This window comes from Macaca fascicularis, chromosome 6 (assembly GCF_037993035.2).
Source record: "Macaca fascicularis isolate 582-1 chromosome 6, T2T-MFA8v1.1".
NCBI lineage: Eukaryota > Metazoa > Chordata > Mammalia > Primates > Cercopithecidae > Macaca > Macaca fascicularis.
This window is the reverse complement of record NC_088380.1, coordinates 83291767-83580109: the sequence shown is the minus strand read 5'-3', so window position 1 is coordinate 83580109 and position 288343 is coordinate 83291767. Positions and strand designations below refer to the sequence as shown.

The window sequence follows — 288343 nt, the reverse complement described above, 5'->3', positions numbered from 1 at the left end:
AAAATTGGAAAGAAAATATCATAATGTTTTAAGAAAGTTTACAAATTTGTGTTGGGCTGCATTCAAAGCTGTCCTGGACCTTATGCGGCCTGTGGGTTGAGGTTTAGACAAACTTGCTCCTACCTACTAGGGAGCTTGAACAGGGAGGATTCCTGGAGCCCAGGAGTTTGAAGCTGCAGTGAGCTCTGATTCTACCACTACAAGCAGAGTGAGATGCTATCTCTAAAAACAAAATTAAAAATAAATTTAAGATAAAAATTAAAACCAGGCTGGGCACCGTGGCTCACGCCTGTAATCTCAGCACTTTGGGAGGCCAAGGCGGGTGGATCACTTGAGGTTGGGAGTTCAAGACCAGCCTGACCAACATAGAGAAACCCCGTCTCTGCTAAAAATACAAAAGTTAGCCGAGTAGGGTGGCATATGCCTGTAATCCCAGCTACTCAAGAGGCTGAGGCAGGAGAATCACTTGAACCGGGAGGCAGAGGTTGTGGTGAGCCGAGATCGTGCCATTGTACTCCAGCCTGGGAAACAAGAACAAAACTCCATCTCAAAAAAAAAAAAAAAAATTAAAACCAAGTAAGTGGATAAACAATTCATGTCATATCCATGCAGTACAATACTGCTCAGAATAAAAATAAATTACTGACACAAGCAATGATACATGGATTAATCTCGAAATAATTACGATCAGTGAAAGAAATCAAAAAGATTTTTTTTAAAGTATATACAATCCCATTTATATAAAATTTCAAAAAATGCAAACAAATCCTTAGTGAGAAAAGGCAGGTCAATGGCAGCCTGGAAGATGAGGGTGTAGGGGACGGGTAAGGACAAAGAAGGGCAGGAGAGAGAGAGAAAAGGAATACAAGGAAACTTTTGGGAATGATACCCATGTTCATTATTTTGATTCTGGTAGTTTCATTTGTGTATTTATATGTAAAAACATGTACAATCTATTATGTCTCAATTATACCTCAAAGAAGCTGATAAAATTGAAAAGAAAAAAAGCTTTTGGTCCATGTTGCACTTTGGTTTTTGTTTTGTTTTGGTTTGGTTTGGTTTGGTTTGGTTTGGTTTGGTTTTTTGAGACAGAGTCTCACTCTGTCACCCAGGCTGGAGTGCAGTGGCACGATCTTGGCTCACTGCAACCTCTGCCTCCCGGGTTCAAGCAATTCTCCTGCCTCAGCCTCCATTACAGGCGCCCACCACCAAGCCTGGCTAATTTTTGTATTTTTAGTAGAGACAGTGTTTCACCATGTTGGTCAGGCTGGTCTCAAACTCCTGGCCTCAGGTGATCGCCCACCTCAGTCTCCCAAAGTGCTGGGATTATAGACACGAGCCACCGCACCCAACCCCATGTTGCACTTTGAATAAATCTCTCAAACCATGCATGATTTGTGATGTTACACTCGTCATTTAGAAATATTGGTTCACTGACTTATGCAGATCTTCCAAATCTTGACACATTTTATCTTACATTATCAAACACGTCACATTTGTTAATATCACTTCCAATCTCATCAGAAGAGTCTTTAATTTTTTTTTTTTTTTTTTTGAGACAGAGTCTCACTCTGTTGCCCAGTGAGGAGTACAGTGACACGATCCCGGCTCACTGCAACCTTCGCCTCCCGGTTCAAGCAATTCTCCTTCCTCAGGCTCCTGAGTAGCTGGGACTACAGGCACGCGCCAACATGTCCGGCTAATTTTTTTTTTGTATTTTTAGTAGAGATGGGGTTTCACCATGCTGGCCAGGCTGGTCTCGAACCCCTGACCTCAGGTAATCTGCCCACCTCAGCCTCCCAGAGTGGAGGATTACAGGTGTGAGCCACCACACCCGGCCAGAATCTTTAAGTATTTGGAAGCAATCAAGATCACAGTAGTGATGATGCAACCTTTACCAAATTGTTATTTTTGCTTGAAAGTTCAGTTATGTCACTGTCAACAAATAGATGTTATTTATTGTCATGAAAATGTTTTCCAAGTACCTAAGTCTGAATAACCAGCTTGTCTGTCAATAGATCTTTTAATTAAAATGGTGTTTCACGATAAATCAGTGAGTTCAGCCTGCAACTCATTCCCACAAGTGCTTAGAGAAAAGCACTTGTTTGAAAGTTCTTTGGTATGCAGCAGAAGTGCTTTATAAATGCTTTTTTTTTTTTCATACAGAATATTTTAAGAGATGTACATTCATGGGTCAAAACAATCCAATTTGCAATTTTCATTGCTTCATTAAGAACATTCTTAAATAAAATTGGAAGTTTTTTAAAACTGCAAGTGAATGGCAGTGAAGAATATAAGGACTATTAATTTGTATCAATGGTATTCAACTGGAGGCAATTTTGTCTTCAGGACATTTGGCAATGTCTGGAGACATTTTTGGCTATCACAACTTGGAGGAGAGAGTTACTACTGACATCTAATGAGTAGAAACCATGGATTCTGCTAAACATCCTAACAATGCATAGGACAGTGCTCCCACGTCCACCGAAAAATATTATCAGCCCAATATTCTATTATATGGGTATACCACACTTCGTTTATCTGTTCATCTGATGATGGACATTAGCATTGTTTCTACTTTTTGGCTATTATAAATAATGCTGCTACGAACATTGATATGGTTAGGCTTCCCTCCTTCCCCCACAAATCTCATCTTGAATTATAATCCCCAGTTGTTGAGGGAGGAACCTGCTGGAAGGTGATTGGATCATGGGAGCAGTTTTTCCCAGGCTATTCTTGTGACAGTGAGTGAGTTTTCATGAGATCTCATGGTTTTATAAGTGTTTGGCAAGTTCCTCCTTCACTCTTCTCCCTCCTGCCAGCATGTGAAGAAGGCTCTCTTGCTTTGCCTTCACCTTCCACCATAAGTGTAAGTTTCCTCAGGCTCCTGCACCCATGTGGAACTGTGAGGCAATTAAACTTACTCTTTCCTTTATAAATTACCCAGTCTCGGATATTTCTTTATAGCAGTGTGAGAACAGACTAATACAAACATTCATGTATAAGTTTCTGTTTAAACATGTTTTCAGCTATCTTGGGTATATACCTAGGAGTTAAATTGCTAGATCATAGGGTAACACTATATTTAATTTTTTGAGGAACTACCAAACTGTTTCCTAAAGTGGCCGCACTATTTTACATTAACATCAGCAGCCTATGAGTGTTTCAGTTTCTCCACATCCTCATCAATGCTTATAATTGTCTTTTTTCTTATAACAGTCTTGGTAGTTGTAGAGTGGTATCACATTGTGATCTGCAATAGTTTGCTTTTGAACTATAAAAGCCAATCTTAACGCAAAAGACAGTAACTAAATTCTTAGCATTGTTTTTTTTCTTTTTTGAGACAGAGTCTCACTCTGTCACCAGGCTGGAGTGCAGTGGCATGATCTCGGCTCACTGCAACCTCTGCCTCCCAGGTTCAAGTGATTCTCCTGCCTCAGCCTCCTGAATACCTGGCATTACAGGCACGTGCCACCATGCCCAGCTAATTTTTGTATTTTTAGTAGAGACAGGGTTTCACCATGTTGGCCAGGATGGTCTCCATCTCCTGATATCAGGTGATCCACCCACCTCAGCCTCCCGAAGTGCTGGGATTACAGGCATGAGCATGAGCTACCGCGCCCAGCCAATTCTAAATATTTTTATCTAGGTTTGACATCATGACCCCTGAAAATGTCTGTGGATCACATTTTGAAAATGGCTTAAGTAGGTAGGGTATTGCAGATGCCCTGAAAGAATTGATAGTAGAGAGATTTATTGGGAGCTTACTATATGCCAAGCACCTTGCTAAGCACTTTACATCAATTACCCTTTATAATCTGATTAACAGCCCTCTAATAGAGCTACTATAATTATCTCCAATTTATGGGTGAGAACACTGAATCTCCAGCCAAGCAACTTGCTCAATGTCCCACAAATAATGCCAAAGACAAGCTCTGAATCTAGAGATAGCCTGACTCCGGCGCTCTATGCCTTCTCCCCCAGCAGAGCGTAGCCTCCTCCCACACTCAACCCCAAACCTTGGGGCAGAATCAGCAAATAAGGGTAGTAGTGAGGGACTTGAGGACTTTTGATGTGGTTTTTATGATTTTTAATTTTGTATTTGGCATGCAAGCTCTTCTGTGATTTGCAATCATTCTACAGCAAACTCTAGGTTCCTTCATCCTGGATTTATTAATTTACATCCCCATTCCCATATACCCAACATGTTTCTGTTATGTCTGCTGAAAATGTTGCTTTTTCAAAAGGAGATGGGAGTGGGGAGGCAGACTGTTTAGAGAGATGCTGACAATCACCAGCCTACGGGGCTCCCTTGGCCCAGAAGAGAGAAGGTAGGAGAATATACCCACTGAGAAAACTGGAAGGAATTTACAACAAGACCTGGGAGCTCTACTTCCTTCGTGCATGAGTGCGCGTTGGTACATTCATACGTCCTTGTCTCTTCTTGGCATTCACTTCATAGAGAACCTGAACTAACTGAACTAACTCAGAGGGTTCAGGGGAACCTTTCCTTGAGGAGTAGAAGTTAGGTGAAAATTTGAGATAAGAAAGAAAACAGTCCTGAGATAAGCAGGAGCTTGGCACAATGCCTGCCACACGGTTGGTACTCCATAAACATTGCTCGACCAAATGGGATGCAAAGCACTTTATGTACACATGTAATTATTCCTCACAACCAATTTTACAAAAGGAGTTCCATTATTTCCCCTGTTTTACAAATGGCAAAGCTGAGGATAAGAGCTATAAAGTAAACTGCTCAAGGCCTGACAATAGTTTAAAGGTACAGCTAGGATACAAACATGTTTGTTTCCAAGTCTGTTATTTTTAACTGCTTAACTACCAAGTTATACTGGCTCCCTTCAGAGCAATTGAAAACAGGCTTTGAAAAGAAAATGGCCAGCCTCAGTGGTTCATGCCTGTAATCCCAGCACTTTGGGAGGCCGAGGGGGATTGGATCACCTGAGATCAGGAGTTCGAGACCTGTCTGGCCAGCATGGCGAAATCTCATCTCTAAAATACAAAAATTAGCCGGGCGTAGTTGTGGGTGCCTGTCATCCCAGGTACTCGGGAGGCTGAGGCAGGAGAATCACTTGAATTGTTGTCTAGGCTGGAGTGCAATGGCACGATCTCGCACTGCAACCTCCCGAGGCAGAGGGAGGAGGTTGCCTGGGCAACAAGAGGGAAACTAAAGAAACTCCGTCTCAAAAAAAAAAAAAAAAAAAAAAAGGCTGGGTGCAGTGGCTCACACCTGTAATCCCAGCACTTTGGGAGGCCGAGGTGGGCAGATCACAAGACCATCCTGGCTAACACAGTGAAACCCCGTCTCTCACAGTGAAAAATACAAAAAATTAGCTGGGCCATGGTGGCATGTGCCTGCAGTCCCAGCTACTCAGGAGGCTGAGGCAGGAGAATCACTTGAACCTGGGAGGCAGAGGTTGCAGTGAGCCGAGATCACGCCACTGCACTCCAGCCTAGGCAACAGAGCAAGACTCTGTCTCAAAAAAAAAAAAAAAAAATATATATATATATATAAAATATGTGTATATATATATAAAATATGTATATATATATATAATATGTATACATATAAAATTAGCTGGACGTGGTGGCACATGCCTGTAATCCCAGCTACCTGAGGCAGGAGAATCACTTGAACCCAGGAGGTAGAGGTTGCAGTGAGCCAAGATCATGCCATTGCACTCCAGCCTGGATGACAGAGCAAGATTCCATATCAAAAAAAAAAAGAAAGAAAAAAAGAAAACGTATTCATAGGAATTCAAAACATACTACTGCACAAGCTATCTCTAATGAATTTTTTATATAACAATCTCAGCTAATGACAATAGAATATAAAAGCTAAGATACAGTTTGGCAATTATCTGTACTCCTCATTTTACATGTAAAAAAAGATATATTAAAGATAGAAAGGAAATAAATTAATATGCACTACATCATTTTAAGTATGTCAGCATGTAATTTCAACTTAGATATTGCCTGAGAATAGACAACACAATCAAAGAAGGCAGTTGCAAATTCTACATGACTATACTGTGATCATAGTTCTCTGTTCATTCACCTGGAAAGAATCTCTGGAAATTTCAAGTTGAAATTACTGCTGTCAGGAATTACTGTAATAAAGTATAAATTTGAGTACCCATTTGTGCTGAGTGATTAATGGCTGATTAGGTGGGGTGGGTGTTAAATAGAATATATTGTTTTCTAAGACTGTAAAAAGAATGAAGACTTCTTGGATAAAAATTAGAAAATACAGAAATGTATTAAGAAAAAAAGTAAATAAATAAAGTTCAGTGCAGGTGCAATAGCTCACACCTGTAATCCCAGCACTTTGGGAGCCTGAGGCAGGATGATCACTTGAGGCCAGGAGTTTGAGATCAGCCTGGCCAACATGATGAAACCTCATCACTACTAAAAAATACAAAAATTAGCTGGGCACAGTGGTACATGCCTGTAATCCCAGCCACTTGGGAGGCTGAGGCGCAAGAATTCCTTGAACCCAGGAGGTGGAAGTTCCAGTGAGCTGAGATCGCACCACTGCACTCCAGCCAGGGCAACAGAGCCAGATTGTGTCTCAAAAAAAAAAAAGAAAAAGAAAAAGAAAAAGAAAATAAATTCAAAAGATCATTAGAAACTACTATAAGCAACTATATGCTGATAAGTTGGAAAACCTGGAAGAAATGGATAAATTCCTAGGCACACACAACCTACCAAGGTTGAACCATGAAGAAATCCAAAACCTAAATAAACCAATAACAAATAATGAAACTGAACCCATAACAAAAGTCTCCAGCAAAGAAAACCCCAGGAGCTGATGGCTTCATTGCTGAATATTACCAAACGTTTAAAGAAGAACTAATACCAATTCTATTAAAACTATTCCAAAAAACAGAAGCAGCGGGAATACTTCCAAATTCATTCTACAAGGCCAGTATTACCCTGATACCAAAACCAGACAAAGACACATTAAAAAAAAAACAAACAAACTACAGGCCAATATCTCTGATGAATATTGATGCAAAAATCCTCAACAAAAAGCTAGCAAACCAAATTCCAAAACACATTAAAAAGCTCATTCATCATGACCAAGTGGGATTTATCCCAGGGATGCAAGGATGTTTCAACATATGCAAATCAGCCACTCTGATACATCATATGAACAGAATGAAGGACAAAAACCATATTATCATTTCGACTGGTGCTGAAAAATCATTTTATAATATTCAACATTCCTTCATGGTGAAATTCTTAAAAAAAAAAAAAAAAGGATATGGAAGGGACATATCCCAACACAATAAAAGCCATATAAGACAAACCTATAGCTAGTATCATTCTGAAAGGAAAAAAAAAAAAAAAAAAAACCTGAATGCCCTTCCTCTAAGACCTGGAGTACAACAAGGATGGCCACTTTCACCACTGTTATCCAACATAGTACAGGAAGTCCTAGTTAGAGCGATCAGACAACAAAGAAATAAAGGGCATCCACATTGGAATGGAAAAAGTCAAATCATCCTTGTTTGCAGATAATATGGTCTTATATTTGGAAAAAAAACTAAAGACTTCACCAAAAAAATTATTAGAATCGATAAGCAAATTCAGTAAAGTTGCAGGATACAAAGTCAATATAGTATACAAAAATCAGTAGCATTTCTACATGCCATAAATCAGTACCATTTCTATATGCCAACAGCAAACAATCTGAAAAAGAAATCAAGAAAGTAATCCCATTTATGATAGCTACAAATAAAATACCTATGAATAAATTTAACCAAAGAAGTAAAAGATCTCGAAAATGAAAGCTGGAAAACATTGATGCAAGAAATGGAAAAGGACGCACACCAAAAAATGCAAAAAACATTTCATGTTCATGGATTGGAAGAATCAATATTGTTCAAATGTCCATACTACCCAAAGCAATCTACAGATTCAATGCAATCCCTATCAAAATATCTGTGACATTCTTTATGGAAACAGAAAAAATAATACTCATATTTATATGGAACCACAAGAGACCCAGAATAGCCAAAGCCATCCTGAGCAAAAAGAACAAAACTGGAGGAATCACATTGTCTGACTTCAAATTACACTACAGAGCTGTAGTAACCAAAGAGCATGGTACTGACATAAAAACAGACACATAGACCAATGGAACAGAATAGAGAACCCCAAAATAAATCCATACATCTACAGCAAACTCATTTTCTACAAAGGCATCAAGAACATACACTGGGGAATGGACAGTCTCTTCAATAAACAGTGGTGGGAAAACTGGACATTCATATGCAGAAGTATAAAACTAGACCCCTATCTCTCACCATATACAAAATATCAAATGAAAATGGATTAAAGACTTGAATCTAAGACCTCAAATTATGTAACCACTACAAGAAAACATTGGGGAGACTCTCCAGGACATTGGTCTGGGCAAAGATTTCTTGAGTAATACTCCACAAGCACAGGCAACCAAAGCAAATGGACAAATGGGGTCATATCAAGTTAAAAAGCTTCTGCACAGCAAAGGAAACAATCAACAAAGTGAAGAGACAACCCACAGAATGGGAGAAAATATTTGCAAACTATTCATCTCACAAGGGATTAATAGCCGGAATATATAAGGAGCTCAAACAACTCTACAGAAAAAAAAATCTAATAATCCGATTACAACATGGACAGAAGATCTCAACAGACATTTCTCAAAAAAAAGGCATACAAAGAGCAAACAGGTATACGCAAAGCTGCTCAACATCACTGATCATCAGACAAAGACAAAACTACAATGAAGTGTCATCTCACCCCAGTTAAAATGGCTTTTATCCAAGACAGGCAGCAAAAAATGCTGGCAAGGAAACTCTCATACGCTGCTGGTGGGAATGTAAATTAGTACAGCCACTATGAAGAACAGTTTGGAGGTTTCCCCAAAAAAACTAAAAAAGGACTACCATATGATCCAGCAGTTCTATTCCTAGGTATGCACCCCAAAGAAGGGAAATCAGAATACTGCAGAGATAGCTGCACTCCTATGTTTATTGTAGCACTATTCACAATAGCCAAGATTTGGAAGCAACCTAAGTGTTCATCAACAGACGAATGGATAAAGGAAATGTGCATATACCCAATGGAGTGCTATTCAGCCAAAAAAAAAAGAGAGATCATGTCATTTGCAACAACATGGATTGAACTGGAGGACATCATGTTAAGTGAAATAAGCCAGGCACAGAAAGAAAAACCTCATATGTTCTCACTCATTTGTGGAAGCTAAAAATTAAATCAATTCATGGAGATAGAGGTAGAATGATAATGATGGGTAGGAAACAGTCTGGAAAGGGGAGTGGGGGCAGGAAAGTGGGGATGGTTAATGGATACAACACTATAATTAGATAGAATGAATAAAAGCTAGTGTTTGATAGAACAACAGAGTGATTGCAGTCAATAATTTTTTTTTTTAGATGGAGTTTTGCTCTTGTTGCCCAGGCTGGAGTGCAATGACACAGTCTTGGCTCACCGCAACCTCCACCTCCCAAGTTCAAGTGATTCTCCTGCCTCAGCCTCCCAAGTAGCTGGGATACAAGCATGGGCCACCATGCCCAGCTAATTTTGTATTTTTAATAGAGATGGGGTTTCTCCATGTTGGTCAGGCTGGTCTCGAACTCCCGACCTCAGGTGACCCACCACCTCAGCCTCCAAAAATGCTGGGATTACAGGCGTGAGCCACCGTGCCCGGCTTGCAGTCAACAATAATTTATTGTACATTTTTAAATAACTAAAAATGTATGTCGGGGCCAGGCATAGTGGCTCATGCCTGTAATCCCAGCACACTGGGAGTCCAAGGCAGGCAGATCAGGAGATCAAGAGATTGAGACCGTCCTGGCCAACATGGTGAAACCCCATCTCTACTAAACATACAAAGATGAGCCAGGTGTGGTGGCATGTGCCTGTAGTCCCAGTTACTTGGGAGGCTGAGGCAAGAGAATTGCTTGAACCTGGGAGGCCAAGGTTGCAGTGAGCCAAGACAGCGCCACTGCACTCCAGCCTGGCGACAGAGCAAGACTCCGTCTCAAAAAGAAAAAAAAGAGTATGTTGGAATGTTTGTAACACAAGAAATGATAAATGCTTGAGGTCGTGGATGCTCCATTTACTCTGATGTGATTATTACACATTGTATGTCTGTATCAAAATATCTCATCTACACTATGAATATAAACACCTACTAAGTAGCCATAAAAATAAAAAAATAAGAATCAAAATAAGTGCAAATTGATATCTCAATTTTTCTCTTTTTTGTCATCAAGGGATATTTATTGAACATATGATTCAATGTGGCCCAGAAAATATCACAGTTCTTAACTTTTATTACTTTGAAAACTGAAAGGAATCATACAATTTAAGATAGTATTCTAAAGAATTCAGAGTACAAGACAAATTCTGCAATTAAAAGAGTAATTTACTAGGCAGTGAGAATCTAAAAAAAATCTTTCTCAGTGGTAAGTTCCAAATAACTAGATAGAATAACTGCAATTAATAAAGGTAACAAAAAAGAATAACTACAATTAAATGAGTTAGTTTGACCAAAATAAGGCTTCTCACTGAACTAATAGTCCCTTTTAGGTTAGCATTTGATTTTCCTAAGCTGAGTCCTGAAATTATACCAATCTGTGGACTTTTTATGGTTTATTAACTTTAAAGGTTAATAAATTCTAGGGCTATGTAAAAGAATAAAATCAGTATCATAAACACAAAATGTATCAGTAAGGATATGTTTCACATTAGTCACTTTTATCTTGTTTCTTCTTCCTAAGAAAGTCTTCATTCATTCAGTCATTCATTTGTTCATTCAGTCAATCAACAGATATTTAGTACTGAACACCACCAATTCGCCAGATTCTGGTCTATGCCAATAGCTACATCAAGAATATCACCATGTGGGAGGTGGAGGTGGCAGTAATGAAAACCTGAATATAAAAGGCAACTAAATAGAAAAAAGCCCAAAATTCAAGACGAAACAAGTTGTATGTGAACAAGGTTAAACCCCAAGAGCTAGAAAAATGTCATCAAGGAGCAAAGTTTCATTCAAAAAAACCTTTCCTCAAAAGATAAAGTGAAGAAAATGGCTGGGCGGGGCGCGGTGGCTCACGCTTGTAATCCCAGCACTTTGGGAGGCAGGCAGATCACGAGGTCAAGAGATTGAGACCATCCTGGCCAACATGGTGAAACCCCGTCTCTATTAAAAATACAAAAAGTAGCTGGGCTTGGTGGCACAGGCCTGTAGTCTCAGCTACTTGGGAGGCTGAGGCAGGAGAATCACTTGAACCTGGGAGGCGGAGGTTGCAGTGAGCCGAGATCATGCCACCGCACTCCAGCCTGGGTAACATAGCGAGTCTCTGTCTAAAAAGAAAAGAAAAGAAAAGCGCTGGAAGAAAAGTGAATTAATTGTACAGAAATGTAATTCTCATGGGTATCAGATTTCTTTATTTTTTTTTTTTTGAGAGGGGAGTCTCACTCTTGTCACCCAGGCTGGAGTGCGATGGCATGATCTCGGCTCATTGCGACCTCTGCCTCCCAGGTTGAAGTGATTCTACTATGTCAGCCTCCTGAGCAGCTGGGATTACAGGCACCCACCACCACACCCAGTTGACTTTTGTATTTTTAGTAGAGACAGGGTTTCACCATGTTGGCCAGGCTGGTCTCAAACTCCTGACCTCAAGTGATCCACCCACCTCGACCTCCCAAAGTGCTGGGATTACAGGCGTGAGCCACCTTCCATGGCCCAGGTATCAGAATTTAATGCTTCTGTTTCTAATGTTTCTATTCGTCTTCTGCCTAGCTTTATACCACACTCTCTTCTCTTACAATTTCTTCTTAAGGAAGTTCCACTCAGAGAAGAATTTTTTAGGTTTATACTAACCAGATGGCTTTTTCTAATCTTCCCCAGAAAAATGCAAAGTAGAGTTTGAAACTAACACTGCCACCTACAAGTAAGTACTTTGAAAAGAAAAAAGACTGAAATACCAATCATCTGGGTAGATGTCCAAGCTGCCAGAAGTCTAAGAATAGGGCTTTAGAATGGGGTTTACAGAAAATAGAAATGTGATTAAAATAAAATAAGGAAAGAAAAAGAACTTCAAAGTCTTGACATCATTCAAAAACAAAAAGTCTATTTGCCTTTGTATTTTATCTCTATATTCGCTATATCGTTGCAGCCATTGCCCCAGATCCTTGGGCAAGTTACTTTTAACATCTCTGCATCTCCCTTTCCTCATCTGCATGAAGATAATAAGAGTACTTACCTCTTTGTTGAGGATTACATTCTTAATCTTATTAAGAATTTAGTGTTAATTATGAATACCTAGTATTATTAATACTGTGTTAATAAGAATTTAATAGTACCTATTAAGAATGATTGAATTTCAATTCAGAGACCTAGTTCATCTTTTCTTGAGTAGTATTATGTTTAGCCTTAACTATTACTAATACCCATGACTCCTTAACTCCCACCACCAGCACCGCCCCCCCCCCCCCCACCGCAAAAAAACTTACCAGACCCTTTGTTTTCTGGTGAAACTGTGACTATGTATACGATCACCAAGTAGGAATTATTCTCTTATTCACTGTGAAATGTGTACCTGAACAACATGGTTGCTACCATAAGGAGAGAACCTGAAGTTGGACTTCAGCATTAATACTGATAAAGTAGGTCTCTAAGAAATAATTGCTGAGTTGGGCCAGGCCCGGTGGCTCACGCCTGCTGTAATCCCAGCACTTTGGGAGGCCGAGGCAGGCGGATCACGAGGTCAGAAGATTGAGACTATCCTGGCTAACACGGTGAAACCCCGTCTCTACCAAAAATACAAAAAATTAGCCGAGCGTGGTGGTGAGCATCTGTAGTCGCAGCTACTCCGGAGGCTGAGGAAAGAGAATGGCGTGAACCCAGGAGGCAGAGCTTGCAGTGAGCCGAGATCGCACTACTTCACTTCAGCCTGGGCGACAGAGCGAGACTCTGTCTCAAAAAAATTTTTAAAAAGGAAAAAAAGAAAAAGAAATAATTGCTGAGTTGGCCGGGTGCGGTGGCTCACGCCTTTAATCCCAGCACTTTGGAAGACGGAGGCAGGTAGATCACGAGGTCAAGAGATCGAGACCATCCTGGCCAACACGATGAAACCCCGTCTCTACTAAAAACACAAAAATTAGCTGGACATGGTGTCGCGCGCCAGCCCCAGCTACTCGGGAGGCTGAGGCAGGAGAATCGCTTGAACCCGGGAGGCGGAAATTGCAGTGAGCCAAGGTCGTGCCACTGCACTCCAACCTGGGCAACAGAGTGAGACTCTGCCTCAAAAAAAAAAAAAAGAAATGATTACTGAGTTGAATTTTTAGATTTTAGTTTCAGCGATTGCAGAATTCAATGAATGGCTCCAAATTCTAAACACATACCAAAAATACATGTCTTGATATTAAAATTATACTTAATGAACTTGGAGGCCAGTTTCTTTTAGCTATTGCAGCATGGAAGTCACTTGAGCTTGATCCTCCAGGAAATAACTTGATGTTTTGGGGAGGAGGATAAATAGGACTGAGGGGAAGGGGATACAAGGAATGCTGAATACAATGAATTGTGCCAGTGCACTACCCAGATGATGCCATGCTGGCAAATAATTAATATTATTAATCAATCAACCTAAACATTGTACAGCACTTTACTCGGCATCTACAAAGTAGATTTATTTAAAATGATAGATAAGAAGTGTAGGTATATAAGGACATGATGAAAAGATACCTTCAAACTGAGGTTATAGTTGAACCAAAAAATGACAACAGGGAAAATAAAAATATAAATATAGGTTCAGCTATCTGTAGAATGATATCCCTGGCAGAAATTTAAAAATAGGCCAATATATTGATAAGGATGTGGATCAATGAGAGCTCTTAAATACTTCTGGTGAAATTATAAATTGTTGGACAGGCACGGTGGCTCACGCCTATAATCCCAGCACTTTGGGAGGCCAAGGTGGGCGGATCACTTGAGGGCAGGAGTTTGAGACCAGCCTGGCCAACATGGAGAAACCTTGACTCTACTGAAACTACAAAAATGAGCCACGTGAGGTGGTGGGCACCTGTAATCTCAGCTACTCAGGAGGCCGAGGCAGGAGAATCACTTGAACCCAGGAGGGGGAGGCTACAGTGAGCTGAGATCACACCACTGCGCTCCAGTCTGGGTGACAGAGTGAGACTCCATCTCAAAAAAACAAAAGAAAGAAATTCCTACCCAGGAGATGTACAATTATGTCAACGCCAGCATTACTTCAAATACCAAAAACTGGTAACTCCCATATTCCTTGACAAGAAATTCAATGAATAAATTTTGCTTTATTTGTAAAAGAGAATACAATAGGGCAGTGACAATAAATTATAGCTACACATATCAACATGGATGAACTTCATAAACCTGTATGTTGAATGTAGGAAGAATAAGATGTAGGAGAAAAGATCTATATGATTCCGGTTATATAAGGCTTAAAATACATGCAAAACTAAAAAATTTGTGGTTTAGGGATACATCCATTTATGGTAAACTATTTACAAAGCATGGGAATGATAAATACAAAACTCAGAGTAGCAGATACCCATGGGGAAAGGGAGAAAGGGAGAGGAATGAGAGAGTGAAGAAACAGAGAATGGGACATACTGGTGATATTCTAGTTCTTAAGTTGGGGGGTGGGTACCTTGGTGTTCATTTATTATAATAATGAATGAGTATGTCATGCATAATAACAAAATTATTTAAAATTGGAAATTACAAATCCTAAGAGATTTTTCAGTTAAGGTGTGATTTAAGTTTTACAAGGTGACCAGCCACAGTGGCTCACGCCTATAATTCCAGCACTTTTGGAGGCTGAGGCAGGTAGATCACGAGGTCAGGAGATAGAGACCATCCTGGCTAACATGGTGAAACCCCATCTCTACTAAAAATACAAAAAATTAGTGGGGCATGGTGGCATGTGCCTGTAGGCCCAGCTACTGGGGAGGCTGAGGCGGGAGAATCGTTTGAACCTGGGAGGCGGAGGTTGCAGTGAGCGGAGATCGCGCCACTACACTCCAGCCTGGGCAACAGAGCAAGACTCTGTCTCAAAAAAAAAAAAAAAGAAAAGAAAAAAGAAAAAGAAAAAAGTTTTACAAGGCTGGGCGCAGTGGCTCATGCCTGTAATCCCAGCACTTTGGGAGGCCAAACTGAGTAGATGGCTTGAATCCAGGAGTTCAAGGCCAGCCTGGGCAACATGGGAAAACGCTGTCTCTACCAAAAATACAAAAATTAGCTGACCGTAGTGGTGCGCGCCTGCAGTCCCAGCTACTTGGGAGGCTGAGACACAAGATCGCTTAAGCCCCAGAGGTCCAGGCTACAGTGAGCCATGATAGTGCCACTGCACTCCAGCCTGGACAAGAGAGTGAGACCCCATCTCAAAAAAATAATAATAAAAAAAAAATTTTGCAAGCATCCAAAATCCAGTCAAAGTAATGTGAACATAACTTCAGGGAGGCCTCATTTTACACACACACACAAACACACACACACAAAAGATACCAAGTGCTTTGCTTCTGGGGTGGCTTTGATGCAGGGCAGGTTCTTGGCTTCACTCAGGAAGGAACTCAAGAGCAAGCTGGCAATAGAAGAAAACTGCTTTACTGAGACTAAGCTCAGTGACTGCTGTTGCAGAGGAGGGTTTCCCCATAGGCAGTGTGCCTAGAGTAGCAGCCCAGGGGCACTTTTGCAGTCATACTTATACCCATTTTTTTTTTTTTTTGAGATAGAGTCTTGATCTGTTGCCCAGGCTGGAGTGCAATGGTGCCATCTCAGCTCACTGCAACCTCTGCATCCCAGGTTCAAGCAATTCTCGTGCCTCAGACTCCCGAGTAGCTGGGACTATAGGGTGCGACACCACACCCAGCTAATTTTTGTATTTTTAATAGAGATAGGGTTTCACCATGTTGGCCAGGCTAGTCTGGAACTCCCAACCTCAGGTGATCCACCGCACCCGGCCATACTCACTTTTAATGACATACTAATTAAGGGGCAGGCTGTTCAGAAATGGGCGGTAACTTCCAAGTGTTGCCATGGCAAGGGTAAACTGTTGTGGCACTGGTAGGTGCTTCTTCCTGACTGTGGCCAGTCTTCAATCTGGTCCAGAGGTAAGTCCCACCTGCCTCATACCTCAGCTTCACCCAGTTGCTCTCCAGTAGCCCCATTCTTATTGTTGTCAAGTGACATCAGACAAGCCAAATTCAATCCTTGAGAACCATAAATGATTTACAATAAAGGATAGATTACTCCAGCTTAATTGGCCCAACTGATACTGAGCAATTTATGATTTTTTTAGTGATACTCAAAGTTGGACTAGGTCCCAGTGTAAGGAAATTTGGAACCTGAGACAATTTCCATTGTAAAAACCTTCCACAGAGAATGTAATCTACGTGAGCCTGTTTTCATTTTTTATTACAACAGAAAATGTAATAACTTTTTCAAGGCATCTGACTGGTACACTTTTTGGTCATTTTTTCCAGCTGTTGTCTTATATCATTCTCTAAGTTCTGCTTTTCTCTCTAACCAGATACCAAGTTCCTCAAGAGAACTTCCTTATGAGCTCTCTAACCCCTGGCAGAGTGCTGAGGACACACATAACAAGGTTTCAATAAACTTTTTAAAAATTTTTTTTAGAGACAGTCTCACTCTCTCACCCAGGCTGGAATGCAGTGGTGTGATCATAGCTCATTGCAACCTCAACCTCTCAGGATCAAGCAATCCTCCCTCATCAACCTCCCAGGTAGCTGGGACTATAGGCAGGTGCCACCATGCCTGGCTACCGACTTTTTAATTTATTATTTTTATTTATTATTATTTTTTTTTAGATAGGGACTCACTCATTGCCCAGGCTGGTCTCAAATTCTTGGGCTCAACCGATCCTCTCACTTCAGCCTCCCAAAATGTTGAGATTACAGGTATGAGCCATCGTGCCTGGCCTAACTTCTAAAAAATTTTAGTAATTCACCAGGCACAGTGGCTCACGCCTGTGATTCCAGCACTTTGGGAGGCTGAGGCGGGCGGATCACAAGGTCAGGAGTTTGAGACCAGCCTGGCCAATGTGGTGAAATCCCGTCCCTACTAAAAATACAAAAATTAGCCATGTGTGGTGGCGCATGCCTATAATCCCAGCTACTCAGGAGGCTGAGGCAGGAGAATCGCTTGAACCTGGGAGGCAGAGGTTGCAGTGAGCCAAGATCACCCTACTGCACTCCAGCCTGGGCAACAGAGTGAGACCCCATCTCAAAAAAAAAAAATTGGTAATTCAACCTAAAACATTTGATTCACGTACAAAGTAATGTATAACGTTATAAAAATGTAAACAATGTAGGTTGGAGTTACACACCTTTTTCTCTCCCACTCTCAACTACCCTACCCAAGGATTGTCACTGTTAAGTTTGCTGTGAGTTTTTCCAGAACTTTTTAATGCACAGACATACTAATTTGCAAGTTTTTTTCCTTGTATATGTCAAAAGAAAAATTACAATTTTTACGCATTTAATTATAGATCTAATTGGCTTTTTTTTTTTTTTTTCTTTTTGAGATGGAGTTTTGTTCTTGTTGCCTAGGCTGGAGTGCAATGGTGCGATCTCGACTCACCACAACCTCCGCCTCCCGGGTTCAAGCGATTCTCCTGCCTCAGCCTCCCAAGTAGCTGGGATTACAGGCATGTACCACCACGTCAGGCTAATTTTTATTTTTAGTAGAGATGGGGTTTCTCCATGTTGGTCAGGCTGGTCTTGAATGCCTGACCTCAGGTGATCCTCCTGCCTCAGTCTCCCAAAGTGCTGGGATTACAGACATCAGCCACCGAGCCGGGGCTAATTGGCTTTTATTTGTAATTCATAAATCAGGTCAGCTTCTATTTTATATAACAGAATGAAAGCTCCCCCTGGGCAATGGCAGAACTGTGGGCTTCGGAAGGTAGGAACAAGGTAAAAAACAATAGAAAAAAGCTGATTGGTTAACATCAGGTTACTTTTTTCGATAAGGTTTACAGCAGAGCGGATTTCCTTATATTAACTTAGGTAGATTGAAATCTCGCATTTTCAATGAAACGTGTCTGTTTTGGGATCTATTTTTTTTTTTTTTAAGTTTCAATTTGATTATATGGCATTTAACATGAGTGACTCTGTTATCCACACTGGATTGGTTCCATGACTTGGCAGGTGATAGTCCAATGGCAACAACCAAGGAGGACTTTCCAAGGGGATTTTATTACTTGTAACAACTAAGAACACTGTGGACAATTCTCCAAAGCAGTGCCTCCCCACACAAAGTGGAAAACAGGGCTTATATTAGGCTGGTTAGCTGAGTCATTGTACGTAGCAGTGTAAAGGCAGCACCGTACAGTTGCCAATCATGCTTCTACAGACCTCATACATCGCACGTTTAAGCAATGGTGAATAAGCTCCTTTCTGGGTGGAGTTTTTAGTATGGTAATGAGGAGAGTTTGCCAGAGTTCACTGCCAACTCAGTTATCTCTGGATCTAAGTGTTTTTTGTTTTTTGTTTTTTGTTTCTTTTTGCCAGGGCTGAGCTTCTTCCTTGTTCTTTGAAACAAGAACTTAATGTGCAATAGTTGCAAGGGGTTACTTTTTCACAATGTGTACTCAAAAACCCAGGGACGGTCGGGCGTAGTGGTTCACGCCTTTAATCCCAGCACTTTGGAAGGCTGAAGCAGATGGATCACCTGAGGTCAGGAGTTCGAGACCAGCCTGGTCAACATGGTGAAACTCCCGTCTCTACTAAAAATACAAAAAAAAAATTAGCCGGGAGTTGTGGTAGGCATCTGTAATCCCAGCTACTCGGGAGGCTGAGGCAGGAGAATTCTTTGAACCTGGGAGGCAGAGGTTGCCGTGAGCCGAGATCGCACCACTGCACTCCAGCCTGGGTGACAGAGTGAGACTGCGTCTTAAAAAAAAAAAACAAAAAAAAACCCCAGGGACTGTGGGTTACAACTCCATTCTGATTTGGTCTGGTCTGTTGGGGCCTAGTACAGGAGCTTAGTCCAAAACAATAGCCTCCCAGTTTGTGTTAACACATAAACATGGAATTGTACGATCTATATTCTTCTAAAACTTGCTTTTTAAATTGAACAATATAGTCTTCCTTGTCACTGTGTGTGTATACCTATATATGTTGTTTTAGATAGCTGCTTAGTGTTTCATATTATGGATATGTCATAGTTTCTTTAAATTTATTCAAATAATCTCCTATGGTTGAATATTTAGGTAGTCCTTAAGTTTTCACTCTATGAAAAATGCTACGGTGAATATTCTTGTACATATATTTTTGCACGATTGGCCTTTTTTTGTAAGCTACAGCTCCAGATGAATTACTGGGGGAAATACAGTGATGTTTTGAAAAGGACACTCAGGAAAATGCAAGTTCTAGTCTTAACTCTGTGACTTCTAATTTCTGTGACTTTAAGCAAGTCACTTCAACTCCCTGAAATTCTGTTATTTCCACTGTAAGAGGAGAAAACATCTCAGTGTGCTTCATAGAATTGTTGTGAAAATCAAGCAATGAAGCAAACGCATCATGGTTGATTCAGATTCGTTTCAGTTTCATTTTAATAGAATAAGAGTATTTCCTCAGCCTCTTCATATTCTGCCAAATCTCATTAGATGGCATGTAAAATTTTAGTGATTGATTGGAATGTTCCTCTCTTGAATATATAATAGGGAACCAAGCAGAAGAATATTACTGAAATAAAATAAACCAGTGCATTGTGGGGAAATAGGTCTCTTTCTTAGGAAGAATGAACTGAGGATCCCAGATATGATCATCCTTAGAAAAAGCATGAGAACAGCCCATAATAATCTCCAATAAATAATACAAAGAAAATGCCTGTCCTAGAGTTCTATAAGGTCATAGGCAGGAAAGTCTATAGGACCGTTATCATCAAAGCAGTCTATAAAACACCAAACGGTTAAGAAAGTACTTGTGGACCTGATGCAGTGGCTCACACCTGTAATCCCAACAACACTTTGGGAGGCTGAGGCAGGAGGATTACTTGTGTCCCAGGGTTCAAGACCAGCCTAGGCAATACAGTGAGAGCTGATCTCTACAAAAAAAAATTTTTTTCTTTAATTAGCCATGTGTGGTGGTGTGTGCCTGCAGTCCCAGCTACCCAGGAGGCTGAGCCAGGAAGATTGCTTGAGCCTGGGAGTTTGAGGCTGCAGAGAGCCATGACTGTGCCACTGCATTCCAGCCTGGGCAATAGCGTGAGACCCTGTTTCCAGAAAAAAAAAAAAAAAAAGAAGAAGAAGAAAGAAAGAAAGAGAGAAAGAGAGAGAGAGAGAGAAAGGAAGGAAGGAAGGAAGGAAGGAAAGAAAGAAGGAAGGAAGGAAGGAAGGAAGGAAGAAAGGAAGGAAGAAGAAAAGAGAAGAGAAGAGAAAAGAAAAGAAAAGAATTTAATATTTGTGCCACTAATCTTGTTTTCAAAAGACCCGAGCTTGAACTCCGGCTTTATCATTGACCGGTTCTGTGAGCAAGTGATAAGCTCTCAGAGTTGTGTTTTTTTTTTTTTTTAATAAAATTGAGATAATAAAAATATCTATAATTCTTAAGTATTATATGAGGCAATATACATGAAGAAAACCAATAGAGATCTTTGCAAATTGTGATGCTTAGTAGATGTAATTGAGGTAAAAGGAGAAACAAAGAAAATTCTCATGGAAATAACATTTCAAGAAGGAAATAACTTTGAGACCTTGAACTAAGAGTTATCACCTCTCTAAACCTCTACTTTCCTCACCTGCAAAATGAGGAAACTGAATTAGATTTTTTTTTTTTCTTTTTTTTTTTTTTTTGAGACCGAGTCTCACTCTGTCGCCCAGGCTGGAGTGCAGTGGCACCATCTCAGTTCACTGCGCGCTCCGCTTCCTGGGTTCAGGCCATTCTCCTGCCTCAGCCTCCCGAGTAGCTGGGACTACAGGCGAGTAGCTGGGACTACAGGCGAGTAGCTGGGACTACAGGCGCCCTCCACTGCTGATTAGCCACCCCCCGCCCCCCCCCAATCTTTTTTATTTTTAGTAGAGACGGGGTTTCACCGTGTTAGTGAGGATGGTCTCGATCTCCTGACCTCGTGATCCACCCGTCTCGATCTCCCAAAGTGCTGGGATTACAGGCGTGAGCCACCGTGCCTGGCCGAATTCAATCATTTCTAAGGTCCCTTTCATTCAAACAACAATAATAATGGCAGCTACATGTAAGAAAGTGCTTACTATGTTGAAACACTGTTCTAATTGATTTATATGTGTTGATTCACTTAATCTTTTAGCTGAACCATGAAGCAGACATTGATACCTGTTGATATTGGGTTTTTTGTTGTTTGTTTGTTTTTGAGAGGGAGTCTCACTCTGTAGTCCAGGCTGGAGTGCAATGGTGCGATCTCGGCTCACTGCAATCTCGGCTCCCATGGTTCAAGGGATTCTCCTGCCTCTCAGCCTTCCCAGTAGCTGGGATTACAGGTGCCTGCCACCACGCCCGGCTAATTTTTGTATTTTTAGTACAGACGAGGTTTCACATTGGCCAGGCTGCTCTTGAACTCCTAACCTCAGGTGATCCGCCCGCCTTAGCCTCCCAAATTTTAAGATTACAGGCGTGAGCCATTGCACCCGGCTGATACTGTTGATATTTGAAGGAGACTTCTTTTCTAAATTATTTTACTTCATTTTATTTTTAAGATTTATTGACTAATAAGTTTATGTAGAGATGCTTTTTCTCTTTTTGGGGAAAAAATTTAAATACAGAGAAGAACTAATATTAGTTATCTAATGCTACATAATGAATTATCCTACAACTTAGCAGCTTTAAACAAGCGTTAGTCTCACGTAATTTCTGTGAGTCAGGAATCTGAGAGTGGCTTAGCTGGATGCTTCCATCTCTGACTCTCTCATGAGATTATAGTCAGATTGTTGGCCAGGGCTGCAGTCATCTGAAGGAGCTGGAGAATCTCCCTCTGAGCTTATTCAGTAAATTTCAGTTCCTTACCACGTGAGCCTCTTCATAAGACTGCTCAGACAACTTGGAAGCTGGTCCCCAGAATGAGAAATCAGAGAATATGAAAAAGAAAGAGAGAACCCAACACAGAAGCTGTAGTCTTCTAATCTTGTAGGTGTATCCACTCCTTTAATCTTGGATGTGACATTCCATCATTTCTTTCATTTTCTATCTGCTAGGAGAAAGTCACCAAGTACCAAGTCCACCCCATACTCAAGGGGAGGGAAATTAAGCTCCATGTCTAAGGAGAGAAATATCAAATAATTTATAAATATATCTTTTATTTCGTTTATTACTATTATTATTATTATTATTATTATTAAGACAGAGTCTCACTCGTTTGCCCAGGCTGGAGTGCAATGGCATGATCTCAGCTCACTGCAACCTCCACCTCCCAGGCTCAAGTGATTCTCCTGCCTCAGCCTCCTGAGTAGTTGGGATTACAGGCTCCTGCCACCACACCTGGTTAATTTTTGTATTTTTGGTAGAAATGGGGTTTCCCCATATTGACCAGGTTAGTCTCAAACTCCTGACTTCAAGCGATCCACCTGCCTCAGCCTCCCAAAGTGCTGAGATTGCAGGCGTGAGCCAGAGCACCTGGCCAGAATTTATAAATATATCCTTTAAACCACAAAGAGTACAAAGAAAAATATAACACATAGTAGTGTACTTACTGCTCCAAATTGACAGTGAAATTATTACCTTATATTTTTCTCAGGAACATTTTCAATTAAAAAAATTAGAAATAAAATCTTCTTTGTTTTTATGCCCAGTCCCAATTCTATTCCTACTCTCCAGAGGTAACAACTATCAAATTGTATGACATATCTTTCCCTTCTTTTTAAAATTATTATTTTACATACACATAAGTATAGTGAAATAATGTATAGTATTATTTTGTGAATTTTTTAAAAATTCCATAAATGATATCATACATATTCTGCAAGTCACATTTTCACTCAATATTGTTTTTGAGATCTGTGTATGCTGATATATTTAGACTTAGTTAAATATTTCATTGTATAAATACACCACTTTAAATTCATCTATTGATGGAGATTATTTCCTAAATTATAAATCTCTATTATAATCAAAGCTACAACAAATAGCTTTATTCATGTTTCCTTGCACACATGTGCAAGAGTTTCTCTAGAGTTGTTTCTCAGATATTTTGACCCAGTCCATAAGAAATGTCTCATTGTGACCAACCTATATGTCACTGTGACCAGTTATGTATACTTAATTGAAACAAAGTTTCATGAGAAAAGTACTTATTCTTTTTTTTTTTTTTGACGGAGTTTTGCTTTTGTTGCCCAGGCTGGAATGCAGTGGTGTGATCTCGGCTCACCCCAACCTCCTCCTTCTGGGTTCAAGCAATTCCCTGCCTCAGCCATCCAAGTAGCTGGGATTACAGGCATGCGCCACCACGCTAGGCTAATTTTGTATTTTTAATAGAGACGAGGTTTCTCCATGTTGGTCAGGCTGGTCGCAAACTCCCGACCTTAGGTGATCCGCCTGCCTCGACCTCCCAAAGTGCTGGGATTACAGGCATGAGCCACTGAGCCCAGCGAAAAGTACTTATTCTTTCTACAAAGAAATGGCCTTTGATGTTACATATTTTTAATCTGTTAATTATTTATTTACTATGTTGCTCAGGCTGGAGTGTAGTAGCTATTCACAGGTGATCATAGTGCATGGCAGACTCAAACTGCTAGGCTCAAGCCATCCTCCTGCCTCAGCCTCCTTAGTAGCTGGGATTACAGGTGTGCATCATAATCTATGTTGTTTATTTGTTTATTTTTATTTTTTATTTTGAGATGGAGTCTTACTTTGTCACCCAGGCTGGAGTGCAGCGGCTCGATCTGGGCTCAGTGCAACCTCTGCCTCCCAGATTCAAGGGATTCTCTTGCTTCAGCCTCCCGAGTTGCTGGGATTACAGGCACCCACCACCACACCCAGCTAATTTTTTTTTTTTTTTTTGAGACAGAGTCTGGCTCTGTCGCCCAGGCTGGAGTGCAGTGGCCAGATCTCGGCTCACTGCAAGCTCCGCCTCCCAGGTTCACGCCATTCTCCTGCCTCAGCCTCCCAAGTAGCTGGGACTACAGGCGCCTGCCACCTCGCCTGGCTAATTTTTTGTATTTTTAGTAGAGATGGGGTTTCACTGTGTTAGCCAGGATGGTCTCGATCTCCTGACCTCGTGATCCACCCGCCTCAGCCTCCCAAAGTGCTGGGATTACAGGGGCGAGCCACCGCGCCCGACCTCCAGCTAATTTTTGTATTTTTAGTAGATATGGGGTTTCACCATGTTCGCTAGGCTGGTCTTGCACTCCTGACTTCATGTAATCCTCCCACCTCGGCCTTCCAATTTGCTGGGATTACAGGCATGAGCCACCACACCTGGCTAAATCTATGTTATTTAAATTGCTAGTTAACATCCACTAAATTGATTTCTAGACCCACTATTGGGGTCTCCATCTGTAGTTTACAAAACAATTTTCTAAGGTCTATGTGTACCCATATACAGGTTATGGCAATTTAAACTTAACAAAATATTGCAAAATTGTTCTTTGTAGTATTTGTATCAATTTACACTTCCCCAGCAACTTACAAGAGTTCCTTTTTGCCCACATTGACACCCACACTCAATATTGTCAGATTTTTCATTTTTACCAATCTCATTATCAGGTTTCACTTAAGGGATGGATGCAAGCAGGCCTGCATAAATGTATTATTTCTTTTGTGGAGGAGGCACAGGTGTAATGGGAAAATTCTTTCTCCTATGCTTGTCCTCACAGCTGCTGTCTGTCATTACTGCATCCCTTGGAAAATGCAATAATTAAAGGCAGAAAGGAAACACTATGGGGGCATCCCTCAGAGGGATGAGAGATGAGTCTAAAATATAAAATCAGAGTAATCATGAGAGCCTTCGGAACAGAGCCAGACCAATCAGCTGTGGCTCCCTCTGGTCTCCCACGGGAGCCCCTTCAACCCATATACCTCTTTCTTCAAGCCCTCTACTCTTTCAGCTCCCCGATATTCAGCAGCTACTTATCCTCCTACTACACAGAGGACATGAGACCATTACATGAAAACTCTTCTATACCTTATCCTTCATCTATAAACTTCTGCTTTCTCTCTCCTTTCATCCTACCCCAGAGCAAGTGGTAACCTTCTTCCTGCCCAAGGCTAATTATTTTCTATTGCCTCTACCCTCTGAGGGTTCTTGCTTCATGAATGATCCCCTCTTTTGTATCTGTCTTTCGCTCCTCTCCTCCCTCTTCTCTACCTCATCCTTCCCTTCAGCATGTAAGTATGCTCAAGTGTCTCCTTCCTGAATGAGGTCTTTCCTTGATCCTTATTTCCTCTTGTCTGACTTATTCTTAATTACTCTCGGGGTCAACCATCATGTCCTCAGAGCGTCATAAGACCTATTCTTTTCCTTCATAGCATATACCAAAGCACCTGTGAGACTACAGACTCCTATGCAGTCAGCCCCAAAAGGTCAGAGACCTGGTAACTCTAGTGCCTAACTCCGAGTAGACACTCAGTACATATCTATTGAGTAAGTAAGTGATTTATAGCCTAGAGCCTCAGTCTTTTATTCTCCACTTCTACACCACATGGGTCATTCTGAAATTAAAAGACTTTCCCACCTTCCCCTCTTGAAAAACGCTGTCGGCTCCTCAGCCTGCAGAGTAAAGTTCACTCTCCTTAGCACGGCATAAAATGGTTCTGTGAAAACACCTCACTCTTCCCCACCAAAGCAAAATGAATACCAACTCTTCTACGGGAAGCAGAAGAGGAAAAATTCAAATCAGTTATTATTGTTATTAGCTGACAGAGCTGGAAAAAGAAGTAGTTGTAAACACCCAATGGGTTCACCTTGCCCATTGCCTAGACAGATCTGATTTATCCAGACAGCGGAATTGCAATAAAGAAAGACTTGAACTCATGCAGAACAGGCTATATGGCAGATGAGAGTTTCATTATTACTCATATCAGTCTCTCTGAGAGTTTGGAGGGTTTTTTGTTGTGTTGTTTTGTTTTGTTTTGTTTGGGACAGAGTCTTGCTATGTCGTCCAGGCTGGAGTGCAATGGCGCCATCTCGGCTCACTGCAACCTCCGCCTCCCGGGTTCAAGTGATTCTCCTGCCTCAGCTTCCCAAGTAGCTGGGATTACAGGCACGTGCCACCACACTTGGCTAATTTTTTGTATTTTTAGCATGGATGGGGTTTTACTGCATTAGCCAGGATGGTCTTGATCTCCTGACCTCCTGATCCACCTGCCTCGGCCTCCCAAAGTGCTGGGATTACAGGCGTGAGCCACTGCGTCTGGCAAGAATTTGGAGTTTTTAAGGATAATTTGGGGGGGTAGGGGACAGTGAGTCAGGAGTGCTGATTGGTTGGGTTGGAGATAAAATCATAGGAAGTTGAAGCTGTCCTCTTTTGCTGAATCAGTTCCTGGTGAAGGCCACAAGATCAGATGAGCCAGTTTATCCACCTGGGTGGTGCCAGCTGATCTATCAAGTGCAGGGTCTGCAAAATATCTCGAGCACTGATCTTCGGTTTTACAAAGTGATGTTATCTCTAGGAGCAATTTGGGGAGGGTCAAAATTTTGCAGCCTCCAGCTGCATGACTCCTAAACCATAATTTCTAACCTTGTGGCTAATTTGTTAGTCCTACAAAGGCAGTCTAGTTCCCGGGCAGAAAGGGGGTTTATTTTGGAAAAGTGCTGTTATAGTCTTTGTTTCAAAGTTAAACTATAGACTAAGTTTCTCCCAAAGTTAGTTTGGTCTATGCCCAGGAATGCACAAGGACAGCTTGGAGTTTAGAAGCAAGATGGAATTGGTTAGGTCGATCTCCTTCATGGTAATCATATTCTTAGTTATAGTTTTGCAATGGTGATTTCAATCCCTCTGTCTGGGTTTTATAAGACCTTATTCTAAAGGTGTGTCTAGGAAGATGGGAAAAGGTCAAAAGCTGCACTGGTTTCTTCCTGCTGACAAGGGAGCATAGTGGGAATAGGAATTATCCCCAAGGTGAGAGGAGTGGAACCACTTTGCAGCTTTCTGAGCATAGGGACTGGGCTGGGGTTCCAAGGTTTACATGACAAAGGCTTCAGTATTCTCATCTACAGTTTTAGTACACCTTTTAAGTGACTAGCATACTATAAGGTAAATGAGTCCTAGGATAAGAAACGCAAATCCTAGTTTTAGAAGTAAAGATTTGAAAGCATTAGTTTGGGGACTTATAGCCTACGAAGAATTTAGGATTTAGTCCAAATTGCAGAAAATAATAAAAACTCGAGAACAACTAACAATAGGTGTACTATATTTTTCTAAAACATAATTTTTCTCTCTACAGTTGCCATTTTTATTAAAGCAAAATAAGTTTTAGTCGTATTATGCATGGTCTGATTATTTGTATAAAGTGCAGCAAGAATAATTATTTGCCATATAGGCTCCTTTTAAAATTGGCTTTGCTGAGGCTAGACGCGGTGGTTCATGACTATAATCCCAGCACTCTGGAGGCCGAGGCGGGTGGATCACCTGAGGTCAGGAGTTCGAAGCCATCCTGGCCAACATGATGAAACCCCGTCTCTACTAAAAATACAAAAATTGGCCAGGCAAGGTGGCGGGCACCATCCCAGCTACTCAGGAGGCTGAGGCAGGAGGATCATTTGAACCAGGGAGTTGGAGGTTGCAGTCAGCTGAGACTGAGCCACTGTACTCCAGCCTGGTGACAGAGTGAGAATCTGTCTCAAAATAAAGTAAAATAAAATAAAATAAAAATTGGCTTTGCTGAAACTTTGTTCCATAAGGAATCTCAGATTATACTTTTTAAAGCCTTGAAGCCCATCCATGGATTTATCTATGCCTGCAAATATACCTGTATGAGTTAGATGAATTTTCCTCCTCTCCAGGTCCCAAGATAACTTGGGATCCCTGGTCTTTCAGAAAGTGACATTCTTTACTTACCACAGGTCAGGAGCCCTGTACAGACACTGTGTAGACAAAGTATGAGGCCAGCTTTCCTACAGGGCTTTTATTGGCTCTATAAGTCAACTTTGATTCCTTAAAGCAGTCTGTTTACATTTGAAAGCATAACATTTCAAAACCTTGGTAAAATAACCATCATATCCAATTATGTCCCTTTTTGTCAGCATACAAGGTTTCCAGGTTTCTTTTCTCTGCAGTTTCCAGAAGAACAGACAGTCACCCTGAGTCAGGCCTGTTGAGCTTCCACTAACAATTCCTCCAGGTTTCAGCAAATGTGACCAACCAGACAAACTACAAGAGCCTGTTGGACTTTCATCAGCAATTTCTTCAGAGATCTCCTTACACATGCAAATACATAAAACAAAAAAGTCAAGCAGAAGTCCTTCCAGACAGAAATTCCAGATTAAATTACAAACCAAGAGTATTCCTCTAAATATGTCCCCTAATCCCCATCCAATTAGAGCAGGATCCCCATGATGGGGCTACAGACAGGCACCCCATGATGGGATTATAGATAGCAGCCGTTTCATTGAGGCCAACAAATCAGGAGAAGGAAAGGGTTGTTGGCAACACCTAGAATACTCATCAAATCAGACACTCTGTGATGAGGCTACAGACATCCCATGGTGGAGCTACAGACACCCTGTGATGAGGCTACAGTTATGGGATGTCTCCCCACGATTATTTTTCTATCACAATTAAATCCATGCACCATGGGCTAGTAATGCGATGCCAATACAGACCATGCCAGAGTCAAAGAGAACTAGATGTCTGCTTGGGCTGGCCTCTGGATCCATCACCAGTAGGGGGCTACCAAACTGTGGGCAGGTAGAAACAAGGACAATCCTGGATGAGCCCCCAAATTTGTAACTACCCAACAGGTTCTTCTTGCCCACTGCCTAGATACAGCTGATTTATCAAGACAGAGGAACTGCAATAGAGAAAGAGTAATTCATGCAGAGCAAGCTGTACAGGAGACCAGAGTTTTATTATTACTCAAATCAGTCTCCCCAGTACTATTTCTCTATTGCAATTAAATCCATGCATATTGGGTCAGCAGCATTCCACTGGTAGAGACAGTACCAGAATCAGCCCTGAATCCAGGAGAACTAAGTGGCCATTTGGGCTGGCCTCTGGATCCATTGCTGGAGTTGGGTACTGAGCCACAGGCAGGTAGCCACAAGGGTGATCCTGGACAAGCCCCCAGATTTGTAACTGCCCAGTGGGTTTTTCTTGCCCGCTGCCTAGATAGAGCTGATTTACCAAGATAGGGAATTGCAATAGAGAAAGAGGTTAATTCACACAGAGCCAGCTGTATTGAAGACTGGGGTTTTATTATGACTCAAATCAGTCTCCCTGAGAATTCAGAGATTGGAGTATTTAAGGATAATTTGGTGGGGAGGGGTCAGTGAGTTGGTAGTGCTGATTGGTTGGGTCAAAGATGAAATCATAGGGAGTCAATGCTGTCCTCTTGTGCTGAGTCACTTCCTGGGTGGTGGCCATAAGATCAGATGAGCCAATTTATCCATCTGGGTGGTGCCAGCTGATCTGTCAAGTACAGGGTCTACAAAATATTTTGAGCACTGATCTTCAGTTTTACAATAGTGATATTATCTCCAGGAAAAATTTGGTAAGGGTCAAAATGTTGTAGCCTCCAGCTGCATGACTCCTAAACCATAATATCTAATCTTGTGGCTACTTTGTTAATCTCACAAAGGCAGTCTAGTCCCCAGGCAGGAAGGGATTTGTTTTGGGAAAGGGCTGTTATTGTCTTTGTTTCAAAGTTAAACTAGACACTTGAGGCCAGGAATTCGAGACCAGTGTGGCCAACATGGCAAAACTCTGTCTCTACTAAAAATACAAAAATTAGCCAGGTGTGCTGATGTGTGCCCATAGTCCCAGCTGCTTGGGAGGCTGAGTCACGAGAATAGCTTGAACCCAGGAGGTGAAGGTTGCAGTGAGCTGAGATCATGCCACTGCACTCCAGCACAAGACTCTGTCTCAGAAAAAAATAATAATAATAAGTTAACACTATAAACTAAGTTTCTCCCAAAGTTAGTTTGGCCTATGTCCAGGAATGAACAAGAACAACTTGGAGGTTAGAAGGAAGATTAAGTCAGTTAGGTCAGATTTTTTTCACTGTGATTATATTCTCAGTTATAATTTTGCAATGGCAGTTTCATGGTAGAGAAAGAGTTTCAAATCTACAGATAAAAGTTACATAATCATTTATAAATTTTATCCATTTGTTATGCTGGTGGTGGTTGTTTTTCTCCTGCTCATTTTTCCTCCACAGGAAAAGCTGTATCTATCATTTCAAAGGGAAGGGATTCTAACATTTTACTGAGCACTTACTGTACACCAGGCATTAGACTAAATTTCTTATTTACTATTGAGAAGAGGAAACAGCCCAGAGCACTCTAAGCTGTGTGAGGTATGCAAAATTTATCAGGCCCAGAGAAACTTGAGTATGGGACTTCAGTTATTCCCCATTCCCACGGGCAATTGACTAAAAGCATTTTGTTCCTGACTAGCTGCCTCATCCGTTATCTTCATTTTCCTGGAATCTGAGATACAAAGAACAATGTGCGGCAGCCAATCAATATCTTGTGTTATTTTAATGTAAATTATTGGTAAGCAACTTAGGAACTGCCTCTTCTTTTTTCCTTTAAAAACCCACTTGTAACTGCTGCTAATCAAAGCAAATATTCAGGGCACCATGAATCTATGCTCTTGGGTTGCAGTCCTCAAACTCAGCCCAAATCAACTCTCTACTTCTATTAATTTTACCTCAGTTTTTTCCTTTTGGTCGGCAGGATTCAGAGTGACTTCCCACCACCACCTTGTGTTTCTCTCTGAAATCAGTGCTTGGTACCAGCATGAACCCATTGCATTCTCCATTTTTGGAGGTCCTACCACATGTTGGGGGTGACTTCTTCTGAATCTGAACCTTCCTTTCTTTTCAGTTGCAGTCTAGATTTTAAGTTGTTCTGCAAACCATCTCTTTCCTTTAAGAATGAGGACTTTAGTCTCTCTCTGGATAGGACATTCAGGTAAAAAGCTCTGCAGAGAGCTGCCTGCTTCTTGTTCCTCACAGCTCTTTGGCCTCAAAGCAGAAGGTTCAGGTCACAGTCGGGCAAGAAGTTATGCAGAGGACTTCTGCCTTCTCTGCCTCTACCTCATGACAAAAAGTTCAAGTTAGAGGTCACATGGGTACTCTAGCACCAGTGGTTTCACTTTTTCTGGCCTAGAATTCTATAGCATGCTTTTAGAACTGCAGTTGCTTTCTATTACTTATAATTTGGACTTGTATTTTCATTTGTGACCAATTTCTGTTGATTTCAAACCAAAACATGCATATGGGTAATTTATGCTCATAAGCAGCACACTTTGACCCAAAATATATTTCTGGCCTTGATCAATTTTGAAAAGTCCCTAAATTACGGGAAATCAAGCTTCAAAATCTGAGCACTCTTTAAAGGGACAGCCTCCTTTAGAAACACCAACTGGTTTTAGGCACAACGCTTATGGGGCATCCTCTTGTAAATATCTAAGAAAATTGACTCACATAACCTGGAATGGTCATAAACATCAATGGCTAAAATGGGGGGATCCTTTGAAATATGTAAAATAATTCATTTGTGTCCACAGTTGGAAAAAGTTGAACCAGACAAACAGAAGGAAAGACATACCTTTTTTTTTTTTTTTTTTTTTTTTTTGAGACAGAGTCTTGCTCTGTCACCCTGGCTGTGCAGTGGTGCGATCTCAGTTCACTGCAACCTCCGCCTCCTGGGTTCAAGCAATTCTCCTGCCCCAACCTCCCAAGTAGCTGGGATTACAGACTTGTGCCACCATGCCCAGCTAATTTTTGTATTTTTAGTAGAGACAGAGTTTCACCATATTGGCCAGGCTGGTCTCAAACTCCTGACTTCAAGCGATCCACCCGCCTCAGCATCCCAAAGTGTTGGGATTACAGGCGTGAGCCACCGCGCCCAGCCCGAAAGATATACTTACTGTTTGTTGTGGTTGAAATTTGATAAGAAAAGATTTGAAAATATTTTTTAAAGAGTTCTAATGGCTGGAAGTTAGCTTAAAAACTGATATTCAGACTATAACTTCCTTTGTGAAAAATAAAGAAGGTCTTTCTGCTTTTCCTCTTTTGTATTCTGTTTCTGGGTTTGTTTTTTGTTGTTGTTAATATACTAAAAACCTTATTTTAAAAAATGGTTGGTTCCCTCTGTTTCCTATTTTGTTGGCATGATTTTTGCTGAGAAAAAAACTGTAAAACTTCACTGGCCTTTTAGATAGCTTAAAATCTCCCTCAGGCCGGGCGCAGTGGCTCACACATGTAATCCTAGCATTTTGGGAGGCTGAGGCGGGCAGATCACCTGAGGTCAAGAGTTCAGGACCAGCCTGACCAATATGATGAAACCCTGTCTCTACTAAAAATACAAAAATTACCTGGACATGGTGGCACATGCCTGTAATCCCAGCTACTCGGGAGGCTGAGGCAGGAAAATCACTTGAACCCAGGAGGCAGAGGTTGCAGTGAGCCGAGATTATACCACTGCACTCCAGCCTGGGCGACAGAGCGAGACTCTGTCTCAAAAAAAATAAAAAAATTAAAAAAAAAAAAATTCCCTCAGTTGAGTCCTCCAGGACTTGTTCTTTCACTCCCTTCCACTTCTGCTACTCTTTCCTTTTGCCATCTTCAATACCATGTATGAGACCTAACAGCCCTGAGACCCCTCAAGGAACACAGGAAAATATGCCACCCTCTCCCCTTTTGGGAGGTCTTCTGTCTCTCATGAAGTCTCAAAAGTCACGAGCAGATTCCTCACAGGTCTAAAGCTTTGCTTTCTTCTGCATTGAGTTTTCTGATCTCTTTGGCTTTAGGAATGCCAAGGGTTACTTTATACTGTGAGGAAGAACTTGATCTTTGTTTGTGTAATAGCTGGCAAGTCACTGGTGAAACCTACAGAAGTGACTGACAGCAGCTGCAGTGAATGGTAATTACTGCAGTGAGCTGCTTGTTTATTTGCACATTTAGGTAAGAGAGACATTATTTGAACACTTGGAAGCTATGGAAACACTCACCACCAAGGGATAAGGCTCCTGTGGAGGATGAGCTGACCACATAGTGAGCTGAGTGCTGGGTTGCCCACCAGCCTTAGGGGAATGTCTTTGTAGTGAGGAGCACTGTGGAAATGTTGCGCGGCCTGGTCTCGTGACATTTCCCTTTTGGGAGAAATCAGGGATTCAAAGTAAATGTGGAATCCTTGATTTCTGGAGATCTAGACGCTCTACCTTCCAGCTGTGCCTGCTTTTCACATATTTAAATATTAGGCCCTAAAAACAACAAATGTTTTATTTGCCCTGTTCATTAAAGGGCTCCACCCTAAAGTCAGTAATTTAATTAAGAAATATTAAATTGAAAAGACTACCTATCAAACTAAATCAGTCTCCAAAATGCAACTTTCTGACATTTAGCTAGTCATTTTGAAACTTTTTGTAAAAGATATTTAGGAGTACAAAAGGCTTATTGAAAAAAAAAAGAAATAATAAATAAAAGATAATTACATCTATAAAGGAAATATCCATTTGTAAGACCATCTCCCTGTCTGCACCTAAACTACGTTGGCTTAAAGTTTATGTAATAAGCCTTGGCTTTGTTTAAGATGATTTTTCAGCCAGGTGTGGTGGCTCACACCTGTAATCCCAGCACTTTGGGAGGCTGAGGTGGGAGGATCACCTGAGGTTGGGAGTTTGAGACCAGCCTGACCAAAATGGAGAAACCCCGTCTCTACTAAAAATACAAAATAAGCTGGGTGTGGTGGTGCATGCCTGTAATCCCAGCTACCTGGGAGACTGAGGCAGGAGAATTGCTTGAACCTGGGAGTCAAAGGTTGCAGTGAGCCGAGATGGTGTCATTGCACTCCAGCCTGGGCAACAAGAGGGAAACTCAATCTCAAAAAAAAAAAAAAAAAAAGATCTGTACTTATGTATGTTTATATTATGCATATGGGATATTTCACTATCAAAACATACAAAAGAGCTCCAATTAATTGGTTCTAAAAAAAAAAAAGTAAGCACTTGGCCAGGCTTGGTGGCTCACGCCTGTAATCTCAGCCCTTTGGAGGTGGGCGGGTCACGAGGTCAGGAGACTGAGACCAGCTTGGCCAGCATGGTGAAACCCCATCTCTACTCAAAATACATTAAAAATTAGCCAGGCATGGTGACGCATGCCTATAATCCCAGCTACTCAGGAGGCTGAGGCAGGAGAATCTCTGGAACCCGGGAGGCGGAGGTTGCAGTGAGCCGAGATCATGCCACTGTACTCCAGCCTGGGTGACAGAGCGAGACTCTGTCTTAAAACAAAAAAAACAAAAAAAAAACAAAAAAAAAGTAAGCACTTAAATCAAAATAGAAACTAACTAAAATGTTCAGTTCATATGACTTGAGTAAATCTTTAGTAAAGAAGACTACTTTAATATTATTGGTTTAATGAAAATAGCTATGTCTTTGGATCAGCAAAATACCCATGTATTTAACTTTAGGGTTTTTGCTTAGGTGGCAACTGCCTAACATTTGCAGGCTACAAAAATGATTAACACGGAAATAACATGAGATGATGACTAGCTTTGTTTAATGAACAATTCAAGCATAATTGTTAAAAGTGAGTAAGTCAAATGAATAGAGACAAAAGTTTATCAGTGTACTCATTTGTATAGTGGTGAGTTTTTGAAAAATTGATAAATGAACTTTTCAAAAATCTTTTTCAGTAAAAAGATTCAAAGTTTCAAAAACTTAACCTTTTTTTTTTTTTTTTTTGAGATGGAGTCATGCTCTATCTCCCAGGCTGGAGTGCAGTGGAGCAATCTCAGCTCACTGCAACCTCTGCCTCCCAGGTTCAAGAGATTTTCCCGCCTCAGCCTCCCAAGTAGCTGGGATTACATTACAGGTGTGCACCACCACACCTGGCTAATTTTTGTACTTTTAGTAGAGATGGGGTTTCACCATGTTGGCCAGGCTGGTCTTGATCTCCTGACCTCAAGTGATCCGCCCACCTCAGCTTCTCAAAGTGCTGGGATTACAGGCATAAGCCACTGTGCCCAGCCTCAGTAACTTAATATCAAAGTCATGTTTTAATTAAGTGGTAGATGTTCATGAAATGTCTGAGCCATCTCTAAATAAAAATACTAAAACATTAATCATTAAATATAAGTTTAAATCTATATACTTTGAGACTTTTATATGGTATAGAAAAGCTAAATATATTTAGACCTGTGAATAAACAAAAATAAATTGAGATATCTTTCTAAAAATTATAAAATGGTTTTCATCCATCTACCAGTATTGATATAAAACAGTTCAAAATTACTTCCTAAGTTTTCCATCAGAAATTCAGGTTGCTAAAAGTTAAAATTGTAGTTCATACATGCAAATGAAACTACTAGATGTAAGAGAAACCATTCTGTATACAGAGTGTATAAGAAAAAAAGGATGTATTTTTGGTAAAGAAGGTTATAAAGAAAGTATGAGAGTGAGGTTTTTGTTACGGGAAAACTAATTTTGTCTAGAGGCTTTTAAAGGCTGTTTTAATTTGAAAGGACAAAAGAAAGAATGATGGATTAAAGTACATGAACATAGAAAGCTAAAGAAAGAGAATGCAAAAAATTCTAAGTCAGTGGTTATGAGAAGTTTATAGAAATCTTATCTTGGTTTTTTATTTAAAAAAATTATTTTGGTGGAGATGAGGTCTCACTATGTTGCCAAGGTTGCTCTCCAACTCCTGGGTCAAGCAATCCTCCCACAACAGTCTCCCAAAGTGCTAGGATTACAGGCATTAGCCACTATGCTCAGCAAGAAATACTATTTTGTGTGGTCAAAGATGATTGAGATTGGATGGATTAGCATTTCCATTGTGCAAATCACTCAGTCTTCCAGACTGGTAGAATGAATACACGGAATAATGAAAAGTCAGTTGAAATCTTCAAGGAAATTTTAAATTTCCTTGGCCTAAGGATCTTCCATTTGCTTAACTTACATTCTACCCTGTTTGGAAAACATCAGCTTTCTGCCTTTGAAATGGGAATAGGACTACCCATGCACCTGGATAAAGGAGCCTATGAACCAGCTCTCCTTAAAAGTTGTAAATTAGGCCGGACCTGGTGGCTTAAGCCTGTAATCTCAGCACTTTGGGAGGCCGAGGTGGGTGGATCACGAGGTCAGGAGTTCAAGACCAGCTTGGCCAATATGATGAAACCTTGTCTCTACTAAAAATACAAAAATTAGCTGGGTGTGGTGGCAGGCACCTGTAATCCCAGCTACTCGGGAGGCTGAGGCAGAGAATTGGTTGAACCTGATGGTGAAGGTTGCAGTGACCTGAGATCATGCCACTGCACTCTGATGGAGTGAGACTCCAATTCAAAAAAAAGAAAAGTTGTAAACTAAAAATAAAATCCAAAGTCCCTTACCAACTGAATGAACCCCCTCTTGTCCAAGGGGACCCCAGAGAAACCTTAAAAACTGAACTCCCAGAGGCTGGGCGCGGTGGCTTACGCCTGCAATCCCAGCACTTTGGGAGGCTGAGGCGGGCAAATCACGAGGTCAGGAGATCGAGACCATCCCCGTCTCTACTAAAAATACAAAAAAATTAGCTGGGCGTGGTGGTGGGCACCTGTAGTCCCAGCTACTCAGGAGGCTGAGGCAGGAGAAGCGTGAACTCGGGAGGCGGAGCTTGTAGTGAGCCGAGATCGCACCTCTGTACTCCAGCCTGGGCCACAGAGCAAGACTCTGTCAAAAAAAAAAAAAAAAAAAAAAAACAAGAAACTGAACTCCCAGTCAAAACAGGAAGAGAGGTCAAGCACGCCTCATTGTATCCCCTCCCTTTTGGAGTTTAGGCACAGCAATTGGCCAGCATTAATGTTAAAATAGAGATTATAAGACTGAAAAAACAGACTCTGTGGCAATAAGATATCAAATTATAAATAAGACCTAACACTATGGAAGAAAAGGGTTAAGTCATGTCTACAAGCCATCAATCTTGCTACATAGCATGCTTAACTTAAAACATTCCTTTCTGGCCGGGTGCAGTGGGTGACGCCTGTAATCCTAGCACTTTGGGAGGCCAAGGCTGGTGGATCACCTGAAGTCAGGAGTTCAAGACCAGCCTGACCAACATGGTGAAACCCCGTCTCTACTTAAAAGACAGAATTAGCAGGGCGTCATGGTGCATGCCTGTAATCCCAGCTACTTGGGAGGCTGAGGCAGGAGAATTGCTTGAACCAGCAAGGCGGAGGTTGCAATGATTCGAGATCACACCATTGCACTCTAGCCTGGGTGAGAGAGCAAAAATCCGTCTCAAAAAAAAAAGTCCCTTTGTGCTGACTTCAAGTTTTAGACACAGCCCTACTCTTTTGGTCAATTCCAAATTAAAGAATCTCTGACTGGGCACAGTGGCTCATGCCTGTAATCTCAGCACTTTGGGAGGCTGAGGCAGGCAGATCACAAGGTCAGAAGTTCGAGACCAGCCTGGCCAATATGGTGAAACCCCGTCTCTACTAAAAATACAAAAATTAGCCAGGCGTGGTGGCAGATGCCTGTAGTCCTAGCTACTCGGGAGGCTGAGGCAAGAGAATTGCTTGAACCCAGGAGGCGGAGTTTGCAGTGAGCCAAGATTGTGTCACTGCGCTCCAGCCTGGCAGACAGAGTGAGACCGTCTCAAAAAAAAAAAAAAGAATCTCTGAATCCACCTATAACCTGTAAGCCCTTGCTTTAAGGTATCCCACCTTTTCTTTCTTTCTTTTCTTTTTTCTTTTTTTTTTGAGACAGAGTCTCTCTCTGTTGCCAGGCTGGAGCGCAGTGACACAATCTTGGCTCACTGCAAACTCCGCCTCCTGGGTTCAAGCAATTCTCCTGCCTCATCCTCCCGAGTAGCTGGGACTACAGCCGTGCGCCACCACACCCAGCTAATTTTTGCATTTTTAGTAGAGACAGGGTCTCACCATGTTGGCCAGGATGGTCTCCATCTCCTGACCTTGTGATCCACTCACCTCAGCCTCCCAAAGTGCTGGGACTACAGGTGTGAGGCACCACACCAGACTAGATATCCCACCTTTTCATATGGAACCAGTGTATACCTTCCATGTATTGATTTAAGTCTTCACCTATAATTCCTGCCTCCCTGAAATATATACAACCAAACAGTAATCCAGACTTTGGTGCAAGTTCTCAGGACTCCTGAGGTTGTGTTTCCCTGGGCCACATTCACTCATGTTAGCTCAGAATAAAACTCTTGAAAATCTTTTACAGAGTTTGGTTTTTCCACTAACAAAGTGATATTCTTCATTATTGCAAAGCCTTATAAGTTTCTTACTGAAAATTCTAAATTAATTAAGGATTATTTTAACAGCAAGCTCCCAGCAGGAGACAAAAACATCAAAGATCATGGACTCCAACCTGGAGATTTTGTTTAATGGAAAATACCAAAGGAAAGAACAAAAGGGAAGAAAAGAAAGAAAGGAAAGAACGAAAGGGAAGAAAAGAAAGAAAGGAAGAAAGGAAGGGAAGGAAGGAAAGAAGGAAGGAAGGAAGGAATCAAATAAAGGACTTGTTCCAACAACTACATTAGAAGGGACACTATTATTAGGCAGCCCTGCCTGAGTGGACGTCATCCTCAGTGGAGATCTCCAATACTTTGTTCTTTAGACCAGGACAAGAAATAGATTACAATGTTAATTCGGTTACCTTCAGAAATAGGAATACTTTTCATATTTGTCTTTCAAGGTGTTTTGTTGATAACTGCCCTTATTCGTGTCACATTTTAAATTCCTAAATTAATTATGCTTTGTATTTCTAGATGTCTAAAGTCTACTACAGAAGTTTATAACAAAAAAATAATCATGATAGCTAGATGCTTAGAAATGAGCTAACATGCCTCAACTCCAGTGTAAGTAAACGGCCTAAGATTCCATTACTCTGACCCTTTATTGTTCAGTTCAATCCCTGAATTGTTGCCAACCGATTCAGCCTTGGATCTTCACTAAGTTCTTAAGTCATAGTACTTCTGCTGATTCCCTCTGACATGGGACAAGATTATCTGAGAATGAGTCTTCCCAGGAACACGGGACAAACTTACATCTAAAATGTTGATCATTAGTGATTTCAGAAGAGAACCATTCTGATCAAAAGGAGGAAATGAGAAAGAAAAATAGCTCAGAGCAGCCTGAGAAATGTGAAGTATGCAAAATTCATCAGGCCTGGAGAGACAGGAGTATAGGATTTCAGTCACATCTCACTGCACCCATTCCCAGGGGCAAATATATATATATATATTTTTTTTTTTTTTGGATGATGTCTCGCTCTGTCCCCAGGCTGGAGTGCAGTTGCGTAATCTCAGCTCACTGCAACCTTCACTCCCGAGTTCAAGCGATTCTCCTGCCTTAGCCTCCCGAGTAGCTGGGATTACAGGTGTGCAGCATCACGCAGGGCTAATTTTTGTATTTTTAGTAGCCAGGGGCAATTATTTAAAAGCATTTTATTTCTGACAGCTGCCTCACCCACAGTCTTCATGTTCCTGGAATTTGTGATACAAAGAACAATGTATAGCCAACCAATAGCTTGTTATTGTAACATACATTATTGATAAACAACTTAGGAACTGCCTCTTCTTTTTTCCTTTAAAAACCCATTTGTGGCTGGGCGCAGTGCCTCACACCTGTAATCCCAGCACTCTGGGAAGCTGAGGTCGGTGGATCACCTGAGGCCAGGAGTTGGAGACCAGCCTGGGCAACATCATGAAACCCCGTTTCTATTAAAAATACAAAAATTAGGCGGACGAACACCTGTAATCTCAGCCACTCGGGAAGCTGAGGCACAAGAATCCCTTGAACCTGGGAGGTGGAGACTGCAGTGAGCCGAGATCACGCCACTGCACTTCAGTCTGGGTGACAAGACAAGAGCGAAACTCTGTCTCAAAAAAAGAAAAAAAAAAGAAAAAAAAACCATTTGTAACCGCTGCTAATAGGAGCATATATTCAGAGCAACTTGAATCTATGCTCCTGGGTTGCAGTCCTCAAATTTGGGCCAAATAAACTTTCTACTTATATTAATTTTGCCTCAGTTTTTTCCTTTAGGGCAACACTATTTATACTCATTTCATGTGATTTTCTTTACAACCAAAAGTATATATCTCTTCCCCTTCCAAAAATAAAATGACAGAGGCCAAAAATATCAAATGCAGCAAGGAAAATAAAATGTTCTGGTGATTTCCACATTATGAAACATGCAAAAATTTTGTATGATATATATGATTTTATTCGTTAAAATTAGGCAGTGGGTCATCTCCCTGGCATGTGTGTAATGGGATGCAGAAAATAATTCCCCAAAATATGGCACTTTGACATGCTGAGTGCTTTTAAAAATTAAAAGTCCTGGCCAGGCACGGTGACTCACTCCTGTAATCCCAGTACTTTGGGAGGCTGAGGCAGGCCGATCACCTGAAGTCAGGAGTTCGAGATCAGCCTGGCCAACATAGCGAAACCCCGTCTCTACTAAAAATAGAAAAATTAGCTGGGTGAGGTAGCGTCTGCCTGTAATCCAGATACTCAGGAGGCTGAGGCAGGAGAATCACTTGAACCCAGGAGGCAGAGGTTGCAGTAAGCCAAGATCATGCTACTGCACTCCAGCCTGAGTGACAGACAGAGATTCCGTCTCAAAAAAAAAAAAGAAAGAAAAGAAAAGAAAAAGAAAAATTAAAAGGCCTTGGAAATAAGCCTCAGAATCAAAGTCCTCCTAACCTTGTCTTGTTTTTTTCCCACTCCAAAGTCAGGGAAGAACTCTGAAGTTTCCTAACCTGATCAAGAAATCATCTTACCAAAGAAACAATTGACCTTTATTCCTTTCTAAAGTCTTATGTATTTCGAAAAAGAAGACCAAGGAATGCAACCACACCATGATGGACTTTTTTTTGAGACAGAGCCTTGCTCTATCACCCAGGCAAGAGTGCAGTGGCACGGTCTTGGCTCACTGCAACCTCCACCTCATGGGTTTAAGCAATTCTTCTGCCTTAGCCTCCCAAGTAGCTGGGAGTACAGGTGCCTGCCACCATGCCCAGCTAATTTTTGGAATTTTTAGTAGAGTTGGGGTTTCATCATGTTGGCCAGGCTGGTCTCGAACTCCTTACCTCAGGTGATCCACCCACCTTGGCCTCCCATAGTGCTGGGATATGGCATGAGCCACCTCGCCTGGCCTTTTTTTTTTTTTTTTACAAGCTAATGCCTGCCTCAAAGGGGGGGCGGGGGAAAAGAACAGGCATATAAGCTTCTGTACCCCACTGGGAATTTGGGGTAATCACTCTGTGATTTTTCCCCCATGCATGTCAATAAATTTGTATGCCTTTTTTGAGGTGGAGTCTTGTTCTGTCGCCCAGGCTGGAGTGCAGTGGCAGGATCTCAGATCACTGCAACCTCTGCCTCCTGGGTTTAAGTGATTCTCCTGCCCTAGCCTCCCGAGAAGCTGAGATTACAGTGCCACTATGCCCGGCTAACTTTTATATTTTTAGTAGAGATGGAATTTCACCATGTTGGTCAGACTGGTCTCAAACTCCTGACCTCAAGTGATCCACCTGCCTTGGCCTTCTAAAGTGCCAGGATTACAGGTGTGAGCTACCTTACCCAACTGCCTTTTCTCCTTTAATCTGCCTTTTCTTAGTTAATTTTCGTGAACCTTCTGAAGGCAAAAGTGAGTTTTTCCTAACTCCTGCATGTGATACCGGCAACATGCCAGTCTTCTACATAAACTCCTCTCCCATCTCTATTTCTCTTTTCCTTCTCTTGTTCTTCTATTCCTCTTTACTTGCTTTTCTTTCTCTTACTCTCACTCAATTCACTTACTTTCTGCTTTTCCATTTTTCTCTCTGCCTACCTCTTAAACTCATCAATAGCTTCATTGTTGTCATTTAGTCCAAAAAGGTTACCAACCCCTTGTCCAAACTGAAATGAAAGCAAGCAAAAAGAAAAGTTTCTTTCAACTCCATTGGGCTAGACCTACAAGCTATAATGATGTTATAGTATAGTATATGACCCTAAGAGATAAAATAATATGTACACTAACCAGGCTTTTGGCTTCTGATATGCAAAAGAAAATGCCCACTGAGCTCTTTGTGAGGGTCTCGATTATGACTGATAATTCTGAAGTTCTCATGTTTCCACTTTGAAAAAAACAATGACCAGAAGACATTAGCTGTGGCATTAGCCATGACAGACTGCCACTGCTACTACTTGAGACCCTCACTACGACAGTTACTACTGTTACTATTACTACTTAAGACCATAGTTACAGGACTGAACGAAGGGGGATGAACATAGAAATGAAAACTTAAGACAAAAGAAACTGTTTTAAAGAAGGGATCTGGGAAAGAAGAAGAGAGCTCCCTGCTTCTGGTGAGCAAAGGCAGCAGCCCTAAGCTTTTACAGCCCTTCATATTTATTGAGTAGAAAGGGCAGGGAGGAGGAGGTAACGATTAGTCAGCTGCTTAATTGATCACAGGTTCACATTATTGCTGACAGGCTTCAGATGTGCCTAATCACAAGAAACACTGCACTTGGGGCATGACTGCCCTCAGCATTCCTTGTGGGCGGGACGCATTCTGCATTTATGAGAACTGTTTGCCTTTACTCATATAGCCTCCAGTGGTATACTGAGTTGATCATGACTCTTTCGGCCTGCAACAACTAGCGTTTTATCTGCACGTGAGAAGTTAAGAGGGAAGTTTACCTGCAGCTTAAAAAATGAGAATGGAGGCAGACCAAAGAAGCTGTCCTTTAAAGGGCAAAGATTTAGGATGTGCGGCTGGGTGCGGTGGCTCACGCCTGCAATCCCAGCACTTTGGGAGGCTGAGACAGGTGGATCACCAGAGGTCAGGAGTTCAAGAACAGCCTGGTCAACATGGTGAAATCCCGTCTCAACCAAAAATACAAAAAAGCTGGGTGTGGTGGTGCCTGCCTGTAGTCCCAGTTACTCAGGAGGCTGAGACAGGAGAATTGCTTGAACTTAGGAGGTGGAGCTCGCAGTGAGCCAAGATCGAGCCACTGCACTCTAGCTTGGGTGACAGAGTGAGATTCCACCTCAAAAAAAAAAAAAAGAAAAAAGAAAAGATTTTGGGTGTGGGAATATGAAAGTAGCATCCTGTGGAAAATTCAAGATGAGACTGGTGGTCCTGAAATTCTGCCATTCATTAGGAGATTGCAGAGGCTGCTTTGGAAACCAAAACTAGATTATTAATCTAATCTAGTTTTAGGCTTTATACTCTGACTGTATAAATCAAAGCTGGCATAACAGGTACCCCCTCCCTGCTCTACCCCTTTTGATGTTTTCTGATTCTCCATGATCTCCACTTTCAGGCAAATGAGAAGAAACCAAGGGATAAATCATTCCTTCTGTTCAATTTGAAGAAAAAGGTATTCATTTATTTGCAAAATATTTCAAGTGCTTTCAGAATTCCAGATTCAATATTTAAACAAACCAAATCTTGTAGATCAAACAGATGCTATAAATCATAAAAACAGCTCCCTGTTCCCCCTCCCCGCCGAACAAACCAACATTAAAAGAAAATTAGTGTTGAAGAACAGAGCGGGTGGGTAGGTGGTTTACAGCATATGGGTTGGTGATCTGACAACATTTTATCAGAGAACTTTGCTGACTGGCAAAAAGCAGTGAGTTGCTAAAGCTGAGAGGTTGTTATGAATACTCACGGGAAAGGTATTGTTCTCTGGAAACAGGAGCAGTGTTTGAAAGCTATAGCCCTATAACTTTCACTTTCCTTAGGGACAAATGGATTTACATCTCATGAGGAAATCTCTTTCACTTGATGAAAGGGATTTAGATTCCTGCCAACACATCTTCTGCCGTCTTTTTTTTTTTTGTTTTTCTTTTCTCTGCCTTCTCTTGAAGGGACTCCCACCACCCTGAGTTAATCACATACCTTGTTGGTTCATTAAGTCTTGAGGTCATTTTGATACATATACTGTTACAATGATACATACAAAGCTGCAATACCCAACCTCTGCTTACAGGATTTTTTAGGCTGCAGGTCTCAGTGATGTTTACAAGTAATTGATCACAACCTATTACAGATTTCTTTGTTTCTTCTCTACTCCCACTGCTTCACTTGACTAGCCTAAAAAAGAAACAAATGAAGAAATAAAAGAAATAAAAGAATGTTAAGGCTCTATTTTGGAGATGAGAAACTTTTTGTCTGTTTTTTTATCTGAGTCGTTTGCTAGGGAAAGATGAGAAACTTTGAATCATCTAATTGGCTTAGGAAATGAGTTCACTGGCCTATTGCAGAGTCATTGAAGAAAAAAAAAAAAAGAAGAAAGAGAATTCCCCGGGGCTTAGATCTCAAGGGAACTTTTAGCTCTCCATTATAATTTTAGGAATACAATAGTCATGGCAGTTATATGGAAGTTTTGCAAATTGGCACTTCAAAAATGTAGCATAACCAGGGCTCCTTTTTTGGCTAACTGCATGTAACTGGTTCATTGAATGGGCTGGACTCAGAGGCAAATGAAAGCAACTCTCTCTACTGCTCTTTTAAACCGTCTCTGTCAAATTATTCTTAACCGTCCTTGGATGAAATTTTAGGCAGAGATCCTAGCTGTTCTGGTCACAGGCAAATATTAAGAAGCCCAGTGCCAGCTGGGTGTGATGGCGCACACCTATAATCCCAGCACTTTGGAAGGCCAAGGCAGGTGGATTGCCTGAGCTCAGGAGTTCAAGACCAGCCTGGGCAACATGGCAAAAACTCATCTCTAGTTTTAAAAAAGTTTTTTAAAAAAAAGAAAAAAATAATAAATGATAAAAAAAAAAAAGAAGCCTTGTGCCATCTTATATCAAAGCATTATATTCTCATTTGATTCAATACTTCTTTTTAGGCCCTCACTCTCCCTCATTCAATCCACAGGCCTGAATCTACTTGCAAGCCAAAAAATAAAAAATAAAAAAAGGGAAAGGCTAGGGTGGATGTGTGGTAGTGGCAGAAAAGTGGGTGATATGATTTGGATCTATGTCCGCACCCAAATCTCATGTGGAACTGTAATCCCTAGTGTTGGAGGTGGGGCCTGGTGGGAGGTGATTGGATGGATCATGGGGGCGGGTTCTCATAAATGGTTTAGCACCATCCCCCTTGGTGCTATTCTAGTGAGTGAGATCTAGTTGTTTAAAAATGTGTGGCGTTGCTGTCCCAGTACCCGCTTGCTCCTGTTCCTGCCATGTAGACACCTGCTCTCGCTTTGCCTTCTGCCGTGAGTAAGACATCCTTGAGGCCTCCCCCAAAAGCAGATGTTGCATTGCTTCCTGTACAACCTGTGAAACTGTGTGCCAATTAAATGTCTTTTCTTTATAAATTACCCAGTCTCAGATATTTCTTTATAGCAATGCAAGAACAGACTAATACAGTAGGGGTATTCTTTCTTCCAAATCCACCTCCTATATTTTCTAGCTGCTATTTTCAGCTCTTCTACGGTCTAGTCAATGTAGAAGATGGAGTAGAAGACAAGGACATTGTTCTGTGACTGATGCAATGGACTTTCTGAGTTTCCATTTCTGAGGACCTCTTACTTCCAGTTTCCTTTCATAGAAAATGATTCATGCTGACAACTGCTTTCTCTGCCACTTCTCACCCCAACCACATCACCTCAGCTTGAAGCTTCAGATGGCCCACCACCACTCTTTAGAAATACCATTTTGGTGAAGTCCCTTTTAAGACAACCAGAATCTAGCCTTTTTTGATGTAACTCACATGCATACCATAGGAAACCTGTGTGTTTGTCCCACAGACCCTTATTTCCAACTTTATTATTCAGGGTTCTCCAGAAAAAAATACAATGTATGTGCAGAGAGAGAGAGACAGAGAGATAGAGAGAGATTATAAGGAATTGGCTCATGCAATTATGGACCTTGAAAAATTCCCAGATCTATAGTCAGCAAGCTCGAGAACCAGGAAAGTTTCAGTTCATGTCAAACGGCAGGAAAAAAAATTGATGTTCCAGCTCAAAGGCAATTACATAAGAAGAATTCCCTCTTACTCACATGAGGGTCCATCTCTTTGTTCTATTCAGGCCTTCTATTGATTGGATGGAGCCCACACATCCGTTAGGGAAGGCAATCTGCTTTACTTAGTTTACCAGTTCAAACGTTCAAACGTTAAACTCATCCAGAAACATTCTCACAGACACACCCAGGATGTCTGACCAAATATCTGGGAACCCTGTGGCCCAGTCAAGTTAACATGGAAAATTAACCATCACACCAACTCTATTCACTCTGCTACCACACATCCCCTCACTGAGCCTCCTCCTGTTTAGACATTTTCAGACATATGACAGGTTCCTGATTCCTCCTGATTCCAGGAGCACATGCCAAGCTCTTTTATCTTGATATGTGGGTTTTGAAGTGCCCCCTCCCCTATAGGGGTACATAAAACACTCCTTACACTCTGGCATCTCACAGGGGGCAGATATAAGATGACTCTATGGAGAACTTAATTTAGCTTCAGATTGATATGAAATCCCAAATCCATGGTAGAATAACAAGAATGTCTGTAGTCAAAATCTAGATCAAGAGAAAGAGATCCAGCCCTGTCATCTGTTACCCCATTCCCAGAGCCTACCCTCTCAGGTCCCATTTCCTGAGGATCTACCAATTCCCCTAGGAATTGAAGCAGAGAATTGCTGGCCAGTCGTAGTGGCTCATACCTGTAATCTCAGCACTTTGGGAGGCCGAGGAGGGTGGATCATTTGAGATCAGGAGTTCGAGACCAACCTGGCCAACGTGGTGAAACCACGTCTCTACTAAAAATACAAAAATCACTCAGGCGTGGTGGTGCACACTTGTAATCCTAGGTACTCGGGAGGCTGAGGCAGGAAAATCTCTTGAACCCGGGAGGCAGAGGCTACATTAGTCACATTGGTTTGGTTCAGAAAGGTGGGACAACTCAAAGCAGGGGCTTCCAGGCTACAGGTAAATGTAAACATTTTCTGATTGATAATCGGTTGAGTTTATCTGAAGACGTGGGATCAGTAGAAAGGAAATGTTCAGGTTAAGATAGAGGATTATGGAGACCAAGTTTTATTGTGCAGAGGAAGCTCTCAGATAGCAGACTTCAGAGAGAGAGCAGGTTGTAAAATGTTTCTTATCAGACCTAAAAGGGTGCCTGGCTCTTGGTTGATAATTTCCTGGATCTGGAAAGGAAGGCAGGAAAACAAAGGAGAAAGGGAATTCTCTATAGGATGTGGATTTTCCCCACAAGAGACTTTGCAGGGAAATTTCAAGGTATGGCAAGGAAATATATTTTGGGGTTAAATATTTTGATTTTTTTTCTTGTCTCATGCCAGATCAGATTCAAAAGTCAGTCACAATATAATAGGGTCAAATAAAACTCATCTGATGAGAATTTATGGTTTGTAGGGCATAACTCCCTAGACCCCTTAGATAGGAATTTGGGCAAGATAAAAACAATCAGAGCTTAGTCCTCACTAGTATTTTATTAAAATCTGCAAGAGTAAAGTCAAGACCTTTTGGCTGAAGAGTGAAGCAATTCTCTGTTTCTTTTTTTTTTTTTTTTTTTTTTACTTTTTTGAAAAGGAGTTCCACTCATTATGCCCAGGTTGCAGTGGCAGTGGCATGACCTCAGCTCACTGCAACCTCTGCCTCCCAGGTTCAAGTGATTCTCCTGCCTCAGCTTCCCAAGTAGCTGGGATTACAGGCACGTGCCACCACGCCTGGCTAATTTTTGTAATTTTAGTAGAGATGGTGTTTCACCATGTTGGCCAAGCTGGTCTCAGGCTCCTGACCTCAAGTGGTCCGCATGTCTCAGCCTCCCAAAGTGCTGGGATTACAGGCATGAGCCACTGCGCCCGGCTCTACTGTTCTTTTTGACAACTTCAGTTTTATAATATCATGTCTAAAACAAACAAACAATTACCAGGTTTATTTGATTTTCAATGTAAGGCTTATTGGACATGATAGCATATTTCCTGAAACATCAACAAAAATAGGAGGTTTAGTTTTTCAGATGTATTAGCCCAGTATAAATACAGCTTTATCCAACAACATCAGACCTGGCCATATTTAACCTACCCAATCTGAGTATATCCTTAAGAAATATACTTTTACTAAGTGTATTTTTTGTTTGTTTGTTTTCAGTTTTTACTTGTTTATTTATTTTAGAGACAGGCTGTCACTGGGTAGCCCAGGCTGGAAAGCAGTGGCATAACCATAACTCACTGCAGCCTTGATCCTTCTGCCTCAGCCTCCTGGGTGGCTGGGACTACAGGCACAGCCACCATTCTCAGCTAATTTTTGATAATTTTCCGCAGAGACAGGGTCTTACTATGTTGCCTCGTCTGATCTTGAGCCCCTGGCTTCAAGAGATCCTTCCACCTCAGCCTCCCAAAGTGCTGGGATTAAGGCATAAGCCACGATGCCTGGCCCCCATACCTCTCAAAAACATGGTCCTAATTGCAATATTTTATACTATGTCTAATTCTCAGTATGTTCTGAGATATGAGTTAAAACCAGGCTTTGATTCTAAATGAAAAAGTTATTTAAAATGTATTTTTTGCAACTACAATAGAGAGGTTCCAAGTTAATTCAGAAATTATTAGTTTTTTCTTGTTGAAACTTTCTTACTGTGAAATATACCATACCACCATAAGGGTGTATATATGTGTATGTGCCATTTTAAAAAGAATAATAAAGAAGAATAATAAAAGAATGGCTTGGGCCGGCCGTGGTGGCTCACACCTGTAATCCCAGCACTTTGGGAGGCCAAGGTGGGCGGATCACGAGGTCAGGAGATCGAGACCATCCTGCTTAACACGGTGAAACCCATTCTCTACTAAAAAATACAAAAAATTAGCTGGGCGTGGTGACAGGTGCCTGTAGTCCCAGCTACTCGGGAGGCTGAGGCAGGCGAATGGCGTGAACCCGGGAGGCAGAGCTTGCAGTGAGCTGAGATCGTGCCACTGCACTCCAGCCTGGGCGACAGAGCAAGACTCTGTCTCAAAAAAAAAAAAAAAAAAAAAAGAATGGCTATGTACCTATCATCCATCTTAAGACATAGAATATTACCGGTACCTCAGAAGTTTCCTTTATGCCTCTAATTATGTCCCTTTTCCTGCCTACCCCTAGGTAACCATACATTGAAACTTTCTTAGTCATTCTTTGCTTTTATGGTTTTATGATATATGCGTGTCCTTAAGAAATAAGTTATCTAATTTTACTTGTTTTGCAATTTATATAAATGCAATCACACATATTTAGGTTTGTGTGATTTGCTTTTTTGTTCAACATTACTGAGATTCTTCAACCATTGATATATGAAGCTGTAACATTCATTATTGCTGTCTGTAATATTCCATTGCATGAGTAGACCACAATTTAGTTATGCATTCTACTGTTGAAGGACAAATGGGCTATTTCCAGCGTTTTGTCTCTTCCTGGACAAAGGTGCTGTAAACATTTTTATTTGCGTTTCTTGGTGTCCATGTGCACAAGTTTCTCTGGAGTATAAACCTAGAAGTGGAGAGTTTAATTATCATCTAAATAGCTTGGTTTCAGTTAGACAGGAGGAATAAGTATAAGAGATCTATTGTACGTAATGGTGACTGCAGTTAGTAACAATACATTGTGGATTTGAAAATTTTGCCAAGAGAGTAGATTTTAAGGTCTCACCACAAAAATGTAAGTGTGTGAGCTAATGCCTATGTTAAATAGATTGAGTTCATCATTCTATAATGTATACATCTATCAACACATCATCATGTAGTATACCATAAATATATACAATTTTTACTTGCTAATAGAAAGGAGAGACAAAGAAAGAAAGAAAGAAAGAAAGAGAAAGAAAAGAAAGAAAGAAAGAAAGAAAGGGAAGGAAGGAAGGGAAAGAAAGAAATAAACAGAGAAAGAGAGAGAGAGAGAAATTGGGATGATTGTATGTGGTGGAAGGAAAGAAGGAAGGAAGGAAGGAAGAAAGGAAGGAACAAAAGGAGGGAGGGAGGGAAGAAAGGAAGGAGGGAGGGAAGGAGAGAATATCCATGGGGAAAAATAGTTATATTAAAAAATCAGGCCAGGCACGGTGGCCCATGCCTGTAATCCCAGCACTTTGGGAGGCCGAGGCAGATGGATCACCTGAGGTCAGGATTTTGAAACTGGCCAACATGGTGAAACTCCATCTCCACTAAAAAAAAAAATACAAAAATTAGCAGGGCATGGTGGTGTGTGCCTGCAGTCCCAGCTATTCACGAGACTGAGGCAGGAGAATCCCTTGAACAGGGAGGCAGAGGCTGCAGTGAGCTGAGATCGCTCCAGCCTGGGTGACAGAGCGAGACTTCATCTCAATCAATTAGTCAATGAAAAATAAAAATTCAAAGCAATTCCAAACTACTGTATTCACAGAGCATGTATTTAAGATGATTATGATTTCCTTGCTGAATAATGATATAACAGGGAGTGCTCATGCTGTGCTTACTGTTTTGGTTTCAAAATATTATCATTATCACCAGTCAGTCCCACAAGAAGACATTCCAAGACACTTAAAACAAGTCTCTAGGTTTTTCCACCTAGGAAGCAAAAGCTGGAAGGATGGGAAATTCAATGGAGTGGTTTACCAAGTGATGGTAAATATTTGACAAGTGATAATATAGAAAGAACTGAAATCTCACTACTACCAGGAAGAACACGGGCTGGACAGGAGCAAAAAAAGTTCGCCCTTTAAACTGCCTCTTATAGGTTTACAGATGGCTATGTGATCTTGGGCAAATCAGGTAATCTCACGGGATCTCAGTTTTTATGTCCAAAAAATATGAAGTTCAGATTTGATGACCTCCGGGTCACTTCCCTCTCTAAAATTCTTACTCAGTAATTGCAGAATGCTTTTGGAAATGACAGTTTTGCACGCCCCCTAGTGGTTTCCCCTCTGGTCTTGCAACTAGAGAAACCAGCTTAAAATGGTGGTTATTGCCTCTCAAAAATTTCCCTGAGCAAAACATTTTAGGCATTATAATTTTAAAAATAGTAAGAACTTAAGGTTTTTTGTGAAGTTACTACAATTTTTGAAAACACACGCAAATGAAAAATTATTTTTCTCAGATAAGTATTAACATTTGGTCTTAGCAATCACGTCTTTTAGCTGTACACTTACAATTTTTGCATTTCCTTTTTCTGTAAATGCAACTCACTCTCAATAAAAAGTGAAGGACAAAAGGTTCAGGGTTTCTGCCCCCAAGATGAAAAAACAAATTAACTGATGCATTACCGTACAGCTAAATTAATGTCATTAATCATCATATAAGTAGATCAAAGACTAGAGAACTCCTCAGAATTAAACAAAATAACTTACATAGTACTCAACCCATAGGAGGCTTTCAAAATGGGTTAAATGGATATGACTATGAATCTGAAAAAGAAAACTTTTTTTTTTTCAGTTGGAGTCTGAGGTTTCTAGTAGATTAAAGAGAATGGCATTGATCTACTTTGTAAAACTCTTGGAAACAGACTTAACTACTTTAAGATTGAGTTTCTTTATTTGCAAGGAAGGAATGAAAATTCTTGATGTCTGTCGAAATGCCAGGGACATCATAGAGATTCGTGAGTTGAACGTTGGTAAAGAATATCATGTTCCTTAGAAGAGTAGTGCTATATAAAGACTCGGTTCAGTATCACGTGAAACTGGCTACAAGGGCACTATGAAATATACGCTATGCCATTTTTAAAATAGAGTATAAAATCATAACAAGACAAATAGCCCTGCTCACAAAATTATAAAGTGTCATTTTTCTTCAAAGAGAAGAAAATAAGAAAAATGAAGACTCCTATCACTGAGCTTAAACACAAAATTAATATACAAAATAATCAAGTTCTGAGTCCTGAATGTTTTAGTTCCTTCAGCATTTTAGTGAATAAATACAAAATAAGTTTAATGAAAATAAAAGTACTTTGACAGATGTTTTCACCTTTTTATTTTCTTTTTTATGGTGGTTGTTTCCTTTTTGTGTGTGTGTGTGTGTGTGTGTGTGACAGAGTTTTGTTCTTGTTGCCCAGGCTGGAGCGCAATGGTGCGAGCTCGGCTCACTTCAACCTCTGCCTCCTGGGTTCAAGCGATTCTCCTGTCTCAGCCTCCCGAGTAGCTGGGATTACAGGCATGCACCACCACGCCTGGCTAATTTTTGTATTTTTTAGTAGAGACGGGGTTTCTGCATGTTGGTCAAGCGGGTCTCAAACTCCTGACCTCAGGTGATCCTCCCGCCTCGGTCTCCCAAAGTGCTGGGATTATAGGCGTAAGTCACTGCACCCAGACTGTTGTTTTCTTTTCAATAGTAGAGCTACCCTGAGAAATCTTTTTCTATGGTCTCCTGTCCATCTGATTTTCCTAGAGGCAGCCCAAATGAGTGAAAAAGAATGGGCTTCACTCCTGTAATCCCAGCACTTTGGGAGGCCAAGCCAGGAGACTCGCTTGGGTGCAGGAGTTCAAGACCAGCCTGGGAGACATAATGAGACCCTGTCTCAACAGCAACAACAAAATTAGCTGAATGTGATGGCATGTGCCTGTAGTCCCAGCTACCTGGGAGACTGAGGTGGGAGGATCACTGGAGCCCAGGAGGTCCAGGCTGCAGTGATCCGTGATCATAACACTGTACACTCCAGCCTGGTCAAAAGAGCGAGACTGTCTCAAAAAAAAAAAAGAGTGGGCTTCTAGTTAGGGAAACTAAACTTTAACTCTGGCTCTGCCTCTTAAGTAGGAGTGAGCCTGAGCAAGCCAATTCAGCTCTCTAAGACATACTCTTTTCTATAAAATAGGAGCTTTTGATAATAGCAGCAGCTCTTCCTCTCCCACAGTGATGATTAAGTGAAAATGAGTAACTTTTCTTTAGGAACAGTAATTTCCAAATGTTAATGACAGTTTCTCATATCTTTGTTCCTTTTTGTCTATACAAACCTATCAATCTTGACTTTATCAATTATCGAGTCTCAATGATTTTACTCCAAAACTCTCATATCCAGTTCTTCTCTGTATCCCACCTCTGCTGCTGTAGATTCTACAGGAACCGTTGTCATTCACCACCACATCACCCCCTCACTCCCTTCCCCCAACTATTGCTGGGCTCTAATCAAACCACCCTGACATCAGGGTGAAATTTCCCATGGGCAAATGTAACCATGCCTTCCTAGTGCTTGGTATTCATTACGGCTCCCAATCACCTACAGAATAACATCTCAAGTTTTTCACCATCTAGTCCTGCCTACCTGTTCAGCAAGCTTCATTTTCTGCTGGTTCTTTTTTGCCCTTCACAGACTCATAATTCCAAGATTGTTTTTTTCCTGCCTCTCTGCATTTGCACACTTCTCCCGCCTAGAATGTCCTCCTCCCACTCAGCATCTCTAGTACAATTTTTCTGCAGAATCTTCTCATTCATTGCTGGCAAAATCCTACTTACTCTTCACATCTCAGTTCAAAATGCCTCCTTTTCACATGCTCCTTTCCCACTCTGTTTGCATCTTCTCTACGGTTCTTCATTGTACTTGCTGTGTCCCTGTTAGACCTTTGATACCTAAAGAGGGTTGATCACGTCTTTTTATGTTGCCATCTCCAGCCCCAGCACAATGCCTGCACCTAGTAAACACTTAATAAACACTTAACAATCTTTCTTTGTTGCATGAATAAATATTTTTTAGTATTCTTAACCCTTGGGCTGGTTTCATTTTATCTATCTTATTTTCCCATTTTCACAGGATTTAATCATTTATGTATACCAGTTTAGCATCCTTCTTTTGATATTCATAAAAGTAGTTATAATAACCTTATCTTGGGGCATCGTTACTGTATTAAATATATTATTGCTGAAGTCAGGACTTTTATAATTCAAAGGAACTGATAATCACCCAAGCTAACTCCAGGGAAGGAAGGGCTGGGGCTGTGGGTATTTTTAAGACACTGCAGTGATCCTGTGGTGATCCAAGCACAGGAAGCCTCGCGGGAAATGGGGCTGGTACAGAGCAGGTTTTTCATCTCTTGTCATGTCGTGGCATCTTCCTACGTACGTGCTCTAGTGTTTTTCACTCAGCTCCATCTGTTTTCAATTTCCTGGTAACTTGCCTGTGAATTTTGGCTATCATTCAAGTCCCTTACGTCCTTTCACTCTGCCTCACTATGTCCTCCCTTTTTCTCAAATTTCAGATCCATAAGAGAGAACTCTAATTGACACAGTTCATCTATTTGGGCCAAGCCACAGCCATTCATTCATTTATCAAATATTTATGGAACACATAATATGTGCCAAGGACTCATCTAGATGCTGGGGTAAAGACAGTGAAAAAGACAGATACACATGTCTGCCCTCATGGAATTTACATTCTACCCACCGCAATCAAGGCACTGAACTGGCAGTACCTAGGCCAGATGCTATCTTTTGACATCATCACCTGGGGTGGAAGTGGAGAGGCAGGGTCATGTGGCATAAAACATGGCCACTTGGTCAGCAAAGGTGGGCAGGGCAGATTCCCCAAAAGGAGGTGTGGGCAGGCATGGAGGGACTTTAGCAAAATTTTAGTTCGAATTTTCTCTATATTATTCAGAATTCCCTTACTTTATTCTCCCTGCTTCCTGTATGTCTCATATATGGCTTTTAAAACATTCTTTTAATCTTACCTTCCTTGATTCATGCAAGGACATCAGGATATCTGAACACATTGTTACATCTTCTAAGTAGGTGTAATATTGAAAAGTAATTTGAAGGACTTTACCTTAAGAAAAATCTAAAATTTGAAATGTTTTTCAATGCCTAAAGAGCACATTCCAAGGCAGAATGGTTAACCTTCTACTTTTAATTTAATTGTCTTGGCTCATTTTGCAAGTACCAGATGTTGTTATTCCCGTTTATATCTTGTGGTTGGGGAAAAAAGAAATGACTTTAGAAGCCTTTAATAACAAACCCTAAACTCCATTAAAGTCTATCTTTCTGTGTGAGTCTGCCTTTCTAGGATCAGTGTGTGCACAGGCACAGGTGTATATGTTTGTGCACAAAAGTCAGCATGGCATATTATTGTCACTGTCTCTTGATATGTCTGTCTTTATTCCTTGGCTCATCTTTTTCTCCCTCTACCTCTCCATTTTTTCTCCCTTCTCTTCCCTCAGCCCCCAAGTCTGTTTGTCTCCCTCAACCAACTATGACATGAAATTGAAATCAATGTTTCAGTACTGGTGCCACCACTTCACTGGTTTGCAATGACAGATAAGTACCCCAAGACTAAACTACCATTCGGTAGTATGCCCAAAATTCAGTTAGCTGCCAACAGGTGAGAAGTAATGACTCAGCCATAGGCCCAAATGGGAAGGCTTCTTACAGGAGTAGCTCTCACCAAATGATACCCTTTCACTTACAACTCCATAAGTTACTGAATTGCATAAATACATTATGTGAATTCACAATGATGGTGCTCATGTATTTTTTATTAGGAAATGGTCAGAAAGCATGACAGTGTCAAGAAAATCTAACACCCTTCTACAGTCAAGAACTTTGCTCATTAGACTTAACTATAATCAAATACTCTCCTCAATAATCCTCTGTTTAAACTAGCCCAGGATTACTCAGGCCTACACAGATGAAATTTGCCATAAATCTCTTCAAATCGAAAGTCTACAAGGGTCCTGGCTCCAGGTCTATGGGACTTTGGAACAACTTATCAATAAACTCTTGTTGGTAGTTTTCACTCTGCTTTTATTTTAATTTTATGTAATTATTTATTTATTTATTTGAGATGAAGTCTTGCTCTTTCGCCCAGGCTGGAGTGCAGTGGCGTGATCTCAGCTCACTGCAACCTCCGCCTCCCGGGTTCAAGCAATTCTCCTGCCTCAGCCTCCTGAATAGCTGGGACTACAGGTGCCCACCACCATGCCCGACTAATTTTTGTATTTTCAGTAGAGATGGGGTTTCACCATATTGGTGAGGCTGGTCTCGAACTCCTGACCTTGTGATCCGCCCACCTCAGCCTCCCAAAGTGCTGGGATTACAGGTGTGAGCCACTGCACCCAGCTATTTATTTATTTATTATTTTATTTATTTATTTATTCATTTTGAGACAGAGTTTTGCTCTTGTTGCCCAGGGTGGAGTGCAATGGCCCGATTTCGGCTCACCACAACCTCCACCTCCCGGGTTCAAGCAATTTGCCTGTCTCAGCCTCCTGAGTAGCTGGGATTACAGGCATGCACCACCATGCCTGGCTAATTTTTGTATTTTTAGTAGAGACAGGGTTTCTCCATGTTGGTCAAGCTGGTCCCCAATTCCCGACCTCAGGTGATCCACCTGCCTTGGCCTCCTAAAGTGCTGGGATTACAGGCGTGAGCCACCTTGCCCGGCCTATTTATTTATTTTTAAAGATAGAGTCTCATTCTGTTGCCCAGGCTGGAGTGCAGTGGCGAGATCTTGGCTCACTGCTTCCACCTCCAGAGTTCAAACAATTCTCCTGCCTCAGCCTCCCAAGTAGCTAGGACTACAGGCGCCTGCCACCACGCCTTGCTAAGTTTTGTATTTTTAGTAAAGACAGGGTTTTACCATATTGCCCAAGCTGGTCTCAAACTCCTGACCTCAGGTCTCTTGACCTCCTGCCTCAGCCTCCCAAAGTGCTGGGATTACAGGCGTGAGCCACTGCACCTGGCCTAATTTTTTAAATCTTTGAGACATGGTCTTGCTCTGTCACCCAGGCTGGGGTGCAGTGGCACAATCACAGCTCACTGCAGCCTCGATCTCCTGGGCTCAAGCAATACTCCTGCCTCAGCCTCCCAAGTAGCTGGGACCACACGTGTGCCCCACCATACCTGGTAATTTTTTTTTTTTTTTTTTTCTGTAGAAATGGGGTTTCACCATGTTGCCGCGGCTCGTCTCAAACTCCTGGCCTCCAGCGATCCACCCATCTCGGCCTCCCAAAGTGCAGGAGGATACAGGCATGAGCCACTGTGCCTGACCACTCTGCCTTTTTTTTTTTTTTTCTTTTTTTCGAGACAGTCTCTCTCTGTTACCCAGGCTAGAGTGCAGTGGTGCAATCTCAGCTCACTGCAACCTCCGCCTCCCAGGTTCAAGTGATTCTCATGCCTCAGCCTCCTGAGTAGCTGGGATTACAGGTGCAAACCATCATGCCTGGATAATTTTTGTATTTTCAGTAGAGACAGGGTTTCACCATCTTGGCCAGGCTGGTTTTGAACTCCTGGCCTTAAGCAATCCACCTGCCTCAGCTTCCCAAAGTGCTGGGATTACAGGTGTGAGCCACAGCACCCAGCCCACTCTGCTTTTAAACTCCAGTTGGACCTATAACGGTTTGCTTACAAATTGTAGAAAGCCAGCATTCATTACTTTCTCTAACTTTCCCTGTTCCTTCTGACCTCATCTCTTTGATCTCATAGCAAAAGTGTATGGCAGAGGAGACAATGTTTCAGCATGATCTAGACTGGAATAAAAATCCTAGGATGATCCTTTTTCAGTCAAAAGGCCATTCTACAACTGTTGACCAACTTCATCCAATTCCTTCCACACTCCTAATTGAATTTATACCTACACTTGCCATGTGTATATTATTGACTCATTTGAAACAGCTTTAATAACATTATAACACCTTTTTTAAAAACTTGCTTCTTAACGTGACATAATCTTGAAGTGATGTTAGACATTACCCTCTTGTTCTAAAACATTTTTGTAACATGTTAAACTAATGAGAGTTTTAAAACAGTTTGTTCAATTTTTCAACAAACATTTATTGAGCCCCCACTAGTGATAGTCACTAAGAATATACCTGAATACAACAGATAAGAATCTTGACCTCATGGAGCTTACATTCTAGTGGAGATGAAGAAGACACAACAAAATAACTAACAAGTATGCAGTACGCAAAAAGATGAAGTGTTATAGAGAGAAAAATGAGAAAAGGCCGAAGTTGGGATTATAATACAAAATAAGGTGATCAGATAGGCTGAGTCTTTTGAGATAGTTCTGTATTTTCTATTCTTGATTTCAAAGGCAGAGAAATGTCCATTTATAATCCTCCTAGTATAAAAAGGTAACTTACTATTTTTAATTGCTGTTGAACTTAAATGCTCTTATTAAGTATTTTTATGTTGGATCTTCTGCCAGAAAATAAATAAATAAATAAATAAATAAATAATACATAAATAAATAAATTAAACCAGAGCTTAGGTTTTGCTGGTTGTCTGCAGCTGCTTCAATTTATCAACTTAGCAACATTCTACTTTCTGAATTGACTGGCAATTTGGGGCATCAGAAGGCATGTACCTAAGAGTTGATAATTCCAGAGAAAGAGAGTACTCTAGATTGTCTGGGACCAAAAACTCTGGTGAAGCTGTCTGATTTTAGTCACGTCAAGTTAATGCAGAAATTTCTTGCATTTCGTGTTGTCCATTTTACATACAACAGATAAAAATACTAACCAACTACAAGTGTAGTTTAAATTGTTTTCAAGCATATGAGAATGGGTTTAGGTTCTCTGTTTCTGTTGCTTTCCTGCTTTTTTTTTTTGAGTACATTTTTTTTTCCTTTCACCTTGAAAAATCCTCTACTGAGTACCTACTTATCAGTCAAATACTTATGGGACATCACTTCAGCTTCTGTTAAACCAAATCAGTGGTGCTTAACCCTGGCTGTGCACTGGAATCATCTTTTAAAATTACTGATGTCTGGGCCCTGATTCCAATTAAACTAGAATTTCCAGGGGTGGGACCCAGACATGAGTACTTATTCATTTATTTATTTATTTTGCAATCAATCATGTTTTCATTTTCTTCTTTCTTTTTCCCTTCTTGTATTCCTTCTTTCTCTCTTTTATCTTTCATTCGTTCACATATGCCTCACATATACTTATAATTTTAAAGACATGCCATTATACTCCACATTATGATTTTTAAAAAAATTCCAATTACATAAAAGATTCCAATGCTCAGCTTAGGCCAACAATCTCTGAACTTAGCCTACAAGCCCCCAGCAGCCTCCCACCTGGCACCACTGAGGGTGTCCTAAGGTAATCAATCAGTACTTTGTTACCCCTGTGGGGACTTCAGCTTTCACCTCATTCTCTTATTCTTTCAACTCCTTTCCTCCCTCTCCCTTACTTCTTGTCCCCTCTTGTCTGCTTCTGCCTGAGACCTGCTGACAGCACCTGCTAACACTGTATTGGTGGCCAGCATTGGGTTAGTTTCAGCCCCTGATGCAAAACAGATCTAGTTACCTGGAGATTGCCCACTCATCACTTCTGCGGCTGCTTCTGTGGTTCTCTGGGGCTTCTCCACACCTGCCAGGCTGGCTGCTCTTCATGGCTGGTGCTGTCATGGGCCAACCCCAGGATGGCATGCTCTGACCCTCAGAATTCCTGTCTAAGAAGTGCTGTCAGAGCATGTGTGTATGCTCTCAGTGTGGCAGGTAAGGCATTTAATCATCATCTGGCCCTTTTCCTCTTTCCCATCTCCCTTCCCACTATCACCACCACAGTACTCCCCGGCTGCCATACACACACATCACCTTATGTGTGCTATTATATTTCCCTAGATAAAACCTTTCCTCAACCTGGAAAACTGCATATTCATTCTGCAGAATCCTAACTCAGCTGTTACTCCCCTAAGAAGCCTTCTCCAATCCCCTTGATCACAGCGTTGTTCATATTGTATCCTGCTGGCTTTTGTGTTTATGTTCCTGGCTCCTCCTCTAGGCTCAAGGCAGAGGCTGGCTCTTTATTCTAAATGTCTTTAAATAGATAATAGCTTCTCAGTAAACATTGAATGGAAGAAAATGTGAATAGACCCAAGGAATGTACATGGCAAACTACAGTTAGCTTGTAGACCACATCTGGCCCATCACTTGTTTTGGTATCTAGAGTTTTATTGAAATACAGCTACACACATTTGTTTATGTATTCTGTGGCTGCTTTAGTGCTACAAGGCCAGAGTTGAACAGTTAAAACAGACACCATATGGCTCACAAAAGGCAAAAATATTTACTCTCCAGCCCTTTCCTGAAAAAGTTTGCTGACCTCTGATCTAAAAGAAACCTGAGAGGTCTCCTACAGTAACATATCCAGTAGAAAGATAATACAAGCCATACAGGTAGTTTTAAATTTGCTAGTAACCACATTGAAAAAGAAAAGAAACTGGTAAAAATTATTTTAGTAATATGTTTTATTTAATCCAATATATCCAAACATTATCATTTCAACATGCAATTAAAAAATTGTTTTGTAGTGAGATATTTTACTTTCTTGGTGTGGTACTAAGTCTTTGAAATCCAATGGGTATTTTACACTTACAGAATATGTTAATTTTGACTAAGTTCATTGTAAGTGCTCCATAGTTACATGTGTGGCTAGTGACTATCTTATTGGGCACTTCTAGATCAAATCCATTGCATTATAGTTGAAGAAACTGGTCCAGAGAGAGAAAAAGTTTAATCTAATGTCACATTTAGTAGAAAAATTGGGCATTAAACCTGGCTGTCTTTATTCCTAGCAAAGTGCTCCACTGTCACATCATGCTGACTTTGGCCTTATTGTTTGTTCACTGGAAGAGATATGATAAGAAGATCTAGTTCCTAATTCTGTACAAGCGTTAATAAGTTGTGTGACTTTAGGATATTTCTTAGCTTCTCAGGATTTTCATCTCCTCATCTGTAAAATAAGAGCACTCGACTCACTAAAACTTAAAGGTTTTTAAGTGTTAATGGTATATGACAATCAAACATGTGTGGTTTACAAACCAGAACACAGTGCAGTTATTTTGCCTGAGAATTCTTTTCCTAAGAAGCTGTGTGCAAATATGAATTCATGGATATGTTGACTGTCACCATAACTTGAGGAAGGCTCTTAGAGGCCAGATTTCTGATGGACAATCCATTCACATCTACATTTTAGTAATAAGGACCAAGAGATTTGGAAATGATCCAAGAAGGTCATTGCTGAGGAGTGAAAGAGCAAAGAAGGGACTGGTGTTAGGGTCCATATGGGGCAGCAGAATGGCTTCCTCTCTCTGCTAAGCAGCATCAGAGTCTGTCACAGGCAACATGGCAGTGAAAGGAAATGGAGCTGGCATATCTTAAGAAATTAAAGGATAGAAAACTGTGACAAAGATTAGATAATCAGATTTGGTTATCTATTTACTTATTTATTTATTTATTTATTTGAGACAGGGTCTCACTCTGTTGCCTGGGCTGGAGTGCAATGGCATGATTTTGGCTCACTGCAGCCTTGATTTCCTGGGCTCAGGAGATCCTCCCACCTCAGCCTCCTGAGTGGCTGGGACCACCAGTCATGTGCCAGCATGCCCAGCTAATTTTTTTGTATTTTTTATAGAGATAGGGTTTTGCCATGTTGCCCAGGCTGGTCTCAAACTCCTGGGCTCAAGCAATCTGCCCGTCTAGGCCTCCCAAAATGCTTTGATTAGCCACTGCACACAGCTTTTATTTTGTAAATAGTAAATATTGTAACAGAATCAATGGCTTTATTAAATTTGTACTCAAACCACAGAAGAAACTTAACAATGTAGGAGAAAGGCACATTGAAATGGAGAAATGGAGGTGGGCAGGCACCAAAAGCAAATGTGCTTTTTTTTGCCTAAGATTGATTGTGTTCACTTTAAAACCCATTTACATCTTGCCCCTTCCTCTTAACAGAAACATTGCTTTCCTTCAGGGACTGGAGAAGATTGCAGTATGAGGCAAAAGGTATGGGCTTTGGAGTTAGACAGGCTTGAATATGAACCCTAGATCCTCCTGTAAAAATTATATGGCCTTGGCACAAGTTCATGCCTCAGTTTCCTCCTCTGTAAAGTGTGCATAATAATAGTACTTACCTCACAGAATAGAAGATTAAATGATTAAATGAGGCAATATATGAAAAGTTCTTAGCACAGTGGGTATCACAGTAAGTTCTAAATTAACCTTAGCTATCAGTCTCACTCTGAAAATAGGATTCAAGAGGCAGGAGAAGAACTACCAGTGTGCTATATCCACAGCTGGCTATAGGTGAATCAGAACCAGTCCACCATGTTTGTGGAAATGGTGGTATAAATTAAATTGTGTACATGTAAATTAGTGCAACTCTAGAGCATTCCGAGGGAATCTCACTGTATCACTGACTCCTCTGTTATAAATGCCTCCAGATAGTGACTGGGCAGCTGGACATGAAGGTAAGGAGTCTCCCAGGGAGCAAGACATCTTGCTTTTGTTACCTGATAGGTAGGTTCTTCAGAATTCTAAAACGGAATTTTGTTTCTTTATGGCAATATTTCATTTTTATAAGCGTGTGCATTGCTCACTGACTTTAGAATGGTTTTGTTATCTTTCATCTTTCTGGAAAAAAAATGACACAACAGTTTAAGCGACTTCAAGTTTACATCTTGTGTAGGAGAATTTACCCTCCAGTACCAAATGACTTGATAAAACAAAACTTGTGCATTTGTGCAGCCAGCAGAGGTGGGCTCCCTCCCAGCCGACTCATCCACCATGCTTCCTGCAGGATGGATTCAACTTAGCATATTTGCAATCACTGGTCAAAGACCAAGGAGACAACCCTGGGGATTTCTTCCTGGGACACTTCTCAGGGAAAACTCAGCTCCTTAGATAGAACAGCAGATTTATTTTGAACCAACTGTCAGCTACAATTGAACTAGGAGACTACCCTTTTTCCTGTAATTTAGAGTATTTAAAAGAAATACACAATAACTACATCCAACACTTATGTAGCACTTATTGGCCACCAGTATTCTGTCTATTTTACTTTTATTAACTCATTTAATCTTAACAACCCTATGAAGCCCATCCTGCTATTATCATCATTCTCATTTAACAGATAAGGAAGGACAATGATGTTAAGTAACTTGTCCAAGACTACACAGCAAGTAAGAAGCAGAGCCTGAGATCAACCCTAGGCAGTCTGGCTCTAGTCTGTGCCTTTATTTCCCTGTGTCACGTCTACAAGTTAAGAAGTGCCTTTTTAATTTTTGGCCAATATTTTTGATGCGACTGCAAGTATGTAGAATTTAAAGACTATTTTATTTAATAAAAATTATGTATAATACTTGACTTTGATACTAAGTCAATTTGTACTTTTTCAGGACTTTTAAGTTGTTAGTTATTTGCCAAAATGATTATGGAATTACAATACATTTTATTTTGTGAATAAAGAAAGACAAACAGGTGGGGCACAGTGACTCATGTGTATAATCCTAGCACTTTGGGAGGCCAAGATGAATGGATTGCTTTGAGCTCAAGACTTTGAGACCAGCCTGGGCAACGTGGCAAAATCTCATCTCTACAAAAAATACAAAATTAGCCAGGTGTGGTGGCACATGGCTGTGGTCCCAGCTACTTGGTAAGCTGAGGCTGGAGAATTGCTTGAACCCAGGAGGTGGAGGTTGCGGTGAACCGAGATCACGCCACTGCACTCCAGCCTGGGCGACAGACCAAAACCCAGAACGGAAGGAAAGGAAAGGAAGGGAAAGGAAGGGAAGGGAAGGGAAGGGAAGGCGAGGGGAGGGGAGGGGAGGGGAGGGGAGGGGAGGGGAGGGAAGGGAAGGGAAGGGAAGGGAAGGGAAGGGAAGGGAAGGGAAGGGAAGGTTAGGTTAGGGAAGGGAAGGTTAGGTTAGGGAAGGTTAGGGAAGGTTAGGGAAGGTTAGGGAAGGTTAGGTTAGGGAAGATTAGGTTAGGGAAGGGAAGGTTAGGGAAGGGAAGGTTAGGGAAGGGAAGGTTAGGGAAGGGAAGGTTAGGGAAGGTTAGGGAAGGTTAGGGGAGGTTAGGGAAGGGAAGGGAAGGGAAGGGAGAAGGAAGGAAGGAAGGAAGGAAGGAAGGAAGGAAGGAAGGAAGGAAGGAAGGAAGGAAGGAAGGAAGGAAGGAAGGAAAGAAGGAAGGAAGGAAGGGAAGGTACACTCCTGCTTCCTCTCATCTTCATGTGAAATTCACAGTCATCCCTCAAAACTAGTGTATACACATCACCTCTGATGTGAGGCCTTCAGTTGTGGAGTTAATTACTTCTGCTACTGCTAAAGCTTATATACATATCTATAATTTTACTTATCACAGTGCATTGTAATTATTTGTGTATCTTACTTATGACCTATGCTTGACAGGAAAGCCTGAGGATAGGATCTATGTATTACTCATGTGTGCATTTGTGTAATAAAGTCAACAAATTTTTGTTGAACTGTATTTGAGGAAAAATTCTTATATTTAAATGGATTTCTTTTTTTCTTTTTCTTTCTTTCTTTTTTTTTTTTTTTTTGAGATCGAATCTCACTCTGTTGCCCAGGCTGGAGTGTCAGTGGCGTGATCTCGGCTCACTGCAACCTCCACCTCCCGCATTCAAGCAATTCTCCTGCCTCAGCCTCCTGAGTAGCTGGGATTATAGGTGCCCACCACCATGCCCAGCTAATTTTTGTATTTTTAGTAGAGACAGGGTTTCACCATGTTGGCCAGGCTGGTCTCAAACTCCTGACCTCAGGTGACCTGACTGCCTCAGCCTCCCAAAGTGATGGGGTTACTAAATGGATTTATTTGAAGTGTTTTTATTCCATTGATCAGGCAGATTTAACATGAGAGAAATTTCTGGAATACATGATTACTGATGGCTACTCATAAAATTTTTCTTATTCGAAATACTGTGGGTGCAAAACTATGGAATAACTTAGCTGTATTCATTCTAAAGAACTGTAGCCTTTACTGCATGAAATATTTATAATCCATTCTTCTAACATTAATAACTCTACCATTTAGCCGGGCACGGTGGCTCACGCCTGTAATCCCAGCACTTTGGGAGGCCGAGGTGGGCGGATCACGAGGTCAGGAGTTCGAGACCAGCCTGACCAACATGGTGAAACCCCATCCCTACTAAAAATACAAAACTTAGCCAGGCATAGTGGCGCGCACCTGTAATCCAAGCTACTCAAGAGGCTGAAGTATGAGAATCGCTTGAACCCAGGAGGCGTAGGTTGCAGTGAGCCGAGATCACGCCACTGCACTCCAGCCTGGGTGACAGAGCAAGACTGTCTCAAAAAACAAAACAAACAAACAAAAAAACCTCTACCATTTATTCTAAAATCTACCATTTATTCTAAAATCACATTTATTTACCATTTATTCTTAAATCTTACTGAGTCTAAGTTTTAAAGAGTTATGTAAAGCAGACGCAGTGGCTCACACCTACAATCTCAGCACTTTGGGAGGCTTATGCAGGCATATCTCTTGAGCCCAGAAGTTTGAGACCAGCCTGGGCAGCACAGCGAAACCCCATCTCTACAAAAAACACAAAAGTTAGCCAGGTATGGTGGCATGCACCTGTAGTCCCAACTACTCAGGAGGCTGAGGCAGGATGATTGTTTTGAGCCCAGAAGGAAGAGGCTGTATTGAGCCATGATCTCACCACTGGCTTCCCTCCTGGGCAACAGAGGAATACTCCACCTCAAAAAATAAAAATAAAAATAAATGAGCAAATATACACACACCAGATTTTAGTGGAACAGGAGCACAGCACTGCAGCTCAATTATACAAATAGAAGCAAATACATTTATGTAACACTTAAATTTCACCACTTAAGCACTACTTTTTATAAGAATAAAAGTAAAGTAATTATACTGCATAATCTTTGATTAAAATTAGTTGAAAACCAACACGGTTCTAACATGCTGTAATTCACCGAGCAGCTAATATTAACAATAAATTTTTTAAATCCCAAATTTATGTAATTTCTGCTACTAAGCATATTTACATGGCCTGAATTAAAACAAAACTTAAGCTTATGTTACTTCTAACTGGCTTCCTGAATTTAATATAAGAGCTCTTTTCAATTACAATTTTTTTGGATCAAGATTTCTAATTTATTTTGCCATTCTAAGAGAATATATTTTCATATATTTAAATTATAAACATGCTGGTGTTCACAATGTTTTTAATATAAGCATTATGAATCCTGGACCTCAGATTCCCTAGGGGGCTTTTAGGAACTTGTAGTAAATATTTAATAGAGGATATGAGCTTTCTATTTTAATCTTTATTTTTCCAGAAGGGGATATTATTTAATCCATCCATATTTACTCTATATTCCTGTAAGATAACGCCACTAGGGATGTAGTGGACTTACGAAATCTAACTTCCAAATTCTCAAAGGCTCATTGTATTTCGAATGTTTGCCTATAATGGGATATTGCAGAGTCTGTTGAACAAACGGAAGTGATTAGTTAAACGATGTCAAAAGAACAGTTTTTTTTCTCTTTCTCCTTCCTTTCTTCCTTCCTTCCCCCCTTCCTTCCTTCCCTCTTTCTTTCTTTTTTGAGACAGTGTCTTGCTCTGTTGCCCAGGCTGGAGTACAGTGGCACGATTTGGGCTTACTGCAGCCTCTACCTCCTGGGTTCAAGCAATTCTCCAGCCTCAGCCTATCAAGTACCTGGGGCTACAGGCATGTGCCACCACACCCGGCTAATTTTTTGTATATTTAGTAGAGACAGGGTTTCACCATGTTGCCCAGGCTTGTCTCGAACCTCTGAGCTCAAGTGATCCACCAGCCTTGGCCTCCCAAAGTGTTGGGATTACAGGTGTGAGCCACTGCACCTAGCGTACAATTTTTTTTCTTATGCTACATTTACAACTAATTGTAAAGATTTTTAAGAATTAATCTAGAAGCAAGCTGGTTTTGCAAATGAAGTATTGGAGAATTTTTTTCTTCATGTACAACCTTTGAGATGTAAAAGGAAGCTATTATTTTCATGGAGTCATCTTGTCTCAAAAAAAGTTTGTGCTGTTTTTAAATGTGTGGCTTGCTCTATTTTAAAACAACAATTTTATTTTATTTATTTTTATTTTTATTTTTTATTATTTATTTTGAGACCAAGTTTCACTCTTGTTGCCCAAGCTGGAGTGCAATGGTGCAATCTTGGTTCACTGCTACCTCCACCTCCCGCGTTCAAGCGATTCTCCTGTTTCAGCCTCTCAAGTAGCTGGGATTACAGGTATGCACCACCACACCTGGCTAATTTTGTATTTTTAGTAGAGACAGGCTTTCTCCTTGTTGGTCAGGCTGGTCTCGAACTCCCAACCTCAGGTGATCCACCCGCCTCGGCCTCCCAAAGTGCTGGGATTATAGGCATGAGCCATGGCACCCGGTCTTATTTTATTTTTTGAGATGGGGTCTCACTCTGTTGCCCAGGCTGGAGTGCAGTGGTGCTATATTGGCTCACTGCAGCCTCTACCTCCCAGGTTCAAGCAATTCTCCTGCCTCAGCCTCCCAAGTAGCTGGGATTACAGGCACACACCACCATGACTGTCTAAATTTTGTATTTTTAGTAGAGACAGGGTTTCACCATGTTGGCCAGGCTAGCCTCAAACTCCTGAACTCAAGTGATCCACCCGCCTTGGCCTCCCAAAGTGCTGGGATTACAGCCACTGCACCCGACCAATAATGGGGAATTTTTAAAGTCACCCATAATCTCACCATCCTAACAAAATAAAATTTCATTATTTTACGTTTCTGCATCAGATTTGTTTTGCACATTGCTAGACAGTCTGTAGAATTACAATTTTAATAACATCATAGTTCCTCTCACTTTCGCCCTCTATATATATACATTCAATCATCAACCAGGCATTTTTAACAGGTATGGAAATGGATAAACACAGGAAAATAAGGGAAGGTAATCATTTGTTTTTGAAATGGCTGAATCTTTTAATATCTCCCTTTGCAGACAATCCACACTCATCTGCTTTGCTTCTGACAGCAAATAGCAAAGCTAGCCTTGGTCATTACCAGTTCTATCTTTCGTTCAAGTCCAACTTGACCTTGTTCAACCTACATTCTAGCCATTTTAGTAGATTTCTCTCTGGGGCTTAGAGCGCATCAACAAACATGTGGACCTTTGATTTGTTGGTCACGAACAAAAGCTAAACATCTTACAAAGGGATAAAACTCATCTTTTTTTCAGCTTATATTAGCAGGAAGAGTTGTTTCAGCCCCATGGAGACTCTGAACACTATTTTGAACTTATTGCCTGGTGCTTCGGAGCAATGGGATCAATATTTGGAGGCATTTTTTCAAATCTTACAATTCCAAATCAATCTCAGCAAGTCGAACTAAACTTTATTTGGCCTTAACAATTCAAATCTTCAATATTTCTTTCCAGAGTTTTGCAAGTCAATCATATCTGCTCTTTAATGTGTTTAGGTTTTGTTTGAAGCATGGGTCTTTCATCATTTGTAATCTTAACTTTTTATGCTCATGAAAGTAACATAAGCTCATTATAAAAAGTTAAAACATTACAGAAATATCGTAGAAAGTTAAACTTTTGTGATGTGGAGAGCCGTTGTTAATAGAGAAATAGCAGATATTCGTCAAGAATGTTTTCCTGATTACTACCACATATCCTTATATAGATGTTTTAAATTTCTTGACCGTTACATAACTCTTAGAAACATACTCATCATACATTACATATTGTTTTGCACATCGTGTTTATCATCTTGTATCTCTTGGCTCTCTTTCCATGTTAGTACTTATAAAGTCTACTTCATTCTTTTCATTAGTCACATAGTATTCATGTATATATACATATATATAAAATAACTTAAATCCATAATGATGGACATTTGTTTCCAGATTAGTTTTATTTGTTTCTTTGTGTTGTTTTGTCATACCAATGCTGCTGTGAATATCCTTTTAAATATACCTGTATATATGTGGAACACAGTATTTTAAAGCTTTAAAAAGGAAAGCAATGAACTCATACTGTTTTAATTTATTTCATTCTTGTTAGCAGTTCATCTTACCAGCCTACGAAACGTGTAATAAATATTCCAAAAATTTTCTTCATCTTTAGTTCTCAAAGATAACTGCATTTTTCTAGAATTTAAGAATATTGTCCTACAAATGACCTTCCAACATGTTCTTTCATGATTCACTGAATGATAGTAATAATGATTCCTTGACCATTATATAGCTCTTCAGTTTACAAAGCACCTTCACATAATTATCTCATCTGACTCTCACATCAATGTGATGTATGCAGGACAGGTTTATAGGAAAAAAATGGTGCTGAGTTGGAAATTTTTACTGCCTAAAATAGTTACATAAAGTCCTTTGTTCTGCTAACTCAAGGGGTCAAGTCCACTGTCATGATGGGATTGTGGTATCATATTGGTAACTTAATGTGAAAAAAACACTTCTGCATCACTTCAATAACTGATGTTGCTAAATTACTTTTCAGTTTTCAAGCATTTTATTTAATTCTCTGATATCTAGAGATTAGGCTCAGCAGGCATTTTTCAGGTAAGTGCTCCAGTAATTGCTACTCCAAAACCAAGTATTTGCAGTAGTTGTTAAAGGTTGGTGAGTTTCAGTGTCGCTTTTTCTTGTTTAGAATTGGAAGAACAGAGGGTAAAGGTGGGGAAAAAAAAAAGTTCACAGAAATGTAGCACCAACAGACAGTGCCTGCTAAGACCTTGGAAATTTCTATCCCCACCGTTATTATTTCTGTATCCCTATGATCCTTTCTTTAAACAGTGCCTGTAATGTTTGGGCGTGTAATAAATGGTGATGCTTCTCTCATTTCCCCCATTCCTGGTAGGCTCCTATACACGAAGAGAAAATCATTGTCCTATTGCCTCCCACTTTGAGAAAGGAAGCAATCTTGAATGACACTATTGTTTCCATAGCTGCAAATTTACTTTGTCTCATTAGTAAATCTATCCATACCCTCAGTTTAGCTGAGAATGCACTTCTGAATTTCCTCTCTCCCTACATCTACTCTAACATGTACAGGAACTCAAAATCAGTTCCCAGATCTGAAATCCTATGAGATTATATAAGTTCATTTTCTGTTGTTTATAACAGAATATCTGAAACGGAGTAATTTATAAAGAAAAAGAATTTGTTTCTTATAGTTACGGAGGCTAAGCAGTCCAAAGTTGAGGGGCCACATCTGGTGAGAGCCTTCTTGTTGGTAGGGACCCTCTGCAGAGTCCCAAGGAGGCACAGAGCATCACATGGTGAGGGGTTTGAGTGTGCTAACTCAGGTCTCTTTTCTTATAAAGCCACATGTCCCACACCCTGGATAACCCATTAATCCATTCATGAGAGCAGAGCCCTCAGGACACAATCACCTCTTAAAGGCTTCTCAACATTGCCACACTGGGGATTAAGTTTCAACATGAGTTTTGGAGAGGACACATTTTCAAACCATAGCAGAGATCCAGTCCACTTCAAGCTCTGCTTGAATATGATAGCAATTTCTAAGCAACCATGAGCCTACAGAGTGGCTACATCAATGTTTTAAAATGAGTTGTATTACTTACAGAGAAATTACATTGCTAGGACTTTGAAATTCTGATGCTCTGTTCTTTTCCATCAGTAGAATTATAGGAAGTTGATCTGTCCTTATCCCATCTGTCCAATAATACTTTGTATTGCTCAAATTGTTCTTGGCTGTCAAGTCTTCACTGTCTGGTCTCTTCAGTGTCCTGTGTGTAATACCTAGCTCATTCTCATCTCTCTGCCTTTCCTTATATTGTTGCTGTCCTTCAAATCCTTCTGTCTGACCTATCTGAATTCTAATCAAGTTTTGAGAGCAAACCCCCAAGTCACACCACATAAAGGCTTCCCTCCTACGACAGAGAGCCCCACTGTTGTCGGTACACAGGCAGGGATAACTCAACACCTTTCTGCACATTCTGATGTCTTTCCATTCCCAACTTATATCAAATTTGTACTCTTGAAACCAAGCTTTTAAAACAGTAACATGTTTATTGGGTTACAATAATCATATTAGACACCAGAGTGTAGCATATGCCTTGCCCATTCTCACATCCCTAGGGCCTTCTCTCTGATTCAAATGGGGAGACACACTGACTAACAAGCTTGGGTTTTAATACATATCTCTGGGCCTATCAAAATACTCCCATTGAAAATAAGAGTCATCAGTTGATCAGTTTATTACTCAAGTAGTGTATGGGAATGGTAGATAGTTCCAGATTGATCAATGGCAAATGCCCTGTTCTTCTTGTTTGACAAACAAATTCCCCTTCTGTACACAAGAATGACCTACTAGCCCTCATGATATTTATACAGCATGTACCTTTGGACACATTTCACTGACTCAGGATATTTTGAGCATAAATATTCCACAATTGGTTGAAATTTCTCTAATACTTTTTTTTTTCTTTGTAGAGACAAGAGTCTTGCTATATTGCCCAGGCTGGTCTCAAACTCCGGGCCTCAAGCTATCCTCCTGCCATGGCTTCCCAAAGTGCTGGGATTGTAGGCGTGAACTGCCATGCCCAGCTTTCACTAATACTTTCTAGTTCACAATAATATATTTCATAAGTCTGATAAATTAAAAAATTCCAATTCAGATAATTTTAAAATGCAGGCACTTCAGCCTGGGCAAAAGAGCGAGATCTTGTCTCAAAAAGAAAAGAAAAAAAAAAAGAAAAGAAAAGCTTAAAATCTCCCAAATTGGCTCCTCTGACTTGTTCTTCTGTTTCCTTTGACTTCTGTTCTTCCTTCCTTTAAAAAAAAAAAAAAAAAATACACAGCCAGACGTGGTAGCTCACATCTGTAATCCTAGCATTTTGGGAGGCCGAGGCAGGAGGATCACTTGAGGTCAGGAGTTCGAAACCGACTTGGCCATCATGGTAAAATCCTGTCTCTACTAAAAATACAAAAAATTAACTGGGCATGGAAAGTTAGCATTTCCTATGATAATTTTATCTGCTTTCACCTGGCTAGTCCTATGAGCTACCTAATTTAAGATTTAAAGTCCTGTGTTACATGTTAATAGTTTAATGTGTTGATTGTGGACTTCCTAACTAAAGTATAAACTTCTCAAGGGCAAGAACGCCACACAAATGACTCTTTTTCTTAAGGCTAGTCATGTGAAGCAATGGGAGTAGAAAAGAAACAAAGAAATCTGCCACTGATTGTGATCAATTTGTTGTAGACACCACCACACTTGGGCTAGCCTCAAATGACTCTTGTACCTGTCATAGCTCTTGGTATACCCTTAAGCACATCAAGACGCTCAATATGTACTCATTGATTGAAGTCAATGTCATCTTTGGGATGAGGTGCTTAAATTCCAATTCAATGAGTTTTAGGTAAGTGATAGTGAATCAGTTGGGATCCTGGGGAAGAAACAAAATTCATCCTAGATGGTTCAAATGAAGAGACTTTAATGAAAAGACTACTCAAACATACATAAGCAAGGTTAAGAAGAGACAAAATACGGTGAGATACCCAGGGACCACCTTCAGAGGGAAAACCACTTTCCCCTGGGGCTGTAGAAACAAAGAAAATAGAGTAGTTAGCAGGGCCCAGTAGAAACTGGAGCTGGGGAAGAAGACCAGTGTGGTTGGGGAGTGATGCGGCTACTGTGAGAGACAGGGTGCCAAAGTGGGGGCAGGGAAGACATGCCGACTTTGCACTCTCAGATCTCCTGTGTGTTTCAATTCAAAAAGACTTATGGAGACACAGTTAGCACATTTCAGCCTTCTGAGGCACAGTCCAGGGCAGAGAAGGGGGAAGAAGAGATGCAGGTGGAGAGGAAAGGGAAGGACTGGGCAGCATTGGCAAAACAACCAGCATAGAAGGTTTCCATTATAAACAGGGGCAAGAAAAGGCTGGATCATTATGTACAGAATAAGAAAAGCCTGGCAACCCTAAAATTTTCTGGGAAAAACTAAATCTAACTTAGCCAAATTTAGGCCACACAATTATAGGACATTGATCTGCCCCATCCCATCTGACACGGTGTTAATTTCTTCATTAAATCTCTCTGAATACACGCTGAATAAATAGATTACATACTGTTAACATTCAGTTTCAATTTTTGCAGGAAGTGAACATATATATCTATCCAACACAGCAATGAATAAAATTAATTTACAGACGTAACTGCCATCACACTCAAAAGTTAAGGCCCTACTGCTTAAATGAGCATCTCTGGTGTTTTGGTTTGCTTTTGGCTGTAAAGTAAAACAATAAAACAAACATGTACCTTCTGTTAAAATTTATTTTAAATTTAAATTTAACATCTTTTACTTTGGTTTTGTGCCTATTCATAACATGGTGGTTAGTGAATATTTACATAAATAAAATCACAGAATAGAAAATATTAAAGTCTTGTAATCTATTATCTCATTTAACATATAAAGAAACAGGTCCTCACCAGTTAATTCACCTGCCCTTGATCAAATGGTTGTGGCAGAGCCAGACCAGAATGCAGATAGTCTGCATCCTAATTCAGCTACCTATAGTTCTAGAAATGCTTGATTTAGTTCTAATTAAATGGCAAAAGGGCATAGAGGTTAAGGGCAAATGTTTGGAATTAGGCAGATTTGGGTTCGAATGCAGGTGGATTTTAGGTAAATGACAAATTCCTGCTCAGTTTCCTTTTCCTTCCCTATAAAGATGGCATGAATACAGAATACCTATCCCATTAGGGTTGTTATGGGTTGAGTGAGGAAATATACATTAGCATAATGCTTGGCATATAATTTTTTTTTTTTTTTTTGAGATGAAGTCTTGCTCTGTCATCCAGACTGGAGTGCAGTGGTGCAATCTCACAATCTCGGCTCACTGCAACCTCCACCTCCTGGGTTCAAGCAATTCTTCTGCCTCAGCCTCCCGAGTAGCTGGGATTACAGGCGCCCACCACCACGCCTGGCTAATTTTTTATTTTCAGTAGAGACAGAGTTTCACCATGTTGGCCAGGCTGGTCTCAAACTCCTGACCTCAGGTGATCCACCTGCCTTGGCCTCCCAGAAGTGTTGGAATTACAGGTGTGAGCCACCGCGCCCAGCTAGATTTCACTTTTTAGAGCAGTTTTAGGTTTGTAGGGAAAATAATTACCTTTTGATTCACAGAAATTGATATTATTGTACCCAGTGAAAAGCTGAAAATAACTGGAAAGCATAAAGCACTATACAAATATAAGGTGGTATTTTTCTTATGAATAAATAGTAGGAAATGCCCAGGACCTAGCTAACACACCAGAAAGAGATAAATCAACAGAATTTGTTCTACCTAGGATTTTAAAGAATATCAAGGGTAAAGTTGTGCAATTGCTAGCAAAGTTATGTACCCTGTTATGGCAAACTTTCCAGGGGACTGATGAATTACCCATCTGAATTCTATCTGAAAGATGAGTTGCAAGCATAGCTGTGGAAACATACACATAGTGAATATCACACTATACTGGACAAACTAGTTGAATCTGTAATTAAATGGTAGGATCACTGAAAAACGTAAAAACAACCTACTGGGGAAAAGCCATCATAGCTTATAAGGGAAGTTCATGTATAAATATTGTGAGCTCTTTAGGGAAATAATGACTATTGTGGCAAAGGGGAAACCAGCAAATAGAATTTACAGACATAAGACTTCTCAAAAATCTTTATATGCAGAGACATTTCCTATTCTTAAATAAGTTTTTGTTTGTTTGTTTTTTCTTTCGAGACGCAGTCCTGCTCTGTCACCCAGGCTGGAGTGCGATGGCACAGTCTCGGCTCACTGCAACCTCCAGCTCCCGGGTTCAAGCGATTCTCCTGCCTCAGCCTCCCTTAAATAAGAATTTTTTAAAATTGGGTTTCCTTGGATTGGCAGCACTTTAATAAAATACATGAGACAAGTGCAGTGGTTTACACTCGTAATCCCAGTATTTTGAGAGGCCGAGGCAGGCAGATCGCTTGAGCCCACAAGTTTCAGACAAGTCTGGCCAACATGGCAAAAACCTGTCTGTACAAAAAATACAAAAATTGGCCAGGCATGGTGGTGCATGCCTGTAGTCTCAGCTATTGGGGAGGCTGAGGTGGGAGGATGGCTTGAGCCTGGGAGGCAGAGGTGGCAGTGAGCCAAGATTGTGTCACTGCACTCCAGCCTGGGCAATAGAGCCAGACCTTGTCTCAAAAAAAAAATTTATATATATATAGGGATGGGAGCTGGTTTACAATGAAGAAAGAGTATATGAATCAATAAATACATTCTAATTTGGAGAAGCCTAAAGAGCAGGGTTTCAAAGATCCCTCTGCTGGGACAAATATATTTAAAATTTGTGTAAGCAATCTGGAGGCCAGCATACCCAGGGTCATAGATGATGTGACTTCTTCTAAGTAGAGAATGCCTACAATAGCAATGGCGGAAATGACAGGAAAATAGGAAAACTCTGAAGTTCGGGTAAGTAGACAGAAAGGTAGCAGCTTCCATTCTTTTACCCTAAATGTCCAGGAGTGTTGATTCCCCTTTTAAATAAAGGGATCGCAGGGAGATGCTGTTAGTTAAGGGAGTGCCATGAGCAAAAGGAAAGCTCCATGTAACTGAAGCCTCAGTGTTCATTCTAAAGTAGGTTTTGGGCAGGGCAGAAGAACTATGAAGACAGACTTTTCCCTTAAGGGTAAATGCCTTGTGGAGGTTTAGCTAAAAATTGTAGTTAGGTACCCTAATGTACGAGCTCAGTTAACTCATGGGCAAGTTTTGAAGGCCAACTTTGATTGAGATTTCCTAAGGCCTTTGAAGGGTGACATGAGCCTTTGTGCAAGAAAAGGCATTCTTTTTTTGTTTTGTTTTGTTTTGAAATGGAGTCTCTCTCTGTCACCCAGGCTGGAGAGCAGTGGCACGAACTGGGCTCACTGCAAGCTCCACCTCCCTAGTTCACACCATTCTCTTGCCTCAGCCTACTGAGTAGCTGGGACTACAGGCTCCCGCCACCACACCCAGCTAATTTTTTTGTAATTTTAGTAGAGATGGAGTTTCACCGTGTTAGCCAGGATGGTCTCGATCTCCTGACCTCGTGATCTGCCCGTCTCGGCCTCCCAAAGTGGTGGGATTATAGGCTTGAGCCACCGCGCCTGGCCAAGAAAAGGCATTCTTAAAAGGCCAGGAGTTTATCCCAATACCAAGTCAATGATAATCTGCACTCCCGTTTATAGATGAAAAAGACCAAAATGTAGCTTAGTTCAGAAGGATTCAGAGATCACTGAACATGAAGTAAAAAATATTTTCTGTTTGTATGCTAGGGTCTCTGTTTTGCTTTCCTTTTACACTGGATAATATCACAGAGTTGGTATGTATGCCTCTGTGTAAAAAACACACAGGTTTCAGATGCTTTAAAAGAATACATTTCAGAAATTTGAAGTTGGTTTCCCTAATTCTTTTTTTTTTAAAGGAAAATTTGCATTACTTTAATTATTTTTATATATAGAAAACTCAGCAGTGTACATTCAACCCAGTTTGATGCAAGTTCTTTAGCCTTTGCCTTTTTGAGCTTGGCAATGTGAGCCACAGACTTGGGACCCAGGACATTGTCTCAGATCTCATCATATATGTTGTTGTAATTGGTCCTGATAGCTTCCACCAGCTTAGCCAAAGCTCCTTTGTCTTCCACATCAACTTGTGTGAAGGTGACAATGATCCAGTTCTTCCTGTGGACTAGACGTCCCAGTCTTGCTTCCCTCTTGATAATGTAGTAAGGGACCCCCATTTTACAATACAGGGCAGGCAGGAAGACAACCAGACGTTGTGTGCCACACGTTGTGTGCAATCACCAGCAGCTGAGCTTTCTTGTTCTCCACCCAGGTGTGACGGTCTTAACTCCTGCTCAAAGGTCAGGTAGTCTCTTAATGGGGACATCCCCTTTGCCGGCAGCTTTCTTCTCAGTCAGGCCAACAGCCTCTGCTTCTTCTCCTTGCTTTGTCTCTGTCCTGTACTTGTGGGCCGGCTTAAGCAGCTAAGTAGCTGTTTGGTGGTTCAGAGCCTGAAAGAACTGGTTAATCGCAGGAGGCACTTCCAGCTGCTTATAGAGGATGGCTCTCTGCCACGGCAACGTGATACAGCGGGGCCATTTCACAAAGCAGGTGAGGTCTCTTTTGGGCTGGATGTCCTGTCCAATGCCAAAATTTTTAGGCCTTTTCTCAAACAGGGGATTCACCACTTTCTTGGACTCCTGATTCTTCATGACAGCAGGGGCTGGAGCCACCTTCTTCCCCTTGGCCTTTGTTCCTTTTGGCATCTTGGGTGGTGGAAGAGAGAGCCAGTTTCCCTAATTCTTACATAGTCTAATGTTCCCTTTTCATTTTATAGTTCCTCTTAAGTAGCTGATTGTAAGGTAATACAAGGAATAGAAAAAAATGCAACTAATTTTCACATCAGTAAGAGAAACAGAAGTCTGGGCGTGGTGGCTCACACCTGTAATCCCAGCACTTTGGGAGGCCGAGGCGGGCGTATCATGAGGTGAGAAGATCAAGACCATCCTGGCTAATGCAGTGAAACCTTGTCTCTACTAAAAATACAAAAACTTAGCCAGGCGTGGTGGTGGGTGCCTGTGGTCCCAGCTACTCGGGAGGCTGAGGGAGGAGAATGGCGTGAACCCAGGAGGCAGAGCTTGCAGTGAGCCGAGCTTGCGCCACTGCACTCCAGCCTGGGTGTCAGAGCGAGACTCTGTCTTTCATATGTAAAGAGTGCATTTACTAAGCATTTGCTTAGTAAATATTTCATTTAATTATTACAACAAATCCTTCAGGTACTATCATTATTCACATCTTAGAATCTGGGAGACTGAGGCTTAGAGATGATGTGTTTAAATAACACATCCCGTGCTACCTGGCTGGGCCAAGAGGACTCAAACTCAAAATCCATCTGATTCCAAAATTCATGTTCTTAATAGCCCTATATAAGAATTTACTGCTATTCTCAAAGTTCATGTCTGTATTTGAGTGTGATTAGTATTAACATTACAAAGGGCAGTTTCATTAAAATATTTTCTCTTTTTTAATCTCTAATCATCTTTAATCACTACTTTTATTTTTCATTTTATTCTACATGTAGCTTACCCTGTTAGTACAACAACCAACATTATAGATTCTAAAATCGTTTTTCAATAGGGACATGTTGCTGAATGTCATGACTATTCATGTACTGGTTCTGGTGCTTTCAAATAAATTTGCTTTGTGATGCCCACTCTACTGCATTTTGAGTAGGTTGTAAATCTTGTTAAAAACCAATAGAAAATATAATTTCAGAATGTTTCAAAAGTAATCTCTCATGTTACTGGAATCTCAAATATTTTATGTTTCTCTCTTTGCACAGTTCAAAAAGAACTCTGATAAAAATAATTTTATCTTTAAAAATAACATTTTTTTCTGATTCCAAAAAGTAATACATGCTCACTTGAAAGAATTTACAATATGTATAAATGTATAAAGAAAAAGTATACAAAATTTCATTAACCAGAGATAAAATATAATGAACATTTTAATGCACTTCCTTTAAATACACATAAGACTAAAATGTTAACTTTGGTTTATTTTGGAGGTGGTAGTGAAAGAATTTTAAGTAAAGTTTTATGTATATATTCATCTAAGATATTCATCTCAGTTTTCAAATGCTTTCTCTAGCTTAAACTTATCCCATTTCTCTACACGGCGACTATGAAATGTTAGGATGATAAGCAAAAATGTGGCTAATTGGCTGGGCGTGGTAGCTCACGCCTGTAATCCCTGCACTTTGGGAGACCAACACAGGTGGATCACCTGAGGTCAGGAGGTCAAGACCAGCCTGGGCAACATGATGAAACCCAGTCTCTACTAAAATTACAAAAAAATTAGCTGGGTGTGGTGGCACGTGCCTGTAATCCCAGCTACTCAGGAGGGTGAGGCAGGAGAATTGCTTGAACCCAGGAGGCGGAGGCTGCAGTGAGCCAAGATTGTGCCACCGCACTCCAGCCTGGGCAACAAGAGCAAAACTCTGTCTCAAAAAAAAAAAAAAAAAAAAAGAAAAAAAAGTGGCTAATTCGTCTAGTTGTGAAGTGAAAAATGTAAATGAGACATAAACAGAAAATTTGATATTTTTGTATGTTTTAATTGGGTTTACAGTGACATGTAGTCACTGTATACAAATCAAATAACACATAAAAGTCTTAAAAATAGCTACCATATATGAGTGCTTTTTGTGTACCAGGCACTGTTCCAAGGGTTTTGTTTTCATTCACTTAATCCTCACAACTGTATGAGGTAAGGACTATTATTTATTCTCCATTTTACAAATAAGAAAGCTTAGGCATCAAGAGGCTAAGTAATTTGCTTGAAGTCTTGGTTTGCCAAGAAACCAATCATGGCAAGCTAGAATTTTTTCTTTTTCTTGTTGTTCATTGGGTTATTTAAAATTTAATGGAAAAACAAAGATGATAAATTAGGGCATTATCATGGACATATTAAATCTTCATTTCAGGAAGGAAAATGACAGTTCCACATGACGTTCTTGTAGATGAAGAAGGTATTAATAAAAGAGGTGAATGCACTCCTAGGAGAGACTGGAGCTGGCTGAGCCCTTGGATTGAAAGGGCAGGTTAGTGGATCAGTATCAAGAACATGAAGTTACTAAATGACAGAGCTGAAATTCAAACCTAGGCAGGATGTCCCCAGAGTCTATACTTAACCACACCCTAAATTGTCTCTATAAAGTATAATGAAGAAAAGTAGCAAAAAGCAAGCCAAAGTCTTCGGATTCCATGACCCAGTGACAACTGCCATCACTTTGTTTTTTTTTTGTTTTTAGAGATGTGATCCTGCTTTGTTGCCCAATATGGGGCGCAGTGGCATGATCATAGCTCACCGCAGTCTTGAACTCCTGAGCTCAAGCAATCCTCCCGTCTCAGCCTCCTGAGTAGCTAGAACTATATAGGTGCTCAACACTACATCCAGCTAATTTATTTTTTATTTATTGTAGAGACAGGGTCTCTCTGTGTTGGCCAGGTTTGTCTTGAACTCCTGGACTCAAGCAGTCCTCCTGCCTTGGCCTCTCAAAGTGCCGGGATTACAGGCATGAGCCATTGTGCCCAGCCCATTACTTTGGCAAACATATTTCCAGACCTTTTTTCATGCAAGCCTTAACTGTAGCTGACATAAATTTTGGCAGAATATCTTGTGATCCTCCTGGAACATGAGACCATGGGAGGCCTGGGAGGAGTTGCTTCAAGGTCATTTCTCACTTGCCTTCCTATCTTTCAGGAGGGTGTCATGAGACAGTTTCTCATTGTCTCTTGGGTTCTGAGGGGGTATGTGGTTTTTCCTTCTGCAGTGCAATTATCATGCTAACTATTTGGAGTTAGGTAACTTTCACAGGCTAATGGCACAGTCTCCCACAAGACTGACCTCACTTCACATACCAGCCACAAGATCAGGAGTTTCCAGGTTACTTACGTTTCTGATCAACTGGCTACAAACTCAGGGGTTCCCACCATCCCCTCCCATTAAATAACTTGCTAGAATAATTCATAGAACTGAGGAAAGTGCTATACTTATGATTATAGTTTTATTATAAAGGACACAAGGCCAGGCGTAATGGCTCATGCCTGTAATCCCAGTGCTTTGGGAGGCCGAGGCAGGTGGATCATGAGGTCAGGAGATGGAGGCCATCCTGGCCAACAGGGTGAAATGCCGTCTCTACTAAAAATACAAAAATTAGCTGGGCATGGTGGCACGTGCCTGTAGACGCAGTTTCTCGGGAGGCTGAGGCAGGAGAATCACTTGAACCCGGAAGGGGAAGTTGCAGTGAGCTGAGATCGTGCCACTGTACTCCAGTCCTGTGACAGAGTTAGACTGTGTCTCAAAAAGAAAAAAAAAAAGGACACAAATCAGGAACAGACAACTAAAAAGATACATAGGGTAAGGTCTGGGAGGATCCCAAATGTGAAGCTTCCGTGTCCTCAGGACACTTTCCTGGCACACAAATGTATGACTACTAACTAGGGAAGTCCACCTGAGCCTCAGCGTCTGGAGTTTTATTGGTGGTTCTTTAAATAGGGATCATGGATTGATTCACTGGCCATGTAACCGAACTCAATCCCTAGCCCCTTCCTCCTTCTCAGAGGCTGGGCTAATAATGTCTTACTCAAAGCCCTCATCCTCTAATCACAGGCCTGGTATTTCTGGTATGGCCTACCCCTGTGTTGAGTAATTTCATTAGCATAAACTCAGGTATGGTCTAAGGACCCACAATGAATACAAAGGTTGACCAAATTCTGTTTTATACAACACTTCCTTTCCCTTCTAGCATACAACTGTAAAACTGCTTAGCAGCCTCATAGAATTGACTTTTCAGCAACAGGGTATCCCACTATTCATGTTGCAATAGAGACAGGGTTTCTCCATGTTGATCAGGCTGATCTCGAACTCCTGACCTCAGGTGATCCGCCCACCTTGGCCTCCCAAAGTGCTGGGATTACAGGTGTAAGCCACCGTGCCCAGCCAACTTACAGTATTTTCTAACAAAAAAGATATAAAGGAGAGGAAGATAGGACAATTAAGAGTATATTAACGTCTCATTCTGTCCTCCCGCAATTGAATTTTAAACATATTTGTGTATTTTTAATATTTTCAAAATAATATGGTTTGGTTTTGTATTATTACAATAATATATAATCATGATAAAAATGCAAACAATACAAATGGTGTTACAGAAATCTTTTTTAAAATCCTCCTCTCCTCTTTAAATTTCAAATTTACAATCGCACTCTCTCAAGTTAACCACAATTCAGTTTATTATATCCATCCAGAATTTTTTTCTGTATTAGGCATCTTTCTGTATCAGAACTATAGATCTACCTCATTCTTTTAAATACCTGCATAGTATTTTATTATATGATTGTACTAGTCCTCTATTGATAGACATACAGGTTGTCTCTTCTCCCTTTTTTCATTTTAAAGCAATACAAAAAAATCTACGTTTATTTGAACACTTGAAAAAGAGTATCTGTAGGATAAATTCCTTAAAGTGGAACTGCTGTGTCAAAATTTATATATGTCTTCAAGGATATACCAATTTACACTCCTACTGTGTGGTAGTGCTTGTTTTCCCACATGCCAAACTTTAATATAACTGCTAATCTGATAGCTAAATGGAATTGGGCTGGGTATCTTTAGTTTGCCTCTCCAGATCCATCTTTGAGCCTTCTTTTTCCTGCTCTTTGCCCCAGGACGATGTGGACCACATCACTGGGCTCCTCTGCCCAGCTTCCTGTATGTCAGCTTTAGAAGGAGGAATGCAACAGGAGATGGCGGGTGGGGTGGGAAGGAGAGTAAAGTTGAGTTATTCATTTCCTGGGCTGCCTCACTGTGGGGTCTCTGTGAGCTGGCTGTGACCTTTAAGCAAAGGATATAGCTACTTCAGACAACGCTTTCCACACAGCCGTCTCTGCCTCCAGGTTCCATGCATTGCTCCTTCTTCCCGTCCTTTCAGGCACAGAGGGGATAGTCTGTGCTGCTATGCCAGCCACTGTCCTCTCTCTTACGGTTTTCCTATACTGTGCGCCACCTTTGTAAAGAGTAGCATTTTGCTGGGCATAGCGGCTCACACCTGTAATCCTAACACTTTGGGAGGCCGAGGCAGAAGGACTGCTTGGGACCAGGAATTTGAGCCAGTCTGGGCATATAGTGAGACTCCATCTCCACAAAAAATACAAAAATTAGTTGCCATATTGGCATGTGCCTGTAGTCCCAGCTACTTGGGAGACTAAGGCAGGAAGATCATTTGACCCTGGGAGGCTGAGGCTGCAGTGAGCTGTGATTATGCCACTGCACTCCCCCAGCGAGATCCTGCCTCTGGGGGGGGAAAAAAAAAGTAGTATTTGTTATTAAGCACAACCCAAAATACCTAATTTGAATGTTCTGTTTCCTACAAGTTCTTGTTCCAGGGACTTCAGCGTGAGGATTCCCCAGCCCTCCCAATGATTCTATGAGCTATGTATACCACCCTACCAAATCCCTGTGTTCTAGTTAGAGCAGATGCTGTTGTTTGCTCTAGCTAACTTGTTAAGAACCCTGACTAGGCTGGGTGCTGTGGCTCACGCCTGTAATCCTAGAACTTTGGGAGGCCGAGGTGGGTGAATCATCTGAGGTCAGGAGTTTGAGACCAGCCTGGCCAACATGGTGAAACCCCGTCTCTACTAAAAATACAAAAAGTTAGCTGGGCGTGGCGGCAGGCGCCTGTAATCCCAGCTACTCAGGAGACTGAGGCAGGAGAAGGGCTTGAACCTGAGGGGCGGAAGTTGCGGTGAGCTGAGTGCGTAAGTTGCAGTGAGCTGAGATAAGGCCACTTCATTCCAGCCTGGCTAAAGAGCAAGACTCTGTCTCAAAAAAAAAAAGAACCCTGACTTAAGTAATTTCTACCTAAGGATACCCGAAAGTCCTAGCAAATCCATTCTTTCAATAATCATTTATTGAGCACCCACTCTGTGCTAGACATTGTCTTGCTATTACAGACAGGAAAGTAAACAAGGTAGGCAAAGTTCCTCTTCATGAGGCTCTATTCTACGAGTACACTAATATATAATACCATTTTAGACAGTGTTGAATATGCTATGAAGAAAATAAAGCAAATTAAGTGGAAGATTAATGGCTATGGATGTACAGATATTTTATAAAGAGGATCTTTTTCAAGAGATGTAATTTGAGCACAGAATTGAATGATGAGGAGGAGCACACTATGTGAAGGTCTTGGACATACGTGTTCCAGGCAGAAGGAACAAAAAAAGTGCAAAGGCCCTGCTTTTGGAGCAAGCTTGTCATACTTGAAGATCAGCAGGAATATGAGTGGCTTCAGGCTGCGTGGCAAATATGTGGTTTGCTTGCCCAATGGCCACTGGCCTTTCTTCCATGCTGAGAGTTTTAATTTGGTTCAGTCGCGATAGGCAGACTCAAGGGATGAACCGCCATTTGTCTAAGCCAATCATTGAAAATCCAGTTCCAAACTATCAATCACTGATTTAGGGATGAGCATGTAACCTAGTTCTGGCCAACAAGACATGAGAAGGAATTTTCTTGAGGTCCCTTCAGAGTTTTTCTCCCTGGTTTAAAAAAAAAAAAAAAAAAAGCAGCCATAAAAGAGAAAATAACTCAGTCTCCTTCCCTCCCTTCCTGTTTTGGGTGTTCTTTGAACGGGATGCCTGGAAATACAATAATCTTCCAAAAAAGAAAGGGACAGCAATCCAGGTTTAAAAGAAAACACATGAAGATAGCAAAATAAAAGGATGGAAAGACTCTAATGACACCTTGGACTTTCCAAATCAACTGTTAAGACCACCTACCTCCAGACTTCTTTTTAATAAGCAAATTAAAAAATGACCTTATAGGTTAAGTCACCATTACCTGGAGTTTTTGCTCATGCAGTTGACAATGCACCATCCCACACACTAGCAATGGAGGGGGAAATGGAAACCAAGGCAAGAGAGGTGAGCAGGGGCCAGACCATGCAGTACCTCTTAGGTCGAGGCATGGAGTTTGGATTTTATTCTAAGTGTAAGAGATTTTAGAAGATGACCTAATCAAAATAGGAAAACTATATTTTTATCATGTATTGCCATCATTTATATCAGGGGTCCCTAACCCCCGGGCCACAGACTGATATGGGTCCATGGCCTGTGAGGAACAAGGCAGCACAGCAGGAGGTGAGTGGCAGATGAGTGAGCATTACTGCCTAAGCTCCACCTCCCACCTCCTGTCTGATCAGCAGCGTGAATCTTAGGAACATGACGGTTCAGAGTTCTTTCTCATAGCAGCATGAACCCCATTGTGAACTGCACATGCAAGTTCATTCATTCATTCATTCATTCATTCATTCATTCATTCATTCAAGGGATCTAGGTTGTGCGCTTCCTATGAGTGCCTAACTAACGCCTGACGACCTGAGATGGAATGGTTTCATCCTGAAACCATCTCCCCCATCCTACCGAGGGGAAAAATTGTCTTCCACAAAAGCGGTCTCTGGTGCCAAAAAGGTTGGGGATCGCTGATATATACAATAAAAATATATGATGTTATTAAAAATAATAGAATAGGCCGGATGCAGTGTCTCACGCCTATAATCCCCGCACTTTGGGGAGCCGAGGCGGGTGGATCACCTGAGGTCAGCAGTTCAAGACCAGCCTGGCCAAGATGGTAAAACCCTGTCTCCACTAAAAATACAAAAATTAGCTGGGCGTGGTGGTGGGTGCCTGTAATCCCAGCTACTAGGGAGGCTGAGACAGAGAACTGCTTGAACCCGGGAGGCGGAGGTTGCGGTGAGCCGAGATCGTGCCACTGTACTCCAGCCTGGGCGATAGAGCGAGACTCTATCTCAAAATAATAATAATGATAATAGAATAAATATTGACTACAGATATGATGGTTTATTTTGGGTATCTACTTGACTGGCTTAAAAGATACATAAGTAGTGGGTAAAGCATTATTTCTGGGTGTGTCTGAGGGTGGTTCTAGAAGAGAATGGCATTTGAATCTGTGGACTGAGTACAGAAAATCCACCCTCGCCAATGTAGGTGGGCACTGTCCAATCTGCTGAGTACCTGGGTAGAACAAAAAGTCAGAGGAAAGGCAAATTATCTCTCTTTTCTGGAGCTAGGGTATCTGTCTTCTCCTGTTCTTGGACATCAGAACTCCAAGTTCTCCAGCCTTCAGCCTTGAGCTGAGAGTTACAACATTGGTTTCCCTGGTTCTCAGGCCTTGTAGGCTGAGACTGAATTATGTTGCCAGCTTCCCTAGTTCTCCAGCTTCAGACATTGATTTCTTGGCCTCCATAATCACATGAGCCATGTCCCATAATAAATCTCACATCTATCTACGTATCTGTCAATCATCTACCTACCTGCCTATCATTCTCCCTATATATACCCTATTGGTTCTGTTTCTCTAGAGAACCCTAAGTAATACAGAAACATTTACCATTTCCATTTAATATTTAGAGAAATTAAAATTTAGAACAAGATTAAAAGAAAAGCCTCATAAATAATTCATGAAATATTTTGGCTGAAACTCTCAAGTGTTGAGAATCTTCATTTATTTCTGATTCTTATGCTTGGGAGAAATTTTAACACGGGTTCTAGGTCTTGCTTCTGCCTGCTTTAGCCATAAACATAATATTTATCCATTATGTTCTGCTTCAGAGAGTTTGCAATTGCCATCTTAAAGCCCCATCTCTCTTTGAAATACTCCAGAATTTCTGCCTCAGCCTTGTCTCTCTGAAAATAAAGCCATTTCCTTCCATAGGAATGACTGTCCTAAATATCTTGTGGGTTGTTTTTGTTTTAGCTGGCACCATAACAGTCACAAAATAAGGTAGCTCATTTAAAACATTTTCCTCATGGTTGTTCTGTTCCCCCATTCAGGAAAAAGATTATTGGTTACCATGGCAATCAGCTTCCACAGCATTCCATTCTAAGTAACTGCACAGGTACAGCACAACCTTTACTCCACATTCTTTCCTGTAGTTCTCTGCAGATCTGCATATTTTTCCAGCCTGTTTTCTCTAACTCCTGCTTGAAACAATCAACCAACCAAACCAGGTTAAGCCAGACAATTTTTTCAAAGGTACAATATCCCCATCTTTTCTGAATATTTTAAAAATTTTGTATAGACAGTTGTACTACCATTTCCTCTAATTTTGTTCTATCTGGGCCCTCAACAGCAGCCAACTGAAAACTTTCTAGCATCCTCTTTCATTATCTAGGATTACATTTGTATCCCTCTGACCATGTTTAGAAAATAAATGAATTCACAGTAAAAATCAGAGCAGGAGGTGGTTCTGAGATCATTTCCCATGGCTATCTACCATAGTTTTCCTAAGGCTAATTCTTTAGCTTCCTTTACTCTACCACTTTCAAACTTCTCTAATAAATTGTCTTCAAGCCTTGCCTTGAAGATGCCAAACACACGTTCCCACCCTTGAGACTGTTTAACTACTTTGCTTCTGTTCAGAACATTACTGATAATAAAAGACGGTTTTATTACAGGCCATATACAACTCAATGGTACCCGGTATCTGCTGTGTAAATGGAGGAAGTGGGATGATTTTGGAGAGTCACTGGATAAATTCTGTTTCCCTGCAACTCTTTCATTCTTATCATTACGTTGACTCTTTGCTGGTTAGTTTCTTCATGACTATGTACTACCTACTAGGAATTATGATATTTCTTTTATATAGAGAGATATCTTTTAACCTATTTTTCAATCTGACTTTATTTGAATTAACAGTGGTATTTTGGTAATCAAAAAGAAGGCATTTAAAAGGAAGTTGTTATTACCTAATGTAAGCCAATTAAAAATAAAATCTGGCTTTTACTCTCTTTCCTGCAAAGGTTTTCTATCTCATAGATGTCTTCCTTCATTGAAAAAGACATATCTCATGACCAATGTATGAACACCCCATTGAAGACTGCCATCTCCTATTAAGGGCATGGAAATAAACTCTGTAACTAAAACAGATGCCTTCGCCCACAGATTCTAAAATCAGAGGGTATTCATAAACCGCCCTACAAATTTTCAGAGCATAGTGGGAAACAGGAACTGTTAAAATTTGAAACTCTACTAAAGTACTTTCTTCCTCTTCCGGTAAAAGAAAATATATTACTTTCTAGGAAGTTTACTATTTTAAAAAACATACAAAAAAATCAGGGTTGGGAATTCACAACTAAAATGTGGGTTACATCAGCTCATCTTAGGAGAAAAGATACTTACTTATAGATGGAAAGCCATAGAATGCCTCTCTGATACCTCTTAAAACTGTATTGGAATTGTTTCAAGCAGGGAGAAAAGGCTATTTTTTCTGAGAAGACATGCCATATTACATAAAATGTTTCAAACGTTTACATATTCTTTTGACTACATGGACATATGTACTTACTGATCCTGATCCCATATAAGCTGGCAAGAAATTGATACCTATAATTAATCAATCATAGGTAAAATTTTCTAGAGTAAGAGGCTGAAGTTAAACAATCACATAAACTTTGAGTCATTATATCACAGGGCACCATTCGATTTATGTAGAAAAAAGCTGTTCTCAATTTTCAGTTGACAAAAGAGCAGTTGAGAAAAGACGACGCGGTTGTGAAAAGTAGAAACTAACAAAGGGTCAGCACTCTAAAGGCAGGAAGGCAACTGAAAAGCTGTTTTGACAGTTGGGTAAAGATGAGGGGAAAAAAGACTGTGAATGAGAGGAAGTTGTGATGAAAGGGTAGAATAGTGTTTGAAAATGGTAAAGTGAGAGGTTTAATTAACATGGAAAGAGCAGGAAAGAGATATGTTATTTAGTTAGGTAGGAAATTGTAAAGAAATTTTAGTAGTGTAAGAACATAATTTGTATTTTAATTTGCAAGGGTCAAGGGATGACATTATTTGAAGAATGACAGTTTTATTGTTTTAACATTTTAGATATAAGAAGCTCCATTTGTCTGAAATACAAATTGGTACGTTTCTATTAATATGATAATAATATACATTAGACAAATTGGCAAGCAGGGATTTGCCTTTCATTAACCTTTTGTTATAACCTTAAAAACAAAACAGAAAACAAAAAAAACCCTGAGGCGACCCGGCGCAGTGTCTCACGCCTGTAATCCCAGCACTTTGGGAGGCCGAGGCAGGCGGATCACTTGAGGTCAGGAGTTTGAGACCAGCCTGGCCAAAATGGTGAAACCCCGTCTCTACCAAAAATACAAAAATTAGCCGGGTGTGGTGGCAAGTGCCTGTAGTCCCAGCTACTCAGGAGGCTGAGACAGGAGAATCGCTTGAACTCAGGAGGCAGAGAGTGCAGTGAGCCAAGATCGTGCCACTGCACCCAACCTGGACAGCACAGCGAGACTCTGCCTCAAAAAACAAAACAAAACACAACAAAAACAAAAACAACAATGAAAACTAGGGTGAGCACTGTGGGTCATGCCTATAATCCCAGCACACTGGGAGGCCGGGGTGGGCGGATGACCTGAGGCCAGGAGTTTGAGACCAGCCTGGCCGACATGGCGAAAAACCATCTCTATTAAAAATACAAAAATTAGCCAGGTATGGCAGCGGGCGCCTGAAATTCCAACTACTTGGGAAGCCGAGGCACGAGACTTGCTTGAACCTGGGAGGCAGAGGTTGCAGTGAGCCGAGATAGCACCACTGCACTCCAGCCTGGGCAACAGAGCGAGACTCCGTCTCAAAAAAAGACTTTTAATATTTCAAACTTTAAGCATGATCATAATTGTATAATGTTAAGATGACCAGAGTATTTGAAACAGTTACAAATTGGTCTTTTTTGTTGTTGGTGGTGGTGTTAATCTTGGACTCCTAACTTGAGCAAGAAAATGTAAATACAGAAAGTTGCAAAACCAATGTTCCTTAAATAGGAACCATGTGAGTAGTTTAACATTACAGTTTCTAAAAGTCACACGTGGTATACATTCTAACAAGTTTTACCTTCTTTTATTTAAACTACGTTGAAATTGACATATAACTTTCCTAATAATCACTTCATAGGCTGGTAATCCTATGTTCTGGATTTTCCAGGTCACTTCAGATTCAAATTTTTTTTCTAATGTCAAATGGTGTGTCTAGATTTTGGTTTGGAAAACAGGGTCACTAAATTTGTAGACTAACTTGAAACAGTATTGACCTTTGGCAATACGTATCAATTCTATTTCTTGGCCATGATTAAGTAAAATAAAACCAAAGTTCACTATATGAATTTACCTAACTTAAAATTTTGTTTTTACCTATTCATTTTAAAATAATTTAAGAACGCTGTAGTAATTTACAATGTAAAAAGCATTCCTAATATGGCGTTTTATAGACACAAACACATACATAGCTAGCACACTTATAGAGAGCTACTCACCCTTGCCATACAGAAAATGCAAAACAACACACTTAAGAGATATTGTAATTATATACTATGTGGTCAAAACTAAAGAAGATAAAAATATGCTTGTGCTAATGAAAAAGGATTTGGTGGTCTTTCCAATTTTTAATTTTTAATTTAAATTCCACAGACTGAAACCCATATATTTTTTTCTCTTTCTTGTTTTATTGTCTGGAGGCAAGTGTCACGGAACTCATATTCTTGATGAAGAGAAACCGAGAGGACACACTGGCATTTGCTATGCATGTGACGATAATTATCTGAGTGAACTAAGACTGACTCATTTTCCTATGCCAAAACTGCTCTTTTGCAAATAAAATTACTATCCTTTATAACATTACTTCGTTTGCTTATTGCTCTGCTCTTTATTCTTTCGTGTTTCAGGTAACCAATAAGAGAAAAAGTTTAAAAGTCCACTACGTCCAGAATGGCACTCAATAACTGAAAATTGAGGTAATTTTTCCGAAGTTCTTGTTGGAAGTACATCTACCAGTAGTGTGATCAGGCTCTCCCTCCCACATTTCCCTGCTAGTTAGGACAGGAGAAGCCCGGGGGTGCTGCTGCAACAGCGGTGGGAGTGGGAGATAGGATATTACCCGCTTGACACTTCTGCACTTCTGCTACGAATGATTCACTCCGGTTTGGCACATTTGTTGCAAGGAAATCTCCTCCCGCCGCTTCCTTGTTCGAGCTCCTCTCGGGCTGTCTCCTGTGCTTTGGCCTTTAAGGAGAAGCGAGAGCAGGTGGGCACACAGGAGCTCGCCGAGTCCTCCTCCCCCTGCTCCTTCCCTAATTTAGCAGTACTTCCGGCCGCGTGACATCATCCCCCGCACCCCGGTGACGTGAGCAGCGGGTGACGTGTGTGCGGAGAGGAGCGCGCTGACGTTGCTACTTAAAGGTCCTCCTGCGGGGAGGATGGAGACACAGCGCGAGCACCTGGTGTGGGGCGCGGAGGAGGCTGTGGCGGCCGGGAGCGGGGCCAAGAGCCAGCGGAGGAGCAGAGCGCACGGCCCGCCAGCCGCCGGCCTCTAGGGGAGGGGGGAAAACAAGGACGGACGGACTGAGGGCCTGCCGCCGGCCCAGCTCCCCACGAGGGCCGCTCGGCCCCGCACCACCATCCTCTCCGCCGCCTCGCGGCTGCTGCTTGCTCCCGCTGCCCACTGCCCGCAGGGCCCGTCGGGCTCCCGGGACCCGTCCGCGCACCAGCCCCCAGCCGCGGCTCCGCGGCGGCCACCGCCTCCCGCCCTCTCCCGCGAGCAGGGGGAGGTACCGCCCTCGCCCCCCCGTTCTCTCCGCCCCCTTCCCGCCCCCCGCAGCCCACTGCCTCCGCGCTCGCCTCACGCCGGCGGCGCTGACTGGGAAAGCAGCACCCTCCGCTCTGCCAGCCGGCCGGTGCAGGCGGAGGCAGCGGCGGGCTTCAGGCCGCCGGGGCTGGCGCTGCTCTGCCCGGCGGGAGCCGGAGGCCGGCGGAGGCGGGCGCTGATGGAAGTGTGAAGAGGCGGCGGCGGGGCCCGGGGAATGTGAGGCGGCGCGTGGCGGCGGCGCGGAGCGTGAGAGACGAGGAGCAGGGGTGGGGGCGCTGGAGCGGCGGCTGCGCTTCGGCTTCGAGCCCAGCTCTCCTGGCCCCGACGCGGTCTTAGCCTCCCGCCTTGGCTCGGGCAGGCGCCCGTCGACCCTTCGGCCCCTTTCGCCCGCCCTGGAGCTGGGGGCAGGGCGCCAGTGGAAGCGTGGGGCTTGGCTCTGTGATTCATTCATTCTCCGCCGACGGGAGCCTCAGATCCGCTGTGCTCTGAAGAGAGGAGGGAAGAGGGGGCAGCCGCGAATGAAGGGCCGGGCGCGAGCCGGGCTCCATTGTGCTCGGCGGCGGGGGGCGGGAAGGGGCTGAGGGAGGTGGGATCGGGCCCCCTTCTCCAGCTCCCCGGCGTGCGCTGCGCCCCCAGCCTGCTGCCAGCCTGGAAATGGCTCCGTTTATTCTCCTCGGGAGAATGAATCGATCCTGCCCAGCCTTCTCTTCCTCCTCCCCACCTCTTCTCTGCTCCGAGTCTTAGGAGAAGAAACATTAAAAAAGACAGATTCCAATGTGGAGTGCCGTGCAGGTTGGGAGCTGCCGGATTTGCACTTCGAGGAGATTTTTCTATGTAGTTTTTTTCCTAATGTGAGCGCAGGGAAGCCGTGGCATTACTGCTTTTGGGATTTTTATTCACGTGCACGTCGCGTTTGGTTGCTCGCTCCACCCCCGGGGACCTGGTGTGGTGGAGAAATTTGAACCCGCAGCCTTAGCTCTGAAAAGGCCGAGTTACCTGGCTTTCCCTGAGTGTCGAGGAGGACATGAGTGAAATGACCAGCGAACTCATTTTTTTATAGGACTCGGTGAAGCCGGATTCTGCATTTTCCTACTTGTAGACTCGTTTTGTGGAATAGAATTGATCGCTGTCTCCTCCGCAAAGCGTTTTAACTCGAATAAGCAAATGCCGCCTCTGTTTGAACGTTTTGGTATTTACAAGAAAGAAATCATTTTACCTAAGAGAACTAATTGAATTGGCAGCATCCTTGAAATACCTCCGGACAAGGATCTAGGGGTGGGGGTGGAAAATCAACTGCGAAATAGCAGACGGAGAAATTCCTTTGGAAGTTATTCCGTAGCATAAGAGCTGAAACTTCAGAGCAAGTTTTCATTGGGCAAAATGGGGTAAGGATTTTTGTGCTTAACACAGCTTCGAATCTGTTTATGTATGTGTATTATTGAGCGGTGGTGGTGATTGCGTTTTGTGTTTTCAAACAAACTTGCCACCTTGCTAAGCTGGTCATACTTTAAAGAAATAGGCATGCTAACCTTTTAGGTTATTTTTGGCTTTTTGTAGAGCGGTACCAGAGGTCGTAAACACATACATCGTTTGTAACTTGAATATGGATTTGTGAGTAATATTTACAAAGACAACGCATTCTACACTTTACTGGTCAGACTGCTGCATCAGTTTGTCATCAGAATCACATTGTCTTAGCTTTTGCTGATGGTTATCTTTCAAAGAGAAGTACTACACTCTCTCAGTACTTTTAGATAATCAGTTGCACAAAGGAACGATTGTAATGAGTGGTTAGACAACAGTCCTTGAAAGTGATCCAGAGTAAATTGTTGCCCTCACGGTGCCCTCTCTTTTGCCCTTGAATATCCAAAGCTAAAATGTATAGAATTGATTTACTGGGACGTTAAAACGAAAATCTGAAATTCAGTCTTACTGATGCGGTCACCACGGTGCGGGTGCATTCCGTACGAAAAGGCTTTTTGTTTAAGGAACTTGTTCACTCCTTTTGTTTTTCGCTTTTAAGCTCAGCCCTTCAGTTTGTGTTAACAATATCAGATCTACACCTTCCTTCGGACGCAGAACCAACCGAGAGTGCATTTTCCAGTCTTTTATTAACTCTTCACACTGTGGGTTGATGAAATGCTAGTGACACTTCCTAATTTAAGCTGGAAACCCATAATATATTAATGGAGTAATCTGATTTCATTGACAGATTGTCATTGGTTTTTGGCGGAAGAACATCCAGAATTTTCTCTCTTTGTGTGTGTGTGTGTCGTTGAACAAACACATCTAAAGTGTAGTTGAGGGACAGGTTTTGAAAGAATGGACTCTGAAATTCATTGTGATGGTTTAGGGGTGTACACACGCTTGAAACTTTCTGAGGAAAGTTCCTGAATAGTACCTTCTTTTTGGAGTTAGAATTTGAAGTTTAATATGCATAACTTTGAAAATTTAGAACGTGTTGTAGGAGACTTTCCTCAGAAATGAATGACAAAGTGATAATTGTTTTAAAAACTTGAATGACAAGTGATGAGAGTATATATAACTTGCATGATTTGGGGGTACTGCTAAGAGTAATTAAAATGCCTCATTCTATTTCTAGCGCTGCTATTAGTAGCTTAGTGATCTGAGGCAAATTGCTTAACCTCTGTGGACTCTATTTCTTATCTGTAAAATGAAGGAATTAGAGATGACTTAAAGATTTCTTCAAACTGTAAAAAATGAATTATTTTCTTTTTATTCTCCTCATTTTAATGATCACTAGTTGGTTTCTGGAAGTCGATCTTTCTGATGGAGACCTTTTTCTCTCTAAGCAGTTTAAGCACTTAACGCTGAAAAATAATGGCATTTGAAAAATGTTCTGGATGAATTGCACCAATTTTACATGAGAAAAATACTGAAAAATACTACTGTTCAAAACCTTAGAAATATGGCTTCCCTTGAGCATCTGCAGCTCTGTTTAAAACATGTTGGAGGAAAAAAAAATCAAGCAGCAGTTTTTCATGTTGATGGCTGCATTTTGTCTAGACTGTGGAGTAGTAGCATCATGGAAGAAAATCAGTTTTCCACAACCTTTAAGCTGCATGAATGCCTGTCATTTTACCAAGGGAAGCTTAGGCTGAATTTTTTTTTCCTGCCTCAGGTTCATTTGTACAAATAGCACAGGAGGACCCCAGCCCCATGCAGGTGGCAGCCTGGTTGGGGGTTGCACCAGTCCTGTCCTCACGTTGGCAGACAGATATCTAATCTGAAGCCTTTGTAGGGGCCTGGGCACCTTTGGGAGCCTTAGCTGGAACTGAAGCTGGAGCTGCAGCCTGGGCCTTGGTTTTATCCTTGTCCTTGTCCTTTGGCCAGGACAGCCTGAGCCCCTTGGCAGTGCGGGCATGAGCATGCTTCCCAGGCTTGGGGTGGGCAATGTAGTCAAGTTGATTGAGCTTGCGGATGACACCCTTTGGGATCTTGGGCTTAACCTCCTTGGGCTTTATGAGGGCCTTGATAACCTTGGCACATGTACTCATGGCCTTGGCACTGTTAGCCTGCATCTTTTTTAGGCCCTTCTTGTTGTGTTTCTTGGCAAATCGCATGTTCCTCAGGAACTTGGGGTCCACCCCCTTAAGAGATTCGTATCTTTGTGATTGGGATTTCTTGATACCATTTCTGTGCCATTTTCAGGACTGGTTGTGTGTGGTGTGGTTGTTGGTCTTGGTTATGTTTGCACCTTAAGCTACGGCTCCTGAAGTGCCTAGAACCGGAAGAGACAGGATGAATTTAATACTGAAGGGGCTACTGTTTAAAATGGGAAAGTAAGCCCCACACATAACATGTATTTAGACACTTAGCATAATTAATTTGTTTATAAATGAATGTATCTGTCCTTTAGTCAATAAAGTCCTATATATGGACTGAGGAGAAAAAGGAGCGAGCATTTTGTGGTGCTATTTTTTGGAAAGCCTGTGTTTGGGGCTATTACCCTTTCTCATTGATAGTGCCTTGTTTTATCTGAGTTGAGAGAGGAAGGGTAGGTGGAAGTAGAAGAGCGTACAGCAAAGCAAAGGCATTTGCTGATGTTTCTACACTTTATGCGTATTTATGCCTAATAAATGTTTGTGGAATTCGCATAGCTGCCTGGGCCTATTTCAAACAAAAGGAAACAGGGCTTTAAATGGCCTTTAAAGCTTTACCTTAGCAATCATTAATTACCTTGCTGTAATAGATATCTAACATTTAATACTCTGGGTAAAGTGTTTCATATATTACAACTTTTTTTTTTAAACTAATGTTAGGTTATGATAAGGATTTATCTTTGTCTTAATTGTAGATAATTATTGCAAGTCTAGGGGCAGTCTAAGCAAAGGAATTATTTTTAATAAAATCAGTGATTGGGCAGAAAAAAATTATGGCTCCCCTAATAGTAGTTTATGAACTTTGTGGAAATGGAAAAGAACAGCTGAAACTTGACAGTTGGCAAAGTCTGTCAAAGTATCTTGGATGTTGCATGAACTGTTAATTGCAGTGAAGGCAACTAAAGTATGGGTTTGTAAAATAGGTGTATCAGATCCCCTAAAAATTAAGGCATTCACATATATAAAATGAAGTCTCTGAAAAGTTTTGAAACCTCTGTGAGAAGCCCCTGTTAGGTATGACCCCCACCCCCCACCCCCACCTCCAAATAGTATCTCATAATGACAGCAGTGAATCAGTAGCTATTTCAGAACTATTAGAGTAGGCAACAGAAATCAAGTAACCTCAACCAGTTATTTCACGACACCCTTTGTTTTTACTTAGCTCATATTGGTAACCTTGTGCCATCAGCAATGGTAAAGAATTCTTTCCCTCCCTTCTCTTATTAAGAGCTGCTTATAAATAAAATAGGGCTCTCCCTGCTAATGAAATCTGTTAATGCTGTTTCTGATTTACCTCACCTGCCTGTGGGAACTTCTGGAGTCCTTCCTCGGCCTCTTTCCCCAGGTAACTTCTGGAAGCGTGGAAATGAGTGCTGCTACATTGCAGCCCAAACTGAGTCTCTTTGCTGAAAGACAGGAAGCTGACACCTCCTTCTGCCTCAAACTGCAGGGTTCTGCTCTCTAGGGGTTGTAGCAAAAATGTGAAAATCTTGATTCCAGCACTATGAAGGGGTTTTATTGCAAAGATAACCACTCTATCATTTCTGACAACAGACAAGTTAGATGCAAGTCCTTAATTCTTCATTTGTTCATTTTACCAACTTCGAACCTATGTTATAGTGCACGTACTTAGCTCAGTGCTGCCGATAGGAAGGCTAGTACAATGTACTCCTTCCCTTAGTGAGTTTATACTTTAGAAGTTGGGAAGACAGTCAAGCCTAAAATTAAAATGTGCAATGAAATTTTGTAGGAGCTATAATATAGGGCATTGTGGAGACACAAAGTGGGTATTGGGGCATTAGCTGCTGAGGGAAGGATAAAAAGGCTTTGTAGAGGAGGTGATAGGTGTTAAATACTGAAAGATGAGTACAAGTGAGCCTCTTAGAAAAATTAGAGGGCATTCAAGGCAGAGGGAACAGTGATTGACACCACTAAAACGAGGAACTGCAAATGAGTTTGGCATGACAAGCTTGTTTGCTTGAGCCAGCTCCCTTTGGTGTAGCAAGAGATAGGTCTAGAGCCTTATTACGCAGGGGCTGGGTTGGAGAGCCATGTAGATCAAATGAAAGATTGGATTATCCTGTAGTCTAGTGTGTTTAGAGGTTTTTTGGCTATGACCCTTTGGAAAGATAAGCATCTTTACATTGCAACCCAATATGCTTGTATATAAATGATAAAATGTCACTACATAATACCCTTGCTTTGTGTGGTGCACTCTGGTAGTTTCTATTGTGTTCCATTCTATTTTATTTTTAAGATAGACTGATGATGGTGACCCACTCAATTTATTTAATGACGCTGTGGTAGCAACTGGTAATTTGAAAAGCACTTCTCTTCTGTGTGAAGATTACTAAAGAGTTTTAAGCAGAGTAAGAACATGAGCAGGGAAGCAGAATAAGAGAGCAGTTTTAAAAATCATTTAAAATTCAGTTTTGTGTCTTGCATTGTGTGGAAACACCAAGCCAGAACAATGAACTATGGCTGGGTAGAGGAAGTGGATAGTTGGGCAGGCCCTGGAAAGTTCCGAAGTAGGGAGGGGAGAGATGGTGACTGAGAGATGTGTAGTTGACTGAATGCAGCTTCTTCAGAATTAGGACATTTCATGTGCAGAGGTAATAATGTAGCAAAGAGCATGGTATGTTCTTAGCAGAGTCACTAACTGTGGGTCCTAAAATAGTGAATTTGGGAGTTAAGGGGTTGACAGAAGAAACTGTCTTTATCCATAGTTTATAGTTTTGAGTGATGAAACATCTCAGAAGAAAAGGTGGTTATATCCCAGAAGGTCTGACCTCTCTACTGCCATGTGATTTTTTTTTTTTTTTTTTTCAGTCTTTAGTGTTTAGTTGAAGTATTTGTTTTTAGTTACTGGATTGTTATTTTGGATTAATATGACTAACTGGACAGAAGAATAGGGAAAATGAGTGGTGAGTGCTTAATGTTTTCTGATATAATTTTTTTCTGATGTAGTTTTTAAATGACTATAAAACATTTTATGTAGATTTATATCTCAGGACATATCTAGTGGAATGAAATGTGCAGCTTTTTTGTGTTGCATATTTGTAATGCCTTATGACCTGTGGCTAATATTTCTGTTTGTTTTTGAAAAGTTGAGTGCTTTTGAGGCATTGCAAAGTTTCAGGTCTGTTAAATATTTTCATTTCAAAAGAATCTACATGTGATAAGGAATATTTATGTAGATTTTAGCCCATCTACAAGAATTCAGATAAAATTTTCACATCTGTCTTATTGAATGAGTATTGCAAGAGTAGGTAAAACTTTTTTGTTTTGTTTTGTTTTGTTGGAGACAGAGTCTCGTTCTGTCGCCAGGCTGGAGTGCAGTGGCATGATTTGGGCTCACTGCAACCTCTGCCTCCTGGGTTCCAGCATTTCTCCTGCCTCAGCCTCCCAAGTAGTTGAGACTACTGGTGTGCGCCACCACGCCCGGCTAATTTTTCCTTTTTTTAGTAGAGATGGGGTTTCACCATATTGACCAGGGTAGTCTCAAACTCCTGACCTCGTGATCTGCCTGCCTCAGCCTCCCAAAGTGCTGGGATTACAGGTGTGAGCCACCGCACCCAGCCAAGAGTAGGTAAAACTTTTTAAAAACTAATAATTCAATGGTCTTCAGTATGTGAATAAAATCATGTAGATATATATTTAATTATTTATTTATTTGAGACAGTGCTGTGGCCCATGCTGGAGTGCAGTGGTGCCATCATGGCTCACTGCAGCCTTGACCTCTCAGGCTCAAGCAGTCCTCCTACTTTAGCCTCCTGAGTGGCTGGGTCTATAGGCTCACACCACCATGGCAGGCTAATTTTTGTACTTTTTGTAGACATGGGGTTTCATCAGGTTGCCCAGGCTGGTCTTGAACTCCTGGACTCAAGTGATACATCTGCCTTGCTGTGAGCCATCACGCCTGGCCAAAATCATGTATTTTAATCTTACTTTTTATAGCACACCTCTCCGTAGTCTATAAAATTAGGACATCCATGATGACTCTCTGTTAAAAGAGTCAACTTTATTGATGAACTTATGTTCTTAATTTTAACATTTCATACCTTTTGATACCCCTTTTCCCATCTGTCCTGAGTGTAACACATTGGTCATTTCTGTGCTTCTTCATGAAATGTCTGAGAAAGAAAAAAAAGATGAGAATCAATGCAGCTTGTTTTAAGCAGTATTTTTGAGGGAAATTATTGACACAAATAATCTTTTTTGTTTTGCCTTTTTCTTCTACTTGCATTTTTAAAAATCTTGTTTTTAAAAGTTTTTAAAAATTATTCAGTTCTCTGGTAAGTACAATTTAGAATTAATTTAATTTTTTTTTGTCTGCTAAACATTTCGGATAATATAATTAATTTTATAGGGTCATCTTTTTAACTCTTCTTTCAGTGAGGTTTTTGTCTGCCCAATAATGGATTGTGAAGCCGGTATGGATCTTGTGTAGCTAAAATAATTTTATATATAGAACTAACATTTGACTTAGTTAAGAACTGAATTTTATTTACCCTTATTTATGTTTTTTTCTGTCAAGGTAGACTACTAAAGGAAGGCAAAAAGTCATTGTTTTCTGTCTTGTATCAGAAAATAAAATTGTTTATAAAACCCCCCCAAGCCAGTAATCTAATCAATGTTTTATCTTCATAGTACACTTACCTTTGCATTTTCTCTACCTTTTAAAAAAATCACCTTTATCTCTTAACACCTAGTATTAATATTAGCTTAAAAAATTAGCTCGGCTTTACGAACATCTTATTTTAATGTTCTTCCATAAACCAAGAAGAGTTTCAATGTTATCTTTTGAGAAGTGTTGGAACCAAGTCCTGCAGGCACAAAAGTTGTAAGAATTGAGGGCTTTTTGTAAAATTACCAAGCAAGAGTTGCGTAGAAATTAAACACAAACAAAAAACTGTGCTTAGGGAACACAGATACTAAAGCAATTTCATTACTTTATAAGGTCATTGAAAGTCATGTTTATTGTCATGTCTGTTGGCATGTCTGGATCCATGTGGTCACATGCCTTAGAGTCCAGAGGCCTGTAGAGGCGAATGTCCTTGATTTCCACCGCCCCTCCATAGAATAGTTTGTTCCTAATTTGTCATTGTCTAGTTGGGGAGTCTTTTTTGAGACAGAGTCTTGCTGTGTCACCCAAGATGATGTGAAGTGGCACAATCTCAGCTCACTGCAACCTCCATCTCCCAGGCTCAGGTACTCCTCCTGCCTCAGCCTCCCTAGTAGTTGGGACTACAGGTGTGCCACCACACCTGGCTAATTTTTGTATTTTTGGTAGAGGTGGGATTTCACCATGTTGGTCCTGACCTCAAGTGATTGACCCACCTCGGACTTTCAAGGTGCTGGGATTATGGGCATGAGCTACTGCGCCCAGCCTAATTGGGGAATCTCAATAGAAGTCTACTGAGAGATATAACTCTGATACATATCTCTTTGGGTGTTATACATTGTGCTTCCTAACCCACAAGTTCATAGTGCAGTACACATGTGCAATATTAGTTGAAAGGATTTGTGGGAATTAGCGCTCATATACAGAAAATCCTGATTTCTAGCAATTGGGCCAATAGTTGGATATACCAATTATTTTTCTGAAAGTTTTTCTAGGTAAATTTTTGAATTACCTTTATATTTACATATATCTCAATCTTAAGTCGTTACTGTCTTTCTTCTGTTTTATTTAGGTATTTATAAGGGTTGTTCTGAACAAGACTTTCTTTGTGTGAGTGGGAATTTTCTGCCCAGTTACTTTCCAGTTTCCCTCATTAGACTCTTAATAATGATCTTTAGGACATGACTATCAAAGACCTCAAAATACTCATATTAGAAATTTCTGTCAGTCAGTTTTCCTGGAAGATAAGTCTGTACATTCCTAAATGTATATGGGACAATTATTTTGAACCTATTATAATATTTAAGTTACTTAACCTATCCCTTTACCTTTCTGTGCTTTTTTTTTTTTTCTTCTACTTACTCCTTTGTAAAAACAGAGCTGTTTTCTTTCTTACTCCCTTATGAATCACTGTCTCATGGCTTTTAACATTAAAATTTGTGTGCTTTGCTTAATCACTTTGCCAGCTCCCAAGATGTTTACAGATTGAGGATTCCTCCTACTCTTGTTTACTCAGTATTGCCAGGGATCTGTATACATTAAGCTCAATGGGACTACTCCCAAGTCACTCTTAAACTCATCTTTCTTGAGATTCTGTTGATAAAAAAAAAAAAAAAAAAATTCTAGATCTTGCAGGCTGCTGTTTTCCTTACCCAGCTGATAATCTGTAAGATTTTAGTTGTGTATTTCATTGTTGCTTTCATTTAGTATTTTACTATTGTTAAATTGATATTTATTGCTATGCCTATGTTAGTATAGTGGAAATAGACATTAATGATGACATTGCTGTTTAATTGTATTTTGCAACATTTTAGTACAGATGCCCTTGAACAACACATGTTTGAACTGTGTGGGTTCACTTATATGCAGAGTTTCTTCCACCTCTTGTTACTCCTAGACAGCAAGACCAACCCTTCCTCTTCCTCTTCCTCAGCCTACTCAATGTGAAGATGAGGAAGATAAGAATATTTATGATGATCCACTTCCACTTAATAGATAGTAAATACATTTTCTCTTATGATTTTCTTTTTTCTTTTTTTTGGAGGCAGAGTTTTGCTCTATCCTGCCTGGCTAATTTTTGTATTTTTAGTAGAGATGGGGTTTCACTGTGTTGGCCAGGCTGGTCTTGAACTCCTGACCTCGGGTGAACTGCCTGCCTCTACCTCCCAAAATGCTGGGATTACAGGCGTGAGCCACTGCACCCGACCTCTTTTTTTTTTTCTTTGCGACAGAGTCTCACTCTGTCACCCAGGCTGGAGTGCAGTGGCGCGGTCTTGGCTCACTGCAACCTCTCCCTCCTGGGTTCAAGTGATTCTCTTGCCTCAGCCTCCTGAGTAGCTGGGATTACAGGCGCATGCAGCCACGCCTGGCTAATTTTTGTATTTTTAGTAGAGACAGGATTTTGCCGTGTTGGCCAGGCTGGTCTCGAACTCCTGACCTCAAGTGATCTGTCTGCCTCAGCCTCCCAAAGTGTAGGGATTACAGGCGTGAGCCACCATGCCTGGCCTGATTTTTTTAATAACATGTTTTTTTCTCTAGCTTACTTAATTGTATGCGTACAGTATATAATACATACACAAAATATGTTAATTGACTATGTTATCAATAAGGTTTCCAGTCAACAATAGGTTATGAGTAAAATTTTTGAGGAGTCAAAAGTTACATGCAGATTTTTTACTGAGCATGGGTCAGTGTCCTTAACTCACAAATTGTTCAAGGGTTAACTGTATATTCTGAGTAATCAGTGTAAAATCTAGGATGTTACATTATAGGCTCTTCATGTGGTAGAAGCTATCCCAAAGAATGTTTTCAAAGATGGTACAGTGGTCAGTTAGAAATCAGGATACGAAATTGTATGTTCTGAATGACTTCAAGTATATAAAATTCTGTGTATGCATAAAAATGTTTGAAAGAGACTCATGAAAGTGCTACCATGTTTATTTCTGGGAGATAAGATTGTAAAATTTTGTTTTTTAGTCTTTCTGAATCTTGTAGTTTCTCTATAATGAACATATTAAGTTTTAGAACTTCTCTTGGGTTTTAAGGGTAAGGGTATTAAAAAGAGAACTTCTCTTGGGTTTTAAGGGTGAGGGTTTAAAAAAAAATGTTGATTACAGTAAAATGTTATCAGGACTGGCAGGGCGCGGTGGCTCACGTCTGTAATCCCAGCACTTTGGGAGGCCAAGTCAGGCGGATCACCAGGTCAAGAGATCGAGACCATCCTGGTCAACATAGTGAAACTCTGTCTCTACTAAAAATACAAAAATTAGCTGGGCTTGCTGGTGCACACTTGTAATCCCAGCTACTTGGGAGGCTGAGGCAGGAGAATTGCTTGAACCCAGGAGGCACAGGTTGCAGTGAACCAAGATTGCGCCACTGCACTCCAGCCTGGTGACAGAGCCAGACTCTGTCTCAAAAAAAAAAAGTTACCAGGACCAGTCACTGTTCTTACATCTGGATACTTACAGATATTTTTATCAATTTTAGCTTTATCTCAAATTTTATCTCATTCTTTTCAAGATTAGCTAAAGAAGCAGTTACTCTAGTGCCAGCAAAACTTGTTTAAGTGTAAGGAGTATTTCTCTTGTCAGTTATTAGAGTATTAGCACTAAACTGTACTTTTTGTGGAGAAGGAGATGCAGCCCAAAGGGAAACTGTGACTATGGGAGGTTATGCAGCTTTGACATGGCAGATCATGTGCTGGATCCCCCAGCTCCTTGGGGCTCTTGCCATTAGAACAGGTGTTCCTCAGTGAATGCTTACATAGATACAGATTCATTTGGAGAAGGGTTTCTAAGTCCTTATAGTGGTTTACAAAGACTTAATTTTACTGCAAACTTAGTTTCTTATAGATGAGTTTATTAAATGTATGTTGTTTTCCTTCTAGATGGTACTGAAAAAAGCTGCATTTTAATTTTAGTGTAAGTAAGTCTCCCACAATACATTATACAATTGTCCCTTGAACATGGTGGGGGTTAGAGGTACTACTTGCCCCACCAACTCACATTTAACTTTTGACTCTCCCAAAGCTTAATTAGTAATAGCCTACAGTTGACTGGAAAGCCTTATCAATAACATAAACAGTTGATTAACTCACAATACATTATACAATTGTCCCTTGAACATGGTGGGGGTTAGAGGTACTACTTGCCCCACCAACTCACATTTAACTTTTGACTCTCCCAAAGCTTAATTAGTAATAGCCTACAGTTGACTGGAAAGCCTTATCAATAACATAAACAGTTGATTAACACATATTTTGTATGTTATATGTTTTATATGCTGTATTTGTACAATAAAGTAAGCTAAAGAAAAGAAAGTGTTATTAAAATCATAAGGAGCCAGGCGCAGTGGCTCACGCCTGTAATCCCAGCACTTTGGGAGGCCCAGGCAGGCAGATGGCTTGAGCTTACAAGTTTGAAACCAGCCTGGGCAACATGGTGAAAACCAGTCTTTACAGAAATACAAACATTAGCCAGTTATGGTGGTACACACCTGTAGTCCCAGCTACTGGGGAGGCCGAGGTAGGAGGATGGCTTGAGCCTGGGAGGCGGAGATTGCAGTGAGCTGAGATCCTGCCACCGCACTCCAGCCTAGGTAATAGAGTCAGACCTTGTCTCTCTCTCTCTCTCTCTCTCTCACACACACACACACACACACACACACGGCTGGGTGCAGTGGCTCACGCCTATAATCCCAGCAGTTTGGGAGACTGAGGCAGGTGGATCACTTGAGGCCAGGAGTTTGAGACCAGCCTGGCCAACATGGCAAAACCCCATCTCTACTAAAAATACAAAAATCAGCCGAGTGTAGTAGCGCACGCCTGTAGTCCCAGCTACTCAGGAGGCTGAGGCTGAATTGCTTGATCCTGGGAGACAGAGGTTGCAGTGAGCTGAGATCATGCCATTGCACTCCAGCCTAGGTGACAGAGAGAAATTCTGTCTCAAAAGAAAAGGAAGAGAAAACATATTTATTGTTTATTACATGGAAGTGAATCATCTTAAAGGTCTTCATCTTCATTGTCTTCACACTGAGTAGGCTGAGGAAGAGGAGGGATTGGTTTTGCCATCTGTGGCAGCAGAGGCATCTGCATTAAAAGCCTGTTCAGACAAATATCCTTTCTCCTCAATGATTTTCCTAATGGCATCTAGGAACTCATCTACTACCTTTTAGTGGGCAGAAGCTGCTTTTCCTGTTATCTGGACATTTTTTAAGCCAAAGCTCTTCTAATATTATCAAACCATCCTTTCCTGGCATTAAATTCTCTAGCTTTAGATCCTTTATCTTCTTTTTGCTTTAAGTTATCAAAAAACTGCTTTTTCTCGATTCATATTAAATAGCTATGGTTTTTTTTTTTAATAGTAATCCTTCACCTACATAGAAGCTGCATTTTCAATATGAGAAAAAAGGTATTTTGCAAAAAGTGCAAGGTTTTTGTACCTGCTGGTATAGCTACAGAGATGGTTCCACAAATTTTCTTTTCTTTTTTTGCAATGGTCCTTACTCTGGGTTCATTTATCTTGAAATGGTAGGCAACCACACCGGCAGACCTCAATCTGTAGCACATATCAGGCAGTTCAGCTTTTTCTTATAATAGCATGACTTTGCTTCTTGGGAGCACTTCCAGCATCACTAGTGGCACTTCATATGGGTCTCATGGTGTTATTCAAAGTTTATAGTATTGCACTAAAAAGGATGAAAAATATGCAAGAACCGTGATTTTACTGTTGTGATACACAATTTACTGTGGCATTTTAAGCAGTCACTCAGAGCACTTGAGCTCACTGCAATAGCAACAGGAGTTAGCTACAAATTATTACAGTAGAACAGTATATACTAGTTAATGTTACGTGATGATGTAATACTGCATCTTTTTGTGTATTTGCATTTTTCTAGATGTGCCATGTATGGTCTGTAAGTTTTTGCCTACGTTTTGATAAATTTTAACTCTTTGTAATAGATTTGTGTATATTTTATGGTAGCAAATGAAAAAATAGACTAGAATCTACATATTTTATGCACTCATAATGCCTTTTTCTATTTTTTCAATATTTCTAAGCTATGCAGTTAATCTGTAAGTTTTTTCAAATTATAGCAAATCTCCAAAAATTTTTCTAATACATTTATTTAAAAAAATCAGTTGTAAAACATTATTGTAAGTATACTGCTGCAGTTCAAATCCATGTTTAAGGGTCAACTGTATTTTGAATACATTTAAGTACTTCTCGTAAATGATTTGTTATTACATGTTTTTGGTATAGAGTTTTCAAAGTTGATATTAACATGTAAATGCCATCAGTCGGCCTTGTTAACTGCCTTTGTAGTTATTGGGCACATGAGCCTCTGGAATACTTATGCATCTATTTACATAATACATAGGCAGGCTCTAGTTTTCTAAAGAATTCAGACCGGAAAAAGAAAGCTTGAGATGCTATCTTGAAACATTTTTCCTGGGGCTTAAACGTGGAGACCTTGCTGGGGACGGTGGCTCACTCTTGTAATCCCAGCACTTTGGAAGGCCGAGGTGGGCATATCACAAGGTCAGTAGATCAAGACCATCCTGGCCAACATGGTGAAACCCCATCTTTACTAAAAATACAAAAATTAGCTGGGCGTGGTGGTATGCGCCTGTAGTCCCAGCTACTTGGGAGACTGAGGCAGGAGAATTGCTTGAACTTGGGAAGTAGAGATTGCAATGAGCTGAGATCGCGCCACTTTGCACACCAGCCTGGCGACAGAGCGAGACTCTGTCTCAAAAAAAAAACAAACAAACAAAAATAACAAACTGGAGACCTGCAAGTAGAAGGACCAATTGTAGCATATTGTACAATTTCTGAATCATCCCAAGGTAGTTGTAAGTTGTTGATTTCCTCACTTGTAAGAGAAGATTGGACCATATTGCATCCATATTTAAAATTTTTTTTTGGAATTATTTTTCCCAGAGCTTTCAAACTCTTATGCTGTCATTGGCTGACCAGAAAAATGTATGATAGTATGAGGTAGAAGACAGTAGCGACTGGTGGGGACTGTAGGAAAGTGAAGAGAAGAGATCCTGCCTAAAAACATAGATATCCAGTGTATTCTTAAAACCCTCTGGCCAAAGAAAGATATCTGAAGCCTGATCCCTTATTCAGCAAACATTTTTTGAGTTCCTACTAGCAACTGTGATACTCTAATGTAGGTCAGATACAGGCAGTTTGGAAATGCTTTAACTCTTTTTTTTTTTTTTTTTTTTTTGAGACGGAGTTTCACACTTGTTGCCCAGGCTGGAGTACAATGGCACGATCTCAGCTCACTGTAACCTCTGCCTCCTGGGTTCAAGTGATTCTCCTGCCTAAGCCTCCCGAGCAGCTGGGATTACAGGCATGCGCCACCACACCAGGCTAATTTTGTATTTTTAGTAGAGACGGGGTTTCTCCATGCTGGTCAGGCCGGTCTGGAACTCCAGGCCTCAGGTGATCCGCCCTCCTCGGCCTCTCAAAGTGCTGGGGTTACAGGGGTGAGCCACTGCACCTGGCCTGGAAATGCTTTAACTCTTGACTGAAGAAGGAAGACCAGAGCATCAGCATCTAGTGTGACAGTGGCAGAAATGCTTATTAGATCAGTGGTTCTCAATTTTGAACCTGCATGAGAATCACCTCGAGGCCTTGTTAAAAAGAAACACAGATTGCTGGACTTCTTTTACCCCCAGAGTTTTTGATTCAGTGGGTCTAGGAATAGGGTCCATGCATTTGCTCTTCTAACAGATTCCCAGGGCATGCTGATGCTGCTGGTCCAGGGAACTTCTTTGAGAGTGACTGCATTTGATAAATGCAGCTTACAAATCAAATGTGAGAAACTTTTGTCCATTCAAAAGCTTCAGTGACTCCTAAAGCATGCTTGCTTGCTTGCTGCCCCTTCCTTTTGAAGTTGCAAAAACTAAGTTTGAACTAAGGGGGAAGAACTTGAGTAAGCTGTCTTTTTTTTTTTTTTTTTTTTTTTTGGAGACAGAGCCTTACTCTCTCCTGGGCTGCAGTGCACGATCTTGGCTCACTGCAACCTCCGTCTCCCGGGTTCAAATGATTCTCCTGTCTCAGCCTCCTGAGTAGCTGGGATTACAGATGCATACCCCCATACCTGGCTAATTTTTGTTTTTTTTTTTTGTTTTTTTTTTAAGTAGAGACTGGGTTTTGCTGTGTTGGCCAGGCTAGTCTCGAAATCCTGACCTCAGGTGATCCACCCACCTCAGCCTCCCAAAGTGCGGGGATTACAGGTGTGAGCCACTGCACCCAGCCCTGTCTATTTTTTAATAAGCAAAAATATCCAAGACAACTTGAAACTGGTCTCTAATCTTTTTAAACCTGATTACTTGTAACAGTTATGCCCATTTCTTGGTCAGAGTTCCGCTTTTTGATATTTCTGAATGTATTGTTTTTTAAACTACCAGGTACTGCTTTGACTTCTGAAGTTTTCTGCTTTTGGAAGAAATCTTACTTCTAAGTTATCTATTTTGTCTAGATATCCTTAAGTTTGTCCAGTGGTGTTGAAGCCTACGTGTTTCTTTCTTTCTCTTTTCTTTTCCTTTCCTTCCCTTTCCCTTTCCCTTCCTTTCTTTTCTTTTCTGAGACAAAGTCTCACTCTGTTACCCAGGCTAGAGTGCAGTGGTGTGATCTTGGTTCACTGCAGCCTCCTGGATTCAAGCAATTCTCCTGCCTCAGCCTCGCAAGTAGTTGGGACTACAGGTGCATGCCACCACAACTGGCTAATTGTTGTATTTTTTAGTAGAGATGGGGTTTCACCATTTTGGCCAGACTGGTCTCGAACTTCTGGCCTCAAGTGATCCACCCACCTCCGCCTCCCAAAGAGCTGGAATTACAGGCATGAGCCACTGTGCCTGGCCTGAAATTTTTCTATTCCCTAAATTGTCTTTCTTTTGTGTTCCTTTTTGTTGGTTTAGTTTCTTATTTCATTTTGGAAACTATTCTGGAATATCTGGTGAGCCTCAGCTGTGTATGATACTAAAAAGGTGATTAAAAGCTTTTTGTGAATCAGTGAGGCCTGTCACTGGTTGGACTTCAACTTAGATATTTAGGTGGTGAACTGGCCTAAATTTTTTGGTTGGTTCCCAAGTTTGGGGAGGTCTGTTGTCTAAGATTTTAAGTTTTTCTATGACACTTTTCATTTTCTTTAGAGGAGAATCTTCCAGTGTAGAGTTCTAATCTTAACATTCTGAGAGCAAGGTAAGTATATTCTTCTGTTATATACCTCCGAGGCTTATCATCTGCTGTAATCTGAAAGTCAGAATGGGAAGATTTTTGCGGGGACAAGGTTCTGTTTGCAGCCTTTCTCCTGGTGCTCCTATTTTAGGCCCCACTCCTGTCTTCTGCTATTGGAAAAGGTAGTTGATTCACTGTGGGAAGGGGTGGGAGTCTCATTTCTCTGTTATTTAAACCTTCAGTCAATTCCTCCATTTCAGTCACATACTTCACACCTCCTCTGCAGTCCCTTTGCTTCTAAATTCTAGCCAGCAGGTTGTTCACTTAGTTCCCTCTTTGCAGGCACTTTTATTATAGTTTCCTTGGTTTTGTCAAACCAGGCACCATTCCTTCTATTTTCCATCTTTAATACATTTTGAAAACTGTATTAAAGTTACTTAAGAACTGCTGCTGCTTTTTACAGTCTTTGGTGTTATAGGTTTATACCTTGTTTTTCCCCCCTTCACTTTCATTTTAGTGGAATTTTGGAAAAGGAAGATAAATGAGTATAATTAATTTGCCATGTTTGACCAGAATCACTGAGCCCTTAGGTTTTGAATTTCTATAAGGCATCTTTCAGAACAGTGTCGGAATGTGTTGACACTGTTGACAGTTAATTGATTGGAATTTGGTGGATGATAAAGTGTTGGCTTTCTAAAAATCTCTCCCTGTAACCAACACCTGAAAATCCAATGCATGATGTAAGCATATCTTAAAATTAAAAACTTAAAATTGATTAACCCAAACCTAAGGAAAAGAGAGCACTGACTCAGCTGTGTCAGGTAACTAAGGTATTGCTACAGTTTGTCTCCTAACACTGTGCCTCATGAGCACTTGTAAAAAACAGTAAGCACTTAATTTATGTCGTGAGTCATGCCAGGCACTGGCAGTACAAAGATGAGTAGATAGCCATGTAAACAAGAAATTACAGTACTGTGATTTAAGTGCTGTAATAGAGATGTATGTTGTGTTTGGTAGCACAGAGAAAGAAGTGCCCACCTCTACCTTGGAAGGTCAGAAAGCTTCACATAGCCAGTCATGAACAAATAAGAGTTGGGGGAGGGGAAGATGTATGAGTGGTTGTTAGGGTATTTTAGGCGGAGAGGTGGCATGGGTAAAGCTTCAGAGGTGAATTACGCTAATTGGAAAGTTAAGGTAGTTAAGGGAGATGTGACTAGAAGGATAGAGGCCAGATCATGACTATGTCATGTTAAGAGGATTGTACTCTTCCTCTAGATTAATGTAATGGTCTTCAAAAATTTTATTTATTTATTTATTTATTTTTGTGAGACAGAGTCCACTCTGTCACCCAGGCTGGAGTGCAGTGGTGCAATCTCGGCTCACTGCAAGCTCCGCCTCCCGGGTTCACGCCATTCTTCTGCCTGTAGCTGGGACTACAGGCGCCCGACACCACGCCCGGCTAATTTTTTGTATTTTTAGTAGAGACAGGGTTTCACCATGTCAGCCAGGATGGTCTCGATCTGCTGACCTCGTGATCCACCTGCTTCGGCCTCCCAAAGTGCTGGGTTTACAGGCATGAGCCACCGCGCCCGGCTATCTTCAAATATTTTTGATGCAGTACCCATATCAAAGATTTTGAACATCTTCCTTCATATGTGTATATTTATAAAATTACATGTACTCTCTGTATTAATATATAAATATACATATTTAATGTGTATATAATAAAACATATAAAAATAGAAATGATGGAGAATAGTAACTTCTTCCTGCAAACAGCTTTAGAAGCTGTTAAGTAATGGTGAGCAATAGAACAATTTTAAGTTGGTAGTTATTACCATGCTTGCATTTTAGATCAACTACTCAGGCTGCAATATAGAGGAATTTTTGGACTTGGAGAAGGCAGGGGTGTGTGTGTGTGTGTGTGTGTGTGTGTGTGTGTGTGTGTGTGTGAGAGAGAGAGAGAGAGAGAGAGAGAGACAGAGAGAGAGAAAGAAAGAAATGCTTGGGTGTCTCAGCGACACTTTTTTTTTTTTGAGACTGAGTTTCACTCTTGTTGCCCAGGTTGGAGTGCAACGGCGCAATCTCGGCTCACTGCAACTTCTGCCTCCTGGGTTCAAGCGATTCTTCCGCCTCAGCCTCCGGAGTAGCTGGGATTACGGGCACCCGCCACCATGCCTGGCTAATTTTTGTATTTTTCAGTAGGGACAGAGTTTCACCATGTTAGTCAGGCTGGTCTGGAACTCCTGACCTCAAGTGTTCCACCCGCCTTGGCCTCCCAAAGTGTTGGGATTACAGGTGTGAGCCACCGCACCCAGCTGAGACACTCAATTGCAAGATAGGTTAATTGCAGCAATTTAGTCAAAAATAATGGCTTGAATTAAAACCGAGTAGAACAGGGCTTGAATTCAAGAGATTTAAGTAGTAATGTCTATAGGAGTTGACAGTGATCTAGATAGATATTTTGAGGTAAAAGAGATTGCCTTGGTCAGCCACTAGTTGATAAAGGGAACCAAGAGTAGAGAAACAAGTTTGTAGCAAGGTGAGATGACAAATTGAAGGAACCTTGAGATATTTGTGGTCAACCACGTGGGAATGCTTTATAATTGGATATTGTTGGTCTAGTATTCAGGAAAAGAGAACTGGGCTGGGGATAGAGTTTTGGGAGTCAGAATATATAATTTTTGGTTGGAGCTGTGAATGTGGATGAGCTCATGCAGGGTGTTTATATAGTAGATCAGGCATCTCTGGGAATAGTCATTTAAGGGGCAGCTGAGAAAGCCATCAGGTGAAAATAGTGTCAAAAGAGCCAAGAAAGGGAGTGAGTTTCAAGAAATGAGTAGTAGCCAGGATCAAATGTAGCAGAAACATCAAATGAGGCAAGAAATAATTAGATTGGGTAAGTTATGGTCCTTTAACAATCTTACCTTGAATTTGAGAAGTCTAGGGTGGAAATCAAATTACCATGAATTGAAGGTGTTGAAGGATGAGGAGCAGACACTAGAAATGTGTCTGCTTCTCCTTTAAGACCAAGCATCTTTGAAATAGTAGCTTCAGCAAGCTCTAGGGTTCAGGAAATTCTTTTGGTTTTGCTTACAGAATGGGATTAAGCATTATTTTTAGGATCTGGCAAAGGAGTCCATGGCAAGGTGTATTTAAAATATTAGAGTAGAAAGGGATAATTATTGAGAAAGAGATGGGCGAGAATGCAATATGGAGCACAGGTGGAGGAGTTAACCTTCAGTAGGAGGAATATTGTCCTCCTAGACTGAAGGAAACGATATGACTAGTTTGTAGGTTAAAACAGGAGACTGAGGGAATTCCTTAGCTGATGGCCTCTGTTTGTTCTGTTCATTCATTCATTTAACAAACATTGATTACCTGTTATGTGTCAGGCAGTGTTCTAAGTTTACGAGAGCTGTGAACAAAGAGCCTTGCCTTCATGGAGCTTCATTCCAGTGAATGATAAAAGGCAGGGCCATCTGCGAAGTGTGGGGATGTAAAGGTTGTCAGAGCCTTGGGAATAGAGGGAAGAGTGGGAGACAGTGCTGGGTAACTTAAAGGTCCCAGCTGAGATTAGAAGCCACACATTCTGGTGTTCTTAAAGCTGTCTAAATCCAGTTATTATTGTACCTGAAGAGCACAGTAGAGTTAGAAGGGTTAGCAGAGTGTGTTAAAAGAGTTTTCATTTTCAAGCCAGGTGCGGTGGCTCATGCCTGTAATCCCAGCACTTTGGGAGGCTGAGACAGGCGATCACCTGAGGTCAAGGGGTTCGAGACCAGCCTGGCCAACATGGCGAAACTCCATCTCTGCTAATAATACAAAATTAGCCTGGTGTGGTGGCGCATGCCTGTAATTCCAGCTACTTGGGAGACTGAGGCACCAGAATTGCTTCAGCCTGGGAGACGGAGGTTGCAGTGAGCCAAGATCGTGCCACTGCACTCCAGCCTGGGCAACAGAGTGAGACTCTGTCTTTAAAAAAAAAAAAAAATTCATTTTCTTCATTTTGCTGAAAATAAAGCAAGAAGTGGGTATATCCCATTTTTGTAGTGTTCTATTCTGTTATTTTAATATATGTATCACTTTTTTCCCCTTAGCGGCCCTTTTCCTTCTATAGAGAACATCTCTTATCTTAGAAAACCAACCTAATAATTATTAAGTTTTCCAAAATGTCACCAATTTTTTAAACATTCGATGTCTTTTCTGTGGAAAACATCCTGAAGCCAAGTCGTATGGAAAGTCTTAGAAGTCTTTTGAGGGCTGGGACTGCATTTAATATTTATATTCTCATTTTCTACTACTGCTCAGTACACATACCACATACAAAGCACTTGCGCTCGTGTGAACCAAAGTGCATAGGGATTCTTTAATAAGGTGGGTTTTTTTTTTCCTTCTTTCATACCTAGGAAAGTCACAGAAGTTAATTGATTGGTGTAAGCACTTAAACATTGTTCTGATTCTTACTGAGAATTCAGTATATTATTATTTTGGAAACAGTTTCAGAAGTTATCTTATCTTCCTTATTCTTGATAAATATTTTTAGTCTTTCTAGACAGGGTATACTTTTCAGTCAAAGTAGTTTCACCCAAAGTAACTGTACCCCTGTACTAATTCTATTACAGCCTCAATAGTGGATTTTTTTTTTTTATATGGGGACTTTCATGATAGAATGCGTTTAACTAAATCAAGCAATATTTGTTAAATGGCAGAAGTGGTTAAAAGACAGACGCCTCAACATGAAATGAAGTTTACTTTATGCATTGTTATATAACTTCATTATCAAGCTCTAAATTGATTGGACTGGATCCTTTAGAAGACTTTTTAAACTTTGGGATAGGGATTTAGGCCACAAAAGCTGTGACTATGGTAAAGTGTAGCATGATACAGCACAGGCAGAACTTAGCAATCAAGTGAGGTCTCTAGAGCCAGGTAGTGGCTACATTTAAATTAGTGATCCTCTTATTAGCTCCATAATCTTGGGCAAGGTACTTAAGTTTTGTGTGTCTCAGTTTCCTCATCTGTAAAATGGGGATACAATTATGAAGATGAAGTGATTAAAATAAACAAGTTTGCTTAATAAGTTTGTTAAAAGTGTTTGTTGCACATAGTAACTTCTCAATAACTCATAGCTATTGTTAACTATGGGTTTCTGGTTTTTTGCTACATTTTACTTTATTTCGTATATAAGGAAAACAACCAGTTGACTAAGCAGTTCCAGAACTGCTGTGATAGTAGTCATTAGTTAACAAGAAAATGAGATGGAAGGAAAACCTTTCATTTATTCCCCAAACATATATTGCCAGTATCACAGTAACTCATGACAGCACATGCGACACAGGCTGATTTTCAACATAAAGAGAGCCCAAGCAAGAAGGGTGAGTATTCAGTTACATTTCTAGTACTCAACTGAATTTTAATTTTTAACTCCTTTTTTTTTTTTTAAGACAAAGTCTCGCTCTGTCATCCAGGCTGGAGTGTAGTGGCACAGTCTCGGCTTACTGCACCTTCAACCTCCGGGACTTTAGTGATCCTCTGCCTCCTACTTCCCCTCTTGCCTCGCCACCAAGTAGCTGGGACTACAGGCACACCCTACTGTGCCCGGCTATTTTTTGTAGAGATGGTACATTTTGTCATGTTGCTCAGGCTGGTCTTGAACTCCTGAACTCAAGTGATCCACCCACCTCAGCTTCCCAGAGTGCTGGAATTACAGACGTGAGCCACTGGCACCTGACCTGTAATTCTTTAACTTCTAAATAAAGAACATGAAAAGCTTGCTTTTTTTTTTTTTTTTTTTTTTTTTAAAGCTTTGGTACTACTGAAGGCCAAAAATAATTTTATGGAATATATCTGTTCCCTTCCAATCAAAATCCACTTAAAAGTTTTTGTTTTCCCTTTCTTCTCCTGTATTGTATTTCCAAGTATCTATTTATCTATTTATTTACTTATCTAATTTAGAGACAGGGTGTTGCTCTGTCACTCAGCCTGCAGCCTCAACTTCTGGGCTCAAGGGATTCTTCTGCCTCAGCCTTCCAAGTAGCTGGTTCTACAGGCTTGTGCCAGCATGCCTGGCTAATTTTTTTTTTAATTGTTTTTGTGGGTTTTTTTGGTAGAGATGGGGTCTTGCAATATTGGCCAGGCTGGAATCGAACTCCTGGCCTCAAGCGATCCCTCCACCTTGGCTTTCCAAAGTACTGGGATTACAGACATGAGCCACTGTGCTCAACAAGTTTATCTATTTAACGTTCTGACTTCATGGATTCTTTTGAAATATTATGCTGATTTTAGGGGCTGCGATAGAGCCATCAAAATATTAATTCTCAGTAAGCAATTTGAGTTTTAAATGTTATTTATGATGAGTAATCACTAATTCTACTGTTATAAATTTTATAAGATATGTTAAGTAATATTGTTTTTATGAAAACTCCTTTGTATAGGTAAGTCATCTTACTGGTTAGAGTACAGAAAAGTATTTAAATATCTGATTTGGTCTTATTTATTAAACCTGTTTACCACTTATGGGAAACTTCAAGGTCAGATATTGTCAGTTTCTTCAGACTGGGGTTTAATATATGAAAAGTTAATTAAAAAAATAAATAAAACAAGCTCATAATACCTAAAAATATGTTTCTAAATTCTTATGGTAGCATTAGTTTAGACTATAAGTGTCATGAGGGCAGGGATTGCCTTGTCTATAAATTCATTTAACAAATGTCTACTGAGTAATTACTGTGTGCCTAAATGTTGGAAGTATGACAGCAGTAGACATAATAGGAAATCCCTGCCCTTGTAAGATAGCATTTTCATGTAAGTTATATTTGCAGTGATTGACATCACCATGACCTTTAGCTGCCTCAGGCTGAGTACAGGCATGCAACCTAGACCTCTTACCTAGCCAGTTTCTGCTAGAGGTTACAAGTCAAGTTGTGCCAGGGGACTTCATATGTCTCCTCTGTGAGTCAGTCTTTATAGATCTTGGGAATCTCTGGAGGATTCTAAGCATCAGAGTGAAATTTCAGTTCACCTAAAAAATGTAGCATCTATGCAATAAATGTACTAATTTGACACCAGAGGGACTGTTTTTCTCTTTTAGTAATTTTTAATGTTGTAGTCTAAGTTGAACAGAAGAGAAAATTGTAATAGTATATTAACATTTTAAAGTAGATTTTTCATGTAGATGAAGGAAATAACCTTAGAGATAATAAATTCTGCCCTTTAAAACTTTTTTAATGTTTTATTTTTGTTTTCAAGTACAGAATGGCCTCTTGTAAATTGGTGCCTGTGTTATTTATTTTTATTTTTATTTATTTATTTTTGACATGGAGTCTTGCTCTGTCGCTCAGGCTGGAGTACAGTGGTGCAATCTCCGCTCACTGCAACCTCCACCTCCCAGGTTCAAGCAATTCTCCTGCCTCAGCCTCCCAAGTAACTGGGATTACAGGTGCGATGCCTGTGTTATTTTTAAAAGAGGCAACTGAGGACTTTGCCCAAAGTCCCATTGCTAGCTGGTGGTAGAGCCTAGCCTTCTGTTGCTTGGCCGTGTATTCTTTCCTTTATAAAAAGAAATGTCCACCACTTAGTACAGTAATCCATTGGTACAGTGTCAAACTAAAAATTGGCTGTTTTATGAGTTTGTTTCTTTTTTTCTTTTTTTTTAAATTTATTTATTTATTTTTTTTATACTTTAAGTTCTAGGGTACATGTGCACAACGTGCAGGTTTGTTACATATGTATACATGTGCCATGTTGGTGTGCTGCACCCATTAACTCGTCATTTACATTAGGTGTATCTCCTAATGCTATCCCTCCCTTCCCTCCTCCCCACAATAGGATCCGGTGTGTGATGTTCCCCTTCCTGTGTCGAAGTGATCTCATTGTTCAGTTCCCACCTATGAGTTAGAACATGTGGTATTTGGTTTTCTGTTCTTGCGATAGTTTGCTGAGAATGATGGTTTCCAGCTGCATCCATGTCCCTACAAAGGACACAAACTCATCTTTTTTTATGGCTGCATAGTATTCCATGGTGTATATGTGCCACATTTTCTTAATCCAGTCTGTCACTGATGGACATTTGTGTTGATTCCAAGTCTTTGCAAAAATATGCTTCACAAATTTGCGTGTCATCCTTGCACAGGGGCCATGCTAATCTTCTTTGTATCGTTCCAGTTTTAGTATATGTGCTGCCGAAGTGAGCACATGAGTTTGTTTCTTCAACGTATTTTGAAATCTCTGTCTCTCCTGAATCCTCATAGTGCTTTATATTACCTCCCCATGGCATTTATTACTTTCCACTCATATTGTAATCATCTTCTATTAACAAGATTTTTTTTAGATGAACTGTCTTTGAGAATGGAGTCTGTGTACGTTTCTTCTTTGTGTATTCCTCACAGCTCTTAACAGAATGCCTGGCATTCACTAGGTACTCACATTATTAAACATGTACTCATAGAGATTATATTTTGGGTTTGGTAACAATGTGAAACCACAGGAATCTATTTAGTCTACAACATTTTAAGAGGCTGTTTGGCTTACCATCAGATCTAAGTTTGAATTCTGGCTCCATCCTCTTCTTGGCTGTGTGATCTTGAATAGGTCACTTAACATCATTTTCCTCATCTGTAAAATGAGAATATGTGCCCCATCTAGCTTTAAGATTTAGGTAAAATGTATACAAAGGGTCTAGCCTGATGTACTAATAGCTACTCAGTGAATGGTAACTATTATTGTTACATTTGAAATTTATTTTCTATTTATTATAAATGCATTTTAAAATAATATTAAATAGCTCTATTACCTATGTGAAGGATGTGCAGTAAGAAAAAGGTCCATGGTGAAAAACTGACAACATTTTGGTATGGTCAGTAGATTGCCCACTGGGCTTTTTAGCTTACCAGTTGCTTATTTACGATATTTGATTTGGGACTCCTAGGAACTGGTTTACCATACTAAAACTCCAAGAGGCTGATGTATAAACTAGAATGGCAGTTTATTAATAAGTCATTAAAAATGTATTCTCACATAGGAAAACAAATGCCACAGTGAATCCAGATTGTAATCAGAAGCTTGCTTGAGGAATAAGGATAGTGAGTTGGGTATCTAGTACTACATTAATCTCCTGCATCAGTCGTGACCTGCCACTTGGCTATGTCAGGGCCCCTTCTCTTCTAGAGAGTGCTAAAGGCACTGCCTAATCACCTCTCATAAATCCCATCCTGACTTACATAGTTGTCTGCTTTCAGATTGCATGTTCTTAAAGCAGACAGCAAAACACTGGAGGAGGTTTTATACTTACTCATTAGCCTATCTTTCCTGCTGGAGTTTTACAGCCTCACCTTAGTTGGATTTTGGGATCTTAAACAGACTTCTAAAAATGTTTTAAATTTAAACTTTGTATTAAGTGTACAGAAAGTTTTAAGTATACAAAAACCTAAGGAGGATTATATAATTAACCCCTATGCATTCATCACCTGGCTTCAACAGTTATTAACATGTGGCTCATATTTTATCTGTACTGCCTGCACCTCTCTAGATTATTTTAAAGTAAATTCTAGGCATCATATAATTTTACCTGTAAATATATGACTGTGTATTACTAAGAAATAAGGACTCTTTAAAAAAACACATCTTCAGTACCATTATCATACCAGAAAAATCACTTAATAATTCCTTGATATCTAATAAGTGATCGCAGTTCCCCAGTTGCCTTATCAATGTCTTTTTTACTATTGGATTATTCAAATCAGCTTTCAAACATGGTCCACACATTATATTTGGTTGGTGTGTTTGTGGATTTCTTTTAGTCTATAACAGCCTCCTTCCCCTCCTTTTCTTGCTGTTTATTTACCCAATTTGTCCTGTGGAATTTTTCACAATTTTTATTTGGCAGACTCATGGTATCCTTTAAAATGTTCCTCTGTTCTGTTTCTGGTAAACTTGTTGCTAGATCTGGGCATGCTGAGATTCAGGTTTTAATTTTTTTCCTCCCAAGCATATGTTATGGGTGGTGTGGTATGCTTCTTGTCTGTTATGTTACACAGGGAGGCACATAACAATGTCTGTCTTGCCATTTCTCTTTTTGTATGTTCAGATTGATCATGAAGTTCAGTGTTACTAGCTTCATCCAGCCATTATGAAATTCTTTCCTCCCCTCCCCTCCCTTTCCCTCCCTTCCCTTCCCTGTATGCAGCCAGAATGATCTTTTAAATATAAAATGGATTACATACTACCTACCTTGCTTACAACTCAATAGTGTTCCACTGCTTGTAAACTGACACCTAAACTTCCTACCATAGTCTATAGGAATCTGCATAACCTGGGGTTTATCTGGCTTTCTAAACCTGATTTTATGCCATTCTGTCCTTTGAGAGGCAATGTGGCATTATTGTTAATAGCTTGGGCTCTTGTACTAGACTGGGGTTGGGGTGTGATCTTGGGTAAGTCACTAAACTGCTCGGTCCCTCTATTTTTTCATATCAAAAATTGATGTTCTAATAGTATCTACCAGTAGGATTGTGATGATTAAATAACGCATATCAGTATCAACACTGTGATGATTAAATAATGAATATCAATCACCTACAACAATGCCTGTATAACATAACAAATACCAAATCTTAGCTGTTGTGGTTGCTGCTGGTGTTGATGCTGTAGTTTTTTATGTCTGTGTTCAGCCACACTGGTACTTTTCAATTTCTGGACCTGCTAAGCTCTTGCCAGCCTCAAGATCTTTGCACATCGTTCTCATTGTCTCTTGCAACATGACAAACCATCCCAACATTTAGTGGCTTAAAACAACAATCATTTAGCTTACAAATTTGCAAGTTTGGCAGAACTTGTGAGAGGTAGCTCATCTCTGTTCCATATGGCATTGGCTGGGGGTGGCTTAACTGAGGGCTATGGGGTTTACTTTTCAACGGATTACTCATATGGTTGGCAAGATAGTCTTCACTCTTGGCCAGGAAGTCAACTAGGGTGGAGATCTTGATTCCTCTTGATTCCTTTCTGCAAGCTGCTTGTCCTTACAGCATGGTAGCTGAGTTTTCAGAGTGAGTATCCTAAGAGGAGGCAGAAGCTGAATGGCCTAATACAATGTAGACTCAAGAAGTACACAGTGTTACTTTTGCCTCATTATTTTGGTTCAGGCAGTCACAAAGGCCCACTCAGGCTTAAGGGGAGAGAGCACATAGACTCTACCTCTTGATAGGGAAATAACAAGGTTTTCTAAAAGAGGGACAGGAGATACTGTTGCAGCCATCTTTGGGGAATGTACTTTGCCATACACATGCTGTTACCTGAACCTGAAACACTATTATCTGTCAGATTCCCACTCTTTAGCAAACTAACCAACTTCAATTAGGTCCCTCTTTTTTCCATTGCCTTTGTTTGCTCTCTTTCTCATCATAGCTCTTCATTTTCCTTGGTAACACTTACCACAGTATGTAATTTTTTAAAGTCCATGGGTGTTAAGACCTGTTATGTACTAAGTACCTAGCATTGGACCTGTTGAAATGTTAAAATGTGTTGCTACTTACAAATCTAAACATCATGAATCACATTTGCACTAAGGAAAGCGTGTTCCAAACTTTGTGGAAAAAAATGGAACAAATACACAGAAACACCAGGAGTCAGTTCTTTAACTCGTTAAATTTCATGCCTTACTCCTTAGCTTAGGGTGAGGATGCGATGAAGAAAAACATAAAAATGTTGGGGTGGGAGGGGAACTCAGTTGGAATAGCTGAATTTTTACTTACCCTCCCCATACTTTAAAAACCCAAACCTGCATATCTGTTTTCTATTCCTCTGTCACCCTGTTCATGGCAAGAAGCTTCTAGCTGGTCCTTAAAATATTTTTGTTGAGAAGAAAGCATGATAACTAAGAAATATTTAGTACTCTCAGGGAATAGCCAAATATATTTATTTTACTCAGGGAAAGCAAAACACACCTTCACTCAGTAATAGTGTTTTTTGTTTGTTTTTGTTTTTTTTTTTTACTTTTGGCACACTTCTAACAAGATTGGTTATCAGGTTTCTCAGCCCCCAGGAGACTGGGCAGGGAAAAGAGAATAGACTTTCGGAAGTGAGGTATAGATAATAGCAAGGAGAACAGCTGTTGATGGCCTCAGACAGGAAATAGTTTTTCATAACCTTGAGCAATGATGACATTGTAGCCTGGGAATCATAGTAATGTGGGGTAGAAGGTCCCATACATTTTAAAAGAATTTCATTCACTTAACAGATATGGTATGCAGTCTTGCTGGTTGTTGGAGACAAAAGGTGAACAAAATGCACATGCCCCTGCCTTCGTGGAGATTTCATTCTGGGGATGGGGCAGACCTTATGATTAATGTTTGCGAGGTATATCTTTTTCCATCCTCTTTTAACTTATAGGTGTCTTTATATTTAAAATGGTTTTTAAGGTGATCTTCAAAATGGTTTTCTTACAAGCGTCATATAGTTGGTTGTTGTTTTATATACAATCTGACAATTTCTGCCTTTTATTTTTTATTTTTTAAATTTAATTTTATTTTCTAAGAGACAGGGTCTTGCAGTGTTGCCTAGGCTGGACTTCAAATTCCTGAGCTCACCTCAACCTCCCAGGTAGCTGGGACTATAGGCAAATGCCATGGTACCTAGCTAATCTCTGCCTTTTAATTGTGGGTGTTTAGATCATGTACATTTAATATGATTATTGATATGATTGGGTTTAAGTTTACCATCTTATATATGTTCTGTTTGTTCCGTCTGTTCTTTATTCCTCTCCTTCTTTTTTCTTGCGTTACTTTAGATTGAGTATTTTTTATGATTTATTTCATCTCTTTTGTTAGCTTACTAACTATACCTCTTCTTTTTAAATGATTCTTTAGGGTTTATAGTATACATCTTTAACTTATCACAGTCTACCTTTAAATGATTCATTTTACTACTTCATATATAATAAGAACCTTACAATAATATAGTTTTTTCCCCCTGCCTTTGTTATTGTTATATATTTAATTCTAATGTTATAAATCCCACTTTTTTTTTTTTTTTTTTTTGAGACTGTTGCCCAGGCTGGAGTGCAGTGGCATGATCTTGGCTCATTGCAACCTCTGCGTCCCAGGTTCAAGCGACTCTCCTGCCTCAGCCTCCTGAGTAACTGGGATTACATGCACCCACCACCACACCCGGCTAATTTTGTATTTTTAGTAGAGATGAGGTTTTACCATGTTGGCCAGTTGGGTCTTGAACTCCTGACCTCAGGTGATCCACCCATCTCGGCCTCCCAGAGTGTGCTGGGATTACAGGCGTGAGCCACCGTGCCCAGCCGCTTTTTTTTTTTTTTTTTTTTTTTTTTTTACCACTTTTGGTGCTCTTCATTCCTTTGAGTAGATCCAGATATCTATATGGAATCATTTTCTTCTTCCTAAAACTTTTCTTTAACATTTTCTCATAGTCAGGTCCACTAATAATGAATTATTTCAGCTTTTGTATGTCTGAGAAAATCTTTGTTCCACTCTCCTGTTTTTACGAGCTTTTTTTTTTTTTTTTTTTTAAGGTAAAATTCACATAACATAAACCATTAACCATTTAAAAGTGCAATTCAGTGGCATTTAGTGCATTCACAGTGTTATGTAACCATCACCTCTATGTAGTTCTAAGACATTTTCATTACCCTAAATTGACTTGGGTAAATTCTGAAAGATGAAAGATGTTTTTTGCTGGGTAGAATTGTTAGGTTGACAAGTTTTTTTTCTTTCTATACTTTATACATATTCTGTCTTCTGGTTTACATTGTTTCCAATGAGAAGTCAACTGCCATTCTTGTCTTCATTTGTATGTATTGTGCTCCATACCCCAAGACTGCTTAAGGTTTCATCATTGGCTTTTAAGTGTTTAATTATGATGTCCCTTTGCCCTTGGCATAGTTTTCTTAATTTTTTTTGTGCTTGTGGTTTGTTGAGCTTCTCGGGTCCATGGCTTTATAGTAGTATCAGATTTGGACATTTTTTCAAGCAAAATTCTTAAAATAATTTATTTTGGAAACAGGTCTTGACCTGTTGTCCAGGCTGGAGTGCAGTGGCATGATCACGGCTCACTGCAGCCTCCACCTCCTGGGCTCAAGCATTTCTTCCACCTCAGCCTCTTGAGTAGCCAGGACTACAGGTGTGAGCTACCATTCCCAGCTACTTTTTGTTTTTGTAATATTTTTTAGAGACAGGGTCTTGCCATGTTGCCCAGATGGTCTTGAACTCCTGGCCTCAAGATTCTCCCACCTCAGCCTCCAAAAGTTCTGGGATTACAGGTATGAGCTACCGCACCTGGCCCAATTATTTATAATCCTTCCCACTTTTGAGGACTTCAGTTGCATGCATGTTAGGCTGCTTGAAGTTATCCCACAGTAGTCAATCACATTGGTACTATATATTTTTTTCAGTGTTTTTTTTTTTTTGTGCTTCATTTTGGATAGTTTTGATTTCTGTCTCATCAAATTAGTTTCCTTTTGTTTTTTTTTTTTCTGTAATGCCTTATCTGCTTTTTATTTCATCCAGACATATTTTCATCTCTAGAAAATTGATTTGGGGCTTTTTAATACATTCAAGTGTAACTGCTTATATCTTTGTCTACCTTATTGAACATGTAGACTGTAGTTTTAATAACTATCTTAATGTTCTTGTCTACCTGTTCTATCATCTGTGTCATTTCTAGGTGTGTTTCTGTTGTTGAATTTCCTACTCATTATGGGTTGTGTTTTACTTATCCACTGAATGTTAGATATTTAGGATTATATCTTATTTGGTGCTATTTTTGTATTCGATTCTTTTTTATTTTTTTGAGACAGGGTCTCACTCTTGTTGCCCAGGCTGGAGTGCAGTGGTGCAGCCATGGCTCACTGCAGCCTCAACTTTCTGGACTTACGTGGTCCTCCTACCTCAGCCTCCCAAGTAGCTGGGACTACATGTACACACCACCATGCCCAGCTAATTTTTTGTATTTTTAGTAGAAGTGGGGTTTCACCATTTTGCCCAGGCTTGTCTTGAATTCCTGGGCTCAAGTGATCTGCCCGCGTTGGCCTCCCAAAATGCTGGGATTACAGGTATGAGCCACCATGCCCAGACTTGTATTCTTTTAAATATTCTTGAGCTTTGTTCTGAGACTCAGTGAAGTTGATTGGAAACAGTATGATCTTTTCAAAGCTACTTTTAAGCTGTGTTGTGTGGGACCAGAGCAGCCTTTTACTGTACAGCTAATTTTAGCTCACTACTGAGGAGATGCCTTTATGGAAACTTTACCCAGTGTCCCATGTCCTCTCCCTTCTGGCTGAATGAACATGAACTGTTCCTTGTTTTATGTGATTCCTGGGGATTGTTCTACTTGCTCTTCCTAGTGGCTCTTCTCTGGACTTAGACTGTCTTGTGAAAGGTATGTACTGATCACTACTTAGCTGAAAACATGAGAGGAATCCTCTATAGATTTCGAGTGCTTTTTCTGTGCAGCTCACCTCTGTTCAGCTCCCTCCTCTTTAATACTCTGTCCTGCAAATTCTAGCTGCCTTACCTCTCCAAATTTTCAACTTTGTCTTAAACTCAGGGCTCTGTTATGGTTCCCTTCCCTATGCTGTGGCCTGGAGGTCTCTCCAGTGAGTAAGCGAGAATATTTGTAGAGCAAGGTTGTTTCCTGCCTCTCAGAGATCACGGTGCCATGCTATTTATTGTGCAGTGTCTGAAAACTTGTTTTGTATATTTTGTCTAGTGTTTTAGTTATTTAAGGTGGAAGGATAGATCTGGTACTCCCATAAATGTCTGGGGGTAGGCTCTTAAAATATCACAGATAAAAATAAAGTTGTAATTGTGACACGTGTCATGAGGAGAGATAACTGGTGCTATGAGAGTGTTTATTTGGAGACTCTGAAAGTGCTGCCCAGTAATCATCCCATACCTAAGTGATGAAAGAAAAAGCAATTAAGATGGAAAGTATGAATTGTAAATGTGTTTTAGATAGATCTGTATCATAAATGATTAGTAATCACTTATATAGACTATTGCTTTATGTGGGGCAAATAAAGCATTGTGATGGTTGAAAAGTATCTTTTTGTACTCCTGTTTCTTTGCATCATTCTTTCATGACACATCACACATTGCAAGTTGATTATTTAGTAGTCTGCCTCCTCTCCCCACTAGACCATTGATTTGACAAGGCTAGGAACTATCTGGTTTACTTGCCATTGTGTCTAACACAAGGCACAAGAGTAGACAATAAATAAATGTTGAAGGAATGAATAAGGTAATGAGACCATGTTTCATACTTGAGGGTTTTCAGTTATGAAAAGTTTGTTTGCATGAGCAAAGTTAAAATTCTCAGTTTTTAGAAGGGCCTGGCCTAATCAAAGAAATAAAATATTTTCTAACATTTACGTAGAGGTATAATAACTTACATGGGCATATGGCTGTCTTGGAGTGAGAAAATAGAATGTATTTTGCCAGCATGACAGTAACAGATTTATAATTTGTGAGATTTTGAGTTGGTCATTGAGTTATTCAGAAGTAAAGAAGAAATTTAAGTTTAGTTCCTATTACCAGATACCATACTTTTCTTTGGCAGTAGTGAAAAGTTATGGGCTTTGGAATTAGTCTTGGATTTTAATCCCAGAAATAGCAATGCTAGCTGTGACCGTTGACTAGTTATTTAAACTGCCCCCTCCTCCAAGTCTTGTTATTACTTTTTAAATCTACTTTTATATCTTAGAGTTGTTTGAAATGTAAATGAGACTATATATATAAGGTGTTTACGTGTAATAGGAATTCAACAAAATGTTTTTCTCCACCTTTTCCCCTACTTTTGAGGTGTTTTATTTTTGTAACAGTACTGCTGCTGCTTCTGTTGTTGTTTTATTCTTCTTTAATTTTTCTTTGTTTCTGATTCTCTCATTGAATTTCATTATTTTTTAATTCTTTTTACTTCTGAAACAGTGCTATTTCTAAATGACATGTTGGTTTGCTATTTAGTGAAATGAGAATAATAGACTTACTACTCAACTACGCTTGTTACTTTTGAGCAATTGCTATAACTTGTCCCATGACAGTAATTTGTTATTCTTGAGCTTTAATTTTCATCAGATTACACTGTAGTCGAAGATACCCAGTTGGCAAACATACTGCCTAAAATTGCTTTAATAAATATAAAGTTCCTCTTATTAAGATTTTATGCCGGTTTTCAGTCATTCTGTGACTATTAAACATTCTTAATAAAAAACACATACAATAGAATTTAGAATAATTCTAGGTGGCAGAGAGCTGATAGATTTTAACTGGATGATGGTTTGTATCATTATTATTGTATTAGTTTTCTATATCTACTATAAGAAATTACACAAACTTGGTGGCTTAAAACAACACACATTCATTCTCGTATGGTTCTAGAGGTCAGAAGTATGAAAGCAGTTTAACTGGGCTGAAATCAAAGTGTCAGAAGCCCACACTCCTTCAGGAGGCTGTAGGGGACAATGGTTCCCTTGACTTTGTTAGCTTCTAGAACTGCATTCCTGGTTCATGGCGTCTCCCTTCATCTTCAAAGCCAGCACAGGGAATCTTCAAATCTGTATCTTCCTTCATCATATCACCTTCTGTAGCTAAGTGTCCCTCTGCATCCCTCTTGTGAAGATAGTTATGATTACATTTAGGGCCCACGTGGCTAATTCAGGGTAATCACCCATCTCAAGATCCTTAACTTAATCACATCTGCAAAATCCCTTTTGCCAAATAAGGCAACATTCACAGCTTCTAGGTCTAGGTTTCTTTGGGGGCCATTATTCAGCCTTCTACACTCATTTGAAGGGGCTATCCATAAATTCAATTTTTCAAATGTTAGAGTGTTTTTTATGCAGTCCTACATTTAAAAGTCTGTCAGTTTATTTAAGTCTTCTGTTGATCTTCCCTCTTCTGTTTCCAGTTTCACCCAGTGAAGTATGTTTTTCCTCCTGTGCCTGTGTCACAAATATTTAATTGTGATGATTCAGAAGAAAAAACCTACCTTATTGCATCATTTTCAAAGAAATAATAAGTACTTTCTAGAATAGGCCATATTAAAATTTATTTTTACAGAATCCAGCTTTTTTTTTTTTTTTTTTTTTTTTTGTCAGAGTCTCGCTCTGTCACCCAGGCTGGAGTGCAGTGGCACAATCTCAGCTCACTGCAACCTCTGCCTCCTGGGTTCAAGTGATTCTCTGGCCTCAGCCTCCTAAGTAAGTAGGATTACAGGCACCCACCATCATACCCAGCTAGTTTTTGTATTTTTAGTAGATACAGAATTTCACCATGTTGGTCAGGCTGGTCTTGAACTCCTGACCTCAGGTGATCTGCCTGCCTTAGCCTCCCAAAGTGCTAGGATTACAGGCATGAGCCATTGTGCCTGGCCTATGGTTGATTTTTGACAGATTGGAATTATTTTTAATGACATCTGAAGGCAACTTAAGATCATTGCACAGAGTGTGAGTTAAAAATGATCCAGGTTGTTTGACAAACACTTTAGTATTTTATTTATTTATTTATTTATTTATTTATTTTGTATTTAAGTAGAGACGAGGTTTCACCATGTTGCCCAGGCTGGTCTCGAACTCCTGAGCTCAGGCAATCTGCCTGCCTCGACCTCCCAAAGTGCTAGGATTACAGGCATGAACCACTGTGCCCAGCCTAGTATTTTATATCTCTAACTAAATTCTAAAGCTTTCTTTTGAACCATCCAGCAAAATTTTCATTGGCCAATTTAAGTTTTGGCATGTTACAGACCCCTTTATCCTTCTATAATCTGAACACCATGCGTAAAGGTATTATTTCTTATAAAGAGTTTCTGAAATGAGAGTAGAATAAGTGTTTCAATGCATGTAAGATTTGTTGGAGTTCTACAGCAAAGGCATATGGAAATCAGTACAGAACGGTAATAGAAAGAACTCTGATTTTGGAAACGGAAGATGTAGTTTCTAATCCTGACTCTTTAAATGCCTCATTGTAAGTATAAAAATGGTCTTGTTAAAATGCCATTTCTGCTTCCCAAGATTAATTATGAATACAATTAATAGTCCATGCAAAACTGAAAATAATAACTTATTGTACCAATGCAGTCATTTTTAGAATTTTGTTATTCAGTCTGTGGCATATCTTTAGGTATGCCTTCATCATCTTCTATCTACTGACATTTCTTACCAAGGAAGGAGAAAATAAAACCAGGATAAAGACTGATTAAAAAAAAAAAACAAAAAAACTTGTGAAGCATGCTTACAATTCCTGGCTAAACTTAGATTTAGAATTTATCATGGACCTGTTTTCTATCTCCTCTTAGTTTTTATTGCAATTTAAAGGTGGCTGTACTGAAGCATTCATGTCATTGTCTTCTCTCAGATTTCAGGTATTGGCTCTCAAAAACTGTTAGACATTTCAGAAATTTCCCTAGACTCTTGTCCAAACATGAACATTTAAAAATGACAATTGATTAGTGTATTGATTACTCTTTAAATGTTGGATAATCTGAGAAACTCCCTGTTCAATTTGAACAGATTGCTTTTTAGCAGAATGCTGCTGCCTTTGAAGTTTGTGATCTAAAAAAATCCATATCCAGTGGCCTCATATCCAGCCAACAGAAGGGATAGTGGCGGAGATAGAACTTGTGAATGAGAAAAGCTCAGCCCATGCGGGCCAAATTACCATGGAAAGAAAAAAATCTCTTCCTCTTATAGGAAGTAAATGGTAAATCTGAACAATGAGCTTAAAGACACTTAAATTTAAAAGGTATGATTACTTTTACCCAGTAAAAGTAAGTTGTCCAATAAATAGTTTCTGGATTATAACTAATTCTTAACGTCAGCTTGGAAGAAGTCCTAGAAATATGAAAAATTACAGGTGAGGCTAGACTGCTGTGATGCTATGATATATATTGTTTTTTGTCCACAGTTCCTGGCTCATAACTTTCATAGCCTTCGTTACAGACTCTATAATGTTATAATGTTGAGGTGCTTTAGCCTCAGAAGCAGGTCTCAGGAAACAGAATTTCTCTCCGACCTGTTTTTTGTCCTACTTTTACTTACCCAAGGCAGGACTCTGATCTGATTGTGAATCAGGAAGATCCTCATTTCAGAGAGGGTCCTGCCCCATACTCTAGAGAAGGAGTGTGCACAGAAAGGCCAGAAAAATCTGAAGAGATAGGCCTCACTGGGTTTTTTCAGTTTATTAGTATTAAATTATACCCTTTTTGTCCAATCACATTTTGGCGTGGTTGTCGATGCTTCATTCATGGCTATCCAGTGAAGTCTCCGTAAAAGGGCTAAGAGAACAGGGTTTGGGGAGCTTCTGGATAGCTAAATGTGTGTGAAGGTTCCTGGAGGGTGGCATGCCTGGAGAGAGCCTGGAAGCTTCACACCCTTTCCCCCATACTTTGCCTTACACATTTCTTCATTTGTATTCTTTTATATCCTTTATAATAAACTGGTAAACTGAAGTGTTTTCCTGAGTTCTATGAGCTATTCCAGCAAATTATTTGAACTCAAAGAGAGGGTTGTAGAACCCCAACTCAAAGCCAGTTGGTCAGAATTTCTGGAGACCCAGACTGGCAATGGGTGTCTAAAGAGAAGGCAGTTTTGGGGGACTGAGCTCTCAGCCTGTGCGGTCTGACACTATACTACCTCCAGGTAGATAGTATCGAAATTAAATTAGAGGACACCCAGATGGTGTCCACTGCAAAAGTGATTGCTTCAGGTGGTTGGTGTGGAGAAATCCCCCACATTTAGTCACAGAAGTCTTCTGTTTGTGTTAATTGTTGTGGTGTGAGGGAAAAAATAAACATGGCTTGAGTTCATGTTTTTTCCACTCAGAACTGTTTTCTTAGAACCCTTCTGTTTTCATAATTTCAATTGGAAGAGATGTGGAAGAGGTGAGCAATGCCATCAATGCAGATGGTAGATTCCTGAGCAATGTTGATGACTGGATTCCTATTTATATAGTATTTGGGGGCTTTGTGCTATTACTATTGTCAGGTATAATATTTCAGTAACAACGGTGAGAGAACTGTGAAGATCCTGGTACTAGCATCCAGAGTAAGTGACAAGTTATTGATATATCTTCATACTTGTCTCTTTACTGAATTTTATTGACAGAGTGGGATAGTACAAGCAACATAATTATGATTACTGTTAAGCACTTTTTAGGGTACCTGAGTGTTTTCATGAGGTATATATATGTGCACTGATAACACTTACCTTTTATCTGTATTTTGAAGACAGTTTGTGCTGTAGTACTTGATTGGAATGATAGTGTGGTTTGGAAGGCTCTGAAAACTTATTTTCAGTCATTACAATTATCCTAGTTCTTAAGTCTTCTTTCTGCATGGGAAAATAATCTGTATTTTGATAGAATGATCCCACTTCTATAACAGATTACAAAAAATAATAATAGTGTTAGCCTGTTGAGGCTTTGAGACTAGAAGTTGGTTATTCATTCCAAAGCATCTCATATTTGCTTTGGACATTGGCTAGATTTTATCACATGTGGTATTCTGAGAAAGATGACAGAATATTTTGATAAAGTATGAGGTTCAAGAATACCTTCTGCTTTTCCCCTGCTGCTGTTCTCACCTGAATTTGTTTCTTTCAGGCAAAAAAAAAAAAAAAAAAAAAAAAATCTAAGAATTTAATTTTTTCAGCATTTATTGAACACCTCGCATGGGTCAGGCATGAGTTTGGTGACAGCGATGAACTGTCAGGTTTACATGATAAAATAATTATTCTCCCATTCAGTGACTCAGTATAAGATAAAGATACGGGCTCTAGAGCCAGACAGTATGCCAGCTCTATAATGTGTCATCTTGAGCAGTTACATACTGTCTGTATGCTTCAGGTTCCTCATCTTCAAAAGAGGGATAGTAATAACAACTTCATAAAGGCTGAGAGTTCAGTAACACAGGCACAGTGCTTAGAACAGTGTCTGACCACGTGTTAAGCTCTTTAAAATGTTAATTATAGCCAAAGAATGTACCACATACCCATTTTATAGGTTTAGGCCTTTGTCTTCAGATTTAGGAGTAGCATATTTAAATTTCTGAGTTTGAATTATGCAGCCTGTGGCTTCCCTCCTTTGGGACAAATGATGGAAGTTGTTGTTGAGTAATTTTAATTTGTGTGCTCAATTTATAAAAGGAAAATTGCTGAGACATCACATAATTCCAACTGCGGACGGTTAGAAATTGTCATCAGCTTTTTTTCCTGTCACTATTACTTTTTTGACTCCATCAATAATGTTTAAGCTATTCAGTTTTCATTATGTTAGATCTGTAACCATTCAGTTTCTGCAGAGAATTTTTAATATTTTGTAAAATCAGGAACCAGGTAAAACAGGATAGTTGAAAACACATTGTTGAAAAGAAAAAGATGAATAGATGTAGTGGGAACCTGAGATGATATCATCATCAGAGTAGAAAACAATACAGGGAGAAAGAATTTAGTCTTAGAAAGTTTAGAAAGACCAGGAGCAGTGGCTCATGCCTATAATCTCAGCTGAAGCCAATTAATCTCAGCTCTTTGGGAGGCCAAGGCAGGATGATCCCTTGAAGCCAGGAGTTCTAGATCAGCCTGGGCAACAAAGTGAGATCCCGTCTCTATTAAAAAAAAAAAAAAAATTGGTTGGGCATGATGGTACACATCTTTAGTCCCAGCTACTTGGGAGGCTGACTGGAGAAGATCACTTAGCCTAGGAGTTTGGGGCTGCAGTGAGCTGTAAGCTATGAGCATGCTACTGCACTTCAGCCTGGGAGACAGACTGACAGCCTATTTTTTTCTTTTTTAAAAAAGAAAATTTAGAATAGTTAACAGGCTCCAAAAACAAATACTTTTGCTATTTCTGCCAAAGTACCTACAAAACAGAAAAGAGTAAATACATTTAGGATATACTGGTGATAGGATGGTGTCAAATTTTTTTAATGTTACGGTGTAACTTAGAAATTTACATAAACTTTTCATTTTTCACTGTAGTCTAGCCATACCTAGTATTGGAATAAAGTTTTTAAAATTGTTGTCATGATGTTAAATTTTGCAGGGTGATATGTTGTGCTCATGCTGCTGTTTGTAGTACCTTTGTAATTATTATTACCACTTCTGTCTCTTTTCTTAAGAAATAAGACTACTTCTTTTCAAATGTCTCAAAAGAGCACTCGATTGAGATTCTAGAACTCTTTCATATAATGAGAGGCTGTTTTTGATTAAGAAATATTTAAGAGTTAGGTATTACCACTTTGTCCAGACTCCAGGGCATGAATTTTAAAAGAACTGAAAATAACTGGTTCTTAAATGGTTGGATGAGGCAACTGAAATTGGAGTTCTAATATTAATATAATCCATTTGAATATTGTGGAATGTCTGCCAAATGCAAATCTTTAGTATAAGGGTGTCCAGTCTTTTGACTTCACTGGGCCATATTGGAAGAGGAAGAATTGTCTTGGGCCACACATAAAATACACTAACACTAACGATAACTGAGGAGCTTAAAAAAAAAATCACAAAAAAGTCTGATAATGTTTAAGAAAGTTTACAAATTTGTGTTGGGCCACATTCAAAGCTGTTTGAGCTTCATGTGGTCCACAGGCCTGAGTTGGGCAAGCTTGCTTTAGTAGAATTGATACTTTTTCTATTTATCATTTGGTTCAGCTATTATTTATCTGTACTTGTTTAGTTAAACCATCATCTTTTATGCTGTGGTAGCTGGAGAACCAGTTAGGAATTTTTATCCAGCTTTAGATGATTGGCTTCTTTAAAGTTCATATTTATGGGATTCCTCAGGGCAAGCTTGCTGGTTCACAATTAAAGCTATATTGGTAGTTAAACCTTACTTGTGTAGGATAACTTGTATGGGATAACTGCACTACAGAGAGAATTCTGAACAGACATAGTTGATGGCAAAACTTGGTCAGTTGGAAATTTGTGGCTGATTTCTTTTGTAAGAAACATTCTCCGGACAAGAGTATCCCCAAATCTGTTTGCTAGGTGAATCCAGTATCACTGGGGCTATAATTTTTTTTTTTATTAAAAACACTTTTTTAGAGGCAGGATCTCACTCTGTTGCCCAGGCTGGAGTATAGTTGCACAAACATTGCTCACTATAACCTCAAACTTTTGGGCTCAAGCGATCCTCCCGCCTCAGTCTCCTGAGTAGCTGGGACATAGGCATGCACCATCATGTCTGGCCAACTTTTTTTTTTTTTTTTTTAGTAGAGTCTCACTTAGTGGTCAAAGTTGGTCTTAACTCCTGGGCTCAAGTGATTAAACTTCTGGGCTCAAGTGATTCTCCTACCTCAGCCTCCCATTCCTGGGAATACAAGCATGAGCCACCACACCCGGACTAGGGCTGTAATATTTTCAACTGGCATTTACTTTGTTAAAAAATTTAAAGCATGTCATATTCAGTAAAGTGCACAAATCTGCAGCTCTATGGATGTATTTATTTAAGACAATATTCCACTAGCTGTGTATTTAAAAGCAAGCAAATACATTGGATTAAAAAATTATTTGCTTAAAAAAACCATTTTTCTTAAAAATATATGTTCACATAGAAAATTGAGATAAGAAAAAATAAGTCACTTGTAGTTCCACCATCAACAACTCTAAACATTTTAGTATATAAGCATTCATTCATTTATTATTATTTTCTGAATATCTAATATGTGCCAGAAATTTGAGATGCTGAGGATACAGCAATGATTAGAACAGTCAAAATCCTTGCCTTTGAGGAGATTATACTTTACTTGGGGGAAAGGGACAATATATAAGATAGTATATTATGTGTCAGATGGTGATAAGTACCATGGGGGAAAATAAAATAAAGGGAAGAGGGAGTCCTGGAAGGGACTGTAATTTTTACATAGAATGACCAAGAACGGCTCTACTGAGAAGGTAACATTAGAGCCAAGACCTGGAGGAGAGGAAGAAACATACTGGGCAGACCTGAGGGAAAAGAGCACTTCAGGCAAAGGCCTTGACAGGGGCAGTGCCGGGCATGTTTGAGGAACATCAGGAAGGCCACTGTGACTGGAACAAAAGAGGGCAAAGGACAAATGACGGTAGACAGGGAGGAGGGGGTTGTGGCCTCTAGTTGCTCTCCCTCCTGGCTACACATGCGAATCACCTTAGAGGCTCTTAAAAACAACTGATGCTGAGCTCCCCACCCAGGCCACTGATTCGGGGTGTGGAAGCTGATTTCTAATGTGCAGCCAGGGTTGAGAAACACTGGCACAAGGCCTTTAGGCCATTTCTTTTTTTTTTTTTTTTTTTGAGATGGAGTTTTGCTCTTGTTCCCCAGTTGGCGTGCAAATGGTGTGATCTCACTGCAAACTCTGCCTCCCAGGTTCAAGCAATTCTCCTGCCTCAGCTTCCTGAGTAGCTGGGATTACAGGCATGTGCCACCATACCCGGCTAATTTTTTGCATTTTTAGTAGAGATGGGGTTTCACCATGTTGGTCAGGCTGGTCTTGAACTCCTGACCTCAGGTGATCCGCCTGCCTCAGCCTCCCAGAGTGCTGGGATAGCATACGCATGAGCCACTGCTCCCGGCCTCCTTTAGGCCATTTTAAGGACTTTGTATTTTACTGTGAGTGAGATGGGAAGCCATTGGAGAGTTGTGAGGAATGATCTACCTGACTTATGTTTTATTATTTTAAAATTATATATTATTGAATGTTCCAGACATACAGAAAAGGACTCATCATCCGACCCACTTTAATAGCCAGCTGCATTTTCTCATGCTTACTTTATTCTGCCTCCTCACCCCACCTTTTTTTTCCTAGAGTATTTCAATGCTAGGTTGAGTTTTTAGAAGGATCACTCTGGTGTCTGTGTTGAGAGGAGGAGAGGCAGAGCAAGGGCTAAAGTAAGTGTATCCTCCGTGTATTTTTTTCTTAGGCTTTATAGACATGTTTTTGTACAGTATCCGCTTATTTGTAAACTATTTTCTTTATTATATTGCACATTTTATGTCACTGGATATGCTACAACTTTGTTTTCTCATGGCTATATAGTGGCTTTTGATGTGCATTGCCAAGGTGTTTTTCAGAAAGACTTTACTAATTTATACTCCCACCAGCTGCTTTGGAAAGTGTCAGGTTTCCTTAAGCTCTCACTAACATTGAATTTAGTCATTAAAAATGTTTTCTATTTTGACAGGTAAAAAAAAGATAACTCATGGTTTTAATTTTAGTTATTTGATGTCCAGTGGTTTAATTCCATTTTCATCTGTGTTAAAAACTAGGCTTTTATCATTTGCTAGCTGTGCGATTTTAAGTCACTCAGGAGCACTGTTTTCATACTATAAGATGGGTGTTGTGTATCTGCTTCACAGAATTTTCATGAATGTTAAATAGAAGCATTTTGTATGCCCAGGTCTTCAAACCTTTTGATCATGTTCTGCAGGGGAAAAAAAAAATGCATCTTACATTGTGACAAGCATATATAAATATGTGGCTGAAAGTTTCTTGGAACCAGATATATGTCCTCAACAAGTATGATGCACTTCTGATATTTTGCATTTTCATTCACTTTTAAAAATACCCCTTTTGACCATTAAATTGATCATGACTCCCTGGATTGTAACCTGGGGTTTGAAAAACACTGTAGTAAGCTTGTCTTGTTAAGGTGCCCGTTTATCTATAGGATTCCCTTTCTCAGGTAGCTCAGAAGTCAATCTCCCTCTACCTCTAATATAATTCACTTTCAGGAAAGCTAAATAGGGAAAAGGCCTCCCACTTAGATTATTGTATTCCTGTATCATATTTTTGGTCAGTGAAAAATGTTAATTGCTTTTCACAGAAAATGTATTTGGGTTTCTATGATGCCATGATGACTGGGTTGTATTAACACTACTTTTATGAAATAGAGCTAATGCATCCAAGCACAAATACCACATCACTACAGGGATTATATTAGCAAAACCCAAAATTGAGACATTAGCTGACAAAAAATGCAAGTAATGTGGGGCGAGGTAGCTTGTGTCCAGTGTCCCAGCGGGAGGCTGGGGTGAGAGGATCCCTTGAGCCCAGGAGTTCAAGTTAGGCCTGGGCAACATAACCCCATCTCTTAAAAATAATAATTAAAAAAACAAAGTATAAGTCACATTTAATTATATTTAATATAGCCCATTTTCAACAGAAAAAAATAAAATAATATGAAACCTGGATAATCTTGGGAAATTGAGACTGTATGACTACCATACATAAAATAACAGATGCTATTCATTGGTAGACTTATAGCTAGATGACGTGAGGACCATGCAGAAAAGACTTAGCTGTAATTAGTACCTGTGACTAGACAAAACTTGATCAGATGAAAGAGTCACTTCCAAGTCTGAGGGATGTTGGAAAGAAAATTACATAGAGAAAGAAAGTGGGAATTTACTGTTTGAAAAACACTCAGGAGTTTAACTTATTTGGCAATAGAACTGTTATTTTTGACCTCTGGTTTAACATTAAATATGTTTTGTGTAAATTGTTTTTTGATGCTGAGCCAGGAAAACATTTTAAGCAGCTCTAAGTTAAAAGTTTGACTAACATGCATTTACTTACGCCTCCATTACCTCCACAGCTCACCCTTTCACAATGGAATAATTTAGAGGAGTATCAGAAACACTTTGGTATGGAAAAATAAAAACTAAATTTTATACCAAATAAAAACTAAATTTTATACCAAAGGACCATAATTTACCTTTATGTGGTTCGAATTGGATATATGAGATGTGGTTTGAGTGCTGAATTTTAGACTCTGGCTTTTTCACTATTGGAGCTAAAATAAGGTTTTAAACAAGCTCAGAAATGAGTATAGCAATTTGTTGGGCTCAGATGGCCCAGAAATACATGAATAGCTGCTTAAGCTCACTAGTGGTCAGGGATATGCAAATTGAAACTACAGTGAAATACAATTTCATGTCCAAAATTGGCACAAATTAAAGATGTTATGTGGACATTACCAAATGTTAGGAGAGTGTGGTGTAAAACTAATGAGTGTAAATTGGTACAGGTGCTGTGACTTGTGCTGATACCCTATGACTAGGAATTCTGCTTCTAGTGTATCTCTTGTGTGTGTGCACAAGAAAACATACAGGAACATTGTTTGTAATGCTAGTTTGTAACAGTGCAAAAATGAGAACTACCTATATGTCTGTTGGTAAGGAACTGGCTACAGAAAATATTGTCTAGTCCAACATTCTCCACAAGAAATACGATGTGAACATGTTATTTGAAATTTAGTTTTAAGGTTCTAAAAAGGAAGTCAAAATCAATTTTTATATATTTTGACACAGTTTATCCAAAATGCTATCTTTTTAAAAGTGATTAACATAAAAATCATGGAGCTATATTACATTTTTAAAAAAATACTGTCTTTGAAATCCATTATGTATTTTGCATTTAGAGCACATCTCAATTTGAATGTTAAATGTTTATTGGAAATACTTGATCTGAATTTAAATTTCTATTGGAAAAAGTAGATTCACATACCCAGGTTGTTCCATGTACTAATTACAGCTAAGTCTTTTCTGCATGGTCCTCAAGTCATTCAGTGTCTGAAAATTCTTAAAAGCTTTTCAGACACTGAATTGAGTATCAGATAAAGTTTAAATGAACTCACTTTCTCAGTTACACCAGCTGAATTTCAAATGCTTAGTGGTCAGCTGGCTAGTGGCTACCATATTGGATAGTGTAATTCTAATCATAGCATGTATTGTTTTGTGGCAATTAAATGACCTAGGCTGGGCATGGTGGCTTACACCTTTAATCCCAGCACTTTAGGAGGCCGAAAAGTGGGAGGATCGCATGAGCCCAGGAGTTTGAGACCAGCATGGGTAACATAGTGAAACCCCATCTCTACAAACTAAAAAAAGCTGGATGTGGTGGTGCACGTGCATCTGCAGTCCCAGCTACTCCAGAGGCTAAGGCAGGAGGATCGCTTGAGCCTGAGAGGTCACAGGTAAAGTGAACTGTGATTGCACCACTGCACTCCAGCCTGGGCATTGGGGCAAAATCCTGTCTCAAAAAAAAAAAAAAAACACCGGCCTGTATTATATAAAATAAAATGTGGGCCGGGCGCGGTGGCTCACGCCTGTAATCCCAGCACTTTGGGAGGCCGAGACGGGCGGATCACAAGGTCAGGAGATCGAGACCACGGTGAAACCCCGTCTCTACTAAAAATACAAAAAATTAGCCGGGCGCGGTGGCGGGCGCCTGTAGTCCCAGCTACTCAGGAGGCTGAGGCAGGAGAATGGCGTAAACCCAGGAGGCGGAGCTTGCAGTGAGCCGAGATTGCGCCACTGCACTCCAGCCTGGGCGACAGAGCGAGACTCCGTCTCAAAAAACAAAACAAACAAAAAAAAAATTAAAATAAAATAAAATAAAATGTGGCTGATTATTCAAATTTTGCTTTGTCAATAAGAATTCCTAGAGAAGTGCTGTGACGTGTTATTGTTTGTTTTGAGCAACTTTAAATATTCACAATAATACAGGGAATACTATACACATATCCACTTTTCAGATTTCACAAATGTTAACATTTTGGTCAAGTATCTCCGGATCTTTCTCTCCAATCTTGAGTTTACTTATTAGAATATTTATTTGTTTAGATATTATATGGACTGAGTATCCACTCATTTAGTTTGCAGTAAGTATAAAAGAAAAGTGTACCTAAGAGTATTATGATTGTTTGTTGAAGGTGATATTAGCACTTAAATGGCCTTTATAACAACATTTTATTAGTTTTTTTTTTTGTTTGTTTGTTTTTGTTTTTTTTTTTAGATGGAGTGTCACTCTTGTTGCCTAGGCTGGAATGCAATGGTGCAATCTCGGTTCACTGCAACTTCAGCCTCCCAGGTTCAAGCCATTCTCCTGCCTCAGTCTCCCGAGTAGCTGGGATTACAGGCCCCTGCCATGACACCCAGCTGATTTTTTTATTTTTAGTAGAGACATGGTTTCACCATGTTGGCCAGGCTGGTCTTGACCTCAAGTGATCCGCCTGCCTCGGCCTCCCAAAGTGCGTACAGGTCTGAGCCTCTGTGCCCAGCCTAATTCATTTGTTTTTAAAGTTTTTAAGGCTGGGCGCGGTGGCTCACATCTGTAATCCCAGCACGTTGGGAGGCCGAGGCAGGCAGATCACGAGATCAAGAGATCGAGACCGTCCTGGCCAACATGGTGAAACCCCATCTCTACTAAAAATACAAAAATTAGCTGAGCATGGTAGTGCGCACCTGTCATCCTACCTACTTGGGAGGCTGAGGCAGGAGAATCACTTGAACCCGGGGGATGGAGGTTGCAATGAGCCGAGATCGTGCCAATGCACTCCAGCCTGGTGACAGAGCTAGACTCTGTCTCACAAATAAATAAAGTTTTTAAGAACTGGATGTCTATTGGGAAATCGCTTAGATTTTTAATAAAACACCAGGAGTTTAATCTATTTGGCAATAGGTTAAATAGTACTACCTATATTAACAAGAATTAAACTCTAGTTATTAACAAGAGGTTACTTTCTTTAGATTTCCCAGGCATATACTGTCAGTTCTCAGAATTTAGCTTGAGTTAGTGGAAATCATATGGGAAGAGGAGAATATTTAAAGTCAAATAAAATGGAATGTGCCATATCAATTCTAAATGTAATTTATTTATTATTATTATTATTTTTGAGACAGGATCTCCTCTTTTGGCCAGTGGCCATGATCTCAGCTCACTGCAGCCTTGACTTTCCTGGCTCAGGTGATTTCTCCTGCCTCAGCCTCTCAAGTAGCTGGGACCACAGGTGTGCGCCACCATGCCTGGCTAATTTTTTGTAGAGATGGAGTTTCCCCATATTGCCCAGGCTGGTCTTGAACTCCTAGGCTCAGGCAATCTGCCTGTCTCAGCCTCCCAAAGTGCTGGGATTACAGGTGTGAGCCACCACACCCAGCCTAATAATGTAATTTTAAATGTGGTATATCAAGCATACTTTTTGATGTATTTTTAAACACTGGCATTTTACCTGAAATGGATAGGTTTTTTGTTTTTTTTTTTTTGAGACGGAGTCTCGCTCTGCCGCCCAGGCTGGAGTGCAGTGGCCGGATCTCAGCTCACTGCAAGCTCCGCCTCCCGGGTTTACGCCATTCTCCTGCCTCAGCCTCCTGAGTAGCTGGGACTACAGGCGCCCGCCACCTCGCCCGGCTCATTTTTTGTATTTTTAGTAGAGACGGGGTTTCACCGTATTAGCCAGGATGGTCTCGATCACCTGACCTCATGATCCGCCCGTCTCGGCCTCCCAAAGTGCTGGGATTACAGGCTTGAGCCACCGCGCCCGGCCCCCATGGATAGGGTTCTTAATGGGTGGCAAGGACAAAGTCACTTGGCAGTTATTTAATACATAGCAAGCAAGTTTCTTTGAACATTGAAGATGTTGCTTAAATGTACATTGAATGAGGTTGCTTGATTTTTACTCTGAATTTCAGCATATTCCTTAATTTTTTATGGCTACTTATGAAAGTGCCCAAGAGTAAGTACTAAAATCTCTTAATAACTAATATCATGGTCTATAGATTATAAAAATTACTCTTAAAGTGAGAGGTGACATATAAGAAATGTAAACAGTAGCTCACACCTGTAATCCCAGCACTTTGGGAGGCCAAGGCAAGCGGATCACGAGATCAGGAGATTGAGACCATCCTGGCTAACACAGTGAAACCCCGTCTCAACTGAAAAATACAAAAAATTAGCCGGGTGTGGTGGGGGGCGCCTGTAGTCCCAGCTACTCAGGAGGCTGAGGCAGGAGAACGGCGTGAACCCAGGAGGCAGAGCTTGTAGTGAGCCGAGTTGGCGCCACTGCACTCCAGCCTGGGCGACAGAGCGAGACTGGGTCTCAAAAAAAAAAAAAAAAAAGTAAACAGTATTGTTACTCTTTAAGTGTATTTTTATAATTTAAGAATCTTAATTTCCAAATGGAAATTTTAGATTTGATATTTTCTTCAAATATGCCAGTTAAATAATGTCATGAAAGTATCTCTGATACTCAACTGTAATGCAAACAATTACTTTTTAAAACCTTTAATTTCAGTGTTCGCTTAACAGATTAAAAGATCAAGGAATCCAGGCCATACTTCTTTTTTTTTTTTCTTTTTAAAAGAGACAGGGTCTTCCTCTGTCACCCATCCTGGAATGCAGTGGTACAATCATAGCTCACTGCACCCTCCAACTCCTGGGCTCAAATGATCCTCCTGCCTCAGCCTCTTGAGTAGCTGAGACTATAGGCATGTGTCACCACACCCAGCTAATTTTTAAATTTTTTGTAGAGGCAAGATCTTGCGTGAGCTCAAGCAGTCCTCCCTCTTTGGCCTCCCAGAGCACTAGGGCTACAGAGGTGAGCCACTGTGCCTGGCCAGATCATACCAAAAACAAACCCAAAAATAACTCCTTCCAGAAGTCTTGATACCTCTATTACAGCAGGGTTACTTTACAATTTTGTATTTGCTACAGAGTAACTTCCAGGTTTTAAAAAACATGCACCTGCTATGTTTTTGGTTCATCACTAGATGGAGTTATTGCAGTATAACTATGTGTTGGGTAGCCATTAGTAGAAAAACCTTTGCATTCTTCAAAGTTTGTATATGGTTTTTAAAAAAGAACATTGTATGTATAAGCAATCAGCTTATTACACATATCATGGTATAGGAACATACAGTCGGTAGTATGTTAGATTATGCAGTCATAATCTCTGAGCAGCATCAAAACAGGTATCTTTTTTTTTTTTTTTTTTTTTTTTTTTGAGACGGAGTCTCGCTCTGTCGCCGAGGCTGAAGTGCAGTGGCCGGATCTCAGCTCACTGCAAGCTCCGCCTCCCGGGTTTACGCCATTCTCCTGCCTCAGCCTCCTGAGTAGCTGGGATTACTGGCGCCCGCCAACTCACCCGGCTAGTTTTTTTTTTTGTATTTTTAGTAGAGACGGGGTTTCACCGTATTAGCCAGGATGGTCTCGATCTCCTGACCTCGTGATCCACCCGTCTCGGCCTCCCAAAGTGCTGGGATTACAGGCTTGAGCCACCGCGCCCGGCCAAAACAGGTATCTTAATGAGATTTTTCTTAGGGTAGGTTGTATGTGTGAGAAAGAGAGGGTGTGGTGAGATTTAAACCAGTTCCCTGATAATCGTGTAGAGTTTCAATTTATATTATTAAGTTGTACAGGATAATTCTTTCTAGGAAATTCCAGTACTTGAGCTGCTGCATCCGAAGTCATGCTATGCCACTTCATAGTGGCACTGAAACTAAATTCTGCAGCCATTACCTATCAAGTTAAATGGTAATTAGTGTCCGTCTATTCCTGGACTTATCCTTGCCATTCTTATTTTGACCTGAACAAGTATTGTTCAGCTTCTCTTGCCACTAGTCACCCAAAGGCAAGCTGAGGGTAGAATATTTTTTGTCTTACTTTCCTGTTCACTTCAAATCAAGGAGGATGTTTTTGTCGGGGATTAGATGTACCTTGAGCACCTGCAGACCTACAGTTAGGCATGTTTAGATTTCTGCTCCTCTCCTACTTTCCCTTATTTCTCTCCGTTGAGTTCCAACCTATTAAAATTGTCATTCTGTGATTCTTTGGCAGTGTTCAAAAATGGCCCCTAAAGCATTATTTTCCATCGTTAATTGTTATCTAAGTGTAATTTCTTCACAGTGCCATTTTAGAAAGATATTTTAATACTTATACAAGGTTAAGAAAAATTAAACAATACTTAAAGGATAAGAAAGAGAAGTAATTGCCCGTCTTATCCCTTCCTTCATTGAGCCCCATCCCCAGAGGCAACTACTTTTAAAAATTGTAATTTTTATTTCTTTTAGTGGTTGCTTCCGTAGCTCTAATAAGCTCTTATATTGCTTTTTTTTTTTTTTTTTAATTAAAAGCTTTGGATTTTAAATCCTTATTGCAGAAAGTAAACTAGTGGTGAACTTTTGCCATTTCCACATTTCCCTTTCCATTTCTTCCTCTTCCCACCCATCTCAATGCAGTTATTCTTATAAATTGCTCTGTTGGTTCTACAATTTTAAATGGGGACCCCAAAATCAAATTGTGTATACTGTGGGGTGGTGTTATGAAGTGAATGAATGACCAGTGTGTAGCTTGTATAGTTCTGAACTACCACCAATCAGTTATTGGGGGGCATGTTATTGCAAAGTTTGTTGTAAGTAAACCTCTTTCCTCAGTTTTCATTTGCATAGTTTTTTAAATGACAACTGTTTGAAACAATTAGCAAACTTATTATCATATAGAAGCCTGGAGATAAGCTGATTTGTTGGTTCAGTAACATCATCAAGGAACCAGAGTCTTTGTTTTTCCATACGCTATTATTAACAGAGAATATTGGCTTCGTTCTCGGGTCTGCGCCCCTCATAGCACTAAGGATTTCTTTAGGTCCTGATGTCACATGCAAACATACCGTTTCAGAGAATATTCCTTCTTACATGTGTACCTAGAAGTTTCTGGCAAACTTTTCTTGGTTATTTCTTGGAATTGTTTCAGAGGTCCATTCCTAACCCAACTTCTGGCAAGAATGGGATTTTCATGATTATCCTTAGTGAAGCTCACGGTCATATGAAGAGGGTAGAGTATCTGAGGTTTATTGGGGAGCAGCAAGGAAGAACAGTTGGTAGATAGTCAGCCAACAGGGTTTGCAGCAGAGTCAAATCCTCAGTGGAAAATATTACCAGCCTTACTTCTAATACTTATTAGAATACTTAGAATACTTTCAGGCTACTTTCTTTTGGAAAATTAAAAAGAAAGATAATTATTTGAAACAATAACCTTCCTTATAATCTCCTTTGCTACAGTAGCCATTTGTACTTACATACCTGAAAAGGACACTTCTAAGCTAGGCATTAAAGGTAGACTAGGAAATATACAATTTCTCTTCCTTTCCTTGAGTTTGATTGTATTTATTGGACCTATGCCTTTGCACTCTCTTGGGATGAAGATTTACTGATTAATCATACAATATTTGTGGAAGTATAGACTTCATTGGTAACTTTAAAACAGCATCATCATTGATTTTTAAAAATCAGAGCTATCCAAGTGATGAATATTAACTGTCTGCTTTTTTTCTAGACCTAGAACTTATGTATCTTTTGGAAAATAGTTTTCTATTTTGCTCTAGTTTTTTATGATCCTCATTTCTTTCTTATTGCGCAGATGCCTGAGAGCTAAGTGTAGTAATTCTTTATGTCAGCTCTAGGGAGTTTGAGTAAGTCTTGTTTTTAAAATAAAATTCTGATTTTACTACTTTTTTCCTCAGGGTTATCTTAACATTATTCCAGTTTTCCACATCCATAGTAAGTTTTAGCATCCATCACTGTATGTAGTACTTTTACAGAGTTGTAGCTCAAGATGAAGAACTTGAGAATTATTGTTACACCAATTCCTAGGATTATTTTATGAATCAACAGAAAAATACTCCAGTAAGCTATTCTTACATCAGTAAAGTAGTTTGAATTGCTTATTGTTCTGGTTATTGATGTAAGAAGTTACCGAATAGATGGTGCTCTATGATTAAAGTGTGTGTGTGTGTGTGTGTGTGTGTGTGTGGTTTTGCTGCTCTAAGCTAGTTTAAAGCATTTCAGAACAGTTGTGGTTTTCTGGTTTCTTTTGGTTTTTGTTTTTGAGGTGGAGTCTCGCTCTGTCGCCCAGGCTAGAGTGCAGGGATGTGATCTTGGCTCTCTGCAACCTTCGCCTCCTGGGTTCAAGTGATTCTCCTGCCTCAGCCTCCCGAGTAGCTGGGATTACAGGCACGCTACACCGTGCCTGGCTAATTTTTGTATTTTTAGTAGAGATGGGGTTTCACCATGTTGGCCAGTCTGGTCTTGAACTCCTGACCTCAAGTGATGAACCCGCCTCGGCCTCCCAAACTGCTGGGATTACAGGCGTGAGCCACCGCACCCGTAATGGATCTATTTGTCTTTAAAATTGATTTTTAGAGTAATTTTTTAGGAATAATTTTTAGTTTCTTGGAAGAGATACTTTGAGTGTTCTTAACAAGTACCCATTTAAGAAATAATACTGTAGTCATTACTGAATAAGGCTTTAATTTTATATTATGAATATAGTTAGTAATATCAGTAAAGATGGTAAACTATCCATCTCAGTTGGTCTCACAGACCAACTTTCAGTGAGATATTTACTTCAGAATTGTCTTTTGATTTTGATTCTCATATTATAGCCATAAATATAAATCGTAGGAGATGTAAGTAATTACATGAAAGAGTTCAGAGGTCAAATAATTTGCCAGATGCTGGATTATTTGGTGTTAGATTGGCTTCTTTACTGCAGAACTTCTCAGAAACTTTAACATACTAATGTACATTATAAATGTTTTAGAATGTAACGTAGTGTTTGCGAAACTTATTTAAACATGGAACATTCATTTCTCAGACTGTTGTTCAATATAAATACACTTTGGGAAATGCTGGTATTTGATCCAGTTAGTATTTGTGTGAATTGTTGTAAAGAAAGTAGTGTCTAACCTTTATGAGTGCTATACAGTTTATGAAAGGATATTAGCTTTAATACCTGGACACTTGGAACAATCAATTTCAAATGCATTACAGGTCTTTTTAAGAGATTAAGAGCTAGATTTTTAAGATAGCTTTTTAAGATTTCAGGTATATGTAAATCTCTTAAAGATTTTAGATATAGCTTCTCTACTGCTTCTTCTACAGCTTTTTTCTAAATGAAATTTATGGACATGCTTAGTGTTGGAACATACCCATCATAAAATCTGGTGATTCCCCAAACTCTGCATGCCAGCCTGGTTTTCTCTGAGCTCCAAACTAGTGTTTTTAAGTTCCTGACCCAAGAGTTCTATATCTAAACCCTGTAGGCATCTGAACTCCTTCAAAACTGACCTCATCTTCCCCTTCCACTTCCCCAGTCTTAGACTTTACTTTCTGTATCCCGTCCTTGCTAGTGTCACTGTCTTCTTTTCAGTTACCCAAACTAGAAACTCAGGAGACTCAAATTCCTTCTTTGTCTTATACATCAGGATTTCTCAACCTTGGCACAATTGAAAATTATTTGTTGCGGAAAGTTGTCTTGTGCATTGTAGATGTTTAGCAGCATCCCTGGATGCTACCCACTAGATGCCGACAGCAGTTTCCCTCATTGTTACAGCCAAAAATGTGTCCAGACATTGTGAAATGTCCCGAGGAACAAATCACCCCAGTTTGAGAACCACTGCCCTATATCCAATCTATTACTTACCTACTGATACTACTTCCTAAATTTACCTTTAATCCCTTATCACATCTTCATCCTATTCCCTAAACTCCCATCTTCTTTATTTGTTAATATTTGCAGTCCTTTAGTAAGGTTCTGACTAGTCTCCCTGTGTCCAGTGTTTCTCTCCAATCCACCTTCTTTTTATTGCGGCCAAGTTTTGTGCATGTATATGACAAGATCTGACTCTGTCACACAAATTGGAGTGCAGTGTCATGATCTTGGCTCTCTGCAACCTCCGCCTCCCACCCCAGCCTCCCAAGTAGCTGGGACTACAGGTGTGCACCACCACGCCAGACTAATTTTGGTTTTGTCATGTTGCTTAAGCTGGTCTTGAACTTGTGAGCTCAAGTGATCTGCCCAGCTTGGCCTCCCAAAGTGCTGGGATTACAGGCATGAGCCACCACACGTGGCCCAGATTTATCTTTCTAAAATGCAAAGCTGAAGCTGAGCTAAGTGGCTTACTCCTGTAATCCTAGCAACTTGGGAGGCTGAGGTGGGAGGATTGCTTGTGGCCAAGAGTTCAAGACCAGCCTGGGCAATATAGTGAGAACCCATCTGTTCAAAAAAAATAAATAAATAACTGTTCACTGCTTATAATCTCTCAATAGCTTTCAGTAGACACCCTCATGAACTGTCTCCTCTCTTTTTTCATTCTCTATTTTTTCATTCTAGCCTCATTCTTCAAAGGCACTCATACTTACCTGTACTAAGGTTCTTGCTACACAGTGTACTTAGCCCTCCTCTCACTGTGCAACAGTTTGTTTCAAACTCTGTTTAGGCATCCATTTTCTATCATAGCTGTCAGTTACTTATTTTTAGAGAATCTATCATAGTGGAGAGCATTTTGCTTTTAACATACCCATCTTTTCTCACCAAATTGAATTTTTCAAGGGCAGGGACCATCTGGATCCTACATCTTGGCATATAATAGATATTCAATAAAAGTTTGAATCGTTTATTAGTATGCCCTGTCAGATGCAGTAACATCCTCATTACTTCTAGGAATTCTGTTCCCTGTATCTGTAGTGAAAATTATTTCCCTAGTCTTCATCATATAGACTTTGAAGCGCAGGCTTTTGACCACAGAAATCTTAAACTATAATTTTCTTTAAAAAACCAGCTATTCAGAAGAGAATTGAAGAAAACTATGTACTTAGTTGATATTCAAATGTCATTTGCTTATAAGATAGCTAGTTTAAAGATTTTTATTCTGAAAGGAAATTGTGTGGATTAATTAAATGTATGACTCAATATTATGTAGAAAGTCTTTACCATACTAAAAACATTGCATTTCCATTGAGTAAGGATTTGTTGATTGGTTGTAGAAAGCTTGCAAAAGCAATATTATTGTCTTAATAACTAATTTGCTGTTTTAGAAAATACATTTATTAGAACACATTCCTATAATCACCAACTTGTGTTATTTAGTGAATTTAGCAAATTTAACCCCTATCAAATGAAAACAACAAAAAAATCAAGTAATCGAGTTAGTAAAGAATAGTGTCCTACCTCCCTTCCTTATGTGCCTTAATAGAGTTGTGTATGATTAGATGTCCCTGTGACTTGTAAGTAACCACTCTCAGCCTGACCAACAGTACTTTTACCTCAGACTTTAACTAGAAGGTGAAAAAAGAAAAATAGGGGTTGCAGGGCTTTTGGAAGATAACCCAAGCTTATAGCACCAGCCTCACTGAAAGTCAGTGGTTGAGGATGGGGAAAGAGGGAATGAATAAGGCCTATTCCCAATTCAGAGTTCATTATCCTGGTACAGTGCTTTGCCAGATTGTTAATAATTATTAAATGAATCCATATATAATGGCAGTTAAACAAGAAGTAATGGCACCACTTCATATTTTAGGGAGTGGCACAAAATATATCACTTTCTTTTAAGTGAGATTCTTTAATAAGAAAAGTTATATAGGAGGTTTCCAGAAATAAAACTGGGAAAGAGCCAGATTACCTACAGGGAAGGTACCTCCCTTTCACACAACTCTCTAAAGGTTGAAATGGATATAGGGAGTCATCCAACCTCTTATTAACCTTAAGAGCCATTTTGCCGTGGACTCATCTGTTTTTCTAATTTTTCTCCTCTCCATATTTACCCTTCCTTTCTTCAAATTTATAATTTTAAAATTAATTTACTTAATATTAAATATTACCAATTAAAATTTTCTTTATGACCTTGAACTGCTTTAGAAAAGAAATATGTGTAGTGAAATGAAAGAGATGAGTTTTATTTGGGCTGTTAAAAAAAAAAGCTTGATAAATGCTGCTTCCAAGATAATTTTTACTCAGAACTTGGAAATTTTTGAATTATGATGCTTCCATATATATAGATCATTTCATGCTTGTTCATACTATAAAGAATTCTGTAATGATATTTTAAGTAAGTATTTTTTATTAGTTTTTGTTCTTTGTAATTTTAAAAATCTCTGTATCTTTAGTGCCTTACTTGATCTAAGTAAGAGATATTTGTGGTTTCAGCAACTTTATTTTCCATAGACTTTTAAGTATAGTAGAGATTATAGTGAATGTATGTTTTCCCAGTAAGTTCTTTACCTATTCCCAGATTATTCTGGGCTTTAGATGGGTAAAATATGTTTACATGGGTTTTTAATGTGGTTTTAAGTGGGTAAAAATATTAACTTCGTAAGGGTCAAATATAAGATACTTGTATTTTAGCAGAGCATAGTTTATTCTCATTATTCACATCTTCCATGAAGGTGCTAGCAACACTAAGTTAGCAAATACTGTACTGAACCATTGCTCTTAGGGAAAATACTGTGTCATGTTCCCACAAGCCTCTGCTCACGACATTTTCATCAACTAATCAGTACATAACCATGTTTTAGATGTGTTTCTATTTAAAGACATCTTGCTTAATATACATTGTTAATGCATTAACATTGAACTGATGACCAACAGCACTGTAACTCATGACTCGGTGAAACTTATCTAACACACATATTTTCTCCACATCACAGCCTTCTTGCACCTAGGAACAGCTAGCATCTGGGAACACTTCAGCATGATGCTTATGGGACATTTTAAACAGTAAAAGCACCAACAAAGTGTGAAATGTGAAAAACATGGTGCTAAATAGACCACAAAAGGGACACTTGTGTATGTAGTATGAGAGCTGAAACAAGAAGGCAGTGTCACTTTGTTTAGCTTCAGATGGAAATGTGCCATGTCAGGTGACGCATGGTTTTGCACTGCCCTGTGTGTATCTATGAAAGACTAAGAATGTGCCACAGTATTGATTTGGGGGTTACAGATAAATTTTAGTGAGTAGGTGAATGCACATGTACAGAATCTTCAAATAATGAGGATTGACTATAATTGTTTTTAGAAACCTTATGACTGAATACTTAGAATATGCAAATTTGAAAGTTTCTCTTTCAGGTATGTGGAAATTGTTGATTAAGCAGAATCATCCTTGCAGTTTTCATGTTCTCTTGTCTGGTAAAATAAAAATGGCTGCTTTCATTTCATCATTTTCTTTTCTGCCCTGCAGGGAACAACCTATCTTCAGCACTCGAGCTCATGTCTTCCAGATTGACCCAAACACAAAGAAGAACTGGGTACCCACCAGCAAGCATGCAGTTACTGTGTCTTATTTCTATGACAGCACAAGAAATGTGTATAGGATAATCAGTTTAGATGGCTCAAAGGTAAGCTACATTTACTTTGAATGATTTGGCTGTTTTTGCTTTTTTCAGTATGGCATTTTAGTTTTATTCAGAGGATTTTATCTTCATTAATATAAAATGTTTCCTTTCGAGTTCTTAAAACTTTTAAGAAACAAAACTGATTATTAAGGTAGCAACATGCTTTGTCCACTAAATTACTTTGATTAACCACTTTATTATATTACATGCCAAAATATTCTACAAATTTGAGGTCATTCTGTTTATTTAATATTCATTGCATATCTGTTATGTGTCAGGCATTATGCCAGGTACTAGCAGTATAGTGGTGGACAGAATAGACATGGTCTAGAATTCTAGGAGCTCTAATTCTTTTCAAATATACTGCTATAGACTAGTAGCAGATCAAAGTCCCTATGTCTTATGAAGTTTGTCAGTGTCAATACTAAAGCTGACATTTCTTCTCTGAAGAGAAAGTATAAGGACAAATCCTATTTTATTTTTAGGAGAGGCAGATAATGTAACAGGAGCAAGGACTGCCTGGGTTCAGATCTCAACTCCACCATCTACTGAGTGTTTTGTCTTTGGGCAGATTACTTCTCTGAGCCTCACTGTTCTCAACTCAGTATTGGTAGTTGTAAGGATTAAATGAGTTAATATCTGCAAAGCACTTAAATCAGTGCTTAGTGGATAGTGTGCTCTTCAGAAGGGTTGGCGGGGGGTTCCCTTTTTCTTTTTGAGACAGAGTGTTGCTCTGTCGCCCAGCGTGGAGTATAGTGGTGTGATCTTGGCTCACTGCGACCTCTGCCTCCCAGGTTCAAGCGATTTTCCTGCCTCAGCCTCCCCAGTAGCTGGGATTACAGGTATGCACCACCATGCCAAGATAATTTTTGTATTTTTAGTAGAGACAGGGTTTCACCATGTTGGCCAGGCTGGTCTTGAACTCCTGACATCGTGATCTGCCTGCCTCAGCCTCCCAAAGTGCTGGGATTACAGGTGTGAGCCACTGCGCCTGGACGGGGGATCCTTTTATCATCAATGAACTTCATATAACTCACTTAGAGAAAGAAATTCCAAAGAAAAATCAGATTCTAAGATTCTAGATTTAAAGTGTGTAGAAAGATGAGGTCTTCAGTTTCTTAAAGCCATGAGGCCTTTCCACTTCCAGGAATTTTCGCAATTAAATGAAAGGGTTAAGTGCACACACTGTAGAGCCAGACTGTCTGGTTTGAATTTTTGTTTCTACCATCTGCTTTCCCTCTGTATTAGTCCATTCTCACACTTCTATGAAGAAATACCTGAGACTGGGTAATTTATAAAGGAAAGAGGTTTAATTGACTCACAGTTCCACATGGCTGGGGAGGCCTCAGGAAACTTGCAATCGTGGCAGAAGGTACGTCTTCACAGGGCAGCAAGAGAGAGAATGAGAGCAAACAGGGGAAATGCCAGATGCTTATAAAACCATCAGATCTGGTGAGACTCACTATCACAAGAACAGCATGGGGGAAACTTCCCCCCATGATTCAATTACCGCCACCTGGTTCCACCCTTGACACATGGGGATTACAATTCAAGGTGAGATTTGGGTGGGGACACAGAGCCAAACCATATCACCATCTGATCTTGAGCAAACTATTTAGCTTCTGCATGCAGGGCTGGGCACTGAGGTTTGTGCCGGTAATTCTACCACTTTGGGAGGCTGAGGCAAGAGGATAACTTGAGACCAGGAGTTTGAGACCAGCCTGAGTAACACAGTGAGATCCCATCTCTACAAAAAAAAATAGAAAAAAAATTAGCCAGCCGTATTGGTGCTTGCCTGTAGTCCTAGCTACTCAGGGTATTGTGACTGGAGGACCCCTTGAGCTAAAGAAGTCAAAGCTGTAGTGAGCTATGATTACATCCAGAGTGAGACCTGTCTCTTAAGGGCGGGGAGGGGGGGAGCACAAAAAAACACAACTTCTGTATGCCTCAGTTTTCTCGTCTGTAAAAAGGAGTGAATAAAAATACGTACGTCATTACACCATAGCGTTGTTGTGAAGAGTAAATAAATTTAGGCAAAAACATAGTATGTATAGTAATCACAATACAAATACTCACTGCTATTGTTATTAATGCTAGTATCAGGCGATTATTGGCTAGTGTTATGTAAGGAATAAAAGATAATTTAATTTAATGCTAAACTTTTTGTCTGATTTTTCTGTGTACTCATTCCTTATCTCCTTAACTAGGTTAACTAGATTATAAGACCCCAAGGGCTATTTGCACTTTGTGTCTTGTATATAAGTAACATGTATTTACTTGAATAATTGATTTTTTTCATTTTTGCTTGGAGGATTTAAAAGACTTGAGAAATAGAAATAGTTCGTTTCTGTAAAGCTTTATTTAGTGAAGAATAATTTTGTCATATTTTGTAACTGTCTGGTTTAGTGAAGTTTGACAGATACTAAATATTATAACCTGAGACTCTAGAGTGTTTCTTTTCCCTTATTTGAACCTTGAGTTCTCTGTAATCTGTTTTGTTTCTGGGCCCAAATGACAGATAACATGCCTCCCTTATTAGAAAGGAGGGTTAACAGAGATAACAGAAAAAGATAACAATCCTCCTTTATTAGAAAGGAGGGTTAAATATTGTATAGAAATAAAGATCAACTGAGTTGTGCAATGTCCAAGAAAAGAAACCATATGGAAGTGATTAAATAGATTTCATTTGCTAACTTAACCTTCACCAGATTAAAATACTTTGAGTTATTTTAAAGGAAGGAATTTTAGTGATTAACACATAATCCTCATGTGTTCTTCCCACTGAAGCAATATGAAATGTTGCTCTTGCATTTTTCCATTTCTGAATATACATTACTGATTGTAATTATTAGAATCATAAATGTCTTTTGAAAAGCTTTTTGTATTCTTTTAACAAAATCTATCTTCTGTAGCAGAGTTATATTTTCTGTCACATTTTCTAATTACTTTTCTAAACTGATGCTATTAACTGCTGCAGTTCCTACAGGAGTGGTTGTTTTTTAAGTCAGCAGTAGTGGTTTATTTGACTCAGCTAAACAAGTGTTTTCTCCATCTCACCCCCCACTTCTGCTCTTCCTGATTGAGTTGGAAACCCCTTAAGTGCCCTGCCTAGAAAACATGCACTTGTTCTCACTTAAACCCTCTGCTGTGCATATGAAGTTTGCTTTAAGGTTTTCTGATTATGCTACAGAGACCTCAGCATGGTCAAGGGCCAGGATCAGGGCACTCTGTGTGATCCGTACATAAGGTAGTAATGACACTGCATTTCTACCTCTTTTCCTTAAAAGGACTAGAACTCCAGGGTTGAGAGACATATTTATTTTAAAGAACTAAAATTTTTCTTTTAAATGCATTCTACTCAAAGAAGCTAAGAAATAAAGCTTTTTAAAAGTGTGGGATCATCTATCATTTTAAGGTTTTCTTCATTAAAGAACAAGTAATACAGAGACAAGGAAAGGGTCAGAATGGAGATTAAAAGAAAACTCGTCAAAGCAGAAAGAAGTTAATTTGAAATAGTTAAAATGAGGGGGCTTAGTGACCAACTAACAGCACATTGGTCAGTTTTCTTAGATACCTATAAAACCTGTTGTTGACTCACTTTTGAGTTATTAGGGTCACGTATTAAAATGCCCTTGTCTTTTAGAAAACACAGAGATCCCAGTTCAGACGTGCCCTCCTCAGGACCAGCAAATCTAAGGCAGTGCCTACCAGTCTTGACTTCTTGCCTTTCACTCTTTCACATCTTGGTCTTCACAGTACTTACTACTGTCTGAAATTATATTGGTCAGTTATTTATTTACTTGTGTGTTTACTGACTCCTCTTATTCCAGACTGTAATCTGTAATTACATTGCCCCTCTTGTTGTGTCTCGAATTTTTAGGGCCGTGTTTGGCATTTAAAAGGTACTCAATTAAAGTTTAATAAACGAATGATTCTTTACCATTTGTTAATAAATGATTTCCTATTTAGTCTTTCATTTGATGACTTCATTTGATGCCGCTCAAGTTAGAGCAGTTATTAGCCACATTTTACAGATCCCAAATGACATGCTAAGAAAAGCAGTTTTTGAACTGAAGGGTAAGGAAACTGTATAAGTATGAATATGTAAATTTTGTCTGAGGTAAATAGACTTAATTGAGGATAAGGGCTCTCATATAATTACAGTGGACATATCTTCTGTCTGAGAGAAAGGAAGGGGCCACTCTATTTTACTGTTTTTTTAATAGTAGGACAGGTGTCATGCATTCATTTTTATGACTTCTCCAATACCTGCATATCTCTTAAATATTTCCTTTTATACTGTTGTTCACATGGTAAGCAAATTTAGTTTTGTTTAGAAAATGCTCACATGGTAAGCAAATTTAGTTCAGAAAATGCTTGATGTTTCATTCCACATATAAGAGTTCAGTAGATGACTGCTTATGGATTTGTGAACATCTAGCTATTACTATTGGAATCACTTTCTAATCTTAAATTTGGAGTGCATTAGACTAAAAAAATGATTCCCCCTCACTTTTATGGTATTAGCAGAGAGAATGAGTTAATATTTTATGATAGTTGAAATTTATTATGGTGATCACCAAAGTTAATATTTAGTAACATGCTAAAATACTAGTTTTCTAAGAAATTATGTGTGAAACAAAAATGATAGCAATTCTCAACATCACGAATCTACACCACTTTATGAGAAAAGCAATGAGTATGCAATTGACTCTTGACACTGGTTTGAATTATGCAGGTTCACTTATATGTGGATCGAAAAATAGAGTATTTGTAGGATGTGAAAACCAAGTATTAGAGGGCTGACCTCGTATATGCAGGTTCTGCAGTGCTGACTATGGGACTTCAGTATGCATGGGTTTTGGTATACACAGGGGTCCTGGAACCAGTCTCCCGAGTATAGCAAGGAATACCTCTATATTTAGAAGTTTGTTTTTTCCTTGAATAAAGGGAAAAAGTACTAAATGATTGCGAGTCTTTTCTGTATCATAATGTATTTCAGGTAAATCACCTTGAAGAAAACTCAGTTATGGATTTTAGAAAATCAGTGTCGGCCAAGCACGGTGGCTCGTGCCTGTAATCCCAGCACTTTGGGAGGCCGAGGTGGGTGGATCACGAGGTCAGCAGATCGAGACCATCCTGGCTAACATGGTGAAACCCTGTCTCTACCAAAAAAATACAAAAAAATTAGCCGGGCATGGTGGCGGACATCTGTAGTCCCAGCTACTCAGGAGGCTGAGGCAGGAGAATGGCGTGAACCTGGGAGTTGGAGCTTGCAGTGAGCCGAGATTGTGCCACTGCACTCCAGCCTGGGCGACAGAGCAAGACTCCATCTCAAAAAAAGAAGAAGAAGAAAATCAGTGTCATATTTTCTATGTATATTTTCATTTTTGAAAGATTCTTTAGAGGGTGGTACCCTACTTTTAAATAAACCACTATTAAGGCCTACTTTCTTCTAGTGATTATCATCCAAAATTAATAAATATTAATTCTAAACATTGAAAAGGAAAACACTGACCACATTAAAAACTCTGACATTTTTTGGATCATAGGTAAACTTATTTGAGTGTAAAATGTTGAAATTTTTGATAGAGTGTCATCATATTTATATTTTAGTTAACATATTTCCACACTATCACTTATAATGCCAGAAACTATTTCTGTAACTATCTTTATGTATTTAACATTGTGGCTTATTGATCATCCTAAGCTTTTATGTAACTGAATGGTCTTGTATTTAAATGCCTGTTTGCTGATTTTTTGCTGGTTACTCATACTTGCTTTATTTTTTAGGCAATAATAAATAGTACCATCACCCCAAACATGACATTTACTAAAACATCTCAGAAGTTTGGCCAGTGGGCTGATAGCCGGGCAAACACCGTTTATGGATTGGGATTCTCCTCTGAGCATCATCTTTCGAAAGTGAGTTAAATCATAAAATTTGAATGAAAATCTTCATCTTCAAGTCATATATCTTAAATATGTAATACCAAATGGAGAGTATGAAATATAGGAGAAATTTATTTAATATTCTCAGAACAACAGTAGTGACTTCAGAGCAAGAAGCAAGAGATCATTAGATGCTACTGTCACTTGGAAAATGTATTGTACACATTAAAAACAGTCACCATTGGTTGAGAAGGATTTATGTGGTTAATTGTCTGTATGATAGGAATTAAAAGGTGGGGATTATCACTTCAGAATGGATTTTTGTTAGAGATTAGTACCCTCAATTGGAGATGGTCTGCAATGTAGGCAGTTACCAAGGTCTTTTGAATTGTGAAAACTCAAGTTGACAGTGATACAGATTTCAGCATTTTGATGTGACAGCAGGTACATACAGATTACTGTGTTTAGGGGAAATTGTGCTTTATCTGGATGTGGAATACTCCGAGCTCTGATGCAGTGCAGACTGAGATACTATAGACATCATGAGGACTTTTTAGATAATACTCACCAAGTGACCAGAAAGGCCAATAAAATGCAAAGCATCACCAGGCTGAATATTGGAAATAAGACAGTTCTGTCAATAAGCAAAAGGCAGGTAACGTTTATACCAGCAGCACCTTGGGTTCTTGTGGATGTTACACAGATATATAAGAAAAAACAATCTCAGTATACTAAGTGATCAAGGAGAAAAGTAAAACTCACTTTTCTCTTCAGATCTTGTGCCTGCCAGACCTAAAGATTTATTCTTAAAACCTCTGTTTGAAGCATTCAGTTAAAAGAATAACCATATATTTTAAATACTTTACATGTGATTTGGTATATGTAGGATATGATATAAAACTCAAGCTAGAGAGTTGAAATTTTTCAAGTGCAGAGAAATCAGGCTCTTATAGATATACACCATTTATATTTACATTAAACTTTAAGCTGTTTTGCTTTACAGACATTATTCTGTATTCAAATTCTTAAACTGGGTTCTTTTTAGAAATCTTACACTTGGTGGTATGAATATATATTGAATCTATTTTTTTTTCTTCTAATTATAAACATTTCTTAACACAGTTTTCAAGTGTTTTTGTTATCTTTTGGATATGAATTATGGCTTAAATCTGAATTTTAAGACTATTTTAACTTTTGCCTTGGTGATTATAAATCATTTTCTATAGGATGATTAACACGAATATTAAAGCTGGGCACAGTGGCTCATGCCTTTAATCCCACCACTTTGAGAGGCCAAAGTGGGCAGATCACTTGAGGCCAGGAGTTCGAGACCAGCCTGGTCAACATGGCAAAACCCGGTTTCTACTAAAAATATAAAAAAATTAGCTGGGTATGGTGGCACATACCTGTGTAATCCCAGCTACTTGGGAGGCTGAGACACAAGAATCCTTTGAACCCAGGGCAGTGAGCTGAGATTGCACCACTTGCACTCCAGCTTGGGTGACAGAGCAAGACTGTCTCAAAAAACAACAACGAACAAATATTATCTTTTTGGTTTCTCTTGTACACATCTTATTCTTTAAATATATTTCTTGAACTGTGGTAAAGATAAGAGTTTTACATTCAAAGTATCTCAACATAACTAGGATACAGGTATCCAGTGAACATTGCTCTTCCATAAACAGTTTTGTTGAGAAATTTTATGTTTATTCTAATACTTTTGCCGTCATTCAGAACCTTTTTAGAACTTGGTGTTTTTTTTTTTTTGTTCGTTTGTTTTTTTGTTTTTTGTTTTTTTTATTGCCTATTAAAGACTATAGCAAAAAAAAAATCTCTAAATATATCTACTTGCCGAATTTCTTAACTTGACAATACAAGAACTAAATCGTGGATTATTTTCTTAAATAAGCTTGGCTTAAATGCCTTAAATGCTTTTTGGGCTAAGTAATTTTTGTCTATAAATTAAGTTCTTCATGACATCTTTCAAGTTACTGAGCAACTAGCTAATGTAGTAAAGGAATAGTTTATTAACTTCTGTCAATTCTACTCTTTTCCCTTGTTTGAACTTTTCTCTGAGAATGGATTTTATTTTATTTTTTTTAGATTTTTTCTTCTTTAAAGTTAGCATATACTTTTGACCAGCCTTACTGGTGGTAAATCTCCTAGTATTTGAGAGTGGGTTGAATATTGAGAAATAGCTCTTAAGCTCTTGGAGCCATTTCGAGCTTATATACTCACAGAACTTGGCTCCAAGAGCTTAAGATCAGTCTTTTCAGAATGTTTTGATCCAAAGAAGAAAAAAAATCATAATTTATTTTTCAGGCTACCTTGTAGACTAATTTTGGTGTTTTGCAGACTGTAGGAGGCTCAAAGGAGTTTATGATATTTTATATAAACGAAGCAAGTACATAAATATTCTAGCTTGTTTTATCAGTTAAAAGCCATGAGTAAGTCAAAACATTATAACGGTTTGGAGAAGGCAATTCTAGACAAAGACATCTCAAAATAAGGGAAAGTAGCATCGTTGAAAAAAAAATGTATGGTCTCTTAAGATTGACTGGTATGAACAAAATTCCAGCTATGCTTGGATTGTTAGAGTGCTTACTAAGTTGTATTTTGTTATCATGGAAACCTAAGCTGTCACTTTTTTCTTTTGCTGAAAACTAAGGATGTAAAACTTAGAAATGGTGTAGATTTTTATGAAGTTGCGAAGGGTTTTAAACATTAACTGTTGTGGAATGTTAAATTAGTGTAAGAAAAACCTTGTATACTATTTCAGATTACTTAAAGAGAAGTTTTGATTTGATTTCATTTCCACTAATGTGAGCGAGAGATCCTTGTAGCTTTGTATTCAGGTATTTTACTGTTTGGAGATACTCCGTTCAATTAGATGAGTATAGTAGCACAAATTCACTTTACTGAGCTACAGATTATAGGTAGAAATGACAAGGTTTAAGGTAAGAAGAAAAAGTTGTGATAATGACGACTTTAATTTTGACCCTCCTCCATCTCTCCAAGATTAGAGTATCACAAGCCTTTCTTTCCAAAATTTTTCTTCCCAGGATGGAAATGAAATCAGAGTTGATTTATGGGGATTTGAGAAAGGAACTATAATTTCATGTTTTAATTACCAACTCTAACAGATACTTTAAGTTGCATAGAGATTTGGGGTTTTTAAATGTAGTTATTATGTAGTCTTAACTTATTCTCACTGATAATAGTGATAGACTAGCTTCCACTTCCAAAACATAAATAGATATTCTTTGTGGCCAGGATGTTTTATAGTTTCCTATGAGTTCCTAAGAATTAGTGTTTCATGTACAATAATTTTTGTTTTGAAATTGTTATCCATCTTAAAGACCGTTGAGTATTATTCCTTTCTGCTGCTGTACATGAGCTGTTTAGGAATCGTCGGAAATTAATTTTTAGTTATGTCAGTTAGTGAAAATAGTAAATATTGCTATTTGTATTAGTTAAAATGTGTTGTGTATTATGAGAGTTTATATTTTAGTAGAATTTAAAAGCGTTTTCTAAATACTGTGATGTTTACAAGTGGATATTTGTGAAATTCAGTTTTCTCAATGATTAACATAGCACAGTATGCTTATGTTTACTGATTCTTTCCCCTACCTTAGTCTTAGTAAATTATTTCTGACCAACCAGGAGTCCTTTTGGTAAGCTAGCTGACTCTGAAGTCTAACTTAGATATATATGATGTTTTGAATAAGATTTGTCAGAATACTTCATAGTGCACAAATGTTTGGAATTAGGTTTCATTTTCTGTCATTTTCATATTAGAAGCTATAATTGGTTTGGAGGCTATATTGCTTGTGTAGAGTCAGTTATTCAGAAAATGAATAACTTTACTGAGGTAAAAGTGGGCGCTGTGACCTATTTTTATTTGGTTAATGTATGTAGTCTTTATACATTCAGTTTGCAGAGAAGTTTCAGGAATTTAAAGAAGCTGCTCGACTAGCAAAGGAAAAATCACAAGAGAAGATGGAACTTACCAGTACACCTTCACAGGTGGGTTTATCATTCCTATTCTTAATTATGAACATTGTTCATTTCAGATAGTATCCTTTATGCCAGAATCAAATATCCAAAGTACACATAGAAATGCACCCGTTAGTGTGGTGGCTCACACTTGTAATCTCAAGACTTTGAGAGGCTTAGGTGGGAGGATTACTTGAGCCCGGGAGTTCAAGACCAACCTGAGCAACATAGGGAGACCTCATTAAAATTAAATTAATTTTAAAAAATAAAAATAAAATTAGCCAAGTGTGATGGTGCAAGCCTATGGTCTCAGCTGCTTGGGAAGCTGAGGTAGGAGGATCACTTGACTGGGAGGTCGAGGCTGCAGTGAGCTATGATTGTGCCACTGTGCTCCAGCCTGGGCAACAGCAAGACCCTGTCTCAAAAAGAAAAAAAAAAGAGAGAGAGAGAGAGAGAGAGAGAGAGAGAAATGCATCCTTTACTTAATTTGTACTGGTGGAAAAAGGTTTTTCTATATGCCAATGCCTACAAGAATATTTTTATTTTTTATTTTTATTTTTTTTTTTGAGACAGAGTCTTGCTGTGTCGCCCAGGCTGGGGTGCAGTGGCTGGATCTCAGCTCACTGCAAGCTCCGCCTCCCGGGTTTAGACCATTCTCCTGCCTCAGCCTCCCGAGTAGCTGGGACTACAGGCGCCCGCCACCTCGCCCGGCTAGTTTTTTGTATTTTTTAGTAGAGACGGGGTTTCACCGTGTTAGCCAGGATGGTCTCGATCTCCTGACCTCGTGATCCGCCTGTCTCGGCCTCCCAAAGTGCTGGGATTACAGGCTTGAGCCACCGCGCCCGGCCAAGAATATTTTTAATCAAAATTTCAGTTTAGTAATTCAATTCAAAGTATTTAATGTGCTTGTAACTTAGCAAAAGTACTTAAAGATCATGTGATAGTCAAATGTAACCACCAGGGGAGTCACAGGAAAAGTTCAGGAAAACAAGTATATTATACTTGCAGGTCCTAGAAACAGGGAAAGTCTTAAGGTGGTCAAGAGACAGAAAGCAGGAGTGAGGGGAAAGCCGAGGTAGAGCCTTTATTGGAATTTCTATGGGAAAGGCAAAGCAGAGAGGGGGAAATAGTTTAGGATTGGCTGGGTTGAATAATTTCAGGGGGCTCTAAACTATAGGGGTGGTCCCTCATTGTCTGGTAACTGGCCCTGGGATGGAGTAAGTTAGAGGAATATTGTCTACTGGGATGTATGGATCAGATAGAGGAGGTATGGCTCTGGATTGGCTAGTTTGCATATCAGAGACATGCTCTGGACCGGGCTCTTGCTGTCCTTAAGAATTAGCTAGCCCTAGAGGGGAGAAGCAGTCTCTTCTCAGTCAGAAACTTTTTTTAAAAGATGTCAGAATGTCGTCATATACATAAAGTATGTGCACACTCATGCACACACGCACAAACAATAGGGTTTGTTTTACATACTTTTATTATTTATTTATTTATTTTGAGCTAGAGTCATGCTCTGTCACTCAGGCCGGAGTGCAGTGGCACAATCTCCAGTTGCTGCAACCTCTGCCTCCCAGGTTCAAGCGATTCTCATGCCTCAGCCTCCCAAGTAGCTGGGATTATAGGTGTGCGCCACCACACCTGGCTAATTTTTGCATTTTTAGTAGAGGTGGTGTTTTATCATGTTGGCCAGGCTGGTCTCCCTGGCCTCAAGTGATCCGCCTGCCTCGGCCTCCCAAAGTGCTGAGATTACAGGCGTGAGCCACTGCCCCAGCCTGTTTTACATACTTTTAAAGTATACTTAAATCTGAAGTTGAAACATCTTTATGCTTAGCACTGAGACAATGGTTATAGGTTTTACAAAAGTATTACTTTTTCTTTGAACAAAGGACCTTTTACTTGTCCATCATAATCTTCCTTCAGTTGGAAGTTATATCTCCAAGTAAAGTTGATTAAATAGTTACATTTTGGTACTTTTTTTTTTTTTTTTTTTTTTTTGAGACGGAGTCTCGCTCTGTCGCCCAGGCTGGAGTGCAGTGGCGCAATCTCGGCTCACTGCAAGCTCCGCCTCCCGGGTTCACGCCATTCTCCTGCCTCAGCCTCCCGAGTAGCTGGGACTACAGGCGCCCGCCCCTGTGCCCGGCTAATTTTTTCTATTTTTAGTAGAGACGGGGTTTCACCATGGTCTCGATCTCCTGACCTTGTGATCTGCCCACCTCGGCCTCCCAAAGTGCTGGGATTACAGGCGTGAGCCACCACGCCCGGCCACATTTTGGTACTTTTATAATACAAGGGTTTTACTGTCTGATTAATATAGAATGCCACTATTTTCAGCTTTTTAATAGTAGGCTTTTCTAAAATTAATTTTAATTTTAATTGTTTCCTACAAGTAGGATTCAGCTCTTGGCTGTTCTCTGTAGTAATTGTTTCTGAACTGTACTCAGTAGCTTTTATGGAAAGGAAGAATCAGATGTTACAAATGTTTCTCTGGAATGTCAGTAGTAGCAGATTTACATGGAACTTTCTTGAAGTAAGTAGGAATTGCCTTGGAATTTAATAACTAACCAATGATTAGAACAGTTTAGAAAATTATTTTTTATTTATCTCCCTTTCCACTTCTATCACCCAGCTCTATTTGGAAAACTCTACCGGTATAGAGAGTTGAATTTTTTTTTTAAATAAGAATAAAGGAGAGCACTGTTAAATATGCTTAAAGTACATATTCCCTCATAGACTAAAGGTGTACCCTGGATTGAAGCCAAAGCTCCATTATGCATCTGTACATGCAGTGACCTGGAATAACTTTGATGATCATTTGAAACTTCTCTTGTATCTGTCTTCTCTAAGTGCTGTGAAAGTGTAGTGATACTTTTAAACATAAAGCCCCATTTAAAATTAAATGCCAGTACATGTTGGGAGCTCTAGTTCCTCTAGTGAATGGTTCCAGTGTTATGAGAAGATGCATCAAACAACACATTCAGTAAAAGAGTACTCAAAGGATTTTAATAAAATTGCAATGGATTAAGCTTTGCCATTTTAATTAGTTTCTGTTTCTCTAATCGTAACTTCCATTTTAGTTGAACTGGTCATGAACCATTATAAGTTGCTGCTAATACCTGTTCCTCTTTGGTGGAAGGAATGACTTTAAGCCTCTGCTTTGATTAAAGGAATATATAAAAGATGCTTATATTTGAAAAATACTATGAAATATAAAGAATAAGGAAATATCTTAAATTCATCACTATTTGAGAGCCAAAATATATGGACCTTAATTTATCTTATCAAAACATTTGAAGCCTAATTGTCAATTTAATATACAGAAGCCAGAGAGAATCATTTTTTAAAAAACATTTATCAGTTCAGCCAGGCGTGGTATGCACCTATAGTCCCAGCTACTCAGGAGCTAAGGTGGGAGGATTGCTTGAGCCCAGTGGTTTGAGGCTGCGGTGAGTTATTACAATCACGTCACTGCACTGCAGCCTGGGTGATAATATCTAATGTGTCTGTTCTAGTTTGAATTGTATGACCATTGGCCATGCCTACCCTACTTGATTCTCAGTGGTTTAACCCAGTCTCCTAAATTAATGCTGCCTGAAGAATGTAACATTACTGTGGAATTTAACAAAAGAACGGTTAAGTGGGATAATTAATAATAGGTTAGGCCGGGCGCGGTGGCTCACGCCTGTAATCCCAGCACTTTGGGAGGCCGAGGCGGGCGGATCACAAGGTCAGAAGATCGAGACCACGGTGAAACCCCGTCTCTACTAAAAATACAAAAAAAATGAGCCGTGCGCAGTGGCGGGCGCCTGTAGTCCCAGCTACTTGGGAGGCTGGGGCAGGAGAATGGCGTGAACCCAGGAGGCGGAGCTTGCAGTGAGCCAGGATCGCGCCACTGCACTCCAGCTTGGGCGACAGAGCAAGACTCCGTCTCAAAAAAAAAAAAAAAAAATAATAATAATAATAATAATAATAATAATAGGTTAAAGAGGAAAATCGATAGTAGTAGAAACTTGGTTGGTCATAGCTTTCGTTTTTATTTGAGGGAGGTGTAAGAGACTGGTTAAAAGTTTGAGTCAGACAGACCTAGATATAAATTACTTTTCTGTTGCCATGTAATACACTTGGTTGTTTAATTCTAGTGTGTTTATATGTTTGTAACGTGAGTATTACATTACTTATAGAATCATTGATCATCATCAATAAATATGGTAACGACACAGTGTCAGGTCATGGTTAGTAATGGGAGTTCTAAAATCTGAATTTGAAATTGGGCTCCAACCCTTAATAGTTTTCTGAGCTTAGGCAAGTCACTGTTTTTCTTCCTCTATAAAATGAGAATGAGAACAATATGTTCTTATTAGGAATATTGTGAGAATTAAATGAGGATTACAAAGTACTTAGCATATAGTAGATAATAGATAAATATTAACAACTGATGTGGTTGTAATGGGGAGGATGATGATGTAAGGCCTTAACATCGTGTCTGGCACTAACAGTTGTCTTTAAAAATTCAGATGTCTTAAGTGTATATTTATACAATATGTATTTGAAAAATACTTTGCATCAGAATTCTGCATCAGAATTCCCTGAAAGACTTGCTAAAACTCAGATTGGTGAGCTCCACTCCCAGACTTTCTGATTTAGTAGGTCTAAGATGGTACCCAAGTATTTACGTTTCTAACAAGTTTCTAGGAGATGCCGAAGCTATTCCTATGTTAGATATTATATTGTAGAATATTATATATGCCTAATTCAGTTGTGAGTTTTATTTTAATTTTTAAGCCATTTACATTTTAGTCATTTCAAAGTATTTAGCCTGGTTTTCATTAAAATAACCACTCTAGTTTTGCATTCAAAATCAGTAGTTTACATAGTACCTAATTCAGTTTTACAATTATATAAATATAATTGGCATAAACAGGTTTGGGACACATACAGCTGACTCTTGGTAAGCATTTTATGCAGCTGGTGGTTGCAAAATATTCAAGCAGAGTGACAGTTAATCCACTAACCCTAAGCATCAATCAACCAGTATACTTTACATAGCGAAGGAAGAGCATAAATTAATCCAGAAAGTCAGATTGTAAGAACTTCTGTGGTTGTCACAAAATGGATTTCAGAAATGGTAGCTCTGGATGGTGACCAACTAGAGGAAAAATGTATGACTGAGGATATGAGGATCTTGTTTGAGAGCTCAGCCTCATCTTCCTTTATGTGTCCTTCTGCTGTCTTCTTTCTTTCCATTCTCACTGCCATGGGATCTCAACACTATTAGCTCCTCCCCCAGTTTTTCTGTCAGACCCTCTGCTCAGAAAACAGTGGTGGTTCTCATCTTTGTTTAAGTATAAAACCCTAGAATGGACTGAGTCTTCCGTGAATTTTTGTTAAATGGTAAAGAAAGGGCCCTGTTTTCCTTAGGCCAACAAGGTTGAAACTGTAATGGGAATTTAATTTCAGGTTTTATTGGCATGAAATGGAAGGTGGTAGTGATATTTGGTATAGTGGGTCATGGCAGTGCTGCTGCATACCTCCCCAGCCCACCCTTCCAATATGCAGTAGGTCGTTGATAACACTCTAAAGGCTTGTCCTAGAGTGAAGGTCAAGGTCAATTTTTTTTCTATGCGTCCCAGAATATTTCTCATTTTTTGGCTTTTGAGCCAAAATTTCATTTGTGGGTTTTATTTTAATTTTAAGTTACCCACTTCACAAATGGGTAGGAAGAGAGAATTCTTAAGAAGCATTTCCTGAATCTCACATCTGTGCTCGGGTGCCTTTTTTATAATAGGTTGCATCTGTTAGTTTTGGTTTCCTTGATATTCTCTCAGATTTGTACTTCTATGTTTTTTCTTTAGTGCTACTGTCCTTTTTCTTACTGTAGATTATTTGTTTCGGTGAGAGTTATAGGGAGAGTTTCTCAAACAAAATGAGATGTAAGTGGTTTTATTTTCTCAAAGCAAGGATATAAAGTCAATAGAAAGGATCATTTGATCTGTTTTTCTTTCATTTTATTTTTTGCTTTTTTTCATTTTTCTTATCAGCTTTGGGTATACACACACACAAGCACACACACACACACACACACACACCAAAAAAGAATAACTGAAGTAGGGTGTTTAGGAAATTACACAAAATTTAGATTAAAAAAGAAATAGATGCTTAGAATATGTTAAATACAAAATATGTTTCAAGTACTATTTTAAGCATATGCAAAATTTCTGGAAGGTTTTACAGAATACTTTTGGCTACCTCTGGGGTAGTTGGAGGGAAAGAGGATTTCATTTTCCTTTTGTGCCCTCATGTACTGTTGGAATTTTTTCTCGTTTCTCATCAGTAAATACTGATTTTATATTTTTAAAACTGACTTTTAAAAAACCCAAGTTCTCAATTGGTTCAGAATAAAAAATTAAATTAAAAAAATAAAATACCATGCTTTGGGTGGGCTTATTGTTTTTCATTTTAGGTATAATGACCTAGGATAACTATGCCTTTACTTAAATATAACTAATATTCAAGTTTTCTGAAGAAAAACTTGCTGCTTTGAGATGTTGGAATTGCTACAACCTCTATCCCTTTCTTTCTCCCCTTCTTAACTGGCCCCTGGGAATAGTCTTTCTACTTTAGTAGCATTAACATTTGTAGCCTCCCCAAGTTCCATGCCCCAAACCCTGCTCCCTCTTATTTCACCCTCAAAGTGACAGGAGCATTTATCCCAGAAGATGGTAACAACCAGGAGTCAAACTGCTACTGCTCTTCCTCTCTCTCTTTTGATCCTAATGTATTTTTGCACACTCTTGTCAACCAGTTCCAGCAAATCCCTGAGTTAATCCTTAATTGCTAACCCTGGTTATGCCCTTTAAGTTTAATAGGTAATTTGCTTATTTTTATTTTTATTTTTTATTTTGAGATGGAGTCTTGCTCTATTGCCCAGGCTGGAGTGCAGTGGCATGATCTCGGCTCACTGCAACCTCCACCTCCTGGGTTCAAGCAATTCTCCCACCTCAGCCTCCCGAATAGCTGGGACTACAGGCACCTGCCATCATGCCCAGCTAATTTTGTTTGTATTTTTGTAGAGATTGAGTTTCATCATGTCAGCCAGGCTGGTCTTGAACTCCTGACCTCAGGTGATCTGCCTGCCTTGGCCTCCTAAAGTGCTGGGATTACAGGTGTGAGCCACTGCGCCCAGCCGGTAATTTGTTTCTGTTATCATTTCTACTGAACTGAATCTTCAGCAATTTAACTGTTTAGTAGGTTGCACATTCAACCTTTTATTATTTTAGTTTGGCTTGGCCTGTTTTGGAGAGTAATAAGCCTGATTTGTTAATACCAGAGATTATTATTTTATGGTTTCTTACTGGCTGGTTAAATTTTTTCTGACTAATTAATATGGTCCATAACTGACCTAGAAGTAGTCACTTTGTGATTGCTATTCCCATTATTCACTTAATAGGATTTGACTTTGTTGTAAAACATTTTTATATTGTCACATTATACTGTAGATTTTATTCGTGCATTGACTGTCAGCTAATGGAAACAAAGCAGATTTAGGAGAAAGATTTAATAAAAATGAAATTAAAGGTCAAAATAGAGGTTCTACTGAAAATTGAAAAATGGTTAAGTGATAATGTGGAATTAAGAAAGTATCCTTTTGATCTTTAACAGCTTGTATAGTTTATAGCATTATGGAACTATTAATTAAAATACTTAAATGTGAAATAAAATACATACAGCAGTATAAAACCAGAAGTCCCAAAAACGTAAGTCTCACCACATTAATATTTACATATTTTTTTCTAGCACTTCATGTGTAACATTCTAAATGTGAAGGATATAAATATCATAACCCAGTTACTGTTTTACATTCTGATTTTTAAAAATTATATGCATTTTGCTACATTGCTCATATTTGTCTTGTTTTTATTAGAGGAAATCTTGTATTTTTTTAAGTTGACAAATTATGATCATTCCTAACCACTGTCCTGTTGGACACTTATTTTTTCCCCCCAAATATAGACAGATATTTCAATTGTGACATTTTATTGCCCAGGGATCATAAGAGGTCCACCAAGCTGCTCTTTAACAGTCTGGTTTTAGCACCTCCCCTAGTTAATAGGTCTATCAAATGACTCCTCATTCTGATTTCCAATATCAAATTTGGTTAATCCGATGGTGGCAGACATAAGTGTCAGCTTGAGCTTCAATTTTAAATTCAATTTATTTAAAATGAAATAAATTTTAATGCTATTTAAATAAATTTACTTTGAAAGGCAAATCTTAATGAAAAGTAGAAATAAGACAGGAAATTTTGTGAAGAAAAGTAATTCCATTATGAGTACCAGACAAGGTAAGCTGAAATGCACTAACATCATTATAGATAATAGGTTATAGAGGCATTTCTTCTTGCTTTTCTAAGTAGCTCTCTAGGGATTGAAAAGTAGGGCAGATAAAACATGCTGCAAATTTCATTCACCCCTTTCCTCATCCTCCCCCTCTCCTCATCCACTTCTTCTCCTGTACCCCTTCCATTATCTACTTCTTCCACCAGCATCACATCTTCTTGTGTTTTTGTGCATCTTTTCTTCTGAAGTATAGTAATTCTTTGAATATATTTTATTCTGACCAATTAGTTATATAAACCAAACATTTTTCGGTTATTTGAAACTGTTTCTAAATTGCGTTATATTTCCATTTCTAAATTGTATGTTTCAGAGTTTTCTTGTGAGTAGCCCAGCTTCAAAAACTTTTTCTCATAGCTTGCCATGAATAAAAAATAAAAATTTCTATGTTTTATTTTTTAAGTCTTTGACTCAAATTTCAGTTGAAATTTGGTTCATCAGTTAGCATACATCAAAGGCAGTTTTAACCTCAAGATGATATTGTGTACTTTAACAAAAGTGTAACTATTCTTTATCCTCCACCCCTTTTTTTTAAAGGAATCCGCAGGTGGGGATCTTCAGTCTCCTTTAACACCAGAAAGTATCAACGGGACAGACGATGAAAGAACACCTGATGTGACACAGAACTCAGAGCCAAGGGCTGAACCAACTCAGAATGCATTGCCATTTTCACATAGGTACAGATTCAATTCAGCAATCATGATTAAGTAAATGTGTAAATATGGAAATGTTTGGTTTCAGGAACCTTTATAGTTACAAGCTTTGAGTGAAAATTCTAGGTTGACTTTGACTTTTTTTTTTTTTTTTTTTTTTTGCTGCTTCTGTTAACCTCAGAAGTGAAATACACAAACTTTTTATTAACTTATAGTTTATAGTTGCATAGATGGACTGCAGTGAACATTTCCTTTATGTAGAAAAAGGAGCACTAGGCTAATTACAGTACAAATTGTTTTTCAGTGAAATAAAATCTTGTAAGTTGCTTCTACCTGTCTTTTAACATAGCCTCTAAAAGGCCTCCTTTATTAACCTGGTTTCTATTTTTGTGTATGTTCTTGAAGGTTGTAAGTTGGAATTTTTTTTTTTTTAAGTAGGCTTTCCACTCTGAAATTAAGCTTTATCATAGTCTGAGGTGATCTTACCACATGATTTCACGGAAGGAAACAGTGGGATAACTTTTAGCATGGGTTTGTTAATGTTAATGGCAGATTTATCTTTGCACACTAACTAACAGGAGATAAGTCTTCACTTGCTTTTGAATTTTAAAAGAATCTGATAACTCTGAAAACATATAATTTATCCTAAATGTGTTCCAAACCAGTTACATTAATTATTGGCTATACTTGGTATATTTGGGATGTAAGGAGGTCTGTGCAATTGCAATCTTGCAAATGTAAAACAAATACCTATCAGTCGTCTGTTTTAAAGTTAATTTTTTATCCTTCTTTGGAAACTTTTCACTAGGTTAGTTTTAGTTAAAATTAGGAAAACAATTTTCCTTCATAGTACATTTCTTTTGGGGACCAATTAAAAAAAAATCCTTTGGCATATTAAGCAAAATTGAAGTGAAGTGAGATACTCTTCAACTCTCTTTCTCATGAGAATTTTTATTTTGATTGAAATTTGTTGAATATTAAGGGCATAGGATTAAATATAGTAGAGGCTAACATTGAGAGACCTCATTGTCAGGCTGAGGAAGAAGAAAAAATTAGTTAAGGTTTTTTAAGGAATGGCCAGGTGCAGTGGCACATGCCTGTAATCCCAGCACTTTGGGAAGCTGAGGTAGGAGGATCACTTGAGGCCAGGAGTTTGAGACCAGCCTGGGCAACATAGTGAGACCCCTGTCTCTACAAAAATGTAAAAACTTAGGCCAAGCATGGTGGTGCACACACCTTTTAGCTACTTGGGAGGCTGAGGCAGGAGGATCACTTGAGCCTGGGAATCCAAGGCTGCAGTGAGCTATGATTGTGCCACTGTACTGCAGCCTGGGTGACAAAGTAAGACCTTGTCTATAAAAAACAAAAAAAGTTTGTTTAGGAATGAACAGAGGAAAACTGACTATGAGGCTATTCTGATTTGTTGCTAATAGTGCTAATAATTTTACATAAAACAGATATATTGTGGAGTTATAGATTTATTGTTTTATTGTGGTATAACCATATTTTCTGTTTATAGTTATAAAGATGACTGAACACATGAAAAATTTTAGTGCTTTCGATCTGAATAATATGTTTACATTATATAGTCTTTTAAAATATGCAGTTACAAGTAAATAATCGTATTAGTATGCAATTTAAAAAAATATTTTACTGTGTTGAGGATAGGAAAAATTTTCTTGCTATTAAATTAGATTTAACATATCCATTTAATAAACAGACTTACAACTTCACCAAATATAATTATATTGATTTCTTTGGCTAACACTTAAATTGAGCCATCTGTGTTGAATACTGTAGCTTTTAGAAATAAGAAATTTTGTATTTAACATTTGTAAAAGCTATTTTTAGTTTACTTTATGCACCTAAAATTTTCCAATGTCTACAATTTTGTTAATCCTTGGTATTTGGAGTTACTACCTGGAATTGGTCTTCTCCATGATTTTTCTCTGTTCTCAAGAGTCTTTAATAAGAGTTGCTTTGACTTGAAGTACACAGCTGCTTTGACTACTGGAATTTATAGATGAGTCATGGAGATACTTGACGGAGTTCTGAATATAAAACTTAACAGGTCAATTTAAGTTTTTAATTATGTGAGAGGTATTACATAATCTTGTAGTTCTTGTTGAAAAACACTTCACAGGATTTTTTAAGACATTCTCTGAACTTGTTTTGGTTTTACATTAGTCAGTATTAATCAGTATTCAGCTAGTTAGTTGACTGAAAACAAAATTTCCACCTGAGGTATAGAACATTGAGTATTTTAAGTTAATGCTAGAATCCCAGAATATCAGAGCTAGAAGAGACCTCAGAGATGATATAATCCATGATTTTCTGAACTGTGGTAGTTTGATATCAGTTTAATAGGCCATTTGTGGCTTTCTGAAAAATGAAATATAATGAAACCAAAGAGAAAACATTAGAGTAAAACTCATATTGAGAGTAGAAACTGTTTCAGTAGTCTACGTATATGTGTGTGTGCTGATTATAGTGTAAAATGTCAAAGTTTGAAAGTGTGTGCCTTTGGCATGTGCAAGACTAAATCCCAGAGGTTGGATGAGTTACCTAAGTCACACAGTTCATTAGTAACAAATGTGAGTCTACAGCTCAGCTCTGATCCTGGTATGCACTGTCAATTACAGTTCATTAGGCAAATACCCAACACAAGCACATTGTTTTGTCAGGAAGTTAGTAACTGTTCCTGTCCTAGGAGACCTATATAGAAATAAGATCCATGTTTCATGATTAGAAACAGAATATTAAAATAAATTTTATTGAAATCTAAAACTCACAAGTTTTTAAACTGGGCACACTATTATTTTTTCCCATTGCAAAGGAACACAATTAACATTTTATTTATTTATTTATTTATTTATTTATTTAGAGACAGAGTCTCACTCTGTCGCCCAGGCTGGAGTGCAGTGGCTCAATCTCGGCTCACTGCAAGCTCCACCTTCCGGTTCACGCCGTTCTCCTGCCTCAGCCTCCCGAGTAAGTGGGACTACAGGCACCCGCCACCACGCCCGGCTAATTTTTTGTATTTTTAGTAGAGATGAGGTTTCACCCTGTTAGCCAGTATGGTCTCGATCTCCTGACCTCATGATCCACCCGCCTCAGCCTCCCAAAGTGCTATAAAATCTTAAGTTTTTAATGCTTAGACTATATTGTCTTCCTTCTCCAATATGTGTTTTAGCAGAAAATAATTAATAGCAAAAAATTTTTTTGCCAGTATTTCTCTGTTTTAGTTGATTCCATTTAACTGCTAAATAAGGAGCAAAATCACTAGAATGTCTACGTTCTAAAAAAAGATGGGGGATGTAGGAAACAGTGATCTAGTCAGTCAGATTAACTAAGAGTTGACTGTAGTAATAGCTACTTAGCAAGCCATTTGTTCTTTTCTTAAAATTCAAATTTTATGAGTAAACCTCATGAATTTGTTAATTAACATATCAAAAGTAGGTCCTGCTTTTCATTTAGCACTGAAAGTTTTACTAATGTGGTTAGTTTGTTCTTTAAGTCTTTCTTAAAAAGTTACTTAGCTTTAGAGAAATAAGCAAGATTTAAAACATTTTTAATATTTATAACTTTTTATTATAAAAATTTTCAAGCATACATCAGAGAGAAAATACTGTAATGAACTCCTATAAACATGTCACCTGCCTTCAACAGTTATGAAAAAATGGCCAGTCTTGTTTCATCTCTGCCCTCATCTACTCCTCCTCCACTGTGTTATTCTTAAAACAAATTCACAAATACTTTTCTAAAATTACTTTTAAACTTTTGAAAAACGTATTTACTAAGCTATTACAACTTTTTGTATTATACCTGATTCAGTGGCATTATAGATTACCTTGAATAATTTACTACTTTCTTTGATTTTTAGCTATGCAGCTGAACTAAATTTTAAATGTATGAGCTGCTCAATACTCCTTAGTCAAGTGCTATACTACTGTATTATATCCTTGTCATAAACTATGCAAAAACATTCTTATTGAATAAGCTTCAGTGAATTGATACTGTTTTAGTGTACTTATTTTTAAAGTTTAGAGTTGTGTAAAAAAGGGAGATCATGAGGATGAAATGTTTACTGATTTTTTTGGGGGGAAATGTTATTAAATTTTATCTAAATTGCTGTTTATCTTTTTTTTAACCTAAATGATAATGTCTTTTGAGATTGAGCAGGTATACACTTGAAAATCCTTTGAAACCAATCTTAGATTAGTTGTATATCAAGAAAAGTAGCTATATACTAATAGACTGGCATATACATAAGAGGGAAGGTTTTGTTCTCTTTCCAGGGAGTTCTTGTTTGCTTCATAGCATCAACTGTCTGGAATTCTAGAATTTACTTGTTTTTTTGTTTGTTTTTTAAATAAATAATAATAGATTTTCTAAAAAAGATTTAAAGCCACTGAAAATTATCTTGGAAATAGTTGATTTTATAGTATTCCAGTGCTGTCACAATGTAATACTGAAAACTTAAAGTTTTCATTTTGTTCATTACAATTTTTTGATCCTCAAATATGGTACAATATTGATAAATAATTGTTGTCATATTTTCAAGAGTTCAGAAAAGACATATACATTAGCAGTTTGTGAAGCTATTTTTGTACTGATAAATTTTAATAACAATTTGATTACCTTAATAGAAAATGGACTCTCTTAAACACTGATTATATTTAGATTCTTCTAATGTTTAGATAATGTGTTCTCATGGTGCTTCTAGAATTTATGTATTTTTGGGGATATTGCATGTACCTTCTATTCTGTTAAAGAGATTGTTTTCTGCCACATTATGTGTTTCCAACAGATAATCATTAAAGGATGTATGCAGAAATACTTCTTTCTAGCATATTAGTCTTGCTTTAAATCAGTAAAACTACAGTTTTATCACAATGTATGACATCTGTATGGGTTTACTGCATGTGTATTTATCATCAGAGTTTTAGAAACACTTTACTTTAAAACTATGACTAGGAATTTTTGTGCAATTTCAAAAACTAAATTTCCCTGGAAATTTTACATAGCATTTTAACTAAATGCTAGTTAAATACAAAAACATCAAAATAAGTACAACATTTTTTATATTTAACAGAATAAATGCAAACTAAAATACAAAAGGAAGTGCTTAATCTTTTTTTTTTTTCTCTTGAGATGGAGTCTCACTCTGTTGCCCAGGCTGGAGTGCAGTGGTGTGATCTCGGCTCACTGCGACCTCCACCTCCCGGTTTCAAGCCATTCTCCTGTCTCAGCCTCCCAAGTAGCTGGAATTACAGCCTTACACCACCACGACCGGCTAATTTTTGTATTTTTAGTAGAGACAGGGTTTCACCATGTAAGCCAGGCTGGTCTCAAACTCCTGGCCTCAAATGATCCCCCTGCCTCGGCCTCCCAAAGGGGATTACAGACATGAGCCACCACACCCGGCCCTGATCTTAAATATAGTTTGGATTTACTGTACTTTTAAGATGATAAAAACAGGAAAAAAGTGATTGGCTGTTAAGAACTCTCAGGTACTATATTCTCCACACTGTGATATGTTTCCCTTTTTCATGGATAGTAAGCAAATCTTAGATTATAGTAATAAACTAAAATAGAAGTAATTTCTGTGGATAACTTTTGTTTGGATAAGACTGCGTACTGTATATAAAGCTGGGACTTGATTTCAGAAGAAGTGACTTTATCATTGATATAATTGTAGGTGAAAATTTTAAGTTGTAGGATTCTCCGTAATAATTGACTTAAATATCATTATTCCTCCACCATCAAACCTCAAAAACTAGATTAGGTTTTTCTAGATTAACTTGAAGGCAAGGAACATTTGTGAGAGATCATAACTCAACAATTTAGAGATGTCAGAAATTTTTTACTATAATTGTGAACAATAGTATTTTATAAGAAGTATGGTAGTAATTTGGTCATTTACACTGTTCTGCGTTCTCTGGAAACTGAGAAACAATTTATATATTTTAAAATAAGATGAAATAAGAAATATAATTTAGTGACTGTTTATTAGCTTTCTGAATAGATACATTTACATTTTCATGTCTTGAATTTTTTTAAAGAACTAACGTTTATTCTCTAAAGATTTTGAGGAAAAAGTTAAAATTTGCTACACCATTTTGTCAAGCACTATCACTTGATATAGATTATTCACAAGAAAAAAACCATTCTTCGTGTGAGATAAAGACATTATTAACCCGCCTCCAATGGCGATTAGACCCTTCCTCTTCTTCACCTCTGCCTTACTGTTATAATTAATGGGAAAGAATGTTCATCAATCCATTCCTAGTGATTGTCAGTTTCTCTTTTCAAGAAGAGTAGCTGGAAATACAGGTGTGGTCATTTGCCGTGGAATAGATTGATCCTAGATTAATTATGATCTCTTTCTTGTGGAGGGCTTAAAAAAATTCCTTTTTCCCCTCCACTTCTGTTCCTAGCCTGCTACAGTGGGGATTTCATTGGAAGGGAGGTAGGTGATGTGGACAGTTTTGCTCTAGGATGTAGGAAAGAATGTTTTTTTCCTTTGGATTTGGCCATCTTTCCTCTTACCAAAATAGTTAGGGCCAAGATAAAGGTGCAAACCTAGGCAGAGGCCAGGCAAGCCACAAAATGCGTGACATTTGTGTTATATGTGACAGTAAATAGTGGTGAGGCCTTTGGTAAAATGGAATGGGCAGGGTTCATCTAAACATATTACAGCTTTATAAAATGAAGCCAAATGAGGTTGGAGACTAGGTAACCCATATAGTTTCTAGTCTACATCTTTAAAAGGAATCTCTGCAAAGATTGGATCCATTCTTACGTCATGGGGATAATACATAAGATTCACACTTCATGTGGAAATAAGGACACAATCACTGATATTGAAAGTGGTCATTCTCCAGGGACTGCCTTCCTTGTAGAATGTGTCAAATATAGATAAGACTGAAGAGTTTAAATAAATGTACATTGTACTTTTGTTTTCTGTCTGCCATTTTCCATTTAGAGTTTAGCTTGGCCGTGTATTCACTGTTGACAAAATTGTTAGGTTTTGGGACCCTGTTTTATTATATCTCAGCTTTATCGAGATATAATTCACATACTAAATAACTTAACTACCTAAGGTATACAATTCAGTGGTTTTTAGTATATTCACAGAGTTGTGTAACCATCTCCACAGTGAATTTTAGAACATTTTCATTAGCCCCCACCCCCAAAAAACTCTGTACTCATTAGTAGTCATTCTCCCTGTAAACCCCCACTCTCCCTCCACCTACCCTAGGCAACCACTAAATCAACTTTCTGTCTCTATAGATTTGCCTATTATGACCATTGTATATAAATAGAATCATAATACATGGTCTTTTGTGACTGGCTCCTTTCACTTAGCATGTGTTGTTTGTTTGCTTGTTTGTTTGTTTGTTTGTTTTGAGTCTTGCTCTGTCACCCAGGCTGGAGTGCAGTGGTGCCATCTCGGCTCACTGCAATCTCCATTTCCTAGGTTCAAGCAATTCTCCTTCCTCAGCCTCCCAAGTAGCTGGGATTACAGGAGTGTGCCACTATGCCAGCTAATTTTTATATTTTTTGTAGAGATGGAGTTTCACCATGTTGGCTAGGCTGGTCTCAAACTCCTGACCTCAAGTGATATACCTGCCTCGGCCTCCCAAAGTGTTGGGATTACAGGTGCGAGCCACTGCACCCAGCCAGCATGTGTTTTTAAGGTTGATCCATGTTATAGTATATATCAGTACTTCATTTTCTCTTCTTGTCTAATGTTCTTGTTCTATGGATATACCATATTTTATTTATCCATCCATCAGTTGATAGACACTTTGGTTGTTTCCACTTTTTGAAAGTTCCATTATTATGAATAATGCTGTTATAAACATTTGTGTATGAGTTTTTGTGCAGACATATGTTTTCAATTCTCTTGAGTATATACCTAAGAGTAGAATCACTGGGTTGTATGGTAATTCTATGTTTAGCCTTTGGAGGAACTGCAAAGCAGCTGTGCCATTTTGCATTCCCACCAGCACATATATAAAGATTCTGATTTCTCTGTGTTATCAGCACTTGTTATTGTCTTTTTTTATTATAGCCATCCTGGTTTAAGTGTGAAGTGGTATCTCATTGTGGTTTTGATTTGTATTTCCTTGATGGCTAATGATATTGAGCATATTCCCATGTGCCTTATTGGTGACTTGTGCATATTCTTTGGAAAAATGGCTGTTCAGATCTTTTGCTCATTTTTAATTAGATTATTTGTCTCTTTGTTGTTGAGTTGTAGTTCTTTATAATTTCTAGTTATTAACCTCCTACCAGATAATTGATTTTTAAATATTTTCTTCAGTTCTGTTGTCTTTTCACTAATTTTTTTTTTCTTTTTTTGGTGCTTTGCAGCACAAATGTTTTAAATTTTTAAATAAGTCTAATTCATTTTTTTCATGCTTACACTTTTGGTGTCATATCTAAGAAATCACTGCCTAATCTAAGGCTACAGTGATAAACACATATGTTTTCTTCCGAGACTTTCATAGTTTTGGCTCTTAGATTTAGGTCTTTGGTCCATTGATTTTTATATATGATGTGAGACAGAGGCCCACATCTATCCAGTTGTTCCAGCATCATTTGTTGAAAAGACTGCTTTTTATACACTGAACTGTTTTGGCACCCTTGTCGAAAATCAGCTGATGGTAAATATGAGGGTTTATTTCTGGAATCTTAATTATGTCCCATTGGTCTCAATGTTTATGCCAGGACTACACTTTCTTTTTCTCAGGCAGAGTCTTGCTTTGTCACCCAAACTGGAGTGCAGTGGGGCCATCTCGGCTCACTGCAACCTCCGCCTCCTGGGTTCAAGCGATTTTCATGCCTCAAAATGATTCTCATGCCTCAGCCTCCCGAGTAGCTGGGACTATAGGCAGGCGCCACCACCCCCAGCTAATTTTGTATTTTTAGTAGAGACAGGATTTTGCCATGTTGGCCAGGCCGGTCTTGAACTCTTGACCTCAAGTGATCCTCCTGCCTTGGCTTCCCAAAGTGCTGGGATTACAAGTGTGAGCCACTGTGCCTGGCCTACACTGTCTTAATTAATTTATCTTTGTAGTTAAGTTTGAAATTGGGAAGTATGATCACTTCTGTATTATTTTCAAGATTGTTTTGACTCTTCTCAGTACCTAGAATTTCCCTATGAATTTTAGTGCCTAGAAATTGTATATGAATTTCCTTCTGTGTTTCTTCAATGAAACCAATTGGGATTCTGATAAGGATTGTATTGAATATGTAGATCAGTTTGGAGCTCATGGCCAAAATGTTCCTCTTAATGTTAACTTTTGTGATCCACGAACATGAGCTGTTTTCCTATTTATTTGGAGCTGCTTTAATTAATTTCAACGATGTTGTTTGGTTTTCAGAGTATAGATTTTCTCCTTTTGTTAAATTTATTCAGATTTTATTTTTTTTGGTACTATTTAAGTGAAATTGTTTTGTTAATTTCACTTTTGAATTGTTCATTGTTAGTATATAGAAAGACAATTGATTGTTGTATAATGATCTTGTATCCTACAAACTTACTGAACTCATTTATTAGTCTTAATCATTTTTAGGGGGTTCCTTAGGATTTTCTATACATAAAATTATATCCTCTGTAAATAAAGATAGTTTACTTTCTCCTTTCCTATCAGGATATCTTTTCTTTCTCTTTTTTTTTTTTTTAAACTCATTGCTATAGCTAGAACCTGTAGTACAGTGTTGAATAGAAGTGACAAGAGTGGACATCTTAATCTTGTTCCTGATAGAAGGAAAGCATTGAGTCTTTTACCATTAAGTATGAGGTTAACTGTATGTTTTTCATGGATGCTCTTTATCAGGGTGAGGAAGTTCCCCTATATTCCTAGGTTTTTAGTGTTTGCTTTTTTCTATTAATGTTTATTCCTATTAATTAATGATTTCCTCTTATACCCTCACAACTTCATGGCTTTAGGAATTTATTCATTGATAAATAGAGCAATATGCTTTTTTTATGTTTATTTCTTAAAAGCTAATTGATGGTTTGTTTTAAAGGAAAAATGAGCTGGACTAAAGAGGAAGAATTCTTACTAAAATATCACTATTTTTAAGAGCTCTTCACTGAGTATCAGTTTTCCTACGTAAAAATATGAAACCTTCCTGTCTTCTAGCATTTTCTCTCTCCAAAATAGGTGAGGTAGCTCTTATAGAGAGTGGGAATGGGGGTACATTTGCTGTCTGACTTTTAAAGAGGTTTAGTTGATTTTTTTCCTTTAATTTTTTTTTAATTAAAAGAAAAAATACAAAAAAACCTTTTTTTAAGAAAGAAAGAAGATTGTAAACATTACACGGTGAAACCCCGTCTCTACCAAAAATATAAAAATTATCTGAGCATGGTAGTGCACACCTGTAATCCCAGCTACTCAAGTGGCTGAGGCATGAGAATCGCTTGAACTTGGGAGGCGAAGGTTGTGGTGAGCTAAGATCGTGCCACTGTACTCCAGCCTGGGTGACAGAGCGAGACTCTGCCTCAAAAAAAAAAAAAAAAAAAAAAAAACCCAAAAAACAAACAAATACAAAAAAACCTGATAAATTGTAAGATTATTCCAATGAATATAAAGCATGTTCTTATTAAATATGAATAAAAATACACATTCTAAAAATTATTCATTTCAGGTAACTCTTATTTCTAGTGTAATTACTCTAGAAAAAGACTTAACTTGTGTTTTTCGTTATTGCATTATATAAATGTCAGCTGATGATTATTTTAAAGGACCAATTATATGGTCAATACTTGTTTTACATGGACAGTGTTCTACGTAGTTTTTATTATAGAAGGTTTGTTTTTCTGGATACATGTTTTGAGTATTCAGTATACTTGTATATTAACCTTCAAGCAGTATATCAATGCCATAATTATGTCAAAGGACATTTTAAAGGCTGCTGTATGTACAAAGTACAGAATTAAGTCACTAAACCCAATTTTTTTTAATTTTTATTTTTATGGATGCATTACAGTTGTACATATTTATTAGGGTACATGTGATATTTTGATACAAACATGTAATGTATAACAATCAAATCTGGGTAGCTGAATATCTATTACCTCAAACATTTATCATTTCTTTGTGCTAGGAACATTCCCCATATACTCTAGTCATTTTGAGATACATAATAAATTATTGTTAACTATAGTTGCCTTACTGTGCTACCAAACTCTAGATCTTACTTCTTCTGTCTAACTATTTTTATTCCCATTAACCAACCCCTTTTTATATCCCCCTCCCCACTACCCTTCCCAGCTTCTGGTAATCATTCTATTCTCTACCTCCCTGACATCAGTTTTTTTTAGCTTCCACATATGAGTGAGAATATACAACATTTGTCTTTCTGTGCCTGGCTTATTTCATTTAACATAATGTTCTCTAGTTCCATTCATGTTGTTGCAAATGACAGGATCTCATTCTTTTTTATGGCAGAATAGTACTTCATTGTGTATATGTAACACATATAGTACCACATATACACAATGTGATACTATTGGTAGATATCCATTCATTGGTGGACACTTAGGTTGATTCCATATCTTGACTATTATGAATAGTGCTGCAGTAAACATGGGAGTGCAGCTATCTTTTTGATATACTGATTTTTTTTCTTTTAGATATGTACCCAGCAGTGGGATTGCTGGATCATATGAGTTCTGTTTTTAGTCTTTTAAGGAACATCCACAGTTTTTCATAGTGGCTGTACTAATATACCTTTCCCACGAACAGGGTGTGAACTTTCCTCTTTCTATCCTCACCAGCATTTGCTATTTTCTGTCCCTTTGATAATAAATCCAAATCTTTCAAGTCTCATTTACCTGACACACCAAAGGGATTTTTTTTTTTTTAAATTTTCAACAATAAAGGTTCTCCATGACATTTAATGTGACATAGTTAGTGGAGAAAGATTCCCTTCATAGCTGCATTGGTGTCTCTAACATGAGGCTATTGGAACTTTATATTAGCAAAAGTGTTTTCAGAAAGCTTATTTGATCTTATGGCTTCATTGCCTTTTGTAATTGGATCATTTTAGGATATGCTTTACTCACAATCTAAGTTACTATTAAAGAGACCACCTAAGGTCTCTTTGGCTCTACAAAGTAATAGATTTTTTTTTTTTTTCTCTAGAGTTACAGAGAATGGATACTAGTAATTGGTTAAGTTATGTGAAGAACCATGTCATGGGGTGTTACTTGAGTCCAAGAACACCACTACTATTAGTAGTTATATCTTTTCAGCTTTTTAAAACAGATAAACTGTTCTGTCATTATTACATATGGTCAGAAAGTCTTAGGTTCCATAGCAAGGAAGGAAGCTGATCTTTAACTGTACTTTATCTTTGAAGTCTCACAACCCATGTGATCTACTAGATGTTCAGCCTTGAACTAATACTAGACATGTTACCACATCTGGGTTTTTTGCACAGAGAATTATCTTGAGCAGTAAGTAATAAAGAAAAAGCATAACATACCTAAATAGTTTCTCCTCCTTTTCCCGTTACCACTTTTTAAAAATTTTCTGCTTGAACATTTTGTCTTTTTATGGAAAAGCTGGACTCTTTACTCTCTTACATCCTGATATCTACTGGATATATTTTTGAAGACAGAGAAGATCAGTTCTCCAAGTTAGATTTTTTTTTTTTCATACTCCGGAGACAGCCAGTTTCCCTTGGTGGATGATTTCTCTGATCACCTTTAGTTTTGGAACCTAGTGGAGTCACCATTTCTCATGGAAGAAGAGGATCTACAATTTTTCCTAATTGACAAGATGCAAATAGTCCCTGACTGAGAGAAACTAACATGGAAGAAACATGAAAATTTAAAAAGACCCAGTAATCACAGCTTTAACTTGGAAGAGTCAGAAGAAGTAGTATCTTTAAAGAAGACACTTAACTGCTTGGATTCCTGTGTATGCCTAGATAGCATTTAAGCTATCTCCATGTAGAGGAAGAAGAGAATGACTTGGCGTGACATCCCATGTTTTGTTTCTCTGGCAAAATGCCATTATACTTGCTCTGCTAATTTTTAGAAGATTTAAAAGCCTTTGATGGAGAAAGATTTCTGTTGGTTGAAAATCAAAATAGCTGTTATTTCTGATAAATATAGTGAAAAATAAGCAACCTAATCTTCCTGGACTTCTTTGTAGAACTGACTCATAGATGCCATTTCTTTTAAGATTTAAAAATATAGCCAGTTTCTACATGTAACCAGATACTAATATTTTGATCAATTTGGTTTGTTGTCATATGAGAACCCTTACCTCCCTACCTCACAGGGATGTTGTGAGGCAAATTTTAAATGTTCCTAAGAAAAGTTTAGAAATAATAACTCTTGTGGGTAGTTATAATCATAAGATTTTGTTTATTTTAGAATTTACAAATGCTTTCCCATAGTTATGAATAGATATTAGGTAACATTTTTAAATGGAAGATAATGAAGTTTGTACTTGATTTATCAATGCATATCCTTGTATAAAGAATAATTTGCATGAAATGTTGCATTTTTTTTTTTTAAACCAAGAGCTTTTATACAATTAAAGAAAAGCTAAAGTAAAAATGTCTGGTTTCCCCCTTTATTTAGTTGAGATTTAATTATTCATACCTCTTCTGGAATCTAACACCAATAAATTTTTTTTGATTAAAATATTTAGAGAAAGGGTACTTCCTCCCCAAAATATGATACTAATACAATATATGTGCTCTTCTATTATAGAAAGCAAATATTAAAGTTGCTGAAGACGTACTTTAGAAGTAAGGAAGAAACATAACAGAATTAGTCATTACCTTAACAGTATTGCTTTTCTGGTATTTAAAACTTAGAAGGGCTTGTTGTATCAGTTCCCATTTTATGATGAGAACAGTTTATAGAATGTGTTCTGAACCTGATAAAATTCAAGAGAAAATAATTTCCTGGGAAAAAATGTGAATAATACAATGGTCTGTCATTATTTTGTTGGTCTCTAAAAATATGGCATTCCTACCATCATCTCTCTCTCAAAAATGAAGGGATTGTACTTGGGTTCTTCTAGCTGTGCCACCAGTCATGTTCACAGTCTTAGACAAAAGACTTTATCTCTTTGAGCTACAGTTTTCTCATATATTAAGTAAAAGGGGTGGTCAGGTGGGTAATGATTTCTAATCTCCTTATCTTGATTATCTTAAAGTGATCCTGCCTTTAGTGTAGGAAATGAATAAGATGTCCTCTTATGACCTTCCATAGCAGAGCATGAGATTTAGTACTGCCCTTATAATCATTAAAACACTGATAATGTTATTGTGCTATATAAAAGAACCCATTACATAAGGCAGATTAGCCATTTCTGTCTTTAAATAGAACATTAGAAAAAAAGTGGTGTCCTATGCTTTTGCATTATGCACACACATAATTAAAATTACTGAAATTCCTTCCAGATGGCATCATGGATTAAAAATGTGTGATCCATCAGTTACTACTTTTCAACAATAATGTAAAATTAGCACGAGAGACCACATTACTTCATAGTATCCTGGAATGGATTATTGTAATGGGATAAATTTCTGAACTACAATGCTGTCTAATAGCTAGGCTTATAGATTCAAACTTATAGATTGAATTAAATCTTCTATACTTGGGGATGGATTTTAGCAGTATTAAATTATAATCAGCAAAAAGAAACCAAAATGCAACTTGTGCTGTCTAATGGCTCTCTTTGAAACATGGTATCAATCAATGGAAAATAGTGAAGTCAATTATGCCATTTTTGGGAAAGCAAGATGTAAGCGTTTAATAACTTACATACTGCTATACTTGGAAATATTGTAGACATTTAGTGCTTCAAGTAGTGTTGTTTGATATCTCACCTGTGAGTCATACCTTACAGTCCTTAATATAAGTTCTAGACTAACTTAAGCGTTATACCCAGAAGGGCCAGGGAAGACTACCACTTGTTTTTAATTCAGTGAAGTTAGTGATAACAAATGAGAGAAAGATGATCCCTGTTGTTCTTCATGTTTCTTCCTTAAGAGATCATCTTGCTCCACTCCCACTGCTTGACTAGTCAAAATAATAATAATAATAATAATAATTTAAGAGTCCATTTATTCAGCAATCTCAGTATAAAACTTTGAATGCTAGGTAGTGAGCACTGTCCTTAGTACTTCCAAAAATTAGATGGTACAGTGTGTAGAAGTCTATTCATTAAAGGGCTTACTTGGGTTTATATTTAATCCTGTGTTTTCATAATTTTTATTTTTTATAGTTTTGTCTCTACGCTTTTTTCTTTTTTTGGACAGTTGTCTCGAGAAGTAGAATGGATACAATTTCTACTTTTTCAGGAAGAAAAATCCAAAGCATATGGTTAAGGAATTTTTCTAAAATCTATAGATAGGTACCAGAATTAGAACTTTACTCTAGAATCCCTTGCTTCTCTACTTCAGTCTTTCCTTAACCTGTCTTGAAGAAATTTTAAGTCACCATATGGAGTCTAAATATCAAAAAGATGATAATTAACAATATTGATTCACTATTTGATGCAAAAATAAATTATGAATCTTTAAAATGTGTAGTTGAAATTCAATGAGTAGTGAGTCTATAGGCATTTCATTTATTTAAGAAAACATTGTGTATTTCGGTTAAGTGAGCATGGTCATGTTGATTTTATTTTATTTTTTTATTTTTTTGAGATGGAGCCTCCCTCTGTCACCCAGGCTTGAGTGCAGTGGCGCGATCTTGGCTCATGGCAACCTCCGTCTCCCGTGTTCAAGTGATTCTCCCACCTCAGCCTCCTGAGTAGCTGGGATTATAGACGTGCACCACCACGCCTAGCTGATTTTTGTATGTTTCTTAGAGATAGGGTTTCACCATGTTGGACAGGCTGGTCTCGAACTCCTGACCTCAAATGATCCACCCTCCTCAGCCTCCCAAAGTGCTGGGATTAGAGGTGTGAGCCACCGGGTCTGGCCTATGTTGATTTTTTAACTATTTACGTTGAAAAATATTGGCCAGGCCCGATGGCTCATGCCTATAATCCCAGCACTATGGGAACCTGAGTCAGGTGGATCACCTGAGGTCAGGAGTTTGAGACCAGTGTGGCCAACATGGAGAAACCCCATCTCTACTAAAAAATAGAAAAAAATTAGCCAGGCATGGTGGCGGGTGCCTGTAATCCCAGCTACTCGGAAGGCTGAGGCGGGAGAATCACTTGAACCCGGAGGCGGAGGTTGCAGTGAGCCAAGATTGCACCATTGCACTCCAGCCTGGGTGACAAGAGCAAGGCCTTTTTCTCAACAAAAAAGAAAAATATCTTAACAGGGTTTAGTGTGTGTGCTTGTGTGTGTGTGTGTGGTCATAGTATTCTTGATTATGTAACTGGTAGTTTACATTTACAAAGCAAAAGTGTTAGAGGATCTTAGATTGAGATAATTTACATGATTATAGGCCATGGTAAACTTTCCTTATATGTTATATTCTTTCTTTGCTCTTTTGTTTATTAATTTGGTAATATAGTTAAGAATCCAGTCTGCATGTTTACCAAGTAGCTGGCTAAAGGTTTCAGTTCCGCTGAGAATTAAGCTTTATGTTTCTGAAACCAGCGTAACATAACCAAACATTTGGAACACTTGTCCTACAAGTTTTCAGATTTGCATGTAATGGTATAGCAACCTTACAGCATCTGGGGGAACTTGGTAACAAAAGTCATTTCTTAGAAGTAGAAAGTTGAAACTTATAACATAGCTTCAAAGGTATTCTGCAAAATATTGCCCTAATAGTTTCTAGATTTTATTTGAAATAAAGAACTCAAAAGTAATTCTGTTGTAAACCAGTGACTGAAACATATCAAGAGTCTGGGAGTACCTGGAAAGCACAGTTATCTTTGTGGAGTATTTTGTAGATGTGTTATATACATATATAATCACATGAATTAGAAATCATTTACTAGCAAGTTATGCATCTAAAATCACCATGAGCACACACATGTAAGTGGTTAGTGTCCAGACCGAGTATGAGCAACTCTTTGGCATAGGTCCATTTTAATACTACTTAGTTCAAAATCATGTATGGAGCATGTCTTTGTGCCAGGTCAAAGGCGAATAAGATTGCCCTCAAAGGGCTTCATGAGGCAGCAGAATATATAACCAGTATGGATGATGCAGAGGTAGTGATCCATGGGGTGCTCTGGAAACTCAAAGAAGAGTCCCCAAGCTCTCTCCATGATTACTTCAACATTCTCTGATGTTATACTTTCTTTACAGTTTTAACAAATATTTGAGTGCCAGGCAAACATTAGTGAACAAGTAAACAGTCTCTGTTCTTATAGTGTTTAAACTTCAGTGAGGGAATAAGAGAAATAATTGCATAACTATATAATTACTATTAGGAAAAGTGCCACAAAAGAAGACATCAAAGTGAGGGAAGAGGGCAGACAGTGGTATGGCTGGATCATGAAAGTGGTCCACACATAACTCATCCCAGTAGATCGAAGTTGGCCTGTAAAGTGGGGAAGGAGCGCTCCTGGCAGAGGGAGGGGCATCTGCTTTGGCCTTTGAAGCAGTTAGATGTTTTAGTGCCCTCATCTGAGGTCGTGGTAGTGACAACTGGAAGGAATCTATAGAGAAAGACTGGTATGGAAGAAATGAGAGAATTGTTCACTATTTAGCTTTGAGAGAAAGGAAATAGGAAGAAATAAAGATATTTCTAGTTCACTAGCCAATAACATCTGTATCCTCCAAAATATTAGATACATAAAAGACAATAAATGTTGATTTATTGCATTTAATACATTGATTGCTTAAGTTGATTGCTTAAGTTCAGAAATTACACAAACTGAGCCCATTTAATTGTACATGACCATCACAATACTAGCATCACATGTCTAAATAAATTAGAAATGCAAATCATAATGCAGATAAAAAAAGAATGCTTCTTCAATCATTTTACATCTCCTCCAAATGAAACCCATGAATCAAGATATATAAATGCCCAAATTGTATTTAAATTTGTCATATGGTTCTCAATTGGTAAAAATTTTAAGGAAAAGGTACTTTTGTGTTAAAATCCAGAATGTCATTTAGCACTGTTTGTTAAGATCCTCTGTGAATATCATGTTAAGTAGTATTAGTGAATGGAAACTAGAATAAGCGTTTTTCTTCTTGAATTTATTAACTTTTACAAAAATGCATTTGAAAGAGTGACTTATTCTGAAAAGATTAACATTTTTTAGCTTGCATATGAAGTTTGTTGCCACAAGTCATTTTAATATTATTCTTGAAGAATACTCAGCATAGCAGATGTGCTTCCAGATCTATATAGAATGTCTCCAGGCTTTAGTTTGTTTTCTATAAATAAGTAATAGTCACAGAGATATAGTTTAACTGGTTGAAAGATAAGGGAAAATACCACTTATCACAAGCTCATAAACTTTTACATAAGCAGTTCACTAATATGGGTGACCATAATGTATATGATAAAAGCCCCTCTCAAGCTTGGGACTATGTAGTTGTTTGGGATGGTTTTCTGAAAGCTGTTTATAAGCTAAGTAAACCTATAGAAGCACATTTTAGTACTTAGAACCTAGTTTTAGTAGAATCTGCATTCATCCATAGAAAGCAGTCTAGCAAATGTTAATAGTAAGGCCTGAAGTAGTTCCACAGATATCCATGTTTACATACATTGTTGTAAAATTATTTGTAATTTTACAAATAATTACAAATTATTTACTTTTTAAAATTACTTTTGTAAAATTATTTACTTTTCGTATAAATATAGGCAAAGCATGCAGTCATTCATCTCTACAGTGTAAAGTCTTTCAAGTATTAATGATAGATGTCTATTATTTCCATATCCTCAAAAAAAAATGTGGACATCCTTTCTACTTTATTTGTCCATCCATATTTGTAACTATTCTGCATTTTGAAATATGTTTTGCAAATTTTGCTATGATATTTAAGGCCCTTTGAACAATAACTTAAATCTGTTTAATTCATACTTTACCAGACTATTAAATAATTTGATCCCAACTTTTCCTTTTGATTAGCATAATCTGATTATCACTAGTTTTTATTATTCCATATTCTAAACTAGTTTAAAAGTAGTCACCTATTTTTCAGTGATCTCTGTGTGGCATTCTCAACACCCTTATATATAACTGCATATAGCCAATTGTAAATTACCCCTAATGTAACGGAGCAAAGGAATAGCACATGTGAAAAAAGACATTGTAGTTCAGTTTGAAAAACCTTACGGTGGGTGTCTTAATATTGCTGTAGTATGGAGGACAAAGTACCCATCCATTACAGCATTTGAATTTAATAGCCTGTGTTAGTTAATTCATACTTAGGTTAAAGGAAGCCCAAGTCTCTGGTCCAGATATCATACATGACAATTTCATACAAAGAAAAATTCTTTCAAAGTCACAGATTACAAAAGAGGGTGTTAGATCAAGGGAAGCTGAGTTTTTGTGAGGAATATGCTCAAGACTGTCACTGTACTGGAAAAACAACAAAGCAAATATCCTGCTGAAAGGAATTTCTGTTGTGTTGTCTTTCTGTAGCTAAAGTGGTGACTCTTGCTGAACTAATCTGGAGTTGGAATACAGCCAGGCTTCATCACATTGGCCAGTAAAGTTGGTTCTTGTAGATAGGAGACTTTTGCTTCCATCGAGGCTGATCAGGAAGGCTTTAGAAGGAAAACCCAAAAAAGCCTCTTTTTTTTTTTTTTTTTTTCTTTTTTGAGATGGAGTCTTGCTCTGTCGCCCAGGCTGGAGCGCAGTGGCCGGATCTCAGCTCACTGCAAGCTCCGCCTCCCGGGTTTACGCCATTCTCCTGCCTCAGCCTCCCGAGTAGCTGGGACTACAGGCGCCCGCCACCATGCCCGGCTAGTTTTTTTGTATTTTTAGTAGAGAGGGGGTTTCATCGTGTTAGCCAGGATGGTCTGGATCTCTTGACCTCGTGATCTGCCTGTCTGGGCCTCCCAAAGTGCTGGGATTACAGGCTTGAGCCACCGCGCCCTGCCAAAAAAAGCCTCTTACGATAATAGCTGAGCAATCAGTAGTGGACTAAGCTATTATTTATTCTGGGCTGTATTCATTTATTATCATCTCCCTTTGCTTAGAATTCATTTGCATAATATTTTTCATCAGGGCCCTTACCTTTGCATATTATTTACATAGCTTATATGTGCATTAAATGAAGTTGGTAGGAATTATTCTGCCACAAGTAACGTGCTATTAACAAACATTTAAATAATTTGATGTTATATCCTTTGATTCTGGCCTCCTCTTCAAAAACAAATTTAAACTGAATGCAAAAGTTTATTATTGGTTACTACTGTTTTCTAAAAGATGAAAATTTATGACAAATTTGGAAACACATTTTACTGTAAAATTATCCATATCTTTTCACGCAATTTTAGCTTTGGTAAAATCTGTTAATAAGCATCTTTTCAATTCTGCCAGTACCTAGAGAGATTTTTATTTTAATTATTATGGTGTTTTCCAACAACCCTACATATTGTGCTAAACAATTTTTAGGGTGAATTTTCCTTAAGTGACCTACTCTGCAAGGAAATGGTGGCATTTTTGCCTCCAAAGTTAAATTATAGAAGGCCAGATAAAAACATTCATTTCTATCTTGAATATTATAATGATTATAATGCTATTACCCTGTAAATAAGAGAATGGGCTTGAAATAAATTGATCTCACTCTTGGCAAGAGATAGATGTATATTCATAAGAGTTGAAAGAAACATAATTTTTTATTTAGTATGTAAGACTGGTTTTCTGAAGACATCCCACTGTGGAATGGTCTAACATCATTTCCTGAATAAATTTCCAAAGAAACTTTTAATCAATGGTCAGTTTTTTTAAAAAGGGAAATCAACAAAAATACTTTTATGAATCTAGTAGATACATAATTCACAGTATCACCTTGGGTCAATTTGTTTTTCTTCTCCCTTAGGAACTAGCAGTAGGTCCACTGAATAGTTTTTTATTCCCTTCCCTTAGATCTGTCTCTCAGCCCTCCAAATTCACTGATGTAGGGAAACTACGATTTACATTAAGGTATTTAAAACACCTGTAAGGCACTTTGAACTTTTCACAAATATCCCTGAGCAAGAAGTTAGCATTCACATCTCCTTCCTAAAAGAGGATAAGCTGCTTAAAATTTTCAAAGGGAATTTCTTAAGAGGCTTTAGCATATCATGGGTAGGGATCAGCAGCGAGGATACAAACTGGAAGTGAAGCTGGGACTTCCTGTGGCTCTTCACCCTTGTATTTCCATTCCTCAGCCACAGCTACATTAGGGCATGTGGCAAAGACTACAGAAGGCACTGCGCCAGGCAAGCAGTGCACAGATGCTAGCAGATGTTACAGTATGGAGCCATCTCCAATGGGAGCTGCTCATCAGCACATAGAAATGTTGCTCTTACTGCTAGAAGCACAGTTATAGGAAACAGGACATTTCTCAGGGCCCCTTATGGGACTCTTCATTGTAGCGAATAAAAATGGAAGTAGAGCTGGACTTTTGCTGTGCTCTCTCAAATCAAATGGGAAACTGCACTAAAGTACAGAATGTTTTTATGGAGTACACATAACGTAGATTCCCTTCTCCCCTCTCACAATCAGAAATTAACCATACCACTTCTTAGAATCATTTATGTTTACTTACTTTCTCATTGCTTCATTAACTTGCTAAATTTATTCTGAGGTTACATGAAAGGTTTAAACTTGTTACAAATAATACATCTGTAGTAACTAAGAATGACAATATAAATCATTGAGTGCATACAATATAAATCATTGGGTTTGATTTAAATTATTTCTATTTCTGTTCTTTACAACACTAATCAAAAGGAGCCACTTTAAAATATTTAATGTTAAATCTTTTCAGCTTTTTAGCAGTTTGCAGAAGATTCTTTGAGGATTCTTTATTGACTGCATATGTGGAAGGTACCACCATTTGAGTGTCTTATTTTTTGTCTTCAAGAGTACGTTTACATAGGCTATTTACTTCTCAAAATCACCCTATAAAGATAGTTGTTATTAACCCTAATTTTATACATGAGAAAACTGAGACCTGATGAGGTTAGGTAACTTGCCCAAGGCCCATGACTATTAAATGACTACAGCCATAGTTTGAAGCAAGTCATCAGATTCGAGCCTGCACTTTTAACCAGCTGTTACAGCAATTGATTCTTAATATAGATGTTTAACAAAATTCTTTGAAACTCAGAAATATTTATAGAGTGATAAAAGCATACACTGTACATTTTGAAGTAATTTGTTTCAGATTAATTTTCCTCAGAAAAGTCAATAGTGTTTTACTTTCTTTACCAGAGCTGAGTAAAATTCCATATTTTATCTGATCTAAGATGCACCAACAAAAAATATTGTCAATTAAACTATGACTGTGACAACTCTTTTAGGTTTACGTGGACATAGATTTTAATACTAGCCTCTTTTGTGCACACATAATATATGTAAAATAAATGGCTTAAGGTGTTCTTATAACTTCATCATATGCAGGGTCCAGCTCTTCTGATTCACTTTCTGACTACAATTTATGTCCATGTTTTTCACTCCAGTATCATTTTTTTTGTGTGCTATCAGTAACATTGGTGATACATTGTTTCTTTGAAAACTATTCTCGGCCAGGCACAGTAATGCCAGCACTTTGGGAGGCTGAGGCAGGTGGATTGCCTGGGCCTAGGAGTTTGAGATCACCCTGGGCAACATAGAGAAATCCCTTCTCTACAAAAAAATTAAAAAATAGCCAGGCATGGTGGCACTTGTCTGTATTCCCAGCTGCCTGGGAGACAGAGGTGGGAGGATCACTTGAGCCCAGGAGGTTGAGCCTGCAGTGAGCCATGATTGCACTACTGCACTCCAGCTTGAGTGACAGAGTGAGACCTTGTCTCAAAAAACCAAAAAACTATTCTACTTTTATTTCTGGGATTTTCTTCCAATGTTTATTAAAGGTGTTAGTACTTAAATTCTATTTCGCTTCTAAACACTGTGTTTCCTAGAATATGACCAAGTGATTTCTAGTTCACTATAGGAACTTCCTGTAAAACTTCATCAGTCAACATATATCTCAATCTGTTTACCTGTAGCCAACTGTATTGTATGTTGATCCAGACATTCCAGACTGTGTGGCAAAGGTGGTGGATTGTTAGGCAGACAAGGAATCTGAGATGGAAAATAAAACCTGGGGGATTATCAAGGCACATAAAAAAAAAAAAAAAAAACAAGGGCCAGAGGAGGCGACATTTAGAAGCAGGTGCCAGCAGGAGTATAAAGAATAGAACAGGGCCAGGCACAGTGGCTCATATGTGTAATCTCAGCACTTTGAGAGGCGGAAGCAGGAGGATCATTTGAGTCCAGGAGTTCAAGACCAGCCTGGGCAACATAACAAGATTCCCTCTGTACAAAAAATTTAAAAATTAGTCAAGTGTGGTGGTATGTACCTGTTGTCCCAACTACTCAGGAGGCTGAGGCAGGAGGATTGCTTGAGCCCAGGAGTTCAAGGTTGCAGTGAGCTATGATTGCACCACTGCACTCCAGCCTGGACAACAGAGGGAGATCCTGTCTCTAAAAATATCAGGCCAGGAGAATAACAGGCCAGGCCCACTGTTGGGAGACTGAGGAGGGTGGATTGCTTGAGTCCAGGAGTTTGAGACCAGCCTGGACAACCTTGCAAAACTGCATCTGTACAAAAAAAACAAAAATAAAAACAAAAATTAGCCAGGTATGGTTGCATGCCTGTAGTCTCAGCTACTCAGGAGGCTGAGGTGGAAGGATTGCTTGAGCCTGGGGGAGGCAGAGGTTGCAGTGATCACGTCACTGCACTCCAGCCTGGGTGACAAAACCAGACCCTACCTCAAAATAACAATATAATAAACTTTTTTTTTTTTTAAAGATCAGAATAATGCAAACATCTGATAAGAGGATCCCAAGAAGCACTGTGATTAGTAAGTTAATGACTTGCCAGCAAATGGAGGCTTTCAGTTATATCTAATAGAAAACTTCCTTCATATACTAGGCTATTTGCCTAGCAGGACCTGAAATCGCTACTCATTTAGGTCCTTTTGACAATAAATATTATTTACAAATAATGCAAGATTATTCTATTTTCATTTCTTTCCTTTAAAAGGATAACTTCTATAAAGAAAAATTCAGACCCTAAACTGTTGAAGATGTCATTAGTTTCTAAGATGACCTATTATAGCTTGGGGCCAACAGGCTGATATGAAAGCACCTAGCCCAGAAGGCAGCACACAAGTAGTTTTAAGTCAATATTGGTTGCTTCTGCGTTCACAGTTCTGGAGTGGGAAGTGAGTAGACAAGCCAGCAGGCAGATCCTGAGACAAGCAGTGCTGTGGAGTGCTTTCATAGTTAGGGATTGATCCCACTACTGACACAGAGAATAATGTTAAGAAAAAAACCTGTTGCAACCTATTTATTTTATTTTCATTTCATTTCATTTCATTTTTGAGATGGAATCATGCTCTGTCGCCCAGGCTGGAGTGCAGTGGCGTGATCTCCACTCATCGCAACCTCCAACTCCCAGGTTCAAGCAATTCTCCTGCCTCAGCCTCTCCATTAGCTGGGATTGCAGATGTGCGCCACCACGCCCGGCTAATTTTTGTATTTTTAGTAAGGATGGGGTTTCACCATGTTGGCAGGGCTGGTCTTGAATTCCTGACCTCAAGTGATCCACCTGCCTTGGCCTCCCAAAGTGCTGGGATTACAGGCATGAGCCACCACACCCAGCTGCACCGTTTTTAAATTGTTTTTTGAAAGAGTGTTGGAATATTTTTCTCAGTTCTACATAATTAGCATGCCTAAAAAGTACACTCAAGGCATTACCATTATAGAGACTCTAATTATGGGTCCTAGGCCCTGGCGGAATGGGAGAGAGGCAGCTTTCTTAGACTCTGCAAGTGACCATTCCCATGTACCGTTACTCTGCAGGTTAGATAAGTATATTCCTCTTATTTTGAAAATAGAGCCTTTTGAAGTACTTTTTCTTCTTGATTTTACATAAACTAATTGAATGAAGTTTAATACTTTCTCATAGAACAACTTTGACTTTATTTTTATTTTATTTTTGAGACGGGGTCTCCCTTTGTCACCCAGGCTGGAGTGTAGTGACGCCATCTTGGCTCACTGCAGCCGTGACCTCTCGGGTTCAAGCAATCCTCCTGCCTTATTCCCACAAGTAACTGTGACTATAGGCACGTGCCACCATGCCCGGCTAATTTTTCTATTTTTGGTAGAAGCTAGGTTTCGCCATGTTGCCCCGGCTGGCCTCGAACTCCTGAGCTCAAGTGATCTGCCCGCCTCGGCCTCCCAAAGTGCTAGGAGTATAGGCATGAGCCACTGTGCTTGGCCAGAACTTTGACTTTAGATAAGGGAAAAACTGTAAAATTCCAGTTTAAGGAACCTTTCAAATGGTGTTTTTGAAGTGTTTTGAACTTCCTCTAGATTTCAAGCCAACAGGATACCAGCTGGTCCATTTCGAAGGGAAACTTTACTTAACAGCCACCAGAATAAAGAATTGGGTTGCCCTTATTCCAGTGTTCAGATGTGAGATCATAATGGTGTTTCACTATATCTTCTGAATCACTGGTCTCTCCAGCTAAGCAATTTAGTGATTTCTTTGTGAACAGCTTTCTTAAGGTAAAACTACCAAAACTGTACCTATAAAAAAGAAACCAAATTAGCAGCCAGAGAACCCCAACAGTTCTAAACAAGTATTCCTGAAATGTGAGATGCTAACTTAAAATTTTGGTATCAGAATTAATCCTAAGGTATTAATTATTGCTAATAAGTCTAATGGGGGAGAAATGTGATATCTTCGATTTGTACATTAAAGAAAGGAACTTTTCTTTTTCCAAAATTAATGTGAAAAGTATTGAGGGGTGTGGGTATAAGGGTTGAACCCATCTGAGATAGCTCACATGTAGAACTTCCTTCAGGGTATCTTTTGGAATTTATTATAAGTTGAAGTTGTATAGGGTATTCTAATAGGAGCATTTATTATACTTGATGAAAGGAATATATGAAGAAGCTACAAAGAGAACAGGGAGGATTGACCAAAATCAAAAACATTTTGCTTCCTAAATTGTATTTATTTATTTATTTATTTTTGAGACAGAGTTTCGCTGTTATTATCCAGGTTGGAATGCAATGGTGTGATCTCAGCTCACTGCAACCTCCGCCTCCTGGGTTCAAGCGATTCTCATGCCTCAGCCTCCCTAGTGGCTGGGATTACAGGCATGCACCACCATGCCTAACTAATTTTGTGTTTTTAGTAGAGATGTGGTTTCTCCATGTTGGTCAGGCTGGTCTCGAACTCCCGGCCTCAGGTGATCCGCCTGCCTTGGCCTCCCAAAGTGCTGGGATTACAGGCATGAGCCACTGTGCCTGGCCCTAAGCTGTATTTCATACTGCTCTAGAAAGACAGATTATTAAAGGAGCACCTCATAAAATAGAGGAAGCAAGACTCTTCTCAGATTCAAATTTATAATACCTATGTTTATAGGTATTATAAAAATTTACTTTTGATATCTAAGAAAAAAGAAAATGGTAAAAAGAAAATTATTTGAGACCCTGCCTCACTGCCTTTGGGCATATAACTAGAAGTAGAATTGCTAGATTATATAATTCTAAATTTTTGAGGAACAGCCATACTGTTTTCCACAGCAGCTACACCATTTTACATTCCTACCAACAGCGTACCAGGGTTCCACTTTCTCCACATCCTCATCAACCCAACCCTGATTTTGTTTTTTGATAGTGCCATCCTAGTGGATGTGAGGTGGTGTCTCATTGTGGTTTTAGTTTGTATTTCCTTGATGATAATGATGTTAAACATCTTTTCAAGTGCTTAGCACCTGTTTGTTTCTCTTCTTTGGGAAAATGTCAATTCAAGTTCTTTGCTCATTTTTAATTTTATTAATTAAAATTAATTAATTAATTAATTAATGAGCCACCATGCCTGGTCATTACATTGATTTTGTATGTTGAACCATCTTTGCATTCCAGGATGTCTTCAATTTTTTTTTTTTTTTTTTTTTTAAGACAATCTTGCTTCATCAACCAGGCTGGAGTGCAGTGGCACGATCTTGGCTCACTGCAACCTCTGCCTCCTGGGTTCAAGCAATTCTCATGCCTCAGCCCCCTGAGTAGCTGGGATTACAGGCACCCACCACCACACCTTGCTAATTTTTGTATTTTTAGTAGAGACAGGGTTTTGCCATGTTGGCCAGTCTGTTCTCAAACTCCTGGCCTCAAGTGATCTGCCCACATTGGCCTCCCAAAGTGCTGGGATTACAGGCATGAGCCACTGCCTTGGCCTCTTCAGTTTTTAAATAGTGTTGTTCAAAGAGAAGTTTTTCAGTTTATGAAGTTCCTGTGATCAATTTTTTTAATGGACCATGTTTTTGGTATTGTATAATATCTAAGAAATTTTTGCCTAACCCAAGGTCACAAAGAATTTTTTCAAGTTTTATAGTTTTACATTTTATAGAAGTTTCATATTTTTAGTTAATTTGTGTATGGACTCTGAGATATGGGTTGAGATTTATTTATTTTTGTATGTGATTATCCAGTTGTTTTAGCATCATTTGTTTAAAAGACTATTATTTCTTCTTTGAATTATCATACCTTTGGACCTTTTATAATTATCTTCATTTTAATAATTTTCAGATACTTTCATCTCTTTGTGTAGATCTACATTTCTGTCTGAGATCATACTCTCACTTATAGAACTATAATATTTCTTGTAGCACACATCTTCTAGTAATAAATTGAGCTCTTGTTTACCTGAAAAACTCTTTATTTCACCTTCATTTTGAAAGGTATTTTTCCTATGTGTAGAATTCTAGGATGAGAATTGTTTTCTTTCAACACTGTCACTCCACTGTCTTCTGGATTGCATCATCTGTGATGGAGTATTAATATACAGTAGTCCCTCCTTAACCACAGGGGACATATTGAAATACTCCCAGTGGATACCTGAAACCATGGATATTCTTGAACCCTATATGTATTATGTTTTTTTCTGTAGATACATACCTGTGATAAAGTTTAATTTATATAGTGGACACAGTAAGAGATTAACAACCTGAACTAACAATAAAATAGGACAATTATAGGAATATACTGTAATAAAAGTTATATGCATGTGTTCTCTCCCTCTCTCAAAATATTTTATCATACTGTAATATTTTCAGACTAGAGTTGACCATGTGTAACTGGAACCACAGAAAGAGAAACAATGGATAAGGAGCTACTGTAATTGTTATTTTTGTTCCTCCATGTATAATATGTTTTTGTGCTTTTTGCCTTTGTAGTTTCATGTCTTTTATTTTTTGAAAGTACTCATCCTTTATGTCTTCAGATATTTCCTCTGCCCTTCTCTCTTCTTCTTCTATGATTCTAGTTAAACATTTGTTAGACAGTTTATATGGCCCTTCATATGTTAGAAACTCTTTTTCTTTTTTCTCTTTGTGTTTCAGTTTGGCTGATTTCTGTTGATCTGTTTTCATGTTCACCGACTTTATGCAGCTGTGTCAAGTTCACTGAGCCTGTCAAAGGCATTCTTCACCTCTGTTATCATGTTCTTTATTTCTAACATTTCTATTGGATTCTTTCCCATAGTTTTCATTACTCTGCTAAAATTCACAATCTGAGTGAAAGTGATGTCCTTCTTTCCACTAACACCTTTAACATGGCTGTCTTACTTCCTTCTTTGATATATTCAAGATCAGATTAATCTCTGAGTATGATTCTGTTGATTGCTTTCTCTCTTGACAGTGAGTAGTGTTTTTTGTGTGTGTGTGTGTGTGTGTTTTTCTTGCTTTTTGGTACATCTTGTAATTTTTTTTTTTTCATTGAATGCCAAACATTGCATGGAGGACAGTAATGATTAACACTATTTTCTCCGAGAAATGGGTATGACTCTTCTGCTAGGCTGTTAATATGAAAGTTAGTCCATTCAGGGGTTGAAATGGATTTTGATTTTGTTGTTGGTGTGGTTACTATGAGTATGCTATAGCCTTTAAACATCTCTAGCATTACCTTGTGCTTAGGGTTGCTAGAGGGTTCTACTCACTGCTCGATACTCAACTTTTGGTCATTTTTGTGTGTGTGCACACCTCAAAGAAGGTCTGTCTCTGCGGTCTTGACCTTCCTGCAATGGAAGGCTGCTATCATAGAGGATAGAATGGGGTTCTCTGTTGTTTTTGTCCAGCCTCAGTCTTGGATAGACCCTTTGTCCCAGGATCTCAGAAATGAGGCTTTCTCAGTGATCCTGCTCCTCTCCCAGTAGCAGGTAAATTCAGCCTTGCGATATTTGAGAGTCTTGTTTAGGACTTTCCTGCCTCTGTCCCACAGGTTAGAGACCTCTGAATCCAGGAATATTTTCTGTTCCTCTCAACAGAGTTACAGAGTTTTATTCTCTTTGCCTCCAGCCATAAGAGGTCTTTGCCTGAATCCAGATTAAATGGGAGAATGACAGGATTTAGGGGTATTCTTCTCCCATTGGTTTAAAATTTTGGTCCTGTGGAGAAGGGTCTTGGCTAGACTTTGTGAATTTCCCAAATGGAAGTCTCTCCCCTCATCCAGGATTCTTTCTCTAGTCTCTCTCTGCCTCTCCAGTCTTTCTCCTGAGAACCTGATAGAAGTCTGTGGTAAAGAGCCTGCAAGAGGGTACAAATTCCCTTTTGTATCTCTGGCTCCCAAGAGCCTTAGAAATGCTTTTAGTAGCCATCTTGCTCATAAGTACCATTCTAAACATGAAATTGTGAAGTTATCTTCTTGATACATGTAGAAAATAAAATCATTACACGTACCTGGATTTTATCATTAACGTATAGTATATTTTAAGATTTTACCAGAGTTGTATCTTAAACTTGAGCTTCCTTGGGTCTAAATACCAACCAAATATGAAAATACTGGAAGATGCTAGGATGAATTTGAAGAATCTGCTAACCTACTTTAAACATACACTTCAACAATCAAGTGTTTTAAAATAATTGATGTGGTGGTGTAACTACCTAGACTACTCATATAAAAAGTACCTCTGCCAGTCGGTATTAAGTTGTAAATTACACCAAAACAAGGCAACTTGTTCAGGAATACCAACCTTTTCTTAAACAGGTTTATTGTAACTTTGGGAGGCCGAGACGGACAGATCACGAGGTCAGGAGATTGAGACCATCCTGGCTAACACGGTGAAACCCCGTCTCTACTAAAAAAAATACAAAAAACTAGCCGGGCGAGGTGGCGGGCACCTGTAGTCCCAGCTTCTCGGGAGGCTGAGGCAGGAGAATGGCGTAAACCCGGGAGGCGGAGCTTGCAGTGAGCTGAGATCCAGCCACTGCACTTCAGCCTGGGCGATAGAGCGAGACTCCGTCTCAAAAAAAAAAAAAACAGGTTTGTTGTAGATTCTCTATGTTCCAGATCTACAGTGTTTTATAGATGAAATCCCTGTTATCGTATGTGCATGCATGATAGGTTTAAAATGGGAGTCAAGAAACTCCATATGATTCTACTACCCAAAACTAGTGTGAAATTCACTCCCTGATGTGAGAGCTAAAATATTTATATTTGAGGTTTTTATTAGTGTTGAAAACTTTATTAAAATTAAAGTGTTATAAAATGTACTACTCATTAATTAATTTGATCTGAGGTTGGCCTTGCACTTATTTCATAGTGAATAACTTTACTTTTCATTTAGTCAGCACATTGGTTAAGCATGCACAGATTGGCAAGCACCAGGCTTTGCTGGTAAGTGAAAGGATGGGTGTAATAACTGGAAAATACTTGTTGGAGAAAACTTGAATCAATGAAAGGAAAAAATGCAATCTGATAAACGGAGTCTGAATATAGAAAAAAGTGGACAAATTCATAGAAAACAAATGAGAATCTGATTGAGAACAGTTTATCACAGAAAAGCCAGCTTGATTAGAACAGGAAATATAATCCTTGTACTTCAGTTCAGGAAGATGGGGCAAATTGATAGGCTACATAGTGTGCGTTTTAAAAATTATGTTTATTAGTTTGCCTGAGTTGTCCTAAAAAATGCTGTAGACTGGGTGGCTTAAACTATAGAAATCTATTTTCTCATAGTTCTGGAAGCTAGAAGTCTGAGATGAAGGCATCTGCAGGGTCGTTTCTTCCAAGGCCTCTCTCCTTGACTTGTAGATGGCTGTGGTCTCTTTTTATGTTCATGTGTCTGTGTCCTAATCTCCTCCTCTTGTAAGGACATCATTTATACTGGATTATGGCCCACACTAGTGACCACATTAAACCTTAATTACCTCTTTAAAGACTCTATCTGCAAATACAGTCATACTGTGAGATCCTGGAAGTTAGGACTTCAATATATGAATTTTGGAGGGACACAGTTCAGGCTCGTGCACAGAATTAAAGACGCAATCAGAGCTGGGCATGGTGGCTCACACCTGTAATCCCAGCACTTTGGGAGGCCAAGGCAGGTGGATCACCTGAGGTCAGGAGTTAGCGACCAGCCTGGCCAGCATGGTGAAACCCTATCTCTACTAAAAATACAAAAAAAATTTGCTGGGTACAGTGGCAGGTGCCTATAATCCCAGCTACTTGGGAGGCTGAGGCAGGAGAATCACTTGAACCTGGGGGGCGGAGGTTGCGTGAGCTGAGATCGTGCCATTGCACTCCAGCTTGGGCAACAAGAGCGAAACTCTGTCTTAAGAAAGAAAGGAAGAAAGGAGAAGAGAAGAGAAAAGAAAAGAAAATTGAAAGAAAAGGCAGAATGTAGGGATCCTCTTGAACAGTACTACTCAGTAGAACTTTTTGTCATGATGAAATGTTCTGTATCTTTGCCGTCCAGGGTGGTAGCCACTAGTCGTGTGTGGCTGTTGAGTGCATGAAATGTGTCTCAAATTCAAAGCTGAATTTTTTACTTTAATTTTGAACTATTACATTTCAATAGCCACATGCTAATATTTGGATAATATAGATCTTGACTGATCTCTTTATTTGACATATAAAGAACTGAGAACCAAAGTGCTTGAGTGTTGGCTCCAAAGTTACATAGATAATTACTGAATACTTGTGATGTGAGCAGTTATAAAATGCTTGATGGATTTTACTGTCTAGTGACTATAAAATAAAACCCAGATAAATATGATAGAAAAACACCCTCATTTTAAAATTATTTCTCCTGCTATAAATATGTGGTAATCCATTTTACTTTATAATTGTGTAATTTTGACAAATAGATTTTAGGAGTAAATACTCGTTTTTTCTTCTAGTTAATTTTTAAAGAAGGGTTTGCTATTGACATATAACAACTGTTTAAATTAGTTCACTAAGATTTCAATTGTCAGAGTGAAGTTTCCATTTAAATAAAATGCATCTCTGTAGGGGGAAAAACTGGTAGGTGGTTTAAAGAAAAATCTATAATTCAGTTAGAGCAGGTGAATCCAAGCATGCTTTGCTCAGAAGACCTGAATCTGAAAAATCATTTCACAAAGGAAGAATAAGAAAAGAGCTTTCTTTTTCAGGATGGAAATGAATTGTTAAATTAATAGCTTAGCTTGTTGCTTGATTCTATCCTTTCATGTTTTGATGATATTTTCTCAGTAAACTTTAGGAATATTTTTCACTTTTCATTTTAAACTAATTTTAGATTTACAGAAAAATCACAAAAACTGTGCAGAGTACCCATATACCCTTCACCCAGCTTCCGTTAATGTTAACATCTTGTGTAAACATAACACAATGATCAAATCCAGGACAGTAGCGTTGATACAATACTAGTAACTAACCCTCAGTTTTCACCAGTGTTCCCTTTCTGTTCTAGGAACCTACCTAAGATCCCACCTTGCATTTAACTGTTATTTCTTGTTTCCTTCATTTTCTTCACATGTTTGAAGAGTTTCAGTTATTTTACAGATTGTCCCTCAGTTTGGGTTTATATGATATTTTCTCATTATTTGACTGAAGTTACACATTTATTGCAAGAATACTACAGACACAATCTTGTGTCGTTCTCTGTGCATCATATCAAGGGGTTCATGATGCTGGTCTGTCATATTTCTGGTGATAAGCTTTAGAAATCTTGGTGATGAAAACTATGCTTTTTAAATAAAATATATACTAAAATTACTATAAAATATCCATCAAATTTACCCTAGAATACAAATGACTTATCAAACCCCCAAAAAATGGTGATTGAAGAAACCTATAACTCTCCCTACTTAGTTAATGGGATGAGGTTAGTAGAATTTTACTAACAGAAATAAACTTCAATAATGAGAAAGAGAAACAACCTTTTTCTAATGAGGCAATTCTTTCTTGTTGGAAAGTTAAGAAAGGAATTTTCAAGAGGAGTCTTTCCAACTAAAAGAATTGTCTTGTAGTAAAAAATTGTTTTAGTTGAGATACATAACTGTGGTAGCTTAACAAGTAGAACATTAAATGAGGAAAAAAGGTGATTGCTTTAGTCTTCTTGTTTTTATGACACTGGAATTATATCAGAAGTCAAGTCATTAGAACCAGTTTCTAGGCATAGCCTTTCCTATGAAATCAGTTTATTGTAGCAAATGTTTGTATTTTTGACATTTTAAGGTCCTGAATAAGATGAAATAAATCAACAACAATTTCAAAAGAAATACTACATTACATATCCCAAACCTTATGACATTTAAGCATCCTCATATGTTTTCATTAAGGAATGACATTATACTTTAGGGTTTGACATAAGTAAAAATATAATACATTGTTAGTTTTTTTAATAAATGTTTTTCAGGCTATAATGTTTATTCCTTAAAAGAGAATGGGTGGAAACTCTTCTGTAGATACCTGTATCTGTCATAATGAAGGTGGGAAACATTCCATGTTAAGCCTGGTACTTGGGTACTTTTTGTATTTCTTCACTTGCCAGGTTTAGGAATATTTTGGTGAAGTATTTGTGTTTTTTAGTATTTTGGGGTTGTCTTTGAAAACATTCTTAGTGCTGGTCATGGTGGCTTACATCTGTAATCCCAGTACTTTGGGAGGCTGAGGCAGGTGGATCACCTGAGGTCAGGAGTTCAAGACCAGCCTGGCCAACATGGCGAAACCCCGTCTGTACTAAAAAAATACAAAAAATTAGCTGGACATGGTGGCGTGCAGCTGTAGTCCCAGCTACTTGGGAGGCTGACGCTGGAGAATCACTTGAACCCAGGAGGCAGAGGTTGCAGTGAGCCAAGATTGCACCTCCAGCCTTGGCAACAGAGCGACACTCCATCTCAAAAAAAAAAAAGGAAAGAAAACATTCTTAGACTATAAACCCTACAATAGAACTGAGTACTGCTGTCCCTTCAAGGTAACAGTAGTTGGTGTAATGGATACAATTTTCTTTTTGTTTTATTTCAGTTCAGCAATCAGCAAACATTGGGAGGCTGAACTGGCTACCCTCAAAGGAAATAATGCCAAACTCACTGCAGCCCTGCTGGAGTCCACTGCCAATGTGAAACAATGGAAACAGCAACTCGCTGCCTATCAAGAGGAAGCAGAACGTCTGCACAAGCGGGTAATTTCAGGGCTGATGTTTACAGGGATTTAGGGCTAACAGGTTTTCTTGATCAGAAGAAATTTGCATGTAGATTCAGCACAGGAATATCTTCCAGTTCTAGGATGTCAGGACATATATATGGGTTGTATTATATGCATTTGTTTGGTTAAGAAAAATATTTTCCATAGTTTAATGAGAATGAAGAATATATGCCTTTTGAAGTCACTAAACCATGTTGATTCCCTGTATTGTCCATGGGGACTAGCAGTAATGCACAAAGTACATAAAAGCACTAATGTATTAGTGCTAGTTGATTAGTACTGACATGGTAGTTAAAGTGTGTGCTGAGAAAAAATTCAGGGAGTAGTTTAATTAGAATTTCAGCTTTGGGTGTTGACGGTGAAGCGGGAATGCTTTTTCCTGAGTTGTGCGGGGAGGGGATTCTCCATTTCTGGTTTACAAGATGAGAGTGTTCCAGAGTGTGAATTCCAGTTCTGCTGGTTATTATCTATATGATCTTCAATAAGTTATTTCCTTCTTCCAGCTCAGTATTCTCATCTGTAAAATAGGAATAACAAGTACTCTGTACAATTCCTGTGAAGATTAATTGAATACTTAATTGGCATGTAGTTGCACCGAGTCAAAAATATGTATCTGTACAATTCCTATGAAAATTTGTTGAGACACTTAAGTGCCATGTAATTGCACTGTCTCAATGAGTTGCAGTGAGTCAATAAGCTGCTTTTATTATTTTCTTTTTAAAGAAGGAATAATTTGAAAAATACAAGTAGAAAATTATTAACTTTGGTAATATTAGAGATTTGTTACAGAAAAAGAAAATCAGAAATTTCAATACCATTAATATCAGAAGCCCAAATAATTACTTGTAAAGTGTTTTAATGCTTCAGGCCAAGAGTTTGAGATTAGCCCGGGCAACATAGCAAGACCCCATCTCCATTAAATTAGCCAAGCATGGTGACACACACTGTAGTCCTATCTACTTGGAATGCTGAATGGGAAGGATTGGTTGAACCCAGAAATTGGAGGCTGCAGTGAATTATCATGGCCCCACTGCACTCTAGCTTGGGTGACAGAGCAAGACCTATCTCTAAAACACAAAAAAAAACAAAAAAAGAAGTTTGTTTTTTTTTTAAATTCAAGGCATAGAAGTGCTTCACCCAACAGATGCCTTTAATTTCTCTTTTTAAAAAGGATTCCAAGCTGGGCACATTGGCTCACATCTATAATCCCAGCACTTTGGGAGGCTAAGGAGGGCAGATTGCTTGAGCCCAGGAGTTCTAGACCAGCCTGGGCAATATGGCGAAACCCCGTCTCCACTAAAATACAAAAATTAGCTGGGTGTGGTGGCATGTTCCTGTAGTTCCAGCTACTCAGGAGGCTGAGGTGGGAACATCACTTGAGCCCAGGAGGCAGAGGCTGAAGTGAGCTGAGATCACACCACTGCATACTCCAGCTTGGGTGACAGAGCAAGGGAAAAAAAAGGAAATGGAGTTGAGACAGGGAGGAAAAGTTAGAAACCTGAGTAAATGTTATTCTATTCTGTGTATAAAAATTAACTTAGATGGGGGAAAGGAGAGTTGTTTAATGGTTATAGACTTTCAGTTTTGCAAGTTAAAAAAGTTCTGGAGATCTGTTTCACAGCAGTGTGAATATACATACTTAACACTATTGAACTACACAGTTAAAATGACTAAGATGATAAATTTTATGTTATATGTTTTTTACCACAATTAAAAAAAAACAATTTATGATAATTATCATAGCCAGAAAATATTAAGGAGCTATCATGTAGTCATTTTTAATTGTGTATTGGACATCGTAAATGAGATGTTGCAGAGACCACAGATTTTGTTATTTTTGAACAATATTCAGTTTTTGTTTCAGCAGGCAGTTAAATTATTTGGGGATTATCTTGAATTTGTGGAGTTGTGTACTTATGCTTTGTTAGAATTCATTTATTTCAATTTTGCTGTAACCCTAGGGTAAATCACATTGTCCTAGGAAATCTTTATCTCTAAGACATAACCCTTCCAAGGTTTCACTGAAAAGCTTGAGGTATTTACCAAGGTCCTCTAATTTAGCAGGGACTAGCAGAACTTCAAACTGTCATCTCTGTGTTGAGTACCATCACAGTTTAGTTCTTTCAGCCTTCCACCTCTTTTCCTACTCGTAGTTGTTCCAGGTGTTCTGCAGAGTCCTAAAATTCTCAGGCTCCTCAGAGAAATAAGACTATGGATCTCTGTTTGAGTTCAGTCAAGCAATGCAGCCAGACTGCAGAGTGCCTTCAGGCAAAAAGATGTGGAAATGTGTATATCACCCAAAGTAACTGCTTTCTTACAGATGTGGAAATGTGTATGTCACCCAAAGTGACTGCTTTCTTGCAGTCTTTTGCCCAATTTGGTTACTCACCAGGTCCTTCAAATAGTTGACTTTTACATTTTGCCCACAATTTGCAATTGTTTTCTATGGGAAAGTTACTCCAATAAAAACTATTTCATCATTATCAGAATTGGAACTCCCCTTAAGGAATTTATTATATAATGAGACAAAGAAAGCAAATACATATTAAACAATAACTGAAATAATTCCCAAGATTTTTGAACAGATGCTTGGTTTTATGAACCAGAGGAGAGCCTTGAAGGCTTGGGCAGATAGGAATGGCTTTCTGGAGAAAGTACGTGCTGAGCTAAGAGTTAAGGGTTTGGTTAGGTCCGAATGGTTTTCAGAGGCAAGAGAGGACATTCTAGTTAAATCAACAAGTTGGGAATGAATATCACTTGTTCTTAGGACAAGGAGATTTGCCTGCTTTTAGTTGGAAGTATGCACTGAATATCTTGGGCAGTGTGGATGGTTGAGAAGGTTGGGGCCAATATACAGAGGGTCTGAGGGTTTAGATCTGATATCGTAAAAAGATGAGCTGCTGGAAGTCTTTGAATGGCGGAATCACAGGAATGAAAGATGAATCTGTTAGCAATTTGCAGAGAAGAATAGGAAAAGGTTATAATTAAGTCCATTGGGAGGCTGTTGGTTTTGTTCAGGCCTGGGTGATAAGGGTTTATAACGAGGCTATTAGTATATAAGAAGAAAAGAAGAAAATTATTTAAGAGATAGAATCACAGAATGTAGAGGGTAATTCGATATTTGGAAAATGCCAGGGAGAGGGATTTATTCTGTTTCCTTAGTAGTCTAGAATTTACTATTTTCTAGTAAACCAAAATTTTGTGAGTACATGATATGTGTAAAGAGCTGCAATAGGGTGTGTGCGTGTGCGTGTGTATGTTTATGTTGACTTCTATTGTTGATTCTAGTTTGGGATGGTATAAATTTAAGGACAGTGCCCCTCTCTGTTCTCTCAAAAAATACCAAGTGCTCATTAAAAGTTATATTAGTCTTTGGGCCCTCGGTAAATTCTTATTGACTAACAAAATTTTATCTTACCCATAAGAGACACTATTGATGTAAAGTCATTCTAGTATCTAATGATTTAAGTTGTATTTTAAGCCTATTTTCTCTTCCAGATTCTCTTACATGTTGGAAATGTATTTGAAAAAATTCTCCTTCTGCAAAGCCAGTTTTCAGAACCCATATTGAATTTGAAGGCTACAGATGAAGGACAGATGGCCATATCTGATCTTGAATATGTTTTTGGAAGAAATTTTTAAAGAAGACTTTCATTATAGGGATTCTCTACTGTCATTAATCACTTAATTTAAGTTATCGTAACCTTTCCATGACCAAACCATGTAAATAATTATTTCCTTTGGTCTTTTTCCCTTTTCCTAGTTTTATATTCACTCTACCTTGAGTGTCTTAATATTTCTCAAATTAATTTTTATGTGTTTATTCAGAATATACTCTTCACTTATTTGGGGCTTTGTCTTTAGCAAGAAACTCTTTAAAGTTGAACTTTAAGTTAATCTGTGTTCTCATTTAATTTTAGGTGACTGAACTTGAATGTGTTAGTAGCCAAGCAAACGCAGTACATACTCATAAGACAGAATTAAATCAGACAATACAAGAACTGGAAGAGACACTGAAAGTGAAGGAAGAGGTATTTGCTGCTTTTTACTCATCTGTAATCTAGCTAACATATGTGTAGATTCCATGTCAAATTTAAAGGTATTTTATGGAATAAAGTCAGGTTGTGACCTTTTTTTTAGGATGAAATTTTTTTTGAGTGTTATTACACTTGCTCACATTTTCCTTTTCCTTATTTCTGTTATTGTGAACTGTGGTGAGGCAGTCAGACTGAGATACCACCTATTGCCTTCCAGATGAGAGTTGCATTTATACAGTCAACAGAAAATCATTAGGGGTTAAATGGATTTTAAAAGCTGTTGCTTTCTCTGGGTTCCAGTCAAAACTTTAATATCTTAGGAAATAATTATATCCACAAAGCTTGAAGCAACATTAAAATGTTCAGATTGTTATTTCAAAGCAGTACTGTACCAGAACCACCAAGTTAGACTTGTTACTGTTGCTTAAGATTATTCCGTTCTAGACAACGTACTTATAAAGATAAATTCATCCCTCTAAAAGTCAGTATGAAGGAATGTTTTTAAAATCATCTTTTTCTAAAATAAATAATTTCAGGGAAAAACAAGACCTTCCTTTTCCTTGATATAGTTTAAATACTAAGACATTTCTCTGCCTTTTCTAGGAAATAGAAAGATTAAAACAAGAAATTGATAATGCCAGAGAACTACAAGAACAGAGGGACTCTTTGACTCAGAAACTACAGGTGAGCTGTAGTAAAAATTGTTATTCATTTCTGCATGGAAAGGCATCATTTTTTCACATACCAGCGACTTTTTTTCTGAAACTCCATTTTGTAGGTTTTGGTCATTTTTCTTTTCCAGGACTTCTGATTCATGACTAATCTTTGATTTTTAAAAAGTTATTGGTAGCTTCATCTATGTAGCTTATAATTATCATAGATGGTCATTTATAAATTGTAAATTATTTAGTAAATTCTTTTGGAAATTTCTACTTTTAATTAAAAAACAAAAATACCCTGGGGTTGGGCGTAGTGGCTCATGCTTATAATTTCAGCACTTTGGGAGACTGAGGAAGATCACTTGAGCCGAGAAGGTTGAGGCTGCAGTGAGTTATGATCACACCACTGTACTCCAGCCTGGGCAACAGAATGGGATCCTGTCTTAATAAAAAGAAAAAGAGAGAGAGAGAAAGAAAGAACAAGAAAGAAAGAAACCCTGAATTTAAAGAAAAATTTGCAAATTGATTTTATTCAATTTCGGAACATTACTCTTTTTTTTTTCCCCCACAATGTACTAATGTATGAATTATACCAATAGCTGTGCCCTAATGGAACAAAAGTTAGTACTCTTCGTTCTTCAGTGTAATTAATTTTATTCACTTTTTTTCTGCATAAATAGTATGCTTCCTGATTCCAGTGTACAAAAAACATCATGTGTCAGTGGTAGTCAGACATGGTAAGGGAAGATTTCTCAGAATTCATTACCAAAGTCTTCTCTTGCCAGCTCAGGCACTTTTCTTACACCCTCAGGGTTAGGTGCCTCAGTAAAGAAGGGTTAGGATGACTTTGGGGAGTAGAAATAAGTATATGTATAGAGTGAGGATTTTGGGATAAGGCATAATAAGAAGGACCTGAAAGCCCAGGATTGGAAAGAGGATCTAGATTATAAGAAGAACAGCAACATTTATTGAGTACATATCAGACACTGGGCTTAGCACTTTACCTGTATTATGCATTTAATCCATATAACAGTCATAATAACCCAGACAAAGAAACTGAAGCTTGGAGAGGTTAACTTGTCCAACCTATATGTAAATGGAGACAGTCAAATTTTAAAACCCATGTCTTTGACCACTAAAATAATAAAATACATTATTTTAGTGGTCAAAGACATGGGCTTTAAACCCCTTCATAATAACCCTTCATGAAATAAACAGATTCCTTATATAAAATGGAATATTTCCCTCTCCCCTTCCCATCACTAGCTTTCAGTAGTCTGGGAAAAATGAGATCACTTGTTTTGGTTGGCCCTATTAAATGCTGTTTGTATATTTTAATTGTCCATATAGATTAGTGGTCATCAACTTGGGGCACTTTTGAAGCCCAGGGGACATTTAGCAATGTGTGCAAACATTTTTTATTTTCACAGTTGGGGGGCACCACTGATACCTAGTAGACAAAGCCAGAACTGCTGCTATGCCTCAGATTATCCAACCCCAAATGTCAATAATGCCAAGGTTGCGAAATCCTGATGTAGAACTTAAATATGAAGCATGGAATCGGGGCTGGAAGAAAGGGGGAAATTCAGTCAGTTTTGTCTTTCATTTGTTTTGGTTTTTGAGTACTTGCGATGATTCAGGCATATGTTAAGCACTTAACTTACATTAGCTCTAGTTCTCACATTAACAGTTGGGGTATCCCCATTTTCAAAGAGAAGACAGCAGTTCAAAGGTGTTAACAAGTTTAATTAAGGCACTTAGCTAGAAAGTAATGAGGCTTAGATTTATTTCATTCCAAAGTCTGTTCTTTCTGTATTACCACACTTCTTCAGGCAACAGTCAAGTCATCCTTAATGATTCTTTTAAAAAATATTTTCAGTTATATACACATTTACATTGTCTCACTTATGAAGAGAAACCAAGAGATGATATATTTATATCAAATTTCCATGTTGATAATTCTAAATGTATTTGAAGCCAGGCATAGTTGCTCATGTCTATAATCCCAGTGCTTTGGGAGATTGAGGGAGGAAGATCTCTTGAGGCCAGGGGTTCGAGGCCAATCCGGGCAACATAGCGAAATGCTGTGTCTACAAAAAATGAAACAGTAGAATTAGCTAGGAGTGGTGGTGTGCACCTGTAGTCCCAGTTGCTTGGATCACTTGAGCCTCACTTGAATTGGGAGTTGCATTGAGCTATGATCATACCACTGCACTCCAGCCTGGGTGGCAGAATGAGACCCTTTCTCAGTAAATGTGTGAATGAATGGATTTCATTATAGAGCAGTAATTGAATTTTATAGCTGGCACTTGAAATTGTGAATATAATTCTTACCCATCATTTCACTGAATATCAAAAATATCATCAAAACAACCTACCTGGAACAGGACAGGGAAGCTTTTAGAAAACTCAAGGATGAATTCCAAAAGCACAAGCTACAGAAAATAACATATTTTTTCCAATTCAAAATAATTTCCTCCTCTGCAGCCTTCTCCCTCCCACAGAAACATCTTCTGTTTATCAAAAGTCCCAGCACCCTTGAACCTCCATTCATAAGTTCAGTACAGAAAATTGGGATCATTAAATTCCTTGGATGGAAAAGAATCCTGAAATTGCAGTATGTAGAGTTGGGTTAGAGGTATGAATGTGGATAGAAAATGTATAGTTATGGGTAAATTAAGGATACCATGATACAGTTTTTCTAATTTATGAGTTTTTGATATTTGGCAGTATTTGGATATTTGTTATAAATATCTATGAAAAACATGCCCATTGTAAAAAAATTAGAAAAATTTCAAAACATATACTTAGCAAGGTAAGTATAAAATCATAATTATATAATATTTAAAAAAATCATAATCCTATTATCTTAAGGCAAAGTAATTGGCATTTCCTTGTCCCAGTGTTTGTTTAGATAATATTTGCTTTACAAGAAATGGATATAGATGCAATTTTTTTTATATACGTTGTTATCTAACTTTATGTCATAAGCTCAATGGCTGCATAGAATTCTCCCATATAGAGGTATCATAGTTTTCTTCCAGCATTCCTATAGTAATGGCAATTTGTTGTTTCCAATGTTATGCTATAAATAAATAATATTACAACCTTTTTCATAAACCTTTGCCTTTCTGATTATTTCTTTAAGATAAACTTTCAAACAAGAATTGCTTGGTGTCAATGTTTTAAAATTTCTTATGCTGGGAAATTGACATCTGGAAAAGCAGGGTACCCACTGGATATTGGTACCCCCCGGACCCCTTCTTTGCCATCTTTTAAGAAATGAAGTGACTCAACTATTTAATTAATTTTTAAATTATGAACAACATTGAACAATTTTTCACATGCATTTGGTCTTTATCTGTATCTTGAAGTCACAAGTGCATTTTCACTTTAGAGCATGTGGAATATCTTTACCTGGAACTCTTTACCCAGATCTTCAGATGGCTGGCTTCTATTTTTAGTTTAGGTCTTAGTTCAGATGTTAATTTCTCTGACGTCCCAATTTACTCACTATGCTACAGTCCCCATACCCCATCCCAGGTATTTTTTTGTAGTATTACTATTTTTTATTTTCCTTTTAGTACTTATCACTATCTGAAATGATCTTGTTTTTTATCTATTTTGTTTTTAAACAATTTATTTTTATTTCAATAGATTTTTGGGAACAGGTGGTGTTTGGTTACATAAATAAGTTCTTTAGTTAATCTTTTTATTTTGAAATAATTTCAGTCTTACAGAAAAGTTGCAAGAATAATACAGAAAATTTTTATATACCCTTTACTTACATTCCCCAAATGTCAATTTTGGCTATATTTGCTTTGTTTTATTCTGGATGGCTCTCTTCTCTCTCTCTTCCTCTCCCTTCTTTTCCCTCCCTCCCTCCCTCCTTCCACCCCCTCGTAAGACAGTGGTAAGTATTCATGTATTTGTATCTAAGCACATCTAAGCACAGAAAACGTAGAGTAAAAATACAGTAGAAACGATAGAAAAGATACAGTAAAAATACAGTAGAAAAGATAAAAAATTGTATACTTGAATAGGACACTTACCATGAATGGAACCTGTAGGATTGGAAGTTGCTCTGGGTGGGTCAGTGAGAGAGTGGTGAGTGAATGTGAAGACCTAAGATATTACCATACACTGCTGTAGACTTTATCAACACTGCACTTAGACTATACTACATTTATTTTTTTAAAATGTTCTTTCTTCAGTAATAAATTAGCCTTAGCTTACTGTAACATTTTAACTTCATAAACATTTAAAATTTTTTTAACTTTTTACTTTTTTGTAATAGCTGCAAACATGAACACGTATTCAGCTGCACAAAACTATTTTCTTTATATCCTTAATCTAAAAATGTTTTTAAAACTTTTTAAACTTCTTTCAAAAAATGAAGACACAAACACATATATTAGCCGATGCCTACGCAGGGTCGGGATCATCAGTATTACTGTCTTCTACCTCTACATCTTGTCCCACCGGAAGGTCTTCAAGGGCAGTAACGCATGGAGCTGTCATCTCCTGTGATAACAATGCCTTCTTCTGAAATACCCCCTGAAGGACCTGCCTGGAACTGTCAGATAATTAATGTTTTTTTAAATAAGTAGAAGGAGTACACTTTAAAATAACTTTAAAAGTTTATTATAGTATAGTATAATAAATACATAAACCAGTGACATAGCCATTTATTTTTATCAAATATTATGTACTATACATCATTGTATGTGCTATGCATTTATACAACTGATAGCACGGTAGATTTATTTATATCGGCATCACTACAAACACATGAGTACTGCATTGTGCTGTGACGATATGGCAGCTGCTGGGTGATAGGAGTTTTTCAGCCCCCTTATAATCTTATGGGACCACTGTTGCATATGCTGGTCACAGTTGATCAAAACATTGTCATGCTGTGCATGACTGTATTCAATGGGAACTCTTACACTTCTTATTTGGTGTACTTGTTCTTTCTCACTTTCTTTTGTGATTACCTAAAGTTAGTAGTGATGTGTCTACTTTGTGAATTTTCTTTTTCTTTTCTTTCTTTTTTTTTTTTTTTGAAACAGGGTGTCGCTCTGTTGCCCAGGCTGGAGTGCAGTGGCGCGATCTCGGCTCACTGCAACCTCCGCCTCCCAGATTCAAGCTATTCTCCTGCCTCAGCCTCCTGAGTAGCTGGGACTACAGGCGCCCGCCACCACGCCCGGCTAATTTTTTGCATTTTTTTTGTAGAGACAGGGTTTCACTGTGTTAGCCAGGATGGTCTCGATCTCCTGACCTCGTGATCTACCCACCTCGGCCTCCCAAAGTGCTGGGATTATAGGCATGAGCCACTGCGCCTGGCCTTTTTTTTTTTTTTTAATACATAAAAAAAAGATTTTGGCCAGGTGCGGTGGTTCACACCTGTAATTCTAGCACTTTAGGAGACCATGGCGGGAAGATTGCTTGGGTCCAGCAGTTTGAGACCAGACTGGACAACATGGCCAGACCTTGTCTCTACAAAAAATTAGGCAGATGTGGTAGCACCTACTTGTGGTCCAGTAGCATCTACCTGTGGTCCAGTAGCACCTACCTGTGGTCCCAGCTACATGGGAGGCTGAGGTAGGAGGAACATTTGAGCCCAGGAGGTTGAGGTTGCAGTGAGCCATGATTGTGCCACGGCACTTCGGCACTGGAGACAGAACAAGACCTGTCTCACCGAAAAAAAAAAAAAAACCCACAAAATTTTGATTAACTAGTAAATGCCACTTATGAATTTACCTTATGAATTTCTATTTTTATCTTATTTATTCCTGCCTTGTGCTTTGTTTGGTTTTTTAGGTTTCAGCATTTTGAAAGGGGATTTAATTTCTTTTTTTCATTCTTTCACTTTTGTTTATATATGTGTTTCAGGCTATTGATCTTCCTCTGATCATTGCTTTAAGTGTATCCCATAGATTCTGATATTTAATGTTTTCATTATTATTTCTGGAAATTCTGTAATTTTGACTTTATTTCCTTTTCATACAACAGCTGTATGAAAAGTATAAAAGGTCCCTTAATTTCCTGGTGGAAGGGTCTTTTTAATCTTTTGATTTAGTTACTAATTTCTAGTTGTGTTGCATTGGGATCACAGGGTTTTATTTGTATAATTTCTATGTTGCATAATTTACTGCTGCTTTTTTGGTGACCTAATATTTTATCAGTTTTTTTGAACGCTCCTTGTGTGTCTTGTGTACATATACTTGGATAGTGCTTTGTGACCCAACTGAAAATATTTTTTAGTAGAGAACTCATTCGTGTTTATTGATGTGATTTTTATGTTTGGTCTCAACTCATCATTATGTTATCATTTCTGTGTGTGCATTATATTAATAATTTTTCTATATGATGTGTTCTTTGCTCTTTTTAACTATCTTTTGCTTTTTAAATGTCTCTTAATATTTAAAATGGTCTTAATTTTGTTGTAATAGTTACCTTTGAACTTCCACCCCTTTAGAATGCTCCTAGTCACCTGTGTTCATATTTAAATATATACTATCTGGTTTGTTTTTTGGGGTTTTTTTGTTTGTTTGTTTGTTTGGTTTTTGTTTTTGAGACAGTCTCACTCTGTCACCCAGGCTGGAGGCCAGTGGCACAATCACAGATACCTACAGTCTCGACTTCCTGGGCTCAAGCATTTGTCCCTACTCAGCCTCCCGAGGAGCTGGGACTACAAGTGTATGCCACCAAGCCTGGCTAATTTTTAAATTTTTTGTAGAAATGGGGTTTCACTCTATTGCCTAGGCTGGTCTTGAACTCCTGGGCCCAAACAATCCTCCCACCTTAGCCTCCCAAATTTCTGGGATTATAGGCATGAGCCACTGCGCCTGGCCTGGTGTGTTAGTTTTTAATGATATCCTTTGACTCTGAACTATTAACATACTTAACAATAATGTGCTTATTCTGCTTTCATTTTCCCCTTTCTCTTCCTGTTTTTCGGTTGCATTATTTCTACCTTGTCAGAATACTTAACAGATTATTTTTTAACCATCGTCTACATTTGTTTTAGTCTTTATACATTAAATATATTAAATGTTTACTGTCTTAGTCCTTTTGTGCTGCTATAACAGAAAACTACAATCTGGGTAATTTATAAAGAACAGAAATTTCTCACACTTCTGGCAACTGGAAAACCGAGGTCAAGGTACGGGCAGGTTTGGTTGTGGGACTGCTTTCCCCTTCCAAGATGTTGCCCTCCAGAGGGAATGCTGCCTCCTCACGTGGGGGAAGATGGAAGAGCAAGCCAGCAACACTGCAGAGGAAACCTCTTTTATAAGGACCTTACTCCCATTCATGAGGAGAGGAGCCCTCATGACCTAATCGTCTCTTAAAGGCCCTACTTCTTAATAGCATCTCATTGGCCATTACATTTCAATACTTGAATTTTGGAGGGGACACATTCAAATCATAGCACTCACCATCAGTCCTTTTTCTGAAGTTTCCACATGATCTCTTGGTTGGATAAAGCTTATCTTCTTGTAGATGGTTGCAAAAGAGCTCATGGATACATATTTTCTGAGATCTTGCTTGTTTAAACTTTTTTTTTTCTCTCATATATTCAGTATTGGGGTGACAACTTGGCAAGATATTTAATATAAAATCCCTGGTTCATAATTTTCTTTCATTGAATTACTTGAAAATGACACTCCATTATACAAGGGTTTTGTATATCTCTTTTGAGAAATCTGATTCCAGTCTGATTCTCTTTCCTTGTAAGTTTTGGATTAATTTTACTTGTGTGCCCTGAGGATTTTTCTTTTATTTTTAAAATAAAGGTTAAATGATATACTAGAATATTTCACAAAATCCATTGTTGAGGATGTTTTCCCAGGTACACAGTGGGCCTTTTTAATTTGTATATCCAGGTTTTTCTTTATTTCTAGGAAGTTTTCTTGCATAAAAGTTTTAAATACTAGTTCTGTTCTAATGTGTTGTTTTTCTTCTTCAGGAGCTCCAATTTTATGTAATTTGATTTCTTGTCTTTTGCAACCTCTTTTTATTTTCTCTACTTTATCTCACTTTCATTCTCTAGGATTATTTAAAATAATAAGTAATAATTGAATGAAAAATAGTTTTATTCAAATCTATTTTTCCTTGGGTCCTTATAACTCAGTTTTCATTTCTGATAGATTTTGCCTTTTTCTTCTGTTTCTTTCATGAGTTCAATCAACCTTTCTGTTCTTTGGAGTTCTGTTTGTTTTACCCATTTCTATTCTAAGTTTTTCAATATATAATTCAAACTTGTTTTTAAATGCTTATTTGAGAATATTTAGTTCAGAGTGGAATATTGTGTTAGAATTTTCTTCTGCTTCATAGTTGGTTTTGGGCAGATTCATCTACTCAAGTGTTTTTAGCATTTTCTGTTTTCTATTTCCTTTTATAATAGTTGGTGTAGATGAAGATTTCTTACACTTTTGCATTTTGTGGATAGAATAGCAGTGTGGGGTGGTTTATAAATTATTAGTTCAAAAACACCCTCTTTTGCAGAGACAGTTGGAAGAAAGATTGTATGTCCTTTAATAGTTTAATTGTCTTTGGTCTTAAATTTTCCTTTCTTGCTTCTTTTTCCCTTTACTCTGAAAGATTCTTTTCTCTTCCTTTTATCTTCTGCTCTTTGGAATTGTCTTCAGCCTTTCTAAGACTACTTCCTCAAGTTTCGTTTATACTGTTAAGTTCCTTTCTTATAATCTGCTCTGGTTTTCTAGTTTTTTTTCGGTATTCTGGCATTCACACTGGTAATGGTCTTTCTCTTTCTTGGGGTTACCGTAGTTTAGTCTGAGGACTTTTGTTCTCTTCTGGGCATTGCCCCCACAACTCTGCCTTCCCTTTTGCAAAGGGTTAGAGTGAGAGCTTGAGAAATACCTCTGCTGGAAATTGGTGCTTATATTTTCTAATTAAAGGCAATTTGATGTTTGTATTGTTCTGTGTCTTCTAGTTATGTCAAAGTCATGGAATTTGCACACCTTTGTATAGTTTATACAGTTTGGGGAGGATAGTTGGTAGATTGCGGTATACATAGTCACTGTTACCATGGCTGCCCAGAAATCTATTCTGTTTACCTCTTTATTGCCAGTGTCTTCCTTTTAGAATGTATGTTCTATTAAAACAGGAATCATCTTTGTTTTATTTACTGCTTTATCCCCAATGCCTAGTACACAGAAGATGTAATTGTTGAATAAGTTCTTCAAAATGTGTGTGTATGTGTTTTACCCATTTTTCTTTTAAATTATTCATACTTGTCTTGATTATTTATATTTCCTATTATATAGAAGGTTAACAATCTTATAGGGCAATAATACATCTTATTCATAAGAGTTTAAGATGTATATCAGATGTCAGTTTTTCTACAGCTTTTATTTAGATTAAATGATGCAAGATTTAAGTTTATAGAAAATTAAAGCTGGATTTGGTACTGTAATCTCAGTACTTTGGGATGCTGAGGAAGAAGGATTGCTTGAGACTAGGACTTTGTGACCAGCCTAGGCAACATAGGAGGACCCTGTCTCCACAAAAATATTTTTTAAATTGGCTGGGCATGGTGGTGTGCACCTATAGTCCCAGCTACTCAAGACTCTGAGTCAGGAAAATCAAGGGAGGGAGGAGGGGGAGGAAGAAAGAGGGAGGGAGGGAAGGAAGAGAAAGAAGAAAGGAAAGGAAGGAGGGAAGGAAAGAGGAAGGAAGGAAATTAAGCTAATCTGCCCCATTAGTGGTATTTATAATTGTTATTTAATTTTATTGTAATCATTGTAGTATTTTAGGCTCTTTAACAAATACAGAGCATAACCTCCTGCCCAGTAGGATTTTATACTTTGTTTTCGCCTTTGTTTCCTTTTATTGATAGATAATATTTTGCATATTTATGGGATACATGTGATAATTTTTACATGTGTAGTCTGTGTAATGATCACGTCAGGGTGTTCAAGGTATTCAGCTCCTTGAATACTTATCTGTGTGTTGGTAATATTTCAGTCCCTCTCTTATAACTACTTTGAAATATACAATATATTGTTGCTAACTATAGGAACTCTAGTCTGCTATCAAACATTAGAACTTATTTCTTCTATCTAACTGTAAATGTATACCCATTCACTGATCTTTTTTCATTTTCTCCTCCCACCATCACACCTTTCCCAGCTTATGGTAACCATCATTCTGTACTCTTATGTCCATGAGATCAAGTTCTTCAGGTCCCACTTATCAGTAAGAAGATTCAGTATTTGTCTTTCTGTACCTGGCTTATTTCACTTAACATCATGACCTCCAGTTCTATCCATGTTGCAGCGAATGAAATGATTTTACTCCTTTTTAAGGCTGAATAACATTCCATTGTATATATACCACATTATCTTTATCCATTTGTCTGCTAATGGACACTTAGGTTGATTCCATGTCTTTGGTATTGTGAATAGTGCTGTGATAAACATGCAAATGTGGGTATCCCTTTGATGTACTGATTTATTTTCCCTTGGACATATATCCAGTATTGGGATTACATGATTGTATGATAGTTTTTTTATTTTTAATTTTTAAAAAAAATCTCCAATAGTTTTTAGTAGTTGTACTGATTTACATTTCCACCATCATTGTGTAAGAGTGCCTTTTTCTCCGTATCCTCACCAGCATCTCTTCTTTTTTGTCTTTTTAATGATAGTTATTCTATCAATTCAATTCTGATGTTATCTAAAAGTGATAATAATGGCCAGTGTAATCACAGTAAGATGATAGCTTTTCTTTTTTCTTTTTCTTTTTTGTCTTTTTTTTTTTTTTTTTGAGACAGCGTGTCACTCTGTCACCCAGGCTGGAGCACAATGGCACGATCTCAGCTCACTGCAACCTCCACCTCCGAGATTCAAGCTATTATCCTGCCTCAGCTTCCTGAGTAGCTGGGATTACAGATGCCCGCCGCCATGCCTAGCTAATTTTTGTGTTTTTAGTAGAGATGGGGTTTACACCATGTTGGTCAGGCTGGTCTGGAACTTTTGGCCTTAGGTGATCCACCTGCCTCAGCCTCTGAAAGTGTTAGGATTATAGGCATGAGCCATCACCTGGCCATAAGAAGATATCTTATTTGGTTTTGATTTGTATTTCCTTGATGATCAGTGATATTGAGCATTTTTTAATATACCTGTTAGCCATAATATGTCTTCTTTTGAGAACTGTCTATGTCCTTTGCCTACTTTTTAGTGGAGTTATTTGTGGTTTTTTGTTGAGTTGTTTGAGTTTCTTGTGTATTCTGGATATTAGTCCCTTGTCAGATGAATAGTTTGCAAATAGTTTCTCCCATTCAACAGGTTGTCTCTTTGTTGATTGTTTCCCTTGCTGTGCAGATGCTTTTTAGTTTAATATAATCCCATTTGTCTATTTTTGTTTTAGTTGTCTGTGTTTTTGAAGTCATAGACATAAAGTCTTTGCCTACACCAATGTCCAGAAGTGTTTTTTAAAATGTTTTCTTCTAGTAATTTTATAGATTTAGGTCTTACATTTAAGTCTTTAATCCATCTTGAATTGATTTTTATATATGGTGAGAGATAGAGGTCTCACCCTATCTCTGAGGGAAAAGCTTTTCCTCCTTCATTATGATGTTAATTGTGGGTTTGTCACTTAGGCTTTTATTATTTTGAGACATGTTCCCTCTATACCTAGTTTTTTGAGCATTTTTATCATGAAGGGATGTTGGATTTTATCAAATGTTTTTTCTGCATCTATTGATAATCATATTTTTTTCCTTCATTCTGTTGATGTGATGTATCATTTATTAATTTCTCTGTTAAACTATCCTTGTTTCCTTGGTATAAATCCCATTTGATTATGGTATATCATCTTTTTGATACACTGTTGAATTCAGTTGGCTGGTATTTTGTTGAGGATTTTTACGTCTGTGTTTATCAGCGATATTGGCCTATAGTTTTCTTTTTTTGTTGTGTCTTTGTCTGCTTTTTGGCATCAGAGTAACGCTGGCCTCATAGAATAAGTTAGGAAAAATTCCTTCCTCTTCAATTTTTATGGAATAGTTTGAAGGGGATTGGTATTAGTTCTTTATTGTTTCGTAGAATTCGGCAGTGAAGCCCTCTGGTTTGTACTTTTCTTTGTTTGGAGACTTCTTACTACTAATTCAGTCTTGCTACTCGTTATTGGTCTGTTCAGGTTTTCTGTTTCTGATTCAAATCTTGGTAAGTTATAAGTTTCCAGGAATTCATCCATTTCCTCCAGATTTTCCAGTTTGTTCGTGTGTACCTCATACTAGTCTCTCGTAATCTTTTGTATTTCTGTAGTGTGAGTCGTAATGCTTCCCTTTCCATTTCTGATTTTGTTTATTTGGGTTTTTTTTTCTTCTTGGTCTAGCTAGCGATTTATCAATTTTGTTGATCTTTTCAAAGAACCAAATTTTTGTTTCATTGATCCTTTATTTTTTTGTTTTGTTTTTTGGTCTTTATTATTTCCTTTTGCTATTTTGGGGTTTGGTTTATTTTTGCTTTTCTAGTTTTTGGGGCACATTGTTAGATTGTTATCTGAAATCTACGTTTTTGATGTAGGCATTTATTGCTATAAACTTGCCTCTTAGTACTGCTTTTGCTTTTGCTGTGCCACATGGAGTTTGGTATGTTATATTTCTGTTTTCATTTGTTTCAAGATATTTTTAAATTTTCATCTTAATTTCCTCATTGACCCAATGGTTGCTCAGGAGCATGTTGTTTAATTTTCATATATTTGTATAGTTTCCAAAGTTTTTCTTGGTATTGATTTCTGGTTTTATTTCATTGTGGTCTAAGAAGATAATACGATTTCAATTTTTAGAAATTTGTTGAGACTTGTTTTGTGGCTTAACATATGATCTGTCTTTGAGAATGTTCCATGTGGTAATGAGAAGAATTGTTGTGTAAGATGTTCTGTAGGCCAGGTGCAGTGGTTTACGCCTTTAATTCTAGCACTTTGGGAGGCCAAGGTGGACGGATCACAAGGTCAGGAGTTTGAGACCAACCTGGCCAACATGGTGAAACTCCGTCTCTACTAAAAATACAAAAATTAGCTGGGCATGGTGGTGGGTTCCTGTAATCCCAGCTACTCAAGAGACTGAAGCAGGAGAATCGCTTGAACCCGGGAGGCAGAGGTTGCAGTGAGCCGAGATCACACCACTGCACTCTAGCCTGGGCAACAGAGCTAGACTCCGTCTCAAAAAAAAAAAGTCTGTTAAGTCTGTTTGTTAACTACAATCTGTCCAAGGCCCAGTTTAAATACAATGATTCTTTGTTGATTTTCTGTCTTGATCTGTCTAATGCTGAGACTGGGGTGTTGAAGTACTACACAAATTACTGTATTGGAATCTATCTGTCTTTCAATCTAGTAATATTTACTTCATGAATTTAGGTGTGCCAGAAACATATATATCCTCTTGCTGGATTGATCTCTCTATCACTATATAGTGACTTCTTGTTTTCTACTGTTTTTGGCTTAGGGTATATTTTATCTGATATAGGTGTAACTACTCCTATGCACTTTTGGTTTCCATTTGCATGGAATATCTTTTTCCATACGTTTACTTTTGATCTGTAAGTCTTTTTACAAGTAAAGTATGTTTCTTGTAAGCAGCATATAGTCGGTCATAATTGTAATCCATTCAGCCAGTCTGTATCTTTTAAGTGGAGAATGTAATCCATTTTCATTCTAGGTTACTGTTGATATTTGAGGTTTTGTTCCTGTCACATCGCTAATTGCTTTCTGGTTGTTTTGTTGTTTGTTCCTTGTTTTTTCTCCTGTTGTTCCTTGTGATGATTTGGTGTAGTGATACCATTTGAATCCTTTCTCTTCCTTATTTGTGTGTTTGCTTTAACAATGTTTTATACTTTCATGTGTTTTCAGGATGGAAAATGTCATCCTTTCATTTCCAGACTTAGAACTCCCTTGAGCATTTCTTATAGGGCTGATATACTGATGATGAATTCTTTCAGCCCTTGGTTTTCTGGGAAAGACTTTATTTCTCCTTCATTTACAAAGGATAATTTTGCTGGATGTAGTATGCTTGGCTAGCAGTTTTGTTTTTTGTTTTTTTCTTTCAACACTATGAATATATCACCCCATTCTTTCCTGGCCTGTGAGGTTTCTGCTGAGAAATGCCCTGTTGGTCTGAAGGGGGTCCTTTTTAGGTGACAAGATGCTTATCTCTTGCTATTTTTAGAATTTTGACTTTAGACATTTTGACTGTAATGTGCCGTGGACAAGACCTTCTTTCATTTTATCTGTTTGGGGATGTCAGAGCTTCCTGTATCTGGATGTCTAAATATCTTGGTAGATTTGGGGCATTTTCATCTGGTATTTCATTAACTAGATTTTTCTACTCTTTTGCTCTCTGTTTGCCTCCTAGAACCCTGATAATTTGCATATTTTATGGCCACTTTATGGTGTCCCGTATGTCACAAAGGCTTTGCTTATTCTTTTTTATTACTTTTTCTTTATTTTTGTCTATATTATTTCAAAAGACTTGTCTTTGAGTTCTTAAATTATTTTTTCTGTTTGATCTGGCCTATTGTTGAATCTTTTGAATGTATTTTTTATTTTATTCAATGAATTCTTCATTTCCAGAATTTCTGTTATAGTGTGTATCTCTTTAGTGAATGTCTCATTCATAGTCTGAATTATTTTTCAGATTTCTTTGTACTTTTTTTTTTTTGGAGGTGGAGTTTTGCTTTGTGGCCCAGTCTGGAGCGCAGTGGCACGATCTCGGCTTATTGCAACCTCCGCCTCCCAGGTTCATGTGATTCTCCTGCCTCAGTCTTCAGAGTAGCTGGGATTACAGGCGCATACCATCATGGCCAGCTAAATTTTTGTATTTTTAGGAGAGACAGGGTTTCACCATGTTGACCACGCTGGTCTCAAACTTCTAACCTCAAGCAATCTGCCTGCCTGAGCCTCCCAAAGTTCTGGGATTACAGACGTGAGCCACTGCACCCAGCCTCTTTGTATGTTTTTTAGAATTTTCTTGTATCTCACTAAGCTTCTTTAGAATCAATAATTTGAATTATTTTGGGGGGACTTAATGAATTTTGTTTTGATTGGGATGTGTTGCTGGAAAATTATTCTTTTCCTTGGAAGGTGTTTCTCATGTTTGATATATTCTTACATTCATATCTACATATCTGGTGTAACAGTCACTTCTGCCAGCTTTTAAAATTTGCTTTCATAGGAGAATATTCTTTCCTATAGATGTATCTATGGTATTGGATGCACAGGGCACTTTGGCTTTTATTCTGAGTGTGTTCAGTAGCATGGTCTCTGTATGATTTATTTGGCTGTAAATAGCATCAATAGTACCTGTGATTTTCTTAGTGGCTTAGGGTGCAGTTATTAGTGGAGGCTGTGGTGAAATTTTGCTGGGGACTAGGACACCAAGTGGGCCAGTCTTTGGACCCTGATGGTGGCAGCAGTGGGCCAAGTGTGCCTGTCCTTAGGCTCCAGGGTGGTATATGCTTGCACCAGTGTTAGCAGTTCCAGGCAAGCTGATTTTGGGGTCTCCTGGTGTCTTGGAAGCCAGTAGTGGTAGCAGTGCAAGGGTGGGTGGGTTCTCTGACCCCTGGGCAACTGGTGTAGAATGGGCGATGGCAGTTGTGGGACAATCCTCTGTGTCTCGTGCAGTGCATGCTGGTGTTGGCAGTGGCTGCAAAGGGCTGGACAGGCCAGTCTCCAGGCCTGCAGGTGGCATGTGCAGGTAGGTGCCAGCTGTGGTGGTAGCAGCCGGAAAGGTAAGCCCAACCTCATTCCCCTGGGAGGAGTGTTCAGGTGCCAACATTGGTGGACTGGGCTGGGCAATCCCTTCACTTCCCCTACCCCCCGATTGTATGCTGTTACATGGAGGGGATCAAGGTCAGGCCAATTAGGCTAGTTTTTAGGCCTCCTGATGGTATGTGCAGGTGCCAGCCATGGTAGGTAGGTAGGGGCAGGGCAATCCCCAGGAATGCTCACATTGTTGCCCTGCTGCTCAGGAGGACAGTGCCACCTTCATTGTTAGCAGCCTTGGCTGATGCGTGGGAAGTGTGCACGCCACTTGTCCCTCAGTCCTGACGGTGGTAGCCTGTGCTTTGATGGCACTTAGCCTCGGTGCAGTAGCCCGCAGTCACTTGCACCTAAGCACTGGGTGTAACAGCCCATGTTTCTGTTGAGCCTTAGCCACAGCACTGCTGGGCTCTAGGACACCACAGTTTATTGGAGGTGGGCTCTAAAATGGTGCCTTGCTGCAGCTTAGGTCTCAGGGATTGTGTGGCACCCAGCGCTAGCGCTCTCCCGAGAACAGTGCTGTCACACAATCTCCCAGCAGTGTTAGTTTCCAGTGCCTGGAGAGCCAAGAGACTTTCCCATGGTTAGGATTGCAGGATTCATGGTGGAAATACGGACCACCGAGGTTCTCTTACCCTTTATGCATATTGGGGAATCTCAGCTCCCCACCAATCCTGGCCAAGCCGACTTCCTTCTCCTTCCTTGCTTTAGGTATTTCTTGTCAGTTTTTCTGTTGAATTCCAGTGCCCTCTCTTGGATAATCCATTTGTAGTATGATTAGTCACTATTTCGGTTCTTCTTAGTAGAGAAGGCAAGTACAAATTGCTTCTAGTCAGCCATCTTGAATCCTCTCCCACCTTTTAAGAAACTCAGAAGGGAGTTGATGATTCTGGTCTAATGTGCTTTATCAGGGCTGAACTATGCCTCTCTCTAGTTGCTCCTGGTGTGTGCCTTACATCAGTAAAGGAAAAGAGAGAAATAACAGAGCCAAAATGATAGTGAGCAGAAGAATGAGTTTGGATGGAGAATAAAAGGCAAGGCTGGGCATAGTGGTTCACGTCTGTAGTCCCAGCACTTTGGGAGGCCGAGGCAGGAGGATCACTTGAGCCCAGGAGTTTGAGACCAGCCTAGGCAACATAGTGAGACCCCGTCTCTACAAAAAAATAACAAATAGAAGGGCAAGAAGGGAAAGGTTGGTTGGAAAATATGAGCAAAAGGTGCTGAAGTTATTGCTGTTAGAATATATGTATATAAAATTCTCTCTCTCTGTGATAGATAGATAGATAGATAGATAGATAGATAGATAGATAAAAGGTAGACACCTGAGAAGTGCCACTCACTATGGCTTCTGTTACATCTTGGCCCCTGTGCTCTAAGTTGTCTATTCTTGCTCTAGGAACATATTCTCTTTGCCTAAAAATAGACTAGCACCATCAAGCAGTGTATTAGGTCCCTTTTGTTATCTAACTTGTAAAATTCCTGCAAACAAAGAGATGCTTAGAGTAGGAGATTCATTCTAGAGAGAATAACACAATTTTATTAGCTGAGGGAATTTTGTGTTTTGCTTGCTTCCATTGAAAATGTTTGGCTGTGTCATTGATTGGCAAGGAAACAAGGGAGCCTTTCATTTTTAGGAGGGCTTTAGAGGGCAAGCTGGGTGGTGCCTGGTGAAGTGGGTGTCTGCTAGTGAGTGACATTTGGTCTATTTTTATAGTTGGAAACATTCTACCCTTAAGCTTATTGTTTAAGCAGGCAAGAGAGCATGCTGTGCAGTCATGAGTGGAATTTTTATATTTGATCTCAGGATCTGTTTCCTTCCTCATAGTTAAAACCTCCATGTGTTTGGCTTCTGAATTTATAAATATTTTATTAGTTTCAGATTCTCTTCTCAATTTACTTATCTTGACCTTGCAGATTATCCAAAGTCAAGAGATTAGAAACATACCTGGCTAACATCTAACAGTCAATAGTTTGAGATTCAATTCCTTAAATTCTTCCTTTAAAAATCATTATAGCTGCTTGATTCCTTTCTTGTATTTTCCCAGGCTCTTGCAACTCATCTGTAGCATCCTTGCTTGAGCCTTGTCAAACCACTGACAAAGATAACTCAGAGTTATTACTTTTTAAATGTATTTGAGCCAATTTCCAATTTTTTTTTTTGGAGACAGAGTCTTACTTTGTTACCCCAGGCTGAAGTGCAGTGATGTAATTTCGGCTCACCACAACCTCCGCCTCCAGGTTCGAGCCATTCTCCTGCCTCAGCCTCCTGAGTAGCTGAGATTACAGGCATATGCCACCACGCCTGGCTAATTTTTATATTTTTAGTAGAGACCAGGGGATTCGCCATGTTGGCCAAACTGGTCTCGACCTCCTGACCTCAGGTGATTCAGCCTCCCAGAGTTCTGGGATTACAGGCGTGAGCCCTGCCCTGATTATTTTTCCCAAAAGTTTAATTTTTACATTGTGAGAAAATTTTAATTTTTAATTTTTTTTTCATTCTTTATCCAACTTGGGAGAAAAATTTTTGGGAAAAAGTGTCCATAAGTTCAACACCAGAGCTATTTTTTATTTCCTATTTCTACATTAATTCCTAGTGTTTGTCCTCATGCCTACAAATTTTTACCACTTTCAGTGAGCTACTCTATATTCTGTTCTTTTCATTTAACATTTACCAGATTGTCTTTCAGTGATCTATTTTTTTTAATTTCCACTGTCCTTTAGACTTGATTGAATTCCTTTAGAAATTAACATTTAAATGATGTATTAACATTTTGAAACATCTTATTTTCTGAGACTATCATGTTGTGTAACTAACATCAAGATATTTTCACTGTCCCATGTACTTTATATGTCTTAATGTAATTTGTATCAGTCACTTAGTTTCTCTCAAACGTAAAAGTGAGCTTTCCAGAAAGGATATATAACTTTCAATTCATTGCTTATCTGAATTGCTTATTTAAAGTGTAATAGTTGGCTTTCTCCCATTTTTCTCAATCTGATTTTTTAACCAAAATGAAATCATTAGCTTGATTTATGTCATTTTTTTTTTAGACTCACTTTATTATATTTGTCACATTTAGAGACATTTTAAAGGCAATAATAGGCCGGGCGTGGTGGCTCACGCCTGTAATCCTAGAACTTTTGGAGGCTGAGGCAGGTGAATCACTGGAGGTCAAGAGTTCAAGACTGGCCTGGCTAACATGGTAAAACCCCGTCTCTACTAAAAATACAAAAATTAGCCAGGCGTGGTGGCACATGCCTGTAATCCCAGCTACTCTGGAGGCTGAGGCAGGAGAATGGCTTGAACCCAGGAGGTGGAGGTTGCAGTGAGCCAAGATTGCACCATTGCACTCCATCCTGGGGGACAGAGTGAGACTGCATCTCAAAAATCAACAACAACAAAAACAAAAGCAGTAATAACTTCTAAATAATTTTTAAGTGTACCAGAGTTTATTCTGTCAAAAAAAAATTGTTTAGTGTTTTTTTTTTTGTTGTCATGAACATTTGATTTCCTTTTATCATTTTTTTTTCCTTGGCTTGTAATATATTGGAACTGTTAACTTATAATTCTCTATTATGTATGGTTATTATGTATCTTCACTACAGTTTCTAGCAGCTGAGTGATACTCTCTACATATACATTTATTTGATATTGAGGCAAAGTAAAGAATAATTTACATATTCAGAGGATCCTAAAATCACATTTTAGAGAGTTAATTTCTTGTCTAAATCTTTCTCTAGAGTTGCCAGTAAACAGAAAAAGTTAATTTCTCTCTCTCTCTCTGCCTGCTTTCACCTGTGTTTGCTAATAATTATGCGTTAGGAGAAATAGGTGGACAGCAATAAAAATAATATCTAAGTGATCCATAAATAGGTCTTCAAGTCCGTTTTGGTATTTGAAGTACTTAGAGTGTTGCCTGGGACAAAGTAATGAGTCAGTAGATTTTTGTTGAGTAGTTAGATTGATTGATAACCAAGCCGGTCATTAAAACTGTATTGCTCTCTGGGATGGCCAAGTCTAAAATCTCCTTAAATTGTTCTAAATTAAGATTCTGAAGCTCATCCTGACTGTCAAACTGCATTGATTACCACAATATTGGTAATAACAGAGAGTTGTATTGTTTTCTGAGTGATGGATTGACATATATACATGTTACACTTTTGTTTCTGAAGGAAGTAGAAATTCGGAACAAAGACCTGGAGGGACAACTGTCTGACTTAGAGCAACGTCTGGAGAAAAGTCAGAATGAACAAGAAGCTTTTCGCAATAACCTGAAGACACTCTTAGAAATTCTGGATGGAAAAATATTTGAACTAACAGAATTACGAGATAACTTGGCCAAGCTACTAGAATGCAGCTAAGGAAAGTGAAATTTCAGTGCCAATTAATTAAAAGATACACTGTCTCTCTTCATAGGACTGTTTAGGCTCTGCATCAAGATTGCACACACACACACACACAAAAAAAAAAAAAAAAAAAAATTGAATATCACTCCTCCAGGAGGAGGATCTTTTGAAAATTGGAATTGTATATTTCACTGTAAATTTTAGAATCCAGCTTGTAGCTAGTTGGGGAAAAAAGAGATGAAAAACTTGAACTACAAATTACCTCCATGTATATTATTGGCCATAGTTAACTAGAAAGTTATAAATAGACACTTAATGCAATCTTTTTTCCTGATATTAGCCAATGGGAGAATTAACAATGTCTGGGTCACATCCCCTTTTTGTGTTCAACACAGTGAAGATTATCTGCTTTTTAAATTAATTTATTTACGATATCTAGAGCTGTGTTTTGTGCAAAAACTTAGTGATGAAAGCCTGTCTTTTGTTGTAATCTGAATAATTTCTCAGGATATTTTTGCACTGCTGAGAAGCAGTGCCATTACCAATTAATTCTTGCCAGGAGTGAGAGAGAGCTGTATCTTTAATTGAAATATACTATAACTGGGTGTATAGAGTTCTTCCCTTTTTTGTGCTGGAAGATATTTCACTCTGGTGACTACTCTGGTACACTCTGATGTTCTCTAATCTTGTCTGTTGTATAGTTTACTTTTCCATATTGATTCCATGTATTTATGAGAAGATACTGTCTCCCATTTTATTACACATTTTAAAGCCAACTAACGAAGGCAGCTGAGTCCCTCAGAAATTTTTCTTTTTAAATTTCTAATAAATTTGACACACAGTACTGAAATACAGCAGCCCGTCATTGACGGTCTGGTCTAGCAATGTTAAGTATATTTACAGAATATGCAGTTACATTTATTTATATATTTTGCAAGAAATCTTTTCTGAATGATCAATGCATTTCAATTTACGAATAATAATGGTTATTGGGGAACTGTTTATTATAGATAATTTTAAGGTGTATAGCTATTTTAAAGGGGATCCATTTACATCAAACAGCTGATCAGAGGACTCTATCTAAATTGTGATCGTGGCAGATAGAGATGGAGTTGTGTACTCTATCTGGCTCTACACATCAATCACATCTTGATTCAAACCTCACAAGGCAATATTCTGAACTGTTAACTAGGTATTTCAAAACAGGAATTAAATTCAATAGGCTCTTCTCAGTGAACAGGTTTTAATGTTGTTTTGATGTAATTTTAAAAGACTTTTAGCAAACATGCATTTCTTTATATATTTCTTTTATGAAGCTATTTTAAAAGTAAGCCAAGTGCTGTCTAGTCTGCTTATAAAGTAGGAATTGCATCAGAGTACATATATTCTTGCTGTACAATGCCTGTGATGTTGAGGAGGGTTCTTTTTTAAAGTGTATGCTTGAGTATCTGACTCTATGGAGTCTATAAATGCACTGACTTCTTGTTTGTACCCCAAAATGATCGAATTGTTAAGTACAAAATTAAGCTAATTAACCAATTTGTAACCATTTTTTCACTCATAAACGGCTACTCAATACTAGACAATTTTGTTTTTTATGTATGTGTATGTACGTAAATACATACATATTAATTTACATTAGAGTGAAAAATAAATGGTTTGTTTCTGAAGTTAGTTTCTAAAGTGAGTTTTCAGGTGTCTGGAAAATTTATAACAAACAATCATCATGTATTATATGTGCTGTAACATCATGTACGTTATCTCCATCTCTTTTAGGATATTTTCCTCTCCTATTTATTATAGGGAGAATAATTTAGATACACATGCTCAGAGCTGAGATATTTCTCTGATAAATCAGGTAACAAAATGTATTTGATTGATGGAATTTTGAAGTAAATGTGATTTTATCCATCAGTTTCTGAGTAACAAAGAGCACCAAGTTTTAATTTAAATAGGGGATTTAACACCGGGGATCAGGGAGTTTAGTTATGAAGAGTTAAAAAAATTAAAAACCAGTGTAAGCTGTTGAAATGGCAAGTGAATTATTTTAATGATGTAGTAAAATATTTTTAAATTTTGACATAGTGATCATTTAATGAAAAAACTCACCAAAATGTCTCCATTTGAATTGTATTGATAATGTGGGACATATGTGTAATTCAATATATACATATACCCATATGTATATACAGAAAATTATTTTTAATACTTTCCTACTGATATGAAATTTAAAATTGGAAATTTTGTGAGTGTTTTTCTTGTCCAATAGAGCCTAATTGTTTCCTTTTTTAATGATTTAACAATCTCTTGAGGGCTGCACCTTTAAATTCCCAGATTGTCAATAGACATGTACAGTATATGGGATAAGGTGGACACAAGTGCACATATATATAAAATCTTCTTAAGACTTTTAACTATTCATTTACAGTAGGAGAGTATGTAGAAATCATCATCCACAAGTCATAATTAGGTTGTGTGCCTACTGTAGCTTTTTCCATTTCTGTATTATATAAACATTTGCATATTAAAATTTGATTTTTCCCAGAGACAAGTATTATATACTGTATCTGTATTGAAATCAAACTGTGGTAATATATTTCTCAGAAAATAATGTTGGGGACTGTAGCCTGAACATGTGGACTTGAAGCGACCTGGAGGAGGAGGTTGATCCCGTTGTGTATAAGTTAATATGTGATAACTCTCGAATCTTGTACAAAAACAAAAATTGAAAAAAAAGAAAAGCAAAAATACAGTTTTTATTTTGAAATACATTTGTTCTCTGGAGAATGTACTTTATCTTTTTTTCCTCCAGTCTTTTACAGATATTTAAAAGCATTTAAATGATGACAGCATTTACTTAAATCTTTCAGGTGCTACTGGATTTTGCATTAGTGTGTTATGTTGTGAAATCCTAACTTTGACATAAAAGGTTTTATAAGTATTCCCCTGCCTGGAAAATTAGTTTTTGTTCTCCTCTCTCTGTCTTTCTCTTTTCCACTTTCTTTCTGCAGACTAAAACATGCTCATGAAGTTGCATCTCTCCTTGTCTCTGTAGAAGATCTCCAGTACCATCATAGATTTGATGTTCTGCTGTCATTGAACTGTTGGGAAGCAGTTAGAGGAAAAACTCACTTTTTTTTTCAGGTGGAAATAAAAGGAACACTCAAAATTAAGCCACCACCACCACTACCTTTAAAAACTAGTTTCTTTGCCCTGTTAAAATTAAATGTATTCTTTAACATGTGGGCTACAGTCTCCCATGTTTTTATTTAACTCTGAAGTATATACACTTCAGTCACTTATCTCCTTGTGGTCCTGATTTTGTCAGTAGTGGAATGGGAGGCAGGTTGACGAAAAGTTTGTTTGATGGCAGTGGATTATTATTGTCGTTTTAATCATTGCATTGATTTGATATCAAATGATTTTGACATCCTGAAATTCTGTGCTCGAAGTCATGAAATGGTTTTCATTGAATTTTTGCCTCCTAAATGTATAGCATGAAGTAAATTAATTTATACAAAATCTTGAAGAAACCTTTTGGGTAAGAAGTAGTTGAGATTGACACTTTTAGAAAATTTCTCAATTTCTAAATTTAGAAATTACTGGAAAAGGAAAGGATGTGTAATTCACCTTACTCCAAATTGCGAAAGTGTATTTTTCCTAATATTCATGTTAAACTTTACGTTAAAATTTTTATGATAGTTTTTCTTCATGAGAAACTGATATATAGATGTCATGCAAATACAAGCAAAGTTACTGAATTAAAGTAGTGGGTACTTAGCATTTTTTGTTTATATATTACCTAGTACAACAGCTAAAAATCATGTCCCAGAAAACTCAAAAACTCAATCAGCAGTACACAGCCTAGTGGTTTCCGCTTAGTACACTAAATAGAAAAAAAAAAAAATTAAGTTATTTTTACTAAAAACATGAACTAAGGAGAAATTGCGTCTGGACTAGAATAGACAGAAGGCCACAAACTCCTAGTCGACTTCTTGTCAAGTCTCTGATCTCTGTAAGGACCTCTCCTTTAGGTTAAAGGACACACCGCTCGTCGGCCTTTTGGCTAAGATCAAGTGTAAGTTAAAGGACACATTCTAGAAAACACCAAGATTATATCTGGGTGGGAAGAGGATGTATTTTGTGAAAGCAGATGCAGAAAAAAGAACAGGAACGTGCTGCCTTCAGTTTTTATCTAAGACATATTAGGATAGCCAGAGACAAAGACCAACTATCTCCTACCTTGCTGCTGCTTTTAACCAAACAGACTGAGATGGCACTAATGAGTTTCAGAGACTTTCAGAAAACCCTGTCACGTGTCTTGTCAGGATTTGTAACCCCATATAAGACACGTGACATTCAGAACTCACCATTTTGTGGGGTTCTGACCTACCTTTTTTTTTTTTTTTTTTTTTTTTTTGAGATGGAGTCTCACTCACTCTGTTGCCCAGGTTGGAGTGCAGTGGTGCGATCTCAGCTCACTGCAACCTCTGTCTCCCAGGTTCAAGCAATTCTGCCTCAGCCTCCCGAGTAGCTGGGACTACAGGCGCCTGCCACCACGCCTGGCCAATTTTTGCATTTTAATTAGAGTCGGGGTTTCACCATGTTGCCTAGGCCACTCTCAAACTCCTGACCTCAAGTAATCCACCCGCCTCGGCCTCCCAAAGTGCTGGGATTACAGGCCATGCCCGGCCCTGACCTACTTTTGTCAGTTGTTTTCATATCAAATATACCCAGGGATAGAAATATTGCTCTGTTTTCTTCTAACAACATGAAGTGAAGATAATGGGTGCCTAATAAATGCAAATATAAGGCCATTTCTGTAGCACAGAAAAATGTCTTTTGTGTTTTTTTTTATCAACATTCATGGTTTTTCTCGTTATCTGTGTATTATAACTACATTACTATATACACAGATATATTGTCAGTCACTCTATATGTCTTGTGGATATGACTTGATTATTCTACCTTAATGTATAAAGAATGACTATCTCAGGAAGCATGACTAGAAAGTAAATGTGGTTGAAGTGAATGTTTTCCCTATGACTTCAGTTTGAAATGGAACATCAAGAAGTATGTATTAAACATCTGCTATGTGATAGGCACTGTACTAATGACATTTTATTTCTATGGACAGTGGCATTTCCAGGGGTATTCCTGTGGGAGGGGAGGGAGATAAGGAAGGGGAGAGGCTCAGATGATTCTACCTGCTGTTCCCATGGTTACTGGTCTAAGAGTTGTAGAACAACATGGTAGCTCACTAGCAAATCAGTGTTGGGGTTATCCAGCACACTGGTGAAAAGGTGGAGGTATTGCTTATATTTGTGGTAGTTTTTTTGGCTTTTCTGCCTTGCCTTTCTAGAGTATCTCTGTTAGGGCACTTGTTAACTAAATATTTCATATCTGCTCTTCTGAACATCTTCAGCCTTCCTTGGTGTTTACAGTACTTCTTATGAAGTTATAAATTATACTTTCTTTGCAGGTGTCATTTATGCAATATGTTTTGGACTCAATTTTTTTTAAAACTTACAAACTTCCAATAATCCAATGAAAGTAAGTAATTCTTTATGTGCATAATTTTAATCTATAAAATTTAAGTAGCAAACTATTCGGCCTTGGGAAAGCAGCTAATCTCTTAAGTTTTTAATGAAATGAGTTGTAAACCTGTAAAACTCATCCCCCAACACTATATAGTAGTTCAACAGGAATGGGTTTTGCTGTTAGTACTGGGTGACTTTGTGGTCAATTCTGGTTCTGCCTGAACTTAATGTCTTTCTTTCTTTCTTTTTGAGGCAGAGTCTTGCTCTATCCTCCAGGCTGGAGTGCAGTGGCGCCATCTTGGCTCACTGCAAGTTCCGCCTCCTGGGTTCACACTATTCTCCTGCCTCAGCCTCCCGAGTAGCTGGGAATACAAGTGCCTGCCACCACGCCTGGCTAATTTTTTGTATTTTTAGTAGAGACAGGGTTTCACCCTGTTAGCCAGGATGGTCTCGATCTCCTGACCTCGTGATCTGCCTGCCTCGGCATCCCAAAGTGCTGAGGTGTGAGCCACCGTGCCCGGCCCAGAACTTAATGTCTTTCTAGTTTGATCAAACTATTAGATCAGTTGCAGAAGTAACTCATGGCTCTAGGATCTTCAGACAGATGGTAACAAAGATCAGGGTGAAAACACTTCGTGGTTTTTGTTGTTGTTGTTGTTGTTGTTGTTGTTGAGACTTAAGAGTTTTGCCCTTGTCTCCCAGGCTGGAGTGCAGTGGCACGATGTCAGCTCGCTGCAACCTCTGCCACCCAAGTTCAAGCGATTCTCGTGCCTCAGCCTCCTGAGTAGCTGGGATTACAGGTGCACGCCACCACACCTGGCTAATTTTTGTATTTTTAGTAGAGATGGGGTTTTACCATGTTAGCCAGGCTGGTCTTGAACTCTTGACCTCAGGTGATCCACCCACCTCAGCCTCCCAAAGTGCTAGGATTACAGGGGTGAGTGAGCCACTGTGCCCAGCCTCAAGTGTTGAATTGTTAACCTTTCTTATTGTAATAAAATGTGCATAACAAAATTTGCCGTTCTCACAATTTTTTAAGTGTATGATTCAGTGACATTAAGCACATTCACAACATTGTGTAACCATCACCATGTATCCCTTTCCAGAACTTTTCATCATCCCAAACAGAAACTCTGTACCCACTTAATAATAGCTCCCTATTTCATCTACCCTCTCCACCCTCCCCACCTGCCCCTGCAGCCTGTGGCAACCTCTGTTCTACTTTATCCCTCTATAAGTTGGCTTATTCTAGGTACCTCATGTAAGTGGAATCGTATAATATTTGTTTTCTTTGTGTCTGGCTTGTTTCACTTAGCATAATACTTTCAAGATCCATCCATGTTGTGGCATGTATCAGAATTTCATTACTTTTCAAGGCTGAATAATTTTCCGTTGTGTGGATATATGATTCTTAATTCATCCGTTGATGGATACTTGGGTCAATTCCACTGTATGGTTCTTGTGATTGTTGCTGTTATGAACATTTGTGTACAATTTATCTGAGTTCTTGCTTTCTAGCATTCTTGTGGCTATATATGTAGGGGAGGAATTGCTGGATTATATGAGAATTCTATGTTTAACTTTTTGAGGAACTGCAAAAGGATTGGGTTTGAATTAGGTAAACCTAAAAGAGTTGTAGAACAAGGTGATAGCTCACTAGGAAATCAGTCTTGGGGTTAGTGTCTGGTTAATAGAATGGTTAATAGACCTGCGTGTAATTAATTGGCCCCTGAGTCATGCCTTTTATCATTTCTTTCCTAAAACATTTATTAAGCACCTACTTTGCCGCAGGCCCCATTTTGGAATACAAGCTACAGAGAGAAGCTCGCAGTTCATTGCAGAACACAGTTACTTTGCAGTGCACAAGTTATATGACAAAGGAGAACACTAGCACAGGGCAGTCCAGAGGGAAGAGAGCTTGGGAAGTCTTTCCCAGAGGAGGTGACATCGGCTTGAGGCTTGGTGGAGGAGCAGGAGCTGGCTAGTTGAAGAAGAGGTAAAAGAGAATTGCAGAGTGTGCTGTGCAAAGGCTCAGAAGAGTGACGAAAATATTGGGACATATGGAAAGTTAGAATGGATTAGTACAGCTGAAGCATAGGATGTTAGGGAAGGTCATGGCAAAAGATGGAGATGCTCTAGCCAAAGGCGAGAGCAGGAAGAACTTTGTAAGTCATTTTAAAGATTTCCATTTCATGCTGAAGGTAATGGAGAAATAGTGAGGATTTTTTTTTTTTTTTTGCAAAGAAATGATATAATCAGAAATATATTTTATATAGCTATTATGTATCTACAAAAATTAAAAATTATAAAAAATAGGCCGGGCACAATTATGCTCACGCCCATAATTGCAGCACTTTGGGAGGCCGAGGTGGGCGATCACTTGAGGTCAGGAGTTCGAGACCAGCCTGGCCAACATGGTGAAACCCCATCTCTACTGAAAAATACAAAAATTAGCAGGGCGTGGTGGTGGGCCCCTGTAATCTCAGCTACTCTGGAGACTGAAGCAGGAGGATCACTTGAACCCGGGAGGCAGAGGTTGCAGCAAGCCAAGATCATGCCACCTCACTCCAGCCTGGGCGGCAGAGTGAGACTCCATCTTAAAAAAAAAAAAAGAAAAAAATTATAAAAAATAATATGTTTTATAAGTCAGGCAGCTATGTAAATCACAGTCCCTGTTGAGAGGCTGTGTTATGGCAGTAGCGGTGGGAATGGATTCACAGAGTCTATAGGCGGTAGAACCAGTAGGACTTCTTGACTAATTTAGGTGGCAAGGAAAAGAGGAATGTAGGATGCTTCTAGATCTCGTGGACAACCAGATGAATAATCTCATTTCCCCAGAGAGTGAATTCAGGAGGGCAGAAACTCAGTTTTGTGAGTTCTGTTTTGCATTTTACATGCCTATCGAATATCCAAGTGGAACTGTGGGTCTAGATGGAGCTTGAGAGATAACTATGAGCTGGAGATAAATATTTGGGAGTTGTCACTTTATGTCGTGGTAATTGAGGGCATAAGAAATGGAGAGAATGCAGGGTGAAAATGTCACCTTGGGCCAGATGCAGGACAAGAGCTTGTGAAAGGAATGGCCAAGAGGGATGGGTGGACAACCAGAAGAGTGGGAGCTCACGGGAGCTTGAGTGGAGTTTCAGAAAGCCAGATTTCACACAGAAACATCAGCAAATCAACTTTGTGTCTCGAGGTGATGGTATTTAAACTGTGTTCTGTAGAGATCCTTCATTAATACTTGGTTTTGAAATATATTTTAACATGAGTTAAAAACTAACAAACTCAAATATGGTGTTTCTAACATTTTAAAACTTTGAAATCCAGCAAACATCAGTGCCAGGTTAACTGTTTTTTTGTGCAGATGCCAGAATAAGGCCATCTCTGGTAAATTGAAGAGCTTCCTGGTATTTCAAGGTGAGCTGTTAAAAGAACTGGTACCATTTCTCAGTGTAAATCAGGGCTTTCTCAATGCTCTGTCACTGAAACAAAATACAGAAATAGGGTCTACATAAGATAACTTCTGTCTTTTGTAAACCTAGTCTCAAATGTTTATGAAAATAATTTATATTGAATGACTTACTGCTTAAGTGTGATCCCATTCCTTCTGTTAATATATGGGGCTTTGATGTTGTCATTTTTAAGGGATGGGGTGGTGTATGTAGCCAAGAAGAAGTTAACCAACACCACTTTCTTTCTGTGGCTTATTTGCCTCTCTCCAAGTTTTAGAGGCTTGTGTGTATTGTGTTTCTTTTTACATGTATTGTTTTGATACTGAATACATGACAAGGACCATGTAACTTTGTGTTCGCATTGCTATAGAAAGTTTAGAGAGTTAATATTTCTGTTATCTTAAATGGTCCCGACTCTTTTTTTCATATTGACTCATAAACATAACTGCATACAAATTATCTCTGATAGAAGTGCTCTCAAATTATACTCTGTATTTGGTTTTAGACGACTGTATGGTATTTGATTTTTATTTCGACTTTAAATTACAATTAAAATGAGTTTGAATTTCTTGAGTAGACGTGACTTATACTACTTGGTCAACAAACTGAGCATGTTCGACGGTCCAGGAAGAAAAAAGGAATGATCAGTACTCAACATTGGCTCCAAATAACCCACAAAATTTGCAGATCACTTGCAAATTTTCTAATAAAGTCTAACTTTTAAACAACTTTTGTTTATATTTTTCTACTTAGTGATTAATAGTGGTCTCCTGTAGCAGAGCCTTTATTTTATAATTACAATCTATGCATTAAAATCTCAGCATTATACATAATAGTATAAAGCATAGAACTACATAGTCTATGGTGCATGGCCAACTACTCCGTCTCACAACAGTTTTCATACAATTTCATGACCTCAGTGTTAAATTGTTATCCCCATTTTATAGATGGGGAGTCTGAGGTTCAGCAAGATAAAGTGATAGGCCAAACAAGAGGCAGAACCAGGAATAAAACAGGTCCTCTGCCTCCTCTGCACCTTTCTCCATCATGCCTGAACTGACCTGTGGGTATTTTTTAAGAAGGCAGGTACAAAAGTTTATCAGTGTTCAATATTTATCAATGTATCACTTAACGAGAAGGATCGAATGTCACTTAATGAGAAGGATCGAATGGTTTTCCATTTCACAATAGTATTATGTCTTCGAATTTCACCCTACCTTTTTTTTTTTAGGAGAAACAAGTTTAATTTTAATTATGTAAGTGGTTCGTGTATACTTTCTTTTTGTAATTGTTTTTAATAATACAGGTAAAGCAAAAGTCATCCTTGACCTCTCAGTTCTATCCCTAAAAACTGTTACTATAAGCTCTTTAATGTCTATCCTTTCAGCATTTTATATGCATTTGTATACAATATGTATGTACTTATAGAAACATGTAGTTTTGGAGGGCAAAGAGTCATAAATTTTATATGGTATGTTTTATTCTACAATTTGCCTTTTTTAACTTAATCTTATTAGACGATCTGTCCAAGGTGATACATACAGATCAACCTTATTCCTCCTAACTCCTTCAGAGTATTATTTCATTTTACGGCTATATATGATTTATTTAAACATTTCAATATTTTTTCTTTTCATTTTCATCCTACCCACTTCTTCTCCACCTTGAGGCTACTTGTTAAATGTTAGAAATATTCAGGAATAATTAGTACCCAGTCACCAAATGTCTTGCAGTGCTTCTAATGTCTTCTCTCACTGGGGAGAATGAACTGCAGATGAACAAATGTTCCTGAAAACTAAAACTCAAAAATAAGTTTTACTAGCTTTGATGAAAATCTTTCCAAATTATACTCAAACAATATCTAGCAACATACTTTGGACATAATAATTGCACAATAAATGTGTTAAATGACTGTACATGTTTACTGCCTTAGGAAAGAGAAGACGCCACATGTAATTTTTTTTTTCTGTTTTTTTTTTTGTTTTTTGTTTTTTGTTTTTTTTGAGATAGAGTCTGGCTCTGTTGCCTGAGCTGGAGTGCAGTGGCGAAATCTCAGCTCACTGCAACCTCTGCCTCCCAGGTTCAAAGGATTCTCTTGCCTCAGCCTCCCGAGTAGCTGGGATTACAGGTGCGCACCACCATACCCAGCTTATTTTTGTATATTTAGTAGAGATGGGGTTTTGCCATGTTGGCCAGGCTGGTCTTGAACTCTTGACCTCAAGTGATCCACCCGCCTTGGCCTCCCAAAGTGCTGGGATTACAGGCGTGAGCCACCACACCCGGCCACCACATGTAAATTTTAACCTTTGCTCAGTGACTTGATCTTTCAACTATTGTATGGTGTCACCATCTGGAGATGCTTGGGGATCACCAAGTTTAAAACCCAAAGTCCTGTGCTTTGTAGCCTTCAAAGTGGGAAAGTAAAAGGTAGGATTAAAAAGGAAAGAAGGAATAGGGAAATGTTTGAACCCCAGTATATCCAGACATTTCTCTCTCTTATGTCAAGAGCCTTTTGTCTCCCGATTGGTGGCTTTGCTTCTGAAAGCATCCTCTGCCAGTTGGCTATTCAGTCAAACATCTTGTGAATACCTACAATGTCATTAGGTACAATGCCAGGCACTGGAATGCAAAGATGGGAAGACAAAGTCCTGGCCTCAAGAAGCTTATAATCTAATGAGGGAAGCATACATGTTAACCAAGAAACAATCAGACATCAATGCTGTTATGAAAGGAATATACACAGGAGAGAATTAGCCAGTATCACTGAGAAGGTAACATTGGAACTAAGTGTGAAAGATGAATAGATGTTCACTTTGAAGATTGGAGTGATGGAGGAAAGCAAGCCACACATTTGAATTCACAGTCCTGACATACAGTCTAGCTGAGCTTGGGGAATCAGAGAAAACACGTCATACAGAGTCCAGACTATGGACTTTGTTTCATGTCCTCAGCACTTCTGACTTTTTCCAAAGGCAGTGGAAAGCCACTGAAGCCTTTGAGGAGGAGACATAGCATGACTGGATGCACATTTTAGAGACAGTAAAACATTCTGGCTACAGTATCAAGAATGCTTATGGGGCCAGGCGTGGTGGCTCACGCATATAATCCCAGCACTTTGGGAGGCCGAGGTGGACGAATCACTTGAGGTCAGGAGTTTGAGACCAGCCTGGCCAACATGATGGAACCCTGTCTACTAAAAGTACAAAAATTTGCCAGGCATGGTGGCACTTGCCTATAATTCCAGCTACTCAGGAGACTGAGACATGAGAATCACTTTAACCCAGGAGGCAGAGATCGCAGTGAGCCGAAGTCACACCACCGCTCTCTAGCCTGGGTGACAGAGTGAGACTCCGTCTTAAAAAAAAAAAAGAAAAAAAAAAAAAGGTTTATGGAAGACCAGGTGCAGTGGCTCATGCCTGTAATCCGAGCACTTTGGGAGGCCAAGGTGGAAAGATTGCTTGAACCCAGGGGTTCAAGACCAGCCTGGGCAACATTGTGAGACCTTGTCTTTATAAAAATTAATAATAGTTTCTTCAGAAAGCTTATAGAAAACCATAATCAGGAAGTTTTTTTTTTTTTTTTATTGTAGCAATCCAGGTAAGAGACACAGAAAACTGTAAATGATGCAAAAACAGCTGAACTGAATATGAGAGATGTTCAAGAGGTATGTGATGGGATGATATTTTGAAATTTGGATTTCTGCTGCTTTCCTGGCATTTATTGTTCCTTTCAACAAATGTATTCTACTCACTTGGCCCTCAGGTTTGGGTTATTACTGTAGTAATGAAAGGGTCAGTTCTCTACTTTTGAATTTCCCACCTCAAATGAGATTTTTTTTTTTAAATGACACCCCCCCATGTAGCAAGGAGGGAGAGTGGAAGGAAATGAGAGGGTGGCACATATCACTATGGAGGGGCCCTGAGCACAACCTCCTCTCCCTGGTTGCCCAGTACATCAGCCTTAGATGGTAGCAGGGAGGGTAAAAAAGTGAACCTTCAGACAGGATAGGAGATTGAAGAGCAGAGGACGCCCATGCTTCAAGTTCCAGGTGTGACCTACAGAAGAGTATCCTTGGGCCAGGGTGATGCAGCAGCCACTGAGTGGAAATGACAACATGGTGTTTTTAAGCTAAGAGGGGCCCCACACATTTCTTGGGGTTCCAGTGTGGCATAGGAAGACATCTGAAATGTTTCCATTGCTCTAGCAGGTATGACAAAAGAGCTACTGTGTTAGATATGAGGACACACGTTCACCTGGGTGGATATGGGACCAAAGGCAAGATGGACATCTCAGTGGATGCTGGTAGAGAAAGGAGCCAGTGACCAGGGCCAGAGGGAGCCCACTGAGCAAATGCCAGCATAAATCAGGTGAATCAAGAAACAGAACCCCTGGCTGGGCACGGTGGCTCACGCCTGTAATCCCAGCACTTTGGGAGGCTGAGGTGAATGCATCACCTGAGGTCAAGAGTTCAAGACCAGCCTGGCCAACATGGTGAAACCCCGTCTCTACTAAAAATACAAAAATTAGCTGGGCATGGTGGCGTGCACCTGTAATCCCAGCTACTGGGGAGGCTGAGGCTGGAGAATCACTTGAACCTGGGAGGGGGAGGTTGCAGTGAGCCGAGATCGTGCCATTGCACTCCAGCCTGGGTGACAAGAGTGAAACTGTGTCTCAAAAAAAAGAAAAAAGAAACAGAACCTGCCACACCCCAATCCCGAATTGCTTGAACACTGCCATCACTTAGATGTAACCCGAGGGAGCAGGTGGCAGAGGAGAAACCTTAAATTCTCTGAGTTTATATTGACTTGACAAAAACAATGTTTCTACTGCTAGGTAGAAAAATGAATTTTGGAACAAAATTTAGAAGAACAAAATTATATTCTTTGCATTCCCTAGTTATGACCTGAGAAGATGTTCCCACTACCAATAGACATTGCAGGATGTGATACCACTCTGGAGGACTTTGAAGCTTCTGGATTTGGTTGAAGAAAGATGCTTTGGACATTTTGAATTTGAGTTGCTTCTCCAGAAGTCTTATGTATCTGAAGCATGGGAGAGAGTATAAGCTGGGGAAATAAGTTTGGGGATTACCAGAAAAGCAGTGGGTAAGGCCATGAGCAAATGAAATCAAATAGAGGATGAAGAGAACAGGAGCCCTAGCAAACCCTGACAGTTAAAGAGTATGCAGGGAAAAGGACTTGGAAAGGACCCTGTAAAGAAAGATCCAACATGACCTGAAGAAGAACTGGTAAGCGATGCCAGATAATCAAACAATCAAAGCATCCAGCCCAAGGATAGTTCAGGGTTGCACAGAAACTCTTTATCATGGTTTTTTGTTTGTTTGTTTGTTTGTTTTTTCTGAGACAGAGTCTTGCTCTGTCTCCCAGGCTAGAGTACAATGGCACGCTCTCGCCTCACTGCAACCTCTGCCTCTAGGATTCAAGCAATTATCCCTGCCTCAGCCTCCCAAGTAGCTGGGATTACAGGCACTCACCACCACACCTGGCTAATTTTTGTATTTTTTAGTGGAGATGGGTTTTCGCCATGTTGGCTAGGCTGGTCATGAACTCCTAACTTCAGGTTATCTGCCCTCCTCGGCCTCCCAAAGTGCTGGGATTACAGGTGTGAGCCACCATGCCCGGCCTTAGGCTTTTCTTATTGATCAGGAAATTATCGGCCTCACATTGGAACTTAAGACAATGTTCTCATTGCCCAGGGATGCCAGGAGGCTGACTGCAGGGGCTTATTTGTGCTAATGCAGTGCAGCCTTACTTGTCATAATGTTACTGCAAGGTAAATTATAGTTCACATACACACAGAACACTTCTGTGTGCTTTGTCAACATGCTGTTAGGATTTTTTCACTGTATTACCCAATTCCCCTTTTAAGAAAAGATCTCTCTTTCAAATCATTGTCAGACATTAGGACTAGATGAATTTGTCCTTTTTGGCCTATGGGTCTTCTAGGCAGAGGACTACATGAATCCATCATTCCCTCTTCACTCTGGCTCCTGGGAAGCTCAAGACCAGATTTTGGGCTTAATTGCTATAGTGTTCCTCAGATAGTTTCTGTAATTCTAGTGTTTTCTTCCTCTTAGCCCTTATTTATTTGTTCCTGCTCCTATTTCTTGATCAGTTTTTTGGTCCTGTTATACTGGTCTGATGGTACCTGTGTTTTCATCAAAAGTTACTTCAAATCTTTGGTGCATTTGGCAAGATACAGAATAGCTAATTGAAAAAAAAAAGTCTAAGTCAGCTGGCTGTGGTGGCTCACACCTGTAATCCCAGCACTTTGGGAGGCCAAGGCAGGAGGATCACTTGAAGCCGGGAGTTCAAGACAAACCTAGGCAACATAGTGAAGCCTCATTTCTACAAAAAAGAAACCTAAAAATTAGCCAGGCATGCACCTGTGGTCCCAGCTACTCAAGTGGCCGAGGCCAGAGGATCACTTGAACCTGGGAGGTCAAGGCTGCAGTGAGCTATAATGCACCATTACACCCCAGCCTGGGTGACAGAACAAGACCCTGTCTCAAAAAAACAAAAACAAAACAAAACAAAAAAGAAAAATATCATAATTGTACAGTTTTTAAAAAAACTATCTTTAAGGTTGACCATTGACATATAGCTGATGTCTTCATATATTAGTTATAAAGTTCATTCTGATAAATAATTCAGGGAAGCTTTTTCCCAGTAGTCAATTTATATATCAACAATAGCAAAAGTAACACTTGATTGCTTGATGCTGTAGGACATTTAAAGAGCCAGAGTGATGAGGGAATGATGGATTCATGTAGTTCTCTCTGCCTGGAAGGAAGAGATTAGGACTAGATACAAAAAGGACAAATGTATCTAGTCCTAAATCTCTCACAATAAGTTGAGACAGAGATCTTTTCTTAAAAGGAGAATTGGGTAATACAGTGAAAAAATCTTCATAGCACATAACATACAGAAGTGTTATTTGTGTATGTGAATTACAATCTACCTTGCAGTAACATTATGGAGGTGAGTAAGGCTGCATTAAAGGTAACCCAATCCAGTGATAGGAAGCTTTCCTCTCTAGCCTATTATCTATGCTTATTTCTAATGACCGTTCTGGTTAGAAATGTGGCTACTAATATTGTAAGTCATGAGTATCAATTTTTCCTTCTTCAAATCCAGTGTCAAAGCTCATAACAAGCTGCTTGCTTTGACTGTTGAACTGTCATGAGCAAGCACTTTTGAAGGTTATCAGAATCAAAATGGAGTCAGTTGTATTAAAAATTAGAAAAAGGGCAGGGCACAGTGGCTTACGCCTGTAACCTCAGCACTTTGGGAGGCTGAGGTGGAAGGATTTCTTGAGGCCAAGGGTTTGAGACCAGCCTTGGCAACATAAAAAGACCCCATATCTACAAAAAAAGTTTAAAAATTAGCCAGGCATGGTAGTACACACCTGTAGTCCCACTTGGGGGACTTGGGGGTCCTACTTGGGAGGTTGAGGTGGGAGAATCACTTGAGCCCAGGAGGTCGAGGCTGCAGTGAGCTGTGATCACACCATCACACTCCAGCGTTGGTGATGGAGGAAAATTGTGACTCTGTCTCAAAAAAAATAAAAAATTGGCTGGGCACAGTGGCTCGTGCCGGTAATCCCAGCACTTAGGGAGGCCGAGGTGGGTGGATCATTTGACGTTAGGAGTTCGAGATTAGCCTGGCCAACATGGTGAAACCTGCCTCTACTAAAAATACAAAATTAGCCGGGTGTGGTGGTAGGTGCCTCTAGTCCTGGCTACTGAGGAGGCTGAGGCAGGAGAATCGCTTGAACCCGGGAGGCGGAGGTTGCAGTGAGCCGAGATCACACCACTGCACTCCGGCCTGGGCGACAGAGCGAGACTCTATCTCAAAAGAATAAAAAATAAAAAGAGGAAAATAAAACCCTAACAAATAGATCCAGGGAGGGCTATGAAGAGAGGGTTCTCACTTGCATGCCTGATAACAAAAGCTATCACAAAAGACTGCAAAACCCACAACCTTGCACCAAAGGCCATCACAACCTTACACAAAAAATATTTCTATGAGGACATTTGCTCAGCAACTACCTGTCCAACCTCAGTCACCACTGTTGTTGATCTTCGTAGTTTAGAATAATTATTTCAAAACAATTATGTAATCCGTAATCCTCCTCATTTTTCCTTTAAAACCTTTGTCTTCTTTTGCCTCCCTGAATACATACATAGTTTGCTATGGCACTCATATTCCTATTGCAATGCCCTATTCCTGAATTTTTTTTTTTTTTTTAGAGAGCCTCTCTGTTATTTAGGGTGACACAAATAGTAATAGTATCTGGAAGCAGGACCTGAAGTAGGATCAGTTTTGGACAGAGCTGGCAATTCTCGATACCAGTGTGCAGCACTTACAGGAGCCCTTTGAGCTCTCCACTTTCGCAACTCACCTCTTCTGCCCTGGTGAGTCTTCTCTCAGGCTGAGCCTCCCTCTTTTTGGTAGAGGCTTTAAAAATTTTGGGGGGATCACTTTGGTTATAAGCCTACCTTAGTAAAAGACCTTAAAGGTTGGGCATGGTGGCTCATGCCTGTATTCCCAGCACTTTAGAAGGCAGGTGGATCCTTGAACTCAGGAGTTCGAAACCATCCTGAGCAACATAGCAAAATCTTCTCTCTACAAAAAAGACAAAACTCAGCCAGGCATGGTGGCATGTGCCTGTAATCCCAGCTTCTTGGGAGGCTGAGGTGGGAGGATTGCTTGAGCCCGGGAGGCAGAGGTTGTAGTGAGCCAAGATGGCACCACAGCACTCCAACCTGAGTGACAGAGTGAGACACTGTCTCAAAAAAAAAAAAAAAAAGGACCTAGCCAAGCACAGTGGCTCACGCCTGTAATCCCAACACTTTGGGAGGCCAAGGCAGGCAGATCACCTGAGGTCAGGAGTTCCAGACCAGCCTGGTCAACACGGTGGCACACCGTCTCTACTGAAAATACAAAAATTAGCTGGGCATGGTGGTGGGCCCCTGTAATTCCAGCTACTCAGAAGACTGAGGCAGGAGAATCACTGGAACCTGGGAGGTGGAGGTTGCAGTGAGCCGAGATCACTGCTACTGCACTCCAGCCTGGGTAACAGAGTGAGACTCCGTCTCAAAAAAGAGAAAAAAAAAAGGACCTCAGATCCCTCCTGGGATGATAAAACACTTTTTGTTTTTTTCTGGCAAGTTCTTTTTGATACAAAGACAAGTGTCTTTCTGGGTTGAGCACTCCGAATTCTATGGAATTTACACTCTTTGAGGCATGTTTTTTCTGGTGAACTTACTTTTTAATTTGATATTTTGTTTGATCTGCAAACCTGGCTTAAAATTTTTGTGAACACTCTTACCCTGGTTTCATTTGGTTACAGGCATCTGTGATTTGACTCTTTTCCCTTGCTTGTTTCTGAATATCTTCTGAGAGCAAAAATAAAAATTCTAAATAGTGGGCACAAAATGGCTAATTAAAAGCCACTAGGGCAGCCACCACCATCTAGACATTGGTCCAAAGTCCTGACATTCTCTGATGGGATTTATAGAATTGTCTTTGCTCTCAAGATGTTAATAAGAAGAGAATGAGATTCTCAAACATTATGGCATGCCACGTTTTCTGGGACTGACGCCAGTTACATATGACCAGTTCTTGTGCATATTTTTTAACAAAGTACATCATGGAAAATTCAGAGCCAAAATGGTCATTATTTTAAACTCTCTTTAAAAACCTTGCAACTATAGAGTTAGCATATAGAACCTTCTGAGTTCTTTGTCTGCCTCTCTCTATTTTCTTTTTTCTTCTGCCTACTTTGAATCTGCTGACTTTTCTATTGGTATTAAGATAAAACTCACTGTTTATGGCATTCCAGAAAAGGTATTGGGCTGGGCATGGTGGCCCATGCCTGTAATCCCGGCGCATTGGAAGGCCGAGACGAGAGAATTGCTTGAAGCCAGGAGTTCAAGACCAGCCTGGGCAAAACAGCAAGACCCCATTTCTATCAAAAAAAAGAAAAAAGAAGTATTTTACACTAGCTGGACATGGTGGTGCATGCCTATAGTCCTACTTACTTGAGAGGCTGAGGCAGGAGGATCACTTGAGCCTAGGAGTTTGAAGCTCCATTGAGCTCTGTTCATGCCACTGTACCCCAGCCTGGGTGACAGACTGAGACCCTGTCTCAAAAAAAAAAAAAGAAAAAAAGATTTTAAAGCTCTTTCAAATTATTGGCTTTACACATCACAATAGCTCCATGGCAAGTAACAATCTAGAAATCTTTGGGAATGTAAATTTAGGTTTGCCTGACTAATAATTGCATATTGTGATGAAATGGATAACTGAAGGATTGATAATATAAAAGAAAAAGAACCAGATAAGGCCAGGTGCAGTGGCTCACACCTGTAATCCCAATACTTTGGGAGGCTGAGGTGGTCAAATCATGAGGTCAGGAGTTTGAGACCAGCCTGACCAATATGGTGAAACTCCTAAAATACAAAATGCAAAAATTATCCTGGTGTGGTGGCGCACACCTGTAATCCCAGATACCCAGGAGACACAGGCTGGATAATCGCTTGAAACCAGGAGGCGGAGGTTGCAGTGAGCAGAGATCGTGCCACTGCGCTCCAGCCTGAGTGACAGAGTGAGACTCTGTCTCATAAAAATAATAATAATAAATTAAAAAAAAAAACAGATAAATGTTTATAAAGTTATACACTCAGATCAAATATATCAAAATCTTGAGCTTAGAGCAATAATATGATATCTTTGTCCAGCATAAAAAATTTGCTTGGACCAAAAGGAGAAAGTCAAAACAAAAACAAAGCAAAGCCTTCTAAAATGTTTCCCTGCCCACATTGACTAATCAAACACCCCAGGTTGGCAAAAGATAGATTGTTACTAAAAATACAAGGCCAACCAGGTGTGGTGGCTCACGCCTATAATCCCAGCACTTTGGAAGGCCAAGGTGGGCGGATCACTTGAGGTCAGGAGTTCAAGACCAGCCTGGCCAACATGGTGAAACCCCGTCTCTACTAAAAATACAAAAAAATAAAAATTAGCTGGGTGTGGTGGAGGATGCCTGTAATCCCAGCTGCTTGGGAGGCTGAGGGAGAGTTGCTTGAACCCAGGAAGCAGAGGCTGCAGTGAACTGAGATCACACCACTGCCCTCCAGCCTGGGCAACTGAGCAAGATTCTGTCTCCAAAAAAAAAAATACAAAGCTACTTAGATATTTTGTTTTTCTTATACAGTTTGGCCAGTCCTGTCTAAAATATAAACATTGAAAATTTAACGCTGAACTTATTTGAAACTAAGGAAAAAAGAAAAAAAAGGTGAAGGAGTTTTTTAAAAATCAAACTGCTATCTGCCCGTGGACGCCGCGGAAGAAGCATCCTTAAAGTCTCTCTTCTCCCTGCCATCATGTCTAAGTCAGAGTCTCCTAAAGAGCCCGAACAGCTGAGGAAGCTCTTCATTGGAGGGTTGAGGTTTGAAACAACCAATGAGAGCCTGAGGAGCCATTTTGAGCAATGGGGAACGCTCGCGGACCGTGTGGTAATGAGAGATCCAAACACCAAGCGTTCCAGGGGCTGTGGGTTTGTCACATATGCCACTGTGGAGGAGGTGGATGCAGCCATGAATGCAAGGCCACACAAGATGGAAGAGTTGTGGAACCAAAGAGAGCTGTCTCAAGAGAAGAGTCTCAAAGACCAGGTGCCCACTTAACTGTGAAAAAGATATTTGTTGGTGGCATTAAAGAAGACACTGAAGAACATCACCTAAGAGATTATTTTGAACGGTCTGGGAAAATTGAAGTGACTGAAATCATGACTGACCGAGGCAGTGGCAAGAAAAGGGGCTTTGCCTTTGTAACCTTTGATGACCATGACTCTGTGGATAAGATTGTCATTCAGAAATACCATACTGTGAATGACCACAACTGTGAAGTTAGGAAAGCCCTGTCAAAGCAAGAGATGGCTAGTGCTTCATCCAGCCAAAGAGGTCTCGAAGTGGTTCTGGAAACTTTGGTGGTGGTCGTGGAGGTGGTTTCGGTGGGAATGACAACTTCGGTTGTGGAGGAAACTTCAGTGGTGGTGGTGGCTTTGGTGGCAGCTGTGGTGGTGGTGGATATGGTGGCAGTGGGGATGGCTATAATGGATTTGGTAATGATGGAAGCAATTTTGGAGGTGGTGGAAGCTACAATGATTTTGGCAGTTACAACAATCAGTCTTCAATTGTTGGACCCATGAAGGGAGGAAATTTTGGAGGCAGAAGCTCTGGCCCCTATGGTGGTGGAGGCCAATACTTCACAAAACCACAAAACCAAGGTGGCTATGGCGGTTCCAGCAGCAGCAGTAGCTATGGCAGTGGCAGAAGATTTTAATTAGCAAACAAATCTTAGCAGGAGAGGAGAGCCAGAGAAGTGACAGGGAAGCTACAGGTTACAGCAGATTTGTGAACTCAGCCAAGTACAGTGGTGGCAGGGCCTAGCTGCTACAAAGAAGACATGTTTTAGACAAACAGTCATGTGTATGGGCAAAAAACTCAAGGACTGTATTTGTGACTAATTGTATAACAGGTTATTTTAGTTTCTGTTCTGTGGAAAGTGTAAAGCATTCCAACAAAGGGTTTTAATGTAGATTTTTTTTTTTCTTTGCACCCATGCTGTTGATCGCTAAATGTGATTAGTCTGATCGTGACGCTGAATAAAAGTCTTTTTTTTTTTTTAATGTGCTGTGTAAAGTTAGTCTACTCTGAAGCCTTCTTGGTAAATTTCCCCAACAGTGTGAAGTTAGAATTCCTTCAGGGTGATGCCAGGTTCTATTTGGAATTATATACAACCTGCTTGGGTGGAGAAGCCATTGTCTTCGGAAACCTTGGTGTAGTTGAACTGATAGTTACTGTTGTGACCTGAAGTTCACCATTAAAAGGGATTACGCAAGCAAAATCATGGAATTATTGGTTATAAAAGTGATTGTTGGCACATCCTATGCAATATATCTAAATTGAATAATGGTACCAGATAAAATTATAGATGGGAATGAAGCTTGTGTATCATCCATTATCATGTGTAATCAATAAACGATTTAATTCTCTTGAAAAAAAAAATCAAACTGCTATGGAAATTGCTTTACCCAACATTTTGGTCCACAGCCTTCATTAGATTACCTATTTGGGGAAAATACTGTTTGGTTGTATAAATAGGTCCCAGTTTTGTCTGAAATTTTGTCATAACTTGAATCCAAGTATGTTTTATTCATTTTTTATTTATTTATTTATTTATTTTGAGGCAGAGTTTCGCTCTTGTTGCCCAGGCTGGAGTGCAATACCACAATATCAGCTCACCACAACCTCCGCCTCCCGGTTCAAGCAATTCTGCTGCCTCAGCCTCCTGAGTAGCTGGGATTACAGGCATGAGCCACCACGCCCGGCTAATTTTGTATTTTTAGTAGAGACAGGGTTTCTCTATGTTGGTCAGGCTGGTCTCGAACTCTCCACTTCAGGTGATCCTCCTGCCTCAGCTTACCAAACTGCTGGGATTACAGGCGTGAGCCACCGTGCCCGGCAATCCAAGTATGTTTTATAGACTGGTGAGTTTGTATTACTATCTCATGAATAAAATTGTAAAATGAAAGCTGTAACATCTTCATGTGTGTGTGTGTGCGTGTGTGTGTGTTTAGGTATGTTTGTGCATATGTACATGTATTATGTTGTGTCTGCATGATCAAATCTGCTGTGGTTGGCCAGAAATCATTAAGAAATTCTTTTCAGGTTGGGCTGGATACAGTGGCTCATGCCTGTAATCCCAGCACTTTGGGAGGCTGAGGTGGGCAGATCACCTGAGGTCAGGAGTTCAAGACCAGCCTAGCCAACATGGTGAAACCCCGTCTCGACTAAAAATTTAAAAATTAGCTGGGCATGGTGGCACATGCCTGTAATCCCAGCTAACTCAGGAGGCTGAGACCAGAGAATTGCTTGAACCAGGAGGTGGAGGTTGCAGTGAGCCAAGATCATGCCACTGCACTCTAGCCTGGGTGAAAGAGTGAGACTCCATCTCAAACAAAAACAAAAAGAAAAAAAAAAGAAATTCTTTTCAGATTGGCTTATATAAATGAGTGCTCATATAAAATATGTGGTAATTCAAGTGCCTTTTAGTTCACAGGACTTAAGTAAATTGTTTATAAGATGCTTTTAAAACTATAGGTAAAATAAAAATACAGATGTCTTAAGAAGTAGCAACATACATTTTTCCTAGGGTTTACTTGTCAGACAGTTTTATATTTGTCTCTACTAGATGTTTTAAGATGTCCAGGTTTGACACAAAGGTTATATAACTATAAACCCAGCATAAACCAGAATGATCTTTGTGTGTAACTCTTTGATACGTAAAACTAATTAAACATTGCTCATAATGAAAACAGCTTTATTTTATGAGTCATAGACAAAATACCTATATGTTTATATTTAAAGTTGTGACTTAGGTGAATACCTGATATTCACAGACTATAAAAATGGTTAATAGCAAAATAATTTGAAAGGGTTCTAGGCTTTGTCTAATATGTCAGTTTTCATAAGTAATCTAGATAAATTATTAAATTGTGTAAATGTAAATGGTGTAAATATTTATAAAGAAACTTTTCATTTAATTTGAAATCTTAAAATTATGTTAAATTAAGTAATACTCATTAAATGTCTGGGTCATTTCCAAATAAGATTTTTAAAAAATTGAAACAGGTCAGGCGTGATTGCTCACGCCTGTAATCCCAGCACTTTGGGAGGCCAAGGCGGGTGGATCACGAGGTCAGGAGTTCAAGACCAGCCTGGCCAAAATGGCGAAACCCCATCTCTAGTAAAAATACAAAAAATTAGCCCGGCGCAGTGACAGGCGTCTGTAATCCCAGCAACTTGGGAGGCTGAGGCAGGAGAATCAGTTGAACCCAGGAGGTGGAGGTTGCAGTGAGCCAAGATCACGCCACTGCACTCCAGCCCAGGCAACAAAGTGAGACTCTGTCTCAAAAAAAAAAAACAAAAAAAAACAAAACCTGGAACAAATTGCTGAATATAAGTTTATTTGTTGTTTCTTAAATTTTATACAAAGACTAAATATACTTGAGTCTATTAACACACACAAAATAATGTGTGTTTTTTTGTAAGAAAAAATTATAAGAAAGACAAAAATGTGCTCTTTATTGAATAAGAAGAGTACATTTGTCTGATTTCGAGGTTATTTTAAAATTATTTCAAAATATAAATTTAGGAAGGAAATAGAAACAAGACAGAAAGGAACCAGTAAGTAGGAAAGAGAGAAAGTAAGTTATGTGCCACATGCAGTGACTTACACTTGTAATCCCAGCACTTTGGGAGGCTGAGGTGGCAGGATCACTTGAGGTCAGCAGTTTGAGACCAGCCTGCACAATGTAGCAAGACCTCGTCTCAAAAAAAAACTGAAAAAATTTAGCTGGGTATGGTGGCGTGTATCTGTAGTCCCAGCTACTCTGGAGGCTGATGTGGGAGAATCATGTGAGCCTAGGAGTTTTAGGCTGCAGTGAGCTATGAATGTGCCACTGTACTCCAGCCTAGGCAGCAGAGCAAAACCATGTCTCAAGAAAAGAAAGATGGCTGGGCACAGTGGCTTATGCCTGTAATCCCAGCACTTTGGGAAGCTGAGGCAGGCAGATCATTTGAGGTCAGGAGTTCAAAACCAGCTTGGCCAACATGGTGAAACCCCCATCTCTACTAAAAATACAAAAATGTAGCCAGGCTTGGTGGTGGTCACCTGTAATCCCAGCTACTCAGGAGGCTGAGACAGGAGAATTGCTTGAGCCCAGGAGGTGGAGGTTGCAATGAACAGAGATCGTGCCACTGCATTCCAGCCTGGGAGACAGAGCGAGACCCTGTCTCAAAAAAAATAAAAAAGAAAACAACAGAAGAAAAAGAAAGAAAGCAAGGTGTATTTTTGGTAAGAAAGCATAAAAAGAAAAGAGAATAAATTTGTATGAGAAAGAATCTTATGTGGTAAATTTATTTATTTTGTTTTGTTTTTGAAAGGCAGGGTCTTGCCATGTTGATCTTGCACTCCTGGCCTCGAGTAGTCCACCAACCTCAGCCTCCCAAAGTGTTAGGATTACAGGGGTGACCCACTGTGCCTGGCCTTTATGTGGTAAATTTTTGCCTTACTAGTTGTTTAAGAGGAAGTACAGGACAAAGCAGAAAGTCTGAGCATGTTGTCAATGGTATGAGTAAGTCATGAAAAAGGTTTGTGGAGAAGAAATTTATGAAAGGAGTTGTGTGTGTGATTCAGTTGGCTATAATTAGAGGGGAATTATTTGTAAGTGTTTCTACATTATAAGTGAGATTTGATATTAAAAATACACTAATGCAGCTGGGCACAGTGGCTCATGCCTGTAATCCCAGCATTTTGGGAGACTGAGGAGGGTGGATCCAGAGGTCAAGACATCAAGATCATCCTGTCCAACATGGTGAAACCTCATCTCTACTTAAAATACAAAAATTAGCTGGGCATGGTGGTGTTTGCCTGTAGTCCCAGCTGCTCAGGAGGGTGAGGCAGGAGAATTGCTTGAACCTGGGAGGTGGAGGTTGCAGTGAGCTGAGGTCGTGCTACTATACTCCAGCCTGGTGACAGAGCGAGACTCCATCTAAAAAAAAAAAAAAACAAACAAAAAACACATACACAAATGCAAAATTGAAGTGTGGTTTCTTATGCTAGAACAACAAAGTTTTCTTTTTTAACTTTTTAGTTTTCGAGAAAGGCTCTCACTCAGTCATCCAGGCTGGATGATCACAGCTGACTGCAGCCTCAGCCTCCCAGACTCAAGTGATCCTCCCACCTCAGCCTCCCTAGTAGCTGGAACCATAGACATTCACCACCACACTGAGATAACTGTTAAGTTTTTTGTAGTGATGGGGTCTCACCTTGTTGCCCAGGCTAGTCGATTTTCTTGAAATATTGATTTGCTCTTAGTAAAATTGCAAGAGGTTTTGATTTTTAAATCTGAAATCTCCTTTGTAACAGCCATCTTCTAAATTGCAGTTTATATTACTGCCATATTTTGTCCTGAGATTCATTTAATTTCCATAGTTTTAGGTTAAACATGTGTCTTTTTTATTCAGAGTGGTAATTTCATTTCTTGAGGTAGAGTTTTCCTCTAGAAGTTTCTCAGATTCATATCTCAGAAGTTCAACTTTGGCTGTGTCTCACTGCACACAATTTGAGGGCATGTATCATTGTCTTCAACTCTCTTTTCCCTCTTGAAAAGGCATATATTTTGGCTCAGCTGAGATATTAACTTTTTCAGCTTTTTAGTAAGCTCTTGTGACTTTTTTTCCAGTTCTAACTCTGCTATTATGACCTGCTGCTAAAATGACTATCTTTAAGACCTAGAAAAGCAATGTTTTCCTCTAGGGTAACTTGATGTTGTACCCTTAGCTTTTCTTTTTTTTTTTTCCTTTGAGACAGGGTCTTGCTCTGTTGCCCAGGTTGGAGTGCAGTGGCACAATCGTTCACCAAAGCCTCAACCTCTCAGGCTCAAGTGATTCTCCAGCCTCAGCCTCCCAAGTAGCTGGGACTACAGGCAATGCCACATGCCCAGCTTACTTTTTTTATATTTTGTAGAGATGAGATCTCTCTATATTGCCCAGACTAGTCTCAAACTCCTGGCCTCAAATGATCCTCCCACCTTGGCCTCCCAAAGTACTGGGGTTACAGGCATGAGCCACTGCATCCAACCAGCTTTTCTTGATGTGTCTGAATTGTTTCATATAACCAGGAAACTTTACATGCTTTTACTTTTTCTAAGAGCCATGTGTTCCCCTGCTAAATGGTGGTGTGCGCCTGTAATCTCAGCTACTTGGGAGGCTGAGGCAGGAGAATTGTTTGAACCTGGGAGGCGAAGGTTGCAGTGAGCCGAGATCACGCCACTGCACCCCAGTCTGGGCAACAGAGCAAGAATCCATCCCAGGAAATTTTTGTGGGCATAGAAACTCAGAATAATGCTGACCCAACACTTTGAGATGACAGCAAAAAACTACACAACAGACAAAATTGAACTTCATAATGGAGTGCAGGCAGACTTAGCCTGAGAACCGGTCCCTTCCAACCTCCCTTTTGTGCAAAGGTGTTTAAAAGAGTTTTGACAATGACTCCTACTTGCCATTCACTTTTTCCATTGTGGGATGGGCCAGCAACCTGGGACATGTCTATCCCAGCACCAAGGGACACCAAAACCCATCTACAGGGTGATTGACTAGTGACACTTTTGGAGAAAAATCTTGATCAAAAGAGGGAATGTTTTGCTTGTGGGAACTAACAATAAAGTATAATAAAGATACAAAACAAACAAACAAACAAAAGAGGGAATGTGAAAATTAGCAGAATCAAAATGGAGTCACTTGTGTTAAAAAGGAAAAAAATAAAGCCTAAAAATAGAGTGAGGGTAGGCTGTGAAGAGAGGGTTCTCACTTATACGTCTGATAACAAAAGCTATCACAAAAGACCACAAAAAACACAGCCTTGCACAAAGGCCATTTTAGCCTTACACGAAAAATACTTCTGTGCAGACATCCACCCAGCAACTGCCTGTCCAACCTCCGAATGGCCTCATCCTTGTTACTGATCTTTGTAGCCAAGGATAATAATTTCAAAATCATTATGTAATCCTCTTCATTTCTCCTTTAAAAGCTTTTGTCTTCATTTTTACCTTGCTGGGTACACACACACAGTTTACTGTGGCATGCATATTCCCATTGCAATGCCCTATTCCCAAATAAATACATGTTTTTTTCTTTTTGAGAGCCTCCCTCTGTTCTTTAGAATGACAAACTCAACAAAAATAAATAATAAAACATGTTCCTCTGTGCTGTGTTATGTTCATAACTTTGGACTTTCATTCATCCTATGTCTTAGACTGTCATCTTTTTTTTAGGTGCTGGGATCTATTTTTGTCATCATCAGCCAGGAAGATACAAGGCCTCTTCCAAGATGAAGACGAAACTATTGACAGATATTTTGTCAAGACCAAATTTTCCCTAAGAGCCCTGTCATAGATTGCTCCCTGGGCAGGATGCAGCCTCCTTCAGAGAGTGAAGAACACACCAAAAGATCCTCTACTAAATTAATCATGAAGCTGCATGAGCCAGGCTGGAATACAGTTACCAATCTGCTTTAATTCTCCCACTTAGATGGCCCGAAGCCACCTGAACTGAAAGTTGGATGAAGCTCTGCTTTGAGTTCCATCATGGAGCATCGTGTGGCCTAGGTCCTTAGCCTATGCCTGCTAAATATTAGCTTGAGTCGCAATAAAGAGAAAAGGTCCAAACTCTCCCCTTGGCTAATGATTTATTCATCAAACCAACATGCCTCAAACCTGTAATTCTAGTTTTGTTTTCTGAAAAGATGTCATTCTATTTGAAAGAGAAATAGCTGTAGGGAAGGAGAATAAGAACTTTCATGGAACACCCAGTATGTGTTGCGCACTTGGCATGTAAACTCACTTAGCCCTCACTCCAGCCCTGGGGAGGTGAGCAGTGGCTCTGCTTCATAGACAAGCACCCTGACACTCCAGGAAATCGGTCATCACCCAACACCCTTTAACTAGTGAAGGACGGAATCTGATTTGAACTCAGGTGTGCTTTTTTTCTCCAGGAAGCATACTTTCCTTTGCCAGCCTCAGCGATGAGAGTAACAGAGACAGAAAGTTAAGAGAAAAGGAGTTGACTGCTCACTTACGAGGCTGTTGCTGGACTTTTTAGGTCAGTCACTGGAAGATTCTAGTGTGTCTTCTGAATTGCTGGCCATAATTCATTCTCTTCCCTCTTTTGCCTGGTTTGTTATTTGATCCCAAGACTGTGCTATAAGTTTTGGTTGATAAAAGAGAGCTAAGAGTCCATGAAGCGCTCATACCTCCCATCGAATACCTGATTCCTACGACACCTGCTTCAAACATAATGGAGAAAATATTTGCAAGGAAGTTTCATGCAATGATTAAACTGCATTCCAAATATAATTTTCCTCTTGTGCCAGAGGAGATTAATTCACATGGACTCAAAAGAGCCTTGGGGACAGGTTCTTGGAAAACCAGACCCCGGCATTCCGGATGCTAAAATGCTGTCAGTAATACTAAGAGTGCTTAGGTCTCCTGTCTCCTCAGCCCTCTGAAAAGAGCTCCAGGGTTATTCGAGTTGGGATCAAATAAAGAGGGGGTCATTATGATAAAAAGTGGGTGACACACCCCCATTCCTCACCTAGAGAACTTTCTTAGCCTTCCCATACACCTTCAGTAAAAAGCTCCCTTCAACTTAGATTTCAATGTGAAGATTTTGGTTCCACCTTGACTGAATACTGGAATAGTTTTTATTGCAGACTGGGAGTTGACAGTTTACCTTCAGAGTGAGAATATGTATGGGTTCCTTAAAAACATGCAGTAAAGCCAGGCAGCATGGCTCATGCCTGTAATCCCAGGGCTCTGAGAGGCCAAGGTGGGCGGATCACTTGAGGTCAGGAGCTTGAGACCAGCATGGCCAACATGGTGAAACCTGGTTTCTACTAAAAATACAGAAATTAGCTTGCCACGGTGGCAGGTGCCAGTAATCCCAGCTACTCAGGGGGCTGAGGCAGGAGAATCACTTGAACCTGGGAGGCAGAGGTTGCAGTGAGCTAAGATGGCGCCACTCCACTCCAGTCTGGGTGACAGAGCAAGACTCTGTCTCAAAAAAAAAAAAAAAAAAAAGCAACATGGGGTAGCATGAAAAACACAAAAATGCCTTTGGGATTCAGCATAATCTTCAGGCTATAAAAGCAACAGCAATGATGATCGGGGCTTTTTTCCCCACAGAGCCTAGGATGCCTTTGAGAAAACCGACAAATCTGAAAACGTGATAAAGATAACATCTCTCAGTAAGTTGTTATTTCTTCCTCTTTATTATTTGGGTCAAATAATTTTGGCATTTCATTTCAATTCCTTTCACTTTGTGAAGAAAAACAGTCATTCCAAGAAACCAATTCTAAGTCATTCCGTTCTAACCGATATATTCTTTTCATATCATGAATTCTCTTCTCAATGTTGTGTTTCCTAAAGGAATGAAGTAATTTTATTTGCTGTTGAGGTTATGGTCAAATACTTCCAAGTGATATGTTTCTTCCTCAAAATATGCATTGTTTAATCTACCTGATTGTAACACTTAAAATATCATGCATCAATCAGCGTCCCATCTAAAATAAGATTTGCTATTTTTTTTTTAAATTTATTTATTATTATTATACTTTAAGTTGTAGGGTACATGTGCATAACGTGCAGGTTTGTTACATATGTATACTTGTGCCATGTTGGTGTGCTGCACCCATCAACTCATCATTTACATCAGGTATAACTCCCAATGCAATCCCTGCCCCCTCCCCCCTCCCCATGATAGGCCCCTGTGTGTGATGTTCCCCTTCCTGTGTCCAAGTGATCTTATTGTTCAGTTCCCACCTATGAGTGAGAACATGCGGTGTTTGGTTTTCTGTTCTTGTGATAGTTTGCTAAGAATGATGGTTTCCAGCTGCATCCATGTCCCTACAAAGGACGCAAACTCATCCTTTTTGATGGCTGCATAGTATTCCATGGTGTATATGTGCCACATTTTCTTAATCCAATCTGTCACTGATGGACATTTGGGTTGATTCCAAGTCTTTGCTATTGTGAATAGTGCTGCAATAAACATACGTGTGCATGTGTCTTTATAGCAGCATAATTTATAATCCTTTGGGTATATACCCAGTAATGGGATGGCTGGGTCATATGGTACATCTAGTTCTAGATCCTTGAGGAATCGCCATACTGTTTTCCATAATGGTTGAACTAGTTTACAATCCCACCAACAGTGTAAAAGTGTTCCTATTTCTCCACATCCTCTCCAGCACCTGTTGTTTCCTGACTTTTTAATGATCGCCATTCTAACTGGTGTGAGATGGTATCTCATTGTGGTTTTGATTTGCATTTCTCTGATGGCCAGTGATGATGAGCATTTTTTCATGTGTCTGTTGGCTGTATGAATGTCTTCTTTTGAGAAATGTCTGTTCATATCCTTTGCCCACTTTTTGATGGGGTTGTTTGTTTTTTTCTTGTAAATTTGTTTGAGTTCTTTGTAGGTTCTGGATATTAGCCCTTTGTCAGATGAGTAGATTGCAAAAATTTTCTCCCATTCTGTAGGTTGCCTGTTCACTCTGATGGTAGTTTCTTTTGCTGTGCAGAAGCTCTTTAGTTTAATTAGATCCCATTTGTCAATTTTGGCTTTTGCTGCCGTTGCTTTTGGTGTTTTAGACATGAAGTCTTTGCCCATGCCTATGTCCTGAATGGTACTACCTAGGTTTTCCTCTAGGATTTTTATGGTATTAGGTCTAACATTTAAGTCTCTAATCCATCTTGAATTAATTTTCGTAATGGGAGTAAGGAAAGGATCCAGTTTCAGCTTTCTACTTATGGCTAGCCAATTTTCCCAGCACCATTTATTAAATAGGGAATCCTTTCCCCATTTCTTGTTTCTCTCAGGTTTGTCAAAGATCAGATGGCTGTAGATGTGTGGTATTATTTCTGAGGACTCTGTTCTGTTCCATTGGTCTATATCTCTGTTTTGGTACCAGTACCATGCTGTTTTGGTTACTGTAGCCTTGTAGTATAGTTTGAAGTCAGGTAGCGTGATGCCTCCAACTTTGTTCTTTTGACTTAGGATTGTCTTGGAGATGCGGGCTCTTTTTTGGTTCCATATGAACTTTCAAGCAGTTTTTTCCAATTCTGTGAAGAAAGTCATTGGTAGCTTGATGGGGATGGCATTGAATCTATAAATTACCTTGGGCAGTATGGCCATTTTCACGATATTGATTCTTCCTATCCATGAGCATGGTATGTTCTTCCATTTGTTTGTGTCCTCTTTGATTTCACTGAGCAGTGGTTTGTAGTTCTCCTTGAAGAGGTCCTTTACATCCCTTGTAAGTTGGATTCCTAGGTATTTTATTCTCTTTGAAGCAATTGTGAATGGCAGTTCATTCCTGATTTGGCGCTCTGTTTGTCTGTTACTGGTGTATAAGAATGCTTGTGATTTTTGCACATTAATTTTGTATCCTGAGACTTTGCTGAAGTTGCTTATCAGCTTAAGGAGATTCTGGGCTGAGACAATGGGGTTTTCTAAATATACAATCATGTCATCTGCAAACAGGGACAGTTTGACTTCTTCTTTTCCTAACTGAATACCCTTGATTTCTTTCTCTTGCCTAATTGCCCTAGCCAGAACTTCCAGCACTATGTTGAATAGGAGTGGTGAGAGAGGGCATCCCTGTCTTGTGCCAGTTTTCAAAGGGAACTTTTCCAGTTTTTGCCCATTCAGTATGATATTGGCTGTGGGTTTGTCATAAATAGCTCTTATTATTTTGAGGTATGTTCCATCAATACCGAATTTATTGAGCGTTTTTAGCATGAAGGGCTGTTGAATTTTGTCAAAAGCCTTTTCTGCATCTATTGAGATAATCATGTGGTTCTTGTCTTTGGTTCTGTTTATATGCTGGATTATGTTTATTGATTTGCGAATGTTGAACCAGCCTTGCATCCCAGGGATGAAGCCCACTTGATCATGGTGGATAAGCTTTTTGATGTGTTGCTGAATCCGGTTTGCCAGTATTTTATTGAGGATTTTTGCATCGATGTTCATCAGGGATATTGGTCTAAAATTCTCTTTTTTTGTTGTGTCTCTGCCAGGCTTTGGTATCAGGATGATGTTGGCCTCATAAAATGAGTTAGGGAGGATTCCCTCTTTTTCTATTGATTGGAATAGTTTCAGAAGGAATGGTACCAACTCCTCCTTGTACCTCTAGTAGAATTCAGCTGTGAATCCATCTGGTCCTGGACTTTTTTTGGTTGGTAGGCTATTAATTATTGCCTCAATTTCAGAGCCTACTATTGGTCTATTCAGGGATTCAACTTCTTCCTGGTTTAGTCTTGGAAGAGTGTAAGTGTCCAGGAAATTATCCATTTCTTCTAGATTCTCCAGTTTATTTGCGTAGAGGTGTTTATAGTATTCTCTGATGGTAGTTTGTATTTCTGTGGGGTCGGTGGTGATATCCCCTTTATCATTTTTAATTGTGTCGATTTGATTCTTCTCTCTTTTCTTCTTTATTAGTCTTGCTAGTGGTCTGTCAATTTTGTTGATCTTTTCAAAAAACCAACTCCTGGATTCATTGATTTTTTGGAGAGTTTTTTGTGTCTCTATCTCCTTCAGTTCTGCTCTGATCTTAGTTATTTCTTGCCTTCTGCTAGCTTTCGAATGTGTTTGCTCTTGCTTCTCTAGTTCTTTTAATTGCGATGTTAGAGTGTCAATTTTAGATCTTTCCTGCTTTCTCTTGTGGGCATTTAGTGCTATAAATTTCCCTCTACACACTGCTTTAAATGTGTCCCAGAGATTCTGGTATGTTGTATCTTTGTTCTCATTGGTTTCAAAGAACATCTTTATTTCTGCCTTCATTTCGTCATGTACCCAGTAGTCATTCAGGAGCAGGTTGTTCAGTTTCCATGTAGTTGAGCGGTTTTGATTGAGTTTCTTAGTCCTGAGTTCTAGTTTGATTGCACTGTGGTCTGAGAGACAGTTTGTTATAATTTCTGTTCTTGTACATTTGCTGAGGAGTGCTTTACTTCCAATTACGTGGTCGATTTTGGAGTAAGTACGATGTGGTGCTGAGAAGAATGTATATTCTGTTGATTTGGGGTGGAGAGTTCTATAGATGTCTATTAGGTCTGCTTGCTGCAGAGATGAGTTCAATTCCTGGATATCCTTGTTAACTTTCTGTCTCATTGATCTGTCTAATGTTGACAGTGGAGTGTTGAAGTCTCCCATTATTATTGTATGGGAGTCTAAGTCTCTTTGTAAGTCTCTAAGGACTTGCTTGATGAATCTGGGTGCTCCTGTATTGGGTGCATATATATTTAGGATAGTTAGCTCTTCCTGTTGAATTGATCCCTTTACCATTATGTAATGGCCTTCTTTGTCTCTTTTGATCTTTGATGGTTTAAAGTCTGTTTTATCAGAGACTAGTATTGCAACCCCCGCTTTTCTTTGTTCTCCATTTGCTTGGTAAATCTTCCTCCATCCCTTTATTTTGAGCCTATGTGTGTCTCTGCGTGTGAGATGGGTCTCCTGAATACAGCAGACTGATGGGTCTTGACTCTTTATCCAGTTTGCCAGTCTGTGTCTTTTAATTGGAGCATTTAGTCCATTTACATTTAAGGTTAAGATTGTTATGTGTGAACTTGATCCTGCCGTTATGATATTAACTGATTATTTTGCTCGTTAGTTGATGCAGTTTCTTCCTAGCCTCGATGGTCTTTACATTTTGGCATGTTTTTGCAATGGCTGGTACCGGTTGTTCCTTTCCATGTTTAGTGCTTCCTTCAGGGTCTCTTGTAAGGCAGGCCTAGTGGTGACAAAATCTCTAAGCATTTGCTTATCTGTAAAGGATTTTATTTCTCCTTCACTTATGAAACTTAGTTTGGCTGGATATGAAATTCTGGGTTTAAAATTCTTTTCTTTAAGAATGTTGAATATTGGCCCCCACTCTCTTCTGGCTTGTAGAGTTTCTGCCGAGAGATCTGCTGTTAGTCTGATGGGCTTCCCTTTGTGGGTAACCCGACCTTTCTCTCTGGCTGCCCTCAAGATTTTTTCCTTCATTTCAACTTTGGTGAATCTGGCAATTATGTGTCTTGGAGTTGCTCTTCTCGAGGAGTATCTTTGTGGCGTTCTCTGTATTTCCTGGATTTGAATGTTGGCCTGCCCTACTAGGTTGGGGAAGTTCTCCTGGATGATATCCTGAAGAGTGTTTTCCAACTTGGTTCCATTCTCCCCCTCACTTTCAGGCACCCCAATCAGACGTAGATTTGGTCTTTTTACATAATCCCATACTTCTTGCAGGCTTTGTTCATTTCTTTTTCTTCTTTTTTCTTTTGGTTTCTCTTCTCGCTTCATTTCATTCATTTGATCCTCAATCGCAGATACTCTTTCTTCCAGTTGATCGAGTCGGTTACTGAAGCTTGTGCATTTGTCACGTATTTCTCGTGTCATGGTTTTCATCTCTTTCATTTCGTTTATGACCTTCTCTGCATTAATTACTCTAGCCATCAATTCTTCCACTTTTTTTTCAAGATTTTTAGTTTCTTTGCACTGGGTACGTAATTCCTCCTTTAGCTCTGAGAAATTTGATGGACTGAAGCCTTCTTCTCTCATCTCGTCAAAGTCATTCTCTGTCCAGCTTTGATCCGTTGCTGGCGATGAGCTGCGCTCCTTTGCCGGGGGAGATGCGCTCTTATTTTTTGAATTTCCAGCTTTTCTGCCCTGCTTTTTCCCCATCTTTGTGGTTTTATCTGCCTCTGGTCTTGATGATGGTGATGTACTGATGGGGTTTTGGTGTAGGTGTCCTTCCTGTTTGATAGTTTTCCTTCTAACAGTCAGGGCCCTCAGCTGTAGGTCTGTTGGAGATTGCTTGAGGTCCACTCCAGACCCTGTTTGCCTGGGTATCAGCAGCAGAGGCTCAGTTGAAAATGCAGAAATCACCGGTCTTCTGTGTCGCTCGCGCTGGGAGTTGGAGACTGGAGCTGTTCCTATTCGGCCATCTTGCTCCGCCCCCCAAGATTTGCTATTTTATTGTTAAAAGTGATCTTATCAGTATCCCTCCAGGAATCACGCATGCTATTAACAACAGACAGCAAACATGATTTTTTTTTTTTTTTTTTTTTGAGACGGAGTTTCACTCTTGTTGCTCAGGCTGGAGTGCAATGGTGCTGTCTTAGCTCACCGCAACCTCCATATCTCAGGTTCAAGCGATTCTCCTGCCTCAGCCTCCTGAGTAGCTGGGATTACAGGCACACGACACCACACCCAGCTAATTTTGTATTTTTAGTAAAGACGGGGTTTATCCACGTTGGTCAGGCTGGTCTCAAACTCCCGACCCCAGGTGATCCACCTGCCTTGGCCTCCCAGAGTGTTGGGATTACAGGCGTGAGCCACCGCGCCTAGCCAAATTGATTTTTATAATTAGAATTTTATGAGGCTTATGTTTCAGATTAGGAAAGAGATGTCAATTAAAGATTTCATTCCATTTTTATTGCAAACGAAGATGAAAAAGGAACAACTATTTCCACTGGATTCTACTTGAAGGAATTCAAAGTTCACTACTGGCAGTTTCACATTTGGCAAAGGTGTGAGGTGTTTCCGCAGAGGTGCTGACCTCCTCGAACTGCAAAGGCCTAGCTGTCTGAGTGAGCAGTGCTGGCCTGGGGCAGAGTGATGATGGTCTGTCCACTTGTCTGTGAAGTCTCAGGGCTGGGATTCTGTCAGAAACTCATGCTGAAAACTACTTTTCCTCATCAGATTCGAAGTTGAGAAGATGCGTCATCCAATATAAATGATGACTAAGGCCACTCCCAGCTGTGACAGTGCGCAACTCTAATAGTGTGAGCCAGCTCCCAGAGCCATGGGGCTCTCTTGACATTTCCTTCCATCAAGAACTCCGCACACATGTATTTGCCACGTGGTGTTCTTCACACATGTGACCTGCCACAATCTTCCATACAGCCTGTAACTCTTTGTTGTTATTGTTTTTCGGGTTAGTTTTATTTTTTAATCAAGCATGATTATTGTTTTTGTTTTTGAGACAGGGTTTCACTCTGTTGCCCAGGCTGCAGTGAAGTGGCATGATCTTGGCTCCCAAGGAACAGGTGATCCTCCTGCTGCAGCCTCCTGAGTAGCTGGGATTATAGGTGTGCACCACCACCCCCAGCTAATTTTTGTATTTTTGGTAAAGACGGGGTTTCACCATGTTGACCAGGCTAGTCTTGAACTCCTGACCTCAAATGATCCACCCACCTTGGCCTCCCAAAGTGCTGGGATTACAGGTGTGAGCCACCGCACCCGCCTTTTTGGTTTTTTTTAGACAGGGTCTCATTCTCATAATTCAGGCTGGAGTGTGGTGATGTGACCACGGCTCACTGCAGCCCCGACTGCCTGGAATCAGGTGATCCTCCCATCTCAGCCTTCCAAGTAGCTGGGACTAAAGGCGTGTGCCACCATGCCCAGCTCATTTTTGTATTTTTTGTAGAGACACGGTTTCACCATGTTGGCCAGGCTGATCTCGAACTTCTGGGCTCAAGCGACCTCAGCCTCCCAAAGTACTGGGATTACAGGCATGAACCACTGTGCCAGGCTTGTATGTAACTTCATTTTTGGCAGGTACCTTCATCTTACCAGGCCCTAATTTCCTCCTCTGCAAATGAGAGAAATGATGTATAACTTGTTAAAAGCTCTTCTTCCATCCCTGTTATATTGAAAACATTCAGAGAAAGAGAATGTTAAAAATCAATGCCTCCAAAGAAACTCTAACCTTTTCTTCATTGAGGGCAAAGGTGTGCCTGGCAATCATTTATTGTTTGCCTCAGGATTTTGTGAACTTTCTTTAAACATACACCCACCATATGATCCAGCCATTCTACTCCTATTTACTCAAGAAAAATAAAAATACACATCCACACGAAGACTTGCGCATGAATCTTTATTCGTAATAGGCCCTGGAAACAACCCAAATGCCCTCCAAGGGGTAAACGGATAAATAAAACATAGTACATCCATACAATGGGGTACTATTTAGCAATGAAAAGAAACACATGTTGGTACAAGCAACATGAACAGATCTCATTATGCTGAGTGGAAGAAGCCAGACACAAAAGGACATACTGTTTGATTCTATTTATGTAAAATTCTAGAGACTCAAACTGATCTATGTAGTGACAAAAAGCAGGTTGGTGGTTGCCTGTAGGAGGGGATAGAAGACAGGACTGCAGAAAAGCACAGGAATCTTTTGGTGGCAATGGCAGTGTTGTAATCTTGGTGACAATGATAGTTTCATGGTGTATACAATGGTCCAGACTCATCCAGTTGTGTACTTTAAGTCAATACAACTTGTATGTAACTTATGTCTCAATAAAGTTACTATAGGGGGATCTTTTTTGTAAGCTGCTGACTGTTGAATCTGGGGCTAGGAGAAAGGTGTCATGGACAGCTGAGAAGTTGTGTGGAACCACGTCATCCAAAAAGCATTGATGAACCCCCGCTTGATGAGTCAGTGGTTTTTGTTGTTGTTGTTGTTGTTGTTGTTGTTGTTTTGTTTTGTTTGAGACGGAGTCTCGCTCTGTCCCCCAGGCTGGAGTGCAGTGGCATGATCTGGGCTCACTGCAAGCTCTGCCTCGTGGGTTCAGGCCATTCTTCTGCCTCAGCCTCCTGAGTAGCTGGGACTATAGGAGCCTGCCACCAAGCCCGGCTAATTTTTTTTTTTTTTTTTTTTTTTTTTTTTTTTTTTTAGTAGAGATGGGGTTTCACCGTGTTAGCCAGGATGGTCGAGATCTCCTGACCTTGTGATCCGCCCACCTTGGCCTCCCACAGTGCTGGAATTACAGGCGTGAGCCACCGCGCCTGGCCCGAGCCAGTGTTTAAGAGTGATGTGAAACATTGTGGAAAGCCCTTTGGTTTCTGGGAAGCCTATGTGGATTTGTAGGAAAGGAGTTTATCTTATGATTTGGGGTAAAGCCCCTGAGCAAAGAACTAGCTGGGGACTGAACAGGGTCTTGGGCTTGTGGAGCACTTCTCTTTCACCAGTCCCCTGTGCAGCCCTGAGTGCCAGCTGCCGGCGGCAGGCAGCCTCTGGGTTTAGCTTGTCAGGCCCCTAGAGACCTATTTCTTCCTGCACCCTGCCCTGCAGTGGTGTGACTTCCGAGGGGTAGATTCCATTCTACTTCTTCAACGTCATATTCAGAAACTAGAAGGCTGGAGAGCATGTTCTTGTTTTATTGCCCATTGGAGTAACCTAGTTCAGTCGGAGTGGCTCAAAGAATCATAGGTTGTGGTTTTTGGAAGAAAACTCAGGGTCTACTATGCGACCTCCTCACATCCTGAAGGGGAAAACTGAGGCCCCGAGAACTGAAGTGACTGGCCTCAGCTCACACAGGACGAAAAGCCCTCCAGGAGTTGCCCCTTCACCATGCTGTCTCCACGACAGGCTGAAAAAGTGCAAGTCAAAATCTTTCACTGTCTAAACCCAGATCCTAAGCTGCATAGCTTGCTGCATTTGTGCAAAACAGAAGCTGGAAAATGGCAGGCTTCTAGCTGAGAGAAAGACACCAAAGTCTCAGATGTGCTGCGAGGACGCGTGAGGGTCAAGCTTAGCATGTGAGTGAATGAGAGGCATTTATGATTATTGCGGAACTTGGCAGCAATTATAAAAGCCTGCTCCACAGTGGAAGTGACCATGTTAAATTTCCATTCTTATTTGCATTTGCAAAAATAGAATAAAATTATTTCTTGGGTGGAAACATTTTCTGTGACTGAGCAGTGCTTCTAACTCATTGCTGCTCCTTTTACTTTTCATAGATTTTTTTTTTCCCATGATGGCTGTTGAAATAGGAGATACTTTATACAGAGAGAACATTCATCACAGCACGTTCTGGATCGACACTGAATCAGATTCTTCCAGCGCCAGGGAGTAACCTAGGCCTTTCTGGAAACTGCACTAACACTCAGTCCAACAAGGCTTGAATTTTCAAAGTGCAGTTTAGCAGGCTGAGGTCTTAGTGGTGTTCCTAACCCTCTCCACTCACCTGGCTCTATAATACCTGGGCAGGAGTGCTGAGTTCCCAGGGCAGAGACACTCCCTTGGCAGGTCACAATGTTCTCTCCTGGTGAAAGCCACACAGTGAGCCGGTGCTGGTCCAGGGGAGGCAGAAATGACAGTTGTGTAAGTGAGCAGTGGGCTCCGCCCTGGGGTTGACCTACTGTGCTGGTAACATGTTTTGCTCTTCACACAGATTTCCCGGAAATCAGTTGCAGAGTTTGGCAGAAGACTTCAGGTTGTAAGAGAGTCAACCCCCACACAAAAGCGGCACCAGCCTTTCCTAATCCTCTGAGGGGACTCCTAGGTTCCTGAGGGACAGCACTTCCCCAGGTGCTGCAGGGCTGAAGCCACAGCCTCTTCCCAGTGGATCCCTCTTTGCTTTCTGTGTCACATTGTCCTCTCCTGATGGCCCTGCCGTGTTGTGGCTGCAGCAGATACCTCTTGCGTTTCAGCCATGGGGAGTGCCTTGCATGGTTCTCACGCAGGTGTCCAGCACTTCCCACCTTACTGAGCATGGTGAGGGCAGAGGCCTGGCCTTTGCAGCTTGTCTCTATCACCTAGCATTGTAGATGCGTGTACCCTGCCATATTGTGGGGGCTGAATGAATCCTGTTGAATGATTAAATTACTTGTTGAGCAAATGGATAATAAAATTACTGATCTGGCTGGGTGCAGTGGCTCACGCCTGTAATCCCAGCACTTTGGGAGGCCGAGGCAGGCAGATCACGAGGTCAGGAGTTCGAGACCAGCCTGTCCCATATGGTGAAACCCCGTCTTTACTAAAAATACAAAAATTAGCCAGGGGTGGTGGCATATGCGCCTGTAATCCCAGCTACTCAGGAGGCTGAGGCAGGAGAATCACTTGACCCCAGGAGGCTGAGGTTGTAATGAGGTGAGATTGCATCACTGCACTCCAACCTGGGCAACAGAGCAAGACTCTTATCTCAAAAAATAAAATAAATAAAAATAAAATTGCTGACCTTGAATGTGAACTATTCAGGACACTGCACTAGTGATGCAAGAAACTACTGAATATACAGTGGGAAAAGAACTGAAACTTTTTCTAGAAAATCAGTGACCAGAATAGATCTATAGTTATTTTCATATGTACTGTGTAATTATGGAGAACTGAGGCAGATGGGGGAAAAAAGTCATATCCTTCCTCATCTCTTATAATCCCTTGAATTTAAATCTTCCCCATCGTTGAGGTCAAAGGTGTTTAGGCACCAGAATTCCTGAATTCGAAATTTTCTTTTCCATTTTCTTTTTATTCTTTCTTCTTTTAGAGACAGGGTCTTGCTTGGTCACCAAGGCAGGAGTGCAGTGGCATGATCATAGTTCACTGTAGCCTAGAATTCCTGGGTTCAAGTGATCCTCCCATCTCAGCCTCCTGAGTAGCTGGGATGATGGGTGCATACCATTTTTTGCGGAGGCGGGGCCTTGCTATGTTGCCCTGGCTGGTCTCCAAATCTTGGCCTCAAACGATCCTCCTGCATTGGCCTCCCATAATGCTGAGATTACAGGCATGGACCACCACTCTCAGCCCTCCATTTTCTTTATTATAAATGTGAGACAGGCATGGTGGCTCACCCCTATAATTCCAGCACTTTGGGAGACTGAGATGGGCAGATCCCTTGAGGTCAGGAGTTTGAGACCAGCCTAGCCCAGCATGGCAAAACCTTGCCTCCACTAAAAAATACACAAATTAAGCTGGGCACAGCGGCTCATGCCTGTAATCCCAGCAGTTTGGGAGGCTGAGGTGGGTGGATCACCTGAGGTCAGGAGTTCCAGACCAACCTGGCTGATATGGTGAAACCCTATCTCTACTAAAAATACAAAAATTAGCTGGACACGGTGGCACATGCCTGTAATCCCAGCTACTCGGGAGGCTGAGGCAGAAGAATCACTCGAACCAGGGAGGCAGAGGTTGCAGTTAGCTGAGATCACACCATTGCACTCCAGCCTGGATGACAAGAGTGAAATTCCATCTAAAAAATATATACAAAATACAAAAATTAGCCAGGTGTGGTGGCATGCACCTGTAATCCCAGCTACTTGGAAGGCTGAGGCACAAGAATCGCTTGAACTTGGGAGGTGGAGGTTGCAGTGAGCTGAGATCGAAGCACTGCACTCCAGCCTGGGAGACAGTGAGACTCTGTCTCAAAACAAACAAACAAACATATATATACACACATATATATAAATATATACACACACACATATATATATGGTCTTTACCTCAGAAACAGGAATACAATTGCTATTTCAAGCTACTTTTACTATTTATTTTTTAAATCATCATAGAAGCATGTCCTAATGACTCTTTAAAAAAAAAACCCTCCTCGAGATCAGGCAGCAATATTTGCTGTTCTGCAATATTTGCTGTTCTGCAGCCTCTGCTGGTGATACCCAAGCAAACAGGGTCTGGAGTGGACCTCCAGCAAACTCCAACAACAGGCCTGCAGCCGAGGGAACTGACTCTTAGAAGGAAAACTAACAAACAGAAAGGAATAGCATCAACATCAACTAAAAGGACATCCACACCAAAACCTCATCTGTAGGTCACCCGCATCAAAGACCAAAGGTAGATAAAACCCCAAAGATGGGGAGAAACTGAGCAAAAAAGCTGAAAGTTCTTTTTTTTTTTTTTTTTTTTTTTTTTTTTTTTTTTTTTTGAGACGGAGTCTCGCTCTGTCGCCCAGGCTGGAGTGCAGTGGCGCGATCTCGGCTCACTGCAAGCTCCGCCTCCCGGGTTCACGCCATTCTCCTGCCTCAGCCTCCCGAGTAGCTGGGACTACAGGCGCCCACAACCGCGCCCGGCTAATTTTTTGTATTTTTAGTAGAGACGGGGTTTCACCGTGGTCTTGATCTCCTGACCTTGTGATCCGCCCGCCTTGGCCTCCCAAAGTGCTGGGATTACAGGCGTGAGCCACCGCGCCCGGCCAAAGCTGAAAGTTCTAAAAACCAGAGCGCCTCTTCTCCTCCAAAGGATTGCAGCTCCGTGCCAGCAACCAAACAAAGCTAGATGGAGAATGACTTCGACGAGTTGACAGAAGTAGGCTTCAGAAGGTCGTTAATAACAAACTTCTCCAAGCTAAAGGAGGATGTTCGAACCCATCGCAAGGAAGCTAAAAACCTTGAAAAGAGATGAGATGAATGGCTAACTAGAATAAATAGTGTAGAGACAACCTTAAATGACCTGTTGGAGCTGAAAACCATGGCACAAGAACTGCGTGACACATGCACAAGCTACAATAGCCGATTCAATCAAGTGGAAGAAAGGGTATCCGTGATTGAAGATCAAATTAATGAAATAAAGCAAGAGGAGAAGTTTAGAGAAAAAAGAATAAAAAGAAACGAGCAAAGCCTCCAAAAAATATGGGACTATGTGAAAAGACCAAATCTACGTCTGATTGGTGTACTTGAAAGTGACAGGGAGAATGGAACCAAGTTGGAAAACACTCTTCAGGATATTATCCAGGAGAACTTCCCCAACTTAACAAGGCAGGCCAACATTCAAATTCAGGAAATACAGAGAACACCACAAAGATACTCCTCGAGAAGAGCAACCCCAAGACACATAATTGTCAGATTCACCAAGGTTGAAATGAAGGAAAAAATGTGAAGGGCAGCCAGAGAGAAAGGTCAAGTTACCCACAAAGGGAAGCCCATCAGACTAACAGCGAATCTCTCAGCAGAAACTCTACAAGCCAGAAGAGAGTGGGGGCAAATATTCAACATTTTTTTTTTTATATGCCAGCAGTACATATTTATTATTATTCATGAATGGTGAAAAGACTTACAAGGCCCATTTTTATGAGTATAACCACACATACGAAATATCACTTAGCGGCAACATGGGATGAAAAGGACAGTTATATATTTATATTTAAAAAATACACATTTGCATTCAATGTTTACCTAGGAAAAAAATACACGTATACATGCTCTTTCAAGTGCTCCCCATAAACTGCTATAAAAGCAGGAAGCATCAAGCTGTAGAAGTTCCAATATACATAACATGTTGAAATATCTTAAGCATAAAAACTGTATATAACTTGCAAAAATAAAGTTCCTTTCTTCAAACATTTTGATCTGAGCTCAAGCAAAGCAAATAATGAACACCAATGATTTCTATACCATTTCACACAATTTAAAATAATGAACATGAAAAGGTCAACAGCTTCAAAAATCCTGAAAATATGGAGGTTATGAGAATGAACAATGCATTTCATCTGAAAAGTCTACAGCTGATCTGCTTCATCCTGGCTCTCAAATATTTAAGGATCTAATTTACTATACTCAAACTCCAAGTTTAGCCAGGACAAACAAAATGATAAAAAGAAAAATTACTGCAAACAGGGCAACATTGCCCTTTAGTTTCTTTAGACAATTTCACTAGTGCAAGAGCATCATTGACCTGAAAGATCCTAAGAGTCACAATTAAAGTACTCATACAAAACTATTTCCTTTGTTCTTTAAAAAGTGCCACATGCTATACTTTTCATTAAAAAAAAAAAAAAACTCAACACAAACTAATGAAAGACCATTTGTCTCCATCTCTTGTCAATGAGGAAAGGCCAAAGTGATTCTTTAATTCCAATTCGAAGTGGTGTTCGTTGGCCAGTGCCCAAGGTCTCCAATTTGGAGCAGTCAAGCTGAGCATTTCTTGGACGCTGTGCTCCTAGGACAGGGCTGTCAGTAATAGGTCTTAAGTGACTGCTGGGGAGGTTGAAGGCATCTGCAATTGCACACGCCATTTCATACTTAGTCATCTGTTCATTGCCAGACCAGTGAAAGGTTCCCTTAATTGATGGATCCAGCATTCTCTTCTCTGCTAGCTGCCGGCACACAGTGGCCACCTCTTTGACATGTGTGAGGAACCTCTGCTGCTGGTGATCCATGTTTGCTGACTTGTTGCTGAACTGCACTTTATCAAACATAACAGTCACATTCTTCGAGCTTTTCAACTTCCCCATACAGAATAGGAATCCTCAAAATAGCAGCTCCTAAAGTGTTCTCCAGGACAGCCTTTTCTCCATCTAATTTTGTTTTGCCATACAAATTTAGGGGAGCTGGTATGTCTTCCTCTCTGTAAGGTGGATTTGTTCCATCAAATACATAATCTGAGCTAATGTAGATGAGAAATGCCCCAACAGCAGCTGCTTCCTTTGCTAAATTCCCAGAAGCATCCACATTAAGTTGAGAGGCAGCATCTGGCTGATTTTCTACAACATCTGGTCTTTTCTCTGCTGCACAATGCACTATAACATGGGGCTGAAAATCATGAATGATGTGATGAACTGCATTAGAATCCACAGATTAACCTGGTCAAATTTTGGTCTTGCTCTTCTAAAACCACAGCCAACAGCATGCCAATTATTCTGCTGAAATTCTTTGTGTACAGCTCTGCCAAGAAGCCCAGTGGCACCAGTAACCAGAACCCTCCTATTAGGGATGTTAACTTCCTCCTCCACCAGCCGGCAGCTCCTGGGAACAAAGTGTATAGAGAGCTCTTTCTCCCGCCCCACCATGCCTGCTGTCTTCACGCCACAGCCTCACCAGCCACCACCTCCTCCAACCCAGGATTGACGCGGGCCTCCTCAACATTCTTAAAGGAAAGAATTTTCAACCCAGAATTTAATATCCAGCCAAACTAAGCTTCATAAGTGAAGGAGAAATAAAATCCTTTATAGACAAGGAAATGTTGAGAGATTTTGTCACCACCAGGCCTGCCTTTCAAGAGCTCCTGAAGGAAGCACTAAACCTGGGAAGGAACAACCAGTACCAGCCATTGCAAAAACATGCCAAATTGTAAAGTCCATCGATTCTAGGAAGAAACTGCATCAGCTAATGAGCAAAATAACCAGCTAAGATCATAATGACAGGATCAAATTCACACATAACAATATTAACCTTAAATGTAAATGGGCTAAATGCATCAAGTAAAAGCCACAGACTGGCAAGTTGGATAAAGAGTCAAGACCCATCAGTGTGCTGTATTCAGGAGACCCATCTCATATGCAGATACATACAGGCTCAAAGTAAAGGGATGGAGGAAGATCTACCAAGCAAATGGAAAACAAAAAAAAAAGCAGGGGTTGCAATCCTAGTCTCTGATAAAACGGACTTTAAACCAACAAAGATCAGAAGAGACAAAGAAGGCCATTACTTAATGGTAAAGGGATCAATTCAACAAGAAGAGCTAACTATCCTAAATATATATACACCCAATATAGGAGCACCCAGATTCATAAGGCAAGTCCTTAGAGACCTACAAAGAGACTCAGACTCCCACATAATAATAATGGGAGACTTTAACACTCCACTGTCAAAATTAGATAATGAGACAGAAGGTTAACAAGGATATCCAGGACTTGAACTCAGCTCTGCACCAAGCACACCTAATAGGCATCTATTAGGAACTCGCCACCCCAAATCAACAGAATATACATTCTTCTGAGCACCACATCACAGTTATTCCAAAATTGACCACACAGTTCGAAGTAAAGCACTCCTCAGCAAATGTGAAAGACCAGAAATCAGAACAAACTGCCTCTCAGACCACAGTGCAATCAAATTAGAACGCAGGATTAAGAAACTCACTCAAAACCACACAACTACATGGAAATTGTACAGCCTGCTCCTGAATGACTACTGGATAAATAATGAAATGAAGGCAGAAATAAAGATGTTCTTTGAAACCAATGAGAACAAAGACACAATGTACCAGAATCTCTGGTACACATTTAAAGCAGTATGTAGCAGGAAATATATAGCACTAAATGCCCACAAGAGGAAGCAGGAAAGATCCAAAATTGACACCCTAACATCACAATTAAAAGAACAGGAGAAGCAAGAGCAAACAAATTCAAAAGCTAGCAGAAGGCAAGAAATAACTAAGATCAGAGGAGAACTGAAGGAGATAGAGACACAAAAAACCCTTCAAAAAATCAATGAATCCAGGAGCTGGTTTTTTGAAAAGATCAACAAAATTGATAGACCACTAGCAAGATTAATAAAGAAGAAAAGAGAGAAGAATGAAATAGATGCAATAAAAACTGATCAAAAGGATATCACCACCGATCCCACAGAAATACAAACTACCATCAGAGAATACTATAAACACCTCTACACAAATAAACTAGAAAATCTAGAAGAAATAGATAAATTCCTGGACACGTACACCCTTGCAAGACTAAGCCACAAAGAAGTTGAACCTCTGAATACACCAATAACAGGCTCTGAAATTGAGGCAATAATTAATAGCCTAGCAACCAAAAAAAGTCCAGGACCAGATGGATTCACAGCCAAATTCTACCAGAGGTACAAAGAGGAGCTGGTACTATTCCTTCTGAAACTATTCCAATCCATAGGAAAAGAGGGACTCCTCCCTGCCTCATTTTATGAGGCCAGCATCATCCGGATATCAAAGTCTGGCAGAGACAAAAAAAAAGAGAATTTTAGACCAATATCCCTGATGAACATCGATGCAAAAATCCTCAATAAAATACTGGGAAACTGAATGAAGCATCACATCAAAAAGCTTATCCACCACAATCAAGTCAACTTCCTCCCTGGGATGCAAGTCTGGTTCAATATATGCAAATCAATAAACGTAATCCATCACATTAACAGAACCAACGAAAAAACATATGATTATCTCAACAGATGCAGAAAAGACCTTCAATAAAATTCAACATCCCTTCATGCTAAAAACTCAATAAACTAGGTATTGATGGAATGCATCTCAAAATAATAACTATTTATGACAAACCCACAGCCAATATCATACTGAATGGGCAAAAACTGGAAGCATTCCCTTTGAAAGCTGGCACAAGACAGGGATGCCCTCTCTCACCACTCCTATTCAACAAAGTGTTGGAAGTTCTGGCCAGGACAATCAGGCAAGAGAAGGAAATAAAGGGTATTCAGGAAAAGGGGAAGTCAAATTGTCCCTGTTTGCAGATGACATGACTGTATATTTAGAAAACCCCATCGTCTCAGCCCCAAATTTCCTTAAGCTGATAAGCAACTTCAGCAAAGTCTCATAAGCAACTTCAGCAAAGTCTCAGGATACAAAATCAATGTGCAAAAATCACAAGCATTCCTGTATACCAGTAACAGACAGAGAGCCAAATCATGAGTGAACTTCCATTCACAACTGCTACAAAGAGAATAAAATACCTAGGAATCCAACTTACAAGGGATGTGAAGGACCTCTTCAAGGAGAACTACAAACCACTGCTCAACAAAATAAAAGAGGACACAAACAAATGAAAGAACATTCCATGCTCATGGATAGGAAGAATCAATATCGTGAAAATGGCCATACTGCCCAAGGTAATTTATAGATTCAGTGCCATCCCCATCAAGCTACCAATGACTTTCTTCACAGAATTGGAAAAAACTACTTCAAAGTTCATATGGAACCAAAAAAGAGCCCTCATTGCTAAGACAATCGTAAGCCAAAAGAACAAAGCTGGAGACATCACGCTACCCGACTTCAAACTATACTACAAGGCTACAGTAACCAAAACAGCATGGTACTGGTACCAAACAGATATATAGACCAATGGAGCAGAACAGAGGCCTCAGAAATAACACCACACATCTACAACCATCTGATCTTTGAAAAACCTGACAGAAAGAAGAAATGGGGAAAGGATTCCCTATTTCATAAATGGTGCTGGGAAAACTGGCTAGGCATATGTGGAAAGCTGAAACTGGATCCTTTCCTTACACTTTATACAAAATTTAATTCAAGATAGATTAAATACTTAAATGTTAGACCTAAAACCATAAAAACTCTAGAAGAAAACACAGGCAATACCATTCAGGACATAGGCATGGGCAAGGACTTCATGACTGAAACACCAAAAGCAATGGCAACAAAAGCCAAAATAGACAAATGGGATCTAATTAAACCAAAGAGTTTCTGCACAGAAAAAAAAAAAAACTACCATCAGAGTGAACAGGCAATCTACAGAATGGGAGAAAATTTTTGCAGTCTACCCATCTGACAAAGGGCTAATATCCAGAATCTACAAAGAACTTAAACAAATTTACAAGAAAAAATCAACCCCATCAAAAAGTGGGCAAAGGATATGAACAGACACTTCTCAAAAGAAGACATTTATGCAGCCAACAAACGCATTAAAAAATACTCATCAGCCGGGCGCGGTGGCTCAAGCCTGTAATCCCAGCACTTTGGGAGGCCGAGACGGGCGGATCACGAGGTCAGGAGATCGAGACCATCCTGGCTAACACGGTGAAACCCCGTCTCTACTAAAAAACACAAAAAACTAGCCGGGTGAGGTGGCGGGCGCCTGTAGTCCCAGCTACTCGGGAGGCTGAGGCAGGAGAATGGTGTGAACCCGGGAGGCGGAGCTTGCAGTGAGCTGAGATCCGGCCACTGCACTCCAGCCCGGGCGGCAGAGACTCCGTCTCAAAAAAAAAAAAAAAAAAAAAAAAATACTCATCATCACTAGTCATCAGAGAAATGCAAATCAAAAGCACAGTGAGATACCATCTCACACCAGTTAGAATGGCGATCATTAAAAAGTCAGGAAACAACAGATGCTGGAGAGGATGTGGAGAAATAGGAATGCTTTCACACTCTTGGTGGGAGTGTAAATTAGTTCAACCATTGTGGAAGACAGTGTGGCAATTCCTCAAGGATCTAGAACTAGAAATACCATTTGACCCAGCCATCCCGTTACTGGGTATATACCCAAAGGATTATAAATCATGCTACTATAAAGACACATGCACATATGTTTATTGTGTCACTATTTACAATAGCAAAAACTTGGAACTAACCCAAATGTCCGTCAATGATAGACTGGATTAAGAAAATGTGATATATACACCATGGAATACTATGCAGCCATAAAAAAGGATGAGTTCATGTCCTTTGCAGGGACACGGATGAAACTGGAAACTATCATTCTGAGCAAACTATCACAAGCACAGAAAACCAAACACCACATGTTCTCACTCATAGGTGGGAATTGAACAATGAGAACACTTGGACACAGTGCGGGGAACATCACACACAGGGGCCTGTCATGGGTTGGGGGCAGGGGGAGGGATAGCATTAGGAGAAATACCTAATGTAAATGATGAATTAATGGGTGCAGCAAACCAACATGGCACATGTATACATACGTAACAAACCTGCATGTTGTGTACATGTACCCTAGAACTTAAAGTATAATAAAAAAAAAAAAAAGAAAAAAATCCTCCTTGAATCACTTGAACCCGGGAGGCAGAGGTTGCGGTGAGCCAAGATTACACCATTGAACTCCAGCCTGGGCAACAAGAGCAAAACTCCGTCTCAAGAATAAATTAAAAAAAAAAAAAAATCCTATGGCCAGGTGCAGTGACTCACAGCTGTAATCCCAGCACTTTGGGAGGCAGAGGCAGGTGGATCATGAGGTCAGGAGATTGAGACCATCCTGGCTAACACGGTGAAACTCCATCTCTACTAAAAATACAAAAAATTAGCTGGGCGTGGTGGTGGGCACCTGTAGTCCCAGCTACTCGGGAGGCTGAGGCAGGAGAATGGTGTGAACCTGGGAGGCAGACCTTGCAGTGAGCCAAGATCGCACCACTGTACTCCAGCCTGGGCAACAGAGCAAGACTCCATCAAAAAAAAAAAAAAAAAAATCCTTCTCGTAGCTGTCAGTTGATTTTCTTTCTCGCTGTAAAACTTGTGTGTGCTCACACATTGTCTCTGCTTCCTTTCCATTCGCTCACCAGACTTCCCCCTGGATTCAGCCCCACTACTCTGCCAAAATTGCTCTCACCAAGTTACCCAGTGACCTCCAAGTTGCCCACTCCAGGAGCACTCCTGAGTCCTCATCTTCCTGGAATGCTCCTCATGACCATCAGGGAATCTTCTGCTGCCTGTGAAAGGAAGCCCAACTCCAACTGCTGCAAGCAGAACTGTGAGTTTCTCAAATCATTTCTTTAATAATTTTCTCCCCTCTATTTTCCTCTCCCTGGGGCAGTAATCGGATGTGGGTTTGGGAACTCATCCTCTGGTGGTCTTTTCTATTGTTCAGTTCTTTGGTTGCTTATTCCGCTTTAAAAGTTTCTTGCTCTACTTTTAAACTTTGTATTGAATTTGTAATTTTAGCTCTCATAGTTTTAGTTTCTAAGTGTGGTTCCTTGTTCTCAGAATATTCCTTTTTATTGCAACACATTCTTGTTTCATAGATACAGTATCTCACCTTATTTTTTTCTGATTAAAAAGTAATTTTAATTAAACTTTTTTTTCCCTAGTTTCTGAATGTCTTTGTTTTCTCAGAATTGCTTTCTTCAGTCTGTTTGTGTCCATGGTATGGACACTTTCTGAAAATGCTGCTGTGACTCTAAGCGGTCTGTGTCTGTTCTACAGTGAGATACTGGAGCTCTGGGGTGAGGACACTGGCTGACTGGTGGCTTTGGGGATTAACATCTTCAGGGAGATTGGGTGGGATGCCAGCTGTGTCATATGGCAAACCTTTCCCTCACCCCCAACACAAACAACATACGGAGGTCTCTTCTGGGGCCATTTAGTTTTTCCAGGGAGGGGCTTCCAGACCCACTGGGTGGTGTGTGCTTGGCTGACTGCCCTCCGAGAACCAGGCAGGAGAAGGCAGCCAGGAGTCTCACGGCTCTGGCAGCCGACTTTATTAATAACGGAGTCCTCCAGTGTTCCGTGTTACTTTCAACCTCCTCTTGTTCCTGCTGATTGAGTCCAGATCTTCTCTGGCTCATTTGGTCCAGAAAATGAACTCTAGTATCTTGCAGTGGGAAGGGAGGGCATGGAAGAGGGGAAGGGGCTAACTGCTCTTGCTTCAAACTTTCCACCAGTCCCTTTTTTCAACTTTTTCCTTCGACTCCACCTTCCAAAGAACACAGTGCCTCTGAGTGCTGGGCTGCAGGGCTGCACTGCAGACCCTCAGGTCAGCCGCCTCCAGTCGGCTCAGTCATTTCCCCTTCGTGCATCTTTCAAGCATTTGTTGGCATTTCTCATCCGTCACTTTCTCGCCTTTGTTCTTTGTCTCTCTGCTGCCATGTTAGGGCCTTAGGAGAATCAAGAAAATCATGTTTCAATTCACCGTATTTAACTCCGAGTTCTTTTGTGTTCATTATATTTTTAGAATAGTTTGATTCCTTTTTTTTTTTTTTTTTTAATAGAGATGGGGTCTCGCCATGTTGCCCAGGCTGGTCTTGAACTCCTGGACTCAGGTGATCTACCTCGGCCTCTGGAAGTGCTGGGATCACAGGTGAGAACCATTGGTGATTGTTTAGGATCCAGTTCCACAGAAAGTCAGTCAGAAAATAGAAATTCCACATTCTTCAATTGCACCCAGTTCTACAAAGAGCAGACATGAAGGTAGGGATATTTCTCTGTTTTTATTGTTGACTTAAAGTGCTCCCTATTGAATAACATTCATTTTGTGACATGTGAATGAAGCAATTCCCATTTCTCTGATATAAGGACATGTAGATGATTACTGATGCTTTTTCAGATCTGTCCAGGAGCATCTATTTTAGCCTCAGAGGTTTTTGCTTCTAAATTACTCAGATCTTTGTAGTCCTTTGTGAATAATTTTGGCATCATATCTTCAGGAGAACAATAATAGCCGACACTTATATAATGTGCCAGGCACTCTTCTATGCACTTTAAATATACTCACTTAACCCGTACAGCAACCATGAGGCAGATCTCATTACTGCCTTCAATTTACAGATGAATGAGAAGCAGAGAAGTGACTTGCCCAGCCTCACACAGCTAGTAGGCAGCACCAGAACCCTTGCTCTTAACCACTGTGCTATTTTGAAGCAGCTTTTTTCAAATTAACTTTAAAAAATGCACACCCACTTCTTAAAGGAGAACATTTAAAATGTTAATACCTAGAGCAGGAGAGTTTACAAAACACACACACACACAAAGCCAGTTAAAGGGAGCAGAGAACTGTGTAACCCAGAAGTCTGAGAGGAGTTGGCTTTTTCATTGGAGCACTAAATTTAGCTCGTAATTCTTGCCAGCTAATAAAAAAAAGTGAAGCATGTTAGATTATATGGTTCTCATTGTTTTGTAGAGTAAGAACACTAATTATTTTGTGGAGAAAAAACTTTTTGGCAACTGAATTCTAGAAGTAATTTCTAGAATTTTAATAAAAAGCCCGGTGTTAGAGGTTTTAAAAAACTTTTTATATTGTGAAATGTCATACTTTAGAAAAATGTGTAAACATCAATGTACAGGTTACTGGATTATTGTAAATTAAACCTTACAACCGGCCGGGCACAGTGGTTCACGCCTGTAATCCTAGCTCTTTGGAGGCCGAGGTGGGTGGATCACGAGGTCAGGTGTTCGAGACCAGCCTGGCCAACATAGAGAAACCCCGACTCTACTAAAAATACAAAAAATTAGCTGGGCATGGTGGCAGGTGCCTGTAATCCCAGCTACTTGGGAGGCTGAAGCAGGAGAACTGCTTGAACCTGGGAGGTGGAGGTTGCGGTGAGCCAAGATCACGCCACCGCACTCCAGCCCGGGCGACAGTGCGAGACTCCGTCTCAAAACAAAACAAAACAAAACACCTCACCACCACCCTGGCCCAGACGTAGAAACGTGACAGCCCCACAGCAGTCCTTGGTGCATCTCAGTCATAAAGCTCTCCTCTCCTGCAAAGGTGACCACTATTCTGATTTTTTTATGGTCATCACCCCCTTGCTTTTCTTTATAGTTTTATTGCCTGAATAATACCCCTAAAACACTACAGTTTAGTTTTGCCTATTTTGAAACTTTACATGACTAGAATCATATTTTATATATTCTCTTCAGCTCCTTTTGCTCAACTTTTTATCAGTGAGATTCATCCAAATTGTTGCATGTAGCTGTATTCGTCTTGCTCTATCTTACTCCATTGCATGACTAGATTACATTTTAGGAATATACCTCAATTTGCCCATTCACCTGTTGATGGACATTTGGGTTATTTTCAGGTGTTGGCTATTAAGAATCATGCTGTTATAAACATTCTTGCCTATGTCTCCCAGTTCAGACATCCATGTATTTCAGCTGCATAAGGATGTGTTGGGCCACAGAGTGAGCGTATATTGAACTTTTGTAGATAATGCCTACCAGCTTTCCAAATAGTTGTTCCACTGTACATGACCATCAGTAGTATATGAACATTGTTTTCCAAATACTTGCCCATACTTAAAATTGTCAATTTAAAAAATTTTAACCAGTCTTAGGGTTAAATTTGGTTTTAATTATTTTTTGTTACTTTTTTTTATGTACATTTGGTCATTTGTATTTCTTCTTTTATGAATTGCCTACTCAAGTCTCATGCCCGTGTTTCCACTGCATTGTCTGTCTTCTTTCCATTGATTTGTTAACTTTTCAAAACAATGATACTAATATATAGAAATTCAGTTCATATATAGATGTGTATATATATTTTATTTATTTATTTATTTATTTATTTATTTATTTATTGACACAGAGTCTTGCTCTGTTGCCCAGGCTGAAGGGCAGTGGCATGATCTCAGCTCACTGCAACCTCCACCTCCTGGGTTCAAGCAGCTCTCCTGCCTCAGCCTCCCAAGTAGCTGGGATTACAGTCAACTGCCACCACACCTGGCTAATTTTTGTATTTTTAGTAGAGACAGGGTTTCACCATGTTGGCCAGGCTGGTCTCAAACTCTTGATCTCAAGTGATCTGTCTGCCTTGACCTTCCAAAGTGCTGGGATTACAGGTGTGAGCCACTGTGCCCAGCCTCAGTTGATGTTTACTTTTATTATAGTTAAAAATAAAAAAAAATTTGTTAAGCAACCTTACTAAACCTCTTAGTCCTAGTAATTTATCTATTGATACTCTTGGATTTTCTACATACGTAACCATTATATGTGCCCCCAAAATGTCCATTTCTCTGTCTTTCCCTCCAATTCTTATGCCTTTTATATATTTCTTGCCTAACTGCAATGTTAGTACCTCTAATACGATGGTGAAACAAAATAGTGACAGAGGGCACCCTTTGCTGCAATCTCAGAGGAGGCTATACTACCTGGTAGTGCATGAGCCGTCTTCATTTGCCACAAAAGAAGAGAAAGATTGGTGCAATCATGGACTTTCCTATTTCAGACTGAAAGTGATGCGCATTATCTGCTTTTTCATCTCACTGGGTAGAATTAGTTACAAGTCTCTTCTATCAGCAACGGTGCTAGCAGATGTAGGGGGCAGTTGATGGGATATCCGGTGAGCAGGCTCTGCCACACAAGGGGCCGACATAGAGGATAACGGGGGATATACTTGAGGAAGAGCAGGAAGTCCTCTGTGAGGAGCTGGTATCTCAGAGGAAGGCTCAATGATGATGCATTAGCTTCCAGGGCTGCTGTAACACAGGGCACAGACTGGCTGGCTAACCAACAGGAATCCCTGTCTCACTGTTCTGGAAGTCAGAAGTCCAAAATCAAGTTGTCAGCAGGATTGGTTCCTTCCAAGGGCTGTGAGGGAGGGATCTGTTCCAGGCTTCTCTCCTTGGCTTATGGATCACTTCTTCTTGTGTCTCTTCCTTCTTCTGTAAATGTTTGTGTCCAAATTTCCGTTTTCATAAAGACATCAGTCATATTAGATTAGCGTCTACCCTAATGACCTCACTTTAACTTGACTCTCTCTGTAAAGACTCTGTGTCTCCAAATAAGGACATGTTCTGAGGTACTAGGGGTTAGAACTTGAACATATGAATTTTGGGAGACACCAAGTTGGCCATACTTACAAAAGGGAAGGAGGTGAACAATTCTAGGGAGAGGGCAGAGTTTGCACACAGGTCTTAAGGTGAGAAAGAGATTACACATGTGACTGGAGCCCAGTAAGCAGTGGGGTGGACAGCAGGGGCCAAATCACATCTCCTTGTAGTTTATGGGAAGGAAATTTATGACTTTATTCTAACTGCAGTGGAAATTGGAGAGCTTATGCAGGGGAGAGACATGATCTCACCATGTTGAGGGTGTAGAATGAGTTGCAGGCAGACAAGAGTAGCAGTGGGAAGACAGGGTAGGAAGCCAGTGAAGCGTCTAGTGGATAGATGAAGTAGGCTGGGACCCAAGGGTGGCAGGGGACAGAGAAAGAAGTGAGTGTGTGCCAGGTGTATATTAGAGTTAGGTATGACAGGACTTGGAGAATTGGATGCGGGCCGGGAAGTGAGGTTGAGAAAGGTATCAAGGATAACTTCTAAATTCCGAATGGCAGAACTGGAGGAATTGTGAAAGATGGGGAGAAGTGGGAAAATTTGGGTTCGGGTTTTGGTGGTGATAGGGTGATAGGGTCAAGGAAACTGTTTTGGGCATGTTATATTTCAGATATGTGTGAGACTTCCAAAGAAAGAGGTCACTAGGCAGCTGAACACATATGGACCTGCGTAGGTACAGTGAACTGAGAAGAGGCGAGGACATGGAGTCATTATGAGAGAGATGGTATCTGGAACCATGGGAAAGAGTAACTAGGCAAGGAGGGAAGGGTTATGAAAGAAGCCTAGAAATACTTAGATATTTTTTTGTTTCAACCATCCATAAAAGCCAAATCATCACGCTTCTATGTAACAGAGTGAAAGCATGACTGGGGTTGAGATAATGCTGAAGTACTGCGTTCTGATAAGTCAACTTGATGCAATGACAGAAGTTAGACAACGGTAGGCAAAGTTGGAATTGGCATTAGAAAACCTTTCAGCAAATGTTGGGCCACAATAAATGTTTGGTTGCATTTTCTGACAGTTGTTGGAAGTTCCAGAGTTAATCCTGTGTTTCAAAAAGTGCGGGACTGACCCGTGAGCTTGTTGCACAGGTAAGGCATCCTGTTTCTGAAAAGAGGTGGGTCACAAAGTGGCCTGTAGGGAAGACTGAATAATTCCTCTAAAAGGATATTTGAGCCACCAGAATAACTTGAATACCTACTCAAATAAGATCCCAGAAGTTAGGGTCTTTAAGCATGAAAAAGATCATTTTGGTCTAAAACATGGAATGTTGTTGCTACCTGGACTACTTCATCTCAGAGAACCATTGTATGGCATCTGTATAATGTAATTTTGAATACATATATAGATAACGTCACATGTCCTAGGCATATCACAAAATAATATGCCTAGGATGGCTGGATTATAAGTTCCCCTCCCTCCCCTTACTCCTCTCCCATGACTTCAGAGGTGATCTACTTAACGGCATTTATTCATCTGGCTTAAATATATGCTTACACACTGTACAATATCTGCAAAACAGTTCACAGTAGGGTTTCTTATTTTTTATTTTTTTTATTTTTTGAGACGGAGTCTCGCTCAGTTGCCCAGGCTGGAGTGCAGTGGTGTGATCTTGGCTCACTGCAACCTCCGCCTCCTGGGTTCAAGCGATTCTCCAGCCTCAGCCTCCTGAGTAGCTGGGATTACAGGCATGTGCCACCACACCCAGCTAATTCTTACATTTTTTAGTAGAGACAGGGTTTCGCCATGTTGGCCAGGCTGGTCTCGAACTCCTGACCTCAGGTGATCGGCTCGCCTCAGCCTCCCAGAGTGCTGGGATTACAGGTGTAAGCCACTGCACCTGGCCTATAAAAAGTTTTAAGAATAACCATATGATTAATTCCTGCTATACTTTCCTTCCATTGAAAAACGTTTACAAACAATATAAGGTTTCTTGTGGAGTTTTCCAATCTCTCGCCAGTCTTATTACACAAAACATCTGTTGATGCACTTGGGGATGAATAACCTTTCAGTTGTTCTTGGTATTAAACAGTTCTTTCTGACAGAAGTTAGCCAGTATGTGTAATTGCTTAAGGCTTTTCCTTAAAACCATATTTTCCTCATAAACTTGCAATGACTTGGTAAATGCATTATTTCCCATTTCAATATAAAGGGCTTCAGATCACCAGAGGAATATGGCAAGACATTTTACTGAGGATGGAAAGAGATCAAACTGGCTGCGGTCACTGGAATGTTCTAGCTCTAGAAGCATGTAAATAGAAATTCCTAAGACTAAGGGAAAATTTCAGATACTACAGTTTTCAGAGGTATCACTGGAAGTGAGACAAATAACTGCTGAGGCATTGATGGGGATATATCCCTTCCCTTCCTTTCCCTTCTCTTCTCCCTTCCCTTCTCCCTCCCCTCCTTTCCCCTCCCCTCCATCCCTCCCCACCCCTGCCCTTTTCTTTCCTTCTTTTTTTGAGATAGAGTCTTGCTCTGTCGCCCAGGCTGGAGTACAGTGGTGCAATCTTGGCTCACTGCAACCTCCACCTCCCAGGTCCCAGCAATTCTCCTGCCTCAGCCTCCCAAATAACTGGGATTACAGGCCTGTGCCACCACACCTGGCTAATTTTTGTATTGTTGGTAGAGATGGGGTTTCACCATGTTGGCCGGGCTGGTCTCAAAACTCCTGACCTCGTGATCTGCCCGCCTTGACCTCCCAAAGTGCTGGGATTACAGGCGTGAGCCACACCTGGCTGGGATATATGTTTCTGACTCTCCCTGCAGAAATTACATTGTGGGGACAGGATCTCAAATCTGGATGGGGGCCAATGGTTGAGCCCAAAACACTTCTAGTTGCCTCTGAAAAGATTTGGACTTAATTGCCTTTTTTCTGTGACTGAATTTAAATTTTACTTGAAGTCACATCTTGATGCCTTTTATCCTTTTGTTTTCTCCTTCCTTAACATTTTTATTGACCAAGAGTTTCTATAATCCATCTCAAAAAACTCAAGTCCGGTTTTAGCCTAGAATCAAGAGCTCTTCTCAAAACAATCTGAACTTGGAAAGCTGAGCACTAGTTGGACCTTACAGGTTAAGAGTGAAGTTGACAATGCCATGGGAAGTCATGGAGAGGCTTTGAGGCATAGCTCTCTGCCATTTCATAGTTATCTCCTTGGACAATTTCATCACCAACTGCTTTTCTCCTCCCTCAAATGAGGATTAGTAATGTTTATAGAATTTTTGTGAAGATTAAACAAGATGTTGTAATACTTCCTTTCCCATCTTAGCTCTTATTCTTATAATGTTCTGATTAAGAACACAGACAGGGAGGGTCAGACACACACTGCCCATGTGCTTTCCACATTAATACTCAATGGGTAGAAGTGAGACATTGTTGAGATAGGGAAGAGAGGCATTTCAGGCAGACATGTGCAGGTGGAAAGAATGGGATGAGCAAGTGAAATGCAGATACTGGGGGGAAAGGTTGGAAAGGAGACCAATGTATACCCACAAAAAGCCCTGTAGCATCGGCACATTTCTCTTAGCCAGAGTGGAGGCAGGAAGTCTAGGACGCTACTGGATGCAGGGCAAGGACTAGCCATGGAAGTAGTGACAGGGAAGAGCTTGAAATCAGAAAAGGTGCTCAGTGGGCTGAGTATATGGAATCATTCACAGCGATAGTCAATAGCAGATTGAGGTGGCAGGAAAAAGGTAAGAGGAAGATGTGGTTAGATGATAGATACATATGGCCAACATAGATGAATTAATGGGCCAGGTTAAGCAGTTGACGATTAGCCAAGTTCAGAGAATCATGACAGCACATAACTCGTGAGCAAAAGGATCTTGTGAATGGGCAAGTTTATTGGTAGAGATTTAAAAATGTTAACAGTGAAGAACAAAGTTCCTGGTGAGCAAGTGTTGAGGTCTCTGTGGAAGGGTAGTCTCTTATGTATCCATGTAGTAACTTGGCAGAGGGATAGAGGGCTATGAAATGTGGTTAAACTTTGTTATCAATCCGTTTAACAGTGGGAATGTAATTGCATATTGGTATGTTTGGCACCAAAGGATTTTAAACATCTCCAAATAGCTTCCTGTGCCAAAGAATTCACAAGGTTTTTACCCAGCTTATAGAACTCAGCAAGCTCAGGATAATGGACAGAGTCACAAAGAACTAAGAAATTTCAGCGAGGCCTGTATTTCCAAAATAGGTTTTCACCTGTCTTAGTAAAGGTGAATAACCTGAGACATTTTGCAGAAAGTCCTTTCCTAAGCCAACTGTATCGTGGTTCCACAAAGATTATTCTGCAGTCCTGTACCTAAGTTTAATTCAAGAGGTAGATGTTATTCTATCAGTTTGGCTAAAGTTCCTCTATTGTGCCCATTCTTCAGGCCGTCTAGTCATCAGAAACCTCTTAATTTCAAATTTATATTTGTAGAGGGAATACACATCAGAAGGCCCTTCCTTGGAAGAAAGTTCTCATATCTTATTACCTAATCCAGGAGCTGCAAGAAAGTCTCAAAGCCCATCCTGTTAAACCCATCGTGTTTTTTCTTTTGAGACAGTCTCGCTCTGCCACCCAGGCTGGAGTGCAATGGCGCAATCTTGGCTCACTCCAACCTGACTCCAGGGCTCAAGTAATCCTCCCACCTCAGCCTCCTTGAATAGCTGGGACCACAGGCATGCACCACCAGGGCCTGGCTAATTTTTGTGTTATTAGTAGTGTTGGGGTTTCACCATGTTGGCCAGGCTGATCTCAAACTCCTGAGCTCAGGTGATCAGCCCGCCTCAGCTCCCGAAGTGTTGGGATTACAGGCATGAGCCATAATGCCCGGCCAACCCATCATTTTGTAAATGACTACATCCAGGCACATACCTTCTTGGTTCATGGTACAGGCTGTTCAAGGGGCTTAGCTAATGTCAAAACGAAACAAATTAGTCATGTAGGGACTAGACAGTCATGGTAATTTTTAAATTGGCAACAAAAGTTTCATTAACTAAGGGGAAAAAACTGGCTAGGACTGTCCAGGGTAGAGACGGGAACTGGAGCCCTTCCAGATTCCCTTCCT

At 39.3% G+C, this 288343-nt stretch overlaps 1 protein-coding gene, 1 long non-coding RNA gene, 1 other non-coding gene and 4 pseudogenes across 7 annotated transcripts; 3 read left to right on the top strand and 4 right to left on the bottom strand.

The window, feature by feature from the left end:
* Positions 1-76237: 76237 nt before the first annotated feature.
* On the bottom strand, positions 76238-77306 carry LOC141407017 (large ribosomal subunit protein eL8 pseudogene; annotated as a pseudogene).
* Positions 77307-90751: 13445 nt separating this feature from the next.
* Positions 90752-256185, top strand: HOMER1 (homer scaffold protein 1). 5 transcript variants are annotated; one of them, XM_065546403.1, is made up of 9 exons: positions 90752-92522; positions 149350-149506; positions 155297-155428; positions 159329-159421; positions 168322-168461; positions 202856-203012; positions 206956-207066; positions 207676-207756; positions 255790-256185. In XM_065546403.1, exons 1-9 carry the CDS (start codon positions 92518-92520, stop codon positions 255847-255849), a joined length of 936 nt encoding a protein of 311 aa, XP_065402475.1. In that variant the 5' UTR covers positions 90752-92517; the 3' UTR covers positions 255850-256185. The 5 variants fall into 5 exon arrangements, 3 of the variants coding, with proteins under 3 accessions (XP_065402475.1, XP_015307117.1, XP_065402476.1); XM_015451631.4 differs by lacking the exon at positions 255790-256185 and adding an exon at positions 227694-230638; XR_006698755.3 differs by lacking the exons at positions 207676-207756; positions 255790-256185 and adding an exon at positions 206534-206758 and having other exon boundaries at positions 206956-207063.
* On the bottom strand, positions 93496-98870 carry LOC102140407 (large ribosomal subunit protein eL29 pseudogene; annotated as a pseudogene).
* On the bottom strand, positions 116670-116771 carry LOC123574178 (U6 spliceosomal RNA). Its single transcript, XR_006699077.2, has one exon. It is a non-coding gene; the product is annotated as a U6 spliceosomal RNA (small nuclear RNA).
* On the top strand, positions 248214-249960 carry LOC102123288 (heterogeneous nuclear ribonucleoprotein A1-like; annotated as a pseudogene).
* A 293-nt stretch (positions 256186-256478) lies between the features above and the next one.
* LOC141407018 (uncharacterized) lies at positions 256479-278826 on the top strand. The gene is made up of 3 exons (XR_012413760.1): positions 256479-256615; positions 257698-257759; positions 278303-278826. It is a non-coding gene; the product is annotated as an uncharacterized lncRNA (long non-coding RNA).
* LOC102120525 (methionine adenosyltransferase 2 subunit beta pseudogene) lies at positions 272009-273087 on the bottom strand (annotated as a pseudogene).
* Positions 278827-288343: the final 9517 nt, after the last annotated feature.

Bases quoted from the DNA above. Each gene is read 5' to 3' on its own strand.
- HOMER1 (XM_015451631.4), top strand. The intron at 159,422-168,321 runs GTGGGTTTATCA...TTTTTTTTAAAG, and splicing joins TTACCAGTACACCTTCACAG to GAATCCGCAGGTGGGGATCT. The intron at 203,013-206,955 runs GTAATTTCAGGG...ATTTAATTTTAG, and splicing joins CAGAACGTCTGCACAAGCGG to GTGACTGAACTTGAATGTGT.